At 44.4% G+C, this 288358-nt stretch overlaps 6 protein-coding genes and 2 long non-coding RNA genes across 18 annotated transcripts in view; 4 read left to right on the forward strand and 4 right to left on the reverse strand.

Annotated features, from left to right (window-relative positions):
- Positions 1-11208: 11208 nt before the first annotated feature.
- On the reverse strand, positions 11209-121977 carry EFCAB6 (EF-hand calcium binding domain 6). 3 transcript variants are annotated; one of them, XM_083440706.1, is made up of 30 exons: positions 121806-121977; positions 119758-119978; positions 118266-118348; positions 110626-110692; positions 103576-103712; positions 94468-94586; positions 87612-87736; positions 85349-85497; positions 81996-82106; positions 79846-79957; positions 73448-73618; positions 71370-71441; positions 71089-71249; positions 67568-67735; positions 64733-64904; positions 61387-61501; positions 60087-60202; positions 57461-57696; positions 51679-51775; positions 50221-50339; positions 46578-46766; positions 44645-44800; positions 39747-39945; positions 37066-37254; positions 26489-26692; positions 24197-24409; positions 22523-22700; positions 16456-16640; positions 15135-15284; positions 11209-11444 (listed from the first exon to the last, which is right to left on the reverse strand). In XM_083440706.1, the coding sequence occupies exons 1-30, from the start codon at positions 121969-121971 to the stop codon at positions 11322-11324; spliced, it is 4503 nt and encodes a 1500-aa protein (XP_083296832.1). In that variant the 5' UTR covers positions 121972-121977; the 3' UTR covers positions 11209-11321. The 3 variants fall into 3 exon arrangements, 2 of the variants coding, with proteins under 2 accessions (XP_083296832.1, XP_083296833.1); XR_014511351.1 differs by lacking the exon at positions 22523-22700; XM_083440707.1 differs by lacking the exons at positions 16456-16640; positions 22523-22700.
- Positions 121978-133140: 11163 nt separating this feature from the next.
- On the reverse strand, positions 133141-135832 carry LOC310677764. The gene is made up of 2 exons (XR_014511424.1): positions 134376-135832; positions 133141-133909 (listed from the first exon to the last, which is right to left on the reverse strand). It is a non-coding gene; the product is annotated as an uncharacterized lncRNA (long non-coding RNA).
- A 1062-nt stretch (positions 135833-136894) lies between these two features.
- Positions 136895-165564, reverse strand: SULT4A1 (sulfotransferase family 4A member 1). Of its 2 annotated transcripts, XR_014511383.1 has the most exons (8): positions 165127-165563; positions 149122-149252; positions 145711-145791; positions 145479-145605; positions 143239-143333; positions 140808-140946; positions 139279-139396; positions 136895-138462 (listed from the first exon to the last, which is right to left on the reverse strand). XR_014511383.1 is itself a non-coding variant. In XM_083440941.1 (7 exons), exons 1-7 carry the CDS (start codon positions 165293-165295, stop codon positions 138350-138352), a joined length of 855 nt encoding a protein of 284 aa, XP_083297067.1. In that variant the 5' UTR covers positions 165296-165564; the 3' UTR covers positions 136895-138349. The 2 variants fall into 2 exon arrangements, 1 of the variants encoding a protein (XP_083297067.1); XM_083440941.1 differs by lacking the exon at positions 139279-139396 and having other exon boundaries at positions 165127-165564.
- Positions 165565-178170: 12606 nt separating this feature from the next.
- On the forward strand, positions 178171-202072 carry LOC310677668 (1-acylglycerol-3-phosphate O-acyltransferase Pnpla3-like). Its single transcript, XM_083440796.1, has 9 exons — positions 178171-178573; positions 186590-186822; positions 187011-187076; positions 190880-191089; positions 192434-192494; positions 193804-194022; positions 196136-196268; positions 197972-198088; positions 199929-202072. Exons 1-9 carry the CDS (start codon positions 178186-178188, stop codon positions 200212-200214), a joined length of 1713 nt encoding a protein of 570 aa, XP_083296922.1. The 5' UTR covers positions 178171-178185; the 3' UTR covers positions 200215-202072.
- On the forward strand, positions 178323-275458 carry PARVB (parvin beta). Of its 4 annotated transcripts, XM_083440901.1 has the most exons (14): positions 178323-178328; positions 232369-232499; positions 250129-250218; positions 253305-253375; positions 255621-255723; positions 256240-256380; positions 257294-257409; positions 260402-260460; positions 262062-262081; positions 265140-265201; positions 266334-266402; positions 269069-269170; positions 272433-272505; positions 274420-275458. In XM_083440901.1, the coding sequence occupies exons 2-14, from the start codon at positions 232385-232387 to the stop codon at positions 274494-274496; spliced, it is 1098 nt and encodes a 365-aa protein (XP_083297027.1). In that variant the 5' UTR covers positions 178323-178328; positions 232369-232384; the 3' UTR covers positions 274497-275458. The 4 variants fall into 4 exon arrangements, with proteins under 4 accessions (XP_083297027.1, XP_083297026.1, XP_083297029.1 ...); XM_083440900.1 differs by lacking the exon at positions 178323-178328 and having other exon boundaries at positions 231993-232499; XM_083440903.1 differs by lacking the exons at positions 178323-178328; positions 232369-232499 and adding an exon at positions 241470-241610.
- On the forward strand, positions 207998-228789 carry SAMM50 (SAMM50 sorting and assembly machinery component). 2 transcript variants are annotated; one of them, XM_083440838.1, is made up of 15 exons: positions 207998-208175; positions 211308-211418; positions 212135-212236; positions 213320-213407; positions 216060-216166; positions 217243-217373; positions 219364-219451; positions 220597-220725; positions 222277-222348; positions 222593-222679; positions 224062-224132; positions 224518-224585; positions 225541-225687; positions 226382-226523; positions 228596-228789. In XM_083440838.1, the coding sequence occupies exons 1-15, from the start codon at positions 208155-208157 to the stop codon at positions 228639-228641; spliced, it is 1410 nt and encodes a 469-aa protein (XP_083296964.1). In that variant the 5' UTR covers positions 207998-208154; the 3' UTR covers positions 228642-228789. The 2 variants fall into 2 exon arrangements, with proteins under 2 accessions (XP_083296964.1, XP_083296965.1); XM_083440839.1 differs by lacking the exon at positions 207998-208175 and adding an exon at positions 209808-209834.
- A 4700-nt stretch (positions 275459-280158) lies between the features above and the next one.
- PARVG (parvin gamma) overlaps positions 280159-288358 on the forward strand; it is a 28182-nt gene continuing 19982 nt past the window's right edge. Inside the window, exons 1-2 of one of the 4 annotated variants that reach the window (XM_083440935.1) lie at positions 280159-280507; positions 280803-280849. The gene's annotated coding sequence lies outside the window, so the exon portion shown is untranslated. The remainder of the gene's footprint in view (positions 280508-280802; positions 280850-288358) is intronic. The other 3 variants (XM_083440936.1, XM_083440933.1, XM_083440934.1) reach the window with 3 other exon arrangements.
- LOC310678056 overlaps positions 286573-288358 on the reverse strand; it is a 2034-nt gene continuing 248 nt past the window's right edge. The window contains exons 1-2 of the long non-coding RNA XR_014511589.1: positions 287605-288358; positions 286573-287533 (exon numbers count right to left, since the gene is read on the reverse strand). The exon at positions 287605-288358 is cut by the window's right edge and continues 248 nt beyond it. This is a non-coding gene — a long non-coding RNA (uncharacterized lncRNA). The remainder of the gene's footprint in view (positions 287534-287604) is intronic.

The raw sequence follows: 288358 nt of genomic DNA on the forward strand, positions 1-288358 counted from the left end.
CATCTTGTCGTGGGGAGTGGGCTTGAATGTTCCTATGACTGAAGCCGTTGGGAGTCTCATACTCCCAGCAGGGTCACCCAAGGCGGTAAGGAAGGAGCTAGACAAAGAATGATCCAAGAAGTCCTCAGTGGCAGAACAGGTGGAAGATAGTGGTTATTGGGTTGTTCTTACTACATAACTATCCCCAACAACTTACATTTAAAAGCATGCAGCCTCCAGTGTCTAGCAACCATCAACAGGACTTTTCCCCCCAGTGTGCATTGCTTTACACACACTTACATCGGACTATAGTTGCCATTTTAATGCCCATTTATTATCCAGCTGGAAAGATCCTTCTGGAGAACCTTGCAATCTTTTTTTTGTTCTCACCCTGAATAGTTTGGTGTCATCAGCAAGCTTTGCTACCCGGCTGCTCACCCCCAGCTCCAGGTAATTTATGAACATGCTAAAGAGCACAGGGCCCAATACAGATTCTTGGAGGACCCAACTTCTTACATATTTCCAGGGTGAGAATTGTTCATTTATTAATTGTCTCTGCTTCCTGATCTTTAAACAAATTGTGTTCCATAAGAGAGACCTGTCTTCTTGTCCCATGACTGCTAAGCTTACTCATGAATCTTTGGTGAGGGGTTTTATCAAAAACCTTTTGAAAGTTTACATACAAAATGCCCACTGGATAGCCATATTCATATGTTCATTGACCATCCCCCAAAACTCTAAAAGGTTAGACTGGACTTTACCTTTGCTGAAGCGATGCTGGTTCTTCTTGAGCGAGACTTGTTCTTCTGTATGTTTGGCAATTTTATCTTTAATAATGCTTTCTGCCAGTTTTCTCAGAAGAGATGTTAAATGAACCAATTTGTAATTTCTGGATCTCCCGTGGACCTTTATTTTTAAAATATGTACTGTATTTTTTGCTCTATAAGACTCACTTTTTCCCTCCTAAAAAGTAAGGGGAAATGTGTGTGCGTCTTATGGAGCGAATGCTGGCTGCGCAGCTGTCCCAGAAGCCAGAACAGCAAGAGGGATTGCTGCTTTCACTGCGCAGAGATCCCTCTTGCTGTTCTGGCTTCTAAGATTCAGAATATTTTTTTTCTTGTTTTCCTCCTCCAAAAACTAGGTGCGTCTTGTGATCCTGGTGCGTCTTATAGAGCGAAAAATACGGTATATTAAAAATGGTGTTGTATTTGCCACTTTCCATTCCTCAAGTATAGAAGCTAATATTAGACCAAAGTTACAATTTTTTGTTACATCACACTTTTTGTACAGTAGTACCTTAGGTTACAGACGCTTCAGGTTACAGACTCCACTAACCCAGAAATAGTGCTTCAGGTTGAGAACTTTGCTTCAGGATGAGAACAGAAATCGTGCTCCGGCGGCGCAGCAACAGCAGGCAGCCCCATTAGCTAAAGTGGTACATCAGGTTAAGAACAGTTTCAGGTTAAGAACGGACCTTTGACTCCTTTGCTGCCCAGGGATCCAGCCACCTCTCGATCTGCTTTCCTGTTTCTAAGGTACTTTTGTTTATTTGTGATTGTTGATCTTTATGTTTTTAGTGATATGCTCCTCAAAACCCTTCCACCTTTATTATCTACTTGCATTTCTTTTGCCAAAATGTATCCCTCCTCTTTGTTCTCATTTGGGCAAGACTTCCATTTTCTGAAAGAGCCTTCTTACCTCCAAAAACTTTCTTGACTCTGCTCTTTAACCACGCTGGCATCCTCTCGGCCTTTCCTGATCTGTTGGCATGCATTCTAACAGAGTGTCTATCACTTTGGTTTTGAATACCCAAAGCATTTTGAAGAGATTTGACCCACCTGACTTTCCAATTCAACATTCTTTTTTAATGGTCCCCTCATTTTTTAGAAGTTTCCCTTTTCGAAGTCAAATGTGATTATGCTGGAATATGCTTGGCAATTGTCCACCAATGTTAAATTTGATGGCACTATGATCACTGTTCTCTATTTGTTCAGCAACACATTTCTTATTCCAGCTCTTGGGCACCACTTGAAATTAATTCCAGAGCCATTTCCCCTCCAGTCAGTTTCATGCCCAACTGTTCTAGGGCACAGCCTTTATAGATCAAACACCTATAAAAATATTAAAGAGAAACTGAGAAGACATCTATATAGAAAAATGCTGTTCATAGAATTGTAGAGTTGGAAGTGGCCACAAGGATCATCTAGACCAACCCCCAGCAATGCAGGAATCTTTTGCCCAATGTGGGGCTTCAACCTGAGATTAATAGTCTTATGCTCTACTGACTGAACTACTTTCTATACAGCTGTCTTCTAACTTGGGGAGAGGGCAAACTGGGAACTTAAGCACTTGTGGCTAAAATTACAGACCTAAAGAAGAGAGTCGCCCATCAATTTTGTATTACAGTAACAAGATTAAGCTGCATTAGGATTCTGTTTTAAAATAACATTTTGCTTTGGAAGACTTTGGGGTTCATGTCTTCATGCCTTCCCTGAATTCACAGGGGTTTTTTTGCTTCTGCCTGTGAATGGCATCTCTCACCTAATATATTCTCCTTTGAAAGCTGTGCTGCACAACAGCACAAGAGCTGCTAACGGCTGTTCAAGACACTTTGTTGTATAATTCACAATGCATTGAGACCGATAAGCCATGATTAATAGATATCCCCCTTCCTGACCAGAAAGGGAATCCCAATACAACTTTGAAACTGGATGTTTATGCACTTTGGCCTTGATCCAAGTACTTATGCACAACCGCTTATGACCTTCGGTGAAGATAAGTACCCCGTCTTCAAAAGACACACCCAATAAATTCAGTAGCATAGACAGAGTGTGAAGAAAGCGTCTCTCTTGCTGAATAGATATGATAGACCTGCATAGAATAAACGACACGGCAACAAAATAGGCCCTCTCCTCTTTGCTGTCCATCTCTCTCAAAGGGTGTGGCGCATCACGCAGGAAGATTCAAGGACAATCAAATAAACATTTAAACATTATAGTATACTATGGTATATAGTATCTATATGCAGAATATAGATAGATATCTTTTCAAAATGAGACCAAAAGGATCCATTTTAGCCAATACCCGCTTAGGAATGAGACATGCGAATATCCCATTTTTAAAGATAAAGGGGTATGTTATGGACTGCGCCAAACTCCAGATTTCTGCATAGTGTGGATCTGCTAACTATTTCGTGGTACACTTTGTGTCCTCTTTGGAGAGAGAAAGAGATGCATCATACAGTGGACACGGGTTGCAAACGTGACCCTTGCGGGAGGCACGTTCGCAACCCACAGCTTCCGCAGCGTCACGTCTGCGCACGCGTGGGTTGTAATTTGGTGTTTCTGCGCATGCGCGAGCGCCGAAACCCAGAAGTAACCCGTTCCAGTACTTCCAGGTTTCGGCGTGTCCGTAACCCAAAAACGCACAACCTGAAGCATCTGTAACCTGAGGTATGACTGTAGATCGCTTTCTCTAGTAAAAAGAAGAAGGATGTTGTCAGGGAACTGCCATCGGAGCTGGAGGCGGAGAGAAGGCTCCAGAGGGATGCCGGAGAGGGTTCCAGTAGGGGGAGAGGTAGCCCATCCGCTGGGGAAGGAAATCAGCGTAACACCAGTGGAGAAGGGGGGCAGATGGGGGAATTGGAGAGGTGGCTCCAGGACTCCTCGTCGAAGACCAGCGGAGAGGGCACGGGTACTCCGCTGCCCACACCCTCCCTGTGCAGAAGACTTCCGCGCAGGGAGAGTAGGAGAAGACTAGGCGTCAAACAGCTTTTATGCTGGAAGGGGTTCAAGAAATGCCCACTGACAGATTCTGCCAGCAACTGAGGCAGCCACGAAACTGGAGGCTGTCCGGACAGAAAGGGTTCAACCAGGTAACCTAGCCAGGAGTGGCGGCAACTTACGCACGAGCAACCCCTAGAACCATTACAGATGTCTTCAGCTATATGAATATCCAAATTCAGGTCCCAATTTTAGTAATCCTGTGAAAGTGTGAGTTAGCCAGTCACTCAGGACCTAACTACACATGGCCTGGGAGGGCCAATGGCCAGATCTTCCAATACTGTTGATGTAGTTGGTACAGGGTGGGGTGGAGACCCTGAAGGAGAGGGTGTTTATCCCTTTCCACTTGTACCATTTTCCTGCTCTAAATCACCCCCTGTTGCCCCAGTGATGTGGAGGAAGGCAGTATGGCCCAATATGCTGCTTGTCTTTAATCTTCCCCTGGGGAATAACAGCATTGCAGGGAATCCCCCCCCCCAATTTCCCCAATTCTTAGTGGGCAAAACCACATGTGGGAAGCAGTTACAGCCCCCAGCCCCGAGCTGCTTTTATATTTCAGAAAAGACATCTGGAGATGTGATCATGAGTCTTGTGCATCATATGTAGTTTGACGCTCAGTGGTGCCCACGAATGTGACAGCATATTATAAGGAGCACATGATAGATACTCTCAGATAATTAAGCCTAACAAGGGCCTGATTGGGCTGGATATTACACTGCATTGATCCTGGTATTTAACCCAGCCATATATTCTAAACTCACAGCCTGTTTGCCAAGATAATCAACAACTGCATCTGGATCTTCACACTCTCTGTTACAAACTGAACAAAACATTGTTTTCAGCCAAATTCCATGCATACAAATCAGTAGTGCAAAATTTGGGGCCGCCATTGTAACAGCGCCCTATTGAAAGGCAGTTAAATATGCATCTCACTCACTAAAAAGAATATTCTGAAACCTTTTTTAAAAAAATTTATTTAACAAAATGTATCTACTGCTTGGTTGTAGTAAAACCACCATGATGATATTCATTGTCCAGCCACCTTCATTTAAAATTCATACAAGAAGAATAAACTCTTCTAGGATGCTGTTAAAAATCAGAGATGCTCCAGAAACAGTGATGTGGCTGTTTTTACAGTAATTTTAACAGCGTGTTGTATCTGCTTATTTGAAGATGGTGATATTTTGTATTGTTACAGAGAATTCATGTCAAGCTTATTTTGTGGGGATATACAGTGAAGACATCAAATTAGCATATTTTAAGTATTAACATAATACAAAATTCCTTTTGTGTCTACTTGAGATAATAATAAGCTATCCATGGGATGACAGCCTTTGTGCAGGAAGGGGGAATCACGAATGATGAGAGCTGCACTTTGTGTCTATAAATACATGAATGGCTCCTTCCTCACCGTGCTTTTCAAGTTGTGACCACCTGGTCATCGCTCAAGAGAAAAAACACCCAGTACCCTAGATGTAGGAACGCAGGTGGCGCTGTGGGTAAAACCTCAGTGCCTAGGACCTGCTGATTGTAAGGTCGGCGGTTCAAATCCCCGCGGCGGGGTGAGCTCCCGTCCTTCGTTCCCAGCTCCTGCCCACCTAGAAGTTCAAAAGCACCCCTAAATGCAAGTAGATAAATAGGTACCGCTTTATAGTGGGAAGGTAAATGGCATTTCCGTGTGTGGCGCTGGTGCTGGCTCGCCAGCTGCAGTTTCGTCACGCTGGCCACGTGACCCGGAAGTGTCTTCAGACGGCGCCGGCTCCCGGCCTCTTGAGCAAGATGAGCGCGCAACCCTAGAGTCGGACACGACTGGCCCGTACGGGCAGGCATACCTTTACCTTTACCTTTTACCCTAGGTGTACCCCAAATAAACATCTGAAACTGAAATATTGCAGGCAGCAGGCATGTACAGAGACTGGAGTACAGTGGTGCCTCTGGTTGCGAACAGGAGCCCCGTTCGCAACATGAGCAGAACGCAACGCGCGTCTGCGCATCTGTGCGGGTCGTGATTCGCCGCTTCCGTGCATGAACGTGACGTCATTTTGAGCTCCTGCGCATGCGTGAGCGGCGAAACCCGGAACTAACCCTTTCTGGTACTTCCAAGTCGCCGCGGGACGCAACCTCAAAACGCTCAACCTGAAGCAAACGTAACATGAGGTATGACTGTACAAATCCCCATTTTGCCTCAGCTGAAACTAGATCACAGGGTTGAGATGAGGAGGAAGTTGGATAACCCATCCCTGCGCACCCCATGGCGGGCGGGCGGGATAAAAAGAGTAACTCATGCAGCCCAAATTGTCTTGCTTCTTCCCAACCTATAGCATTCAAATTAAAGAAAACTCCACCAATCCTTCTGTGTTCAAGTAGCAGGAGATTTCAGAAAGAACTTTGAAAAGGGGCCTGATCCCTTAATGATGAGAGAGTATTGGAAAGTCGCTGGAGCTTTTAATGTTTGTTTGTGGGGGTGTTTTTTTCTTCTTCCTTTTTTCAAATATTCAGAGAATGCTAATCTGGAAAGCCATTTTACACATTGTATAGAACGAAGTGGTCAAATTCTTAACTGTACTGTGGAAACTAGGGAGGACATGGTTTTGAATGCTTCCCTATGTAGTAAACTGACATATTAGGAATAAAAATAAAAAGTAAAAAATTGTCCAGTAGCACCTTAGAGACCAACTAAGTTTGTTCTGGGTATAAGCGTTCGTGTGCACACTTCTTCAGATACAACACTTCTTCAGATATGACACGTGTATTAATTTACTGCATGGCTGTAGTTTTTCTTTTTTTCTTTTTTTTTAAGGTAGGGGAGCATTCCAAATGGTTACTATCAAGAATCTTCTGCCGTCTGAATGGGTGGAGTCAAGCATCCCTGCATCTCATTCTCTGTAATGAGCTGAATAGCTCTCTCTTACTTAGAAACTCTATTTTATTACATCTTCGACTACCACTTTGCATTACCTCTGACTTTTTTTGCTGTGCCAACTACCCAATGTTTTGTTAACTAGAAAAATCATGTTCTGTCAGGAAACCAGTACTGATGTTCAAAAGCACACTACGGAGGTCCCAAGCCCTTATCAACTCAACGTTTTTGCTGCAGTTTGGCTGTCCTCCACTTCTGATCCACCACATATTGTCCTGAACACCATCCCTGACCTGTTACTTTCCACTTAATCCATTATATTCTGAGGTGGCTCTGCCTAAGCAAATAATATCAAATAACCTACTTCTGCCTGGAGAACCAGTATTTCTAAAATCAGAAGTTGGCAATCCTACAGACCTCTGAGGGGGCAGAGTATGGGCACAGAACTTGCAATATGGGCAAACTTTGTCAAGTAACCATTTGGAAGATTGGAGTCTTGTCATGTAAAGGGACCTGCCGGGCTTCATTTTTCTGCATTTACAGAATTACATTTTGGCAATAGATTGCCTTTGTTTTGTTATGTTCATTATTCTTACTCTGAACACACCAACAGGGGAAGGAAAGCTCTATCTTCTCCTTGCAATGCACAATCCTTATTGATTTATGAAAGTTGAGCCTGTAAACAGTGGGGGTTTTCTGTGTTATCCGGGATATTTCAAAATGCTGTCACTTGAAATACAGTGACATTCTCTCTCCCCTCTCTTGCCCCAAGGCTGGATAAAACAGTTTGGCAATTGTTATCCATGCCGTGTGTTGTGTGTATGTGTGTGTGTGTGTGTGTGTGTGTGAGAGAGAGAGAGAGAGAGAAAGAGAGAGAGAGAGAGAGAGAGAATGAAAGCTGCATGATTTGATTCGTTTTTACAGCAAAAATATTGTTCTTTAATCCCTTTGGAGTTGTTGAGTCGAGTCCTCCTGCCAGTAGCACTAATGAAAAATACGCTGCCATGATGTGCCAAGAAATTGTGCGATACCCGCCTCTCCTCCCCCACAGCGTTGCTTCTTCTTACACCACCCAATATCCTAAAGACAATTGGAAGAATGAAGCGAACATTGCTATTTTGACGACTGTGCATGAATTACAGGAGCTGCAAGAAAGGAATAATGCAGCGCAGGAGCTGGAGGAAGCTTCTGTGGGGGAGGGGTGCTTATCTTCCATCTGATCTAATTATTGCATTTGGGAGAAAAAATATAACTGCTGTATTTTTCCCTACTAGTTAATGTGAAATTAGAGTTTTCATTCTTTGCACAACAGCTCCAGATACGGGGTAGTAGTGGTTAAAAATGGATCAGCTCTTGATTGCAAAGATTGGTATATTAATTATTTTATCATCATTGTGTAATCCCAAAACACAGAAGAAGCACATTGCACTTAAAGGGCAGAATTTTACTGAGACCAAAGAATATTAGAAATGCTATAAAAAGGAATAACTTGAGAGCTGTTTTCAAATGAGGATTAAACATAAAAGGTTACAAGGATTTTAAAAGCTTTTATTAATATTCAGAATTCTAATTACTCCCTCAATATTACTTACTCAGATCTGTGGATTCTTGCATGCTTCCTTTCCATATTTTTTTTTAAAAAAAGAATTAAGCATTTTCCCAGAGCATTAATTCAGACCTGAACTGAATGCTTACAGCAAACTTTTACATTTGGCAGATCTGAACATTCACAGTTCAGATAAAAAGACCCTCCTGGTTTTGAGAGACTTGCAAATAAGTTGTCTAAATAATGATAATAATTACTAGTACTACTATTATTCATTTATTTATGCTCAAGGTGGCTTACAGATACAAATAACAACAACTAAAACATAGAAGGAAAAATGCAGATCTTAATGTGTTGCCTTTCAATCAGCTCTACTAATTCCTCTGCACCTACATGGGTAAATAATTTGGAGCGCTAGGTTTCCTCTGAAGGAGCAGGTTTGTAGCTTGGGGGTCCTCCTGGATCCTTTGCTGTCGCTCAAGGCTCAGGTGGCCTCAGTGGCCCAGAGTGCCTTCCATCAGCTTCGGCTGGTGGCCCAGCTACGCCCCTATCTGGACACGGATAGCCTAACTAATGTTGTCTATGCTCTGGTAACCTCAAGGTTAGATTACTGCAATGCGTTATTACTTGAGCTGCCTCTGAAGACGGTTCGGAAACATCAGCGGGTGCAGAATTAAGCGGCCAGGTTGCTCACCGGAGCAAGACAGTCTTGAGCATATTACACCGATCCTGGTCCAACTGCACTGGCTACCAATTAGTTTCCGGGCCCAATTAAAAAGGTTGGTTTTGACCTACAAAGCTTTCAATGGCTCAGGGATACCTTAAGGACCACCTCCCCCCCCATAAGAACCACCTCCGCTCCTGCAGTCATCATGTGAGGTCTTTCATCATGTGTCTTCCCTGTGAGAGGCTAGGAGAGCGGCAAGCTGAGCAGGGGCCTTTTCTGCAGTGGCTCCGTTTATGGAATGCTCTCCCTAGTGAGGCTCGCCAGGCGCCTGCATTTTATATCTTTAGACACCAGTTGAAAACATTTCCCTTAAAAAGTGTTTGTGGGAAGGGTTGTTATCTTATTATTATTAAAAACAAACCAATAATAATTTATTATTTCTACCCCGCCCATCTGGCTGGGTTTCTCCAGCCACGCTGGGCGGCTCTCAACAGAGCATTAAAAGCAGAATAAAACTTCAAACATTAAAAACTTCCCTATTTTTTTTTTTGTTTTTATTATGTAGTTTGTGTTCTCATTTTGTATTTCTATGTTGTGAACCAACCTGTGATTTTTGGATGAAGGGTGATATACAAATATAATTAAATAAAAATGAGAATAATAAGAAGAAGAATAAAATAATATAATATAATAATAATAATAATAATAATAATAATAATAATAATAATAATGGGAAATGCCTGCAGAATCATAGACAAAAGCAAGCACTTCTTGCTCATTTTTAGCATGATACAAACTTAAAACTGGATTACACAGAATGGATCAAGAGGCACAAAATATAAACACAGAAAAATAAACAAAATCACAGAACTGTAGAGTTGGAAGGGACCCTGAGGATCATCTAGTCCAACCCCCTGCAATGCAGGAATATGCAGCTGGTCCATACAGGGATAGAACCTGCAACCTTGGTGTTATCAGCACCATGGTCTAACCAACTGAGCTATCCAGGCTCATCAAAATCTGTACAGTAAATAAAATAAAATGTACAGTCTGATATTTATGGTACTATTTGATTCTGATGTATTGCTGAATGTTGCTTTGTTTGATATAAGTTGCTATTTTAAAGTTATTGTGACTTTTACATTGGATCAGATTGTTACTATCAATGTTTGATGTTATATTATGTTTTTATGTGTTGGAAGCCACCCAGAGTGGCTGGGGCAACCCAGCCAGATGGGCGGGGTATAAAATTATTATTAATTATATTATTATTATTATTATTATTATTATTATTATTATTATTATTATTAACTGCAAATAATATTTCAATGAACTTATTTTTCTGTTCTCCTTTAATCAATTTTCTACTGGGTTAATTTTTGTTGTGTTCCATATTCTACCATATTCAGCTATCAATGGAGTGATTATTTTCTTCCATTTTGCTGTTATGCACATTTTTACAGCTGTAAGTAAATTTGCAACAACTTGATTGATGCCACCAGCCAAGCCCTTAAGATAACGTAATAACACTATTCTGGGATTCTGTATTATTGGAACAGCTGGCCACGTCCTTAATCGGATCCAACACATTGGTCCAAAAAGAATGCATTACTGGACAGATGCAACATATCTCCATCTCCAGGAAGAATCATTTGCTTAATTCTAAAACTGATAACTTAGAGGGGGCTAAATTCCAACAATATTGTACAAAAAAACCTTCCAAACCAGCTGATGGATTCCTTCATGTTGAATCTCATCTGGATCTCGTGTCCCAAGTCTCTTCTTCATAAAATGCCCCCCACTTAACTTGCTTCAAATCACCCCTGGCCACTTGGGTGAAAGTCTCAGCTTCAAGGATCTGGGCTGCTGATAAACATGCAGTTTGAGCTTTAATAAGGGCATTTGGACGTTGCTTCTTATCTATACAGGCCCCAAGTTCTTTAAGGACTTTACAAATTAGGACTGGCACTTGGAATTGTGCCTAAAAATTTTCAGTGAGCCCACCTAACTCTGCTGGATTTTTGCCACTGAATTCTGAGGCTTCCAATTTCAGAATAATGAAGAAAATTGCATTAGGTATAATCCATTTAGAAAATGGCAGCAAATAAAATTGAGAAGTGTGCCTTTTAAAATATAAATTAAAAGTTCCTTTTCTTAATAATGCCCTTTAATTGAAAAAATAAAGTTATTGCTTTCCGAGATGCCAATTAAGAACCTCAAAACCGTCACTTTAATTGTTTTCAGTTTTCCCTGCTAAATGGATTATGAGAAAATTAATAGCCCCAACTACTGGAGATTTACTTCACCAGACACCATCACCAGTTTGCATTGCGAAGGAATTATAAGATTGCTGATACACTGTTAACCAAGGGGGTGAATTTATATAGTTTTATTAGATTAAAATGAGGACATATATTTCAGTAATCACATCTCTCCTGCCTAATGATTCTTCAAGATTGGAGAGCAGGCTTCCTTTTTCTTTTCTTTTCAATGCAGGAATGCTTTGAGGAATTCATTGTAGGAGATTTTGGAAGTTAATCCTTTGTCATAATATTCCAATATGTGGAAGAACTCCTCTTCAGACAAGTCAATGCCATACTTGCGGAGAACCTGCAGAAGACACAGAAAACTGACATTGCTTATCGTTAATTAGGAACAATCCAGGAAAGTTAGCAACAGGCAACCAACACAGAACTGAAACATCCACACAATTCAGTTAAGCAAAACTGCCTCGTATAGAATACCTGGAGTTATTTTCCACCTAATGTTCCCATGGCAACCCCCATCAAGGGTGTGGGGTAATTTGTGAATTAGGCCAAGCGCAATATGATACGTTAGGTTTGCACTGCAGACTGGTTCTGGTTTTGCTCCTCCTGGGAGATACAGTTCTGTGTGACGAGGGCTGGGGATCAGTAAGAGAATTTGCAGCACCTCTCGCCCAGCCACAATTCCCAACATTCTTTGGGGAAAGCCATGAAAGTGAAACTAATACAAAACTGAGGCACATTTTTAGTGCATAGAGCCTGCAAGAGCACACATAGTCCACCCTACTGTTGACCCAACTACGTATTCACAATTGCAAGGGAAGTAATAGTGCCACTGTATTCTGCTCTGGTCAGACCTCACCTGGAGTACTGTGTCCAGTTCTGGGCACCACAGTTCAAGAAGGACACTGACAAACTGGAACGTGTCCAGAGGAGGGCAACCAAAATGGTCAAAGGCCTGGAAACAATGCCTTATGAGGAACGGCTAAGGGAGCTGGGCATGTTTAGCCTGGAGAAGAGGAGGTTAAGGGGTGATATGATAGCCATGTTCAAATATATAAAAGGATGTCATATAGAGGAGGGAGAAAGGTTGTTTTCTGCTGCTCCAGAGAAGCGGACACGGAGCAATGGATCCAAACTGCAAGAAAGAGAATTCCACCTAAACATTAGGAAGAACTTCCTGACAGTAAGAGCTGTTCGACAGTGGAATTTGCTGCCAAGGAGTGTGGTGGAGTCTCCTTCTTTGGAGGTCTTTAAGCAGAGGCTTGACAACCATATGTCAGGAGTGGCCTGATGGTGTTTCCTGCTTGGCAGAGGGTTGGACTCGATGGCCCTTGTGGTCTCTTCCAATTCTATGATCATCAGTGTTACACTGTGCTTGTGGCAAAATTGTAGCATGTGGCTGTAGTGTGTGTTTGTGTCTTCAGACATTGATAGACATACGTCTGGGAGACCTTGCACAATCAATATTCAAATGTGCACATGTGTGACATGTCTGATTTTACTTTCATGCTTTCCTGTGGGGAACACTGGTGTAACACTACTGAAATCAGAGAACATTCTAGAAGCAGATATGCTAAGAAGCTAGTATTTTACGAGCTCAGTCTGGAAAGTTGTATACTGGTACTCGAGCCCAGAAATCTAGAAAAATCCAGATTCTGCTGGGTTCTTCTTCCATAACTTTCCAGATCATGCCCTGATTAGGACAGTATACTACTTTTCAGAGGACATCCTCTATTTGAAGGGCTGTGACATCTACATCTGGTTCAAAGCCTTGGAATTGTCCCATCAACAGTTAGGATGTCAACCACAAACTGAGCAGGCACACAGGTGACTTGGCTGCAGTCTTCCCCACAGTGGTAAGATGTGTTGCATTTCTGTTTAAAGTATAGTAATTATTTATAAATTTGCTTCCATCCATATGTTTACACAAACCCATTTTGTGCAAATCTTTGCTGATGCTTTTGGCAACAAACAAGTAGCCAACAAAGCCTTGATTCCACCTCCAACCTGTCAGATCTCTCCAGATTTTGCCACAGATTGCCGAAGTTTTCTGTTGCTCTAGCTGCCTGGGCTCTACACTAAGCCTAACCAAGAAGCCAGCATTTGTGAAATCAAAAGTTGAGAATCCTCCCAGAGAGTGGCCGAAACTTTCATTTTAAAGACAAAGGTGAAAATCCAACAAAGGCTTATATATCTAGCTGGCACTCATTGTAGCTTAAGGTGATTGGTTAAAACTTCTTGCTCCCCCCCCCCAATGTTCTGGGTGAATTCTAGGGGTGCTCTTTCGTGTTTGGAGAAGGAAATGTTCATTTTGTGGTGGTTTTTAGGAGATGCTTATAATTTACATATGGTGTGTTAGAAGTGGGATCACCTTTGAAGATTGACTGGAAACAAAAACAAAGAGGTTAGTAAAACTACTAAGTGGTTAATGACAACATGTCTCACTGGTAGTTGAGCAACTTCAATGTAACACCATTTCAAAGCAAATTGCAAGCGCAGAAGCCTGATCCAAATTGGGACTCTGTGGTGGCAAAGGGCTAAAACCTTCCTACCGTACACATGGAATTTACTTTTAAAACACCATTCATACAATTGCTAGCTGCATGAATGGCGTCATTTGCATATTTGCAATTTGCATATGTATATGCATATGTGTGTGTGTGTGTGTGTGTGTGTGTGTGTGTATAGCCATCACCAAGTGAAGAACTTTAGACTTGCCCAGGGTTTTAAATATCTGATGTGACTGATTTAAGCTACTATTTTATCCGCTTGCCATGTTGCTGCTTTCATTGTCTCTGTTGCCTGTTGTAAACCTTCTTGGATTCATACTGAAAGGCAGTATGTAAATCTATAAAATCAAATTAAAATATATTTTCTTTTAACTACTAATCTTTTATTTTGATGCTGGTTTTTTGAGCTCCCCTGAGGTCCTGTTTGAATTACGAGGTGGAGCAGGCGCTGAAAAATAAAGAGGCAAAGAAACCCCACATATTTATCTCCACTACCTCGTCCTGTTGATATGCAAACGCAAATTGTGCTCAGAGAGCCTGTGAAGGTGTTCTGCTGGCTCCTCAGGGAGACCCACCTCCACAATTATTAAAAATATACAACACAAGGTATAGGACTCCTCATGGCTTACCCCTCTCCATTTTCCTTGAGGAATCTCTGTTCCACTCTCACGTGGGTGAGAAAGAATAATGTAATTCAATATAATTCTTACACCCACCTGCCTTAGCAAAAAACACAGATAATGTCCAAAATAAAGAAAAAACTGAACAGCTATACAGGGGGGCCACAGGTGAAGTCATATGGTTAGTTGTGTGGAAAAGGGAATTTAGCAGGTATCGTTTGTCATGCAAAGCTGAGAAAAGCACCATTTGCTTCAATTCTCTCTGAGGCTCAAGTTGAATGCTTGCAAGTTACATGAGCGGATGCCTTCCTTTGCCTTCTGGCTAAAGGGACTCTTCATTCGCTTGGGGTTGTGTGAATACGGGTCTACATATACGTGTTCCAGGCTAGCAGAGGATGGTTTTAATCCATCAACCTCTGGGTAATGGGCTTCTGCTGTGGTGTATGTGTAACCGAAATACAGCAACATTTGAAATTAAGACCATGCATCAAACTAGTAAGCTGATCAGCAAGAATCTAAATGTGAAGCCAGCAATTAGGAATCAGCTACCTCATTTATGGAGGAAAGGTATTTTCATTTGCCTCCTTAAAAAAGAAGTGGCCATAACTGAAAAGGCCCTGCTTTTTCTAGACAGCTTCTGGACTTCAGCAGTCCAAAGCAAGGCTCCATCTGATCACCAAAGTGTGTGGATCTGAATCCTCATTCAGCCATGAAGCTGACTGGGTGACCTTGGGCCAGGCTCTTGCTCGCAGCCTAACCTGCCTCACAGGGTGGGTGTGAAGGAGGGACCTCTATGGCCACCACCTTGAGCTTCTTCATGAAAGGTGGGATATCAGTTCCCTTGCCACAAGCTGCTTAAGGCTAGCCAGTGAATGCATTTAACATTGTTCTGTCAACAATCACCTGTCTGAAATCCTGAACGCTGAGCTGTCCAGTCCCACTTTCATCATAATACTTGAAGGTTCGCCTCATCGGCCTCCAGCAGTGAAGGATCTGGGGCTGAATCCTCATCATTGCATTGAAAAAGGTCGGTGTTTGTGGCCCACGGGGATTCTGAGAAAGAGGTGGAAAAGATCATCGCCCTTGAAGACCTATTCAGGCATTGTGTGTGCGAAGAAAAGGTCAGTGAGACCAGTGCAGGCTCCACACCTGAGTGCTCTGCTCGGTAAACATCTACTACTAGTAGTAGTACTACTAATTTTATTATTTATACCTCGCCCATCTGGCTGGGTTTCCCCAGCCGCTCTGTGCAACGCTTCACAAACAGACTTTCCTAGTGTAGACATCTGCACTGACACATGCATGTCCATGGGCTGAACCCTTGAACAAGAGCTTGAGAGTCTTAGCAGTTGTCATCTGCATGTACTCTTTGGGAAAGACTTAAACAGAAATCCAGGTATACTCAGGTCAAGCAAATGGGAATATTTCTTTTGCCAACCAGCAAGAAACGGGAAGAGCAGAGCCAGAGGGCAGCGGCAGAGCCAGCCGCTTGGGCACCCGGAGCGTCGCACATGCCATGCACCCGGGGGCAGGGCGATCCGCCCAGGGGGTGCGATTGGCATGGCGGTGATCTGCGCGGGGGGATTTTGTCACCCCCCCTCAGGGATGACACCCGGGCAGACCTCCCCCACTGCCCCCCTTCCTACGCCGCTGCCAGAGGGCTCCAGGGATTGGCAGTGGCGCCCCTTACCTAGGAGTGGGCTTCACAGCTGCCCAGCAATGCCAACACCTGATGCCAGCCCAGCTCCCAGAGGAGGAAGTCTGACGGAAACTTAGCACATGGCAGACACAGAGAAGATGGCATGGGGGATACGGGATGGAGGAAAAGGTTTCAAGGTTGTGCAAAGAAAGTATTTTGAGATTGTGGCATACTAGAGAAACGGATATGGGCAGAATACTATTGTTATAATTCCTGGTTTTGTTTCAATATGTGTATTTTATTTAATTGTGAGGAAACTTGCATTTTAAACCTCCCCAGCAAAAATACCACATTTCCTCATGTTTATTATGGCCTGAGTACTTTTTAAAAAAAACAACCAAAAACTATTATTTTCCTCTAAACAGTTACAACCATGAAGGCAGGGATAGGAATTAAGTGCAGCAAATGAGAGACAAATGTCCTGTTATTGCACAACATGAAGGGTTAGAATTGCCCTGGACTCGTCTCCCTCAGTGCCATCTCCTTGGGCATCAGAATTTCCTCAGGTAGCCAGAGAGCATTTACCTGTACTCGTGGATTTTGGATTACAATCCTTTGCAGAGGAGTCACATCTTGGAATTTAAACAGCAGCACACAACTTTGAAGGAAGTCACAGTAGGCAAATTTGCCAACACTATTGAAATCATATTTTGTTATGAGTTGTTTACTTTCTTCTTTGGTTAAATTCAAATTAAATTTTTCCAGTATAGCTGAAATAAACATAGGTGTACAGAGTAAACAACATGATAAACAACCATGCTTTACACATGCACATCAAAGTGACAATTAATTTTGGGTAATGCAGCAAGCCAAATCTGATGAATAACATAGGCTCACATTGTTGAGGTTCAGTACTTCATCACAGGGACACGGGTGGTGCTGTGGTCTAAACCACAGAGCCTAGGGCTTGCCAATCAGAAGATTGACGGTTCGAATCCCTGCGACGGGGTGAGCTCCCATTGCTCAGTCCCTGCTCCTGCCAACCTAGCAGTTCAAAAGCATGTCAAAGTGCAAGTAGATAAATAGGTACCGCTCTGGCGGGAAGGTAAACGGTGTTTCTGTGCGCTGCTTTGGTTCACCAGAAGCGGCTTAATCATGCTGGCCACACGACCCGGAAGCTGTACGCCAGCTCCCTCGGCCAGTAAAGCGAGATGAGCCACAACCCCAGAATCGCCTGTAACTGGACTTAGTGGTCAGGGGTCCCTTTACCTTTTTTACTTCATTAGAACATTCTAAATATTAGAGCATTCATAAACCTTAGGGCTGCACTGAAGAAAGGACAGCTGAATTGAAGAAAGGACAGAGACTCCACTGAGCACCCCCACCCCCAGTCTCCTGCAGCAGTCACCTGATAAGAGATATGTGAACCAGGGCTTGAGCTACTGTTTTCGCACCCTGTGATACACAGTAATAGATTTGGCCTCAGATATGTGCTGCAGAAGGTCAAACCAGAGGGGATGGTGGAAGCCAGATTTGTCGAATTGTATGTCTGTCCTGTTCACAAAGCAACCTGGAAAGGGCTGCCTGGGTAAGGAGACCTCAGCTCCTCTGACTTACCTCCCCATCCTCAATCCCTTCCACTCTTTTCTCCCAACTTTTACAATCCGGGGGCTGTGTTGGGTGGCGAAAGTGGAGAACTTTGGGTTACCAACTGTACAATATTGTCGGAATGGCTCCTTCAACTGAACACACTTTTCTAAAGTCAGGCCCCCTCTTGCTTCTTACATGAAAGGGATGGGACCGTGATAAAAGAAACATGTTGGCTGCCATCATATCCTTGTCACATCCATCAAAGCGGTACAGTGGTGCCTCGCAAGACGAAAAGAATCCGTTCAGAACCATTCAGAACCAAATCAGAACCAAATCAGTCTTTGTCCAGAATCGACCAAATTTGGATCTCTAATGAACTAACCCCAAGAACCCTGCAAATTGAAATTCAACCAAAAGTAATTTCAGATCATAACCCAATCAAATTGGAGCTAAAAGGCTTCGAAGAAAGAACTTTTAGATGGAAATTGAACGACTACCTCTTAGATGACCAAACAATCCTACAAGATGCACAAAAAAAATTGACGGAATACTTTGAGGATAATTGCAATAAAGGCACGAAGATGAGTATAGTTTGGGACGCAGGCAAGGCGGTGATGAGAGGGTTTTTTATACAAAGGAATTCAATTAAAAAGAAGATCAGAGAAAAAGAAAAGAAAGAGATCCTAAAACAAATAATGGATAATGAGCAAAAGTTAATTAGAAAACCAAACAATCTCAAAATTAAACAAAGTATTAAAGTTTTACAAACACAATTTGCTATGATAATAAACAAAGAGGTGGAGTGGAATATCAAAAAGCTAAGACAGAAAAATTTTGAATTTGCCAACAAATCTGGGAAATGGCTTGCTTGGCAAATTAAGAAGAGAAAAGAGTCGAACACAATAAATAAAATTTTAATAGAGGGAGAAGAGATAACCAACCCGAAAGGTATTAGAAAAGGATTTTTGGATTTCTACAGACAATTGTATAAAAACAAGGGAAAAAACAACATGAGGAAAATAGAGAGATATTTAAAGGAAAAAGAGGTGCAAAAGATCCCGACAGAAAAGAAAGACAAGCTGAACACCCCAATAGACAACGAGGAGATAAAAGAGATTATAAATGAGATGAAAAAAGGGAAAGCCCCAGGACCAGACGGATTTACAGCAAGTTATTATAAAGAGCTGAGACAGACCTTGACGGCACCATTGAAGAAAGTAATGAATAATATTTTGAAAGAAAAGGAAATACCTGAGACATGGAAGGAAGCCTTTATAACTCTCATTCCAAAGCAAGATGCAGACCTAACACAAGTTAAAAACTATAGGCCAATTTCTTTGTTAAATACGGACTATAAAATTTTTACAGGAATATTGGCGAAAAGGTTGAAAAAGGTTCTGCAAGAAATTATTCACGAAGATCAAATGGGCTTCCTCCCAGGCAGACAGATGAGGGAGAACGTTAGGAATATAGTCAATATTTTGGAATATCTGACAGCCAGAAATGAGAAGCAGGCAATTTTGATGTTTGTAGATGCCGAAAAGGCTTTCGATAATGTCTCATGGGACTTTATGTTAAAGAATTTAGAGTATATGGAGGTAGGGAAGGACTTCTTTAACGGAATAAAAGCAATTTATATGGAACAAAGAGCAAAATTGATAGTAAATAACGTAATGACAGAAGAGGTGGAAATATCGAAAGGCACAAGGCAGGGATGTCCACTCTCGCCTTTGTTGTTTATACTGGTCTTAGAGGTTTTTCTAAACTCAATTAGGAAAAATGAAATGATAAAAGGGGTGTCAGTGGGTCAAAATAAATACAAAGTTAAAGCCTTTGCTGACGATCTGGTGATAATGATGGAAGACCCGAGGGAGAGTGTAACAGAAGTGTTGGAGGAGATTGAGCAATTTGGTAAAGTAGCAGGTTTCATATTAAACAAGAAAAAAACTAAAATCATGGTAAAAAATATGGATCAAATACTGATAAAAGATTTGCAACAACAAATTGGTATCGAAGTGGTGAAAAAAGTTAAATATCTGGGAATATGGCTGACTCCAAAAAATATTGATTTGTATCAGAACAACTATATACCTGTGTGGAATGGAATTAAAAAAGATCTAGAGGTATGGGGAAGACTAAAATTATCTTTCTGGGGTAGAATTTTATTGATCAAGATGTGTGTACTCCCAAAGATGTTATTCTTATTTCAGATGATCCCAATACTTAAAGGGATGAAGATATTCAAAGAGTGGCAAAGGGGGATCTCAAGATACATCTGGCAGGGCAAAAAACCCAGAATTCAATATAAAATACTAACAGATGCTAAAGAAAGAGGGGGCTTTGCCCTGCCAGACTTGAAATTATACTATGAGGCCTCCTGCCTTTGCTGGATAAAAGACTGGATAAAATTAAAGAACACAAAATTGTTAGACTTAGAGGGATTCGATAACAGATTTGGGTGGCACGCGTATCTATGGCGGGAGAAGAAAAAGGGCCACAAAACTTTCGAAGATCACATCTTTCGGAAATCGCTAAAAGAGGTATGGGAAAGATATAAAAATTTATTGGAACCAGGAGTTCCACACTGGTTGTCCCCACTAGAGGTCATGTGTGTTAAAAAGATCAATATGAGAGGTAGTTGGATTACCTATGGAGACCTAGTGGTGAAAGATGGGGAAAGATGGAGATTGAAGCCATATGAAGAAGTAAAAGAATATGTGTTCGACTGGTTTAATTATTATCAGATAAATGACATGTTCAAAAAAGACCTGAAAGAAAAGGGGTATATAGGAAAAGACTCAAGATTCCAAACGGAAATAGTAAACAGTGATAGTAAAATAATTTCTAAAATGTACAAAATGTTATTGGAATGGCATACGATGGATGAGGAAATCAAGTCGGTAATGATCCACTGGGCTAGGGATTTTGGGTACAATATATATTGGGAAGATTGGGTGAAAATATGGAACAACAATTTGAAATTTACAGCATGTACCACATTAAAAGAAAATACAATGAAGATGGTATATAGATGGTATATCACACCAGTTAAATTAGCAAAGATGTTTAAAATTAATAATAAGTGCTGGAAATGCAGAGAGAAAGAGGGAGCTTTCATTCATATGTGGTGGGAGTGTAAAAAAGTGAAAGGGTTCTGGGAGAGGATATACAATGAAATAAAAAAGATGTTAAAATACAGTTTTGTAAAAAGACCAGAAACTTTCCTTTTAGGAATAACAAGGAATGAAATTAATAAAAAGGACTGTAAACTTTTCCAATATGCGATAACAGCAGCGAGAGTATTGATGGCCCAGAGGTGGAAGCAGGAAGAACTGCCGACTGTGGAGGAGTGGAGAATGAAGTTAACAGATTACGCAGAACTGGACAAACTAACGGGGAAAATTAGATACCAACGAGCCCATAAATTTATTGAGGACTGGGAAAAATTTTCGGAGTATTTGAAAGGTGTATGTGATGAGCAAATAACGTTAGTGGGTTTTAAAGAAGTTTTGTGAGTAAGATAAGGAATATTGCAAAAATGTAAACAAATATGTTAAGATATCTATTTATTTACTTATGTGTTTTGTTTAAAAGGAAAACAAAAAAACAAAAAACACAAAAAAGGAAAAGGAAAAAAGGGTGATACGGATTTTGAGAAATGTGTAGACAAAATTTTTATTACGGATGATTTTCAGAGAAGTTGAGGGAAGTCCACAAAAAACTGTAAATATGTTAATGGAAAATTTGTATGATTGTAAATATTTATGTAAAAACTGAATAAAAACGAAATGGAAAAAAAAAAAAGAATCCGTTCCGCGAGTCTCTTCATCTTGCGGTTTTTTCCGTCTTGCGAAGCAAGCCCATTAGCGGATTAGCGCTATTAGCGCTATTAGCGGTTTAGCGGCTATTAAAGGCTTAAGGGATTAGCGGATTAGCTGCTAAAAGGCTATTAGCGGCTATTAAAGGCTTAAGGGATTAGCGGATTAGCGGCTAAAAGGCTATTAGCGGCTTAGATCAGCTGATAAGCGGCTTAGATCAGCTGTTAAGCGGCTTAGCGAACAGCTGTTAAGCGGCTTAGGGGCTTGGGAAAAAGGGGGGGAGGGAAAAAAAACCCCAGGAACTTGCAAGACATTTTCGTCTTGCGAAGCAAGCCCATAGCAAATTCGTCCTGCGAAGCACCTTCAAAACGGAAAACCCTTTTGTCTAGCGGGTTTTCCGTCTTGCGAGGCATTCGTCTTGCGGGGCACCACTGTATATAACAAAGAACCTTTATGATCTTTTTATTCCACTAAGTGTTTGCTGGCTAAAGTAGGTTGGGAGGGATGGTGATTTATTTTCTTTTGCTGCTGTTATCTAAAATATCAATAAATTGTCTATGTATGTAACAACAGCAGCTAGGATTCTCCAAACACAAAAAATGGAAGGGGGAAGTTTCCACCAAAGATGAATGGATAAGTAAGGTGATGGACTATGCAGAATTGGCAAAGTTAGCAGCCAAAACAAGAGAATCTAACAATTATTCTCTTTGTGGAAGAATGGAAGCACTTTTAGAACTATATTATATTATAGTTTGATGAACTCGCAAGCAGGATTTGAAATATGAGCAAGAGAAGGAATTAGAGAATGCAGTATTGATGTGCTGGTATAGGAAACAGAAGGCATTGTGCAGAGGGGGTGGGAAATTAAAACACCATGGAAAATGGGGCGAGAAGTTGGGAAAAGACAAATTTATTATGTAAAATATAAATGAAGCAAATAAACACACACATCAAATTAGATTAGTATGCCCCAGTAAAGCTTCATGTGAGAGTATTTCTTCTCTTTCACAGACTGTCTTGCCAAATTGCCATTTCTAGAGATCACTGTGCTAAAGGACTGACATCTAAGAGCAGTGAAGTGAATGGGCCAACTTCACAACATGAAATTTCATTCACACCACTTGTATTTGAAGGACATGCCAGAATCTCCTTCTGGTCTGAGGCCTGACAGTCTGACAGCTGTTTCTGCTTCCGCTTCTTTACCTAGGCAAGATCGCTAATGAAGATTTAAGAAAACAACCAACCTAAAAAATCTTCTACTGCAACTTCTCCCACGTGGTCCACATCCTTCTCTCTACATTCCTTCAGTATTTGTCTCCAGCAGTGCTGAACACCTTTTCGGATTTTACCTTCAATCGGTTTGCAGTTCAGAATAGGTGGAGTATGAACTGCTGCAGTGGAAGGCCTGCTGTCTGCGGGGGCCTAAAATTAAGAGGAAGATTTTGACCAACTTGCAAGTGAAGACAAAAAAGGAGCGCCAAGTGAACAGATTTCTAAATCTGTAGACATTTGATGATGGATTCTTATTTGAATCTTCATTTTGAAAACTAAAATACTGAACACCTCAGAATTCAAAAAGGCCTGATCCACCAGGGAAGCTCTTCTGAGCAACGCTGTCTCCTCATCCTCTTCTCCCTGGCTCCTTGCATTCTGCATGGCTTTTTTTCAGTTCCGGCCCCTCTCAGGTGGGTGCCATTGCCATTCTGAGAGGACGAGGGAGGTGTTCATGGTGAGTTCCGGCACCTCTTTTTCTAGAAAATTAGCACTGGCTGCAGGACTTGGGAAATGCACTTTCTCCAGCAGTGCAGTAGAGAGACTTCCCTCCCTTCTTTATGAGTTCAGTCCCACACCCCCTACCTGAAAGGACCTCAGGAACCAGGCCTGAAAATTATCCGTTCCTAAGAGATTGTGGCGTGCTACTGCTAGTCAGCGCAGTCTTCTTGATGGAGCCAATTGACATATTCACCTGCCAATCATCATAGGTAGAGAAACCCAGTGTAGAAAAATGTTTGTGTGTGCGGCAACCCTTGGACAAATTTAATAATGGCTGTTTTTTCCTTTGTTCTTAAAGAGGTGGGGAGTCAGATGTAATGCCCATCACCCCTGACCATTGGCTGGGGATGAGTGTTGGGAGTTCAATTGCACCCAGACAGAATCTTTTGTGGTTCCTTTCCGTGGGTGCTTACTCTTATGATCTCTTACTTACCAAGGCTACTGATCAAGACAAAGAATGCAGTTAAAAAAATAAAGTGAAGCAGGTTTTCCATTATTAACCACCATCCGCTAACTTAAGGTGTTTTCCAAGCAATCTACTGTTAGTTGTTTCAACAGTTTTCTGGTTCATACATTTCCAGAAATACCTTGACCCTTTTACACCAATGCATCTGGATAGCCATTTTTAGCCCATACCCGGGTAAATGCTGTTCTGAGTTGGGAAAATCAGAGGGAGGACGGACCACCACTCCACCCTGCGGTTGAGTAGGGCAGAGGATAGAGCAGGCCTGCACAACTTGCAACGCAGACAGATGTCGTGGTTTGGCAGCCACCACCACACCACCCAGTCTCTCTCTCTCCTCCCCAGTCCTAGATAGACAACAAAAACAGGTTCATCAAACTGCTGTTGGGCTTTGTGAGTCACAAGTTGTGCAAACCCAATAAAATGTGTTGGACATGGAATGTGAAGACCTGGGCTTCAATTCCTCTTTAGCCACAAAATTCCCTGGGTGGCCTTGGGCTAGTCACTGTCTTGCACTTTAACCTACCTTGCATGTTGCTGTGAAAACCTAATAGACCTGGTGTGCGCGCCCTGTCCCAAGCGAACACCTTGAAGGATGAGTCAGATAGAAATGGGATAGGTTTTTTTAAAAAGAGCCAGGGTTCTACTTCCTGTGTTCTGGCTTTGGCCACGAAGCACTTACTTTCTTTGGAGATGAGGGAGAATATGCTGTTTGAGGCCGTGACGGTAACTGTGGCCCGGGCTCAGCGGCTGTGGCAGGCTTGCTGGGGTTCTCTGGCTGGTTGGCGGTGGGTGTATCTGGCATTTCCGCTTCCAGAATGAACTTTCTCAAGAATCCAGGGTATTTCAACCTTCCATTCAAGTCGAGCGGCACTGTGTTCCAGAGGTTTTCGAACTATGGAAGCAGAGAACCATGTTTCAGCAAATGCAAGGCCAAGCAAGGTATCAGGCAGTGCAGAATTTCAACCCAGGGCTCCTGCATCCCTGGAAACGTCACTTTATTCTGCATGCCTGTGTCAGGGCCAGGCCACAACTAAGAGGCGCCCAGCACCACCTGGTGCCCACAAGCAGGTGCCCTTGCCACACATTTGCCTGGCACCCGTGGGACATGCAGCAATTAGTGTCATTAAGTAAAACCTTTCTAACTTCTTAAAGGTCCTGGTGCTGAAAGCAGCTGTGCTAGGTGTTGGCGCTGGGCCCAGGTTGACCTTGTGCGTAATCTGTGCTGCAAATGGCCATTTCCCTGATTGTTACTCTGAGTGCAGGATCGTGTGCGGGTGGAGACCCTCCAACGGCCCTTCAGACCAAGTGTTGGGGTCATTCATAGGTCCCCCATGTTGAGCTGTCTCTGTCCTAATTTAAGGGCCACTGTTTCAAATAAAGGAAGGCTGTGTGCAAGTGAGCAGGCTGCTGTACTGGCAATAGAGACAGGGTTGGGTCCAACAACAGGTGCAAGAGGGCAGGTTACCCCCTTTTTTATGTCTCTGGGATTCTGCACACCTGAACATGTTCGATACTGAGTCAATGCAAGTTGCTTGTCATAACAGGAATGCATGCATGGAAATAAAGTGCCAGTATCAATGCGTCTTATTCCTAAGAAATGTAGAATCAGTAGAAAGGTAGACAGTTTGTTCTAGGTTTCAGATGTACAAACTGTAAAGTTTTATTTTTCCTTTTTTTTTTAAGAAACCTTCTTTGACAAACAGTGATATCAGACCTTGAAGAAAGCTCATCACCTCTAAGCCTTTGATATGCATGTGGCAAGTTGCAGTTAAACTTCAAAGGCCAGACCTACATTTTGAATTTCTTTTCAACTTTCCCCCACTGGCCAAGTTTCTGCCATATTATAAATTATAGAAAACAAAACACACTTCGCACTACATCAGAGGATAGCAACATGTTTTACAAGCATCAATTAAATATTATAAGTGCTTTGTGCACTAAGTTAGCAGAGACTATTTTAACAGCCGGTTGAAGGCCGCCCGCTTGGGATATGTGTGTAATATCAACAGCTTAGTAGGGAAGGAAAACTTATCTACAATCCAGCTGAAATGAAGCTACAAGCTGAGCCACACGGAAACTTAACTGCAATTAACATTTCATTGCTTCCTTGATGTCAGATGAAGCCCATATAAAGATTGCTTTTCCAAGGCAGGTCCCAGAGAGGCAGCTATTCAGAAGAGCATAGGGACTGATCCCATGCGCTCAGAGTCCACGCTGCTCTGGAGACAACTGCATACAGTCGGAGTTTCTGAACTCTGCTCTAACACACCATCTGAGAACTACTCATGTGCCATAAGGAGCAAATGATTAAATAAGACCCCTTTCCCGCTCCCCACAGAAGATGATGCCCATTGCAGCTCTGTATGGCCTAGTACTATGGCTTTCCTCTTCGAATCAGCCCCTGTGCTACATCTCTGCATCAGGCATTGTGATTTCACTTTCCCCCCATTCCTGAGGCAGAGACACGGCATCATGAGCTTTACACAGAGGAGGCGCCATCTTGTGCCTCAGTAATAATTCCAATCTGAAGGCAAGGCTGCAGCGCTCACTAGCATGGAGACACGTCCATATACAAGGGCAAAGTTTGCTTCCCATTCAAATTAAAGCTGGGTAAGAGGACATGCTTCTGCTACATCAAAAGTTTGAGGAACAGTCCTTGAACATGTGAGAGGATAACGACACATAGACACATTATCTCCCACTTGTTCCAGCTGTTTAAGCTGCTTTCTGGGGGACAATGCTAAGTCCTATTTATTACTGCAGGTCCAGAAGGAGGGTGAACAGAATGACCAGGGAAAAACCCACAGAAGACACAGCAAATAGACTCTCCTACTGTCCTGCTTACCTTTATCCTCAAGTCATAAACTTGCAGCTCTCCTGACACCCCCTCCCCTCCCAAAGATTCCTCTTGTATACCAAAGTGTGCTTTTGCCTTCTGAGAAATACTGTCCCTGCCCACCAGTTTTCTTACCTGCTCATCGGTCAAAAGGAAAAACCACCGGTTGCAAATATCTCTGAAGTCCTCTTTGGAGACAGTGCCTTCTTTTGTGCGATCTGCGTTTTTAAACTCCCCTTCAAGGGTTTGACAGCGAGTGCCTATTACTTCTTGAATACGGGCAAAGACCTCTTGATTGGACAGATCTCGGCAAGCAAATTTCCTATGCTGTCTCTCAGTCTAAGTGGAACATACATGGGGGAGGGGGAATCACAAACAGATAATATACAAAAGATAACATTTAGGAAGTCATGCCAAGAGGTCTGTAGAAAAGGTCACCATCAATTTTCTGCACCAATGAAATTGACTTAACAGTATTTAACAAGTGCTGCAGGAAATGACAAGCAGTCGGGTTAAGACAAAATGTAAAACCCTCTATTAAACAGCTGCAGCCTAAAGCCAAGGACATTGCTTAACCCAGGCCTTTAAAGAAAAATATCACTTGGTTAATACAAGGAGCAAGGTAAACAGCGGAGTGATTAGCTGATAAGCCCACACCTGACTCATCCTGCCCATCGCACACCTGGCATTCACACAGATGGCACAGTATTGAGAGTTTCTGGATCCACTGCTAGAGGTGTATGTGTGTGTGAATGGGTCATAGACAGGATACATTTGAGGATTTCTTAATTAACTATTCATCCACATGTCATTGTTTTATCACTAAAGCACTATGTGCCTAACATTGTGTTTCACAGGGTTTCATAAGCAACATACAGTTTCTTGCCTAGAAGAACATGCAAGCTTGATCTTTAGGCTAGGAGTGGATATAGACAGCAGGAGGAAGAAAGTGAAAGCCAAGGGCAAGGACTGAATCTGACTGATGCAGGTATATATGAGTTAGCATTCATTTCAGTGGTGGATAAAGACTCTACAGATTTCGGAAAGGCGCTAAAGACCCATACAACCAAAGTCCAAGGAACAGGGAAAGTGTTTGCTGTAGAATTCTTGCTCTTTTAGTATATGTGATAGCCATTTAGTACCGGGATTCTTGCTGGAACTTTTGGGGGAAATGAGGATAACAGAAGGTTCAGGAGGATGGTAGTCCGTTTCATTTCAAAAACAAACATACCAGGAAACATGAACAAATCTAGATAAATATATATGAATTTCCGAAGTCTGGTCCTGTAACTGATTCGAGCTTAGGGTACTAGCATTTTGATTTTTTAGCACGCTAGGTATGCATCGTATCTGTGCAAAAAAGAGGACCAGCACCCGTACACTGTGAAATCCACATGAAGGATGCAAAAAGGTCCCTCACGTCACCATGTACCTTTTCGAGCAATAGTGGACCTCAGTGATCCAAATATGCACTGAAGCCCCAACTATAAGCAGGGGGACTTCTTTTGTTGGTGTTCCCTGATAAGTGGAGTCTGGGCTTCCTGATCAGTGTTGCCTTTTGCACCATCTTTTTAAAACAGGTCTCTTCCAGAAGGTTCTACACAAATTTCCTTCCAGGAGTTCAGTCTCCTCTGCAACGATGGCCACAAAACCTCTGGTGTGACCTCTCTTAAGCGAACACTGGAGGCCTGCGGTGAGGGGCCCCTAGAGCAGGGGTCAGCAACCTAAGGCCCATGAGCCACAAGCAACCCACGGGGGTCATTTAACCGGCCCACGAGCCGCCCGCTCGGCGAGTCCCTGCATGTTGTGCTAAACCGGTGCAGCACGCCACGGGGACTTGCTTCTGTGGTGCTGGAAATCACATCTGCACAGATGCAGATGCCGGAAATCGTGGGCACACAGGCGATCCAGCCCACGGAAGGATCTCCACTGGAGTGAACTGGCCCAGGCGAGGTAAACCTTGCTGTCCCCTGGCCTAGAGAAACTAAGGGCCCCATCTCTGAGAAGGCTAACATCACAATCCTTCCTTAACGAGGCCTTAATTGGGTAGGAGGCAGCAGGCCGTGCCAAACTCCACATGCAGCACAGCCCACAATCGCTTAGGATTGTGTCGCAAAGAGAGCTGGCCTGTTCTTTTAGCTTACACAACCCCTCTTGCCTCTGAGACCCTCGCAGGCAGTTAGGAGACCCTTTTAGGCAAAGGTGCCCCGGAGTTTTTCCTTCCAAAATGCTGCAGCTGATTCTGCCGCTTAAAACCCTTTTCCTCTGAACCGGACTGTACCTCTCTAGTGGCCCTGAGTTATAGCAACTCAGCAATTGTCCGGTTCAACTGTCCTGGAACCTTGAAGAGTCAACGTTCTGCCAGCTAGTTTTAAACAGCACCCCCCCCCCCCCCGGCAGAGTTTCCAGGAAGCCATTCAGTGCCGGTCCTGCTGGCATACAGGGCAAAGCAAGGAAAGAGCCTTTGTGTATAAAAAGCCCTGGAGGTTTGTTGTTATTGTTTAAAGGCCTCTCTGCCTGTCTTCTTCATTTGGACCGAGAAATCCACTGACTTTGGACAGGCAGGCAAAGCTTAGCTACTGGAAAGTTTCCCTAAACCTCTACGCTAGAATCAGGGCACTGTGTATTAGCCCTGTGCAGAAAAATTCTTCTGTATTTCCACACTCCATCAATTAATAAGAAACTGTATTAAAAAATTATCAAAGGGGAGAAGAAATTTCAGTGAAATGATCCTGGGTGGGTTGTGTGGGTGGGTTTTGCTGTTGCACTTACCTGACTTTCACAGCGGCTGAGGAGTTTTGTGAGAGTTCTTTCAATGGGCAAATAATCTCTTCAATGACCTGCATTTTGCAGCCTTCCTGAGAGCCTGTGCTTTCTGAAACAAACCAAAGATCTCCTTGGCTGGACCTTCCTGTTAGTGTGAGGAGGCAAAGAGGCTGCCTAGCAAGTGTCCGATGCTGTTCTCTGTGGCAGTTTCACAAGTGAAGCCCTTCACCTTCCAAATAAATCAGTGTAGAATTATTGTTTAGATAAAGGAAGGACTTGCCCTCAAAGAGAATATGCACAGATCTTAAGCACTTGCTAGCCAGACTCTCTGGTGTGCCACACAACCATTAAAGCCCGGAAAGATGTTATGGGGTAACACCTCTCATGGATCTTTTTCAGATCATGGCAGTCAGAAAGGCTGCAGAAAGCTGAGAAACATAGACAGATAGCCTTAGTTATCTCACAGGGATAAGGTATACTTAAACCTACACCTACCAAAATTCTAAAGCAATTCACAAGTTAATGAGGCAGAAAACCTGAAGCTGTTTTCACAGTAGAAGAAATCTTTTAAGAAATTGGAGGACAGTTTTTGACACCGTGCTACAGAATAGTCTTTTGTAGGCTTTCTCACATTTCCCCCTCATACGTGTGTGCACATTTTTTTCCTGTTGACAGACTCCTTCAGAGGTAATCTGGGCAGGAGACCATAAATGAATGATAGGTAGGCTTCGAGCCAAAAGTAGTCGACCAGTCCACTGGGCCTTAGGTAGCAGGTTACCCTTCCCTGACTTAATAAGTTGTATCTAGCATTAGTCCTACTTGGAGTAAACCCACTGAAAACAATGGCACAGACCAACTTGGGTCCATTAATTTTAATGGGTCTACTCTGGTTGGATGCAACCCACTGTGTCCAGGATTTGGAAGAAAACATTTTTGAGGGAGCCATTCAGACCACGCCAGAAGTGCTTGAGATGGTTACAGAAGTAAAACTGACAGTAAAAAGACTCTCTCAAGTCAACTCTACTTGATAGTCTCTGCCTTCTGGAAGGCTTTGCAGAGGTAGCATTAGGAAAGGAAGAAAACACACATTAATTTGGCTTCCCACTAACTTAACCCGCATTTGAAAACCCTCGTTCAAATAGAAATAACTGTCAAGGGAAAAGAAAAAGGAGGAAAAAACCCTAGCTTTATTAAAAATCAAATGTATACACTAGTGCAGTTATGGACCTTGATAAACAGAAACAAAAACTGTGATTCAGCTGACAATTTGCTCATCTCATTTAAATCAGAACTATATAGAATTATTCAGAATGTAAGTCTCATTAGCATACATCAGCATCGTCAAAAGACCCTAGTGATGAATTAAGTGTAAGGGGGAGGGGAGTGGGGACCTTCTGAAGCGTCCTTAGTTTCAATGCATTTAACTATTTCCAAGCATAAAATGGATTTTAAACTTGCATGGTTCTGGGGTATGCTAATTATTCACTTTTGCAGTTGAGAATTGCATTTTTATTTATGAGGTGCCATTTATTTCCCATCTCTTCACAGGCTTCAACTTTACTAGTTCAGTAAATTTTCCATACTTTAATGATCAGAGCTGGAGACTTTTGCTACGTGTTTCCACCTATACCTCAGCGATCAGGTTTTGTGTAATGTATAATAATCAGGTTTTTGTAATATGCTCGAATAAGCAGCATACTACATTAATTTATATGTTAAAGCTAAAACAGTCAAGTATCTACAAAAGACGAGTCCTGTAACAGTCAGCATTCTGTTGCCAACTCCAAGGATAAATCCTAAGGCCCTAACAGGGGTGAAACAGGCAATGAGGAGATGGACATACATGAAATGCATTTACCAGGGGCAAACAGTATATTTATTCAAACAGAAAGACAAAATTGAAAACGATAGATAAAACAGATTAAAAACAACACCGATCACCATCAAAGTGGGGAATCGAAAAGCCATGTATCAGACTAATGGGGCTCCATCATAAAATACTGTTCCGGCATGTGCCTGGGGACAGAGGGGTTTGCCCAGCATGAATGGGCAGGCAAATGATCAGGTACAAGGGAGAGTGGGAAGGACGGAGGACATTGGGAGGGCAAGAGTGAACAAGTAGACTGACAGGTGAGCAGGTTAGGCAGGTAAGTGTATGGCTGGCTTTTCCCATCTGGCAAAGGCAGGGGAGCTGTCGGACTGGGGCCAAGGCTCCCCCCACCAGACCAAGCCGGGGGTGTTCCTGCTCACCTTGCAAGATGCTCAGACTTTTGGCAGCAAGGAGAAGGGGGCTGTCTCCGCCTTCCGTCTGAATAGGGAGAGAGGCGGGAATGGGTGAGGATGAAGAGAACTGCTGGGCACTTGCCAAAGCCTGGCTAACCCATAAGGAGCAGGGCTCTGGGTGCAGCTAAACCCTCTTTCATCCTTTTCTGAGCGCTAGAACAGAAACAATGTTCTAGAAATGGAACAGCAAGCCAACTGGCCAATACTTTCTTCCACACCCCCATACAAGCCCAGGGCAACCATTTCAGAGCAAAGTCAGGCATGCACCAACAGTCCATTTCTTCCAGGTGTTTTTTTTAAGCTTTTAAAATCCTCTTTTGTTTCTCTCTAGAGCTTTTCATGTTTTTGCATATGTTGGGGATTCTCAAAGTCTGCTGATTCCTCTTGTGTGGGGCTGTTGACATTTTTACTAAGTAAGCATTAGCATCCCCCCCACCCCACCCCAGACTGAAAGTAGTTTTATAACACTGTACCTTTAAAAGCCGGGACACGGGTGGCGCTGTGGGTTAAAGCCTCAGCGCCTAGGGCTTGCCGATCGAAAGGTCGGCAGTTCGAATCCCCGCGGTGGGGTGCGCTCCCGCTGTTCGGTCCCAGCGCGTGCCAACCTAGCAGTTCGAAAGCACCCCTGGGTGCAAGTAGATAAATAGGGACCGCTTACTAGCGGGAAGGTAAACGGCGTTTCCGTGTGTGGCTCTGGCTCACCAGATGCAGCTTGTCACGCTGGCCACGTGACCCAGAAGTGTCTTCGGACAGCGCTGGCCCTTGGCCTCTTTGAGTGAGATGGGCGCACAACCCTAGAGTCTGTCAAGACTGGCCCGAACGGGCAGGGGTACCTAAACCTTTAAAAACCTACTGAAATGTCTTGGTACAGGCTGAAACATGAGCTAGGCTGAGGCCAGTCATTCCTGGGATAGGGTCTCCCACAAAAAGGCCATGTCCCTCATGCGCGGCTGCTGTACCTCAGGCAGTGGACGGGGACACAAAGCAGAACCTCAGTAGATTATCTCAGGGGTGAGGCAGATTCATGGGAGTGGAGGCAATTCTTAAGAAGCTCTGGTTCTGGGCTGTTTAGGACTTACAACTAATGTTTGGAGACTCATTTCCAGCACTTTGGTAACCAGTGCAGATGACACAAAAACAGAGTTCTATGCTCCGGCCTGCTAGATCCACTAAGCATTTTGGGTCAATTTTGTAAACTCTCTTCAAAGGCAACCCCATGTAGAACATATTTCAGTATGAAAATAAACAGGGCATAAATGAATGTGGCCAGTTTTTGTTTCTCAAGGAAAAGGTACAGTTGCTAAAAATCTAGGAGAAGTGTGACTAACCTTTTTTAATCTGAGGAGTTGACTACACCATCAGGGCACTCTTGGTCTCAAAATGAGGCCAGAAGCAGATTGGAATGGATCTAAATAATCCAAGAATATATTGGAGTTGGGTTATCATGACAACTTTGACATAGAATGATAGTTACGAAATAAGTTGGGTCAGGCTATGAAGCTTCCTTAAGAGCTGCTAGTACCACACTTTCTTAAAGAGCATTCACTGCCTCTACTGGACAACTCAGTTGGTTAGAGCATGGTGCTGAAAACACCAAGGTTGCAGGTTCGATCCCCGTAAGGGACAGCTACATATTCCTGATTGGAGAAGGTTGGACTAGATGATACTCAGAGTCCCTTCCAACTCTATGATTCTATGATTCTACTTAACAAATCAGCTCTGGTCTACTCAGCAATGGCGGGGATTGGGTCCACCCTCTTTGAGAAGCTTGAATATGTCCTCAGGCCAGTGGCGTAGCGTGGGGGGGTGCAGGGGGGACTGGCCGCACCAGGCGCAACATCTGGGGGTTAGGGGGCGCAAATCCACGGGTTAGGGGGCGCAAATCCACGGGTTAGGGGGTGCAAATCCACGGGTTAGGGGGTGCAAATTACTTGCCCCGGGTGCTGACAACCCACGCTACGCCACTGCCTCAGGCTCTGGCACAAACTGAGATCTGGAACTCACAAGAAGGAGCACCAGAAGTTACCAAAACCAATTCTGTTCTCAATGTTGTTCCCTAGACAGAGCAGATAAAAGTGAATCCAGATCTTTGGAAAGAGTGCATAAATAGAAGAGTGCATCTTGGTGCTAGTCACGATTGACAAGGGCATCACTAGGCGTATCAGTAGGAAAATACCCACGAGGTATCTATTGCCACAAGGGACTGACTCCTATCCCTGCAGAGGTTTGCTATAGCTTTCTCCCTAGGTTTGGGATCAGGTGCGAGCTTGAGCCTTGAAAAACCCCCACATCTCTGCACATAGAAAACAAGCATGTAAGGAAAAAGTGTTCTAGCTTCACCTTTTCCCTGGATATTGCCCTGAAATTCCTGTATTCTGCTTTACACAATGTCCTATTACCACTTCAGCTATTCACAGATAAAACAACAGTTGATTTCTAAAGGTATGATAGACGTTTTTATTAGTTTTGGTTTCACCAGTACAGAAAGTGCTCTTGAGACTCCTGATCAAATGTGGTATCCAAGGTGAGAAAACTTAAGACTCCCCTTAGGTGAAGAATTCTGAAGGGATGCCTGAATTTTAGCCTGCATATGGTTAATTGTTCGTGTAACTAGGGATGAAATTGTGCTCAAACCTGCAATCAAAAAGGACCGTGTTAAAGGAGATATTTCCCTCCCACAATATGAACTTTGCCTATTGCAGCGCTTAACGTGTCTTATTAATTTAGAAGGTGGCAAACACTCCTCTTCATATACACCTGGGAAAGGGGGTGGGCAGGTTCACATACAGACATTTTTCACTTGATGACTGCAATATCAAGTGATGGGTTGCATGTATGAATGGGGCATCACAGAAGAGGGGGCTTGCAGGGTTGCTTGGGCTAAACCAAGCCTCCCACCCACCTCCCACCATTTGGTGGGTGTGTGAAGGGGCTCCGCGCACAAACTCAGGCATGTGTGCAGAATGCTTCTGTGTAAGGGCATTCCTGGGTCCAATCTGTAAAGCAGATCTTTGTGAGTCCATTGGTACATAACTAATGCCTCTCCAGAAACTGCCCAGATGCACTTTGTGCATGGGCAGAGGAGGTTTGGCCAGCCTTCACTGCCCCACAACCTCCCTCATGTACCACCAGAACCCCCCTAGTTCCACAGAGAACTTTAATACCACCTCCTATAATCTCAAATGCAGTGCTTTTCAATGAAGGCAGTACACACACTCAGCTTCCACTCGTCAAGTGATAAGAAGAGATACAAGAAGAATGGGCAAACCTCCAGAGGCTACGACCTGAACCAATGGCTTCAGGTCACAAGAAAGGAGATTCCGATTAAGCATGAGGAAGAAACTTCTGATGGGAAGAGCTGTTTGACGGTGAAGGGGGCTCTCTCAGGAGGTGGTGGACTCTCTCTTCTTAGATGGCCATCCAACCTCTGCTTAAAAACCTCCATCTTGGATGCTTTAGTGGAAATTCCTGAATCGCAGGGGGTTGGATCAGATGACCCCTGGGGTCCCTTCCAAAATTGTAATTTTAGGATTCTTTTGAATGGGAGCCCAGATTGGAAACACTTTGGTCCTGACCCAGTAAGGAACATTCGTGGTATGGACTGTGTTGCCAAATCCAGAATGGAATGCACAGAGAGAATGAAGTTCAGGCATTGAACAAAACACTCATTTACGTATACTATATGCTACAGATGATGTGCTCATTTCGGCACCTGCTATCCCATTTGTGTGCATGCACGCTCTCTCTCACTCACACACACACACACACACGCATTGTTGCAAGTAACGATTTCTGCATCGGAGACAAAGCGAATGATACTTCTTATACTGTCCTTCTCCTTAGGTAGGATGCCATTAGTCTTTATCATTATGCCTATCATAAAAGCCCATGCTGGCGTATTTACATTTTCCTACAGCAACTTTTTGTGAGTCACTTGAAGTTATTCTATGGTATTACGTTTTTTTGTCCCTAGTCTGGGGAAAAATTGAATTGATGCTCCAAATAATAAAATGGTCACACGCTACAAGAATGTGGCTTTCTTTTTTATCTAATTGTTTCTATCTTCCAGCCTGTTTCTACAATCTGAAATCCCAAAAGACAAACTCCTAGAACATTGTAGCTTAAGGATATGATTCCATGAACACTTACTTGTTAACAAGTCCCACTGAATTCATACTTAGGTCTCCAGACAAGCCTAGCTCATTTCCCACCAGGAAATCTACACTGTTCATGGCTTTTACGTCAGGAAAACCTAATTCATGAAATTATCCACACTGAAGGTGCAATGTCTTGGATTCATGTTCCCATGTTCACTGAGGCACATGCCTGCCTGTGAATGTGCTTCAAGTAGGTTGTTTTGAACCATAGGCTTGATGGCTTATACCAGGTTGAGGTACAAGTTAAGATGAGGGCTGGGGTACTGCAAAGAAAGAATGCTAATTTTTGCTTGCAAACTACACTTTACCTATTTGCTTGTGTCACAAAGGCATTCTGACCTGTGAAATAATAACGACTTGTAATAGCAATGGGACAGGGAGAGGCAGGGGCTGGCAGTGGGTGGCATGAAGGGCCTAACCTGACTTAGCGGGGGGGGGGGCTTCTCACCTGGCCCCACATAACCCTGAGCCCAAACTCCAACCCCTCCATTAGGAACATTATCTACTTTCTTCCACCTGCTGCGCAACACAAGGAGAGGACTATTAAGCTCACTCTTCCCCTGTGCAGAGAGAAATTGAGGCTCTTTCTCCTCTTCTGCAAGTGAGCAGTCCCCTCTCATTTGCCTGCAAGTTTGCAGCTGAGCTGTGTTGGAAGTAGGAGGTTCTGCTGATGAGTTTGCAGCAAGAAGGAGGGACTGAAAGAGCCGTTTTCCTATCCTGGAGAGTAAATGAGGTTAAGCGCTGGTCTTGGGACTGGAAAGACCTGTGATCCATCTGAGACCAGGGAGAAGAGTCGGTGGAAGAAGACTGGAAAAAATTCAAAGTATATTTACAGAAATACTGCAAAATTAATGAATGTTAGAAGAATGCTGGAATGAAGTTATATGGTTTTAGCAGAAATGTTATAAAGAATTAAGCAAAAACTGATTGTTAATGGGCCAAAGTGGAAAATTTAAAGTTAGATTGTGCTAAGATAAATTATAGAACAAAAAATTGAGAAAGATGGAAAGGATGTGCTGAAATAGCTAATTGAACTAGAATACAAAAAAGGGAGGTGTGAGGAGGTCGATGAAACAAGTAAATGAAAGGTAAAGATACGGAAATTGGATGTGTTTTTAAATGTTTTTGTTTTTCTTATTTTGATGTATTTTTTTGTTTTTCTTTTTATTTTTGATGTATTGTTTGTTAATTTTTTATTGTTTTTTTCTTTCCTTTTTCCCCCTGTAACTATTAAACTTCTAATAAATATTATTTTTTTTTAAAAAGGGAAAGACCTGTGACATATTCCTGTTGACCATGAGCCAGCAACTCATTTCTCAGACTAACCTATTTCAGGGAGGGTGGGGTTGTCAGCACAAAAGGGGACAAGCCCTCTATAATGTGCCCTGAGCACACTGAAGAAAAGGCCGTGTGTTATTGTTTTCTGGGCCAGCTTCTGACTACCCCGGTTTCTGCCCAATCTTTCCCAACCAGCACGAGCACAAGGGGTCTTGTGCCCATTCTTACCCCAGAGAAGTTGTTGAATTTTTGCAGAAAATATTTCCAGTCTATGGAGTGCTCTCCACGAAGCCGCTGCAGCTTGATGAGGTGGTTGAACTGTTTGTCGGAAAGCGTGAAGCAGAAGTGGTGGAGCACCTGCCGGAAATCCAAGGCGGAAATTGCTCCCGTGCGGTCCTTGTCAAAAGCAGAAAAGGCCTGCAAATAGCAGAGGAGCAAAGTAACTCCAAATAGCCGGCATTTGGAAAGAAGTCATTTCTCTCTAGTAGAGCTATTACTGAGCTGTGGAAATAAATGCATAGGCAACGCACATCCCACTCGCCGCCTCAAGTATTCTGCATACAAAACTCCGCTAAGAGCTTCCCAAGGAATCCTTGCTCAACCATTTTTTAAGCTGAGCTGTTTCAATAGCTTATTCTCTTCTGGCAGGACTCATTATCTAGAGTGTCAGGTGGGAAGGCTGTTTACAACAGGCCTCCATAGCAACCAGAGGCAACCAGAGAACCTGGGGTGTTTAAAGATAGCAGGAGAGCTTAGCCGGGATGAGAAAAGATATGAGGAGTGCCGGCCTGTCAAGCAGTGGGGCTTATCCCTTCCAAATGTAACTGGGTGGTGAAAGCAGGTGAGCAGCCTCATGTCCCACGGAAGAGGAGCTGCAGTCAAGCCTGGCTGCTGGGCCAGGATTTGCAAACAAGTCTCTTACACGTCTGAAAAGTACACAGATAAGTGTAACATCTGAATCAGCTGCAAGTTCAGCCCACTTGGGATGCCTTACTATTTATTTATAGAAGTCAGACCCTATTCAAACAGTAACACAGTGGCTTACAATGTCAAGCAATTCAGACATATTACAATAAAGTAAAAGGAAGATGATAAAGGGCCTCTCATTTTTATTGTTTACCAATAAGCAAGTACAAGTCTAGTACATCTATGGCATGATCATGTCTATCAGATAATTCAAGCACGACAGTAGCCCCCAGCCACCGACTCAGGGCTCCCCCCAGAGAGTTGTGGAAGGAAGCACCAGCTACCACACTTTGTAAAGTCAGCCCCAATTAAAAACAATGGATTTGGTATCTCCAGTGCTGTGCTATCTCCTCATGCCAGACCTTGTGTAGGCAAACTAAGGCCTGGGGGCCGGATCCGGCCTAATCGCCTTCCAAGTCCAGGAATCAGCATGTTTTTACATGAGTAGAATGTGCCCTTTTATTTAAAATGCATCTCTGAGGTACTTGTGGGGCATAGGAATTTGTTCATTCCCCCCCCCAAATATAGTCTGGCCCCCCACAAGGTCTGAGGGACAGTGGACTGGCTCCCTGCTGAAAAAGTTTGCTGACCCCTGTGCAAGGCCAATCAGGAGAAATATGAAATCCTTGCAAGGCAAGATGTTTTGGTCATTGGGGAAGATAAGACAGCAATGAAAGCGATGGATTGCAGATTACATGACCGAGAAGCAATCTTCAATATTTCCCTAAAATCCTAAAAATGGAAGCACTCACACCACATATGAAAAAGGCGTCAGTCGTTTTGTACCCGCTCTAGCATAGTGATGATATGTTGATGTAGCTCAACTGACAAGCAGCACTGTCAAAACACTACAGTGGTACCTCGGGTTACAGACACTTCAGGTTACAGACTTTGCTAACCCAGAAATAGTACCTCGGGTTAAGAACTTTGCTTCAGGATGAGAACAGAAATTGTGCAGCGGCGGCAGTGGGAGCCCCATTAGCTAAAGTGGTGCTTCAGGTTAAGAACAGTTTCAGGTTAAGAACGAATTAAGTTCTTAATCCGAGGTACCACTGTATTTGAAGCACTGTCTCTTGGCCCATGGCTGATGAGGTTGTGTACCTACTATAGCTTGCAGGCCAGTCTTAGTCTGCCAGGGGGTCCAAGCTGGCCCACAACATCATCTGACAACACCTGTGAGGGCTGCAGCCACCTGTTCCCAGCAAAGAACAGGGGTGCACAGCCAAAGCAGCAAGCTTTAATTCTCTCCTCCCCCCCATCTGCTGGTTAATTCCTGCTCAGCTGAGCGAGATTCCATGAAAAGCACGTCCTGGTTCGGGAAGCGGCTTGCTAAAATGAAGTATTTACCTTCTCCATTTTTGAATGGCTTTCTACACTGCAAAGAGTTTCCATGCGGAGCCATTTTCAGAGCCCAAAAAGCAGGGGCAGAGCGCAGTGGCGTAGCGTGGGTTGTCAGCACCCGGGGCAAGGCAAGTAATTTGCGCCCCCCCCCCCGCTGCACTGTCCCTCCCCCAGATAGTCCCTCGCTCTCTCTCTGCAACGCACCGCACGCCTGGCACCCTCCCCTCCACAGTGGGCGGCGACCCGGCGGATCGGATCGGATTCGCACAGCCAGCACTGCAGTGAGAGAGAGTGAGTGAGCCAGGTAGGGGCAGACAGCTACGAGTGCAAGCGCCCTCCCCAGATGTTGCGCCCGGTGCGGCCGGCCCACCCTGCACTCCCCATGCTACGCTACTGGCAGAGCGATTTTCACGGGCAAAGCAGGTGCTGGCAGCACTGTGGGTATTTCTAGGGCCCCCTGTTTGCATGGCTCCTGCTCCCAGTCTTCCACATCCTCTTTGTCCTCGAGTTCAGAGACGGGGGGGCCCCAACATTCCCTTCCCTCTCCTTGTCACAGCGATGGGCGTTTTGCTACTAAATCATGACGACTGCATGGCACCTACCTTGTACAACAAATCAGAGGAAGAGGTCACTATCTGTTTTATTTTTGCCATGGCTTCATCTATGCTGAGCTGCACAAAACTGATGGGTGGCACAGGTGGGACTGTAGGCCTTTTCCGCCGTTTGAAAGCTGCGCGGTCATCAATTACTCTTATAAAATCAAAATACGAGAGCTTGTTGTCCTGTATGCTAATCCCTAAACTAAGGGGGAAAAGAAACAGAAGATTGAATATTTGTTTCGCATTTCTCAAGCATTGCTACTAGAGCTGCTGCAACTAATCACTCCATTATAGGGCTTTATATCATTCTAGAATTGCTACGTGGTTAGTATTAAATCGGCCAGTGAGGATTTTCACTATCTTGGAGCTCAGCTACACAATGCAATAACAATTCTCAATCCACATATATTTAAACTGATTATTACTTATTTGGATTCTTGTCTTGTGTATCCTGAAATACTGTGTTGCGGGGGGGGGGGGGGTGTCAAAACATGAGTCGCAAAATTCCAGCAAATTCCTGGCTGCTTAACTTAGGAACATAGGAATCTACTTTACAGTATTGGCGCATCTAACTCGGAATTGTCCACAGCGGCCTTTCTCAACCTTGAGTCCCCAGCTAGCAGGACCCGTGGTCAGAGATGATGGGCAGCAATTATTCAGGATTTCACACCGGGGTCTCTCCCACCAAGCCCCACCTGGGGACTGAACCAGGGTCTCCACTCAGCTACAGCCTTTCCCCTACATGAGTCATTGAAAGCCTGACCAAAGAAGAAAGTCTTTCAGCACTACAATCAGTATCAGTATGAGAGGATCAGCTCTCATCATTCACAGTAAAAAAAAAGAAAAGCGAAAAATGATAAAGCATTATCAAGAAGAGATGAGATAAATAAAGTTTGGCAAATGGCACAAAGGACTCAATTAAAAGAGATGGAAGACAACCCAACAAGATTTGAGATACAGGGGTGTCCTTTCATTCTCAACTGGAAGGTCAGATAGAACACCTCCCTCCAACCCACCCCCAAAGTGTGAATTTATATCAAAGCTATTTTTTACCTTCTTCAAGCTTAGGATTTGTTTAGCACTGTAATGGAAATGTGAATGCTTGGCTGTAATATTTTTTAACCCATTGATGAAACGTTTTGTCATTTTATCGTATTAATCTCATAGATTTAAACTGCATTTTTTATATTTAGGATGTAGATGATATCCCTACAAGCTTTAAATTAATATTAACGAAAAATTAATTTTAAAATTGCTATTTGTTTATTCATTTAAAACATTGTATAATTAAATTAACATCTGTTTTTGTCCTGTAGCTCTAAGGATCAATAAACCCATTTGTAGACATTGATCATAAACATACCAAATGATACCTCATCAAGCCCTGCATAGCAACGGTTTTTCTCCAAGGGCCATTTTGAGAAGTGAAGAACAAGGAGTCTAGTCTGCAATCCCCAAAGTGACCTAACAGCAAGATCTGTTAAGAGTACTCACTAATGGTTCATTGTCATCCTGTGGGTAGAGTGCAGTATAAAAATTTAATTGATACTAATACTAATAATCCTGGAAAACTGTGACAGGTGGGGTGCTGTAGGATTCTGTCCTGGGCCCGTTGTTGTTCCATGTCCTTATAAATGAATTGGTTGAAGGAACTGAGGGGATGCTCATCAAATCTGCAGCTGACACCAAACTGGGCCAATGCCACAGGAAACAGAATCCTAATTCAAAATGACCTTAACAGATGGAGAGCTGGGCCCAAGCCAACAAGATGAATTTCAATAGGGACAAATGTTTGGTTCTACACTTAAGCAGGAAGAACCAGATGCACAAATTTAAGACAGGAGACACATGGCTTACTAGTAGGACATATGAAAAGGATCTAGGGGTAGACCACTAGTTAACATGCAGTGTGATGCAGCAGCAGAAAAAGACTAATGCCATTCTAGGCTGCATCGGCAGATGTATAATGTCCCAATCAAGGGAAGTAATAGTCCGCTTCATTCTACCTTTGTCAGATCCCACCTGGAGTGCTGTGTCCAGTTCTGGGCACTACAATTTTAGAAGGATACTGGCAAGCTGGAATGTGAGCAGAGGAGGGCAACCAAAATGATCAAGGGTCTGGAAACCAAGCCTTATGAGAAACAGTTGAAGGAGCTGGGTATGTTTAGCCTGGAAGACAGGAGACTGAGAGGAGATATGAGAACTATCCTTAAATGTCTAAAGGACTGACACATGGAAGATGACGCAAGCTTGTTTTCTGCTGCTCCAAAGGGCAGGACCCAAACTTCAAGTTACAAGAAAGGAGATTCTGAATAAACACCAGGAAGAACTTTCTGACAGTAAGAGCTGTTTGACAGTGGAGCTGACTCCCTCAGGTGGTGGAGGACTCTCCTTCCTTGGAGGTTTTTAAGCAGAGGTTGGGTGGCCATCTGTCATGGATCCTTTAGCTGAGATTCCTGAAGTGAAGTGGGGTGGTCGAGGGGTCCCTTCCAACTCTGCAATTCTACAATTCTAAGCATCTCTTTCTCCACAGGCTGGCAGCCAAATTCCACAGTTGTTATCCCTCAAGCGGGGTTGGCTCAGAGGCCTTGAGTTCCAGACCTTTAAGCGGGAACAGCTCCAGGTTTGGGGGAGTCTTTCAGAAAAATCCTCACCAACACCACTTGCTAACAGAGAAGGCAGCTGAGTGGTAAGAGCTGCTGAAAACAGAGAGCAGACTGCTGCTGTTGCACCTCGTCACCACCACTACTTGCTTGCTTGCTTGGGTGGACACGTACTCAGAGGTGGCCCCTGCTGCTTGCCTTCTGCCTCTGTGGAATGGACACAAAGGAAGAGCCACCAAGGAGGTCATGCTGCCCTAAAACAGAGGGCGGGCAACCGTGGCTACTGATGCTTCTCAGCAGTGGTGGCGCAGCCACAGGCCCCTCAGCAGTGGCCGGAGGATGCCAAGAAAGACATTTCCCATGTTTACATCTGGCTAATGATGCACTTAGCTCAATGCCAGAGGTGGGAAATTCTAATGGGAGTGGGGGAAGGAAATAAACTGACATTTTATGTGCTTTAACAGTGTCCAGAATCGGCCACCTGGAAGCTTTACTTTTGCAATAATAATAATAATAATAATAATAATAATAATAATAATAGGGTTAGCCCTGATTTCTTCCTCACAAAGAAGGAAATTCTTTGGCCAAGGTTGCTAGCACAGATCTAAAGCAGCAAATCCCATTTCTGGCATCAAACACTGAAGTACCTCTTATGGCCTTCTTGCTCTGTAAATCACTCAGTGACGACTCTTTCCAAAATCAGAATATTCATTGGTAACAATGCCTAATTAAATGGCATGAGGATGAAGCCACTTTAACAAAGAGGATGCCAGAAAAAGAAATAAAATTTGCAGACCCAAATATCTGCTGCTAAAAACTCCCCCCTCCCCTAAAGAGCACATTCAAGAGCATTGCTTTTGCATCTTGCAGCTGCAGAGTGCGCCAATCCATGCATTAGCCTGTGTCAAGCTGGCTCCGATGTTGGGGAAAAGGAAATAATCAACGCACTTCAGCAGAGGAATAAATTGCCAAGTTGGTATTAAAATTTTAGTAATAAAACCAAATGCATATGCTAATCTACTCTATTATTTAAGGCGGGGGAGAAAAGACTCTTTTCGATCTGGAAAGGACTAGTCTGCAGAAAATTACAATGAATGGAAGTGTTTATCATCAAAACGTCTTTGAGGAAAAGAGCACCCTGCAAAAATTCTTATTAGAGGCTTAATTCAAGGGAGCTTAATCACTCGATTTATAGGTGGAGTGAAAAGATTTTGTTTAGGTTTCTCTTCTCCTCCTACCCCCTCTTCTAAAAGAGAAGAGAAAAAATCTTTTTTGAAAATGTAATTCTACTGAATCCTACATTCGCATATGATCAAGTCCATCTTAAGTTTTCTGGTGCTCAAAAAGATAAATATACTCTACATTTAACAGGTCCCAAGTGTTCTTTGCTCTGATTAGTTATTGCCTGTTCCTTAGCTTACACAAAAAGCTTGATGTTATTTCGCTACAAAAAAAGTACATATATTTGCACAATAGTTTAAGTACGGTAAGTACAGATTATAATTGCTGTGCAATCCCAGAAAATGAGTAAGAAAATGAATAAAAGGTAACTATGGCTGGTCCAATATGGAAAATTAAACTATTGTAAAACCATGGTATTGTTCACCTGTTTTTCTCTTTAACTTTCACATACTTAAAACAAAAACAAAGCAACTTATTTTCTAAAATTGGCCATGGTACTAGATGGGGAGCTTTCCAATTCCTTGGACTGTTTAATTTGTTTCAGGTGCACCAGATGAACACCAGTTAGGATGTGCAAAAATTGGAGGTGTGCTATTTGTACAACAAAAGGTCACTGGGACTAAAGCTATCTTAAATTAAAATATGTTTGTGAAATCTACTACCTATCACATACTTTTGCAGAAAGAGTTCAAACCCTACTCAACCAAGGATTGACGCTTACCTGTATCAAAATAAATCAGACATACAGTGGTACCTCGCAAGACGAATGCCTCGCAAGACGAAAGAGTTTTTTGTTTTTTGAGTTGCTTCGCAAGACGAATTTCCCTATGGGCTTGCTTCGCAAGACAAAAATGTCTTGCACCTTTTTCAATGCATTCCTATGGGAAACTGTCAATGCATTTCCCATGGGAAACCGTGCTTCGCAAGACGAAAAATTCACAAGACGAAAAAACTCGCAGAATGAATTAATTTCATCTTGCGAGGCACCACTGTATATCATCATCAAGATCATTAAGATCAAAGTAAGAGTCCACTGATTGAGCAGGAATAGTCAGATAAGCTCAGGAATGTACTGAACTAGGATAGCTCCATTAAAGCTGCGGCAATTATAACAACCTGTATAGAAGTTCACTGTACTGTTCATAGCCGAGGCAGCAGTTAAAGTCTTCCAACAGCTTGCGGAGGTTGCCCACCGATATGCAGCCTTCTCTGTTTTTATCCTGCTGCAAGAAGGCCTTGTGGAAATCATGGGAAAATTCGTGGTACTTGTCCCTGAAAGAGAACCAACACTCAGTTCAGCTTTCCTGATAAAGAAAAATCCTAATGGACCGGCTTGTATAATTCAGACACATGATTCACCAAGCAACTTCCAGCCCTGTAATGCGGCTTCCCAGAGCCTCAATAAGCCACTGGCAGAGTAAGTGACATGTCAATCACTTAAGCCAGGGGTCAGCAAACTTTTTCAGCAGGGGGCCGGTCCACTGTCCTGCGGACCTTGTGGGGGGCCGGACTATATTTTGAAAAAAATATATGAACAAATTCCTATGCCCCTCAAATAACCCAGAGATGCATTTTAAATAAAAGCACACATTCTGCTCATGTAAAAACACCAGGCAGGCCCCACAAATAACCCACACTGATTCCCAGACCATCCATGAGCCGGATTTAGAAGGCGATTGGGCCGGATCCAGCCTCCGGGCCTTAGTTTGCCTACCCTTGACTTAAGCCAAAATACACGGCTAAGTCAGCTGCATGCTGTGTTGCAGGTAACAACTTATGAAGCCCCGATTCAGAAGGCAAGTGGGGCAACGCTCAGTATAAGGAGAAGAACTTTGCCTTCGTGGTATGGAGTTTAATAAAGCCAGGAGACAAAACACAGCCTGGTGATGGCGGCCAGCTATTAATGTTGCCAGGTGGGAAGAGTGGCAGCTTCAAGTCCTTTCACGCATTTGCTCCCAGGACGTCAGACTTCCCTCCCCCTTCAAGAGTCATAAAGCAGTTGAAAAGAGAGAAGAGGGAGGTATCTGCATAGAGAAATAGTAATACCGGCCTGCCCAACATAATGTCAGTGAAGTGCCACGAACACTTGAGATGCAGCATATAAGTTTTAAGTATTATTATCACCAACATTAGTAATTAGGTCCTGATCCTTGACAGCATATTTAGCCTCTTAGTAAATGGGGAATACGATCGTGTCAACTGCAACAATCTAGAATCCCTGTCAGATTCGTGTGACGTGCCTAAACAGCTGAAATGATAGCTTTTCATCATTGCTGCTATCTTCCACTTATACCTCACAGATCAAAACAAAAAAGGGCAATCAAAACCTTTCTTTCTATCCTTATTTTTAGAAAATCGAGACATTCAGCCGTTTCTTGGACTGTGAGTAAACGGTTGCCAAGCGGTAATTATTCCAATTGTGGCAGTAAAATTGAGCACCAAGTATATGTTTTAAACTATGGATCCAGCTAGGCTGCCAAAAAATAAAATAAAATAAAATAAAACCAACCACCCAATCTTCTCTTGCAAATGTTTTGTATTTCTCTTGAAGTGCTGAAGAATCACTGTTCAAACGTTTCTAATTTGGGGTATTTGTTCCTCTTGAGTTAAAACAAAAGGAAAAATTATACACCCAGATTTCCCCCCCTTCTTGAATATTAAGTTTTTTAGACCCCTTTGTCAGCTGAACTGTCTCTAAACTGTAAGATAATGAACATGCTCTACAAAACATTTAGGATGAAACTGAAAGAGCAGCACATAAAGAGCATTTAGGCTCTGCTCCATGAGAAACTGGTGTTATTTCAGAAGGGAACAAAGAAGAGGCTATCAGGAATGATAAAGAGATCCCCTCTTCCATTACTGCCACCCTCAAAGATAGATATATTTTGATGAAGGAGCTGGGACATGTAAGCCTTCCACTTTTCCCTGGACACACACCAGAGTTTTCAGCGGGTGGACCTGCATGGACCTTGTTGAAACTGGGAAAAATGCAGCATCAAGATAGCTAAGTTAGTGTGAAGAACACACCCTTTGAAAGTAATGTACTCACCTGATCTTATTTATAATCTCATTGATGTCAATGTGCTTCTTTTCTTCCCTTTTGTAATGATCCATAAAGCGTACATAGTTGTCTGCCACAAACTGCCTGTTCAGGCCGGTGTCAACAGTTGCATTCTCTATGCCCAATTTTTGCAAAAATTCTTGATGTGTAAGGTAACCCTTTGCATTCGGATCATACCTTTTAAAGTCCAGGGAAATACATATTTATTTTCATAAGAAATAGGCTTTGCAGGCTCAACGCAGAACATCCCTAGCTCTTGAGCACTGTAGTCTGATTCCTCCTTGGAGGAATACGCAGGGGAGGCACATTAGGAAATAAATGTTGCATTGAAATATTCCATACCCATCTAGATTTTGCAGGGATGATCTGTCAACAGCATCAAGTAGAAGCCTAACTCATGCCTGATAACATTTTTTTTCAAATTCTGTGTGGATACGTAGAACCTAAAACCCGCCTGATTTAATCAAGACTCAGCCCCATTAAGACCAGCAGGAATAACTCCTTGTTTAGCCCAGTTCCTGCTCTTCAGGTGCCTGCTAACCTCATGCCACTTCTCTCGGCCACCAGCACCCCAAACCACCTGGCACTCATCTATTTATTTAAAATATTTGGGGGCTGCATGTTAGCAGAAGCGGATTCAGAGGAGCACAACATGTTCGGTGGCACTGGGTGTAGATCCTAAGTGGCACCGCAACCATTATGTAAAAGGTAAGAGGCTGGGGGGGCGTAATTTTGGCATTGCACCAGGTGCTGCTGAAATTTGAGGCCCCAGGTCTGTCAGTGCTTTTAGAGCTAAGAACTGACAGCTTTCAAAATATAAGAAAGGACAGCAAAAAGAATCAAGAGCCATAAAATAACATCTCCTGTCCACAGTAGCGTAGAACCATTCTCGGAATTAGCTCCATATATTGGAGGGTTGTGACCCTTAAAGAGAAGCAGATTATGATTTTGTTGTAAATAAATATTTAAGCTTGACAGCTGTACTTTATGCAGCACTATGCAACCCATAATCCCTCTGCAAAATGCAAGGGTTGTTTGGCAAACAAATCGGTATGGAAAGAGTTCCCTGAGGAAATGTACTTTCCGAGTGGTATATGACACAGTGATTTTCGCTGCAATTCTGAATACTTAAAATTCAGACTTGAGACTGCTTAAACATTTGGCCAAAGAGCGTATATATAATGCATGCCTTCTGAGATAACAATTTTCTGTGGGCTCCATTCCAATTTTCAAAAATACCGACGCAATTTTGCACTTTAATATTCTATTACTCTATTCTATATATTCTATACAATAGTTTCTATTCTAATTTTCCATACGTATCTAATTTCCATTCATTTTCTACTTCAAACATTTTCCATGTTGATTGCAATAGCTTTATTTAATAACATGGGAAGTTTAATTTTTGTTTTCAAGTTATCTAAAGTAGAGCATATGTAGCAGATGGCTTAATGCTAAAGACACACGCTCGCAAGACATCCTTAAGGAATAAGAAAAGAAACTGAAAAGCAATGGAGTAGAAAATAGTTCAGTGATGAATCATGGCTAGGAAATAAACTATACAGTCAACACACTTTGCATTCAAGGCAATATACATCTGGGTCTTAAACCACTTTTAAAAATGTAGTAAGTGAAAACGTAGCAAGTACAGTGGGAACACTCTGTGTGTGTGTGTGTGTGAAATCAACGTTACTCGTTGGTTGAACTGGGAATCAAAAGCCGTCCTGGGGAAAGTGGCCCGCTCCAAATCATGCTGGGTGGGTACAGAGCCCCAGAAGGCAGCCCTTGCCATTTCCTCCCTAGGGGTGGGAGGAGACCAGCAGCTCCTATCCACTAGGACGCTGCTGTAGAGGCAGCACTGGGGCGGGGGGGGGGGGTCTACCGAGAAGGCAGCAGGTTAGGCCTCCGAGGAATATGTCAGAGGAGCAGCAGGCAATGCATTTCTTGGAGACTGGATCTGCTGCCCCCGTGGTTCCTGCTGCCTGAGGCAGTTGCCTCCCCTTGCCTCATGAGCGGGCCGGTCCTGCTTTGCCTACTTGGGCAGCCCGAAAGTACCTTAAGCTCTTTGGAGTACAAATCAGTCCATTCAGATATTCCCTCACCTCCCATGCAGTTACCTTTCTGCGAGGGACTCCTTGGGTTCTGCCCCACCGGTGATGCCCCCACTGCCCTCCATTTCTAAGGAGGGCAAGCCAGCTGCAGGTAGAGAGGCTATGCTACTCATGAACAAGCATGGGAGGGCACGTTCAAGTATATATTCCAAACATGGAAACGTTGAATGGAAAAGCAGGATTCTAAGTTGCATGGGGAACCTCCTGGAGGCTCCCTGCTGAAGGCCTTTGCCTCCCCAGCCTGTGGAAAATGAGGAGGCTGGTGCAACAGTGCAGACGCGGTCAGTGCCAACGAGCTCATGCCCACCCTTCCCCCCCCACTGTGCTAATCGGGGGCAGGGAGAGGCAGTAACGGGGCTACCATGCCACCTGTTTCTGGGGAGAAAAATGCAAATGTCTTTTTGATTATTATTGTGTCTCAGGCTATGCAAGGCAAATGTCAGATTCCTAGCAACCGTGGGAGTAGTTTCATCATTTTTGGCATATACATCAAATTCTTTTTCTTTTCTTTTTTTCTTTTGCAGGGGATGGGGAAGCGATGCAGAAATGTCCCACTTCCAGATAGTTCAAGTGGATGAGGTGTCTTGGTTTGTGTGTGTATTGTGCTGAGGTTCACTAGGAACTCTCGCTCTTAACAATTCTGATGCATCCATCAGTGACTCTGTGAGGCCTCAGTATCTATCTATCTATCTATCTATCTATCTATCTATCTATCTATCTATCGAACTATCTATCTATCTATCCATCTATCCATCTATCATAACTCTTATGTTCCAGTTTGTGACAGAATGAGTCTTAGCAGAGACTAGCAAAAAAAACCACCCCAAAATCCCCCTGTATCTGTTCCCACCGTTCAAAATAAAAAGTGCCTATCTGTTAAAAGCTTGTCAGGTTCCTCATAAAGTGAGGAACAATCTCATGGTATCTTGTCAGACTCGATACCTACATTATGCATCACTTCTTGGTTGAACACTTTTCGAGGTAATTTTTAATTTAATGTAAATAACCAGAGAGGCAGCACTGCGTTGAGGCTGTCCTGTAGCTCCACAGAAAAGCTCCCTGAAATGGTTTTTAAAACTTTATTAGGTGGGTTCTTTTTTCCAATAATTGTTCTCCTTATTGGAGTTTTTATGTTTTGTTGCTATTCTTGCCTTGTAGGTCTTCAATAAATAAATAAAATCTCTCTTCAAACAGCAATCAACCCTAACTCCAGTGCTTTGATCTGGAGACATGCTTCCCTCTTTCTTTCTTTTGAAAAAGGGTGCCAGTACTCATCATGAAATTGTTACAGTAAATGCCATACTTTTAACATTTCAGGGTGGGGAGTGCTGGTACTGCGTACCCTTTGAGAACCCCCAGGAAAAAAGCATCATCCCTGACCACTGGCCATGCTGGCTGGGCTGGTGAGAGTTGGGATCAAGGGATAACTGGAGGGCCAGATGTTTGCCACTCCTGCGCTCAGAGTCCACAGATGAAGCCGGCAAGGGGGAGGGGGGAGGAGACGACTAGAACATTCTTACCTTGCCCAAAGTTTGTCAAGTTCTTTTGGGTTTGTGGGGATGTTGTATCTATACAGGATGTCCTTCAGGTCTCTTTTCAGAACGATGCCATTGCCATCGCTATCATATTCATGCAAATGCTAAAACAGGAGATGTCTTTAATAGTAAGGGCTACCGTATTGGAACATACATACGTCCTCTATGAACCCAAGGCATTACAGGAACTGGAAAAATAAAATGGCAGCATATCTGCAGAGGCTGTATAGCCTCTGTATGCACCAGTTGGTTGCAATCTGGAAGACACCAGTGTAGGAAGGAGGCCTATGCATATTAAATCGCCTTTGAAAGACCCCAAAAGCAGCAACCTCCAAACTGAGCACTGGCAAATGCGCCACAGGAAAGCCAATAGGATGCCATATGAAACAAACTGATTAAGTACTGTAATTAAAGACACCTGAGAACCCATAGGACCCACCCATAATGCCTCACTTGTCTGCCTCTCCTCCTACTGGGGGCAAGTAATCCTATTTTGTCTTCCTATTATGGGGACGCGGGTGGCGCTGTGGGTAAAAGCCTCAGTGCCTAGGGCTTGCCGATCGAAAGGTCGGCGGTTCGAATCCCCGTGGCGGGGTGCGCTCCCGCTGTTCGGTCCCAGCGCCTGCCAACCTAGCAGTTCGAAAGCACCCCTGGGTGCAAGTAGATAAATAGGGACCGCTTACTAGCGGGAAGGTAAACGGCGTTTCCGTGTGCAGCTCTGGCTCGCCAGAGCAGCAATGTCACGCTGGCCACGTGACCCGGAAGTGTCTTCGGACAGCGCTGGCCCTTGGCCTCTTTGAGTGAGATGGGCGCACAACCCTAGAGTCTGTCAAGACTGGCCCGTACGGGCAGGGGTACCTTTACCTTTTTATTATGAGGTAGGACTGAGCCATTCAATCCTAAGCACATGCTCTGTCCAGGCAGGGGCGAACGAAGGCTAACTGACGCCCAGGGCCAAGCAAACCACTGGCTGCGCACACGTGGCATCACTATGTACAGTGCATGCATGCGACACTGCACGTGCATTGTATGTATGTAATGGTTTGCCGCCGGCACCGCCTGATCTACAGCAAGCCATCCTCATCTAATGGCGCTGCAGCTTGGAGCCGCTGCCTTGGAGGCTCCAAGCAGGAATTGCAGCCGCATGGCTGCAGGCATCTCACCACCAACATATCTGCAAACATATCCAAAGTTATTGGAGTGGGGGGGGGGAAGAGGGGGGTCTCTTCTATTACAATCTTTCATGGCTGGAAGCCTCAGGAGCTTCAAATCAGTTACTGCAATACATTCCTTCAAAACGTATCGCATGTTTCTATTGTTAATGAGCTATTTGTTTATTGCAGCTAATTTTTTTAAAAAAATACAATCAAAGATAAACATTGAGTGAAGCTCTAAAATCTCTGTTAGACATGCAGATTTGTTTAAAGACTACATAGAGCTTACCATGGCGAGGTCGTTCCATCTGGTTTGTGCTTTGATAGCGAGATAGTAATGAGCTTGTTCACAAGCGAGGTCTGCATCCGCCACTGTCTGTTTGGGTCTCAGAAAGAAAGAATTATTTTGATAACTAACTGTGGTCTTCTTTTAATGCGATCATTAATATCCCACAAGGTTTGTTTGTTTGTTCGCTTGCTTATTATAGTTTGTACAGATAGCTTTAAAGTCTCATCTCAGACATCTGCATACAAATGAATTCCTTATAAATATTGCCACCCTTCTCCAGCTGCAAGCTAGGAATGATGTCTTTAAAACTTCTGTTAATCCCTGTTATCATTTGCAGATGCAGATTGGTCAAATTGCTTAATTGCAGCTGAGATTTGAGGGGAGAAATATTTATAAATCAAAGCAATAACATAAAAGATCCAAAGTAACTCAGGCAAGTTGCTTCTTATTTTCACTGGCACATCAGATTGCCTGTTTTTTTAATAGGGAAACAGAAGTGTTCCACTGTGAGTTAAAGGTACCAGGCACAATCTAGTAAAAGTTAGGATGAGAGCATGAAGGAACAGGATCCGTTTTTCAGAGTTCTCAACTGTGCAGACTGAACTTCGGTGGGCACTAACTGCACACACATAGATCTTTTCTCAAGTTACAGTGCACACACTAGTGTGTGTGGGGGGGGGTAAGAATCAGAGCCAGTTACCCCTTCTCACACATTCATCATAATGTAACGAAGGCTTTATTTGAGACTATGCATAGAAGGTCAGTTGGGCTAAGGACCAAACTAGGCACGATTCATGAAGAGAAAAGCTCATTTGGAGTGGACAAATAGCCAGAGAAGAAGAGGCTAAGTAACTCTTCTCTATCCCTCCCCACTCAGTTCTTTCACTTCTGATTCCAGACTGCTTCACACTTGCATCTCCGAGGGGCGGGCGGGGAAGAAATATGACTTGTCACATCCAGTTTGGCACTTGTTCCCAAGTAACCTACTACAAGAACGCATTAAATGCAATAGTATATAGCACATTTAAGTACCACTGAAATCAACGGAACAAACAGCTGTTCTACACCAGGCACAGAGGTGGTAGTTGGCTGAAATGCATTGGTCAAAATCTGGGTTTTACCACTTTCCAGATGTGAGAGAGTCATATTTTTGTTGTTGTTCATGGTTAAAAAAAAAAGAAAGGCAAACAAGCCTAACTCCATATAATAAATTTGCAACAAAAAGTCAGAAGTCATTCCAACTAGGTTGAATGGGATTTGCTTTTAGGTTACCAGGGCTGCTGCAGCCATTATTCTTTCTTCAGCTGGCAAGCAAACACACCCTTGTTGAGACTGATACTTGAGCCTTAACAATTTTGCTTTTTGAGGGACGACCCTGTCATTAGGCAGAGGGACATGGCTGCCACAGGCACCTAGTGCTAGGAGCAGACAAAGCTGCGTTCAGGTGCCGGGGAAGATGCTGTGCCACTGCCAGTGTGGGGAAAAAATTCAAGTAGAAGTCTAGATCATGGGTAGGCAAACTAAGGCCCGGGGGCCGGATCCGGCCCAATCGCCTTCTAAATCTGGCCTGTGGACGGTCCGGGAATTAGCGTGTTTTTACATGAGTAGAATGTGTCCTTTTATTTAAAATGCATCTCTGGGTTATTTGTGGGACATAGGATTTCGTTCTTCTCCCCCCCCCCCCCCCACAAATATATATATATAGTCCGGCCCCCCACAAGGTCTGAGGGACAGTGGACTGGCCTAGATCTAGATGGTCGGTTTCTATATGTAGCACCATTTTGAGCTTTCCCTCGGGCAGAAAAATGTGTAAGTGTGACTGAGTTTGCAGTCCCAGTTTAGCCCTCTCTTTGATGTTTCAGATTTACTATATGGAGGCAAAGTGGGGATAAAAAAATAACAACAACTCTGGCATCTACAGTATAAAGTGGTACTTGCCACCTCATCCTATGTATTGTGTCGAATGGCTCTTAACATGTTTATTGCATTTATTTAAGATTAACAGTCAATTGACTCACATGACATTCCAATAGTTTTTCCAGACACATAATTTCCACATATTCAGACTCGTTGAACTTTTGCTAATTTGTGGCCAATAAGTCAATCTCTCACAAACTTCAAAACTCATAATTACAGTAAAAGACCTTAAAAACAGGATGAAGAGCTAACTAGACTATTTCAAGTCAATTTCCAACCTCTCCTCCTACACATGAAACCATGCCAAGTGTATGTATGTTTACTGTAAAATAATTATTTTTAATTAAATAACTCGCGTTGCTTTTAATCTAGGAAAGATTTTGCAACACTTTTTCAAAACCAAACCTAGCACATTTCAGTGTTGAAATAAAATAGTTATTACTAATGTAAGATACAGTTTAACCTTGAGTTCTAATTTCTTTAATTAAAGAAATTAATTTATTTTTATTTTTATTTTTATTTTTATTTTTATTTATCCTGTTAATGGTTTTTTAAAAAACACATGCACCCATCAAGCAATTGTGTACAGTTTGGTACTAAATCTATAACTAAATCCACTAAATCTTTATTGCTTGTTCAAAAGCTATCAGTCATACAATAGTACAGTAACAGTTTGTTCCCACTTAACTTTTGCCTCACTCTTTCCAAGGCAGAGGTCTATGCTTTGATATCTGGGTCTGAGCTATACCCCCCACCCCAAGCTTTCCCTGTGAAAACCTGCTCTTTAAAGCTGAATCGGAGCAAACGGAAATTCAGGGTTGTTGTTTTCTGCGGACTAACGATTGGGCTTTAAAGAGTGGGTTTTTGCGGGAAAAGCTCTGGATCCCAAAAAAGAGAAAAAGGATGTTGAGCTTTAAATCATGGACTCTGCCTGGAAACAGGGGAGGAAAGAAAGTGTGGATAACCCTAAGAAGTGGAACACAGATCCAAGTACGATGGGTAATCTGATTGCATTGATACAATACAACAGTGTTGACAATTTCTTATGCAGCTTTTCAGCCAGGAAAAAGCAGCTGACAAACAAGACAAATAAAAACGACAACATAAAAATTAAAAACTGTAGCCATAAAAACGACTGTAAAAAGGCAGCCAGCATCAAGTGTGGAGCAATCAGTCAACATAAAAAGCTCACCAAGACAAGCCAGCTTTTACTCACATTCTGAAAGCCAAGGAAGATGGTCCAGGCAGATCTCTTGGGGAGTTCCTGAGCCTGGGGGCTACCATTAAGAAGGTCCTGCCCTACATATTTCCCAGGGGGACACAGAGCAGAGCCCACCCCAATGAACTAGGCAGTCCAAATCAGGTGAGAGCAAGTGCTCCTTTAGCTATCCTAGGCTAGGGTTCCCGTGGCCCTGATCTGGTGGAACGCTCTGTCACCAGAGACTAGGGCCCTGCGGGACCTGACATCTTTCCGCAGGGCCTGCAAGACGGAGCTGTTCCGCCAGGCCTTTGGCCAGGGCACAGTCTGACCCCCTCTCTCCTTCTGTAATCTTCAGAGAACTCTAACCTGATAGTTGCCATTAATTTGAGTCTGAATTGATTCTAGAATGTATTTTAATTGACTGCGATTTTATGTACGTGGTGCTATTTTTAACTGTTGTTAGCTACTCTGAGCCCGGCTTTGGCCGGGGAGGGCGGGATACAAATAAAAAATTGTTGTTGTTGTTGTTGTTGTTGTTATCATACATCCGGGCTTTCCTGAACATGTCCGGGATTTGGGCAGCAAAATGGTGTCTGGGCGGACTTTTGCTTAATCAGCAAAATGTCCAGGAAAACAATGTTTTAATAATCCTTTTTTGGGGGGGTGGAGATGTCCACACACACCCCACGCCAAAAAAAGCTCAATACCCCTGTCGGTATTTTCACTTTTGGGAACATGGCAAGCGTATTAGGCCCAAACTACATAGGGCTTTAAAGGTGGCAACCAACAATACAAATATACATCTGCTCAAACTGCTCTGCATTTATACCTGCCAATTTGCACAGAATATACAAGAATACAACCATGTCCTATTTGATCTTATTTCTCAGGTATCCAGAGCACTGGGTGGGGGAAGCTGGCTAGAGCAGAACGGCCCCTTAAATGCATGGAGCAGCCCTTTACATTTATTTATACCAAAAGTTCTCCTGCCTACTTTAATTTATTAACCTTAAAATGAGAATAGGGATCAAAGTTGTTCAAGTGCATCCCAAGTTAAGCATTTGTAAATTCAAGTGAATTAAATCAGATTATTTTTTGGTGGATGATGCCCACTGTACAAGTCCACACATATAAATAATATAGTAAAGCTCAAGAGCTGTAGGTACTATTTGTTTTCATTAGTATTTCTCACAAATGACGGAGTTGGGGGAAGGGCAGAACTAGTGGGTCCTGACTCTTCATGGGAGATACCATATTTTTCGCTCTATAAGACGCACCAGACCACAAGACGCACCTAGTTTTTGGAGGAGGAAAACAAGAAAAAAAATATTCTGAATCTCAGAAGCCAGAACAGCAAGAGGGATGGCTGCACAGTGAAAGCAGCAATCCCTCTTGCTGTTCTGGCTTCTGGGATAGCTGCGCATCCTGCATTCGCTCCATAAGACGCACACACATTTCCCCTTACTTTTTAGGAAGGAAAAAGTGAGTCTTATAGAGCAAAAAATACGGTATTTAGAAAGCCTGAATTCAGAATGCTTGGGAAGCACAGAGAACAGTTAAGACAAGTCAACTGTTCTTCCCATTACCTTGACTATTGTCATTTCTGAAACAGACTTCAGTCTACCAGCTGTCACACTAAAGACGTCTTACTCTAAAGAAAGTCAGATGATGAAACACTCTTTGTTCTGTGCTTGGAAGGGCATCTGAAGTAGGTTCATTTCTAGAAATCAATTGCTCTAATATATTGGTGTTGAGTACAAACTTTTCAAAACAGCTTTTAACAGAAAGGGCTTGCTATGCTGAGTGGGATGAAGCCTCTGCACTAGCTTTCTGGCAGGTGAGTTGTTGTTGCTTTCCAGGCAGAATAGGATGATAGAGTTGGAAGGGACCCTGAAGGTCATCTAGTCCAACCCCCTGCAATGCAGGGATAGTGAAGGGCCAAGGCAGTTTGGGAAGTTGGCACAGTGCAGCTGCTGCCAATGCATCTCCCCACCACCTTGCCCTTCTCCCTTCTTGGAAAGCAACTGTGGCCCACCTGCCTAGAAGATTACTGCAGCCAGCTCCATCCCCCGCCCCACCGTGAGCTGATTCTTGTTTTGAATATGTAGGAACATATGGCATTGCATCTTAGCTATTTTGGAATTTGAAGAGCCATATGCACAACTCCCAAGTAGCATTTCCAAGGGAATTGTGTGCCCAAAGAATCTAGGAGCAACAAACATAATAGAAAGCTTTTAAACTTAGTGCTATTTAGATGGTGAATACCAACTTAGTCCAAGGCTACCAAAGGAGTGGGATCAATAGGCTTGATTTACATGCTGACTTTCCAACAAATGAGTTGCAACATGGCTTACAAAGGTAATTATGGAAAGGGTGGATTTAAAATATAATGAAAGGTATGGGGAAATAGAAATATGTATAAACAAATAGCAATCCTAAGAAATCAAAACACGTTGCTTCACTGCCAGGTATGCTTAGGATCTTACAAGTACCAAATTGGCTAAGGGCATAAAAAATTTCTTCCAATACTATCAAACAGTAGATGGCATCTAATCTTAGATCCTTGAATCCTGAAATATAACACACAACATAGCTTGCATCCTATGTTAGGTAATAATAACAACATAAATTTAAGCAAATCCATAAGACTCCTGCCCTCCTTACTTGTTAGACGAAGGCAACCAAGGGCGCATGTCTCTAGTTGTATTTGCTTGGAACAACTGAAGAAATTCCGGGTAGTTTAATGTAGAAGTAATGTTCAGTCCCAGGATGCCAAGGAGACGATTGTATTCATCATCTGTCATGCTGATCATAAAGCTATCCAGGAGGTGTCGAAAATCAAGCATGCTGACTATACCATCATTGTTCTTATCTATTTTACGGAAGGCAATGTATGGATCCTAATAGGGAATATTCAATTTAGTATCAGCACTTGGCCTATTTTTTTATACAAATCACTAACATACTACTAGACTAACTATACATCTAAAAATGTTTTGCAAATGGATCCAGATCTTCACATGAAGAGGTCACTTTAGGTTTCTTTATGGAACAGGCCATGTAGGGGTGATCTAGCGTTTCCTTCTTACAGCCTCCAAACCAAAGCTGAGATGCTTTAGAAACTGGGTGCCCTGCGCCATCTTGCATTTGATTGTTCATTTGAACGTGCGGGTTCACACACCACGAATGGCATCTCTTTACAAAAACTAGTCAGATTAGTTGAAGCACATATATGTGGCCAACATGACTTTAAAGAGAAACATTTTTGGAGTCTTATATCCTCCAAGAAATACACCCAGTGGATAATTTTCAAGCCTCACCTTTGGGTGGCTACCTGTTATGCTATTGCTCATACCTCTAGCAATTTCACTCCACTTGTATAGAATACTTTGACTCTGGAGGGCAACCAAAATGGTCAAAGGTCTGGAAACGATGCCTTATGAGGAACGGCTAAGGGAGCTGGGCATGTTTAGCCTGGAGAAGAGGAGGTTAAGGGGTGATATGATAGCCATGTTCAAATATATAAAAGGATGTCACATAGAGGAGGGAGAAAGGTTGTTTTCTGCTGCTCCAGAGAAGCGGACACGGAGCAATGGATCCAAACTACAAGAAAGAAGATTCCACCTAAACATTAGGAAGAACTTCCTGACAGTAAGAGCTGTTCGACAGTGGAATTTGCTGCCAAGGAGTGTGGTGGAGTCTCCTTCTTTGGAGGTCTTTAAGCAGAAGCTTGACAACCATATGTCAGGAGTGCTCTGATGGTGTTTCCTGCTTGGCAGGGGGTTGGACTCGATGGCCCTTGTGGTCTCTTCCATGATTCTATGATTCTATGACTCCCTCCTACAGACCACCCCTACAGCTGGGGAAGACTGGAGAAGTTTGAAGTGCTGGCTTGCCCATCAACTTTCCCTGCATGCCCAGCAAGGAAGAAGCCTCAGCATATCAATTCCACAGCAGTGATCCTTGCCAGATGGGAAGGCTCATCTCATTACTGCAAGCTAAGCTTTTCCTTCTTGCAAGGTTGCTAATCTTCTTTTGCTCCTCCTCCCTGATGAACACCTGAACATTTAAGAACCCCTGGCTGCAGCTACAGGACAACTTCTTTCCTCTGCTGTGAATGTGATAAACTCAGGCTCCCTCCTTCCAGGAAGGGCAAGGAAAAGGGACTTCAAACTTTCATCCTACATGGATAGTTTGTGGAAGGAAACTGCCTTTTATACTAGCAGACATAAGCAGATTACAACACAAGCAGCCTAACAGGCAGACCTGCTGAAAGATTGATCCGAACAGGAATGAAACATGGATTTTTGAATCTACAGTGGAGGGAAATTGCTTAGAAGGAGCCGTCCTCAAGCTCCTCAGTTGCTTCACTGACCATTTCATTTCCCAGCAGGTGGAAGAAGCAACAAGGGTATCATCTGTCTTGGACCTGCTCTTCACCAACAGGGATGAAATGAGAGTACTGGGAACCTTGGGAGGAGATTATCATGTCCTCTTCGGTTTCATGATATAGAGGCAAGGGAAAACTTGAGTGTAGTTGGACATGTACTTTGGCCCTTAAGAAGCCTAATTTCAGAAAGCTTAAGGAACTACCAGGTGAGATCCCATGGTCATAAATACTCAAAGAGAAGGGAGTCCAAGATGATTGGGAGTTTCTTAAAGGTGAAACTTTGAGTAATTGGAGTACTGTGTTCAGTTCTGGGTGCCACCATTTAGGCAGCATATTGACAAGCTGGAATATGTGTGGGAAAGGGTGACAAGATGATCAAAGGTCTGGAAAACAAGCCTTGTGGGGAATGGTTGAGGGAGCTGGGTATGTTTAGCCTGCAAAAGAGAAAACTGAGAGGAGACAGGATAGCCGTCTTCAAATATCTCAAGGGCTGTCACATGGAAGATGGAGCAACCTTGTCTTCTCCTGCTGCAGAGGAGAAATCCAATGGATTCAAGTTACATGAAAAGATTCCAACCCAAAATCAGGAAGAACTTTCTAATGTTCTGGAATTGACTTCCTCAGAAGGTGGTAGACTCTCCTTCATTGGAGATTTTTAAGCAGAGGCTGGATGGCCATCTGTCATGGGTGCTTCAGTTGAGATTTCTGCATTGCAGGGGATTGGACTTTTGGGGTCTCTTCCAACTCTAGAATTCTATGATTCAAAGGCCCTGAGGGTTCCATCGATACCATTCTCTCCCTTACAATAGCAACACATGAGGAAAATGTGCAAAGAAATGCAAATACATAACAATAAGACATGACATCAATAAATAACAGGAAAGAGCTGGCTGCACTTACCCCATATTCCTCCACAAGCTTATCACAATACTGGCCGAGGCATTCCTCAGCAGACACAAAGTGACACTTGCCGGCACTGGCCCGTCGATTTGGAGAGTGTCCACTCATTCTGGAATCTGAAATAGTTACATCAGGCCAAAGTGACCAATGGTCCACAAAATCATGAAATAGATTCAAATCACTGACACTAGAAACCAGTGTGATATACCAGTCAGAAAGTTGGACTAGCACCTGGGAGACCCCAGTTGAGATCCCCACTCGGCTAACGCAGCTCACGGAGCAGGGATGTTGGAGCCGTCATTCCCTCTCAACCAAATGCAGATCACAGGGCTGTTGTCAGGATAAAGTGAGGGAAGAACCACAATAATCTCCTTGGAGAATTGGGGCAGGGTGGACTATAGATATAACCTACTGTATAAAGTTATAAATTAGGTGATCAGCAATTTGCCAAGAAAATTCAGCTTTCAAAAAAGATTTCATAACCCCTAGGCCCCAGATATCACAAACCTGTTCAGGTTTGTAATATTTGGACAATAAAAACATTTACTGCCTGAACTGCTCGCCGCAAATATACCTAGCAGGCTGGCAAGCTTTTCTCAGTCTAAGGCCACAGTCTCACATACTGGCAGTGCCCCCACGGCCATTTTCTCTTTTTTCTGGCCCTGTTTCTCTCCCCCCCCCCCCCAATTCTTTCCTACCCAACAGGCTGCCAGGGGAGGCCAAATCACTCTTACCTGAGACCTGAACAGATTTCTTGCAGGGGGCTTTTAAAAACAGGCCAGGGCCTACATAAAATTGGGCCGAGGGACAGGTGCTATTTGGCTTCGGTGCGAGGGAAGAGGGGCGAAGAGGTTCTCAGGGGCTGGCTAGGCTATTTCAGTTCCTTACAGTTATTTGGCTCTCTGCTGTCTTTGACAGGGCTGCTTGTGTCAGCAAGCCAAGACAGAGTGGAATTGGCTAAGAGACACATGCTGCTGCCAAAAGAACGCTGCATGAATCGCAGAATTATGCCACAATTTATTTACTCTTTGGATTTGGTTCTCACTTTTGCCATTAGAATTAAGAAACCAACAAACCTTGAGTCTAGCCCTCCTCCCCCACATGGAGAAGGAAAATCAGCCAGCATGGCACAAGAGGACCCCATCCTTAACCTGAACAGCTCTGGAGGAAATGGCTGAGCCGTGAAGAGCACTTATTCCCAGAATAAGCAAAGCTCAGAAGTCCTCCCAGCCAATAAGGAAAAAAAGGTTTACATTCTTTCAGAATATTTATAGTAAGGTATCAATAAATATCCAGTTACCTTCAAATATTGCGACAAAATCAAGATAACTCAGCCCTCCAGAAGGGAATCCTAATTTTTCAATGAGTAGATTAAACTGCTCATCATCCATTGGCATCCCAATATCATCCAACAGCTGGCGGAAAAAGAAAAAAGCAGGAGTGGGTGGGTTTTTTTTGGGTAAAAGACTAGGCACAATCCTGCCCCTTTTAACGCCCACTGATTTCAACAGGAAATGCTCTGTTCCCTTCCACTGAAATCAAATAGGACTTGTAAACCCATTTTTTCTGCTTCAAATAAGGGCTCTCCTACTTGAGGTTCAGATGGGGCTGCAACATTTAGTCAATTCCCCAAATCAATCAATAAGCTGGAAAAGGGTTAATGGGGCAGCAGATTTGACATTTTTTGAACTATTTTAGTGCAAATACTTCTAAAAGTTGCATGTGGCAGGAACCATTTTTGAAGAAACATTGCCTTCTTTCACACGCAGAAGATAATGCATTTTCTAAGACAGCATCTGCTGTTCCCACCTGTCTGTAGAATGACAAAGAAAGCATTTCCTTGTCAAATCTCTTGGTTACATTGTTATAATTGTAATCGTGTACCAGTTTACCTTGTAGTAAGCCCTTCTATGAGCAGGTATGGAATTGCATTGCCACAGTTTTTAAGTGACCAATGTCCCCAGCTTAGGTAGCTCATTAAGCTTTCAACCATCAAGTCGTAAGCTGAAGCTCAACAGTCCTTGTCTCCCCACCCCCCCAGCATAGTTTCCACCTACAATGTTGAAATGATAGCTGCATTCAGACATTAACCATGCTGTGCATAAACTGTGTGCTGGTGCATGCAGTCCAAACTCTCGCTTTTTGCCCCCTTCCTCCGTTGAGCAGGAAAACAAACAGAGTGGCTCACTTAGTGTTATGTCCACACCAACGCCCATTGAAGATAAATGAACAAACAGCCATGACCTAAAGCTGAGATCACAGTTTGGGAGAAACAAATCACAAACACTGGCTTGAATGGACAACTAAGCCAGCCACTCTTTGGTTTGTTCACCTGCTTGATTGGTTTACTCCTGGTAAAGCTGTGAGATCTTGCATGCAGCTCATGCTCAGTACTGTTAAACAAGCCACATCTTGTGGCCTCGCACTAAGTCTGACTGTGGCCAATTGCGGAGAGTACCATTAAACTCAGTAGAAAGACCTATAAGTGACTGGTTCCAAGATTGTGGCCTTGTTTAGTAATACTTCCTCCAGTTTAATCACTGCAAATTATTCCTCTACTTCTAATTTGAGCATATTCTTTCCACTGCATATTTTTGTCCTTTTGTAATTGCTTCAATTGTGATTATTCTTGCTATTCTATTCTATTTTACTTTCTTAGCTCTGGAGATTAAAAGAAAAAGGAAGCAGCATCATATGGCTGAATGGCATAAAAATGAAAAAAAAAAAGAAGTGAGAATACTCTAATTAGCAAATTATCACTCTTTTCAGTAGATTTTCAAAGCTTTTGAAAAGAGATTAGCTGCTTTGTGCTTTAGTACAGGCTTTTGCTATCAGATCGAATGCTTAATTCTAGAGCCATAGGAGTGTGGCATACAAAAGGTAGCCGCGATTGCATAAATACAATGAATACAAAAAGATCTGCCTTGCCCCAGAATTAGAGTTAATGGTTCTGATGCAAAGCTCCAGGTGCAGAGTGGTGGAACTCCTGTACAGGTGAGCTCCCTCTGTGTCATAAGTGCCACTGGAGCTGCATGCAGGAGGCTGCTCCTGATGCTGAAATCTAGGAGTTTCATGCATCTAGAAAGCTTCTCAATCAGGCCATCGGCGTGCAATGACAATCCATTGTAAGCAGGGCTGGGCTGCCCGTGAGGCAAACGGAAGCAGCCGCCTTGGGTGGTGGAATCCCGCAGGGCAGCACCTCCATGCAGGCCTCACCCATGTTGTTGTTGTTGTTTAGTCGTTCAGTCGTGTCCGACTCTTCGTGACCCCATGGACCAGAGCACGCCAGGCACTTCTGTCTTCCACTGCCACCCGCAGTTTGGTCAGATTCATGTTTGTAGCTTCGAGAACACTGTCTAACTATCTCGTCCTCTGTCGTCCCCTTCTCCTTGTGCCCTCCATCTTTCCCAACATCAGGGTCTTTTCCAGTGAGTCTTCTCTTCTCATGAGGTGGCCAAAGTATTGGAGCCTCAGCTTCAGGATCTGTCCTTCCAGTGAGCACTCAGGGCTGATTTCCTTAAGAATGGATAGGTTTGATCTTCTTGCAGTCCATGGGACTCTCAAGAGTCTCCTCCAGCACCATAATTCAAAAGCGTCAATTCTTCGGCGATCAGCCTTCTTTATGGTCCAGCTCTCACTTCCATACATCACTACTGGGAAAACCATAGCTTTTACTATACGGACCTTTGTTGGCAAGGTGATGTCTCTACTTTTTAAGATGCTGTCTAGGTTTGTCATGGCTTTCCTCCCAAGAAGCAGGCGTCTCTTAATTTCGTGGCCTCACCCATGCCTGCTGCAAAAGCTTGCCAGAAGCCACGCCATTATGTGACCCTGGTGAGTGAGTCTTTTGGGGCAGCAGGGAGGGCAACCCCTAGTTGCAAGTAAGGGTCTGGTCTCCAGATTCAACAGAACTTAAGTGGGATTTTTATCGAACCAATGCAAAGGCCCAATTTGTGCATCCAAACTGCGACACAGCTTCATTGTCCAACTCAACATGCAAAGGTGGGGCTTAGGTAGCCTAACAACGCAGCGAATTATGGCTAAGATACAACTGGTCATACTTTGACTCTTTGTGCAGAAATGTGCCGAGAGACTACACAGCTATGGGAAGTGAGCATTCAGTCTACAGAGTGTTCATCAGCTGATCTGAACAAAATATCAAAATAAAAGATGTTGTATGTAGCAGGTGTTGATAACCAGGCTATGTCAAGCTGCGCTTTAAAATACAAAAAACAAAAATATCCGAACCTGGTCTTTTTAATAAGGGTGCAGAACCCCATCGCACTCTGCGGCTTATTTTTTTTTGCTTTTGAAAGACCACAGTGGACTAATTTTCAAAGGAGAGGGGGAACCAATTAAAAAAAATTCACTGGTCAGGGATGAGAAGCACAGAGAGCAACACGGTCCACCCGTGGATTATCTGAAATGTGATCACCCCTGTGGGTTGTTACGGCCTGCCTTGGGACGGCAGCAACAGTTTGTGTGTCAAAGGTTTATTTATGAAGAGTTTCGCAAGAGTTAATGCCAGCTTTTTTTACGAGAGAGAGAGAGAGAGAGAGAGAGAGACTTAAGTTGAAGAGATAACAGGAAATCTCAATGCAAAACAATCCACATCAGGTTGAATGACCGAATAAATTTACATTTACCTTGCGAAAATCAGTTTTATTCAATTTCCCACTAGCTTGTTTGCTGAAGGCAAGAAAGCCATCTCTAACAGTAGCTTCCTGTTGCAGGATACTTTCCCTCAGCCTTTCAATTACTTCATCAACAGATCTATTCTTAGCGAATTTGTAGGCATAGTCTTCAATCTGTTTCATTCTAAAATTGGAAGATTGGCAACAAAGAGAAGCATCTTAAATATGGTACCATAAAATATTTGATTAAACATTAATGATCTGTATTTCTGCAATAATAGAGAGCAGACGCCCACCAGAAGCTGTGCACAAAGCAGCAGTTGTTTATAAAAGTATAATTATCAGCTCCTCAGATGTCAATGGCTACATGGTCCATTTGAAAAGAGAACAACCAGTGAAGAGCCAACTTTGGCAGTGAATCCCAGAGTTGTAGAGTCTCTAACTGGTGTAATGTTAGAGACTGGTTGATGTTCTCTTGAAAGCAGCACTTTATCACTTGACCTAGACCTCCCAGGGCACACTGATGTGCACCCAGAGCTTTGTGCGTGTAGACAGCTCCATTCATTGAAGCAAAGGTATCTGTATTACAAAGAAATGCACACATGGACTTATGACTCTCTAAAAATAAACAAAGTAGACCTTGAAGGTTAGCAGAGTTTTGTTTGCACATCTTGGACAGTTTAGTGGGTTAAGAAGTTGGCATATGCCATGGAAGGCTTAGAGGGCACACCTGTCAGGTTTCCTAAATCAACTCAGATAAAACCCAGTCTAGTGCCACCTATTGACAAAACTAAAAAGGGACGCAGGTGGTGCTGTGGTCTAAAGCACTGAGCCTAGGGCTTGCCGATCAGAAGGTCGGCGGTTCGAATCCCCGCGACGGGGTGAGCTCCCGTTGCTCCTGCCAACCTAGCAGTTCGAAAGCAAGTCAAAGTGCAAGTAGATAAATAGGTACCGCTCTGGCGGGAAGGTAAACAGCATTTCCGTGCGCTGCTCTGGTTCGCCAAAAGCGGCTTAGTCATGACCCTGAAAAACTGCCTGCGGCCAAACACACCGGCTCCCTCGGCCAGTAAAGTGAGATGAGTGCCGCAACCCCAGAGTCGTTTGCGACTGGACCTAACAGTCAGGGGTCCTTTACTAACAAAACTATAGAATGAAACGATCCACACAATATGCATTTGCATCACACTGAAATATTTTGCCTGCAACAGCTATACCAACATGGAAGAGCTGCGTTTTGGTGGCAGGCTGAAGCTCTCCCATTCAGCAGATCTGATGTTCTCCACGATATCTGCTAAGACACTGTACAGAACAGAAATGAGCATAACCAGAATACACTCAGCCTAAACCTACCAGCTACCAGCTAAGCATTCAGGTCTTTATAATATTCATGCTGCACATGGAAGTGAGGGGCAGATGGGGCTCGTCAACCTGGGAAGGTTGTCTATCTAGGAGGAGAACTCTGATCCTAAACCTCTGCTGCCTTGCGGGATGGCTTCAGGAGAAGGAAAGGCTAAGGCGTAAACCCTACATGAATTTGGAGTGCAGTCCCTAAGATGGTTGGGTGATGCCTTGTACACCTTATTCCTGCAACTCTTGCAGCCAAGCTGGTGCCCAACATCTTGCTCTGCTTTGGACCCCATCAGTCATCTGGGCAGCAGGACTTCCATACACACTGCCCAAGCTTGAGCCCTGGGGAGGTCACTTCCGTGCTGCTATCACAGCGGTTTGACTTCACTCCCGCGGGCACACGCCATTCTCTCTTGAGACAGGCAGATGCTAACAACAATATTCATCTCTTTTGGTTTTTCTAAAGGATTCTCTTATGCTATTCCATCAGGAAGAAGCATAGATCCATAGCAAGGACATCTTGCATGGATTTAATCACTGTCTAGCGCCAAGTGGTTTAGAGGCTTTTTGTACATGAACAACATACGTACAGTGGTACCTCGCAAGACGAATGCCTCGGAAGACGAAAAACTCGCAAGATGAAAGAGTTTTTTGTTTTCTGAGGTGCTTTGCAAGACGGATTTCCCTAAGGGCTTGCTTCGCAAGACGAAATGTCTTGCGCCTTTTTTTTTTTAAAACCGCCAATGCATTCCTATGGGAAACCGTCAATACACAGCGGTGCTTCGCAAGACGAAAAAACTCGTAGAACGAAAAAACTCGCAGAACGAATTAATTTCGTCTTGCGAGGCACCACTGTACACACGAACACCAGTACTCAACATTCTGGCACACCAAGAAATAGAAGCCTGGGTGAGTGCTATGCAGATAGCAGCAGGCTTAATTCTCAGTTACTGAGCAGCCCTCATTATGTCCCTAAGTTCAGCTCTTTACTTTGTCCCACATAGGTGAGCAGGTGTGTCTCACTTCTATGGAGAAAAGCACTGAACTGTGTTGCACTGCGAACAGAACCTAACCCTTGTCCCTGATATCTCTAACACATGACCATGCCAAGAGCATCTATGAGGATCCTTGTAAATTCCTTTCACATGCAAGCCATCCATCATTATTAGAATTTGGGGGGGGGGGGCGTTTCATGAAACTGCCTGGCAGGAGACTCAGGACAAAGTAATTGTGTGCACAACACAGAATTCGCTGATGGACTTGCTTGCCACAAGATGTGGTGGTGACCAATGGCTTGAATGCCTTAAAAGGGAAATCAGACATGCAAGGGAGAAGCTGGAAGTTCTTTTTCAGACAAAACATAAGAAGGTCAAGAGAAGCCTTAGAAGTTTTGATAAGGCAAAAAACCCAAAACAAACAACAACAACCCACCCATGGTAAGTTTCACATACTTTGTATTTGGCAGTGAACAGTCTCCATTCGCAATCATGTACACAGTACCTTTCTGCAAAGTCTGCCTGCTTTTTTTCTTCTCTTTGACTTCCCCGGGATGAAGGGATGCTAGCGAGAACAGTTAATTCTTTTGGCAAATCGGCAACTCCTAAACTATGTAAGAGCATCCTGTACAGGACCCCTTCTGAAGTGTCATCTTGATATTTCTGGTATAATCTGTGGGAAACATATTTAAAATAGTTAGGCCATAACATTTTCTCTCAGTGTCCGTCTGTGTGGCTCCCTAGGGTTCTTTTGGTCAAGTTCCAAGAAGGGTTAATCTGCCTCGGCCTGTAACAGAAGAGATAGGTAAACACTAGCAGTTAAGACTGAGATGACTATCATTCCTTAAGATAATGGGAGGTCAGAAGATGCTCAGATGATTGCCAGTGCTAGCAACCCATAGCCCAGGGGTCAGCAACCTTCTTCAGCTGTGGGCCGGTCCACCGTCCCTCAGACCATGTGGTGGGCTGGACTATATTTGGGGGGAGGGAGTGAACAAATTCCTATGCCCCACAAATAACCCAGAGATGCATTTTAAATTAAAGCACACATTCTACTCATGTAAAAACACTCTGATTCCAGGACCATCCGCAGGCCCGATTAAGAAGGCGATCTTTCCATGGGCCTTAGTTTGCCCACCCATGCCATAGCATCCAATAGCATAGCATCCTTCTGCTTTGAGAGGCAATTCTCACCTTAGTAAACCGAGGGATAACTTCTTGGGTTGCACTTTTTATATCTGGGATGGTCTCCTGAGTATGAATTAATTGCCTTATAATTTGGATAAATGCTTGTTTTTAACCTTAAAATCTAGTTGACAGAGAAACATCGTGCATATTTTAAACAATGATCCAGACTACTGCCTGGATCAAAGCAGGTAACAGCATTTTGCTCAACACAAAATTGGCAATTATTTAACTATCCTATAAACACCACATGGTTTGTATTTTGTTTATATTATTACAGCTCTGAAAATTATGTCAGAAAATAACTTTCGATTTTGTTTTTATGTAAGAAAAAAATATCCTTGGTAATTACATTTAAAAGCAAAAATTAAAGTTGAGAGGTAAGCAGAATTACAATTGAAGATAGCTTCACAATGAAGCATTGTAAGAACAAGGTACATTGGAGTCCAATTAAAACAGAAGTCCCCCTTGCAAAAGTGCAATCTACAAGTCAGTAAGAATCTTGAGTCTAGACATATGAAAAGTCAGAAAGATATTTGTTCTTTGTTCTCATTGCCAAAAATCTTCTTTTGAAACAGGATTCAACGAACGTTCAGTCCCTCTGCCTGGTTATGAAACCTCCTGCACATGCTTTGCAGGGGGTTTGACTAGATGACCCTCAGGGTCCCTTCAAACTCTACAATTCTACAATTCTATGAAAATCAATTCCAGTGTATTTAGTGGAGTCATGTCAATTTGACTTATGTGAAAATGTTGCAGCGTGGATCTGGAATCCCTTGTCAGTTCATTGTTTGCAAATGAATACTGCCATCCACTGTTCCATGGAGTAATCTGATTAATACTGACAAAGGCCACACAAATTAAAATCCAGACAGACGGAAATACAGACTTTCTTGAATGTGCTGGTCAGTCACTTCTCTCTGAATCCTGATAGTTTAACTTAGTTGCTGCCAAACAACATTAAAGACTGGCTATGAAGTTAAAAGACAACCTAGGCACATCCAGTAATCATAATCATCAATATATTTTATTGATGTGTGTGTGCATGTTTGTCCGTCTATACATACGGAGCTTTAGCTAACTACCTGAATAAACAGGATATCATATTTTTGTGCCTAAAGTGCCAAGCACCTGGCACCAGACCTATATATGATGTGCAGCAGGGCCATTGTAAGCTATGAAGAAGAAGGAATCACAAAATCAAGTAATGCAGCTGGGTAGCTCAGTTGGTTACAGCACGGTGCGGAGAACCCCAAGGTTGCAGGTTTGATCCCCGGTAACAGCCAACTGCCTATTCCTGCATTGCAGGGGGTTAGATTAGATGTTCCTCAGGGTCCCTTCCAACTCTATGATTCTACAGTTCCATAACCAATAATGGATAAGCTCCAACTACATTCCTGTTAGGCTGTTTGTCAAATTGCTTAACCTAGAACGCAGCAGAAAGTCTGGAACCGGGTCCAGAGTTTAAAGCTAAAACACCCAACCAGCAGAACTTGTCATGCTGTCCAATCTTGCAATGGATACATCATATGTATCTGTCAGGGAGAGGCAAACGGCTAGAGAGCTAAGGGGAGAGACCAGTACTTATAGAGAGCCGAAAGAGATAATTAGCAGTCTGTCTTCTGACAGTGAAGAGGAGGCAGAGAGCAGAGAGGCTGAACCTGGAACTAGTTATGCTTTGAACAGAGGAAATCAGAGGCGGGGTCTCAGCCGACTTGCATGTTGGGGAAGAAAAAGGAAACAGAAACTAGACGCGGCATCTGTGCCGCCCGGGTCAGAATTAACAAAAAACAAACAAACCCAAAAACTGGAGATAGAACAGCAAAAAGAGCAAAACACACATCAGAGCTTTTTTTTCATAAAGTGCCCACACACAAATTAATCCTATTTTGGTAGCAATGCTGAAAGCAATTGATTGCGATGGGATGCTGAGACTCGTTTGGGCAACTGCTAGTGCTTTGTCTGATAATTATTTTTATTGTTCAAAAATCCTGCACACACTTACCAGTTACAGCCAGTCTGTTATCTTTGCTACCTCAGTCTCTTTCCCTTTCCCTTTCTCTTGCTCTTTGCTTTCAAGTAAGAATTTCAAGTGGTGATCATTTCACAATTCCGAAGCCAACTGTAGGGTTAACCATAGGGTTAACCTAGGAGATCACCTCTGATGAGAGGAGCACTGGATGACATGTGGTTCAGTTAGCTGCCCATCAAGAGCAAAATGCACAGTTCACTGAAATGACATAATGCCTGTGGGAACTCAGAAATGGATGGATGGATAGCTACACATGCTCCGCTGGAGCCCAACAGCAAGAACCAAAAAGTTCCAGGGCCAATGCGAGGATGCATCAATATCATAAAGGTTTCTACTACATGCAGCACTTGCAGCAATCTAAGCTAATGCAACAGCCAAATGGCCAAGAAGGTCAGAACCCAAACTCAAGCAAGGTGGTGGGGACTGTGTGGTATGGCTATCTGGAGAAAAGGTGTCACCTTGAAGTCTCTTTCAATGGCTTGGATAGGGGACGGCCTTTGCTCAGACTGACATTAAGCTTCCCCTGGCCAGAGGCTCATCTTGTCTTGTTTTCTGCAACTGACTACATTGGGCAAATCAACAAACACCTAATTTTAGTCTTGGATGAGATTTGTCCCTTCCAAACAGGGCTTTACTGAGTCCCGTGGGAAAGCTTTGTGCATGAGAGCTGCACCTATGCTCAGGCTAGATAAAGCTCTGTTTTTTTCAAGTGTGCGCATGACATCGAGAAGCCAAGAAATTCAACTGCCTATGAAGGAGTTTCAGAGCTAAGATTAAAATGGAAAATGAAAAGCAAACCACCAACTTACGCGATAAAATGGTCGTCAGTTAACGAGGGACAGTAGAGGAGAAGGACTTTTCGGAAATTATTTCTGCTGATGATGCCGTTATTTCGAGGATCAAACGCCTGCAAAGCTTTGCTGAATTCATTCCAGTACCCTTTGATCTGCTCAGTTAGGACATCTTCTGCCTAATATGCAACCATTTTGATGAGGAAATTGAAATATTTACAAACGGTTGAATAGATAATTGTGCACTTAAGTACTTGGAAAATCTTGATTTACTGTTCAAAAAACTCTGTGTTACTTACAATGTGCCACGCTTCAAGGACAGAAGTTGGCTTTTTTGCCTTCTTTGACCCATTAATCATTTTTGAATCTGTCTAATTGGGTAAAAAAGCACTTGAATTACAACCTTTCCACCATACTGTTTCCTAAATGCAGCACAAGAGCAAAGGCAACAGATTTTTGTGTTTGAAAATTAAGTATAAAGTAATACATTTTGTAATATACTTGGGAAAAGAAAAGGCCACGGGGATACAATAAATGAATGAAATAATGCCACGATTCTATGATTGGCCTCTGGTGCCCCCTCCCACCTGCTGTGCTCACACAGAAAATGTGGATAATGGGAGCCTGAGTTTCCATGAAGCACTCAGGAATATGTGCCAGGGAGCCCTCATTGGTTGTAGCTCCCTATGCAGCTGCACAGCCACTTGCTGTTTTGGGATGCACACGCAGAACTGTGTGGCAGATGACTGGCCCAGAAAGTGTGCAGAGGCTCTCAGCCAAACCAGCATTCAGCTCAAGAACTGAAGAAAGGCTCCCAGGCAAATGTATCGAATCAGGAGTGCCAGCTTGGCTCCATGACCGTGAATGCCATGCAGCATGCATTGCCCTGGCACTGATATTTGTGGGTGCCCGGCCCCTTCATGGGGAATTTTGTGGGTGCTTGGGCGCCCAGGAAGCTGGGAACTATGAACCAGATTGCATCCTTTAAAAACAGTTACTGAAACAAAGGGAAGGAATTCAACACCATACTACTATGGTTTTTCAGTCAGTGCAAGCCCATCTTCTTGACAGATGGAGCTATCCTCCTTCTCCTGATCTTGTACGCTGTCCCAACCCTTTAGAAGAAATTTCGGGGAGGCAGGTGGGGAGGAGAGGTGTTTTTCCTTCTGCTGGGCTTAGAATGGCTCAGTCAGCAGCAGCCCCACTCCTGCATGGAGTCAGGATCTGGAATACTTTATGCTGGCTTGCTTTACACCAGCTTCTTGGGTATAGGATTGCTCCCTTAGTGTAAAGGACAATGTGCTTGAGGGCATTAGAAGTGAAAACTACTGTGCTGATTTGAGTCTGAAAGCATTGGGGAGCCAGTGCAGAACCCGGAGCAAAGGTACCTCATGTTGTTGGAAGCCTTGTTCAGGAGATGGGCCTCCATGCCACACTTCCATTCTCTAGGAGCAGCTATTTTAAAGGGGGGGGGGGAGCACTGCAGCTGCCTCCTTGGTTTAGGAAGTGCTGGAGCAAAGCATTTGCAAGGTGGGGTATGCAAACTGAGAATTGTCTCACGCTGCATCTGATCTTCTTAAATGTTCTTGCAAAAGAAATGGTGGTGCTTTGGTGCACTGATTCCTCTGCCAGACTTCGGCAAATGACTGTCTCTGCTGTTCCTTTGCTCCTTGGCCACCACCAAGGGACAAGGTGAAAATCTGCCATGTGCTGCAGCCTTTCATACGTTTATCCAGCTCAGGCTTCATGTGACTCAGTCTTAGAAGTGTTAAACAGTAGGAATATGTTAACTGCTTTAGAAGCAAATACAGTGGTGCCCCGCAAGAGGAATGCCTCGCAAGACGAAAAACTCGCTAGACGAAAGAGTTTTCCGTTTTTTGAGTCGTTCCGCAAGACGAATTTCCCTCTGGGCTTGCTTCGCAAGACGAAACATCTTGCGAGTTCTTGCGAGTTTGTTTCCTTTTTCTTAAAGCCGCTAAGCCGTTAATAGCCGCTAAGCCGTTAACAGCCACTAAGCCGTTAATAGCCGCTAAGCCACTAATAGCCGCTAATCCGCTAATAGGGTTGCTTCGCAAGACGAAAAAACAGCAAGACGAAGAGACTCGCGGAACGGATTAATTTCGTCTTGCGAGGCACCACTGTAACAATTCAGGAACAAGCATTTGAAACAACTTTAACTTCCATTAAAACTAGATTTCTTTTCAATAATTTAGCTATATTCAAAGCACAAGATTCTACTGAAACTTGTTTGAATCTCTCTCTCTCTTATTCTCATACACAGGTTCTAGTGATAATAAATGCTCAATCTGTAATTGCATTTGTAATAGCTTTTAGTCAAACACAATAAATAAATGATTGATTGATAAGAAATGCTTACTAGTGATTCCTTTTCTTCAAACAGATTTAAAAATTTATTGTAGCTGAGCTGCCCAGTGTGTTCTGGGTCAATGATCTTGGTTAGTTCTTGAAAATCATCATCACTTATTCGGAACATGATGCAATCCAAAATGCGACGGAGCTCATTTCTTGTAATTTTTCCATCCTGATTCTGGAAAGGTGGCAGAATGTATAAAAGAGCATTTAGTCCTATTTTACTGGACAGCGACATTAAACCTCTTTAATTCTCCTGTACTGTATTTAGGAGTTTTTATTCTGGTTTAATTTTTGTTTTACTGTTGCTTTAAATGGATAGTTTTATGCTTCTGTCCACCTTCAGAACTGATTGAAAAGTAACTAATCTCTAAATTAGTGACTATTCTACCTTTTGCTAGCCAATACCACTTCAAATATATATGCCTGAATGCCAATGTTGGTAGGCTGATTTAAAAAAATAAATCACACTATTTCTTGCTCTTAATATTCTTATCATTGCATTTTTCTCAAAGTGTGTAATGGGATCTTGCTAGGGCAATGTAGAAGACATTGTAGGGTATCATCTAACAGTATGACCCTAGACAAGTTACTCAAAAGCAAGTCCCAATGGGCCAATGAAAATATTTTTGATGAGCAAATCATGTAGTCATAGGCCACTCAAATAAGAACATAGGCCACTCAAATAAGAACATAGGCCACTCAAATAAGAACACTAAATGGATGCCATACACACTACACTACAGCTTACTATTGATAAATCTACAACACACTATAAATATGCTGTGAAAATATGCTGAGAAATGAACGTTCAGCAACTGATACATAACATTGCTTGTCAAAATTGACCAACAGACAGGACTGAATCTGTGCCAGGGCTCAGTAGGGCGAGCCCCAGCATCTGTTTTCAATCCAAGGGCTGAATCCAGCATCTTTCTTCCTAAAAATTAAGCACCACCGACAGTTTAGAGGTGTTAATTTCATAAAAGTCTCTTGATGGAAATAAGGGTATATAACAATGCACAGGAAATCATGTACAAGGGTGGCGAGGGAACCATAAAATGCCTGTGTACTCATTTAGATACAATTCCCCTAATCACAACTTCCTCCTGTTTTTTTCCTCATCAGTGCTCAGCTTGGAAGACAAGCTGGCTGGCTGCAATAGGAAGACGGCAGGGCTGGTGATACGGTAGCCAGCCAGGCTAGGAAGCAATTTGATCATGGGCAGACTTCCTCCTTTATTTCATCTTAAAGCACAGCCAGGCTGCTGTTGCCAGTTCAACCGCATCCTGTGCTTAGCACAGTATCCTGTTCTGCTGGGACTTGGAGCCTGCAAGGGGAGTGCAAAGGACTATCAGGGGCCAAGCAGATCAGGACCATGGGCAGCTCCCACTGGGTCCTGGCAGCTGAATGAGAGAAGATGCTTTCTCAACCAGGGACCGGAGTCATCAGAGGGCTTAATAATCCTGGCATGGCCTTTGCTTCCTGTAGCTCTGACCTACTGTAAGAGCCGTGGCAACATTTAGCTTATTCTGCAGTTGCATGTTCCTGTGCGGTTGCGCATCTGGAGAGAATGCAGGCAAGTCCTCTTCCGATTCTGAGACAGGTGGGAGAGTCACATCCTCAGGCTGGGACTGTGTAGGAGATGCTAAGGGTTCCCCCTCAAGTGGAGCATTTGTGTTTACACATCCTCTGGATCCAAGGCCTTCTAGTGCAAATGGGGGACCCTGAGGAAGGGGGCTACCATGGCGCCTGTGTGGCTGTGAGGGAAATGTTGTGATGCAGCCAAGGGTGGAGAGAGCTGGCGACAAATGCTTTAAAGTCCTTTCGTGCTGCATCTGGGAAAGGAGGAAAATTAAATTCCCACCCACCTACCCTCTCTGCAATGCTGCTTTGTAGGAATCAGGGAGGAAACTGATCTCATTGTCTCTGCCCAGTTGTGGCTCCAACACTACTCTCCCGGTGGCTATTTTCCCTCCCCTGCTCCACTGAGATGCTTGGAACAATGCTAGTTACTTGATAAACCACGTCACGTTTGGTTTTTCTTTCCTACAGAGAGCCAAAGTGACTGTAATAATACAGCAAACCAATTTATTCATAGTTAAGTTTTAATATATTTATTTTCTAACCAATGGTTCTAAACCATTCCTGTGCTTTAAAACCATTTCCCACAGAGGCTGGTGTTACTGCATTAGTTCTGGAGATGAAGCCTATGCAGGAGGAAAATAGTTATGCTGTTAGAGAAGGGATGTGTGGAAATATCCACCATCTCATAAGCAGGTGAGGAATGGAAGGGCTATTTCACTCAGCCCATCAAGCCGTCTTTCTCAGCCTCGTTCCAGACTCTAAGCTATAAAAGAGACTATCCACCTCTACCTGTGGCAGCCTTGGCGGAAACGCTGCGCTTCCTTGTGAAAGCCAGCTGCCGATGTTTTAGTCCAAAAGGGGCCGTGTCTCAGTTTACGCTTTGGGAGTAGCAACAAAAAGGAGGAGGGATGTAGCTTTGCATGCAAAAGGTCCTATTTGCAAACCCTTCTTTCTCCAGGGAGGGTTGGGTAAGGACTCCCTCTCTGAAACTTTGGAGAGCCATTGCCAGTTAGGGTAGACAGTACTCAGCTGGGTGGACAATAGCTGCACTCAACAGGAAACCAGCTTTTAGGTAAGAACTGAGCCATTTGTTTGGACAACTCAGCTTTGCTTGGCAGGGCACACCAAACCAGTATTGTTTCCGAAATCTCAAACTACACTTTTCTGGTACTGTGTTCAAAGTCCCAACTAATACAAAGTCACAGACTCTGAATGTTTGAAGTAAGTGTCTGGGCTTTGCCAAAATCTGACTATTAGGATGCTCGTCAGCAACCATTTATGCTAGAGTGAATCTAGCACAGGCATAGGCAAACGTGACCCTCCAGATGTTTTGGGACTACAACTCCCATCATCCCTAGCTAACAGGACCAGTGGTCGGGGTGATGGGAACTGTAGTCTCAAAACATCTGGAGGGCCGAGTTTGCCTATGCCTGATTTGGCAGGTATGAGGTTGATCTCTGACACTAATGCTGCTGCAGCAGCCAATCGCTTCCTCTGAACTTCTACACTTGCCTATAAATCAAAAAGATGTACTGGCTAGATCACTTCCTGAGAAATATAATATAGCCTTACAGACTTCACCTTTGAACTATAACACCTGAACCGGAAAGTGGTTCACACTAGCCAGAGACAGCTTCCCCACTGAGACACATATATGCACAGGACTGCCTTAAGAGGGGGTCACTAGGTTTGTGGGCAGAGAGTGCTCATGCTGTCAACATATACGTGAACTGATGCCTCCACCTTGGGGCTGTTTGCATCTCTGCTGCAATCTGCAGTGCAGACTATCTCTGTGTGAAGGACCACCAGCTAGCATGAGCAAACCCTAAATTTCCTGCAGCCAACATTTTCTTTTATCTCAAATATCTCTTGTCTCCAAATAATTTTCTTCATTAAAGCCTTTAGCTCTCTGCAATTTCAGTGGGATTTTAATCTCTTGCTTGAATGAGGGGCTTAATCTACTATGCGCTCCCATTATCCACTGTGGTATGTGAAACTGTGAGTTCTACTTTGTAAATTGTTAGGAGAATTCTCTCTTTTGTGAGGGATTTAGTGCACAATTGATGTCGCCAGAGCTGGTGCAAAAAGAGACAGAAATTGCTATGTAAGTCAAGAATTGCAATCTAGCGTTTATATACAAATCTGTAATAAACATGCCACTAGGAATTCTGAAGATATGCCTACCGCTCATTTAGTTGCTGCCATCCAGACTATGAAAGCTTTAATTTGCTCTCTAGTTTATTATTTGCTTAGCAAATCCAAAGATATCACTCACACAATTTTTAAGATACAACGTTGTATCTAGCAGCCTCTGTTTTTGTGCTACCTCCTTCTTAAAGACCATATGCATTTCCCCTCAAATTGCACTGGCCAGACTTGGCATGACACGCATTATGAAATGTCGTACCAATCACTGGATGTGTGGTTTAAAATGTAACCTTGCAATCCGGCTTCTAGTTACACCTTACACAAAAGCCCCTTGAACTCTATTTGTGTGCCTATCCTAATTCAGAGTAAGGACACAGTTTCCTAGAGAGTTATCTCTGGGTTATCCTCGCCAATCGGGAATCACATGGTGAATGTGTTAATGGGGAAATGCTGCCAGGTGTGTCTGTGTGTGGACAGTACTGTCTCCAAGCTTTCAGCTCAGTTTTCCATTCTCTAACAGAAACTTTCAAATGCTTCAGATTTCAAACACGCTGATCTACCTAAGTCAGATCAAAACAAATCTGTGAGATAAACTATGTTTACTCAATGAACAGGAAGTTGGGGAAATGATAGAGGATAATGGAGAGCAAGTCGAATCTTGTATTGGAACTGTCCCCGGATATTTCAAACAGGGCTGGGTAAAATTCACACAGAAACTCCTTTGTGAGACCATTCCTCTCCCAGGAAGGGAGGCGGGGGGGGGGGGACTTTTGTGGGGAGCTGCAAGACTTCTAAGGTAGCAGGAGGCACCAACATTTTGACAAGGTGTTCAAGGATTTACCCCCCCCCTTTTAACACTCTTCTTTAAAAGGGTGGGGTGCCCTTTTAAAATGTGGACCAGCAGTCATCTCCCCCCCCCTCCCAAATGTACCTGGGAATAGTAAGCCAAGTTTTTTAAAAAAAGCAAAAGCAGCACAAATCCTCAGTCAACTTGTTGAAATATAAGTAACCACGACCCCCCGACACACTTTCATATCCCTACCTGAAAGTTTTTCACCTGATCCCAAAGATTTACACAACCGTTCAGGTTTTCAACCTATCCCAAAAGCACTGAAAAGTGCCCCCTGTGAATTTCCAGCTTGACTTTTAAAAAAGTAAGTCTGAAGCTAGACTGGTGACAGCCACTGAGACCACATAACACCGGCCTTGAAAGACCTACATTGGCTCCCAGTACGTTTGCGAGCACAATTCAATGTGTTGGTGCTGACCTTTAAAGCCCTAAACGGCCTCAAAGGCCCAGTATACCTGAAGGAGCGTCTCTGCCCCCATAGTTCAGCCCGGACACTGAGGTCCAGAGCCAAGGGCCTTCTGGCAGTTCCCTCATTGCAAGAAGTGAGGTTACAGGGAACCAGGCAGAGGGCCTTCTTGGTAGTGGCGCCCACCCTGTGGAACGCCCCCCCTGCAGATGTCAAAGAGAACAACAACTACCTGACATTTAGAAAACATCTGAAGGCAGCCCTGTTCAGGTAAGTTTTTAATGTGTGGCATTTTGATGTATTTTTAATCTTTGTTGGAAGCCGCCCAGAGTGGCAGGGGAAACCCAGCCAGATGGGCGGGGTACAAATAATAAATTATTATTATTATTATTATTATTATTATTATTATTATTATTATTATTATTCACAGACATGTAAAGAAAATTACACCAGCTCCTCAAAAATCTGTTTCTAACTTCCAGTGATCTGGCTGATCACTACGTTATAGAATGGACTCTCTGTCTGTCTGGGGAGGGTGAGGAGTCTCCTTCCTTGGAGCTTTTTAAGCCGAGGTTGGATGGCCATGTATGATCTAGTTGAGATTCCCGCATTTCAGGAGGTTGGACTAGATGACCCTTGGGGTCCCTTCCAACTCCACAATTCTATGATTAAGTTCTATGTAATGAAAATTATTTAACAAAAATCAGACAACTTTAAATGTAGCATATGAGACCGCCTGTGCTTTGGTTCTTGCTGTCTCACACTGAAGTATGAGGACCCCTCTCAGTCTAGGCTTATTAGTAGTATAAATTTATTTATACCCCACCTTACTTCCTGAGAGGGACTCAAAGTGGCTTACAGGTGAAATAAGAACAGCGAAATTCACAGGGCAGGGGGAATTATTAAAAAACAATTAAACATTAATATACAGATATAGCTAGATATGTGAATGGTATATTAAAACCATACAGATAATTACAATGAAAACAGCACATCCAGCCCTTTCATTACAAGCCCTCAGTTCCCAAAAGCCTGTTGGAACAAGAAGGTCTTCACCAGCTGGCACAGGACAAGGAGGGAGCCAGTCTGGCTTCTCCAGGGAGGGTCTTCCGGAGTCTGGGTCCCCACCACGTGTGCCTATGAGGGAGGCAGGGCCAAAGGGCCTCTCCTGAAGGTCTCAGAACCCGGATTGGTTCCTATGAGGGGAAATGATCTTTCAGATAGCTTGGGCCTAAGCCTAGGGTCTCCCAGAATTTCTATGGGCCTACTGCTGCATGGGTTATTATTCCACATAATAATGCATCACTGTGGGGCAAACCTGGTGAAGCTAAAATCTGGAGATGAAAATTAAAGATATATGAAGGGCCTCCCAGGGGGAAGCAAAGAAAAGATAGGTAGCATTCATTGCTCTCACTCTGTCCAGCATAAGGAAGGCCTTCTTCAGAGATAAATAAGCATCTTGAATATGTCCATGCAGCTTTAAGAGTATACGGTCACTCGATACATCTTGGTCCAACTTTCTTATTCTGTAAGAAGAAGACAGTGACTTGAATTCACTCCTCAAAAGGAGAACAAAGGAGGCATGTTAGGTGTTGAGACGATGTCTTAGGTAGCCATGTAGCTTAAAGCTCTGCTTTGAACTTCTAACTTGGGACTACAGTTCCCATCATCCCTGACCACTGGTCCTGTTAGCTAGGGATGATGGGAATTGTAGTCCAGAAACAGCTGGAGGGCCAAGTTTGGCCATCACTGTAACCAGTATCTTGATCTATATCTAGACAGTGCAGTGGAATAATGCTTTCGGGTACAATTGAGCCAGGAGTCCAAGTGCTGTGACTGAGAGTGGGAGCCAGGACAGGGCTGTGCGAAGACATTCTTGTCTGTCCTGAATTGTCCAACACTCAGCTTTGTTGGGAGTCCACAAATTCTAGTGTTATGAAAGAGTGAGGAAAAAACTTTTCTCTATTGATTCTCTCCATACAGATCAGAATTTTATACACTTTTATCATGTTGCTTCTTATCTGCCTTTTTTCTACACTAAAACCCCCAAATGCTGCAACCTCCCCCAACGGGGCAGTTTCTCTAACCCCTGGATCATTTTGGTTGCCCTTTTCTGAAGCTTTGCCAGCCCTTTTTGAGGTGACAGTATTCCCAAATGTGGTCACATGATAGGTTTGTCTAATCATGAATAAGTTTTATTTTTATTTCTTTATTGGCTTGTTACTTTTGATTTTGTTCTCTGCTTCTTATGCATTAAGTCTAGATCATTATATAATAATACTGGATTTATCCTAAGTATAGTGAATCGTTTTTGTTCCCTTGTTCAAATGTAATGTATGTTCTGTATGTATGTATGGTTTATATAACAAGCTGTTTTTCAAATGTTATGTATTTTTATCGTAAGCTGATAGCTTGCTGTGGACTACTTTGTTCACAGCTGTGAAAAAAATGTCATATAAATAACTAAATATATTTAATGTCTACAGTAAGCTTATGCAATTGCATGAAAGCTAAGAACAGGGTCTCCAAAACTCAGCCTCCGGGTGACAACCATATACTGCAAAGCAGTGGTTTTCAAACTGTGTGAGGTTCTTGAGAAGCTTACTAGGGGTTCCTCAATGAAAGATCAGTAATGGTGGGCACATTCCCCTTTAACGTGACTATGATGGCTGGGGCTGATGAAAGTTAGTGTCCAAAACATCTTGGGGGTGGGCACAACATTGGAGAAGATTCCTGTAGGACAACTTGATTAGGATCAACCTTTGCTGATATTTCCCTGCAATAGGCAGTTGCAGGAGAGTGTTGAGTGTTTTCCAGATCACACTACCAGTTCACACAAAGTAAGAGAGGACCCACAATCCTAAACAGGCACAGGAATTCCATAAAAACATGGGGGTAAGCAAGCCAGTAATAGTAGAAAGTCTTAAAACCACTGCAGCAAATTATTTGAGGAACAAGGTTTCACATTATTTCTTGGACTTCCTGAGACATGGGTAAACACCTCCTATGAAGTTTTAAGTGTTATGCATGTCTAAAATAGGGACGCAGGTGGTGCTGTGTGTTAAACCACAGAGCCTAGGACTTGCCAATCAGAAGGTTGGCGGTTCAAATCCCCACGGCGGGGTGAGCTCCCGTTGCTCGGTCCCTGCTCCTGCCAACCTAGCAGTTCGAAAGCACGTCAAAGTGCAAGTAGATAAATAGGTACCGCTCTGGTGAGAATGTAAACGGCATTTCCATGCACTGCTCTGGTTCGCCAGAAGCGGCTTAGTCATGCTGGCCACATGATCCAGAAGCTGTACGCCGGCTCCCTTGGCCAATAAAGCGAGATGAGCACCGCAACCCCAGAGTCGGTCACGACTGGACCTAATGGTCAAGGATCCCTTTACCTTTACCTTATATGTCTAAAATATTTAATGGAATGAACACAAGTATCACATAGTTATGCTTGTGATGGAGCCAGGATTTGCTGTGGCCTGTTTTCAAGCGTCTCGTCCACGGCAAACACAAGGTTGGTACCCCAGCAGAACCGTGGGCGAAGAGCAACAAAAGGAACCCCTCTCTTACCTGTGGTGTTTCCTCGTAGGAGCTGCCAGGCTTGTATCAAATGTCATGGGGTCTTGAAACCTGTCTAGAAATTTCTCCCATGCCATATTTTTGGAAATTTTTATTCCAAACCTGGTAAATTTTTAAAAAATGCACACGTTTAAAAATTGTATTATATCAATAAGATTACATGAAAATTATCAAAACTGAGTTATGAATCTGGACAGAATCTGTCATCTGAGTCTACATTGTCCTATGTGGTGGTGGGGCCCTGAGACAGTAGAAGAGGTTTTACTACTTCACTGTGAAAACAACTACTGCTCTTAGCTGGCATATTGCGTGCTGTCTTAGCTGAAAAGCACTGTGTTCAAGGCACTGGTCAGCAATATGAAAAGTTCCGTCTTGTTTGATCCATGGTGGCAACTTCACTGACAATGCAGTTACTATCAACAAACATATGCATGTGAACTTTTGATAGCTGAACAAGGTTATCTTGTTTTAGCAAGGGCTACAGTTGCTACACCAGTCTATGCTGACAAATAGCTCTTCTATGCATGAATGGCACCTTGGCATCCAAAACATAAGCTGGATCTAACATCAACTCAAGCTATGAAACTGTTCTTTAAGGAGCAAAGGGCAACACAGTCCAGAATCAGTGATATCTCCAAAACCGTCAACTAACAGTAGCTTCAGCTACCTGGAATAAGTTTCCATTTATTAGCCTGGGCTCCGGTTCATCACAGCTAATCTTCTGAATCTGTTGTAAAACATCACAGACAACTTCACCCAGTAGTTTCATGTAGGCGTTGAATAGTACAGAAGACAAGATAGAACCCTTTGGAATACCATGGCACCAAAATCAAGTACCGCAGGACCACCTTCCCACTAGGGAGCAACAGGATCACAAATAGGGCAGATAGGATGCCTCCTTATTCTCATCCCTAGGGGATGCAGGTGGCACTGTGGGTTAAACCACTGCGCCTTGGGCTTGCCAATCGAAAGGTCGGCGGTTCAAATCCCCGCGACGGGGTGAGCTCCCATTGTTCAGTCCCAGCTCCTGCCCACCTAGCAGTTCGAAAGCACGTCAAAGTGCAAGTAGATAAGTAGGTACCGCTCCAGTGGGAAGGTAAACGGTGTTTCCGTGCGCTGCTCTGGTTTTGCCATGCTGGCCACATGACCCAGAAAAACTGTCTGCAGAAGTGGACAAACGCTGGCTCCCTCGGCCTGTAAAGCGATATGAGCGCCGCAACCCCAGAGTCATTCGCAACTGGACTTAATTGCCAGGGGTCCCTTTACCTTTACCTTTATTTTCATCCTAGGCAGGCAATCTAGAAGATACCATGTTGGAGATCCAGGAGAACCAACAGCATTGTACTACCCCATCACTCACCCTTCTCACGTCCAACAAGGCAACCAAGCAGTAGGTTGAAATGGGGTTAGAGGATTTGTTCCGTCACCTGGGGTCAGAAATTGTGCAGCCACTCAAGCATCTTGCCCCCCAAAGTCCTCAGTCGCTCAAGAGTTGTTATAGTTATTTGGTCCAAAACTTATTTTAAAGTGTGGATTCATAACTATGGTGGCTGGGACCACTCGCTCTAACAGAGAGGACCAATAAGCTCAGCATACTCTGAGACTACCTCTACCAGCTCAAGTTAAAAGACATTTGGGCAGCTTTGGTGGATGGTACACCAACAGAACCCCTGTATTTTATGCAAACCTGCCACCAGGGATGAAACACTCTAGGCCTGAGAGCTGTGAGGGTCTGGTGACAAACATGAACTTACATTAATATACTTATGGCTAAATGAATGGCAATCAACTTTAGGTGGATGTGGCCTGTGAACCGCAAAAAAGTTTTATTTGCTGTAGTGTTTGCTCTCTTTTCCGTGGTTATTTCATTTCAGAAATCAAGAGTAAGCAGACCTCAGTGGCAAAATTAAGGAGAGGCAATGGGCAAGGGAGACCTTTACATAGTAATCAAAACCATTCTAAGAAATATTCTCCAGCAGAACATGAGCTGATCATATACAATTCAAGATTTTATACCATTAAAATGTCTAAAAAAGAGACATCCATAAAACGTTCATGCATAAATATTGCATTCATGTAATAAATATTACAAATGTTTCCCTACCACCTTATGTAAAACAGGAGAAATATTTAAAAGCAGGGTCCCAATATGTTGAGCACCCTCAGAGCAGAGGGCAAAATTCATTATAAATCTTTTCAATAGGATTAACTTTTATTCTTGAAAAAAACAGAGGATGGTCTTTGTCACTGAATTCACAGCTTTGGAATTGCATTATCTGAGCAATATCACCTGGAATATCAGTTGCAGACTAGGACACCTCTGTTTATAGCATCATTAAAATGACACGGTGTTTTCCCATGCTTAGAAGGAGAAAAGGTTCCCCCTGGAAAACTGTAAGCAGAGATTGTCACAATTATGTGGATGCATTTAAGGGCAAAAAAATTGAAGTGACAGAACAGTAGCAGCAATATCTTCTGCAAAGAAGTAATTGATCCTCACTACAGTTGGTAGTGAATTACTCCAAGTCATTTATGATTTATTTGGTGAATGTGCAATGTAATAAGGTCATGGCAGATTCAAACTCTCCCTCAGCACACACTAGTATGAAATGTTTATTAGCAGTGAGGCATTTAAACTTCAAAGGAGCACATAATGAATTGTGAACTGATTTTCACAGCTCGTTCTTTTTTTCTACTTCACAGAATTCAATTTCACTAGAATTCCATCCAAATGGACACATTCTGTCTTACTATTTTATTTCATTTGTTTCATGTTTGTATTTCCAAATAGCAGTGATATATTATTTTTACACACACACACACACAAATGTATATGTAAAGACTTATAGCCTCAGTGAAGCCCTCAAAATGGCTTATAAGATAAACCCCTCCTAGTGGTGTAACAGTAAAACTGCTAGCACATTTGCAAAGCTAAGAAGGGTTGCAAATTGGATTGGGGACGGCTTGTTGAGATTCCTGCATTGCAGGGGGTTGGACTAGATGACCCCCGGGGTCCCTTCCAAATGTACAATTCTGGGATGCTATGAAAATCCAATTCATGGCCTCCATTCTGGTTCATCAAGCTCCTTTCTTCAGTAATGTCAAAATGCCATAAATAACTGGATGGAGTTAACGAATTAGGAGCATTTACTGTTCTACTGATGTGGCAGGGATAGCCAACCATGGAAGGTCCTGTAAACTGGACCTCAGGTTCTACCCCGCAAAATCTATGAAATACATCACCAGATCAAACAAAAGCAGCATTATGAAAACAACATGTCAAAAGGATGAAATAGGGTTGTGTTGGTAGAATATAGCCAAAGGAAAAACAGCATAACACTTACCTGTTCATTAGCTCTTGAAAAACATCACTTTGTATTGGAAATATAAAGGTACTAAGGACTGATTTTAAATATTCCAGAGTAACAAATCCACTCCGTCCAACATCAAACGCTCTGAAGGCTTTTACAATGTCCTCATAGACCACACGCAGCTGTAAAGAATACAATTTATAGTGTTTCCCTCCTAAGGTGTTTTTTTTTTTTTTTAGGCAGCAGTAGTTTACAAGACTCACAACCTCCTGTCTCCTGGAAATGATCTCAAAGCTTGTCCTGCAGGCTCCGATCATCAAATGTGTAATTGAGAACCTCACTGACCGCAGTCTTCTTCCGCACATAGGTTCAAGTGGCAAGGCAGCTGAGCTCCAGAAGTGGAAGATTCTTCTAACAATTTATTCAGTGTTCATGAAGCAAATCACATAGACAACCAGCCATCTGGAGCTATCAGCGCCACAATTCGGATTATTAAAACACGCCATTGGAATTAGAAAATGATTGGAAAGTGTTGGTGTACTCAGTGATCAGGACAGCATACAGTACAAATACTTAAGACCATTCTGGGTGGATGAGCACACAGAAATTATAAGAAACGGCAGAAGTTGTCTGAACACATATTTGCTCCCTTCTAAGGCTTTTGCTGTCAGGGTAGAGCCAGTGTTCAGACACTTCAACCTATACCTAGAGGGTGCTTTATACATGAAGCCCTATTGCCATCCGGATGAAAAAACCCTGCCGACTGTATTCATGCCACACCTAAGGTGATGGCACAAACGCAGTGGCGTTGATCCGAGTGCGTGGGGAGAAACGTATGGGAGGAGCTGGACCTCAGGACCCCCAGGTCCCTATCTGTATCAGCAACTTGTATGGACTGGGGGGGGGGTTCAAAAAGTATCTACATGGTGCTTAGAGAATAACTTGCACCTAAATATTAGGAAGACAATGGAGATGGTGTTGGACGCCTGGAGGAAGAGAGGGGAACTAGCCCCGTTGTATATCAAGGGGGCTGTGTGGAGAGAGTCTCCTTTAAATTCCTGGGAGTTTACCTTAGTGAGGACCTCACTTGGAAAACCAACATAACTCAGGTGGTCAGAAAGGCCCAACAGAGACTCCATTTCCTCAGGGTCTTGCGAAAGAATAATGTTAAACAACAACTGATGAACTCCTTTTACTGGTCCACAATAGAAAGTGTCCTTTCATATTGTATCACAGTGTGGTATGCTGGCCTGACAGCCACAGACAGAAAGTCTCTACAGAGGGTGGTGACCTCAGCACATGATATCATGGGCTGTCCCTTGAGTCCGCTAGATGACATCGCAAGGGATCGTTGCCTTAGGAGAGCAAGAAAAATTCTCAGGGATGACTCACACCCCAGCCATCACCTCTTTAATCTTCTACCCTCAGGCAGGAGACATAGAAGTATAATCAGCAGTACCAACAGGCTAAAAAAATAGCTTCTGTCCGTGGGCTATTAGGCTGCTGAACGATAAATAACATAGCAAAATTGACTTGCGAGGTGGTGTGTTGTGCGATAAGAGATTGAGTGTTTTTTGGGGGGGGCTCATTTAATTTCATTGTACCCAGGTTGTACAATGACAATAAAGTTGTTGTTGTTGTTACTAATACTATTATTAGATAGGCCAGTATTAGATTAAGAAAAACACCTCCTTATTCAAGGATAACGAGCTAAAGTTGAAGCGTTGCAAATGATTAGGAAGGCTCGGAGTGAAGACGCATTGTGTCCACGTGGCTATAACCCTGCATACAAGAGTGTTGCATCACAACATGGGTGGCGCTTGTTACAAATATTACCATGACCTGACACCCTGCTGGTACTCAAGGCAAAACTTTGCAACGCTGAGAATCTATTGCCCTTTAATGGTATCAAAATCTCCTGTTCCTGCCTGACGATAGGGCCAGATCTAGCACTAACTAAATGAGCCCTATATAAGACTGCAGTGGCCCTGTGTGTCCCACCCCCACAACACTTCTGAACCTTCACTTGCTACTTGCCTTCTTATCTTCCCTGCTTCCCCTGTTTCCAAGTATTTTGATGATTTCCTAGATATTTAGGAGGGGTGGCCTGATTGCCAGCATGGGAAAGGGGCTTGTTAAAAGAAAAAAGGAGTGAAAATCCATGTATCACTGACCAAAGCTGCAATGGTACTGAACTGATGGAGGATTGCCCAACACCAACATGCTAGTAATTTGCCTTCACCTGCTGACCTGTGTAAAAAATCAAACACTTCCTTGCATTTTTCACCAGACTCACCTTTTCCCTAAACCTCTTCGCAGTGTCGTCTAGATGGATTTTTGTCAAATTATATCCAGCCGTATTTGCCAAGGGTAGTTTTGATGTACTTTCCTTTTTTTCAGGCGGCTCATTCTGGTTCTGCACTGTTAAGGAAAACTATAGTTTAGCAAAACTGCTACTAGCATTCTTTTAACATTACGCCACATAGCATTTATATACTGATTTTGACTGTTCAAAGCATTTGACATACATTGCCCCAGTAGTAATGCTGGCCAGCATAACTATCTCATATTGCGGTTGTGGGGCATAGAATCATTTCACTTCATACTGCAATGATGTACAAACCAGTGTTACCTGCTGTGTCCACGTTTTTGTATGAGAGCCAGAGGCTGAGAGCTCTCGGCCACTATTTTGAAAGGCCAAAAGTTCAGCACAAATGGATATCATTGACGAAAGAGGCAGTTGAGGGGTGACTTTGCAGGGAGGAGAATGAAACGCAATGAAATTCTTCAGAATAAATTTGTCCAGGAAAATTTGTTCTAGGAGTTTGCCCAGTTGAGCAAAGATAGGCAAGGATCTCAGGGTCAATTAAGAACTGATACACCTACAAGCGAGCTAATATGGGGTGGATTCAGATTGGTCCTGAATTTCCTAATGTTAAGCTTAGGCCTATTCCAAACTCCAGGTCTCCCACAGATGATTCCCGCTGGTAGCAGAATGACAAATTCAAAGGCCTGGAAACGATGCCTTATGAGGAACGGCTAAGGGAGCTGGGCATGTTTAGCCTGGAGAAGAGGCGGTTAAGGGGTGATATGATAGCCATGTTCAAATATATAAAAGGATGTCACATAGAGGAGGGAGAAAGGTTGTTTTCTGCTGCTCCAGAGAAGCGGACACGGAGCAATGGATCCAAACTACAAGAAAGAAGATTCCACCTAAACATTAGGAAGAACTTCCTGACAGTAAGAGCTGTTCGACAGTGGAATTTGCTGCCAAGGAGTGTGGTGGAGTCTCCTTCTTTGGAGGTCTTTAAGCAGAGGCTTGACAAGCATATGTCAGGAGTGCTCTGGTGGTGTTTCCTGCTTGGCAGGGGCTTGGACTCGATGGCCCTTGTGGTGTCTTCCAACTCTATGATTCTATGATTCTAAATTAGTAATGTCTGTTTCATCATTCATCCAGCATAAAGTGAGCTGGTTTCAATCTGCTGCTGTTCTATTTCCACCCAAAACATTGCTCTCCACCCCGCTGTTTGCTATGGCAGTGTTCTATGTATTTGGGGGTCTTTGCTTTGCTGTGTTCTGTGCCCCCATGCTGCATTATGCTTACAGATGAACTGTCTTCCCCACACGCCCCTTTTCAAAGTTCAGTTCCAGGGGGGTAAAACAAACAAAGAACTTGGTGTCATCTTAAATGCAAAGTTACGAGTATAATCTTCAAATCATATAATTGTAGAGTCGGAAGGAAACAGGAGGGTCATCTAGTCCAACCCCCTGCAGTGTGAGAATCTTTTGTCCAACATGAGACTCAAACCCACAACCCTGAGATTAAGTCTCATGCTCTCCCAACTGAGTTATCCCAGGTAGAATCATAGAACAGAATCATAGAATCATAGAGTTGGAAGAGACCACAAGGGCCATCGAGTCCAACCCCCTGCCAAGCAGGAAACACCATCAGAGCACTCCTGACATATGGTTGTCAAGCCTCTGCTTAAAGACCTCCAAAGAAGGAGACTCCACCACACTCCTTGGCAGCAAATTCCACTGTCAAACAGCTCTTACTGTCAGGTAGCTAATGGCCTGTCACAAATCCACCTATGGCTGCATACCTAACTATGTCTACTCAGAGTAAGTCACATTGCATGGTGTGAGGCAGTGGCGTAGCGTGGGTTGTCAGCACCCGGGGCAAGGCAAGTAATTTGCACCCCCTAACCCATGGATTTGCGCCCCCTAACCCATGGATTTGCGCCCCCTAACCCTAACCCCCAGATGTTGCACCCAGTGCGGCCGGCCCCCCCTGCACCCCCCACGCTACGCCACTGGTGTGAGGTGGTGGTGGAGGAGGGGGTTAGGATTACAGCCATTTTCACTACCTATATTTTTGCAATTCAGCATGAATTTGTCACCCCATCAAATTCTGCTCAATCAGGCAACAGGAAGAGTCACAGCAGCTACTATGGAGAAATTATCTTAATGCTCTAGATCGAAGTATACCCTGTGGATGTCAGATTAATCTATAACATAAAAGATTTTCCAAGGCAGATTTGATGCTGTGTGCGTACAAAACGTAACATCTGTACATGTATTTGCCCTGGAAGACAACACTTTCTGCTTGCTAATTTTTTTAAAAACTTTCAGTAAAGTTTGTAATAAAAAGAAGAATGAAATTTTACTTTTAAAATGCATATTTAGAGTGGTTGGAATTGAGCAGTCTAATCCAGATGGTTCACCCCCATTTGACAAAACAGTCTGGGACTTCTGTGGAGGAACACAGATAATATCCACAGGTAACAATAAAAATTACCGTATTTTTTGCTCTATAAGACTCACTTTTTCCCTCCTAAAAAGTAAGGGGAAATGTGTGTGCGTCTTATGGAGCGAATGCAGGCTGCACAGCTATCCCAGAAGCCAGAACAGCAAGAGGGATTGCTGCTTTCACTGCGCAGTGATCCCTCTTGCTGTTCTGGCTTCTGAGATTCAGAATATTTTTTTTCTTGTTTTCCTCCTCCAAAAACTAGGTGTGTCTTGTGGTCTGGTGCATCTTATAGAGCGAAAAATACGGTACTTTTCTCCATGTGAAAATAATGAGTGATGCATTCCACTGGCATATAGGCTGCCTCTGACAACAAACAATGCTTCAGAAATAGGAAAAGCAACAATTACTTTCTCACACCTTTGCAGTCCCACAACCAACCAAAAACAAACACCTTCTGTTTTTCACAGTTATTCACTTTCCTGACTGTTCACTTTCAATGTAAATGAAGCAGCTAACAGCCCATCAATTAGCCATCACCCCACGGGGTTCTAAATATCTATTGAGTCGCATGATAACATCAACCCAACTGTGACATGTCAAAAAGTACATCATTAATTACATGTCATCTACTGGTTTGAAAACCCCACTGTGAACAAAGGCAAACTCGTCACTTCAGGGACTTCCTTTTCTGAACACTGAGCAAACACACGGACAGAGGGAATCTCTATATCTGCATTTACTTTGAGCAGAATTCTATGGCATCCCTGCTCCGGATGCCTCCACTTCAATCCGCCCCCAGGAAACACAAAAAGAACCAGAGATCTATTGTCAGATTCCAAGGAGGTCAGACTTCCTAGCAGTTATGCTTCAAGTCCCCAAGAGGTGCTGCTTCTAGTCCAGGGTTTAGAGGTGAAGCATGCAGCCCGGGGCAGACACTCCTCAAGTCCCAAAGCCAAAGTTCTGATCTCTAACTAGCACCAATGACGTGGATCAAAACAGAGGAGCACTTTCTATTTTCATACTATTTGCAAAAAATTCCCTCCCTTAACGAACATGCCAATTGTATTATGAAAATCAAACCTTAGAAAAAGAAATGAGTTTAGCCGTAGCAAAGACTATAAATGTTTTCCTTACTTTTCTACGAAAATCCAAAATACTGTGCGAGTGAAGAGAACAGAAGGAGCTAGACGGCTCCCAGCAATTTATGCAAAGTAGTTTCACCGAATCTTCATACAAAATCTAGGCATACCCTGCAAGCAAACAGTACTATAAGGGGGAGGAGGGGAGATGGGGAGGAGGGTCAGAGAGGCCTGCTCCTGATTTCTTCCCATGGACAAAACCAAGAGAAGGATAAGACAGTAAGAGCTGTTGGACAGTGGAATTTGCTGCCAAGGAGTGTGGTGGAGTCTCCTTCTTTGGAGGTCTTTAAGCAGAGGCTTGACAACCATATGTCAGGAGTGCTCTGATGGTGTTTCCTGCTTGGCAGGGGGTTGGACTCGATGGCCCTTGTGGTCTCTTCCAACTCTATGATTCTATAAAACTTCCATAGTATGTTTTAAAATCCAGTTAAACTACATCATGAGTAGAAGCTGTCTTTATTCAACCTTCTCTACACTGACCTTGATTTGTATTAGTAAAGACTACGGTTTAATTGCATAACCTTGCATGATGCCAAAAAAGATCAATGTTGCATTTCTCTCATAATATATTTGTGTATATTACAGCACTAGCATGGGAAAATGCTATTGCTGTCATCCATGTTCAAAACGTCAATGGAACTAATAAAATATTTAATACTGTTCTGAAGTTTAAGTAGCAGTTTGGAGGAGATCTCGGCTTCTAAAAACTGAAATGTTTTTCTTCCACAATTTTAGAGAATTGCATGGAAGTTCCCCAAAGATACTTTTTGAAGGAAAAGAAAAATAAGAGAACTCCCCCCCGCCCCCCGTTACATTTCAGTGTCACGATTCTCCATTAGTTTGGGGGCTGGCAAGACTGGAATACAGCATTAAATGCTACAGCCTCTAGAGAGTCTCTCACAAGGTATTCTGAGTGCTCAGCCACTTCAGTGGGAGTGAAATGAAAGTGCTCATTTCCTTGAGGATCTGGCCCATTTCTGCAAGCTACCTTAAAGCATCAATCTCATTCCCCTTAGCACCCGCTATTTCCTTCCAACTTGGTTCCCTGTGTATCTGTTTCCCTTTCTCCCCAGTAGAATATGTTTTGTAACAATCATTTTACAACTGTAGTTTTGAAAACCTAGGCTGCACGGTGCTTAATTCCTAAAAATGAGACACGGCAGAGTTCAAAGAAGCTAGGAGCGCGGGATGGCAGCTCTCTGGCTGAAATATCACCTCAAAAAATGATGAGAAGAGGAAACCACACAGGTGCACACAATTTTGTCAGCATGGCCAACACGTTTTGAGTCAAACATCCCTTTCAGAAGGGCAATCAGTATGGGTTTTTTGTTATCAAGAGGACATAGTGCCACAGTCACTAAGGTGGCTTTTAAACTACAGCGTATTATCAGCCTCCGTCCCTCTCACGTGCTGTAATAGGAGCCAGCTTGTAGGGGCCATGGGGGCTTTGGCCCCCACAATGAAATATTTGAGGGGGTGGGCCCCCACAAAGTTGATGGGCATTCCCATTCAAATGGTGTGTGTGCGCACTGTGTCATGTGATAAATTATGTGGGGCTGGGCTTGCTTGGGCCCCACAATATTATATTCAGGTTGCCACTCCAGTATGCTGTATAATAATAAATACTTATAATAAAACTGGCCAGCACTGCAGGGTAGTTGTAAAATTGTTGATTGTATGTGAAATGGCCTATATAGTTTTATTGCTGCTGCTACTATTACTGCTACTAATGAAAGTACAGTGGTGCCTCGCAAGACGAAAAGAATCCGTTCCGCGAGTCTCTTCGTCTAGCGGTTTTTTCGTCTTGCGAAGCAACCCTATTAGCGGATTAGCGGATTAGCGCTATTAGCGGTTTAGCGGCTATTAGCAGCTATTAAAGGCTTAAGGGAATAGCAGCTTAGTGCCTTAGAAAAAGGGGGTGGGGAGCGAAAAAAAATCGCAGGAAGTCGCAAGACATTTTTGTCTTGCAAAGCAAGCCCATAGGGAAATTCGTTTTGCGAAGCACCTCCAAAACGGAAACCCCTTTCGTCTAGCGGGTTTTCCGTCTTGCGAGGCATTCGTCTTGCGGGGCACCACTGTACTAAACCCTGGTTCTCAAAACAGGTTTCCTCTTGCAAGCACAAACTAAGCCCTGAGGCTACTGAAGCACATGCTCATGAAAATACATAAATTTGTTGTGCCATTGCTTACAATGGAAGAAGCTGCTTTTTGGTTGCAGATATTTTGACTAATTCTGTGCTCATAAGGAGCTGTATTGTATATATACCAATGACCGCAACATTCTGCATAATAAAATGAAACACATTAATGATTCGTTTTTCAGAAATGGTTTTCACAAAGTGCATGTGAAGCAGGGGGCCGGAGTTCCCACTGAGTTGGGAAACCTGGGAAGGGACTGTAGCATTTCAGACTGTATTAGTAGGTTTTCATGACTAAATGCTGCTTTATAGAAAAAAGTCCATTCCACATGGAGAACCAGGTGTCAGAGATACACCGAGCCGAGCATTCTTCCTAACTGTTGGTTTTCTATGTGTAATACATTTTTTTCTGTAGGTAGAAGAAATATGAGATCCCAGCCTGTAGTCTGAATTGATGACAGCTAGATACAGGTTGGCAACCTTAGAATCATAGAGTTGGAAGAGACCACAAGGGCCATCGAGTCCAACCCCCTGCCAAGCAGGAAACACCATCAGAGCACTCCTGACATATGGTTGTCAAGCCTCTGCTTAAAGACCTCCAAAGAAGGAGACTCCACCACACTCCTTGGCAGCAAATTCCACTGTCAAACAGCTCTTACTGTCAGGAAGTTCTTCCTAATGTTTAGGTGGAATCTTCTTTCTTGTAGTTTGGATCCATTGCTCCGTGTCCGCTTCTCTGGAGCAGCAGAAAACAACCTTTCTCCCTCCTCTATGTGACATCCTTTTATATATTTGAACATGGCTGTCATATCACCCCTTAACCTCCTCTTCTCCAGGCTAAACATGCCCAGCTCCCTTAGCCGTTCCTCATAAGGCATCGTTTCCAGGCCTTTGACTATTTTGGTTGCCCTCCTCTGGACACGTTCCAGTTTGTCAGTGTCCTTCTTGAACTGTGGTGCCCAGAACTGGACACAGTACTCCAGGTGAGGTCTGACCAGAGCAGAATATTGTACAGCTTCCTTATTCCAAATACCATAGCTGCTTATATTTCAGATATTAATCTCATCTTCCTGAAAGCATGAATGGGGGAGAAGGTTGTGCCCCTATTCACCTAAAAATGCCTACCTGAATCTTCCCTTTCTGTAGCTTTTTTCTTTTTTTTGTCCAAGTTTATGCCGAGAAACTGCAAAAACTCTTTGTAACTCAGTGTATTTGTTCGAGACACACAGTAGCGATTCCACAACCTAAAGACAAAGACAAGACAAAAAATTCTAAATGTGAACCATCCAGAGTAATATACGGGAGAACAAACATGAAATATTTACACTTCTTTAAATATATGTCTAAAAATAAGAATTGAATAAAATTTTATCTTTAAATTGTACATTCAGTTTTCTCTCAGAAACTATTTGCTTAGCTGCAACGGCCCTCCACTGTGCCGTCACTCAACCATTTCCCTTGGTGGTTCATTTTGTAGCAGTACCTGGGCTGCACTTTGACAAACGGGGCCCTACAAAAACAGCTGCCCGGGGGGGGGGCAGCTTCTGGTCAAGGTCCTGACCATTCCATGCTCTCCCTCTACCCCATCACAGTTTCCCTTTTCTCTCGCTCCCCAACAGTCAGCCAGCATTTCATGCTCAGTCCGATGGGACTGCTTTGGGGGTTTCCTCCACTGGGAGATTTTTTCGCATTTGTGGCTTTGTGGCTTTGTGGTGTGCACACACGTGTAACCTATCTCCATTGGTTTCAATGGGCAATTCTCAATAGGCGATGTCAGGGAACTGCCATCGGAGCTGGAGGCAGAGAGGAGGCTCCAGAGGGATGGCGGAGAGGGTCCCAGTAGGGAGAGAGGTAGCCCATCCGCTGGGAAAGGAAATCAGCGTAACACCAGTGGAGAAGGGGGGCAGATGGGGGAATCGGAGAGGTGGCTCCAGGACTCTTCGCCGGAGACCAGCGGAGAGGGCACGGGTACTCCGCTGCCCACACCCACTTTGCGCAGAAGACTTCCGCGCAGGCAAAGGGGGAGGAGACTGGGCGTCAAACAGCTTCTATGCTGGAAGAGGTTCAAGAAACACCCACTGACGGATTCTGCCAGCGACTGAGGCAGCCACGGAGCTTGAGGCTGTCCAGACAGAAAGGGTTCAACCAGGCAACCTAGCCAGGAGTAACGGCAACTTACGCACAAGCAACCGCTAGAACCATTACAGGTGAGGTGACAGTGAGGTTGGAGCAGTGCAAATGCATTGGTGGAGCTAATCCAGTACTCCTGCCAGGGTATCTGCACAGCACCAATCTCTCCCACCCAGTCAGTAACAGGACCGTTCACATGTCAGGTGAGCACTGCCATTCCACCACTTCTAAGTGTAGTGATGTGAACTTCAGCAAGGGGATACAGGGCATATTTTGTTCCTCTTCATTTTACAGACATATAAAATACAGTGTGTTGTACAGTGAGAATTTTTTAACCCTCGGGGACTACAGCCCTCCCAGTCCTGGACATTTACTATACATTGTCAGGGGCTTGAGTAGGTCCATTGCCTCACCACCCCCCTTCCACTGAGTGTTTTTAATTAACGTAGAAACATTCAGTGTTTCAATTGCTCTTAGTCATATACTTAATCCTTAGACTCATGCAGCAGAAGGGCTGGGGGAAGCTTCACAGTCCCTCCACAGTAATCATATGAAGATGAGAAGGGGAATTACACCCTCCCTGACAGCCCTCTGATTTCTTTAGACCTGCCCCCACCTCTCATTTTCCTTCAGTGGTTGTTGTTGTAAATTGAAAGAAAAACAGAACTTTGTAAAGAACAAGTATATGCAATTCTGGGTACCCAGGGAGTTTATTTCCCAACTGGAAGGAACTAAACCCAAGTTTGCTGCCAGAAGGAATGATCATCCTACACTACCACCCATCTTCTCCCTACTGTAAAGCCTCTGAGCTGGAGCCATCCAAAAAGGCCTGGATTCAAAAGTAATATAGAATAAAGGGGTTGCCCTGAGCCCCTTTAATCAAAAGGGTGACTTCAGGAGAGAAAGTTGAGAAGGTTGTGCTGAAAAGCTTCCTCGCCTCCTCAGCCCCTTGCAGGTTCCATGCGCGTAATTCCAAATGAACTCCCATCCGCCAAAGATGAATCGTTTGTTGTTTCATACATAAATGTTACACATCTCCAGAGAATAAATTTCATCATTTTTATTCAGCTTTAAATGCTCTAAATAAAAATTTGTGATCTTTTTTATGATGGTACTCACTACTGTTGATGTAGTGACATTCAAACAGATTTATCACATCCCAGCATGCAATGCCAAGCACAAGATTTATTGTCAAATAAAGCCACGTTTTGTTGTTTTCCACTGGCCTGCTTTAGAAAAGTGTTGCTTCTGTTCTGTAATTTCATGTACCAAATTATAAAACTGGGCTATTTTGTTCTGATCAAATTCTGGAGAACATCCCAAGCATACACAAAAAGAGGCACATCAAACAAGCAAACCCAGCTAGTAAAGATGGACTAAAATTGGTTTTGAGGTTGGTGGTAATGAGAGATGTGAAATATTTAGAGCAAAGGAAAACAAATAAATTGTCCATCTAATTTCTTTCATTTTTCCTGTAGGCTTGTATCCAACTCAGTGTTTCTGCAACTGCAGCTTATTAAATCTCCATGGACCTCCCAAATGAAAGTCATTCCGAACTCCAGGAGAATACATCCGGCTCAAATAACTACTTACTTGAAAGCACAACCAGCATATAAATTAAACTCTCATTCTACAAATGTAGAGACATTTTTGGACTCCTCCTAGAAATCTATCCTCACTCATTCCATACCTGAGCCTGGATTTACACCTGTGGAAGCATGAAGTGGGAATGAGGCAGTAGAATGGGCTGTGCCACTTCAGACAGGCAGAATATGCCACTTCCAAATGCTCTGCCGTTGTGTAAACAAAACATCATTCGTGGCAAACAGAACACTAGTACAGCGGTACCTTGGTTTACGAACGTAATCCATTCCAGAAGTCTGTTCTTAAACCAAAGCATTCTTAAACCAAGGCGTGCTCTCCCATAGCAGTGGGGACTCAATTTACAAATGGAACACACTCAACAGGAAGCGAAACATGTTCTTATTCCAAGGCAAAGTTCACAAACCAAAGCATCTACTTTTGCAGGGTTCTTAATCCAAGTTGCTCATAAACTAAGCTGTTCTTAAACCAAGGTACCACTGTACATAGGAGGTGGGAGTTCTACAGTCCACTCTAATATAATAATATATTAATATTAATATTTATATATTATTTATTCTACAACCACAGGACCACTTTATTAGCCTTGTTCACTATAGCCCATAATACTGCCTAAAGTTTTTATACTATACACATATCCCTCAGGACCCAAACCTGATCCTGTCTCTTCTTCAATGTAAAACTCCCCTCCTTCACAATCATGTGCAGGCCGCACCTCCAGTGACACCATCAGACCATTTGAAACTCCCCACTTTCCCCCGGCTGTCTATCTGAGTGACTGTGACAACACAAGCAAGCCAACACCACATGCAAACAATCTAACCAATCTAAACCCTCCACCATCTTCTTAGGCAAGACTGTGTGTCAGGAATGCAGGGTCAGGAAAGCATCAAATGCGGTACTGGGAGAAGAACAGAGCTTTCATTAAAAGCAAAACGGAAAAGGAGCAGCAAGAGACTAGCTCTAAGTAGGTGGCCAATGCCTGCAGAGTGCCTGAAGAAGATTCCAGGTGCTTGGGGCTTCACCTGACATCATCATCATAACAACAACAGAAGCAGCAGCAGCAAACAGCAGCAGCAGCAACAGCAAAAACAACCCTGCAGAATAAATTAAGCAAAACAGAACCATGCAGCTCTACCCAATTTGCAAAATGCACCATTTGCAGAATTCAGTTTTGCTTATTCTTGTTCTTTGAAAATGGCAGCCGCTGATTCCCCTCTCTCCTTCTGAAACATTATATATTGAAAGCACTACAAACACACATTTAAAGTACATGGGTTCCCTCAAAGAGTCCTAGGAATTATAGTTTCATCCTCACAGAACTGCAGCTGCCAGAATTCTTAACAAACTAGTTCCTAATATTCTTTGGGGAGGGGAGAGGGGTCAGGGCCAACGCAGTTGTGTTAGGCCGACTAGGCAGTCACTTAGGGCCCAATACTGACCTTGGAGGGCCAGTTTTACACAGATTATTTGTGTTATATTTTCTAAGTTTCTGATAATATTTTGCTTTTTTATGTTTTGAAGAATGTTATCATTTTTGAAGTAATCCATACATTAGAATTGTTTTTATGTATATATGTAATAGATAGACCATCAAGTTGATTGATGTTGTATTACACACATGCACAAAGTGAAAATACACTTAATTTTTAATCTTTCAGTCGCATCTTAATTTTATCTAGAAGATCTATTCATTTTTCTAGTGAGATATGGCTGGAGCTCAGTACTGCAAATGATAGGCAGAAAAAGCTAAGCAGCAAGCAAAGCGAGAGAGGTTCTTCTTGAAATACCTTTGTGCACAGAAAGCAACTGAAGAACAAAAATATGACTATATACTTGTTGAAACCAGCACTGAGGGAGTTGAATGTGTGCTCCTACTGAGAACGACATAAACTCCAAGATAGAAGTTTCACAAATTGGAGATATTTCTGGAAAACACACTGAGGAAAAAGAGGATGTCAAGAAAAGTGAAAGCACTGCAACATCTGCAAAAGAAGATGGTATTGTGCCTGACCTGAATTACAGAGACCCTGCTAACTGGCCTAACTATTGCAGAGATAATTTGTGACATTTTATAATGCAACATGGACCACAGCAGGTTGTATCACACGAGTTTCCCAAAGACAGGAACATTTTCTCTTATACGCTACAAGAGGAGACTAGCAAATGGTGAAGAAGTGTGCCATCAACCTCAAAAGATGTGGCTTCTTGTTTTTGCTGTAGGTCTTTCAGCAAAAAAAAAAAAAAAAAATGGTGCATCAACACTACAAGAAGCAGGTTCAAAAGACTGGAAGAACATTGAAGCAATTCTGTCTTCACGTGAGAGGAATTCTGTCTTCACATGATAATAATAATAATAAATTTTATTTATATCCCGCCCTCCCCAGCCGAAGCCGGGCTCAGGGCGGCTAACAACAATAAAACAGTACAAAAGTACAGCACAAACAACACTCTAAAATCATTCATTATAAAATTAATTAATTCAAGCCACTGGCAACCATTGGGCCAGAGCTCCGCGAAGATTGCCAAGGGAGGGAGTCAGGCTGTGCCCTGGCCAAAGGCCTGGTGGAACAGCTCTGTCTTGCAGGCCCTGCGGAAAGATGTCAGGTCCTGCAGGGCCCTGGTCTCTTGTGACAGAGTGTTCCACCAGATCGGAGCCACGGCTGAAAAAGCCCTGGCTCTAGTTGAGGCCAGCCTAACTTCTCTGTGGCCTGGGACCTTCAAGATGTTTTTATTTGAAGACCGTAGGTTTCTCTGTGGGGCATACCAGGAGAGGCGGTCCCGTAGGTACGAGGTTCCTAGGCCGTATAGGGCTTTAAAGGTTAAAACCAGCACCTTAAACCTGATCCTGTACTCCACCGGGAGCCAGTGCAGCTGGTATAGCACCGGGTGAATATGATCTCGCAGCAAAGACCCCGTAAGGAGTCTCGCTGCAGCATTCTGCACCCGCTGGAGTTTCTGGGTCAGTCTCAAGGGCACCCCACGTAGAGTGAGTTACAATAATCCAGTCTGGAGGTGACCGTCGCGTGGTTCACAGTGGCTAGGTCAGGGCGAGAGAGGAATACTGATCATTTAGAAACTTAAATCAGGTCTATCAAAGTAGGTTTCCAACAAGCTGACTTACGTAGACATGGCCATACAATCTGTTGAAGAGGGATTCCAAAAGCTACCACAATATAATTCCTTCTTTGTCTTCCTCTATGGCATATACAGTGACAACAAAAAATCTACTGAAGATTTACTTAAGACATATGAGAATTTGGAAAAACCATTGCTGAACAACAGAAACCAATATATTGATGCTGAAGATCTGTGCTGTGAACTTATAGCAGTAGATCAAAGACTTCCAAAGTCTAGGCAGCTATAAGAAAGGCGTCTCTTCATACTACAACAAAAACTCTTGCATAATGGGCTGAATGTTTCTGATGCTCTAAGGATCCTTCTCACACTTCTTAACCATGCCAGTGGCAAGCGGTGAACACAGTTTCTCGAAGCGCAAACTTGTAAAAGCTTACATACACTCAGCAATGCTGCAAAAGTGACTAGTTGGCTTGGGAAGTATTATAAGCTGAACATGCCCAAGCATCAGGGCTTGACCTGAAGAAATTGCTGGGAACATTTTGTAAAGGAAAAGGCAATTTAAAATAAATTGAGCAGTTTCAAGTTTTGTGTTTCTCTCTTTTTCCTACAAGGCAAGTGTTTTGCTTGGGGCGCAAGTAGGTAGCCTTGCCTAGGGCTCAAAACAGCCTGGCTCCACCCAGGGAAGCAGAAGTTACAACAACAAGGGCCTGAGTCTTGCACTCCCAGTCTGCCATGGTGACTCAAGGAGAGTTTACTAACAATCAATGGGGGTGTGGGATGGGTTTTAATGGGGAGGAGAAAATATATCAGTTGCAATTTCTCCCTCCAGGAGCTCATGTGTGGGGATTGAATAGAGTTTCAAAATCCCATCCTTTTTTCTTTTTTCTTAAATAATTTTTATTAACAGGCCAATCAGATCACATTAATTCCAAATCACATTAGTTCCAAATTACACAGCCAAATTTTTTAAAAAATTGTTGGGGGGGACCCATACTTCGAGCTCCGAAAGGGATCCAAACATCACTCTTGCTGCTGCATTAATTACACAGTTCTGTCCAGATAGTCTCTTTGTTATTTTCCTCATCTTCTTGTTGTTATCATATATTCCTTTCTTTGTGATCTCTGGTAGTCTTCACAAGCGGGTTGAAAACAAACATATCCTGTGTGGATTTTACGCTTCTCCAAGAGCCATATCACATAAAGGACAGACGCCATTTCCACATCTCTGTACAGAACATTCCCACAGTCTGTCCGTTGATTTCCACAGGCCTGCCAGTCTGTCATCAATTTTCTCAGGGGGCCCACATTCTGATAACCATACATTCACATTCCGATGACCCTGGTCCTCCTCCCCCTCGTCCTGCTGTGGGCAGGCCTGCCGTAACGAATCCCTATTTGTTACTGTGTCACAAAGCTTTCCTTCCTTTCCCGATGTTCCCATAATCCTCTTTGATTAGTAATTTATTTCCACACAGTTCTTAATCTCCTGCTTGTGATCAGTAATTGCAACGATTCTTTCTCGGGGGGGGGGGGAGGGTTATTAGGTACTCATGTAAGACAAAAAAAGAAAAGCTTTTCCTCCCCCCCTTTTCAGTTTCGCTCCGACATACCAATCTTTTAATGATGAGTCTTCTCTTGATTTATTGTCCAGCCCGTCGCTCCGCTTCATAGAGATCCCATTAATTAGCAGTCTTTACTCCCGATCTTCACTTGAAGTATGTGCATTTGCTTCTTTTTCTAATTGTTTATTTTGAGCTCTGCAACTAGCTGCGCAATCAGAGACAGCGTCCGGGAGAGCCAGCCCACCCGAGGGCTTTGTGCCTAGTGCCCTCACCCCCTTCTTTCGAATCCGGGGGTGAAATATGGCAACAGCAGGCAAGGCAGTGTTCCCCATTCTCTTGGGGTGACACAGCGAGGCTGCATACTCCCATATCAGCCTCTTAATTACCTCGTGTGAGCCGGAGAGATGGTACTGTCGGCCATCTTCCAATGCACCCCCTAGCGGCCCCCCTCAAAATCCCATCCTTGGCAGCAGAATCAAAAGCTTAGGAATTAGGTTGTAAAACCTTGTTTTGAGCAAGTCCAACTAATGAAAGAAGCTGGCTTCTTACCCCGCTTATAACTTTTAATCTTGCATTAATTCACAGCAATGGCAGCAGTAAAAACTATGCAGTCAAAATACTTATATTTACAGCATGTACCTAAAGCTGGAGCAAGTGGAGGCACATCTACATCCAACACTGGTCAAAGGAAGAGAGAGGAACAGGAAGTACTATATGCTCCTTCCTCTCCAGGGAAAATGACATCACACAGAGCCCTCTCTACCAACTGTATTTTTTTCTATGGTCTGAATATATGTTTATCAGCAATACTGTCTGTGGTGTTAGCCCTTTCTCAAGCTAACTAGCCAACATATGTGATTATTAGGTTTGGTTGCTAATCTCCAACAGAGGGCAGTGGAGCCTCTCTTGTTCCATTCTGGTCTCCACTCTTGCGACCCTTCACAAGCTTCATAACAACTCAGTGTAACCCCCTCCCTCCCTCCCTCGGTGAAGCCCAATGGGCTGAGGTGCTCTGCCATGGTCACTGCTGCTTGCTCTTGAGACATCTCTTAGACTCATTCACTGCCAGGCACTCACGGCATTAAGCCACGTAGGTCACAGCACTTCGTGATCTTTGTAGAGCGTTCCACCTAAAATGCTGTCACTGACTGGCTGAAGGAATTCTGGGCAATATTCACACAACCCCTGCCTTGGAGAGTCTATTACACAGAGGAGAACAAAGTGGGGTTTTGTTTAATATGTGCAGTATGCAGACCCCAGAAGGAGAGAGGCCAAAGATCATGGGTAGGCAAACTAAGGCCCAGAGGCTGGATTCAGCCCAATCGCCTTCTGAATCCAGCCCGCGGACGGTCCAGGAATCAGCATGTTTTTACATGAGTAGAATGTGTCCTTTTATTTAAAATACATCTCTGGGTTATTGTGGGGCATAGGAATTCGTTCTTCTCCCCCCCTCCCAAAAAAATATATAGTCCGCCCCCCCACAAGGTCTGAGGGACAGTGGACCGGCCCCCTGCTGAAAAGGTTTGCTGACCCCTGCCAAAGATGCACGTGAAGCAGCCAGCAGGAGGCAGAAGTAGATTAAAAGGGACTTTAAGCAGCACAATGAAAGGGACTTCACCAACTGACTTGTGCCTTGCATTGAGGGTCTGGCGAATGGGAGAGTGTGAATGGGGGGGGGGGGACACTTCCCCATTAAGGCCTCATGACGAACTTCCATGGCCTAGTCCCTAATTATCACTAATAGGGTAGAAAGGAAAATGCGATCAACCTGCTGCAAGAAGTATAGTTCTGTACTGCAGCCTAAACATAGTTTCCCCGCAATGGCTTCCCAGGAATCCTTAACTTGTTCTTTACTTACTTATCATACTCACAATCCGTCATCTTGAAGCAGTTGACCTCGATAATTCTTCTCAGCTCGTGACGCTGTATCTGCCCATTTTGATTGTAGTCAAAAAGTCTACATGTCTTGATAAAGCGTTTCAGCTTTTTGGAAATCTATTCAGAGTTTTCAAAGGATTCGTGTTAAAATAAGAAGCAAATGGTTAGCGATAGACGCTGTGGTTCAGGTGATGGAGAAGTGCGCTATCATTTTTTTTTCTCTTTCAGAAAATGCACCTCTACACACACACCCCTCAAACTGCATACCACGGTCTTTCACATTTCACTCTCAAATATGAGAAAAGACACTTTGCCTTTATCAGATGTTATGAAGGTAATGTTCTCTCTAAATGATATTTGGGAAAGTCAAAAATCACTTTCAAAAGTATAGATTCATTTCAAACCATATTCATTGCTGTTGAGCAGTACATAAACGATACTTTTGTTCAGCTATTGAAACCTAGATATATGCTGAAAATGAAACGTGTTAAGATGGGGAGGGGGGCTCAGAATATTTTAAAGATGTGGTTAGTTGTACTAAATATTGGCAATTTATTAGTATTCAGCATTGGGTAGAATGAACATACTTTCTACGAAAGAGGGAAAGGGGGTGTCATGGTTTTTTTTTATAATAATAAAAACAGCAACAAAACAAAACTGTACTAAAGATGAATTCTTTGAAATTTGCATTCCTTTTTTCTTTTTCTACCTGAACAAAGCTGGGTCTGGGAGTTTTAGCAATATACTGAGAAGAGCCTATCCAAAACATAAGATGTGGTTATACTTCTCTTTACTTACAATTTCTATTTCAATCTCACTCTGTTTGCAAGTAAAATCATTGCTTAAATATGCCATGCCATTCAACATTTCACAGGTACATTCAGGGGCTGGTGGTTTGAAAGAACGATCTGCAACCTGAAGTCACATCCATGTCTTAAAGACATGAGCAAATTGAGCTCGTATTTTGCACAATTTGTATACGGTGTCTGTTTGATAATGTGTGGTTTGCTATGCCTAATAAAGGATACTGGACATGAGCAAATGAAGTGTCAGAAGGGAGATAGGTGCCTGTTACCTTTCTGGAAGAAGAGTTAAAAACCCATGTCTTCACACATCAGGGAAGGCGGGGGGGGGGGGGAATTCTTGTTGCATGCAGATGCCTACAACTTCTGTGGCTTAAAGTCACCCATGATTATTCCACAGGAGCCCCTATGGATCCCTGGCTAGTTCACAGATTCCATACATCAACTATTATTCCATTAACATTCGACACCTTGACTATAATATTTTAGATGCCTACTAAAAACTTTATAACAGCAAACCTATCCAGACACATAATTCCGTTATGTACACTTGCTTTTAAATTATGCTGATTTTCTCTATATATTAGGATTAGGGATAGGAAGTGCTTTTTTGAAGTTCATAAAGTTCCATAAAAGAATGAATGAATGTTTGCAATTAAATAGAACTAGACTCAGGGCATCCAGGGGCCATTCATTGGCAAAGCAGAGTCTGGTGCTTTGAGGCACAAATAGAGAAATCCATTTGTGCCAGGCCTGTCCAATGCTTTTTTATGGGGTAGAGAATGCTCTGCTCTGTGAGTCCAGTGAAGCTCTTTCTCACCGCATGGGGACAGCATTCCCTGAAACAGCAAATAACAGATCACTACTTGCTACATGCCGGGACTTTGTCAAGTCAATGTTAACCAATAATGCTGTCAATCCAATGCAAAAAGTGGGTTTCCTCAAGTCATGCATAGAGAAGACACTGTTAGGATATTTCCGTTCCACCTTAAAAGGGAGCAGGCTTTGAGTCACAGAGTCTGCGTATTTCCTGTTTTCACAGGATGTTTATGTTGTGTCTTTGCTTTCGTTTCTCTCTCTGCCGGAAACTCTCAAGCAGGCAGTCACGTTTTTCTTTGTTCTGATCAACGCTGAATAAACTTCTATATGCATCTTTCGCTGTGCATATCTGCTGATAAGAGCGTGCATCGGCTCTAGAATGTGGGAAGCTATTTCTAGAGCTCCTGTCGCTAACTGCTGATACTGTGTGTCTACGGGAGATCAATGGACGTCCGGAGACGACGTGGAGGTCAAGATGGACTTTGTCTCCCTGGCAGTATCCCAACAGACACATGGAATCCTCTCTCCCTACACCAAGACAGCCCCATTTTTTCTGCAGATCTAGGAACACCCTGCGCTTCTAGTGTGATTCCCCACTATGCACAAGCAGCATTCACACAAGAGGACTGCTCGTACAAGGCGAGTGATCGGCAGCAAGCATACTTTAATCTGAAGGGCTTTCAACCCCATGCAAAGGACTGAGGTTGATGTTTTTCTATTGTTAAGTATGTGAAAAAGAAAAAGAAATGATGTTTCTGAGCAATAAATACATCTATGCCTCATTATCCCTTATATTCTACGTCTAGGCCACTTTGTACAAAATCTTTAATTAAAAGTTTTTTCCCTTGGAATTGTCCCCATCAACAGTGAAATAAAGATTCCCCCCCCCCAAATGTGTGCACATGCACACACACACACACACACACACACACACCATGGAAGGGCACAGCTGTGCACACATGAAGTGCTATTCGGCACCAAATGAATTGGAACAAAATAAGTACTGAGACTGTTATGCTCTTAGTTTTGGCTCCATATTCTCAGTAGCACAGTCTAACTTGTCACTTTATATTGATTCCATCTGTTTACACTCTGCAGAGGATTGGCTTCCGACAGCGAACGTTTCCTATTTACCAGCTGGTAAAGATAGGCCAAACCAGATAGGAAAGAATTAAATTATTTTCAAATCCTCATAAACATAAAATGAAAAGAAAAAAAAATAATTAACGGGGGAGTGGAATGGGGGTGGAGACTGAGTGATGGTGATGCGAAAGCCAAGCCCTGTCTACTTTATGTTGTTCTGGAAATTCAAAAGGGCCTTGTGTTGATTGTTAGATATTTACTTCTTCACATGCTGCTGTTTATTACATCTGTGAATGCCCTGCTATAAAGGTAAAGAACCCCTGACAGTTAAGTCCAGTCACAGATGACTCTGAGGTTGTGGTGCTCATCTTGTTCTACAGGCCGAGGGAGCCGGCGTTTGTCCGCAGACAGTTTTTCCGGGTCATGTGGCCAGCATTCTGGTTCAATGGAACACCGAAACCAGAGCAGCGCATGGAAACACCGTTTACCTTCCCCAGCGGAGCGGTACCTATTTATCTACTTGCACTTTTAGGCGTGCTTTCGAACTGCTAGGTTGGCAGGAGCTGGGACCGAGCAACGGGAGCTCACCCCATCGCAGGGATTCGAACCGCCAACCTTCCGATCAGCAAGCCCAAGAGGCTCAGTGGTTTAGACCACAGTGCCACCCATGTCCCGAGTGCCCTGCTAGTGTAATGCTAATGAGACCCCTGGTGCTAATCATGTTAAAGGCTAAAAATAAGACATCCGACTACACTGGAGAGGGCTCATCCTCGAGTCTACCTAGTGGCAGTGAAGGCACGGCAAAGAAGGCATACTTTGCTGCCTCCATTACATCTTCACTGGGTCATCCAGCAGAGGTTTTTCTGGATAGTGCAGAGCCTTTTACTGTCTGGCTCGAAGGAGGTGACAGAAATGATGGTGGCTCACTGTGACTTGTTTGCAAAGCATTTTGAGCACGAAATTGCTTGCATCCACCGGAATCCTGACTCTGCTGTTACAGCAGATGGATCTCGGGCACTGTCTAGTCCGGTTGTGTTGGGTGAGTTTCAGTTAATAAGGCCGGAGGATGTGGAGCAGCGCTTGGACTGGACAGAGTGACCACTTGTGCTCTGGACCCTTGCCCCTCTTGGCTGATAAAAAGTAGCAGGCAGGGGACAGCTGGCTGGGCCAGGGAGGGGATTAATGTCTCCTTGCAAGAGGGGGTGGTTCCTGCCTGCCTGAAGGAGACAGTGGTAAAACTACAAGAAAGAAGATTCCACCTAAACATTAGGAAGAACTTCCTGACAGTAAGAGCTGTTTGACAGTGGAATTTGCTGCCAAGGAGTGTGGTGGAGTCTCCTTCTTTGGAGGTCTTTAAGCAGAGGCTTGACAACCATATGTCAGGAGTGCTCTGATGGTGTTTCCTGCTTGGCAGGGGGTTGGACTCGATGGCCCTTGTGGTCTCTTCCAACTCTATGATTCTGAGATTCTCTCAAGGACCAACTCTTCACATATGAACTGATCCAGACTCTGCAATCATCATCTGAGGCCCTTCTTCATGCACGTCCTTTGTGAGAAGTCCAGAGGATGGCAACATGAGAACGAGCCTTTTCTGCCGTTTGCTCCCCATTTGGCGAGTGCTCCCCCCAGGGAAGCTTGCCTGGTGCCATCATTACATATCTTTGGGCGCCAGGCAAAAACATTCTTCTTCTCTCAGGCCTGTGGCTAATTAAACAATATATTATGTTTTTATGCTGTGATCCTTAGAAGGGCAGCATAGAAGTCTAATAAATAAATATTACTAAATGCATTGGGTTTTACGTGTGTCTGGCATTGCAAAAAGAGAGGAAGGGATATCAAACGCCTTGTTGGTAGACAAGACCTTGTTGGGTGAGGGCTGGGTAGAGGTTCTGTGAGCCTGCAAACCATGAAGGGAATTCCTAAAAAAATAAGGGACACAATCTAGATGAAGTTAAATTGTAGTTGATATTTTACTGTTGGTGGCTGCACTCTCTGCATGGTGGGTGAGCAGGAGAGCATCAAATGGATGAAAAAGAACAGAACTTTCAACCATTCTGTCTTTATGGAACTTTTTCCACCTTATGGAACTTTTTCACCATCCCACCGACAGGGCCAGTCCCTCTTTTCTGTACTTGCTGTAGAAAAAAAAAATAACCATTCCTGTTTGGAGAGGTATTTGCAGTGCCTTAATAGAAAGCGTAATAAGTTGGCACCCACATGCAGAGGACTTCATTAGGGTTGAGGGTACAGCATTGTGAAGGAATAGAGGCCCAATTCAGATGAACTGTGAAATGTTCATGGTACAGTAACCAGTCTGTTCATGCCTGTCCCCTCAAGAGGTTTCAAGGGCTGCACTGGCCCCCAAGGCCTGGGGTTCCCCACCTCTGCCACAGAGTACACTAGCACACGAGGGATTTGTCCCAAGCTGCTTATGAAGGAAACTCTAATAGATGGACTGCTGTTCTAGTCTTGAAGCTGGGATTTGAAAGGGGTTTAAGAGCATCCATTCATTCTTCTGGAGAATTCCTGGAGACAGGTTTAGCACAGAACATGCAACTTCTGCATCCCTCTCATCAGCTTCATTGTGCTGTTCTACCTGCAGTCTAAAAGAGTGACATACATATCTCTCTGATGGGCTGGTGAGCATCTGTACACTGACAATGCAAATACTCCCCCCGCCAAAGATATTCAAGGTGACATTTGCAACTGCAGGATCGTCCAAATCTGTGCATCATCTCCTTGACTTTGTGGATTAATCCTTTTTTCCAATTTAAGGATGCTAAAACTGCAAAAGATCCTGTATTAAGCTACTGATAGATAGATAGATAGATAGATAGATAGATAGATAGATAGATGATAGATACTTACATATAAGCTTAATCTTAGATTGTCCTTAATCAAATAAATAAATAAATAAATAAACACAAGCTCTTATACATTAAATTTTCTGGAAGCTTAATTGGGGCCATGGGGGATATTTTCTGTTCATAAATGTTGCAACAGAAAGATAGCTTGGCTGTTTCATTTGTCATGGGGAAATGGAAATGTTACTCTCCTGTTAGCTGCATGAATATATATATATATATATATGTGAAGATGAAGAAGAAAAGCAATGGCAGCCATAAGAACTATATTTGAGCGATGACTGATAGGGTTTACTGTAGTGAGGAATGAATGACAGTCTTGGATGCAATCTGTCCCGACAGCTCTGTGATATGCTAATGTCTCACACAGTCTAGGATGACAGATACAGACACCCTTCATGAGAGAAAGATGCTGGCACCTGGATCCGATATAGATACATGTGGGTGAGATGGCGCACACAGCGCTTGTGCCAGAGAGGCTGCGTCTTGGCAAACAAGGCTGCTCCATCTTGCTATGCCGCAGCTGTACTTGCAAATCCTCTGCAAAAACCTCCTGCCTAATTATTAAGCCTAGAGAGTTATGCCAGCGCGAGATTTGCCTTTGGGGGCCAAAACGTGTTTCATAGGTGAGTAAAGCCCAGTGTTGGGGTACACAAATGTGGGTGCTAGGGGCAACCATAAATCTTTCCCTGGAGACTGCTTGTTCCTGGATGTCCGGCACAACACCAAAAAGCCTTCTTTCCCTATGTGCTCAATGCATTTCATGGGGGGGGGCAAAGAGTGGAAACAGACACAGACTGCCTTCCTGGCCCCATGTTCTCTGGCATTTACTCCAGACCCTGGAAGGAACAAGGGTCCAAGTGCCTTCCAAGCTGGCACAAGGATGCAAAGGGGCAGAGTTGGCTCCCCACTTTGCATCAGGCACTGGGGAAAGCCAGAAGTAATGAGACAGTCTCCCTGTTTCCGAAACTCAGCACAAAACGAGAGGTGGGTGAGTCTCCTTTTCCCCTGAGTTTTCTGTACACATGAGAGATCTTGAGAGCTCAGTGGTGACCACAGGCTATCAAGGGCAAGGGAAATGACTGAGTGTCAGTGGCGTAGCGTGGGTTGTCAGCACCCGGGGCAAGGCAAGTACTGGTAATTTGCGCCCCCTAACCCGGGGCAAGGCAAGTAATTTGTGCACTCCCCCCGCTGCACTGTCCCTCCCCCAGATAGTCCCTCGCTCTCTCTCCGCACCACACCGCATGCCTGGCACCCTCCCCTCCACAGTGGGCGGCGACCCGGCGGCTCGGATCGGATTCGCACAGCCAGCACTGCAGTGAGAGAGAGTGAGTGAGCCAGGTAGGGGCAGAGAGCTGCGAGTGCGAGCGCCCCCCCCCCCAGATGTTGCGCCCGGTGCGGCCGGCCCCCCCTGCACCCCCCACGCTACGCCAATGCTGAGTGTTATTTGCTGTGCAATACCTTCTCCCGTAAGAGGCATTCTAGCTGACTCAACGTCCTCGACCGCGAATCTTCAGCACTACTCCACCTAAAAAGGTAAAGGTAAATGAAATTACCATGAACAATGTTGCAGAGCAGCAATGCCCACCATACTCCCCCAAAGAGTATTCAGGGCCTTTCTGCCCCCCCCCCCAAAAAAGGCTCCGTTTTATGCACTGTTTGTGCACTGCAGCCCCCCACTAGTGGCTGTTAACTGATCTCACACCCGGCAGTAACAGGACCACTCTCCTTGTTTGTTTCTTGGGTCCAGTGTCATGCTGCACATTTGGAAAAAGCTGCCCACAGACCCCTTGTCCCCAACCCATAATCTCAAGGACTCTCTCCCTTTTATAACTACTCCTGGCAGAAATAAGGAAGACACGTCTGCTCTGCTGTCTTCTATTTCTCTCCCACCCCAAGTATTTCAGAGCATCCTTAGATTGCTGCAAAATGGAGAGCAGGATTCGCTTCCGCTCTTTCTGCCTCTCAGCCTTTACAGGGCTCTCCCGTTCCCTCCCCGCCTTTTCCCTCCCTGCTAACAAACTGCTAAACGGGGGGAGAGAAATGGCTTTGGCAGGGAAAGTGGCCCCAGCCAAACCAAGGAGTTAAAGAGGTAAAAAAAAAGTGGGAGCCCCTAAGCCTAGGACGCTTCCCTAATTCCTCACACACACGCACAAACCTCTCTCCAAACCGTTTTCAAAGAGGGCCAGATTTGATGAAGTGAAGGGCCGTGCACACCGACCAAATGGCCAACCAAAGTTTTTTTAGGATTAAAGTTGTTGAGGTTTTTTTTTAGGATTTTACCCCAGGAAATAAACTGCCACATGGGCAGGGTTAAACTGACCAGCAGGCCAGATTAGGCTCCTGAGACGGACTTTGGACATGCCTGCTTTGTGCCATTCTTCACCTCCCAGCCACTCTGCTTTCCTGCTTCCAGGAAGTCCATTCTGCAACAATTAGTTTTTGTTGTTGTTTTTTAAAAAAGAGGGTCGGGGGCCTGGTGCTTGTGATGATCAGGCACTAGGAAAATTGAGCTGTCATCTCCAGGTGTATCCCTACCACAGGTGGGCAGTTGTTTTTTGTTTGGTTTGTGAAGTGGGGTGAGAGATGCACGTGTGCTGCCAAAGATGTGGAAGAAGTGGGGCAACAGATGAATTGAGAAAGGAGCAGGCACATGCATAGATACACATGCATTTTTCCACATTAAAATATCTGTCCAGGTGAGCGTGCTCATTTGGTCTACTGAGTCCAAAAGATGTTTTTCCACAATATGCATTAAGGGGGGGTGTAGTGAGGGTGGCGGAACATGCTCTGGTAGAATCATAGAGTTGGAAGAGACCACAAGGGCCATTGAGTCCAACCCCCTGCCAAGCAGGAAACACTACCAGAGCACTCCTGACATATGGTTGTCAAGCCTCTGCTTAAAGACCTCCAAAGAAGGAGACTCCACCACACTCCTTGGCAGCAAATTCCACTGTCAAACAGCTCTTACTGTCAGGAAGTTCTTCCTAATGTTTAGGTGGAATCTTCTTTCTTGTAGTTTGGATCCATTGCTCCGTGTCCGCTTCTCTGGAGCAGCAGAAAACAACCTTTCTCCCTCCTCTATGTGACATCCTTTTATATATTTGAACATGGCTATCATATCACCCCTTAACCTCCTCTTCTCCAGGCTAAACATGCCCAGCTCCCTTAGCCGTTCCTCATAAGGCATCGTTTCCAGGCCTTTGACCATTTTGGTTGCCCTCCTCTGGACACGTTCCAGTTTGTCAGTGTCCTTCTTGAACTGTGGTGCCCAGAACTGGACACAGTACTCCAGGTGAGGTCTGACCAGAGCAGAATACAGTGGCACTATTACTTCCCTTGATCTAGATGCTATACTCCTATTGATGCAGCCCAGAATTGCATTGGTTTTTTTAGCTGCCGCGTCACGCCACAAGGAGGACTTCTCTTCACACTACAACAAAAACTCCTGGATAATGTGCTGAATGTTTCTGCTACTCTAAAGAGACCAGTTGGCTTGGCAACTATTTTCAGTTGAACATGCCCAAGCATCAGGGCTTGACCTGAAGGAATTGGGGACAACGTTTGCAAAGGAAAAGGAAGGCAAAGTGAGATTTTGATGTGCCTGAAATTGAAACTTTTAAGAGACTGAAATTTTAGCATCAGAATTCACAAGATTATCCAAAAGGAGCTGTGTGCTAAAACATTTTCTTTTGTATTTGAGAAAGATAATCAAGGTTTGTTGTATTACTTAGGCTTGCCATTTAAAATAAATGCAGTAGTTCCAAGGTTTTTTGCCTTTCATTTTTCCTACAACACATCTCTTTTTTGAAAACTTAAGTTAGCAATTGGGGGTCCAAGTAGTTAGCCTTGCCCAGGGCTCAAAATAGCCTGGCACCAGCACTGCCGCCAATGTTGACGTGTTGGGGCAATGAGCAAGCAGAAAAGCTCTTGCAAGTTGAAGGAGAAGGGCTTTGAAGGATCAGCTGCAGAAAGAAAATGAGGCAGAGAAGGGAGAAGGCCACATGATGTGGCGTGAAAGCCAGGAAACCCGATATAACCCCAAAACTATAGCATGCCAGAGGCATATTGTGCGGCACCATACAATGCATTTCTTCTAGAAATCCTTTTTGCGTTACCACCAGTTAGAGGGAAAGTGGGTTTTGGCTCAGGGACATCTAAGATGCAGTCATATCAGAGGGAACGTCATGTGGTCCCACCCCCCAAAATGCAGCAACACCCAAAGTTTGGAGTGAGATTTTGGGTGCTTATAAGAGGCTGAAGATGAAGGAGGAAGTGGCAGCCGTAGTGAACAATGGAGCTGATGAAGAGCAGAACTGAAGCTCTGACCAGCATTTAATTAGCTGAGAGCCAAGCTAGACAAGCACCAGGAAATTCACTTGCAGCCTTCTTTCTATGCCTTCCCCACAACTGATGCTTGTGGCAAAGGGGGACAGAGATGTGGTATCCCATCCCCCAAAAGCCAAGAGAACAGGGATGGGGTTTTTAACCTTTTCCACCTTTTCCACATTTCCACCTTTTTCCACTTTTCCACCTTTTCTACATTTTCTACATTTTCCTGATCAACTAATACAGTGGTACCTCTGGTTATGTACTTAATTTGTTCTGGAGGTCCATTCTTAACCTGAAAGTGTTCTTAACCTGAGGCACCACTTTAGTTAAAGGGAATTATTCACCAACACACTAAACCTATTGCCCAGCCCTGCCTGGCTCACATTTATAAGCCAGGATAGGCAAGGATCAAGGAGACAGGTGGTCTCTTTCACTCGTCCAGGCATCCTGTCCACATCCTTGGAGGTAACAGGTTGGAAATGATTGCAGACAACCTGAATGGATAAAGTTCTGTCACTCTTCCATCTCACGGTGGAGTCTTCCTCCCTTTGAATCTGAGTGATTTTATCTGCCAAAAACTTATTTATATGGTGCTATCTAAGCACACAATGCTCTACAGCCCAAGATAATTTGGTTTTCAAAAAGGCCATAGGCTGTAACTCAAGTCAGAAAGTAGTCCTAAACTCACTTTCTAAAATCTTGTCTAAGGAAAAACAGCAGCTGTATCACCCTCCAGTGGTGGATTAGGGTATAACTAGGGCACCTCCTTTGAATCTGATAGGCTTATGACATAATAAAAAGGCTAGTATTTTACGATGATACAGAAATCTTTGTTGTTCTTGGTACCACAAACTAACATGTACGCATGGAATATTGGGGGGGGGGGGCAGAGACTGGAATTTACATCACACATTTTAAATACTTGTACTTTGGTAATATTTTTTTAATGCAAAAAGATAGATTATTTTAGAAAGCTAACATGCCTATCCTCCTGGAAACTTAAAATACCAGTAATAAACAAATCACAAAAGTTATCAGGTGTCTGTGTCCGTATGACAGCTTCTGCGTACAAAGCACTGCAGAGTTCTCCTTACAGGCTGATCTAGATCGCCACTCAAACTAGTTTTTGAGAATGTCAAGGCGCCTAGGAGTGTAATTTCCTGGGCCAGTCTCCCTGAATTTCTCTGTATTACACAGATCTGGGTGCTGGTGCACAACCCTCAATCTATTGGGCTGCTACTGTAAGTTCGGGTCCTCACACACTGCCATCATTCAGTTTCCAGAGCACTTAAAAATATATGTGCGCTTGTCAAGCCAAACGGTGGGCCAAACTCCTGCATCAGATTGTGGCTTATGAAATGTAAGGTGTGCTCGCCACATTCCTCTGGCCTTGAGTGGCTTTACATTGCAGCTTTGTGACAACTTTGTGGCTAGTATTTTTTAAAAGTCCTTTGTGAGTCGGTTCTACCTTGCCCAGCCCAGATGTGCTGTGCGCAATGCAATCATGTTTATTCTTTCTTCAGACAGACGGATAAAGAGGTGCAATGTTTTCCTTAGGAGTAGCATCAGCGAGCTCTGAAGCCATCTGGGATCAAGTCTAGGAAAAGGGAATGAATAGATTTCCCCGCCCCCCTGCTCTTCCATGTCTTGGAAGTTATAAGGGAGAACATGCTATAACACAGAGCCCACTGCAGTGCTCTAAAGGGACCAATCCCATAAAACTTAAGAGGTGCCTCTTGTTTAAGATAATCTATCCTCTGCAGTACTCTCCTTAAGGCCAGTTGTTTGTTCTGAAGCACAGCGGGCTATGCTGACAAAATAACTGCGGTACAGGCGGAAGTGGCCAGCTGCATCCCATAACCAAGACCATTTTGCGGGAAAGATGGGATGGCCATGGCACACTGTCCTTGGGGTGGCTATAATTCAAGTGCAATCACTATTGGCTATTTGTGTTGGCCAGTAGCTTGCAAGCAGCAGAATTAGGTGTTAGAGGACTTCAGAGCGTAAGTGGAAGGTGCCATGCTTAAATTCTCAACCCCAAAATGTGCAGGCCAATGCATTTTTTAAAAAATAAAATCCTCCTTAACTATTTTAATCCAAAAGAGCACAACAGGGAGCAGGGTGGAGTTAGTTTCTACTCACAGGAAAGGATTTTGTTGGTATAACATGGAATATTTATTTAGAGCATTTGCACCCCTTTATTCTTCCATGAGGGACGCGGGTGGCGCTGTGGGTTAAAGCCTCAGTGCCTAGGGCTTGCTGATCGAAAGGTCGGCGGTTCGAATCCCCGCGGCGGGGTGCGCTCCCGTTGTTCGGTCCCAGCGCCTGCCAACCTAGCAGTTCGAAAGCACTCTCGGGTGCAAGTAGATAAATAGGGACCGCTTACTAGCGGGAAGGTAAACAACGTTTCCGTGTGCGGCTCTGGCTCGCCAGAGCAGCGATGTCATGCTGGCCATGTGACCTGGAAGTGTCTTCGGACAGCGCTGGCCCCCGGCCTCTTGAGTGAGATGGGCGCACAACCCTAGAGTCTGTCAAGACTGGCCCGTACGGGCAGGGGTACCTTTACCTTTATTCTTCCAAAAAGGCTCCCAGGCCAGCTTATATAGTATCAGTTAAAACCTAGAAGTCCTTGACCACCAAGAAGGCACAGCACAAAAAGAAAAGAGGACAGAGAAGGAAGAGGAAAAAAGCAAGCTCAGGCACCAAATAGTAATTCTCATAATGACTAGCTGCAGTGAAGGCAGTTCAGGACCAGGACGCATGTGATGGAGCTGCCCTCTCAGCAGAGCTGGTGGAATGAGCCCCACACATGCTGTCGACCACAGAGACAGCCTGCTGCCGCATCACAGTTGAGCAAGAGGAAACTCCATGGAGTTTTCATAGAGTTGATGGAATAAGGAAAACTTTTATTAGTATCTTAAAAATCTGATTCCCCACCTGCAGTCTAACAGTACAGTCTATTCCACCAGTGCATAACTTGACAATCTTCTGCTGCTGCATGTGTAAACCACGTCACAGATGGCTTTAAAGCTGGGTAAGTCAAACCTATCAAAAGGTAGGTCTAATGCTGGCTATTAGCTAGGGCAGCTTAAAGGAAGCATCAGTGCTCAGAGGCAGCAGGCCTCTTCGATATCATCTGCTAGGAGCAAACAACCGGGAAGGAGCCTCATTCTTGTGCAGGGCCATCTTTACCCAAGGGCGCAAGGGGTGCGGGGCACCCGGGCACCAAATTTTGGGGGCGCCAGGTGCCCACCTTTGAAGTCGCCTAAGCTCTTAACTATCTACCTGTTATGAAATAATAAATAATTTTGATCAAACTAGAAGAACAAAATACATATATACCTAGGTATTACCAAAATGTATACCTACTTTCGACTTTGTGTGCTCATTTAGCAAAGACGCGCCACGCCAGCGGCAGCGCTTGTCATTCACAACAGTGGCACTTGACTCAACGATGGCGCCTGTCATTCTCAATGGCACCATGCATGCAAAATTAACTCTTACATCAAAATATTACGTTACGTACAGTGGAACCTCGGGTTACATACTGTCCTCCTTACGAACGCTTCAGGTAACGAGCTCCACTAACCCGGAAGTAGATGCTCCTGGTTGCAAACTTTGTCCTGGGCAGACCCCATTAGCGAAAGCGTGCCTCATGTTAAGAATGGTTTTGGGTTAAGAACAGACCTCCAGAACGAATTAAGTTCGTAACTGGAGGTACCACTGCATTGTATTGACTGTGCTGCTATGAAGCAGCAGGGTCAAAGGCATCTTTGACACGACTGATGTTTCTCCTAAGCAGGTGCCTAAGTGTGATGGTGTTGTATACCTAAGTATACTTAACTAGCCGACCAGAACAGCTCGACAACAGAGAAGGTTGCCAAATTTATCAAGAGAGCAATGAGACTGAGAGCTGTTATCTGAATGACACCAGTGTCGTCACCCGGATTCCTCGCTTAGGATTTATGATTATTATCATTATGTTTTATTATTATTATTTTATTACTTCTGCCAAGTTTTAAGTACTGAAATTATTAATTTACCTAGGGTTTTAATAGGTCACAAGATTTTATGGTAACTATATCTGTAATGTATTTCTGTTGGTGTTTGTCCTTTGATGTTATGGCCTGTCGGCTACGCAAATAAAGTCTATTACCTTTCCTTTACTTAAGTATAAGTGTATTGTAAATAAATGAGCAAATAAATTTATTTTTCCTCCCTTCTTTCATAAACAAGAGATAAAGACATACATAAGCTTGGTGTCTGACATAAGCATAATAAAAGTTAATTTGGGGGCTAAACTAAATTTGGGGGCGCTTGGCAGATCTTTGCACCACAGCGGCACATATGCTAAAGACTGTGCTGTTCTTGTGCCCTGCTTGTGAGACAGTATCTGGCTAACCAGAATTCTGGACTAGGTGGACTGTTGGGTCCTATGCAGCAAGGCTGTTTTTATGTATGCCCCTGAAGAGAGCAATGTTACACCACCATTCTGCTTGCAGGCTCCCTGTATGCTCCCTGGTCGGCTACTGTAAGTACTGTGAATACTGATGCACAGTATTCTCAGTCCGGGAATATCCCAGACATTGCCGGTTAAGTTGAACTATAAGATATTGAGAAGGAGAAGGGAGTTGGCACTGGTCTGCCTTTTTCGCTGACAACACCATGTTCTTGGTGATGTGTAGGCCTGCCTGAAGTTTGGCATTACTACTTCTACCAATCTCAGAACTTCACAGTTCAATTTAGTTGAAATCAACAAAAGTTCTTACGTCCTTTGGAGGTGGTTAACCGGTCTGGCAAACTTCGACAAGAACTCAAGATAAGGTACAGCAACTTTGGTACAGCCCGGAATCTGTTTCAATACAAAGAAACTTAACGTGAATGGTATTCTGTGGCGGTTGTTTTTCATCATGTTGCCTCCTCCCTTATTGTTCCATTAAGGTAACATTTAATTAAATAGTTAATAGTTTAATAGTTAATTAAATAGTTAATCTTCTTTGTTCAGATCTGTTTGCATTCTTTCATTTCCCAACAAATGCGTTATGAGCTTCCAAACAGCCCACAGCTCTCTCAAAAAAATATTCCAATTGCTCACCGGTAATATTATTTATTATAATTTATATTCCACCTTTCTGTAAAACCACACACTCGAGAAAGCTTTTCAGTGGACTGCTTCTTGCCAGGCTTCTTACTGACATATTGCTTCCATTTAATATTGGGAAGTATCATAACAGCTAGAATGTTTTACAAGAAAACTTATAATTCCATTGGGCCTGTGACTCACAGCAAATTTATACACACAACAGAATCCAAGTGGGAATGTTTTTCCTGGACTACACTATCTCCTGCTGCAGGTAGAGAGTTATATGTCTGGAGTCTCTTCCTCAATAACAACAATTTAAAAACCTCAGTGTGCAGAGAGAGAAAACAGCATGCAGAGAGAGAAGTTTGTTATTGGCTTGTCCCCGGGTTCAGATGACATGCCTAGCTAGATCATGGCTTGTTTGCCAACAGGAGAAAAGCTAAGTACCTGCCTGTGTGATTGACACCATAGGGAGAGATTTATTTCCCCCCAAAAATGTTATTAGTTTTCACAATAGTATAAACAAACACACAAAATAAACAAACAAAAATCATAGCCTTATTGAAAATTACAGTTATTAACTTTGTTAAGTGACTTCCTCGCTTCCCCTTGGTTGAATTTCATTGCATGTCCTTTTAACGGTTTTCCAAATCCCAATTTTTATGAAATTTAACTTAAACATTAACATCCTTAGATGTTATGGAATTAAACATATTAATTCATCACTTAACATAAATAAAATCCTAAGCCCATTAAGTATCTGCAAGCTGTTTTCAGTTAGTTTAACTTAGCAAAATTAACTAAATAATCATTAAATTTATTCCACTCTTCCTGATACTCCTCCTCCTTCTGGTCGCGGACTCTTCCGGTTAGGTCGGCTAGCTCCGAAAAATCCATCATCTTCACCTGCCATTCTTATAGGGAGAGATTTAAGCCCTCCTTCCCAGCTGAGACTGTGAGAAACTCACACTGGCACCAATACGTTTATTCCTAATTCTAACTGACGCAAAAGTGGGAGATTTTTACAATCACAATTGCTCCTAACTTACATATGGCAATTAATTTTAAAAACCAATGCTGTGATTGCTAATTATGCCTAATGATACAGTTAATACAACATGCAGTTGATAACTTTGATAACTGATAAAAAGCTTATATACACCCACAAGACTACACACCTTGTCCAGCAAAGCATCAAACTGTTCTTGCGTCAGGGGTAAAATGAATGTTTCAATCACTCTTCTAAATTCGCCCTTAGTGACTTTCAGGGTTTGATCAACGTCAACTGTCTGAAATGCATTTCTGAGTTCATCTTCTTTTGCAAGAGTCTTCTGAAGCAAGATCTGCTCAATATCCACCGAAGACAACGTGGGATCAGGGAGAGAACTGACAGACCCAGCTAGAAAATATATATTATAAAGTTATAGTGCCTGTGGTACATAGTTCCTTCAGCAAACCAAGCACAAAGTCATGTCCACGTCTACATTATCAACCTAAGTTTGATTTTTCTGCAGTAAGAACTTTTCAGGACTCCAAACAGGCAGGGGGAGATGGGGGCATGTCCATTGTCGGCAGAGGAAAGCAGCAGATGCCCCTAGAAAGTTTTAAGGAGGACATGAAGGCAGTAGCTCTCATTTACTGCTGGTCCCTAGCACCTAGTATCCAAAAGTAGACTGCCTCTAAACAAGGAGGCTCCATTTAGCTAAGAGACTCATCCTCCTTGAGCAATACAGTGCTCCATGTTCCTCGCCCAACTCTTGAGCTTGAAGCACAGCAGATAATTTTCCAAACTCCCTTTGGAAGTCCCTTTCACCAGGCATCTGGGAAATATCTTTATTTTATTTATTTATATTGGATATTTATATCCTGCCTTTCTATGATAAAAGCAAACTCAAGTCAGTTTGAGGCCTGAAGGTCTTATTTCCTCTTTACTTTTCCTCTTGGTGTGAAAAGAGACCCAATTAACACCCTCTTACCTTGAAACCTCCCTTAATTGGAGGTCAGCAGTAGCCTGACCTACCGGTATCTCCCAATTTCCTTGAATTATATTGCACTACAGGTTTTACCCTGCCGAATCTCAGTCAAAGCTGTTTAGGGATTCTCCAGAGTGACCTTGCTTTGTGTATCTTCTCTGTAACAATGGGGCTTCAAAAATCCTTTTAGAGAAGGCCTTTCAGAGTTATCTGTTCCCTCCCCATCCACACTGATGCAGCTTTTACAATGCTCTCTCTCAGACCAGGCCAAAAAGCTTAATTATGAAGAAAAGAAACTCAAGTGAAGGGACACTTTGAAATGGATTGGGGGGAGGCAGGAAGTGCAGCTGACTAGCAGGAAGCGCAGCTGAACTGTACTTCCTGTTCACTCCATCTTGTACAAAATCAATCTTGTGCATCTTTCCCAACAAGGAAACAAATAAGTTTCCAGTATTAAGACCTGCTTGCACATCTCCCCGCCTTAGAGAAATGCATCAAATCGTTTTAAGAAGAGCCAGAAACTGACTTAAAATTTACAGATTGTTCCCTATTGAAGGAGAACTACATGAAGATGATGTACAGATGGTACACAATACCAGTGCAGTTAGGGAAAATGTACAAAACTAGTTCAAATATATGTGTTTTTTTGTTTGTTTTTTGCAAGTAAATTTTTATTAATATTGCTCATGGTAGCACAAGGATGAAAGACTGAAGAAATCCCAACTAAAGAATCATGGCAAGAAAAACTGATGGATTATGCAGAACTGGCAAAATTGACATATAAGCTACGGGACAAGGATAACTGTGACTTTACGGATGAATGGGAACCTTTCACAAAGTATTTGAAGACGCAACAAAGCGAACTGGACTCCTTGGCAGGTTTTGAATAAACATCCACAATTTTTTTTACTGATAATAATTAGCTAAACAGTTGGAGGATCTATACAACTCTGTAACATGCAGAAAATAGCATTATTGGAGGAACCAAAGACTGGAACTGAGGGAAGTCGGGGGTGGGGGTGGGGGGGAGGAAAAATGGAGGGGAAAGAAGGATATGTTTTTAGAAAATATGTTTTGTTATAACTTTGAATAATTTTTTTTAAAAAAAACAGCCAGAAAAATCCAGAGAACACGAAGCACAAACCTACTGCTCTTTCTGTTCCCCTCGATAATTTCCACATCTCTAGCAGCCTGCCTTCCAGTGCTTGGCTGCTGTCAGAGCCTGCAACATAAACTTTAGCAAACATGCTTACTTGAAAGTGATTTGATAGATGTTTGTGTGCTGCTGCTGCCACTGCTGCTGTTGCTACGTGTTGATGATCTGGTTGAAGGTGTCGACAGGCCTCTTGAATTAAACACAATTCCATGGGATTGAGGATATAAATTACTGTAATCAGCTGCACTAACCACTCTGGACATGATTCCTGCGGAAAGTAAAAGGTGTGACACCAGCTATGAGGGCATGGAATTGAATCAGAACTGTTCTCACTCCACAAGCGGCTTGAGCAATTCCAGGGGGCTGAAACTTAGCGCTCGTCCACATTTGCACTTGACCCATGCCTAGAAAGTAGATTCTGGAGGACACTTTAGATCAGGAAGATTGCACTGCACATCACATCTGCTTCAACCCTTATTTCCAATTAAACATGCTTAAATAATGGACTGTATCTATTTAGGATATGAATGAAACCTTTGGAGTAGGGGCCACCAAACATAGTAGGGGATTTCTAAGTCATTAAGAATAAGGTGAGGCTGTTAATAAACTACATGCAGAGCCCATGTGGCATTGTAGTTATAATTAATGCTGAACTTGGGCTGTCACTGGAGGGCCTACCATGATCTCTCAGACAAGCCCACCTTTCTATGGATGTCCTGAATACAAAACAGGAAGATTCTATGCTCCTTAGACAGAAAGAGCAAATAAATTGCAGCACACAGAGAAAACAGATTTGGCTGCTAAAGATTTCTTTTACACAGCAGCTGCTCCTATTGCTACAAAAACCCCCACCCTGTTCTCTGAACTTGTTTCATCTGCAGTAAGCGCGCAACTTCTGCACATTTAACTTGTGTTCTTTCAACTTCATGCACTTGGCAAATAAAAACAAAACTGAAAAGGAGGAAGGCGTCCTAGGAAAAAGGACTTTGGCGATCCCACCAGCCATTGCAGTCGGTGTGCTTTGATGATATGCTATATTGGCTTTAAGGGTGGGCTTTGGCAATATGGTGCCCCGAGCGAAGACAAAAATTGGTGTCCCCTCCCCCAAAATATTTATTTTTGCAATGGTTCCTTTTGGCACAGCTGCTTTTTTAAGGACCCTCTCAGTAGATAACAATAAACCTATATTTATATGGGTATTACTATTATTATGTTGCGCCCTCTCGCCTTGGCCCCCTGTGCGGGGGGACACCGCCCTAAATCCAGCGCTGCCCCGAAACATGACCCCCCCCCCGTGTAAGTCACAAGTTGAAAACAAAACAAATCACAATTTTGTACCTCTTCTCCAACTACGGGAAAGGATTCCCTGCCTGATGACGCCGAAGGAAGCCCCCTCCCGGGATCGTGAGTACCTGGCTTTCCCCGGGCCGGCAGAGGCGCCTGCGAGCGGGGGCGGCGGGGCGGCGAGACCCCGCGTCCCGACCAGCTTCTGGGAAGTTCCGCCGCCCGAGATTCCGCCCGCGCGCCGGCCGACGCGCGTTTCTAAGACGCTGTTGCCCCGGCAACGGAGAGCCGCTCCGGATTGGCAGGGATGCCCGGCGGCTGCCTAGCAACCGCCAGGAGGGCGACAATCGCATCCCCCCGCTGCACCTCCGCCGCAGCGTGTTGGGTTTCCCCTCTGCAAACGAGCGTGCGCTCGGATCGGCGGCCTCTCCTGCCCGGCTGAGCTGCGCTTTTACCTCGGAGTAAGTCCCAATGGGCACCCAAGGGAAGGGGCTCTGCTCCCCACCCACCCGGCTGCGCAGACGGAGAGGGTGGGGCAACGGAGTTTCCAAGTTGAGGTCACGATCCTGTGCGCGCTTTCTGGGGAGTTGAGTCCCGCTGCACTCGAGGGGGCTTTGCTTCAGAGGAAGCCGGCGCAGGAGATATCGTTCACCGGCGCAGAGCCTAACCACCATTTCTCTCTGTGGCTCAAATGACGTTTGCGGACCAGCAGTTGTTTGCTGGACTACAGCTCCATCATGCCTGTCAGTTGGCCATATTGAACTGGGCTGGTAGGAGTCGGAGGCTCAATGAAAATCTGGACGTCCAGAGGTTGCCCGTCCTTGTTTTAGCAGGTGTTGTGCAGACGGCAAAGTACGAATGACTCCCCCCCCCCCCAAAGTATCACTCACTTCCCTGCCAGGAAACGATCGCACACCCGATGAATTCCTGCATGACAAGCAACGGGCAGGAAAACAAAATGTCAGTGGCGTAGCGTGGGTTGTCAGCACCCGGGGCAAGGCAAGTAATTTGCGCCCCCTAACCCGTGGATTTACACCCCCTAACCCCCAGATGTTGCGCCCGGTGCGGCCGGCCCCCCTGCACCCCCCACGCTACGCCACTGCAAAATGTGCAGCTTCCAGTGACCCAAAAACAAACCAAAATGAGTTGTAAAGTAGGAAGATGGAAATTCGCCTTAGACTGTTTTCACAATATGACGCTCGACTGGGGTTATTGCTGCTTTTAGTTCAGCTGTTCATAGCGTTGGTGAGCTGCCCTCATTGGCCTGAGTGTGTGTTTGATTATTATTAAGAGTCTGTCTTTGGCTTTTGTTTTAAGAATATTCAAAAACACCAAGAGTCCAAGTAAGTGTGATTGCAGCAGCCCAAGATGTTTGTAAAGTTCGATCCTAAATGTGTTTAGTCAGAAGTAAGAATCATTGAACTCAAAGGTAAATAAGAAGGGGATTCATGTGTCGAAACACCATAGAGAGAAACAAATGTAGTAAGAAAATATTTTTCCTGCTTGTAATATTGAAAGCACTCCTGCCTGGGGGGACACATAGCATAAATTAATAATGTAGAGTTTTTAAGTGAAGGAATAAGAGCTTTACTGAGTTAAAATAAACAAAATAAACTTCTTCATAAACAACATGGTTCCAAACAGTTTGAATGAGATTACATAGTGACTCTGCTCACAACTGAGGCAGGCTGACTCTGACTGAAATCTTACAGAGAGCATAGGGAGAAAATGGCTGCTAGTTATAAGGAGGATGAGTTACATGTCAGAGTGACTCCACAGTTAGCAGTTAGGCCTGAATAACTTTAGTAGGCCCAAATGATTGTGCAGTCCCAGCACTCCCCAGCCTGCTTTGCTGCTTCTGCTCTCATGTGTCTTTGTCACATGACATGGGGTTGGTGACATCCGTCTGTTGACAGACAATGGAGTGTGCCTCTGGGGGTGAAGTCAACCTTTTGGAGAATCACAGCTGCAAAGGCCAGGAACTCGTAACTGCTGCCTCCCACATTGGTTTTGCTGTGTTAGCAGCACCAAAGTCACCTCTCCGGGGCGCAGGCCTGGGCAGTGTCCATGGAGGTCCAGGGCTGCCCAGACGACAAGACCTCTTGGCCTCGCTGATGAGGTCCAAAGGAAAGCAGAGCAAGATGTTTGGCACCAGCTGAGCTGCAGGAGTTACTGGAAGGAGGCATACAAGTTGCCGTCAAACCATCTCAGGGACTCCACTCCAGATTTGTGTAGAGTTTACTCCTGAGCCTTTTCTTCTTACAAGGCAGCGAGTAAGGTGGAACATAATGCCAGGGGTTGGGTGGAACCTAATTGGGGCAGATGGTGAAATCCCATTAAAACAGATGAGGGGAGTTTCTCATATACAGTCATACCTCGGGATGAATACACTTCGGGTTAGGCATTTTCGGGTTGCGCTCCGTGGTGACCCGAAAGTAACAGAGCACGTTACTTCTGGGTTTCGCCGCACGTGCATGCGCAGACCGTCAAAATGACGTCACGCGCATGCACAGAAGCGTCGAAACGTGACACGCAGATGCGCGGACACGGGTTACATTCGCTTCAGGATGCAAACGGGGCTCTGGAACGGATCCCATTCGCATCCCAGGGTGCCACTATATAGCCAAAGATTTGCAGCACCTTATTAGGTAATTGTTTATTTAAAATATTTGTATATTGCCCTTCAGAAATTATTCTGGGTGGTTTACAACCATACCGCAACTACAACTGCAATCCTATCACTTACCTGGGAGTATATTTGGAATTGTACTAACTTATCTGGGGGTGAAGGGACACGGGAGGCGCTGTGGTCTAAACCACTGAGCCTAGGGCTTGCCGATTGGAAGGTCGGTGGTTCGATTCCCCGCGACGGGGTGAGCTCCCATTGCTCGGTCTGCTCCTGTCAACCTAGCAGTTCGAAAGCACGTCAAAGTGCAAGTAGATAAATAGGTACCGATCCGGCAGGAAGTTAAATGGCATTTCTGTGCAATGCTCTGGTTCGCCAGAAGCGGCTTAGTCATGCTGGGCACATGACCCAGAAAAACTGTCTGCGGACAAATGCTGGCTCTCTCAGCCAGTAAAGCGAGATGAGCACTGCAACCCCAGAGTCATTTGCAACTGGACTTAACTGTCGGGGTCCTTTACCTTTATCTTTTTTATCTGGGGGCGAATCCCATGACATTATGCGGCAGTTACATCACCCCTCCAGAATGAAACCTGAGATAGTTGCTGTAGCCAGAGAAAAATGAGGTTTCCATTTGCTGGAACAGATCCACACAGTTGTTTAGAATATTGTTCCTGAAAAACATTTTTGCATTCTTAAAAAATTAATAGATTGCACTTCCTGCAACAGCAGCAAATGAGAAAGGGACAGCAAACCCATATCTCAATTAGCTGGCATTTTAAGCTTCATGGACACATGCTCACGAGTCCTGCCAGGCATATCACAGCTGAGCTTCTCCTTTTTCTGGCACTGAATGCTGACCAGACAGCAGGCTCAGCCTAACTGCTAAGCATGACGGTACCCGTGTGCCTTTGTCACAACAAGGCAGGCTCTCCATAGTGTGCTTCGAAGAGGCTGAAAGCTCATGTTGGCTGTCTTGAGTCATTTCAGCACCCTGCAAGAGTCTTTTGTGTGCCCCCAGGCCATTCTCCCCAAGTTCCCCAGCTATTCCTGTGTTACTGAGGTAGCACCTCTGCCACAATGATGCTTGCTTGTTACTGGCCTGGCCAGGCCCGTTGGCTGCCTCACCTAGTGCTGCCTCATCCCAATGTGTCATCGTCAGTGCCATGAGGGAAGGCCTTGGCGGAGTGAGTAGGCAGGCAACCCAGCCTACTCATTGGTCTGCTCACAGGACATCCACTGGGGCTGGCACTGCTGCTTTGCACCATTTGTTGAATTAGGCAGCAAGCAGGTGCTGGGCAGAGCAGGAGCAGGCAGTGTTGAAATTCTGGGCAAGACAACTGTGTGTGCACCTCACAGCTACCCTTTGCTCCCTAAGGTAGCCTGCTGCTCTCGGGTGCTGTGTTGCTGTTGCTTGAAGACTGCTCCCAAACCATTGCTATTTTGTAAGTAAGTTGTCCAGTTAAAATGGACTAGGTGTTCTTGTGCTCTTGCCCAGCAAATGGTAGGATATTTTGCAACCACCCTGTGAATTTTGGATGAAGGGCCATATAAAATTTTAATAATAATAATAGGAAAATGCACTGAAACATAGAGGATATCAGTTGCTTGACGTAATGTGGCATAACCTCCATGCATAAACAGCAGGTGCTGTCTTTGGGAATAGCCCTGACCGCTGCACAGGAGCCCCCCTCCCACTTACTTGGTAATGTTTTAGACAAGTATTAGACTAAGTTAAGGAGAGCTCTGGCTGTTGTCATCAGCCACAGTCACTAAATGGAACCTCCCTGTACAGAGGCAGTATGAATAATGGATGCCAGGGACAAACAACTGAGGAGGCTGAAAACCTTCGAGCCCTGCTTAGGAGTGCTCAGAAGGGGGATACGGCTTCAGAGATAATCCTGGAATTTGCTCCGATAGATAAATTCACAAAATAATTTTTCATCATGAAATCTGACATTGCTGGCTACATTTTATTTACCTTTCATTGCTGCACCTGCCCAAGTGCTCAGGGAGGATTACAGATTGCAGATTTTATCCTCTATTGTCCTGTCAAAAGCTCCAGAGTGGCTGGAGCTGCCCAGAGTGGCTGGGGAAATCCAGCCAGATGGACGGGGTATAAATTATTATTATTATTATTATTATTATTATTATTATTATTATTATTATTAATAATAATAATTTCATTCAAAACTTAACATTTATAAAAACACCAATTAAACTTGAATGTGTATTTGGGAATGCAAGTTAATTTCCTTTTCTTTGAACATTGATTTCCAGTCTGGATTTATGTTCTGATAGGTGGGTGCCGCTCTTTCTTTTAGGAATTGCCTAGGAGCAAATGCCAGGGGCAGTGAGGCTTAGCACTCTAACGCCAGGTCCTAATGATTCATGTGGTGTAAAGATTCACTTATCCCGTTTTGCTGACTGGCAGGAGATCAACTTCATATAACTGCAGGTGTAGATTCAGAGCCAATGTATATAATCAGCAGAATGAAATGGAAATGTTTTCCCATCCAGGCTATAAGAGTGGGAGGTGGGCACATGCGATTTAATGCTCTTGCAGGTGCTTGTGGAGCGACATCTCCCTGGGTGTATAAAGTCAGCATGTCAGAGTCGGGAAATGTTCAGCCAAACGTCCTCGCTGCCAGGCTGTCTTTCTGCCTGCGAGATTGTTCTTTCTCCTATAGGAATATTCAAACATGCCTACCCTGATGGTTGGTGAGCCCACCACCTTCCCATGAAAGAGAGGCAGAGTTCTGGAGCTTTGGGGGCTCAGGGTCCCTTCATCTCCAGCAGCACCTCCTGGAGCCGCGCTATGGGTCTATGCCAGAAAATGGAGTCGGGGAAGAGGTGGTCAGGCCAAGATGGTGGCTGCATTGGGCTGGAGCCTGCTCAACCACATGCATCTGTGCCTGGAAGCTGAAGTGGGGGCTGTGAGCTGGGCTATTGCCAGCATCACATGTGTGTGTGGGGGGGGGATTGTCTAGCCACCAGCACAGGGGATCTGGTTGAAAACAAGAGCTCCAGAGAAAAGCCTTGACTGCTCACAGATTGCTGGGGGCAAGTCCTCTCTCCCCCCCCCCCCCGGTCCTGGCATACTGGGCACTCTCTTGCATTGTCATGACTTTGCTGGCCCTAGGTGGAGTCCTGGCTGCCTCCAAAGTGGTGGGGGACCATGGAAGACAGCCAGGGAGTCCTGCCTCCCCCTCTACAGCCAGCTCAGTATCTCCTAGACCATCCGAAAGGTCTGCTGAAAGAGCCGGTGAGCTCATGGTGGCCTCTCCTTCAGCTCTTAAACCCTTGTTCCCTCTTGTCTCTCCCCCCACCTCACACATACTTTTTATTGTGGTCCTGTGGTTGGTTAGCAGAGAGAGGAATGTTAGGAAGACTGCCAGTTGCCAAGAAATTAAAAAAATACCCTGCAAAAATGGGACGATGCAATAAGTGACCTGTCATGGAGCTGGGCAAGAAATGAACTGGACAGATGTTGTTGGTCCCACTTAGGTAACCCCTTCTCATCGACTTCTTCCTGCCCAGCGAAGTGAATGGGCAGAGACGACCCATCTATGGATCCCTCCTTCTCTGCAGGAAAACCTAGGGTTGCATCCAATGCTAGTCAGAGTGGACCCATTGAAATGAATGGACATGGCTAGCGTAGGTTATTAATTTCAGTGGGTCTACTCTGACTTGGTTGCCTACAACCCCCAATTGTTCTTGCTTCCTGTGCTGCTTATAGGCTTAAGCAATTCCCCCAGCCCGTTTCCTAAGTTTCCTCAAAATGGTTAAGAAAATGCACACAACACATAATTAGCTCGTGGCATTTACTATCATAAGATATGCTTGCTGGCAGTGGCTTCTTAAAAGGATTAAACAAATCCTTGGAGCAAATGTCAATCATAAACTATTAGCTGTAGCAGCAAATCTCCATGTTCAGAGGCCATATGAGAGCCTGGCATAGGGCGCTGGCTAACTTTTCGCTGGGGCCTACTCCCTAGTCAGTGTGCTCAGGATTGCAGTCTTAGCGCATAAACAGGTTCTATACTTCCTTCCCTGCAGCTGCGAATTCCCTGCGAATGCGAATGGTGGCTGCAGTTATGCCTTTTGAATATGCGGTTTGCTTGCACTACACTCCCATCTGCTGGAGATTTCTTAAAATTTATTTGGATTAATATAAGATTGCCATATTGGGCCGTTATCACAGATTTCACAGTCTGTAAAATAAACATTGGGGTATTTCTGCATATCAGTAGCTGTCAGTTGGATATATGTGACTGCGTACAATCTCACCTAGACAAGATGGCAAGGTGATAAAGAAAGCAGTGCATACCGATGACCATTTCATCCTAAATTTCTGGATAACCCACATATACATGATAATATTATTGTGTTTGTGATGCAAGGAAAGAAAAAACTCTGGAAATTCTTAGCAAAATAACTGAAACCTAGGCCTACAGCCAGTTCAAGGTAGTACAACTTTTACTGCTGTTAAATGTGCAGAATCCTTTGCAGAATTGGTGTGATATTTCTGATCATGGAACTATTGGAAAGATTATATTTTGAGTGGTGTACCATTTTTTAATCGTACTATTGAGTGATTTGATGATGGCCCTTGGCTAAGCAATACAAATTTCAATCTGTTACCTCTGAGGATGTGGACAGGCTGCTTGGATGAGTGAAACCGACCACCTGTCTCCTTGATCCTTGCCCATCTTGGCTTATAAAAGCAAGCCAGGCAGGGCTGGGTAATGGGCCCTGTAGGGTGGTGAGTGCTTCCGTCTGTGATGGAGTTTTCCCAGACCCCCTTAAAGAAGCTGTCATCAAACCGCTTCTTAAAAAGACATCTTCAGACCTAGCCGCTAGGGCCAATTGTCGCCCAGTCTCAAATATTCCATTCCTGGGCAAGGTAATTGAGCAGGTGGTCGCAGAACAACTCCAGGCACACCTCGAGGATGCAGACTCTTTGGACCCATTCCAATCAGGTTTCAGGCTTCATCATGGGACTGAAACTGCCCTGGTCATGCTGGTCTCTGGCGGGCAAGGAACAGAGGTGAAAACTTTTTCCTGGTCCTGCTGGATCTTTCAGAGACTTTTGATACTGTCAACCATGGTATCCTTTGGACTGTCTGGGAGCTGGGGGCACTGTTATGTAGTGGTCTCGCTCCTTCCTCCCGGGTCGTGTCCAGAAAGTCATGGGGGGTAAGTGTTTGGACCCCTGGGCTTTCACTTTTGGGGTGCCTCAGGGCTCTATTCTCTCCCTCATACTTTTCTTTTTTAAAAAGTAATATTTATTGATTTTCCAATAATATAACACCAAAACAAACAAATCCACAAGAAAAAGAGAAGAAGAAAAAAAGAGTAATAAAAAAGAAAAAAATTGAACAAAAAAACCCAACAAAGAAGAGACCCTCCTCCCCCTTTCCCAAAAAACAAACACAAAAACACCCAAACAGCACAAAGTTTCAAATTTCTTCTTTTTTGACTTGTTTCCTCGACCTCCTCCCCCCTCCCTCTTTGTATACCAATTTTTAATCTAGTCGGCAAATTCCCTCCAACTTTTACTGCTTTTTCACTTATTTACTTTTACCCCTTTTAAAAAGAGAAATAACAATAGAAAAAGAAAATTAACCTTAAATCTTCTAATCTTATACCCTATAGTAATATACCCTTATATCCTAATATTTCCTCTTCCTTATCTTAATCTCTAGAGCCAAATAGATTCCTTCTATCGTCCCCCAAAAATGCTTATTCAAACCATATTACATTAAATTTACTTTAAAATTTCCAATTTATCCCACCATCTCTTCCCCCCGGTTTCGGATACTGCCAGTCCTTTTTACAATTTTTAGAGTCTTTCCAGTCCATAAAGTCAATCAATCAGCCAGGTTGTCTTATATCCGAGGCCTTTAAGTCATCTTCCTGGCCTGTCTGCAGTGTCTTTTTCAAGCCTAAAATTAAGTCCCAAAACACTTTCCCCTCAGCGTCTCCTTTAACCTTCTTGGGCAAGCTTGTCCAAACTCTATAATTCCTCTTGTAGACCAGAAAATTGTCCAAAGCTTGCTCTTTTCAACATCTGTATGAAGTTGCTGGGGGAGATCTTCAGGGGGTTTTGGCTGGGTGTTCATATAGCTCTACCTCTCATTTAAATTGGAACCAGTGAAAGCAGTGAATGCCCTATGTGTCTGGGCAGTTGGGGGGTGGATGGTGGCTAACAGATTGAGATTGAATCCCAACAAGAGAGAAGTACTATTTCTTGGGACAAGGGGCGAGCAGGTGTGGGGAATTCCCTGGTCCTGAATGGGGTAACTATGGTCATAAAGGACCAGGTGCATAGCCTGGGGGCCATTTTGGACTCACAGCTGTCCATGGAGGGACAGGTTAATTCTGTGTCCTGGGTGTCTGTCTACCAGCTCCATCTGGTACGCAGGCTGAGACCCTACCTGCCCATGAACTGTCTTGCCAGCATAGTGCATGCTCTGGTTATCTCCCACTTGGATTACTGCAAAGTGCTCTACGTGGGGTTACCTTTGAAGGTGACTTGGAAACTGCTACTAATCCAGAACGCAGCTGCCACACTGGTAACTGGGAGCAGCCGCTGGGACAATATAACACAAGCCCAAAAGGATCCACATTGGCTCCCAGTATGTTTCCAAACACAATTCAAAGTGTTGGTGCTGACCCTGAAAGCCCTAAATGGTCTCAGCCCAGTATACCTGAAGGAGCGTCTCCACCCCCATCATTCAACCTGGACACTGAGATCCAGCTCCAAGGACCTTCTGGCAGTTCCCTTACTGCGAGAAGTGAAGCTACAGGGAACCAGGCAGAGGGCCTTCCCGGTAGTGGCACCCGCCCTGTGGAACACCCCCCCCCCACCAGATGCCGAGATAAAGAACTATCTGACTTGTAGAAGACATCTGAAGGCAGCCCTCTATAGGAAATTTTTTAATGTTTGATATCTTACTGTGTTTTAATTTGTTGGAAGCTGCCCAGAGTGGATGGGGCAACCCAGTCAGATGGGCAGCATAATAATAATAATAATAATAATAATAATAATAATAATAATAATTGTTGCAACTGTTAGTATTATTATTATGAGTGCAGCTATCTTCTTCCCTACCTTTTCATTCAACTTTTAATCCTTCCTCCTAGCTCGAGGATCAAAAATCTTTTTCATCCAAAAGCAGATTCCCACCTGGGCAACATCCAGGGAAGTGGGAGGGGGGCATTTCGCACCAGAAGTGAAGGTAAACAGAGCAATGAATGCAAAGATCACCTTTGTACGACAGGTGCTGCTTTCTAAACACACACACACACACAGTGGTATCAGCACTCCAAAGGCAAACCCTCAGGAGTGTGCAAGGCAGGGTCCTTAAAGGGTCTGACCGCGTGGCTGGAGAGAGTCCTGATAAGCCAGAAAGAGAGTCCTAGCAGCTGAATCCCACTCCCAATGCGGAGGTTCTTCACCCTTGTCCAAGCTGGTTTTTTGCCTCCTTCGGGTGAGATAAAAAGCAGACAACCCACCATACACGGAACATGTCTTTATTTAATAAGCAAGCAAGCACAAAGTATAATGTGTAGTGCTTAAATATTCTCAACAGTACTAAAAATATAAAAATAAAGTTTACCAAAAGCCGTTTCACTCACAAATATACAAGGAGTGCTGTCAAGCCACAAAATTTTTGACACCATTTGCCAACACCTGCACTGATAGACAACTGCCTCCCTCTACCCTAAGGAAATGATAATTGATGCCTGTCCATCTTTAGAGATTTCAATGAGCCATCATAAAGGAGGGCTGCCAGGGACAACCTGAAGAAGAGTCCCCTCTCTTAACAACCCCAAAGCTGGCTTTCTGTGCCAGGTTTGTAACCAGGGTGTTCATAGGGATGAAGTGAGGCCACCTGCTCCTTCTGTGTGCCCACTCCCTGTATTCCTATAATAAATAGGAATATCACACAGTCCCAGGGTGGGTGTGCAATTGCAGAAAGGGCAGCAGGCTATGCACCTACCAAATTCTCCGCTTCATCTGTAAATTTACTACAGTGTGGATCTCCAGGCTGCAATCTTATCTACCAACCCTTTCTCCTCCCATTTCTTGGAGCAAGTATGACTTCTGCAATGCTCCACAGAGAGGGATCGTCCACACAGAGGAAAATGTGGATTTGCACTGGTCTGTCTCCCCATTAATGTAGGGGCATCCACATGATGCCCCCCCCCCCCAATCCCAATGCTGGCCTGGACTCCCCACCACCTAAGTGTGTGTGTGTTAAAAAAAACAAAAGACATTGCCAAGGCTAAAACAAACAAATTGGCGGAAATGACCGGCAGAATCCGAGACCAGGGAGAAGAGCTGGTGGAAGAAGATTGGAAGAAATTTAAAGACTAATACAGAAATATTGCAAAATTAATGAATGTTAGAATGATGTTGGATTGAGGTTAAGAGGTTTTTAGCAATAATGTTATGAAAGAATATGCAAAAATGGAATGTTAACAGGTGGAAAGTTAAAGCTATAATATATTAAGATCAAGATTAAGATAAAGGTAAAGAGGGAAAGGATTTGCTGAATAAATAAATTGAATTGGAATACAAAGAGGGGAGATGTGGGGAGGTCCGAGAAACAAGCAAATGCAAGATATGTCATGAAGGATTGCACTGTTTTTAATTGTTTTTTACTTTTGTATTATTCTTTTTTTATTTTTCTCTTTGTGAAAATCTCAATAAAATATTATTATAAAAAAATAAAATAAAACAAACAGGACTGAAAGGGAATGCATGTGAAAGGGAAAGGCCCAGGCAAACACTAGGATGGGGCCCAATTCTGTTCTGGTGTGGACAAGCCCTTTGTGGGAGAAGAGGGTGGGCAACAGAACTGGAACTGGGTTGGTGTAGAAGGAATTTTGGGTTGTATCACGGTCCATGATCACTAGGTTGTTAAAGAGGCAAGATGGTTCTCTGGATTGTGGTCTAGCAGCCCTTTATTAAATCAGAAAAATGAAAGATAATTGATTCTTATCTTAACAAGCAAACCGCAGGCTATAGACATAATCTTTCTGAATAGGTATACATAAATTTATAGATAGTAAGCACACATCTTGGCTTTCATTCTGATCTTGTGTGTGGCTGCTCTTTTCAGTTTTCAACTGCACGCTCTTAGTTTGTTTTTCACGTCCATCAGAGACGTGATGTTTACTAGAAACTGCTATACTGTGCTTATGTATTAGAGTATGCCTGCTATATCGTACATATGCAGTCTTTATTCGCATGGGCACTATGAAGAGACACCGCACCCTTCAGCACCACACGTTGCTGATGGGAGCTGTATTGGCTGCTCTGGAAGATGGTTTCAGTAGGCCAGAATTGTAGCTCAGGGATGCCACTGTCCACTGTATCTGCAGAAATTAACTTCTCAGAAAGATTCACTAGCAGATCAAGAACAGATTTCCCCATTCTTTCTGGTCAGCTGGCAGACCTAGTCATAACTGATGAATGAGTGTTTGACATTTTATTTTATTTATTTATTGAATTTATATACCGCCCTATACCCAGAGGTCTAAGGGCGGTTCACAGAATTTCCAATCTTAACTAGATTCTCAACCTACGGGGTGGGCTGAATGCAAGGTGGGAGTGGAGTACGTAAGTACCAGTGAGCCCTACTGTTAAAATCTTCTTTCCGTTTCAGTTCAGGCTCATCTGTACCAGAAGTTGTTCTGGTTTCACTCAGGTTCATGCCAATCAGGGTTAGGTAGGTGGGGCAGCACAACTTCAGAGCCTGCTCAGCTCTGGTTCATGTAGGAAAATGGAAGTGTGATTGTATTATGGGCCTCCCTTTACAGGAGTTTTTATGGGTTACAATAAGTTATTTATGCTACAGTGGAGCAAGGCTAGTTAATTGATCTAATGAGATATAATTTGGGCCTAGTTCCCACTGTGGTGGTAAATCTGTTTCTGGATTGTTGCACTTCAGACCGCAGGTGGGGGCTCACGCGAGATAACGCTTCTCCTTATATTAACAAAAAGAAAAACAACCCAGAGAGAAAATTTTGTATCTTGGAGAAGGGATCTAGTATACCCTTCTTCCTGACAGGCAGCATATGCTTCATGGATGGATGGATGAGCACTCAGTCAGAGGCAATCTCTCCTGCAGCCTCACAAGTCACATCACCTAGGTACAGGTCTACTACCTCAGCTATGTTAATCTAAGTATTTGTTCAGATTCTGTTCTTTCAAATCACAGTCCAGGCTCCGCTCACTGCAGGAAATTTTCTTCTTCTTTTTCTAACATTCAGATTTGTTACGATTCCCGGCCAGACCATGAAGGCAAGTGGTTAACCTTCTTCAGTGCCATCCCTACTCAGCCTTGTTTCCCCTTCCAAGCTGCACTTGGTGGGTGGATGTCTGAGGGGAGCTGGAATCTGGCAACAAGGTGTGGGGAAGGGGAAATGATTTAGCTCACCGCCACCCAAAACTTCCAATATCCTACCTCAGTACAGATATCCTTCCATGATACAGCTGCAAGCACAGCTGCAATTATTCCTCTCAGCTCAACCATCAAGCAGATAACTGGTGTTTGGTTAGCGGAGGCATCTGGGGATCTGAATTTGAGGCACAAGGTGTAAAAGTGGGGGAAACACTGTCCTTTTTGTGAGACAAAATATGGAACCCCCACTACCACTGTTTTCTGCAAGCAACGGGAAAATATATTGTCCTCAAAATTTGTAATAGCCCATAATGGAAAAGTGCTCATTGCCTCATACACAACAGCCCTGTAGAGCCTTTCTGATCACAAATTGAGAAGTTGCTACTAAACGGTTGCTCGGACTTTTCCAATTGCCAGAACCTCTGTTGGAGGGAAACCCTGTTTTCCCAGCACTCAGAAGAGCAAGAGCGGAAAGGGGTAGAAAGCTGATGAGAGACAAAAAAGGAAGAGCCTGCACTTAACCATCACACGTTGTCCTCCTTATCTTAGTTATGAAAGTAACGCTGAGTGCTTGACATGCACACATTAAGGTAACATTTAGCACATCATTTCAGCCTGTAACCCATTTTCCTTTGAAACGAACTTGTCTCTGGTTCACTGAAATTATTTGAGGTTTCCACTGAAAAGCTTCCATAAAGTATTTTAAATACACAATGACTCTGAAAAGGTATACATCCCTAAACTGTGTATATACTACATACTTTACATGTACAGAACGTGTTCCATAGCAGTCAGGTATTCCTGGAATTTATCTCTCTCTTTTTTTAGAATGCTTTCATTTACAGAGGAAGGACGTTTTCTCTTATTTGTGTTGACTCTGTTTAGGAACAATGCACCGGGAAGTTATTCTGAAGGAGCCCTAGTGACATGAATGAGCACGACAACTGTGCAGCCATCTTCCTTCTGAGGAAATGTGTTGGGGGCTTTTTAGCAGGACTGACCTATGGCATTTTACTGCCTGAGGTGAAGGGCAAGATGGTCCCCTGCCACTTACAGAAGCCAATTCAGACAGGCAGTTGAATCTTAATCCAGTTGTGGTGACGGGGCAGTGTCCTCCATGCTCACACCTAAACCAGCAAGCTAGTTAAGGGGTCAAGACATGCTCTGCCCTCCAAGGCAGCGGAATGGCTGGGGGACTTAAGAGCTACTGCCTGCCCCTCCAGCACCTACCACCTAAGGTAGTCACTTCACTTTGCCTAATAGTAGGGCTGGCTCCGCTTCTTAATTTAGGGAAAAATACAAGTAAGGCACCATGCTCATGAATGTGCCACCTTTGACTCAGATAACCTCCCTCTCAATTCCTTTTCCTTGCCTTCTGAATTATAAACCTAAGGGGCAGATACTTTGTTGTTCTTAAATCCATCATTTCACAAATCAGTTGTGCAAAGACGTGCATAGAGCTTTCCAGAATGGGCTGAACTGAGCTCCATTATCCTTTTCTGAATGCTGATTCCCTCAGGTAATATCAGCGCAGTGCCTCACTGCTGATCTTTTTAAGCAGCTCTGGGAGTCTTTTGTTGAATTTGGGGGCAAAAGTGCTTTAAGGAAACAAACTTACTTCTGAATAAGCACCCACCCCCCAGGTGCAGTCCTATCCCCATCTTACCTGGGAGTAAGAGTCCTACTGAACAAATTGGGCCCTACTTCCAAGTAAAGCACATGTGGCCAGTTCCAGGTAGGGGCTTGGCAAAGGTTTTTGTCTTGCTTTAATGTCTCTGTTGCCTGTTTGTTTGGTTGATTGGCTGTAAGCTGCTTTGGGTTGCCCTGGGCGAGATAAAGTAATGAGCAAGTAAAAATAATATTACAGCTGTGAATGGTGCAGAGACAAAAAAGAAGCTCATTTTCCCCCCTCTCTTGTCCAAAGAGAAAGAAGGGTAAGAGGTTCAGAAGAAGCAATGGGGGTGGGTGTTATTTCTTCATACAATGCACCATTAACTTATGGAATGGAGGGCAGTGAGCAGGTAATGCCCACAAAACAACAGAGAAAGCTTGCTGTGCCTTTATGCGTGTGTAAGCCGGGGGGGGGGGGGGTGTCAGCCCAGGGCCACACCTGAAAAGCAAACACTGAGCTAGGTGGAGCACTGACACAATCTTGCAGGGCTCTTCTTACCTTCACTTCCCAATGCACGGTGCCTTTTTTTAAAGTATTGATATGTGCAACAGGTATAGTGTTGTGTCCAGCAAGTAATAAATGAATGCAGAAAGCACTTCTAGCTGGGATCCCGATATCAGAGTCATGCACTTTTGCTTTATGCTTTATAAATAAAAGTCAAATGTGAGGTCACATTTTCCCATTTTCTGTTTGTAAACCAAATCAAACTTCTCATTCATGGAGACAGTGAAGATGTCTTTCCACAGCCCAACTCGTCCTGGAAAAGAGAGAGAAATTGAGAACCAGAAATTAAGCCAATAATCATTGACAGGATGTGGCAGGACCTGTTAACAAAAACAGCAAGTGTCGTCCTCCAAAAGGGCTAGAGAATCCCACCCCCCGCCCCGCTTGCTGGTCACTCTCTCTGCCCCGTAATTCCTGATAGGGGAGCATCAGGCACGGGGGCCAAATGCACTCTCCAGGCCTCTCTATCTGGCCCTTGGGTCTCTCACCAAGCCACTCCCCCATAACCAGGCCTGCTTCCCACCCCCTGGAGAGCTTTTGCTTGTCTGGAACATGTCCTTGAACTCAAACGCCTCTTGTTTGCCTGGATAGGGGAGAATGGATGGGGCTGACTGTACAATTGCCTCGCCCACTTTGGCCTCTGGACCACTGGCAAAGGAAGGGGGGTGCGGCCCACCCTGGGTGTCATCCCTGAGGAGGGGTGACATCGTCACTGCCCCCGGGATGCTTGCTGTGGGCAGCACCCCCCTGGGACGCTCGCAGCTTGCCATGGGCGATGCTCCCGTAGGTGGCTAATCCCGCCCCTGGATGCCGTAGCAGCTAGCTCCACCTCTGCTCCGGACCCAGCCCACCAGTGACAGACGCCCCCTAGAGGCTGCCTAGAAGGGTGAACAAGGTCCCCCGCCCCTACATTAGAGAGGCACAATCTCCCCCTTTGGATGTGACTGGCAAGACTCATGCACACAAAAACGTTGGCCGCCACGGTGATAATTTAAATAGCAAGTATTATATTTTGCGGATAACCATTTTCCAAGGATGTGTATGGATAGCTGGTCGAAGAGTCACCCACCTGGGTTCATGAAACTGTGATTTGTGATGGGATATGGAGCAAATGTAAGGAACGTAAGCTAACCCATGGCCTGCTCTCACAGCAACGGGGGGTTATCTTCTGAGTAAAGGTCAAGGAGCTAAAAGTGGAGGGAAAATGAAAGAAACCCAACATAAAGCAAAATAATGAAAATGTAGCTGGTGGTAAATTAAACAAAGCAATAAACTAATTTTAGGCTGATCACAGAATTTTAAATTGCACAAACAAATGAAAAAAGGCAGGCAGAAAACATATATCAATATTTAGGCTGGATTTTGAAATACAGAAAATTATCATAAATGCAAAGCAGCAAAACAAACAAATTTTTAAAAAGAAGACATGTATGGATAAAAGGCAGGCAGTGAATAGGTTTGAGCATATATTCTGAGAGAAAATGTCTAGGCCAAATGAAGTTCATTCTGGAGGTGGGCTGCTTAAGGGTAGGACAGAGTGCCGGTCCAAAGGCAGTAAGGTGAAACCAAGAGAACAACTGTGGCCAGACAGAATTAACAAAAAGGTGACAATTTGGTTGTTCTTCTTTTGGATACCTTGGGCTGAAGATAAACAAAAGAAGGTGGGAGAGACAGAGCCACTGTATCCTCTGTTCTGCAAACACATTCATTACACTTCCAATAAGCTGGGATTTGTGTTTGTGGGACAAACCCAATAAATATGTGCTCCACAGTGGCAACGTCTCTGGGCCATACTAGAAGTGACAGTGGCAGTTCAGTTTGTTTAAACATGAAATATGGAGGGGGCAATGAGGGGGGGGAGAGAGAAGAGGTGTGGAAGATCAAATTTTTTAAGTGACAGGTGTTCATCGGTGAGGGGAGCTGAGCCGTTGTTAGGAGGGAAGTTCCATTTCCCTTAATCATTTGCAAACCCCCCTCTTTCTAGATCACCAGAACAGCTCACATCTAGGAGGGTCTTCTTCTTATGCCACATTCCACACTCTGAAGAGGTGATGATGGGCTGTCTCCAGCCCAAGAGGCCCAGTGCCAAGATGATTACTTCCATTTGTCTCCACTGTCCTACTCTGTCGGTTTCCTTCTATTCCCCCAACAGCCCACTGGAAAAGCCAGCGCATTTTGAGCCAATCCATACATCAGGAAGTTCTTCCATTGACAATTTCCCTTTCCCAAACCCAATGGTAAAAAAGGACCAACAGAAAACTAGTATGCCGTGGAATCATCCCAAAGCACTATCTTTCCATGCTTAGGGAGGTGGTTTTTAAAAAGGGGGTGAAAAAATCCCAGGGAGCATTTTAATATCTACAAACATAAACTATTGCTTTCCAGTCCCGAAAAGGTTCTGCTACATGCTTCTGAATCTGTAGGCAAGCTCCTTGGCGTCATAGTAATTATCTGACGACAGAGAAGGGTGCAGCACTTCTATTTCAACCTCTGTATCTGCAAGTGCCGCAATTGTTGAGGCCCAAAAGACCCATAAGGATCACAGCACCTGCCTTCCACTTTTGCAAATATTTGCACTATATCGTGCCGCACACATACCCCTGCCCACAGGAAGGGCTTCTGCGTTGCAGCACTGGTCAATGAGCTGGTGACAATGCTCCACCATGGACTCCAGCTGTGCTTTGTCGTAAGAGACGCCCAGGAACCTCGCCAGCTGTTCGACCATAGTTGCCAGATCCTGTGACGAAAGATTACGTGCACGTGCCAATAAAGAGAAAAGCCAAAAAGAGAGGAAGGTTAGCAATAACAAATGAGCCCTGCAAGCAGCCATAGACGTATGTGTTAGCAGAGTCGAGAGAAGCATCCTAAAATCAGTGGTATAGACTCATATTTCAGGTCCTAACTCAAGCAGCTGAATAGCTGAAATCATCATCATCATCCATCTTTATTACGGTCCAGAGACCCAACAAATCATTACAAAACAATGCACAATCCATACAGCCTACCTCCAGGTTAAACAAGCATTTTGTTTAGAATATAGGGCTCATTTGATCTTGCAACCACCGATAAAAACTTTGCCACTGCTAATGTTCTAACATTTGTCCGGTCTTCCAGTAGGAACCTGACATAGTGAGCCTCTGATTTTCCCGGGAAAGGTACCAGCAAGGGTAGTAGGCTGAAATCAGATTTAAAGATTCCTTGCAAATGGCTTATAATAGCGTTGTGAATATCAGCTTCCTAATGTAGGGGAATGACAATAGCCTAACTAGATATAAATGCTCTAATCCAGACAGGCATGCCCTAGGAGGGAACCATGGCATGAATTGGTGGGCACTGCCGATGTGGATTCTGACACTAACCAAGCCCCATTCATATGCCCGTGCTCCACGCACAGCCATCCCAACAGCAGCAGCCCAGACCATTTTTTTGTGGGGGGGGGGGAGAAGCAGAGGGCTCAGTTTAGGGCCACACCCCATCAAAAACCAGTAATAGATGGCCAGAAATCTGAGAGGGCTCCTGTTCACTCAGCTCCATCTCACAGATTGGACTTTTTATGGTGAGAGCTGCCCACAAACATCCCTCTGCTCTGAGGGGGCAAAGTTGGAAACAAGACAAATAGTGTGTCTAAAGGGTGCTCTCTTTCAAAGGCAAAAAGGATGAAGGTTCCCCTAACACCCACACCCACGGTCCTGAGCACACCCTGCACAAGGAAGACTGTTATGGTTCTAGGTGTTGCTCGTGCGTAAGTTGCCGCCACTCCGGGCTAGGTTACCTGGTTGAACCCTTTCTGTCTGGACAGCCTCAAGTTTCGTGGCTGCCTCAGTCGCTGGCAGAATCCGTCAGTGGGCGTTTCTTGAACCTCTTCCAGCATAAAAGCTGTTTGACGCCCAGTCTTCTCCTACTCTCCCTGCGCGGAAGTCTTCTGCGCAGGGAGGGTGTGGGCAGCGGAGTACCGGTACTCTCTCCGCTGGTCTCCGGCGAGGAGTCCTGGAGCCACCTCTCCGATTCCCCCATCTGCCCCCCTTCTCCACTGGTGTTATGCTGATTTCCTTCCCCAGCGGATGGGCTGCCTCTCTCCCTACTGGGACCCTCTCCGGCATCCCTCTGGAGCCTTCTCTCCGCCTCCAGCTCCGATGGCAGTTCCCTGACAACAACTGACTGGCAGTTTAATTCTTTATTGACAAAGCACAAACTTACAGTTTGTCTGTAATTAGGAAGCTGAGCCCCCCTCCCCACTTGAGACTTGTGCTCTGATCTAGACTGACGGAGCAACAGCGTGGCCACATAAACACCCAAACTTAAGTGCTCTTGTCTGACAGACTGAGAGCAAGCAACCTGTGACTTCTCCTACACAGAAGCTGTTGCTATGCTTGGCTCTTCAAGCCCTTCCTGGTTCTAGGGGACATCAGGGGAGAAGACAAGAGTGGGGAACGGGATTTGGCCGCCACCACCCGGCCCTTCAGGCAGTGTCTTTCCCTCCACTCCTGATGAGTTCTGTCCTGGCTCCTGCCCTGTGTCCCACACTCCGTGTCCCACACCCCTTCCCATTACCCAACTGCTCAGACCTCTCCCCAGCTCTGGCTGCTACCTTTCTGGAGGCACAAAACCTTATGAATCACTACTCCCTTCCCCTGGATCACACCTCTTAAGACACACACACACACAGCAGAATGGAGGAAGCTGTCTGCCAGCCCCAGAGCCCTGAAATGGCTTACTGATTTTCATTGTGATCCTGGCAAGGCTTTGGATTTGCCAAATTTTCCCCTCCATTTCATTTGGATTGCTTTCTTGTTTGCTTTCTTCATTTGACTAATGTGCCTCTCCTGCAATTTACCGTAATACCATTTCAGAAACTGATAGCTTATAAAATATAAGCATCACTGCAAGTCACAAAATTCCATCCAGTGAGCAGGGTATCTCTAGTTCTGATTGGAGATACCCTGGGGTGGGATGGGGGGAGTCCATAGGATGGGGGGAGTCCGTAGGTAACAAGGGAGAGGGGGGAGCCTTTTATACGATATGAGTTTACCTTGTGCATATCTTCATACTTGAGAAAGAGAACATTGGAGTCCATGTGATGCTGCCAAAACTCCTGCACATGTTCAAACCATGAACCGTATCCTACTGTAGAGACAGGAAATAGAATGGCTAAATAGCAAGGACATCCCTTTTAGTTAAGTTTCTCTGAAACATAAAAGCTGGAAAGAAGTGCATGGACTGAATTTTGTTGCCTTGTTTTCTAACAAAAACTACATTATATTATTTCTGAACAAAAAATTTTAAAGAGAGGAGTATGTACGGTCTTTACAATATAAGTATATTCAGATTTATCCTTGTTTTGAATAATAAAAACTTCTCCAGATTCTGTGTGCAGGCAGTGTGAAAATTAAACATAAGAGAGGGGATGGAAAACCACCAACACATGTGAATCTGGTTAAGTTGCACTCACCATTTGCATGTTTAAGTCTGAATACATATTTCCTTCTGGTGTAGAACTTGACCCAGTTATGCATGATGGTTCCTACTAAAAGCTGAAACCCTGTACGGTTTAGGAATACGTGATCTATGGCTTGAACGGCGATGTGACAACGCGAGTGGCACAAGGAGTGGTGGGCAGTGGCACCTGACTGGACCTAATTAATAGCGTCCGGTCTGTATTCCTGCCATACTGAACATACTGTTCAGTATTCCTGCCATACTGCCATACTGTTCAGTATTCCTGCCATACTGAACAGCTGCTTGTTTCCTGCTTCAGCTCAGAAATGAAGCCACATCAACGCACAGGTAGTTGCACATGTACTATAAGCAAACTAGAGGTGAACTATGTGGGATGTAATCCATTGGGAGCAGTCAAATACAACATTCCTTGTTTTGCTAGAGTGGCCATGCAAGGGAATGTTTGGTCCAGTCAGTCGAAACTTCCTGTTCCTCCTGGCCTGGAGCATCCTTCCTTGCATGTGACTACTAGGGGGCATGAGTCACCAAGTCACACAGCCACTTCCCTCTCTCTGACCTTCCTGTTTGTCCTGTCTGCTTCCTGAATCACCTGGACTGGGCTGCTGGCTGCCACAGCAGTCTCCTGGTTATCTCCCATCTGGGGTAAACCTGTTTGTACATGTTTGTAACTTTGAGCTTAAAGCCTGCCTTCAGGGATCACACTGTGTTCTGCCTGATCGTGAGTAAAACTATTTTTTGTTACTTATGGATAAGACTGTGGTGTCTTTATTCTTTCAGGAGGGATTCAAACTGCTTATTGTCTCACACGAGTTTGCAACCAGCTTTCTGCTGCGTAAGAAGGGGAATGCACACTGCTAAGTGAAGAAACTTGCTAGCGGAAGTTAGGGAGGATATTGATAAACAATATCTCTCTCCTGCCACCCTCAACATCTACTGTAATATACTTTGGGCACTTGCTAAAGAAGTTGGCTGCCCATGGGGTAAGGCCTCCAGAACTTTAGATGGGACCACCTGAATGATGAAATAATCACCTACCCCTGCCATCACCACACTGCCATGTTTTAGCTATGTGGTTAGTGAATGCAGCTGGCAGCCCCATCTCTGATATGGAGCTAAATAAACCTTTTGGTAGCACTTGTAATCATCTCTGTCTTATTCTTCCTTCCAATGCAACTTTAGTGTCATCATAAAGGGTGCTTCATTTTGTCTATATTCACTCATTGTAATTCCATGGATGCTCAGATGTGCACACCAATTCATTCAGACAGAGGCATCACAAAGGGATTAATTTCGGGGAAGGGACCCAGACTTTGCATACATTCCTCTGGGAAAGGAAATTTTGGGAGCACCAAAAAGCAATCTCTGAATATATTCCAATATATTTAGCGACTTCTGGTGACGTCAGAGAGAATCCTCTGCATCTTACAGCTGCATTTCATGTGAGATTCATCTTTAGCAAGTGCCTACGTCAGCCTTCTCCAAGTTGGTGCCCTCCTGATGTTGTTGTACTACAACTCCCATCCTCCCAGACCATTAGCCATGCTGGCTGGAGCTGAAGGGAGCAGCAGCCCAACAAGGCCTTGCAGTTCACAGGTTCCTCATTGCTGATGCAGAGCATCCATCTCAATATCCAAGGTGTGTGGTGGAGGTCCCTCCATCAGGTGAAGACCAATGCCAACATGAACGGTTTGAACCAGAACTTTAGAGGCATTACAAGCAAGACGGTTTCACACTTTGTTCCTAAGAGGTGGTGCAGAAAAGAATTTGAAACATTAAAAGGTACTGCCAATAGCCAGTGTCAAACTTTCTTACACTTTTCATTCATGAATCTCCGACAGAACTCTTGAAATGTTCCTCTGTAGCTCATGGTTCGTAGGGAGCGGTGAAACTGGTAATAAGACACTACCAGGTCTTTGGGGTTGCGAGCCATGTAGATTACCTAAGAACATGGAAATTATTCATCTTAATCAGTGGATATTTCTCTCACCCTACCCTGCTCCATTTCACAAAACACACCGGGAAGAAATAATACAAAGCTTCTTACCTTGGACTCACCACTGTGTAGGTCTGAAGGCAAAAAACGATACGGCAGGTGGCTTTTGATGAGGCGGGGAGACGTAAGCTCCTGTAAAATACATGATGGAAAACAAACCAATAAATAATATATCCCTTCTTCTAAGTGATCCAGATTCCTCTTTGTTGTGCTTTTGTATTTATAACTTCCAGTTTCATATTTCCAGCCAAAAGCTTTGGTGGTTCAGACACCAAGTTACTACTACAGGAACATTCATGCTTCGGTTTCTTTGCTATTCAGTCAACACTCCTCTCTGCTGCTCAAAAGAGCCACGTGTTTTCTCTCTGTGGTTGTTACTGGTTTCTATGCTGCTCCAGTTGTACATGAATCAGGCCACATTCCCAGTGCCTGGGCATTTTGAGCAGCATGTTATATAGAGAGACACAAAACTGAAACCCAAGGTCAGGAAGGCGAGTCAAAAGGGACAGCTGCAGCATTTTAATAAGCAATTCCAGCAAACTACTTGCAGAGTTGTTAAGGCCTCACTTTTCCAGCACTAGACTAATACCCAAACTCCGTTTCAGAAAAGAGAAGGGGGTCTATTAAAATCCACTGATCAATGGTGTTCTTTCCCATTTAATTCTTCCTCCCTCGTCCACACCATAGATTCCAGTAAGGGGAAATATGATAGCACAGACACTGCACTGCCCTCAGCTGACCCTGGAGAAATGTAGAGCAGCTGCCTCCGATAGTTTCATTTTAGCTAGAGAGATGCACCAATGAAATTAAATAGAACACACCACTTGAGAAAACACACCGGGGCGGTTTAAAAAACAACAACACAAAACTGGTGCTCCTCTCTAGTTACACACCCCTGACTTACGCACTCCATGCAGTTTCAGTATAATGTTTTGATAGGGAAGGATGCCCTTTCTATTGGATAAGGGTGGAGAGCAGGACTGCTGTGCTGTTTTTGCACATTTCTTGTGATGCAGAAATCCCCTTTGGATACATTTTGCTGCATCTAGCTAGACTCCCAGGTGTGGCTTAAAAGCAGGCTGGTGTGACCATATTCCAGGAAACAGCAAGAAGATATCAAAGGGGCATTGTCTCACACCTCTTAAGAATGCATGGAGAGCCCTTGGACGCTGTCTCTGATCGCGCACTAGTTGCAGCAATTTGGAATATTTAATTACAAAAGAAGCAAATGCACATATTTCAAGTGAAGAAGGGGAGTGAAGTCTGCTAATTTAAGTGAACTCTGCGAAAGAATACGACGGGCTGGTGAAACAGGAATATTTTACAATGAAGATACACCAAAGGCGGGGTATGTTGACAACGGGGCTGAATGGGGGGGGGGGACCTTTTTTACTTTCCTTCTATGTGATTTACAAGAACCCCTCCTCATTAGAACCGTTGGTTGAACTGACCCAAGCAGGATGATTAAGGTCTGTGTGGAGATAAACTTGAACCAAAAGTATGCTTTATGGAGACCGAGAAGCAATAAGAGCTTTTGGGAATGGCACAGCAATTAATTCGGAGTCGCCATCTTGCCAAAGGATTTATAGCCGGGAGGAAGAATGGATTTGTTTTCAGACTGCATTCCTAGTGAATCTCCTCAGAGGTTTTGAGAAAGGAGGCAGATTGGTGAAGATTAATGACGCTAAGACTGTTTTGATGTATGGAAGTGATGTTATATGGAAAACGTCTGGATATGGCTACTGGATAAAAACATTAATATCCATGCAGGATCACAAACTGTTCTAACCAGCTTGCGGAGACTATCAGAGGTCACAAAGAGAAAGGAAAAATATATGAAAATAACAACAAGAGATGTGGAAAAATAATAAGAAAGGACTGGATAGTACTGTGAACATCATAAGGTTAGATTTGTGGACATTAAAACAGCAGTAAGAAGCAAGAAGTTGATTGGGTCCCCTTCGGAACTTGAAATATGGGTACCCCCAACAAAAATTTAAAATTCAGCTGTGTAATTTGGAATTTATGTAATTTGGTTTGATTTGATGTGATTGGTCAGTTAATAAAAAATTATTCCTAAAAAAAAAAAAGAATGCATGGAGAGCCCTGCCGGATCCGTCCAAAGTCCCATCTAGTCCAGTATTCTGCACTCCCAGTGGCCAACCAGATGCCCTTCCATGCCTGTACGGCCCTTCTCCTGAAACAGCCACGTGCTCAGTAAGTGGTGGCAATAAAGAACTATTTCTCTGGAAAGGTGGAGAGTCTCCTTCCCTGACCTCATTAAGGGGAATTTTTGAGTTGTGGCTTAATATAATTCTAGAGCATTCAAACCATGAAAAGTTATCTTTTAAAAATGAGTGGGATGGGGAGTAAATCTAATAAACTTTAAAAAATAAAAATCTACCCATCCACCCACCTTCCAGGGTATATTTTCATTTAGAACAGTGCTTTCCAAGATTCAGGTTTATGATGCTATATGCCAGTGATGTGTTTCATGTTAAGTTAAAGGTAAAGGTACCCCTGCCCATATGGGCCAGTCTTGACAGACTGTAGGGTTGTGCGCCCATCTCACTCAAGAGGCCGGGGGCCAGCGCTGTCCGGAGACACTTCCGGGTCACGTGGCCAGCGTGACATCGCTGCTCTGGCGAGCCAGAGCCGCACACGGAAACGCCGTTTACCTTCCCGCCAGTAAGCGGTCCCTATTTATCTACTTGCACCCGGAGGTGCTTTCGAACTGCTAGGTTGGCAGGCGCTGGGACCGAACAACGGGAGCGCACCCCGCCGCGGGGATTCGAACCGCCGACCTTTCGATCGGCAAGCCCTAGGCGCTGAGGCTTTAACCCACAGCGCCACCCGCAAAAAAACATACTTGATGGATTTTGTCGGGTTCAAGCTTGATAAAAGTTTCTTTCATTGCATAGGTTTGGACTAGATGACCCTCGTGGTCCCTCGCAATTCTATAATTCTGTTATTCTAAGTCCTTGCCAATAGACTTGCAGTCTAATAAAACATGAAACACAAAAGAAGAAAATGGGGAAAGACTGCAAATGATGAAGAGAAGAGCCTGTGTTAAAACCCAAATCAATGTGTTTGGAATATTTACTTAAAAGACAACAAAGAAAAGACCTGATGAATTTCCAAATTCTGATGGGGCAGAATACACAGTTCCTCTTTGGCACTTCCTGGTAACAGACAAAGCAGCTGCCTTGGGACACTCCACTTTCAGAACAAGAAAGGTAATCCGGTGCCTCTCGCTGAAGCACTTAAGCAGCTGAATGTTACCTGAAAGCATAATGCATCTTACAAAAATGTTTCAGCAAACTATTAGAGCAACCCAATAAATTATGAATCATTCCAGTACACTTAAGGGGAATTAAAAGGGAGCTCTGAAAATAGAAGCCAAATAAGCAGAGGTAAAATGAAAATAATTGCAACTGGTCAACATGTTTTCAGTCGACGTACCTTGATAATGTCCAGTCCGGGCTGAGGATACTCTAGGACTGGAAGCTGCTCATCTATGTTCATTAACCCAATTTCATCGGGATCGGCTCCCTGGCTCACCAGATACACCACTTCCTGCAATAAGCTGGTGCCTGCAAATCAAATAAACATGAGATAACAGATGGCAATCAAGACATTATTTGCTGGAAGGGGTCAATATGAGTGGTAGCCAAGACATCCGGAGGCTAAGATATTACCTTTGGACATAGTGGTTTAAGAACCTTTTAAAAAATTATGTAAGCTATCATCACCTCATGCAGCAGTAAGCTTGGTTGCACACCCATTCTGGCCAAAGATCTGTAATGTGGCACCGAATCATCTCCTTAATTTATATATGGCTGGACAAGGAAAACACTCAGAGGCTGGACAATATCCACAGGTTAAAACCCCCAAAAGCATTGCCTCATGAGTGCGCTCTGGATTAGATTTCTCAGGGCTGCTTTTGCTAACTCAATCGTTTCAAAAGTGCAGCATAAAGCAAATTGCTGCTGATATCTCCCGGAAAGAGGATGTGGCCTCCATTTCCTCCCCATTTCAGCTCCCTGTATAGTATGTTGAAGGAATCCATTAGCTTAAGAGTTCCACCTGAGGAATTTCTGGACGCTAATTTTTGTAAAGTAGTCGGTAAATAGTATTTTCCGCTCCATAAGACGCACCTGACCATAAGGCGCACCTAGTTTTTAAAGGAGGGAAACCAGGAAAGAAAATATTCTGAACGAAACAGTGGATGTATGACTTTTGTGGTTCATGCTGTGGCCACAGGCATGTGATTTGACAGTGAGTTTGGGGTAGCCCAATGCAAAAATCCTGAGGATCCATGTGGATCCGTGCTTTGTAACCACGTTTTTGCGCCACTGCAGCCCCAGGAAACAGTGGATGCGTGATTTTTTTGGTGCAGGCTGTAGCCATGGACATGCTATATGATCTGATGGTGAATTTGGGGTGACCCAGTGCAAAAATCCTGAGGATCCATGGGCTTTTATCTCCCCCCTCCCAGGCAGCCTCCTTTATTGCTAGCGTCCCTTATCTCGCTTCTGATCGCTTGCGATCAGCAGCTTTGTTTCAACACCCACTTCACTCTTTCAAAAAAAAAGAAAAAAAAAAGAAGAAGAAGAAGCATGAACTGCTTTTCGCCCCTGGGCAATTCGGCTCCATGGACCACGCATTTGCTGCATAAGACACACAGACATTTTCCCTTACTTTTTAGGAACTGTGTCTTATGGAGCAAAAAATACGGTACATGACTTAACAGCACTTTGAGGAAAATATACAAAGAAAATAAACTAAGAGCTGTTCAACAGTGGAACAGACTGCACTTCCACAGGCACATACATCCACATGTGGTGGGAGTGCCCCAAAATCCAACTCTTCTGGACAACAGCCATACGAGAAATATGTAAAATAACTAAGCAAGTATTAGACATCACCCCAGTATTGGCCCTACTAAACATCTTCCAAGATAACAATGCCCATTTACACCACAAAGAACTCATAACCCATCTACTTTCAGCAGCCAGAAACACCATAACCAGACACTGTAAGCATGGACCAATGGTACCAAATACTATGGGAAACAACCCTACTAGAAAAATTAACCAACAAACTGAAACTGACACGGGGACAAATAGAAGAAGATACCTTCACCCCTGTATGGCTGCCCTTTATCACATACACAGCCCAACAAGACAATGACAATAATCCACCAACAGCATACAAATCAATATGGCTAACCTGATCCAAAACACCCACCCACCCCACTCACACACGAAAACAAAGATCGCCACAGCCAACCACAAATGAACAGCCACACCCTAGGCCAACCCCAACCTCTCTCACCACCAAAGGAACACAAATGATCAGCAGAGAACCTACATACATTAAGCAAAATAGAAACATCGCCACCCGACCCCCCCATCTCCCCCCTCCCCCCCCAATTTCTCAACAAATGAAACTGATTTGTAAAAATGTTACATGGAAAAAAATATGAGAGGCATTACATATACGTCTGTAAAACAAGAAAATCTTTAATTAAAAAAAAAACCAACAACAGTGGAACAGACTCCCTTGGGAAGTGGTGGATTTGCCCTCCCTGGAGGTTTTTAAGCAGAGGTTGGGGGCTCCTCTGCCATGGGTGCTTTAGTTGAGATTCCTGCATTGCAGGGGGTTGGACTGGATGACCCTTGGGGTCCCTTCCATCTCTACGATTATATTCCATGATCTCCCATTCCAGTTTGTGTGGTCCTCTTTCTTGCTGGCTCATGTCCTCTTTTGGTATTAATATTAGTATGTGCACATTTTAAGGAAATCCAACAACAAACTATATTCCAAAATTTTGGGGGAGATTTACCTTTTGCAAAAGAACAAAATCCTGAGCTTTTGCGCTTGTATTCCTCTTAAAATTATCCTTCCCCCCCCCAACAAAAAGTAAAGGTACCTGTATTGACCAATAAGAAAAACACCCACCCCCCCCCCCAACTTCCCTGTTAGGGCAATATATTTATCAGACCAATCAAAAATTCACAAACTGGAGTGCCAGCTTTCAGGTTCTTCAGAACACTTCATCAGGCTGGATAGTAAACAAAAGTTAATATTTAGTTTTTGTATCTCCAGAGATGGGGAGTCATTTTAATTTTTGTTTTTCCTTCTATGGACATGCAGAAAAAGGCATGGCTGAACTTCAGTCAAACTTGACACTTCTAAATGCGATGTCTCCCTCCACTGAGAATATTTTTGCAGAATTTGGCAGAATCCGAGACCAGGGAGAAGAGTCGATGGAAGAAGATTGGAAAAAATTTAAATTATATTTACAGAAATATTGCAAAATTAATGAATGTTAGAAGAATACTGGAATGAAGTTACATGGTTTTAGCAGAAATGTTATTAAGGATTATGCAAAAACTGATTGCTAATGGGCTAAAGTGGAAAATTTAAAGTTAGACCGTGTTAAGATAAATTATAGAACAAAAAATTGTGAAGGAGGGAAAGGATTTGCTGAACCAGCTAATTTGAACTAGAATACAAAAAAGGGAGATGCAAGGAAGTCGAGGAAACAAGCAAATGAAAGATAAAGATATGAAATTTGGATGTGTTTTTAAATGTTTTTGTTTTTTCTAGTTGTTTTGTTGTATTGTTTCTTTTTTCTATTTTTGATGTATTGTTTGTTAAATTTTTTATTGTCTTTTTTACCTTTTTTCTTTCTGTAACTATGAAATATCTAATAAACATTACTTTAAAAAAAAGAGAATATTTTTGCAGAATTTACCCCAAGGAAATTAGGGGTCTCCTCCTCGCCCTCCCCTGGGGCTCCCCACCTCACCTGCCTTTACATGGCAACAAAGGAATTATCTCTTCAGGAGCTGATGGCATAGGTTCCCTGGCTTGGATTTCTCATTCCTTGGGTAAAAATCCCTTTGCCTGTGTCTCTCAAGGCTCGTGGGAGAGAGTCAGCAGGCAGACCCAATGTTGCTGCCTTTTGTTCCTTGCACAATTCAAAATAATGGCCTCTTTTAAAAAGTAGGGGCTGACCAGTGTTAGAAACTGAGATATGAAAGTGAGGAGCTAAATGGCACCGTAAACCTAGGTTATGGGCGCAGCAACGGAATGTCTAGGCACATTTTTTATAACAAAAATACAAAGCTGAAAATGAATGAACTGCAGCTAAAATATTATCTTCGTTTTTCACATGGTCTGGTCCGTCCCCTGCCAACCCCCCCATCCCCTAATATTCTTAAGAGGGTCTCTTCTCCAGTCTTCACAGTGTAGCTGGAAGTGGGAAGGCAGAAAAAGGTCCTCCTTTCCTTCCACTCTGCAGTTTTAAACTGAAATCTTCAGCGCAGTACTGCGCCCAGAGCTCAGGAACTGCTTGTGCTAATGAAATGCCCTGTCGCAAAATGTGCCTAGGACAAGGGGAGTTTGGAGTCAGTGGCAGAAGAACCCTCCCCTCATCCGGGGCAGCACAGCCTGTATGGACTGTGCATGCGCGGAAGCCGTGCGCAAGAGTAGCAGCCTGTACGGATGGCACGCAAGAGGCGCCCATACGGATTGCGGGCGCCCTCAGCTGCTCTACAGCTGGGGAGAGGCAGGGGCCATCTTGTCACCCCTCCCAGAGTGGCACCCGGGGTGGCCCTCCCCCTCCACCCCCACTTCCTATGCCACTGGCTCCAGTCACTATAAAAATTGATAGCTGTGGACACATCTTCCCATATACAGTCAAACCTCAGGTCACAGACGCTTCGGGTTGTGCACCACGCAGAACCCAGAAGTACCGGAACGGGTTACTTCTGGATTTTGGCACTTGCGCATGCGCAGAAGACCAAATCGCGACCGCGCATGTGCAGACACCACGCTGCAGGTTGCAAACGTTTCAGGTTGCAAACGTGCTTCCCGCACAGATCATGTTCGCAACCTCAGTGTCCACTGTACTGTGGAAGAGTTTCTTTCCATTTTACTGCTAGGAAATTTCAGTGTAGTTAGCATCAGTTGCTATACTGTTTTAGATGCTAACATTTACAATAACTGCATCAGAAAGGCTCAGACTCAGAATGAAGACAGACGTATAATTTCCACTGCTGGAAGTGGTTTTAGAGGAGAATAGGACATTATTTTGCAACCTGGGGTGACCTCTGAAAAAAAAGAGGGCCCTGTAGGTTTCCATCATGGATTTTAGCCTCAGGACACAATTATGCAGGGCAATTATGCTGCCTCTTAACACAACTGCAGTTGCTCAAGTGAAATCTACACATACACCACAGTGACTTCATGTTTGTCAATGTATATATTGATTATATTAATATTAACGACAGATCTGCATTATTCAGTTCCAGGGTCAGAAGGTGTTCCTCTACCATTCCATTATTTAATTTGTTTGCTTTGCGTTGCCAGGAACCTTTCGGATTTATGTTGTTCGCTTTCCGGAAAACGGCAAGGCATAGGTGCCAGTGCCGATGTCAGGTCTCGTAGTCGCTAGCAGGATCAGGGTTCTCAAACAAACACAATGACATAGTCCGGGAGATGCACAATGGCTGAAGTAAAACATAGGCATATCAGCCAAATGTGACCACAGCTTCTGGTTCTAAGCAGGAACCAACATGAGAAAGCTCACTTGAAGGAACCGTGCCAGAGTCCGTATAATGCATATACAGTGGTGCCCCGCAAGACGAATGCCTCGCAAGACGGAAAACCCGCTAGACGAAAGGGTTTTCCGTTTTGGAGGTGCTTCGCAGGACGAATTTCCCTATGGGCTTGCTTCGCAAGATGAAAATGTCTTGCGATTCCTGGGGGTTTTTTTTCGCTCCCCACCCCCTTTTTCTAAGGCACTAAGCTGCTAATAGCCTTTCAGCAGCTAATCCGCTAATCCCTTAAGCCTTTAATAGCCGCTAATAGCCGCTAAACCGCTAATAGCGCTAATCCGCTAATCCGCTAATGGGCTTGAAAAAACCGCTAGACGAAAAAACCGCTAGACGAAGAGACTCACGGAACCGATTCTTTTTGTCTTGCGAGGCACCACTGTATAGTGTCAGGCTGGGATCAAGGAGGCCTGAGTTCAAATCACCGCTAATGGGTGAACTTGGGCCGGTCGTTTCCTCTCTCTCAACCTTACCTGCTTCAGATTTGTCATGAGCACAAAACAGATAACTCAGGGATAGTCAATGTGGTTTCCTCCAGAGGTTGCTGGACTCCAGCTCCCATCATCCCTTGACCATTAGCCATCTGCTGTCTGGGGCTGATGGAAAATGGAGTCCAACAGCCTCTGGAGGAAACCAGCTACCTGGGATAATGGCATGTAGGCTAGCCCTACTCCCCTAAGGGAACGCAGAATAATTAGTAGTAGCAAAAAAGGGGGGGGTATGGAATCTACCAGGTACACACGAACTAACTGAGCTCAATCGTGGAAAAAATAGGAATCACAAAAAGAGTTCATTAATATGACAGGCCAGTTAGTATGACAGGTAAATAACTTCTGGTTTTAATGGTTTTAGAAATGGTTTTAATTACTTGATTTTATCTGGTTTATCAGTAACTCATAGTATTTCTTGTAAACTGTTTAAAGGTTTTCTTACAATCAAGTAGAATGTACATTTTGTTAAACAAAAACAAAACCTAAAGATATCAGTTTTTAAAACATCAGTGTTATGAATGAAACTCTAATCTTGAATGTACCTCAGGAAACCATCACTAACCAGCAGAATATGGACTAATATTTTTTTATGGGCAGGAGCAAAACCTGAAGTGGCTTGAAAGATACCCTTTAAGACCAGTAAAAGATGGAGGACTATCCCTCCCTTGTGTTATTTAAAAATGTTACAAAGCAGCTGTGTGAGGTCATTTGAGGGTCTGGTTAAAATACAAAACAACATCAGTAATTGAGTAATAAAGTATAGCAACAGAATTTTTAAAAAATGTACTTGTAGTATGGTATTGTATCAGAATGAACCCTGCTAGATCCATTAATAATTTTATTTGGATATATTAAGCATAGTGTTACCAGACCTGGTAATAAAGATGCTAACAGATACATTTATGTACTCCTGCCCAGATCCTTGATAACATCCAGATAACCATACTATTCCATTAGCCTGACAGTATGCTTTTTAATTAGGAATTAAATGCCTCCTTTTTCTTTTCTTTCTTTTTTCTTTTCTTTTCTTTCTTCTTCTTCTTCTTCTTCTTCTTCTTCTTTTTTTTTTTTTTTGCTTATATTCTAGGCTTTCTTTTGCTTACATTCTGTACTATACAAACTTATTTAAAAGACATTGCCAGGTTAGTATTTTTCTCTCTGTTGACACAGTTGGAATATGCTGTAGTAAAAAAATATTACCTTGGGAACAATATTCATTTTTATTGCAGATATATGTGCTGGAAAAGATAATTAAAACCTTCTATATTTATATGTGTGTGTGTCTTATTTATTTATCTTTCTAGATTCCTTTGTTATCTATGTAAATCAATTTTTAAAACCAACAAAAGCTGTATACTAGATAAAAAAATTACAGGGGCAGGAAACAAAGAACAAAAATCCCCAGTAATTATAGGACAAACAATTGTGAGCTGTTAAAACAAACAAACAAGAAGAAATATTTTACTGTAGAATTTTGGCAATGTAAGTGCCTGAAATTTGGCAGACGCCAAGATACTCCAAGCCCCTAATTCTATACAGTTTGTACAGATGGTCTGGATTGTATCAGTATCTAGAACCGCCATATTGGCTGCCATCATAGAGTTGAGGCAGAATCCCACTGTTAATAGATGAGCTGAGCAAGTTTCCCAGAAGATGTTGGACTCATCATCCCTATAGAATTCTCATCATCCCTGATCATTGGCCCTGGCTAGGGATGATGGGAGTTCTGTTAAAAAAAAATATCTGGGGACCAAAATTTGGAGAACACTAGCTTAAAAGGTAAAGGTAAAGGACTCCTGACAGTTAAGTCCAGTCGTAAATGACTGAGGTTGCGGCACTCGTCTTGCTTTACTGGCTGAGAGAGCGTCTGTAAGTCACTAGCTTTCAGACCCCAAAATAACTGGACTCCAACTGCCAGAAACAAGAAACATTTTGACTTGCCTACAGAATGGCGAGGTCATATTTTGCCTTCAGATAGAGCGAGGAAGCACAGCACATGCAAACACCCCCAGGTTCAGTCCCTCCAGGTAGGAATGGGAATGGGAAATTGTCCTTTCTGCAATTTTGCAGAATCGCTGGCCGTTATCATACATCAGCCTTCCCCAACCGGGGGACCTTTGGATGTTTTGGACTGCAACTCCCAACAGCTGTGACCACCATGGTAAATGGTCAGGATGATGGAGGTTGTAGTACACAGCATAACCTTGGAGGAAGGCTAGTGGAGAACATAGAACCACCTGGAAGAAGAAGAAGAAGAAGAGTTTGGATTTGATATCCCGCCTTTCACTCCCTTTAAGGAGAATCAAAGCGGCTAACATTCTCCTTTCCCTTCCTCCCCCACAACCAACACTCTGAGGTGAGTGGGGCTGAGAGACTTCAAGGAAGTGTGACTGGCCCAAGGTCACCCAGCAGCTGCATGTGGAGGAGCAGGGAATCGAACCCGGTTCCCCAGATTACAAGACTACCGCTCTCAACCACTACACCACACTGGACCCCTTAAGACAGCTTCCTCCATTCTGGCTTGCCAGAATGAGGCGGCTCAGGGGCTACATGCAAATGTGGGACATCACCACTTAACAAATAGTTGTCTATATCCACCCTTACGTATCACTTTTGTGAACCTCCAGCATACTCTTGCCTGAGGTTCTGTCATTTTTTATCTTTTAATAAATTAAGCCTGGACTCTGGGCTTAAGTAATGAATTGGTGTATTTAGTGCCACAAGCTACATCTGTAATGCCGCTCAATCACTTCATGGTGGCAGCAGCCAAAGGCACTTGAGAAAGTGAGAACAGCAGACCAGCTGTAGTTTGCATCAGCCCCGGAGATGCTTGCTTGCTGCTGACAGCAGATTCTTCAACAGACCAAAATCTAGCAAATAACATGTGCAGTGCCACTGAGAGAATGATGGCTTCGTTTTGAACAGCTCTGCTGTGTCAAGCTGCCAGATTTGCAAGATGAAAAAAGCAGTACAATAATTTACAGCATTGTCTCCAGGAATAAAACACATTCATATGTGGCAACCCTAAAGGCAACCCTATGCAACTGCAGAAACATATACTGGCAAATCTTTGCAGTTCATAGTGGCCCTAAACAAACAGGCTTAATTTTAGGGTATTTATACTATCCTGTTTCTGCAGTGAACTGTGGCTGGCATCTGTTTAAATGAGGTCAGATATTAATTTTTATTTATACAAATATTTATATACAGTTATGCCATTAAAAAAAATCAAAGTGGTTTACAACAATGATATCTATATACAATAGAAATGTTATGTTTGGCACCACGGCTGACACTGCCACAATCATAGCATCTAAATCACTGGAGCCAATCAATTTTACCCTCTAAGTGAGTGACCAACCTCCGGACCACATAGCATTGCTCCTCTGGGCAACTCCTGGAGGATGCAACAGACACAACAAAGAATGATCTCTTCACTGCTCCCTCAGCCACACATTAGTCTGAGTGTGCTCCGTCGGCAATAATCCCAAAATTTCCAGCCCTATACTTGCTTCTCAATAGGCAAAGCAGGACTGGCGGCACATGTAAGGGGAAAGTGATGGGTTTGCCAGAGGGTGGTGCTGAGCCCTTCTCTCCTTGCAACAGCTCACCAGACATTTCCCCCCCACTCAGTGGCGTAGCGTGGGTTGTCAGCACCCGGGGCAAGGCAAGTAATTTGCGCCCCCTAACCCGGGGCAAGGCAAGTAATTTGCGCCCCCCCCCGCTGCACTGTCCCTCCCCCAGATAGTCCCTCGCTCTCTCTCCGCACCGCACCGCATGCCTGGCACCCTCCCCTCCACAGTGGGCGGCAACCCGGCGGCTCGGATCGGATTCGCACAGCCAGCACTGCAGTGAGAGAGAGTAAGTGAGCCAGGTAGGGGCAGAGAGCTGCGAGTGCGAGCGCCCCCCCCCCCCGATGTTGCGCCCAGTGCGGCCGGCCCCCCTGCACCCCCCACGCTACGCCACTGCCCCCACTTGACTGAGAATTCCATGGTTATCACCCAACTTCTGCTGCTGCCCTGGCTTCCTTTGTTTTAGAATCCACATTCACCTCCACTTATGTGGTTACAGGGAAACAAGAAGTGTGGGTTTCTTTTCGGGAATAATATCTGCAAAGCTACTTTTGGAGAGATGTGCAAGTTTCTGAATGCAGAATGAATTTGTCCCACCAGCAGCTTGAAAATAGGAAGAGCAAGCGCCATGTGCTTTTTGTTCTCTGCAAGTGAACAGAGTCTGAAGGAGATTAATGCTCAAGAGAGTGCTGTTTATAACATGTGCCTGGAGATAGCAAACCAGAAGAATTTTCGGGGGAAAGTCTCCATGTAATTATGCAAGGAAAAGTTGACAGCATTTCCCTTTCATCCAGCAAATAAAAACATCCTGGTACATACATGTAACAATTCAAAAAGTGCAACTAGAGCTAATGCTTACAAGGCCTAAATCAATTTTAAATTAACCTCAACTGGGGTCTGTTCTGCTGTGATATCCAATCTACACAAGCACTAGAATCACAAAAGATACCACTGTTCTTGTTTTCCTTTGCGGACAAGAGAATCCCTTCTTTGAATATTTCCCCAGGTCAAAAACACCTTGCGTCTGCTTATGGCGTGGTTAGGAGACACATTCTTAGCATACTTGCAAGGAATCTAGCCTTAAGGAAAATAACAATTAAGCAGAGGCTCAACAGATATGAATCTAGCGCAGGATTCATAAAAGAGAAATGTTTTAAAAGACTTGGGGGGGGGAAGGAATCAAGTAGAGCTTTTAGTGCTTTGCTTCCTGCATGCCATAAATATTTCAGATGTAAAGCAATAAAGATGTAGCCAGCCAATTCTAATGTGGCATTCGCACGCTACTGCTGCATCAGTGCAGTCTACCACATTCAATTGAACATTTGCCCAGGACATGGCAGAATCCTTAACAGTAAAAATGATGACTGAATACTGCAATAAGCAGGTGCAAATAAATGCTTCATTCAGGTGTGTGCCCTCTTCTCCTGAAGCTCTCCTACATTGTGCAACAAAGATATTTTTTGTCCTGGGTGATATCTCCTGCACCTTGAATCCATCGATAAGAAAGGTAAAGGTACCCCTGCCCGTATGGGCCAGTCTTGACAGACTCTAGGGTTGTGTGCCCATCTCACTCAAGAGGCCGGGGGCCAACGCTGTCCGCAGACACTTCCAGGTCACATGGCCAGCGTGACATCGCTGCTCTGGCGAGCCAGAGCCGCACACGGAAACGCCGTTTACCTTCCCGCTAGTAAGTGGTCCCTATTTATCTACTTGCACCCGGGAGTGCTTTCGAACTGCTAGGTTGGCAGACGCTGGGACCGAACAACGGGAGCGCACCCCGCCGCGGGGATTCGAACCGCCGACCTTTCGATTGGCAAGCCCTAGGCGCTGAGGCTTTAACCCACAGCGCCACCCGCGTCCCTTATCGATAAGAAAGGAGGGGGGCAAATTACCTGAACCTGAACCTGTAAACGGCAGCTGGAGGTTTTCAGAGGGGGAGATTTGGCTTTCCAGCCACTCAATACATTTTCCACTCCAGTGTTGCAGGCTGTTTTAATTGGTGAATTAAGGCAAAGATAAAGGTAAAGGGACCCCTGACTGTTAGGTCCAGTCGCGGACAACTCTGGGGTTGCTCATCTCGCTTTACTGGCCGAGGGAGCCAGCATATAGCTTCCAGGTCATGTGGCCAGCATGACTAAGCCGCTTCTGGCGAACCAGAGCAGCGCACGGAAACGCCGTTTACCTTCCCGCTGGAGTGGTACCTATTTATCTACTTGCACTTTGACATGTGTTTGAACTTCTAGGTTGACAGGAGCAGGGAACAAGCAACAGAGCTCACCCCGTCGCAGGGATTCGAACTGCCGACCTTCCGATTGGCAAGCCCTAGGCTCAGTGGTTTAGACCACAGCGCCACCTGCGTCCCTGGTGAATTAAACCCAGCTGAAATATGGATCAGGAATCAATACTGGGAGATGAAGCAGCCCACCAAAGCAATAGAGAAGAGGACCTCCTAATCTGCATTATGTGCCTGCCTTGCAATGGGTGCTTTCAACCAGGAGCTGGGAGTGGAGGGCTTGTGTGACTCTAGCCTTTTTCTGTCCACACTCAAAATGTCCTGTTCTTCTTGGGAGCAGTCCAACATTCTTCCCTAGTAGAAACCATCATCTGTCTGTAACCAAATCTTTCTGGTTCCAAGAGTCACATGTGGCTTCCATTCCAAGCCTCCTGGTTGAAAGCTTCCATTATAGCTCATGCTGTTCAAGAATGGCACGTGTTTCTGGTCTCTCTGTGCTCAAATATGGTTCCTGCCATCCGATCTTGCCTTGCTGCATCCTTGTGAAAAGCCATTCTTGATGACTGGGAGGACCCACAGAATGGCATGGAACGCGGAAAGAGGAGGAGGAGTTGCTGCAAGAATGGATAAATTATCATGTGCGCGTTTACCCCCTTGCATCAGCCAAAGTGCCTTCACTTGCAAAACAGCAGTTGTTGATTCAAGGCTGCAGACCAGGGCTTGATCTATACTGATTAAAAAAACACTATAGGAGGGGGGAAAGCTATAAAAGCCCTCAATGCAAAATCCCACTGGCGACAGATCACTGCTCTACAGTGCCATCTGGTGTCACATGTTTCTAACACAGTTATAACAGTATAATTGACTAGTGTAGCTGAGTCCCAGGTGTGAGGAACCAGAAACCTGTGACCCAAATTCAAGCTGCAGCCTTCCAGAACTCTGTATGGCATCACATGTTGGTGTCACTAGATCAGGGGTGGGAAACTTTGGGTTCTCCTGACGTGGGTGGACTCCAGCAGTCAACACCTGCCCTGCCCTGCCCGCCCACAACAGTTAAGGATGATAAAAGCTGCTATTATTGGCATCTGTCCGTCTCAAGAGACAATGGAGTGATGTCATCACCTTCAGCATTGCTCCACTCTCACTCCAATTTATTGGCTAAAGTTTGCTGAGTGAGTGGGGAAATGCCGAATGCAACCAAGTTACATCATGGGATAGCTCAGTTGGTAGAGAACATGGGATTCTCAATCTCTGGCTCGTGGGTCTGAGCCCCACGTTGGGCAAAATATTCTTGCATTGCAGGGATTGGACTAGATGTCCCTGCTGGTCCCTTCCAGCTCTACAGTTCTATGATTCTATGGGTTCCTTTTACCAGTATGGTGCTGGAGGAGACTCTTGAGAGTCCTATGGACTGCAAGAAGATCAAACCTCTCCATTCTTCAGGAAATCAGCCCTGAGTGCTCACTGGAAGGACAGATCCTGAAGCTGAGGCTCCAATACTTTGGCCACCTCATGAGAAGAGAAGACCTTCTAGAAAAGACCCTGATGTTGGGAAAGATTGAGGGCACAAGGAGAAGGGGGCGACAGAGGATGAGGTGGTTGGACAGTGTTCTTGAAGCTACTAACATGAGTTTGACCAAACTGTGGGAGGCAGTGGAAGACAGGAGGGCCTGGCGTGCTCTGGTCCATGGGGTCACGAAGAGTTGGACACAACTAAACAACAACAACAACGGGGTTACAAAGTCAGTAGGAGCCATGCATCAGCCCTTCATGAAGTCCTCATTTCTCTGAAGAAAATACAGTGCATTCTCAACATATTTTTGATGGGGGATGGGAACATAGGTTGACAGCGCACTGATCCTATCCATACCTTTGGGTGGACAAAATACACTTGCTACAAAAGCTATAGCATGCTCACAAGTTACTAATGTGATAGATGTCTAGAAGCTGCACTCCCATGCCCAGTTTAGGGCTCTAAGCACATGTAAATTACAGAAGCAAGCTCTGGAAAATAATAAGGAACTGCCTGATTCAGCTCACCTGAAACAGCCTTCTTCATGCACAGCCTACATGGTTGCAGATGTGTGTCAATATCTGCATCTATATTTCAATACTAATCTGGGCCTCACTGAATAATAATAATAATAATAATAATTTATTATTTATACCCCGCCCCTCTGGCTGGGTCCCCCCAGCCACTCTGGGCGGCTTCCAACAAAACACTAAAATACAGGTTAGATTTGTCTTTTGATATGTTGCTAAGTGAGATTAGTTGTATGGAACTAGAGTCAAACCTGGGCCTACAGCTTCAAACAGATGAAGTAGCAGAGAGCCTTCTGCACACACTAAGTATTTTTGAGAAACGTGCTTGGTGCCATTATCCTTCGAGATAATTCTGCCCATTATAATCAGATTCCCCTTAAGTGAGTAGGATATGGGGCTATCTATCTACTTTTACCGTAGGGGCTAGCCAACGGCAAGGGAAAAGGTATTTAATGGTTTCGCCTCCTAAAATACAGTGGTTCTGCTGCTTACTTTGCATATGCAATCACAACCTTATGCAAATTTGGGGGGCAGCACATAAATAAATACATACATACATACATACATACATACATACCGTATTTTTCGCTCTATAGGACGCACTTTTCCCCCTCCAAAAATTAAGGGGAATTGTGTGTGCGTCCTATGGAGCAAATGCAGGCTCCTTGGCTTCAGTGATAGCAACGCAAAGCCTCCGAAGCTCAGAGGGAGCACTCCCTCCGCGCTCCGGAGGCTTCGCGTTGCTTTCGCTGAAGCCTGGAGAGCGAGAGGGGTCGGTGCGTTGAAGCCAGGAGAGCAAGACTCTCCTGGCTTCAGCAGAGAGGGAGAGCTGCGCAGCGCCCCTTCAGCGAAGTGGGGGGAGAAATGGAAGGGGCTCTGTTTCTCCTGCCGCTTCGCTGAAGGGGCACTGAGCAGAGAGGAGAAGATTTCCCCCCCCCCCCTTGTTCTCCCCCTCTAAAACAAGGTGCGTCCTATGGTCGGTTGCGTCCTATAGAGCGAAAAATACGGTAAATAAATATCAAGGAAGCCCCTCCAGACCCTGCTTTCCATTTCTTTATTCCCCCCACTCCCCCACCACACACCCAGTGCATGTTCCTTGCTTACAGGGCTCTGGGAGTATCCCAAGGAGCCGGCCACTTCGTGGGGGAGGGGCGCACGGTTCTGACATTGCAGAATTTTGCTTTTGCATGCGGATGCCCAGAATCAAACCCTTGTATAATTGGCAGGCCCTCTGAAGACCTGTTAGCAGGTCCATATTTGCAGTCAGGGTGGCCTACCCTTCTCCCAAGGAGACTCACTGGAGACAGTGAACATAGGAACACAATGGTGCCTTGCTGGATCCGACTGAGGGTCTATCCAGTCCAATATCCTATTTCCGAAAGCAACCTTCCTGTGCCTTCTGGTGCTCATGAGCAGAGGGTGGTCTACACCATTTTGTTTTATTTTCTGTCCTTGGTATCTGGAATTCAATGGCTCCATTTAACTAGCATGCCTCATCCTTTCTTGATGGCACCTCTCGTGTTGCGGAAGTCGCCAAAAACGTGTGGTACTGAATCCTTTCAGGTCCATGCAATCACTTATGTCGTGGGAGGGGAGATTGTCAATAAAGATAGGTAACAAGCTGATTTTTAATCTATTCTGCAATCAGTCAATACATATTGGGAAACTTGCAAGTCTCTCTCCTCCTCCTTGGCCACAACCTTAAATTAAAATTGGCCTCTGGGTTCCATAGTATCAAGCCTTCTCAGATTATTAAGCAAAGTGAGATGGTCTGCCCCAGGCAAAGGGTCCAGAGGGGCAGCCGATCCCAAAGTAGATATTAATTTTACCCCCCCCTCCTGTTGTTCTTTTTTGGGGGGGGGAGGCTGCCATTTTGTGGTTCACCTCAGGTGCCAACATGTCTTGGGCCAGTCCTGTGGTTGAGTATCCTTTGGGTTTTCTGATTCAAGTCCCCAAATGCCTTGGGCCATTTCTGCTAGGATGCTAACTGCATTGCACTCAGGAGGACTTACTTCCAAGTAAACACATTGCAATAAACAGAAACCAGGCATCCAATCTGGCTGTTCGTGTTTGCTCCACATATAAGGCATTGCAGGGAATCAAATTAAAAGGCAGCAACTTTGGGCCTGAGAAAATTGATCCACCTATGCACACACACACACACCCTCGTTTTGGCACACACATTTGCAGCACTGAATGTACCTGCTCTATATTAAAACCAAGATAAGGAGATAGCAAGGTATAAAAATGTGATTTACGTCATGCGCTTCTGTAGTAGGCCAGCTACAGCCCAACATTACATAGCATCCATTTGTTAGGCGTCAGAAAAAACAATGCTCATTGCATGAACTTGTTTTTTTTGGGGGGGGGGACAGGTGAAATCTGGGAGGGAAAACAACCCATCCCTTAAATGCGGTGTGTTGGGGGGGGGGGTGGAGAGGATGCGTGACCCCTCCCTCCCTTCTCAGCCCCTCTCCACCCAGCTCAGCCGTGCCCCTTACCTGATTTGGGATAGGTAACAATCCAGACATCATTGTCCCTGACGGGGAAATTGGCGATTTCTTCCATCTTCCCCCTGCAGAAAGGGGGCAGGCGCACCCCATTGTACTCGAAGTATTTGCTCTCAAACTCCCCGGGCGTGCTGGGGGTCTCGCACTCGCTCTCCGCCATCCTGCTCCTCCCTTGCAGCCCAGCCGAGGCCAAGGCGCATCAAGGATGCTCCGGACGCCCCGCGCTCGCTCCCTGCCCCTCTCGCTCTCGCCCCCCAAGCGGGCACGCCCGACGAGGAAGCCCGGCTCGAGCCCTGCAGGCTGGGGAGAAGGGCAGGCGGGAGGCGGCCGAGAGAGAGAGAGAGACCGGCCTTCAGCGAATGGGCTATGGAGGTGGTGATGTAATGCAGGACCGCTCGCTAGGCAGGCAAGAATGGATCCCGCAACAACAAGACGGAGAGGCAAGCCTGCTCGGGGATTAACCCTCTGCCTGCCTCGCAGCTCTCAGGGTGCCACTACTCTGCAAACTCCCCCTTTCCTCTTTTGAGGGTTTGAAATACCTGTTTTATTAATGAATGTTAGAATGACATCGGATTGAACGTAAAAGGTTATTAGTAATAAAGTGGTGAGGGAGTATAGAAAATTCAAAGGTTAAAAGGTGTAAAATTAAAAAGTTTAATTTATTAAGATATTAAGGAGATTAAGATATAGTAAGATATTAAGATTAAGATAAAGATTATCACTTCTCGGCCTTTTGGCTAAGATCAAGTGAAGATTAAGATAAAGATTAGTTAAGATAGAGGGAAGGGATTTGCTGATCAAATATATGAACTGGAATACAGTGAGGGGAGGTGTGGGGAAGTCTGGGAAACAAGTAATTGCAAGGAATACTATGAAAATGGAATTGTTTTTATTTGTTCTTCCTTTTTTCTCTTTTGTGTTGTTGTTTTTGTCGTTTTGTATTTTTGTATTTTTCTGTTGTTTTTTCTGTTTATGTAAAAACCTTAATAAAAATATTATTTTTTTAAAAAAGAAAATACCTGTTTTATTTATACTTATCAAAAGATATACAAAAGTTCGTACCCAGGACAATGTCTCTTTCTGTAACACACCAGATTAAAGGAAATACTTTAAACATCTAATCTAAGAAGGAACAGGAGCAAAAAGAAGAAGAGAAGAAGAAAAGAGAAAGAAAGAGAAGAGAATGGAAAAAGACTTCTGGTTCTCTCTCAGTTGAATATAGTATTCACTCGTTAACATCCAGTGATTCCGTTTTCTACAAGCCAATATTTGTTCACTCTTCAAATCCAAATAATTTGCAAACTTCCCAAAATGTTATAAGAAACTGGCGCAACCATTGTTCCCATTAAATTGGGGGGCGTGTGCCATTTCTTACAAATCCAAGATTGTATGCTCCTTGGGGCAGAACCTTTCTCTTTTCCCCTAGTCGCGCCCCCCACTGTTTAGTTTGGGGAGTGTTTTGATGTTGCATGCATATGCATAGAATCCTAAACTGAACCCGGAATCCAGTTTTCTTGCATTGTTTTGCAAAGTGCCGCCACGTAACAAAAAATGGTGCGGCAATAAAACTGCTACAGTATTTGCAAACCTAAGCAGGGTGTGGGATGGTTTCAAACTGGATGGGCATGTGGAAAATGTTTGTTCAAATTCCTGTATTAGGTAAAAGTAAATAGGTAAGAGGCCCCTGGACTGTTAAGTCCAGTCAAAGGCGACTATGGGGTGCGGTGCTCATCTTGCTTCAGGCTGAGGGAGCTGGTGTTTGTCCACAGACAGCTTTCCGAGTCATGTGGCCAGCAGGACTAAACCGCTTCTGGTGCAACAGAACATCGTGATGAGTGCCAGAGTGCATGGAAATGCTGTTTACCTTCCCACCACAGCAGTACCTGTTTATCTACTTGCACAGGTCTGCTTTTGAACTGCTAGGTTGGCAGAAACTGGGACAGAACAACGGGAACTCACACTGTTGCGCAGATTCAAACTGCTAACCTTCCAATCAGCAAGCCTAAGAGGCTTTTCTGCATTACAAGGGGTTGGACTAGATGACCCTCTGGGCCCTTCCAATCCAACAAATCTATGATAAATTTAGGTTTGCAGAGTTGAATCTCTACGTAGGTCTGGTACAGATCTCTGTCTGGAAGCCTGGAGAGTCGCTGCCCGTCAGTGCTGGATTTAAGGTGGTGAGGGTGGTTCCTCTGCACAGGTTGCCAAGCTGAGGGGGTGAAAAATGCTAATAGTAATAATTTTTTTTAAACCCCTATATTTATACAGGTACCTACTGAGAAGATCCATTAAAAAAGTGACTGTACTAAAAGGTGTCATTGTGAAAATAAATATTTGGGGTAGGTGGGCATGCCAATTTTTGTTCTCTCTCAGGGCACCATATTACCAAATCTGTGCCTGCTGTTAGATCCAGCTATTATGTAATGAATACCAAAGCCTGCTCCTCCTTGGCCTATTCATCAATAGCCACAACTTCATGTGGCACAAAATAGCGCTAGAAATTTCGCAAGTGCTTTCCACTGTCTTTTGTGAAGCCTACTTCGGGCAAAATGGAATCAGATTTGCACATGTGGACAAAGAGTTCGCCACAGGCTCCAAAGTGCTTTTTAGTGTTCTGTGTAAACAGGGTCATAGGGGAATCTTACTAGGCCCCGATTTGAGACTTACTCTGTGTACACGGCATCGTTTAGTCTGGGTTCCAGGATGCTCACACTGCTGGTTTTTACAGCCAAGAACACGTGATGTTAGCCGCAATCCTGAACTATCCTCAAACCAGCTTCTGCTGAATTTAAAAATGTAAGTCACTCTTAAGCTGAGGTGTATACATCTGAGATAGCTGTTGCAAATACAGTGGTACCTCTGGATGCGAACGGGATCCGTTCTGGAGCCCCGTTTGCATCCTGAAGCGAACACAACCCACAACTGCATGTCTGCGTGTGTGCGGGTTGTGATTCGCCGCTTCCGGGCATGTGCGTGATGTCATTTTGACTGTCTGCGCATGCGTGAGCGGCGAAACCCAGAAGTAATGCAGTCTGTTACTTCCGGGTCACCGTGGACATAACCTGAAAACGCTCAACCTGAAGCAATTTAGCCGAGGTATGACTGTACACAGATGCCAACTAACCGTACCAATGGCAGCTTCCTTTAATAGTTCAGTGAGGAGAAAACAAATCCTGTACTGTAATGCATATTGGGAGAAGACACAATCCCATACTCTCTCTGGTGTGTCCAGCAATGTACCAAAAAAAGCAAAATTGATGAAAAAGCTGGTCCTGTGTTTTATATTCCTCACCTGATGACCAAACACCTTCAGGTAATAGGTCACACAATCAGCTTCCTCTTTAAAAACAAATCTGCTTTAATGGATCTATCTCTGGTATCTCACTGAAAGGGTTCATTTGGACAAAACTTATTAAACTATTAGGCATTAGGCTTTTATTCTAATTGGTGGCGTTAACTTTTGTGTAATGATTATAAATAAATTATATACGTGCTTTATTTGTTATTCCAGTGCATTAAAAAGAGCATTTCTGACTTTGAATGCATCTGCATAAATTCTGTATCATAATATTCTGTATCATATCATACTGAAAACTCACACATCTTTCTGGTTTATGATTTGCTGTATGTGAGCTACTGCACTCCCAGCCCTTTTTAGGCACAAATTATGGCCTGTGCACTGTTTGCGGGGGGTGGGGGGGGCTCCATGTTGGGATGCAGACATACTATTATAGAATATCTTATAAAGGCTCAACCTTGTTTTATAAAGGGTTCCTTCCAGCAAGCAAGGTTCAGGTTAGTTCAAATATGGTGTGTTGCCATGATGACTTATGAATGCTTACCCTTATTACATACAGTATTTCTCAGGCTCATTTTAAAGTGTTCAGAACATTGTATACCTCAGCAATACTTGGAACAGTCCTGTCTTGTAAGGTAGGTCAGTATAGTAATTTAATTCACTGAAATTGTAAATGCTTGTATTACTGTGTGTTTAAAATTGGTTGGTAACTGAATTCTAGTAGTTCTCATGAGACTGGCTAACATTGGTCACATGGGAGATATCTAGTGAAGGAGAAACTCTTTTATGTGAAGCAAGATCCCTGTGTTTTAGAATCCACTGTGAATACTGCTAAGTTGAATCGAGTGTTGGAATGCTTCTTCTCTGCTGGGAAGAAAGAGAGCAAAGCGGCAGGAGAAGGTGAAAGTGGAAGTCTCTCCTAGGACCTGCAAGGCATGGGCTAACTGAGATACGGAAGGCTGCAAAGAGCAGAAAATGCATCTCTTTGGACATTAGAAGAAAAGTCTGTAAGTCCATGCTTGGGGAAGCATGTGGCTTTAAATACTATGTTTTAATTCATCTATAAGTTTCTGCAAGTAAACTTTTTTTTGAATGTTAAAGTCTGGACGTTGCTTGAATTTCCAAAGAAGAGTGTCAGTCATACATACATGATCTGAGCTTCTTAGCTGCATTTTCTCTACCCTGACTTCCACGAGTGCATCTATCTCTTGAGCTGCAGAATGGGGTGGGGAATGAGGCTAATAATAGCTTGGCCTTGCACCATCTAATGTGTCCATCGCTGCCACTGGGTTGAATGATGGACGTCTTGCCTCACAGCTCACTCTCTTCGCTACTAGACAACCCTCAGGGAATACTTTTGACACTGACTTGTCTGTGAAATAAGCTGGTCATTGACCACAGAATCACTGGGCGTTTCTAGGAATTCTGAGCACACACAGCAACTGCATGAGGAAAGCGTGATGTCTGGATGGTTGGCATACTATTGTATGTGAATGGAAGGTAGCTGTAGAATGTGCTGCAAACTCCCCTGTGTTTCAAAGGAATTTTGGTCATAGTGGAAAAGCGATATTTTTGGCTCTTTGTCTGCCCTGACTGATTTTTCTTATCACAAGTTGATAAGTTATGAGAAGCTCCTGAGGAAACCCAGCCAGATGGATGGGGTACAAATAAATTAATAATAATAATAATTATTCATAGGAACAAAGCCTCGAATGCCAATGAACTCATACCCTCTAAGTGTCCCTATTTTCCAGAGACAGTCCTGGAATTACAGAAATTGTCCCCATTTCTGATTTGACCCTGGAATGTCCCAGTTATCCATTTTCCTCCCCTCTGCATCTCAAAGAACAGTTAAAAGTGGTGACAGAAAGCAGTGAAAGATGGAAAGGATTTGCTGAAATAATCAATAACTAGAATACAAAAAAGGGAGGTGGGAGGAGGTTGAGGAAATAAGTTAATGAAAGATAATGATAAATATTGGATGTGTTTTTAATTGTTTTTTTTTTGTTTTGTAATGTATTGTAATGTATTGATTTGTATTGTTTATTCTTTATTCTTTTCTCCTTTTTTCACTCTTTTTTTCTGTAATCTTTAAATTTTTAATAAATTTTTTTTTAAAAAGTGGTGGGTGTAGGTGCAAGAACGGAGCCCTTTTAATACTGAAAATAAGATTCCTGCACCAATGGAGGAACTGGTGAAACTGCCATACAAATCGCTTCCTATAATTTTCAAGGGAAATGTCACAAATCCATCTGAAGATAACCAATGAAAAAAAGTAGAACCGTGAGTTAAATACCGTACTTTGCCTATTTTCAGACAATATTGGTCAATCACTGCTTGTTACACAACAATTGTCTTTCCTTGAACAAATATTTCATTCTTACACAGCTTAAGCTACAAAACTACATTAACCATATCTCCCTGGTACTGGAACTATAATCACCCCACCGCCACTTCCAGAGACAGATGCAGGCAGAAGTTGCAGATCCATTCCAGCCTTTTATTCTGCCTGCAATTCTTTCTGTCTGCTTCCATTGATCCCCTTTGTTTGTTTGTTTGTTGTTCTTTTTAACATTAGGGTGTGCCTGGTACCTGGTCAGTGCTTCTTATGAGTAAACAGACACTCCCACTTCCTCTTAAGTCTTTCAGACCAATTTCCCTTCATGTGCTGAAAAGACTAAAGAGGAAGTGGGGACATCTGTTTACTCATGAGAAGCACATACTGGGCAACAGTTGTCATTGTCACACGGTGCAAGTTGAGTAATATCTCCGTAAGAATCTTCACAAGAATCTTTCAAAATACAGCCACTTGCAGAAATGGAAGAAAATGACATAGATCTGGAAAGACAAGTTCTGCTACTTAGGTTGTAAACATATTTCATTGGTGAGGGAGTATGCTAAATGGTTAGTTCAGGGATACTTCAGTTGAGAACCTGCATTGCAGGAGCTTGGACCCTCAGGGCCCCTTCCAACTCTACAATTCTATGATTCCATGATTCAGCCCTTCAGGTGTTGCTAGACTCCAGCTCCCATCATTCTTGACGGCCGGTCATGCTGTGATCACACAGGTGGGGCTTACCTGGGCCCCCCATATTTTATTCAAGTTGGCACTGCTGGGGAGCAAGATCTCTTTGCGTGCTAATGCTGTGAGTCCTTCCATCTTTGGCTCAGCTGAGGTCTAATCCACCCATGAGGCAAGATGAGGTGACCACCTTGGAGATATGAGAACCATTTTCAAGGGCTCCCAAGGGCTGTCATATTGGAGAGGGAACAAGCTTGTTTTCTCCTGCTCTGGAGGGCAGGAATCGAACCAATGACATCAAGTTACAAGAAAGAAGATTCCAACTAAACATCTAATTAACCGAATGACCAATAAAGCAATTAATACTTTCTACCCTACAGGATACAGAAATGTCACTCACTTGTCATTAATAGCAATTTTCATTGCAGCAGCTGAACCAGCTCCAGTTGTGATCTATTTTGCTGGGCATTTGTTGCTTTTGAACCACACCTATTTAAAAGTCATTGGTTTTTTCCTGCAATTGCTGTAAGTCCTGCTTATTCACAGCAATTGGTTAAACCCTGGACAGGACTATATTGAGAGCCAGTCCTGTATGTGGCTGTGTGCTGCAAAACATTGCTTCTTTTGTTTCAGAGCTCATCATGTATGCATTGAGGAAATATTAATCCTCATCTGTTTGGGAACACAGAAATGAACCATGAGTATCTGGCACCAAATCAAAAAACATGATCTACCAACTCAATGTGTTTATCAGTAAGAACTCCAAGTTATTTCTAATCACAATGGGAGTTTTTGTAGAACCACCCAGGCTCCTGATGTTGCCAATATTGGCACAAGGAGCCCCATTGACTTCCCTGTTTGAATGTGTCTATTGACAACACAGGAATTGAAGAATGGGTACATAAACACGTGCAGAAGCTGGCACATGGAATAAGTATAAAGGACATAAGAGAAACAGAGAGAGCCCTTGAACAAAGCACTTTTTAAGCAGAAGGCCAGCAACAGTGCGAAAACATGACAAGGAAAGGATCTTTATGAAGGCAGAGTAACAGTACAGACTCAGCGGCAGAGAGCTAATCCAGTCCCAGAGTTCTAACAAGGTGAAGGCTTAACAATAGGGCTGGCCCACCAATGAGGCAAAATGAGGAAACCACCTCGGGTGGCAGGATCTACAGGGGCAGCAGATCTGGCTTCCCAGGAATGCATCACCCACTGCTGTTGCTGGTTCCACAGTGGCAGCAACGGCTGTGGCGCACTCCTTGGAGGCAAGATCTGCTCCCTCCATGCCGCCTCTACAACCTTGTTCCCAATGTAGATCTTCACTTCTCCATGTAGATCTTTATTCCCCACCTTATTCCTGATATAGCTCTTCACTCACCCCTTCTTCCCTGGCACGTGGAGTGGCAATTTGTGGTTTGCCTCAGGTGCCAAAATAGCTTTGTCCAGCCCTGGTTGATGTGGTTGGGCCCAGTCTAGGAGCAAGAGCCAAGGTTCGTGGCTCTGGGGTAGTTTTAAGATGTTCAAGGCTGCACAACAGCTGATACGTTGTCCCATTAGGTTTACCACACCCACCTGTCAAGCTGCAAAGGGCAGGTGGGCACAACCCTTACTCACGAGAGTCTCTATTCCAGGGTGAGCAGCTGGCTTGCAAGAGGGCATCTGACCCCCTCCTCCTGTGGCGCTGCCTGGGAGAGAGCCCCAGCCCTCCTTCGCCCCCGCCCTGCTTGGCACCCCAGGCTCAGAGGGCTCCCCAGATTCTGACAATGCTTTCTCCCTTTGTTGAGAAGTGGGAATAGGAAGTCCTGCCTCCACACTAGGGCGAGAGGGGATTACGGGGAGGGACTTGCATCTGCTTCCCTCTCCCTCCATAGTTTGCCATTCCAGGTCTGAGCCCGAAGATGCCAAGGGAGTAACGACAAACTGGAAGTATAGCTGGTGTCATAGGAGGAGAGGGAATGCCAACCCAGAAAACGACCTGGCCTAGGCAACCCCTCATAATAATAATAATAATTTATTATTTATACCCCGCCCATCTGGCTGGGTTTACCCAGCCACTCTGGGCGGCTTCCAACTGAATATTAAAAACGGTACAGCATCAGAAATTAAAAACTTCCCTAAAGAGGGCTGCCTTCAGTTGTCTTTTAAAAGTAAAATAGTTGTTTATTGCTTTGACATCTGCTGGGAGGGCATTCCACAGGGCAGGCGCCACTACCGAGAAGGCCCTCTGTCTGGTTCCCTGTAACCTTACTTCTCGCAGTGAGGGAACCGCCAGAAGGCCCTCGGAGCTGGACCTCAGTGTCCGGGCAGAACGATGGGGGTGGAGACGCTCCTTCAGATATACTGGACCGAGGCCGTTTAGGGCTTTAAAGGTCAGCACCAACACTTTGAATTGTGCTCGGAAACGTACTGGGAGCCAATGCAGATCTCTCAGAACTGGTGTTATGTGGTCCCGGCGGCCACTCCCAGTCACCAGTCTAGCTGCCGCATTCTGGATTAATTGCAGACCTCACCAGAGTGCAGTTCCCTGCCATGGTGCTCATTCAAAATATTGCCTGGAGAGGCATGTTTATTCTGGATTAGTGGTTTTCATGCATGCAAGATTTTTGCAGCATCCGCACAATCTTGTGGTCATCAGAATGCCAACCTATATCCCTCACCTGATTTATTCTCTCTGGGAGAAATCTTGTAAGTGAAAAACAATCTGTTGTCAACTACCCATTTGCAATCTTTCCGTCACTGCTTACAATATTAAGCCCTTGTCTGGCACCATCCTTTGGCAGAGGGGACTACATGGTTTGTGAGCAAATCCTTTGGTAATAAACCACTTTGTACCTTTGCCTGAATTCCAGCCAGTCAAGATGGGTTCTTTCAGCTGCTGTTTTGACTTGGACAGATACTATTAATTACTTCCTCATAAAACTTTCGAAACATTATTCCTGGATTTGGAAATGCCAAATCATGGTTGTGTTTGAGGCCAAAGAGAAGAGCGACGGAGTGTTGTTTAGTACCAGTAATAATATCCCAAACAGAGCTTCTTGGTGGCAGAGCTTAAAAGGAGCGCTGCCTTGAGTAGTAGACCTACTACTGGTCAGTGCTAAAGGCAGGACTGACAAGTGAAATTTTCCCTTTGAGAATCCTCAAACCTGTTTCCCCAGGACTGACCAGGAAGGCTTCCTATTATTTACATTTTGTAAATAATAAATTCATTGGAAGTAAATCCTATTAGTTTCAAATGAGCTGAAACCAAGCTTGCATCTTTACTTTATAAAGGAGGGAGGCCAAGGGTACAAGCGAAATAACCGCAGATTGTGATCTTTACTTGGAAATACCAATTAAATCACTGACATCACTTGGTTTCATGAAAGAAAATCTCTGGCATTCCAGAGCTTAGTGAGAAGTGTGGCCTACCTAAAATCTCTGATGGGTCAGGCAGTGGGGTGGAAATCTTGTAGCCTTCATGTGCATTTTTTCCCAGACACAGTCTTAATGAGCAAAATCCCAAGCCATTCACTTCCCCACTTACATGTAGCATAAAAACCTTTTACATACCAGGCTCTGTCTGGTCTCTGTCTTGAGTTCTGTCTCCCTTTCTCCTACTACCAACATATCCCTGCTGTCTCAGAATTACCTTTTGTTGTTTGAATTACCCTATTCCTTGTTGGACAACAGAGTTCTTGTTAATGGCCTTCAGTGGTCAGTGGCTACTCCATACCAGTGGAATCTGAATCACACTCCTGCTGTCTGTATAGAATTGAAAAGGATCCCATCTTGAACTGGGCCAGAGAAAAATATTTAAGAGTTGTCACTAGGAGTGCAATCAAATGTCCATCCCACCGAATCCAGAAGCTTTTTTTGCCTACATCATAGTAGTAATCAGTGTCCAGGCCACCTGGAAATGGGAGACAGTTCATTAAAGGAAGAAACTGAGACATCCTGGAGTAGGTTGCACATGTGTTGGGCAAAATCTCAATGCAATCATTAATTGAAGGGATTATGGGAGCTGCAATCTAGCAACATTTGGAAGGGCATGTTGCGCAGTCATCTTCAAAAGATTGATTTAGGAATATTTACATATGCACATAAAACTTGGTGGTGATTATATAAAGAATATTGCACAGTAGCCCTCAAAGCATAAATTATAGGAGTGTTTATATGAAGAGGCACTTATTACTTATAGGTGTGTCGCATGAGGGTTTAAGAATTGCAAGCACTCTGTCACAGTGGTTCCAATGTTTCCTGCAGGTTGTTTTCAGGAGGTGGTGCAACATGATTTCTGTTTGAAACCTTGCTGTTTGGCTGTCCTCCAATGCTGCTAAACATTGATATTGCACATGCAAGGTGGTGGCAGGGAACTGGGTTCAGCTGCCTGGCCAAATCCTTCTGCCTGCCCCCCCCCCCCCAGGTTAGGTGTGACAAGCAGGCATTTGACTGATGGGCAGGGTGGGCCCAAGCCAAACCACCTCCACTTGTCCCTTGCTTCACATCACAGTGCCATCAGTGAGTCTACTGCACAGTGTGCCATAAAACCTGTCAACCAGCTGATCCATGTGGCTTGCAAAGAAAGGTGCTTTCCAAGTGTTGGCCACCAAGCCTTTTTGGCATAGCCATGCCTTTACCTGCTCTACATATGTGCCACTATCACATTCCCAGTTCAGGTTGGCTGCAACCCTCCCCCAGGTGTTGTTGGACTCCTGTCAGCCCAAGTCAGCCTGCCCAAAGAAGAGAAGAGCCACTGGGAGGAGCAGAGAGAGAAGAAACGCCAGGGGCCATCTGCAGCAGCACAACCAGACCCATGGGCTTAGCCAGGGGGTGGGTGGGGGGCAATTGCCCCCCATCAAAACCAATCAATGCAAATTTCAGTTTCTGCTCTCCCTAACAAAAGATTGCCCCCCTTCATCTGCCCCAACTGCAATGAAACATGTACCTCCCGTATCAGTCTCTGCAACCACAGCAGGCGCTGTAACTCTGTACAGTAATGGTTTGACTTCAGCAGGTGCACTCCTCCATTGTCTCTGGAGACAGACAGGGGGGGGGGGGCAAGAACAACAAATGGACAGATGCAAGTAATAATAGGTGACCCGGAAACTGCAATTAATCCAGAATGCGGCAGCTAGACTGGTGACTGGGAGTGGCCACTGGGACCACATAACACCGGTCCTGAGAGATCTGCATTGGCTCCCAGAACGTTTCCAAGCACAATTCAAAGTGTTGGGGCTGACCTTTAAAGCCCTAAACAGCCTCGGTCCTGTATACCTGAAGGGGCGTCTCCACCCCCATCGTTCAGCCCGGACACTGAGGTCGAGCTCTAAGGGCCTTCTGGCGGTTCCCTCATTGCGAGAAATGAGGTTACAGGGAACCAGGCAGAGGGCCTTCTCGGTAGTGGTGCCCGCCCTGTGGAACGCCCGCCCATCAGATGTCAAGGAAATAAGCAGCTATCTTATCTTTAAAAGACATCTGAAGGCAGCCCTGTTCAGGGATGTTGTATTGTTTTTAACACTCAATTTGGAGCCGCCCAGAGTGGCTGGGGAAACTCAGCCAGATGGGCGGGGTATAAATAATAAATTATATTATTATTAGGAAGTGAAATGAAGCAAGGAGATATATATACACACACAAACACATATATATATTTATATATTTGGTAAGGGACGCGGGTGGTACTGTGGGTTAAACCACAAAGACTAGGATTTGCCGATCAGAAGGCCAGCAGTTCGAATCCCCGTGACGGGGTGAGCTCCCGTTGCTCTGTCGCAGCTCCTGCCAACCTAGCAGTTTGAAAGCACCTCAAAGTGCAAGTAGATAAATAGGTACCACTCCGGTGGGAAGGTAAACAGTACAGTGGTGCCTCGCAAGACGAAAAGAATCCGTTCCGTGAGTCTCTTCGTCTAGCGGTTTTTTCGTCTTGCGAAGCAAGCCCATTAGCGGATTAGCGCTATTAGCGGTTTAGCGGCTATTAAAGGCTTAAGGGATTAGCGGATTAGCTGCTAAAAGGCTATTAGCAGCTTAGTGCCTTAGAAAAAGGGGGTGAGGAGTGGAAAAAAAACCCCAGGAATCGCAAGACATTTTCGTCTTGTGAAGCAAGCCCATAGCAAATTCGTTTTGCGAAGCACCTCCAAAACGGAAAACCCTTTCGTCTAGCGGGTTTTCCGTCTTGCGAGGCATTCGTCTTGCGGGGCACCACTGTATTTCCATGCGCTGCTCTGGTTTGCCAGAAGCGGCTTAGTCATGATGACCATATGACCCAGAAAAACTGTCTGTGGACAAAGGCCGGCTCCCTCCACCAATAAAGCGAGATGAGCGCCGCAATCTCAGAGTTGGCGACGACTGGACCTAACAGTCAGGGGTCCCTTTACCTATTCCTGTGTGAATTCCCTTTACCTGTGTAAATTCCACAGCAGCATGCACTTTCCAGCCTGTGCCCAACGCGGAAGGTCCCTTTCCAACCCCTCCATCCTCAAGAGATCCGAAGATGGAGACCCCGGCCCAGTGGCGTAGCGTGGGGGGTGCAGGGGGGACCGGGCGCAACATCTGGGGGTTAGGGTTAGGGGGCGCAAATCCACGGGTTAGGGGGCGCAAATTACTTGCCTTGCCCCGGGTGCTGACAACCCACGCTACGCCACTGCGCCCCGCTGGAAGCTCTCCAAGACCCGTGAACTTCGCGAGCGAGCGAGCCAAGCAGGACAGGAGGCCCCGCCCCCCGGCCTCCCTCCGCCCGCTCTCTCATTTGCATATGGCCTCCGATTGGCCGGCGCCCCTCGGGCCACGTTCGTGGCGGCGCTTCCTCCGCCGCCGGCCTTCTTTATCAACCAAGCGCCCGATCTCGCCGCCGCCGCTTCCCTTGGCCTGTGCGCGTGCGCGGCTCCTCGCCGCCTCCTCAGCCGCGCCGGGTCGGGACGGGAAGGCGGCGGCGGCCGGGATGCCGGGCGGCGGCGGCGGCGAGGGCGGCGGCGGCTGGAGCGTGTCGTTCGCCGGCTGCGGGTTCCTGGGCGTCTACCACGTCGGCGCGGCCAGCTGCCTGCAGGAGAGAGCCCCGCACCTCATCCGCGACGCCCGCCAGGTGTGCGGGGCCTCGGCCGGAGCCCTGACCGGAGCCGTCCTCGTCGGAGGCGGGTCGCTGGGTACGAGCGGAGGAGACGCGCCTGCTCCTCGCGAGCCTCATTTCCCCTCACTGCTGGGCTTTTCTCTCGCAATTATTATTATTTTGTCATTTTATTCATATTTTATAATCGTATTATTTGGACGGGCAAACGAAACATGGAGCTTTGAAGGCAGTAAGAGCAGGGAGAATAACCTGGTAATTGCAATAATCGCAACAAAAGCTTTTTTAAAAAATAATAATAATAACGAAGGATTTTATCATATTATTTGGACGGGCAAACGAAACATTGAACTTTGAAGGCAGCAAGAGCAGGGCAATTGCAATAATCGCAATAAAAGCTTTAATAATAAAAAAAAAAAAGAAGGAAGGCCGTGAGCTGCATCCCGCAGCTTAATGCAAGGTTTGCTTTTTTTTGCACCGGACGTACCGTGTTGTTATTTTAATTACGATTTATGTATCCCGATTAATTAGGCGCTTTTATGTCGCCCGTGGCAACCCAGAGTGGCTTCCAACTCAGCCAGCCCCTGGAGGGCGTGTGCGAGGGATATACTTTATTCCGTTTATTAGGCGCTTTTATCTTGTCCGGGGGCGACCCAAAGTGGCTGACAGCTCAAAGAAACGGACCCTTGAGGGTGTTCACCCTAAATATGGAGAAGGGGTGTTTGTTTGTGGTTGAGGTTGAGGCTGTTGAAAAGGGAGCAAGGCTGCAAATGTCGGAATGAAAGTGCCCAGAATCTTGACCTAGGATCCAAACCTCAACTCAGGTCCTAATAATGTTGGAGAGAGTAACTCTGAATATACTGTGAGGTGCTTGTGCAGAATAGTCTTAGACAGGTGAGAACTTGTGACCCAGCCATGTCTTCCTTTAATACAGGATTGAGCCCAAATGCCTCTCATTAGAAATCAAACACGGACTTCTAATGGTGGGGAAAGTTATGCCTTTTTGTCCTCTATTAACGGAGTCGTCGGGCAGTGGCGCGGTTAATTTCATTGTACAAAGGTTGTACATTGACAATAAAGGGTTTTTGTTTTTTTTACTCTTCTCCATCTTGATATTTTATTAAGGATTTTCTTGTTTTACAGAAGTAAGTGTAATGCCTCGTATTTTTCCCCCCCATGTAACATTTTTACAAATCCGTTTCATTTGTTGAGGCATTAGGGGGAAGAAGAAAAAAGAAAGAAAGAAGAAAGAGGGGGTGGAGAGAGGGAAGATTGATGGGGGTGGGGTCAGGTGGCGGTGTTTCTATTATGTTTAATGTACGTAGAGTTTGGTGGTCAGCGTTGCTTGTGTTGTTCACTTGTGTTCCTTTGGTGGTGAGAGAGGTTGGGGTTGGCCTAGGGTGTGATTGTTTGCTTGTGATTGGCTGTGGTGATCTTTGTTTTCGTGTGTGAGTGAGGTGGGTGGGTGTTTTGGATCAGGTTAGCCATATTGATTTGTATGCTGTTGGTGGGTTATTGTCATTGTCCTGTTGGGCTGTGTATGTGATAAAGGGGAGCCATACCGGGGTGAAGACGTCTTCTTCTGTTTGTCCCCATGTCAGTTTCAGTTTATTAGTTAAATTTTCTAGTAGGGCTGTTTCCCATATTATTTGGTACCATTGGTCCATGCTTACTCTCCATGTCTCTCCAGTGTCTGGCTATGATGCTTCTGGCTGCTGAGAGTAGGTGGGTTATTAGTTCTTTGTGGTGTAAATAGGCATTGTTGTCTTGGAAGATGTTTAGTAGGGCCAATTCTGGGGTGATGTCTATTACTTCTTTAGTTATTTTACATATTTCTCGTATGGCTGTTGTCCAGAATAGTTGGATTTTGGGACACTTCCACCACATGTGGAGGTATGTGCCTGTGGAGGTGCACCCTCTCCAGCATTTTGGTGAGGTTCCTGGGTGTATTAGCACTCGTTTCCTTGGTGTTAGGTACCACCTGTAGGTGAGTTTCAGTGTGAGTTCTTTTCTTTTCGTTGATATGGATTTAAAGGGGGGTTTAGACCACATTCTGGTCCATTGAGTGGGGTTAATCTCATAGCCTATGTCATTCTCCCATTGTTTTTTGATTGCATCTAGGGGATTTGTGGGATTTTGGAGTAGTATTTTGTATTTTGCGGATACCGTCCCTTTACCGTTTCCCTGAATAAAGGTATTATTATTATTTTCTCTCTTGAATTGGCAGGCTGCCCTTTGTACCTCAGTTTTCAAACGTTTCGGAAGTCAAAAGGTCTTCCAGAACTGATTACATTTGAAAACCAAGGTACACAAATAGTGAAGTCAGCTATGCACCTGCAAGCAGATAAAACGCCTGCTAATTTCTCATCAGATTTCCATTTTAGCAAAGTTTTCCAGCTAGACTTCCAGGATTTCCCTGCTCTGTACTCAGTCCTTTTTTCCCTCACTCGCGCAGCGGGTGTCTGACTGGTAAACCTATCACAGTAACATACTATAACCAAGCCATTGACCATAACCAGTGATTAAGCTGACCAAACTTGCCACAAGATTATAGAGTAGGGTGGGAATCAATATAGATGTTGTATATATTGGTGTGTACATATGAGGCTATCTACTGCTTAGGTTAGGGATGGGGATATCTTTGGCCTCCAGATGTTGCAAGAATAAAACTCATCATCCCTAGCCATTGACAGTACTTTGGCTGATGACAGTTCAACAACATCTGTAAAGCCATAGATTTCCCATAGGTTTGACTAAGGGTCAAACACTTGTGACACTTAATGCAATATTAGAAACTTCCATTTATTTTAAAAAAAGGTTTGTGTGATTTTCATCTCAGCCATAGGGAGGGGAAGTTTAATCCTTCCCATAATCCCAGCATCAATCAGTACCACTACCACTCCACATTATTGTTATTAGTTTGTAGTCCTTGTAGACTGAAGGAACATCTCCACCCCCATCACTCAGCCCAGACATGGAGGTCCAGCTCCAAGGGCCTTCTGATGGTTCCCTTACTGCGAGAAGCGAAGTTACAGGGAGCCAGACAGAAGGCCATCTTGGTAGTGGCATCCGCCCTGTAGAATAGATGTCAAAAAGATCAACTATATCACTTTCCGAAGATAGGAAATACATAGGGAAGCTTGTTCATGCTTAATGGTATATCTGCAAACCACAATAGCCAGAACACATTGGATATTGGTTAGTTCTTATACTCACCAAACTAAAGATACCAAAGATCCTGAAGGAAATGAAAGTTCTTCTTATTCTTCAATTGAGAACACACCTGTTGGCAAATATAATTAGCTTTATTGTTGAATAATTTAACATGGCAGTTCTTACCTGCTTAAAAGAATTATGAAGATGAGCATTTGTCTATGTATAGCCTGTACAGGCTGTTTCCTGCTGTTTTTTAAATTTTGTGTGTAAATGTATTTCAGTATAATTGGTTAAAATACAGAACAGCTCAAAGATTTAGTACAAAGCTTCTTTATTTACTCATTACTCTGTTTGCTCCTCTCACAAGAGGGGGAAAACCTAATATACCAGAAGGAATATGAAACCCCAACATTTACCAAGTGGAGTTATGCTGTTGTTTGAGGTTCTGGTCACTCTTAGGGCTTCCTAGCCTGCCTCAGATGGAAGTTGCTGTCAGCTTTTGTTAGTCATCTTTCACTCCCAACATCCAATATTTATTTCAAAGTGTGTAAGTCACATTGATTTTAAATGACGCAATACTGGAGCCTTATTTAGTTAGCTTTAACTTGATTTATCCAAAGCATCTCCTTCCTTGGTGTAGAGTTTAGAGTGTTGCAGTCAAGACTTAGGTTACCTTTAAAGTGCTTTTCTCTTTAGTCTATGCCCGGTAACGCATGGCACAGGTTACAAGTCGGGGTGGATTGATGTACGTGTATTTATGAGTATTTCATTTAGTATAAGTCTAGACATTGATTAGGAAAATACTGATACACCAGCTAACCCAAATGTGTGGACAAATATTTGTGGATAACACAAATGGAACTGATACATTTTCTTTCAAAGTTGTATTTTGTGCAGTGTTAACTATGTACATAATTAAATAACCACAACACTTCTCACTTTGACTTGTTTGCCATGGAGCTCCTCCTGTAATCTGCAGAATTTTGGGACATGTTTGAGAGAGCACACTTGGTTCACATTGAGTCCTGGCTTCAGTGCTGCTCTGCCTGGACTGATACTGCTCACCCCAAATACCCTATATACCTTACTATATAGATCTGACAAAAAGATCTGCCCACTTAAGCAGAGCACCTTTTTATCCCATTAACATTTTAAACCAATTAACTGATTTAAATATTGTAGCCTAATTGTGATAGTACCAGGAGGATTGTATCTAGTACTTGTATGTCCAGCATGCCACATTATTCTTACTCATTTGAAATAGGACAGGCGTGGCAGACTTCAAGCTTCTGAGCTTTGCTTTGTTTTTACAAGAACCCCAAGGTTTATCGACCAGAACCAACTGCAAAACAGTGGCATGAGGGGTTGGTGGGCAGGTGTATACTTGGAAGTAAGGAATTAATTTCACACTCGGCCTAGAAACCAGTTTTCAGTACTGAGCTCACAGTCTTTTCATCCAAAATTCAATTCCTAGCTTCACTCCAAAGCTTTGGGTTTCAGCAGCCTAAATTTTTTGGGGGGTGGGGTGTGTGTGGGAAAAGCCTTTTTCATCTTACTAATATTATATATTTATTTATAGCCCTCCTTTTTCTTTGAGGGCTTACATGTAAAGACAAGAATCACTAAAAACATAGAAAAAAACAACAAAACATTAATAGAATCAAACCATATACATATATAAAATCTGCTTAAAACATACCAGTATTTACAATAAAAACAGCATGGCACAAGCTCTTCCATTAAAAGCAGTCAGTTCCCCAAAGCCTTTTGGAACAAGGTCTTCATCTGTTGGCGGAAGACAGCAAGGAGGCAGTCAGTCTAGATTCTCTAGGAAGGGAGTTCTAGAGTCTGGGAGCAGCCACCAAGGAGGCCCTCTCCTGTGTCCCCACCAAGCATGGTTGTAAGGGTGGTGGGACCAGGAGAAGGTCTCAAAACTCCTGAAGGTCTCAAAACCCGGGCAGGTTCATACGGTCTTCCAGATAGATTGCACCTAAGCTGTGTAGGGCTTTATAGGTCATAAGCAGGACTTTCCAGGTACAATTCAAAGTGCCTGATAGCCAGTGGAGCTCTTCTGACAAGGGAGTCAAAATATGTGCCCTGTAACCAGCCCTGGTCAGCAGTCTGACTGCAGGCCTTTGAGCCAGTTGAAGTTTCTGAGTGCTATTCAAAGGCAGCCCTATGTTACAGTAATATTTATTAAAATATTAAAAGTCAATCCCTTCCCTCTTGTGCTGTCTCCTGACATGAAATGGCATAATAGCAATTTTTGTGAGTTGCAGCATGCTGAATTGTGTGTGAAAATCTTAGTTAAGTACCTTAGAGGATTAAACTCTTATCCGCTGAAATGTTGCCTTCACTTTTTAATTAGTGTTCCATTTAACTGAAAGAACATCCTTTCTCAGCGACTAAATATAAACATATGCATATTAGAAAACCTGCTTTGAGCTAATTTAGGTTTTATAGTTTGGGGAAGAGTGTTCAAATTTAGAGCTAAGCATTTCGAAGGACCTGTTCTCCACATTTTATTTTTTATTTGAGTTTTCCTGCATTAGTTAAGAAGTTGTGTGGGCAGATTCTCTTTCACTGTATTTTCCATTGCTAAGTAACAGTTATAATGGTCTCCCACATTTAGCTAGATTTTTCTTTGCATCAGATGGCATGAGAAAAACTGAGCAGCACCAGGAAGAAAGACTTGGTTGCTTATTGCATAGTGCAAAGAATTTGATTAGTACCTCCACCTTTCAAGGGGGAAAGTCGATGGCCTTTAGTTGAGAGCAAACTATTAAACTGTTAAAATAACTTGTATGGCCCAACCATTAAATGCACAGGTGACAAGTAAACAGTTTTCAAGTACTGTGTTCAAAACACAGGGAAATGCAACCATGGGAAGGTGTACATTTACTGTATTTTTCGCTCTATAGGACGCACCGGACAATAGGACGCACCTTGTTTTAGAGGGGGGAAAACAAGGGGGAAAAAATCTCCCCCTCTCTGCCCAGCGCCCCTTCAGTGAAGCGGCAGGAGGCGCTGCGCAGAGAGGGGGAGAATTTTCCACCTCTTGTTTTCCCCCTCTAAAACAAGGTGCCGTTTAAGGTGCGTTCAGTCGCCTTCAGGCGGCTACCTTGGAAGCCTGGAGAGCGAGAGGGGTCGGTGCGCACCGACCCCTCTCGCTCTCCAGGCTTCAGGTTCCTTTCGCCCTGCTCTTTGGGGCTGGCAGGGGGAAGCCCACCACCAGCCCCAAAGAGCAGGTCGGGGAGCAGGGAAAGCTGGGAGAGGGTCACGGGGCTATGGCTTCTTCGCTCCATAGGACGCACACACATTTCCCCTTCATTTTTGAAGGGGAAAAGGTGCGCCCTATAGAGCGAAAAATACGGTAATTACTGGTAAAAACCGCACCCCCAGCACTGCTTCCTAATGCCACCCACTTTCCTTACCCCCAAGTAGGAAAGCAGCTGGTAGAAGTGATTGGTTTTTTATGCCTTACTGGGAAAGGATCAAGTACACCTTCTGTCACTGTTCTGATAAATTGTGCACCTTTTATGGCATTTTGATGATAGATATAGATAGACAGACAGATAGTTTGGTGCTTAATGGCTGCAGTGCTATACACCAGGGATTTGGAAAGTGGCTCTTTATATACCTTTGGGCTTATGGGAATTGGAGTCACCTGGAGTTCCCCATGCCAGGAAGTTAGTTCTTTTGAGCTCAGTGAGGCTGACTTCTGAGTAGGATTGCATAGCTTGGTAAAATGTACGTGTCAATTAGATTTCACCACCAATATCAAAATTAGTATTTTTTTTGCATTATGAAATGAAATATAAATTCTATGCAAATCTACATTATAATCCAACTTTCACTGATTGGTAAAAAATGTTATAACTTATTATTTAATTAATCATATTCTGTCTGTATTGACCCCTTCAAGATGTTTCAGCTCTTTCTGTGCCCTGCATTAGTAGGTCAAATTCCTCTTGGAAAGCTGAATTTAACTTCCTTTCGGGGCATGAAATTGATGACCAAAGGCTAAAAAGCAGCCCTCATAAACTGGTAGTAGTAGTAGTTCATTTGCTGTCTTTTGATTGGGTGAGGAAAATAAGCTGACATGTGGGACGATTAGTCCTCTCCCCCGTGGAGAAGGTTACTGCAGGACATTAACCTATTCCGTTTATTGGGCAGCTCTTGGGGAGAGAGAGAGAGAAGGAAACCTCTGCTAATGCCTTTAGATTATCAAAGTACCAGCAATGGCTGATCTAAAATACAATATTTAGAAAATAGTTTGGGAGTGTACTCTTTTCAGAATAGTTACACACGTCCTTGGGCAGATAGCAGAGTTTGTTTAATTTGGAAAAGTATTATCTCTTCTAATGAAATGCTGTTATTAAAATGTATTTTCAGGCCACCTATAGCAAATAAATAAATCAGCGAATGACAAAGTTACCTAACATACCTTTAGTGTGTCATGGCCCCATATTCTTTTTTTCCTTATTTACTTTTTATTAGAGTTTGGCTGCTTGCCAGTTGACTGGTCAAATAATGTCAATTGACTGGTCAATTCATTGAGGTCAGATATTCCCTGACAGCTATGATGCTGTTGACATTTGAAGAATTGGCCTGCTGTCACAACTTAGCATAACTACATTTCAGAATCTATTTTTTAATAGTTGAAATGACTTTGATTTTTTGTTTGTTTTAAACTGGTAACTTCAGGCTGACCCTGTCAAAGATAGAAACTACCTGGGAAATTGTTCACTCATGTAATACAGATGAAAGTTTTAATAATTTGTTTTTTGAAAGGTTATAGCTTGTGCTCTGAACTCATGCTGAGTTTCAAAGGCACACCATGGCACATTCTTAAAGACAATTTTGTTGTTCTGTGACCCCTGACATCTGTTTTAACCAGTTTGGTTTCCACAATTACATGCAGTTATGTATCTTTCAGCCGAAGCTTGTGCAGATGTTCTGGGTCTAGCCAGAGAAGCAAGAAAGCGAAATCTTGGCCCTCTTCATCCTTCCTTTAACGTGATGAAGATTATAAGAGATGGACTTTGCAAAAATCTTCCTGAAAACACTCATCAGTTGATATCAGGGAAACTTTCCATTTCACTTACCAGAGTGTCTGATGGCAAAAATGTGATGGTATCCCACTTTAATTCCAAAGAAGAAGTCATACAGGTATATTCTCATTTTCACCATGTTAATAATGTTCAGAATATTTCACATTTGTCTCAACCTTATTTTTAATTTGTTTCCTCACATTCCTTTTTAGAACATTTGAAAATGGCTGTGTTAGAGCTTTACTTTGGGGAAATGTTCCTATTAGAAATGCAGTATGCAACTAACCTTTCTTTTCTTTTTGACAGGCTTTGCTTTGTAGTGCATTTGTGCCTATATATTGTGGCCTCATCCCACCTTCGTTTAGAGGGGTGGTAAGTACCTGCTCATTCTTCCATATTATAAACCAGCATGAGAAGGCTGATGATGATGATGATGATGATGATGATAGAAAAGGTGGGAAGATGTAAATCTTGCCATTCTGATGTCTTCTTTGCTGTGTGTCCTTCATATACATGGCAAAAAAATAGTTCCAGGACAGCTTCATGTGAGAGATAAGAGACTGAAATGCCGTCTTTACAAAATAAGCATTACAATGTAATGTAACAGATGTTTTAAGGAAACTAGATATTAATTCTTTAAAAATAAAATCTATTTGGGGCTTTTGTTTTTATTCTTCTTGTGCATCAATTTGAAGATGGAAGAACTAAGGAAATAGGATGCCTCTATGGGCACACAAAGAGGGATGCGGGTGGCGCTGTGGGTTAAACCACAGAGCCTGGGGCTTGCCGATCAGAAGGTCGGTGGTTCAAATCCCCGCAACAGGGTGAGCTCCCGTTGCTTGGTCCCTGCTCCTGTCAACCTAGCAGTTCGAAAGCACATCAAAGTGCAAGTAGATAAATAGGTACCACTCCAGCGGGAAGGTAAATGGCGTTTCCTTGCACTGCTCTGGTTCGCCAGAAGCGGCTTAGTCATGCTAGCCACATGACCCGGAAGCTGTACGCTGGCTCCCTCGGCCAATAAAGCAAGATGAGCGCCGCAACCCCAGAGTCGGCCACGACTGGACCTAATGGTCAGGGGTCCCTTTACCTTTACCTATTGGCACACAAAGTATGTAGGGTGCCACATTGCATGATATTGTATGAAGCAGAAGGATGTGCCTCCTGCCTGGCCATGTCCTATTATTAGGAATCTGTGAACCATCCTTGGAAGTTCATTGTATGCAAATCTCTTTATTTGTGCACTCCATGGAGCACACATATCTGTACATGAATATGTTACATGGTACATATGCACATAGATTTAGCAATACAGACACACAGTAGTTTGTATCTGGGCTTGGGCTTGTATGTGTTGGTTGAGAACTGTCTTGCAGAGTACCAGAAGAAGCGATCTTAAAGATGAGAAGCTAATTGTTATCCTCTTAATTGTTTTAAGGTCCTTTCTTAAGCAGTGTATTTCAAGGCCTTACGTAGAACTTGAGGAATCCTATTAAAGGCTGCCTGCATCTTAGTTGAAAGGAAACACGGAGATGTTGATCTTTGCTAGTGTGGTTTTGCCCTCCTACTTTAGTAATAAGAAAAGAAAAATGATTCAGGTCAAGTATGTGCACATTCCAGATGTTTAAAAAATAGTGCTGATATTCGTGTGAAAGCTTCATGTAACTTTTTTTTTTTACTTCAAAATCAAAACTGCGAAGAATAACAGTCTGTGATTTAGTGATAATTTTTTTGAAAAGCCTGCTGATCTAGATTTTTTACAAGTCTTATATTCATCCATTTTTACTCTTTAAAAGCTGAAATCCTATATGAGGTGCAAAGTAGCATATTAGACTAAATCCATGGTTCAGGTTAATCTGGTTGCTTTGCCCTCGTGGCTGGACAATTATGTTACCTAAAGGGATTTAGTTGGGTGACAAACATGAGACATGCCTGAAGGCCTACTTAATTTTATGAATTGGCTTTGCCACTCAGTATTGGCATAGAAACAAAACTATAGGAGGACGTGTGCAGATCGTGCAGAAGGCTGCAGTTCTCACGCGCAATCCTGACACCCTTTTTGGGATCTTTTGACGTAGAGGCCTGGGCACTCTAGAATTTGGCGCCCTGAGAGTTAACAAGGACAACAAAGATAGATCTAAAGTAAATTTTATTGTATCAAAAGGAGAATTAGTAAATATGATAATCAGTAAACAACACACTAACAGGAGGCTAGGTTTGCAAGAGTTTTACATGAATAAAAGAGATTGAGCAGGAAAAGAGTGTGAGAGGAGACTGTTGCCTGGATGAGGGAAGAGATTGGCTGAAAGGGTGATGGTGGTACCAGATGGAAATGGGTGCTGCCTTGCTCTAGAGAGAGAAGGGGAGGTGGCAAGAGAAGAAGAGGTAGCTTGGAGGGGTTTGCGGAGCTTCAGGGAAGTTCTTTAGGTAAGAATCTGAAGAATCAGGTGGGATACTTTTGGGTGGCAATGGGTCGCGAGGGAAGGAGAATATGAGGTTGTTGGTATGAGACGGCCAATGAAGAAGAAAAGGGCATAGCAAGAGGAAGAAAGAGCAGGTCTGGCTGGGAAACAGGGACCGATTGGGCTGGAAAGAGGGGGGGAAAGTTAAGAATTTGGCCAGCTGGCTAACTTGTTAGGGAAGAGAGAAGAGGGGAGGTTCTGAGAGGCTGGGGTTTGCTATAGTGAAGGTGAAGGGGCCTCTTCAGCAACAGAAAGGGAAGGGACAGGTAGAGTCCACGGGAACCTTCCTGTGCAGTGACGTAAGGTATCTTTGAAACCTGAAAGATTCGTGCCTCTTAAGGTGAAAAGCATCACCCTTTATGCTCAAGTTGGACTTAAAAATAAAAACAAGGACTGCAAATCCTGTCTTCCTGGCTATGACCAGAGGTTAAAGTTTTTAAGTGGCACCAGTCAAATTGTCCTAATTGTCTGAGAGATGGCTTCTGAAATGCATTTTCATTGTGCTTTCCAAGTGAGATAGGGAAAGGAGTTTAGCACATCTTTTGAGATCTTTGGCTTATTGAAATGACTTGATTAGTAATTGTGGGGAGGGGGAGGATGTGACATTTGGGGTTATCATACAGTCATTTAACAATTCTAGGAGTTTGATGTTGTTTTATTTAACTTTAAAATTACAAATGATAAAGGAGGGTGGCAGATAATTTACAGGAAAGGAGACAGCAGAGGTGTTTCCTCTCAGCTTGCTTGAAATGTGGTCTGCCTGAGTTGCTGTAATGACTGTAATGGAGGCTCTCTCCAGGCCTCTCCTAGCCAAAACCTAACAGCTTCCTTGGGTATAGGCAACCTTAGCAAAAGCTGGATTTTTAAGGCTGATTTGTATAAAGAGTATGCCCTTTGCTCAAACTAGGGTTTAGCCTGGAGAAGAGGAGGTTAAGGGGTGATGTGATAGCCATGTTCAAATATATAAAAGGATGTCACATAGAGGAGGGAGAAAGGTTGTTTTCTGCTGCTCCAGAGAAGCGGACACGGAGCAATGGATCCAAACCTCAAGAAAGAAGATTCCACCTAAACATTAGGAAGAACCTCCTGACAGTAGGAGCTGTTCGACAGTGGAATTTGCTGCTAAGGAGTGTGGTGGAGTCTCCTTCTTTGGAGGTCTTTAAGCAGAGGCCTGACAACCATATGTCAGGAGTGCTCTGATGGTGTTTCCTGCTTGGCAGGGGGTTGGACTCGATGGCCCTTGTGGTCTCTTCCAACTCTATGATTCTATGATTCTAGGGTGAACATTGGAACCTTGGTTGGGTAAGGGGCAGGGTGAGAAGGATGTGAGCCCTATGAAACCCAAAAGAGAGTTGTATATTTCCTTAGCTAATGTTTTCACCAGGGCTGAATTTAGCCTCTTAAGTATGGTGCATGCCAAAAGAGAGCCCATAACATTGCTTCCAGTGTTGCAGAAGCTGCTGGGCAGCATATAATCTGGGATGTGCACCTGCACATTTTCAGACATTACTTGCGATCCCGAGGTGCACAAAGCTCTGTTGCTGTTCTGAGCAATGGCTTGTGCTGGGTCAGTACCTCCTCACATATAATACTACCACTGAAAGGTGTGGCAAGTGGAAATACTAGGCTTCCTTTCTGAAGTTGCAGAGCAAGTCAGCTAAATTTTGCTTTAAGCAAATAGATTCCTTATCTTTCTTCCTTCTTCCCTTCCCAAAGCGCTACGTTGATGGTGGAATAAGTGACAACTTGCCTCAGTATGACTCAAAAAACACCATCACAATTTCACCTTTTGCTGGGGAGTGTGACATTTGTCCCAAGGGCAACTCCGCAAACTTCCATGAAATGAACTTCACCAACACCAGCATTCAGTTTAGCCTAGGGAACATCTACCGTTTAACTCAAGCACTTTTTCCTCCAGAACCCAAGGTATGTATATTCACTATTTTCTCTTACCCAATTGCTAGTTTGTTGGCATGTATGTTCCTACCATGGAATGCTAGACAAATGCTAGACAGATATGTTCCTACCATGGAATGCTAGACAGATGCACCCCTCCAAAGGTATAGTTGTGTTTAAATTTCTAATTTTTTGTATATATATAAATTTATAGCCCACCTGTCCTCCTAGAAGCTCATGGTGGCATACATGGTTTTCCCACTCCACATTTAATCTAGATATTAGAGGATGACCACACGCTACTTGAGTGCATCTTAGGGGCACTTTTAGCAAATTCATTGAGAGCAGTTCCTACTAGCAAGGAACAATGTAAATGGTGGTAACCCTCCTCAGTTTGCAATATTGGGGTGGGAGTCGAGCAATGATTGGGGCAGATTTGGTGCAGTTAAGGTTTCAGGAAGGAGGTGTGCAATGCTCTACGGTAGTGTAGAATTGTTTTCTTTCATTATGATAAAGTGCTTATTGAGCCTTTTGGTAATGTGTCAACAGAGTATTAACTGGCATGAGATGCCTTTCTGTATCTTGCTCTTTGGGAATTTTCAATACAGTGGTGCCTCGCAAGACGAAAAGAATCCGTTCCGCGAGTCTCTTCGTCTTGCGGTTTTTTTCGTCTTGCGAAGCAAGCCCATTAGCGGATTAGAGGATTAGCGCTATTAGCGGCTTAGCAGGCTTAGCGGATCAGCTGATAAGTGGCTTAGCGGATCAGCTGTTAAGCGGCTTAGCGGCTTGGGGAAAAGGGGGGGGGGAGAAAAAACCCCTGCAGGAACTCGCAAGACATTTTCGTCTTGCGAAGCAAGCCCATAGCAAATTCGTTTTGCGAAGCACCTCCAAAACAGAAAACCCTTTCGTCTAGCGGGTTTTCCGTCTTGCGAGGCATTCGTCTTGCGGGGCACCACTGTATTCTCTATTTTTCTGTGAACAAGATGATGCCTCCCCCCCTCCCCCCAAAAAAATTAGTCAAAAATTGGGGTTTGCCTTATACACAGATTTATATGGTAAGTCTTGAGTGAGCTGGTGGCTCATGTCAGCTCCTGAGTCACAGAGTGCTGGCCTCAGAGCTGGCTGGAGAGGTGAGGCAGTGCCCAGGCAAGGAGGGAGCATGGCCACAGTGTGATGCGAAGTCAGGCGCAGGCTGGAGAAAAAGCTCAACAGCTTTTTAGCTGATTTCCCACAAAACCTGAACAACTGTAAAATACTGATTTGTTTATTTTGGGCTCCCAAAAGTAGGGGTTGTCTTATACATGGGGTTGTGTTATACACGGAAAAATACGGTACTTCCTCCTGTTTACTAGTTTTTTGTAACCTTATTTTCAGGTGCTAGGAGAGATCTGTGAACAAGGCTATTCGGATGCTCTTAGATTTTTGAAAGAAAATGGTACGTCACTGTGATTTCAAATAAATAATATGGTGAACAGAATGTCAGTCACAATGTCATTACAGGTCTGCGCATTTTTGTATACGGACAAAAGATGCTGACTATGGTCGCTCATATCTTTGTAACATCGAGTTCAGATTGCACATTCTGTGTTGGACTGTTTTCGAAAAACGTTCAGAAACTTCAGCTAGTTCAAAATACAGCTGCTAATATCAGCTGGAACCCAGCATATATAGATTCTACATTGTAGATGTATAGGATCATCTTCATTGACTCCCAAACTGTTCCTGAACCCAGTTCAAACTGATTATATTCTTCTACTTATTTATTAAATGTATATACTGCCTTTCATCCATAGAGCTCAGAGCGGGTCACAGCATAAATATTTTCTCCTAAGCAGTTGGAGACTTGGATATTGGAAGGATTCTGCCTTCCCATGCGATCCTACCTATGAACGTAGCTTATTATTATCTGTGTTCACATGCTGCAGAAAGTGTGGTCCAGGGAAATTCAGCAATGACTATATAGCATCTGAGGCAGTACAATTGTGGCTTCAACTCTACTTGTATAATAAAAGTTTGTGCCATGCAATGCGGACAGTGTTTTCTTTCAGAAGTGGGTGATGCTAGACTTGCCAGAGTCTTATCATTCTATCTGCTTAGTATCATGTTTTCTCGATACATGATGCAGCTGCGGGTATCATTTTCCCCTCAAGGACTTGGAAGACTAAGGTGACTTTTGGTTTATATAACTGTGGCCATACACTTTGGGAAATGGATAAATCTTTGTTAGAGAGTTGAGCTTGGATTTAAGTTTCTTAACTTCATTTCAGTGGGTCTACTCTAAGTATAACTTATTTGGCATGGCACAATGGCCTGAGCCTACTTAATTTCACAGAAATTACATTGACTTTTACAATTACAATTACAGGCAACCTTGTGGTTTGTTCTTGAGATCCAGTATTTTTTTCCTGAACACACATGACTTAGACATTCTAACTCTTACCAAAAAGATCCAGCTGTAGTTTTACTGTTTACTGTTTGTCAGTGATAGGATTCCACTTTTAAGAGATTTCTAGGCTGACAATGCTCATTTCCATCAGTTTTTCTACTCTTGCGTTGCCCACTTCAGACAATATATGACCTTCTTTCTTCAAGATTTGAAAGTTTATACTAGAAGACTTTTCAACTTGGCAGTAGTGCAGTCTTTATGCCCTCTTCCAACTCTGTTTTGCAATATGGTGCCGGTCATGATCTTGAATACAAAAACACCATCACATCGGAAGCTGTTTTTATTCTGTCTTCCTCAGGTATACTGTATGATTCAGTTTTAGTTGACTTGGCCTTAACAAAGGAAAACCATCAGGAATGTGTTCAGACCCCAGATTATGCTGATAAAAAAACAGTTGCAGCAAATGAAGCAAAAAAAGAGATGCAAGATGAAGAAATGCTTATTGATCAGCTGCAATTAGCTGCCTGGCCATTGGATGGAACCATTTTTGAGAATCTACCTCCTAGACTCCGGAAAGGTAGAGATTTAAAGTAACCTCATTTTTATTGTAAAACTAAGTTTCATTAAATTACTCTAGTAATTAGTAATGATATTGTCAATGCATACAACATTGGGTATAGTCCAGCCAGAATTCAGCACTTGTAAATCCAACGTGATTTCAGCGGGAGAACATTTAACACATTCTTAAATTTCTCCCATTGAAATCCATGGTACTTTAAAGTGTTTGACTTGGGCTGGATCATGACCAGTGCTTTTAACTGGATCTCTAGTGCCTTGTTTCTGTAACATAGTGAATTGTATTAACTCTGGCCAGTTATTATATACTATGACAAAAGTTTGTTTTTCAGTTTATTTTTGCTAATCATCTTTACATACTTTAACCTTATGCATAAAATAACTGAGAAACCTACTGTTGCTACTTATCAGCGGCATAGCATGGGTTGCTGGTGCCCGGGGCGGGCGAGCCACTGATGCTGCTAGAGCGTCCCCCCAAACCAGAGGCAAGTGGGGCTGCGTTGTGCCACCTGCCCGGCCACACAGGGGGAAGCCTGGGGCCAATGTGGCTCTTGGGCAAATCCTCTCGACACCTGCAGAGAAGAGGGCCAGGCCAGGCTGCGCTGGGGTTACCCCTTGCCAGTCTCCCTCTGCCTGAACCTGCTCTTCCTGGACTGCTCTGCCGCCTTTACCAAGCCAGGGATCGCTACAGAAACTGGCCCCTGCATGGGGGTACCTGGTTGCGCCCCTCAGAATTTTGCGCCCGGGGCCTCGGCCCCCCAGCCCCCATGGTACTTATAACTGGACAAATAAGAAACATTGAGTACAGGAGTATCTGGAATACTGTGCAAATTGATTTAGTAAAACAGTTTAACTAAGAACTTGGGTATATATTTGTGCATCACAGAAGAGTCTTCTTTGGCCACCTTTGAATGAAAGTTATTAATGTTGGATACTAACTAAATCTTGGTGCAGACGTGGCTTTCTGGATGCACATGGAAAAAGAGTGTACCTATCAGACAAAGGGACAAAGGGTGGCGCTGTGGGTAAAACCTCAGTGCCTAGGACTTGCCGATCGTATGGTCGGCGGTTCAAATCCCAGCGACGGGGTGAGCTCCCGTTGCTCGGTCCCTGCTCCTGCCCACCTAGCAGTTCGAAAGCACCCCTAAGTGCAAGTAGATAAATAGGTACTGCTTTATAGCAGAAGGGAAACGGCGTTTCCGTGTGCTGCACTGGCTCGCCAGAGCAGCTTCGTCACGCTGGCCACGTGACCCGGAAGTGTCTTCGGACAGCGCCGGCTCCCGGCCTCTTAAGCAAGATGAGCACGCAACCCCAGAGTCGGTCACGACTGGCCCGCATGGGCAGGGGTACCTTTACCTTTATTAGACAAACTATAACAGAGCAAGTGGGGTGAGGAGGAGAAGGAATAAGCCAGGTGGACTAATTCCTTTCTCTTCCTTGCTTGGCACTTGCCCCTCACTCAGCTTCCTGTTTTATTCTAAGGCTGTAAGGAAAGAAAAAGAAGTAAATTGCAAGAAATATCCAGTGAACAAGCTGTTGAATAGAAATCTTGGTTGAGTTGTGTTATAAGTGAGCAAGAAAATAAATGTTTTTTCAGAGCTTTTGAGGGCCAAAATGCATTGCTTTTTCTGAATTAAAATTGTGGAAAAACATATTTTTATAATACAAAAAGGGTTTGAGTGTAAAAGAGTAAAAAATTCCTGTTCTTGGAGGATCCACCCCTGCCTTTTTTCACGAGTCTGTTCTGATTGAAAGGAAGGAAACTTAGAATAATGATTCACAGAACAGTGACACAATGAGCAGCCTCTTCTGATTGTATATCGACTGCATGAGGAATGCTAGAATAATCAGATTGTACATGAAGCAGACTTGGTGGAATTACCTGTCCCTATTAGAGGCCGACTGAACATTACTGAAATTTATACCAGCCAGATGGTGATGAATTGGCCTGAATGTATATAGGAGAGTACTAGGTGCATTTAGTTGAGTTCTGTCATGAGAAAGCCTGTTGTGGGTTATCTAGCATGATTCCAGGCAATGCTTCGTCACTCTTGCAGAATCTAGAAGCCATTGTGTTTATGTTCAGTTGAGATTAATGACTGTATAAATGACAGCATTGCAGGAGGCTTGTAAAGAGAAATGTGGACTCTATGCTCAGCTTTCTAAATTTCTACCAATGCGACTGATGTCCTATGTGATGCTGCCGTATACTCTGCCGGTTGAGTCAGCATATTTTGTGGCCTTAAGGTGAGTGTTAAGAATGGAAGTCTGCCCTTGTTGTACTAGTGTTTTTATATAGCACATTTTCTAAGGGCTCAAAAGCCTTACAATACAGTGGTGCCCCGCAAGACGAATGCCTCGCAAGACGGAAAACCCGCTAGACAAAAGGGTTTTCCATTTTGCAGGTGCTTCACAGGACGAATTTGCTATGGGCTTGCTTCGCAAGACGAAAATGTCTTGCGATTCCTGGGGTTTTTTTCCGCTCCCCACCCCTTTTATCTAAGGCACTAAGCTGCTAATAGCCTTTTAGCAGCTAATCCGCTAATCCCTTAAGACTTTAATAGCTGCTAATAGCCGCTAAACCGCTAATAGCGCTAATCCGCTAATCCGCTAATGGGCTTGCTTCGCAAGACGAAAAAACCGCTAGACGAAGAGACTCAAGGAATGGATTATTTTCGTCTAGCGAGGCACCACTGTAATTCTTTTTTAAAAAAATTCATATGTATTCCAATTTTCTTATAAAAATTAAATCCTGCTAGACAGGAAAGTATTATCCCTGCATTGCACATGGGAAGGAATGAATGAGTGGAATACTGCTGAGCGGTAACAATATATTTAGGTAACTTTTGTAGTCATGGCTAAAGTTTGATTGAAATGGAACTTCCAGGCTCACAGCTTAACCACTATATTATTCTTAAAACGATTAACTGAGAAATAGTAGATATATTTTCTTTTCCATGTGTACTTTTTGTGTTCAGTTTCATAAACTTGGAATGTGCATGAAGCTTACTTTTAAAACCCTATATTTTAATTGGTGTGTATCTCCAGATTTAACCGAGAAACTGGCTGTGTAGGGAACTCTGTTCAAGGAGTTTGCAATGATAAAGGCCCTTTAAAACGTAGCAGTAATATTTCCAAACCTGCTGTAGAGAAAAAACTAAAAATTAAAGACACACGCGCTGTGGTGTAAACCACTGAGCCTAGGGCTTGCCGATCGGAAAGTCGGCGGTTTGAAACCCCGCAGCGGGGTGAACTCCTGTTGTTTGGTCCCAGCTCCTGCCAACCTAGCAGTTGGAAAGCACCTCAAAGTGCAAGTAGATAAATAGGTAAAGTGGCTTTAGTCATGGTGGCCACATGACCCAGAAAAACTGTCTGCAGACAAACGCCGGCTCCCTCGGCCTGTAAAGCGAGATGAGCACCGCAACCCCAGAGTCGTCTGTGACTGGACTTAACTGTCAGGGGTCCGTTATCTTTACCTTTTTATTGTGTTTAATTATAAACCACCCTGAGACCTGTGAGTATTGGGCAGTATATAAATTTAGTCAATAAAGCAAGCAAGCCAAGTTTTAGGTGGGACAGATTAGCTGATGTCCATAAGAAGCATTAGTAGAATGGCTCTCCTGCCTCTCTGCCCAAAGTCCTTCACTCCCATATGGCATTTTCTCAAATCAGGGTTCTGCCTGAAACACTATTAGAGCCAGTGTGGTGTAGTGGTTAAGAGTGGTAGTCTCGTAATCTGGGGAACCGGGTTCGTGTCTCCGCTCCTCCACATGCAGCTGCTGGGTGACCTTGGACCAGTCACACTTCTCTGAAGTCTCTCAGCCCCACTCACCTCACAGAGTGTTTGTTGGGGGGGAGGAAGGGAAAGGAGAATGTTAGCTGCTTTGAGACTCCTGAAGGGGAGTGAAAGGCGGGATATCAAATCCAAAACTATTATTTATTGCTTACAGATTAGTAGACTGGTTTCCTGATATCCCTGATGATGTACGATGGATGCAAGGTCAGCTCTGTCAAGTTGTGGGCACAGTATATTCCAAAGCAAGAAAAAGATTACTGAGTATTCCCAGGTATATCTTACGCTGCTACATACTTCATGCTGCACATTTGTTGGTCAGGTGCAGACATAATATTTCAAATTGCTTAATCATTGTGAGTGTGCTATGGATCTATCCACTCCCTCAATCATTCCATGAACTCCCATTCCTTCTCTTTTTGTTGGTAGCCACGGTTTAGTGTTACGTTTGCAATGAAATTAACACTGACTGTGGTTTAAAGTAGATGTGACATTAAATGTAAGCAATTCACATGCAATTGCCTTTTTAAAAATCTTTTATATGGCATATGTAATCCAGTTTATTCTGATTAACAGCTCTAGTATTAGTTTTTGTAAGCTGTGCTTGCCCCCTGTTCTTGTGATTCACGTCTTCTTTTAAACAAACTTCTCTCCCTCTGCATCTCTTACTTTTTAATGTTTTAATTTACTTGCCTCCCTCTCACAACTTTAGCGCTATCTCAATGCTCTGATGCTCATCTGTCTGCACTAAAAAGCTGTAGGAAATGATGCAGATCAAAAGGCAGGCCACAAGACAGCAGCCATGCAAGTTTCACTGCCTTTTTTAAAAAATGGGGCTACTATTTGTATAAGAAATGTGTAGTATTTGAGGCATACCCAAGAATATTAATTGATGTGTGCATGCAAGCACTGCGAAATACAGGATTGCACACTCTTGGAATGTTACAATTACTGGTGTCTTTTCAAAACCCTCTTTCTACCCCTGTTCTCATCCATGGCTGGAGTATGTGTTAAGATGCCACCCACTCCCCATTTTATCCATTAGCAAAAACTTGGAATAGGTTTAGACATTTTTGCTAAGGAAATGGCAATTTGAATAAAATCACCAAACCAGGAATGACCACAGGAAATAATTGTTTGGCTGCTTCTTCTCCCCATCCGTACCTCTCTCCTTTGCTAGTTTAAAATGAAGAGTAGCAAAGAGTCGTGAATTACATAGAAGACTATTAAAGCTAATAAATAGAAACTTAAATAGCATGAATGAAATTCTAGTTAAATCAGAGTTGTATAATTAATTGACACAGGGTAATCCTATACAGTGGTACCTTGGTTCTCAAACTTAATCCATTCTGGAAGTCCGTTCCAAAACCAAGGCACACTTTCCCATAGAAAGTAATGCAAAATGGATTAATCCATTCCAGACTTTTAAAAACAACCCCTAAAACAGCAATTTAACATGAATTTTACTATCTAATGAGACCATTGATCCATAAAGTGAAAGCAGTAATCAATGTACCGTACTATAAAATAAATAAGATTGTATTTTAGATGATAAAAATTAAAAATATTTTTTTTCTCTTAACTGCACTGATGATAGTCATTGTTTGCATGGGGGGGTGGCTTTTATCCATTTCTGCAGTCACACAGTCAATCAATCAGAAGCTGAACTGGGTTCCACGCAGTCACAAAAATAGATTAACCGAAAAAGCCTCAAAAACACAAAATAAATAAGAAAAACAAAAGTGCCAAACTTAATCCGCTCCAGAAGTCTGTTTCACTTCCAAAATGTTCAGAAACCAAGGCGCAGCTTCTGGTTGGTGCAGGCGGCCCAGAAACAATAGCTGACAACTGCATTGGATGTTCAGCTTCCAAAAAACGTTCGAAAACCGGAGCACTTACTTCCGGGTTTTCGGTGTTTGGGAACCAAGGCGTTTGAGAATCAAGGTACCACTGTATAAATATGTTTTCAGTGATTTTTTTTAAAAAACAACAACAACCCTATTCAGTCATTTATTGCTGATTGGATGAGGATGGGGGAGCATATTCCATCTTTATAGATGATAAAAATCAAAAGTTGCTGAAGAGTCACTGAGATTTATTCTTCTTTTTTACAGCAAGGAAAACAGTGCATTGATTAGAAAGTGTCAGAGCGCCCCGCTGAACACGAGTCTTCACTCTTCTTACTGCCCTCCTAAAATGCCTCATTCTTCCACGCACCTCGAAGAGTGGCTTTTGGATCTTCCATACTGTGAGGACTTGGTTAAGAAAGAAGCTGCGGTGGGTATAAATGAAAGCTTGGACTCCATGCCTCCCTTTTTTATGAGCTCAGAAGAATCGGGAGTGGAAGTGGATTTTGACTCCTCCTCTGAGAAGAGTTTCCAGACTGCCTGTGAGGACTAGCTGAAGAACTGTGGCAGAGACAAAGAAATCTCAGTCTTGCAGGCATCAGTTTATCTAGCAGATTGCCAAACAGTCTTTTGGAAGACTGGCTTACACTAGATGACAAAATGCCTTTGAGGAATCTTTTGTGGAAAGAGAAATGTGCTGTTCTGGTCCGGCTCCCTGATAATGACTAAAGGATTAAGAAGACCCTAGTGCAATAGAACATGGTTTACCCAAACAAGATTTTCGGCAGGAAAAAAGTGATTCAGGTCTTCTGATTTCTATTGGGACAAAGCATTTTTAGCAAAACCACTTCGTTTTAAAGTATTTAACTTTTATAGTAGTCTTTTTCTTGTTTGTCTTCATATGTGGCGTTAGCACTTGAGCAAAATCAAACAGTGTATTCAGATGACTATGGCATATAGGAATTTTTTGGAAGGCCTCTGAAGTTTTACTTGCCTTATGCATGATACTTGTTGGAATTGTTAACATCAAGTTACACTCCTTATCGTAAGGCTTCATTGTTTTTCAGAAAGATAGCATTTAGGAGGCATTGTGTGTTCTAACAAGTGTGCCCCCCCCCCCCCGAGTGATTCTTTCTCCCTCATTGGGTTGGAGAAGCCACAGGTGTAGTTCAGAATTTAGTGCAATGCACATGTGCCACTCCACACCAGAGAATCCTTATGGGCTGAATTCAATCCCAATAAACAGTACTTTAACAATGTTTTACTGAAGGAATCTAATTGTAGACCATTTTCTCTTGGAGAAGGCAGTATGGTGTGGATCAATGGAAGTATCAGCTGCAGATGCCATCAAGACATGGGCTGAATGATTTACCTATGCAAATAGCCGAAAAGTTACAGTGTGATTTGTAATTAATGGAGCTTAAAAGCTTCTTATTATTTCTTGCAATCAAGCAGCACTGGAAGCTTTTGAAAACAGATTAAAATCTGAAAAATGAACTGTATATGGCGTCCCTGAAGTAATCACAGAAAACGTTCTGTTCTCCGTTGCACTAAATTCTAACCATTTTAGCCCAGTCTTTACTAACAAAAAATGTGCCAATATGTTTTTTCAGTTTTATTATAGGTTAGGGTCTTAAGTTGCCTAACAAATGAGAGTTGACAGTAGTGCTGAATCATGAATAAGCTACTTTTCAAATTGTTTTAATTTTAGAAGTACATGTGTTAAGATAAATAGCCTCTCTGAAATCTGGATACCATATTTGATAGTGATGCTTTGAGTATTCCTCGCCCACCATTATTCATCACTTTAAAGTGACAAGGATACTTATTTATGGCGCAGAATTTACACTGCATTCTCCAAAATGGTAAATGATTAAGAAATGCTGGTCCCATAGGCTGCTGATCAGCCTCCCCTGGCATGGCACTTGGAGGACTGGTCTGCAGTTATGCTGTCTTAGCATAATGGTCTAAGAGTCAATCAAATAGATTTTGGCTTGGGAGTCTATGTTAGGAATGAGGTGGCTTATATTTTGACAAAAATCAAAGCCTTCATAAGAATGGGAAGTCTTGTGTATTTATTTTAATTGTTGACTATGGGCAAGTTTAATTTTGACCAAGCGTTTAGCAGTCTTTCAGCTATGACTTTATACAGTGAAAACTGAAGGGAGTGCTGTTTTTAGAAAAAAAACAATGAAGCTACATTTAAAATTTTTAACATTGCAAAAACTTTCTTATTTATATCCTTGCTGGTGCTATTTCATTCAAGATATAGACATAAATGAGTTATTTTGTGTGATCACTGATTGTATGCTTTATTTTAAAAATCTTGATTGCATTTCCAAAATGGGCCAGAATATTGTTCCAATCACTAATGTTTATATAAATCAGCAAAATAAAGAGACAAAAATGTTTTTGGTGTCTGCTGTTTATAATAGCAATTTAAGATAATTGTGGTTGGAAGGAGGGAGCTCAAGGAATATATTGTATTGTAAAAGCAGCAGCTTCCAAATTTTGGGGGGCCATTGCCCTCTTGGTTCCATAAATTCATCCATGGTGCCGCTTACCTTACCCTATAAAAAGCATTATTCAGAACAGTGATAAATTCAAAACAGTAACAGTTAATTGTACAGTGGTGCCTCGCAAGACGAAAAGAATCCGTTCCGCGGGTCTTTTCGTCTTGCGGTTTTTTCGTCTTGCGAAGCAAGCCCATTGACGGATTAGCGCTACTAGCGCTATTGGCACTTTAAGGGCTAAAAACGGCTTTCTAAGGGTTGGGGGATTAGCGGTTTTGCTGCTAAAATGCTTTTAGCAGCTTAGCGATTCAGAAAAAGGGGTTTTGGAGCAAAAAAAACCCTCAAATTTTTTCGTCAATTTTCGTCTTGCGAAGCAAGCCCATAGGGAAATTCGTCTTGCGAAGCGCCTCTGCAGATGGAAAACCCTTTCGTCTTGCGGGTTTTCCATCTTGCGAGGCATTCGTCTTGCGGGGCACCACTGTACATTTATTCAAAATCCAATTATCACTATTTAGTTTAACTAATTCAACAAAATTATTGAACCTGATCCAGTGATGCCAACTTTTCAAAGACTATTAGTAATTTACATCACCAGAATCCCTCCTGCTGCCCCTCCCACATACCCCCCCCCCACCAGGACTGGTACCACCCACTTTGGGAGCCACTGCTGTAAAGTTTTAAAGTCTTTTAAAGAGGTTGTATATTTAAGCTATGGAATTACAAAAACTGAAGCCTGTATTTCTGCTTGTACCATTGTACTGAAGAGCCATTGAAGCCTCTATGAGGCTTCGGAAAATATTTAAAGATTGGTCCCTGCTGTCGCTGGCAAGACGTCATTCTCCCTCTCCGTTCACTGAAATTCATAGTGAACAAATACCTTAAATGATTTCTACCTCCTGTTCTTATAAATTATATATTTTGAAAATGAATAGAAAGCTTAAAATTCAACATTCCAAGGTTTGTATTTCTTCTATGGAGTGGCAATATTTTTGAGATTTATATTCTGCCACATTATTCCACAAGACAGGGACATCTTCTACATGGGAAGATCTCTTGTAGCCTTTGCGCTCCATCTGCGGTGGTTGGAAAAGAATGTGTCTGGCAGGGATAAAGATAACAGGTGGAGATGTTGGGTGCAAAGTATGTATGTACACACCTTAAGGGATTATAGCTGTACTGCAGTAGCTATCTCAAGCAGAGCCCTTGGGTCCAGAGTTCTTTTCTCAACTTCTCTAAAAGCTAAATGTTTTTATAGTAACAATGTAAATTCAGTGAGGCTATGGTTTTCAAAAAGTTTTTTTCCGGTCTGTTTGGCTGGCAACATTAAACTACAATACTTGCTATTTATGTTATATTCTATTCAATATGAAGAACAATTGGTAATAATACTATTATTTGTTGATCACTTTGTAATGAAAGAGAAATGTCCCAAAGCAACTTAAAATAGAAACAAAATCAAAAGTCAAATTAAGAATGATGTACAATACACAGTATAGTGGTACCTTGGGTTAAGTACGTAATTCATTCCGGAGATCTGTTCTTAACCTGAAACTGTTCTTAGCCTGAAGAACCACTTTAGCTAATGGGGCCTCCTGCTGACGCTGCGCCGCCGGAGCACGATTTCTGTTCTCATCCTGAAGCAAAGTTCTTAACCTGAAGCACTATTTCTGGGTTAGTGGAGTCTGTAACCTGACGTGTATGTAACCTGAAGTGTATGTAACCCGTATCTAAGGTAACTAGATACCCGTACCACTGTATCTAAAATAATAATTGAACAATATCATAAGGACAACCTCCTATCCTCCAAAAAGACTAACACAGCAGTAGAGGCTAGTGCAATCACCAAAGGCCTAGGTAAACAAAAAGGCCTTGCAGGTAGAAACTTAGAATTATAGCACCAGGCATGTTTCATGGGGGCATACATTCAGCTGCACAGAGTCACTCCTGAAAAAGCCTCTTCTCGTCTATTTCTTCTGCATTTTTCTCAGATGAGGCACATAGAGAAGCAACACTGATTAATATTGCAGGGGCTGGACCGGTTCGTTTTAGCAGAGGCTTGGGATTCCTGAACTACGTGAGGTTTTGTAAGTCAAAACCACTCTTTTAAATTGAGCCTAGAAACTAATTGGTAGCCAGTGCAAGCAGGCCAGAATCAGTGTAGTAAGCTCAGATCTTCTGGTCTCTGTAATCAAACGGCTGATTTCTACACTAGCTGTAGTTTCCAAACAGTCTTCAAAGGAAGGCCCCATGTATAACATTGCGGTAATCTAATCTACAAACGATAAGAATATAGGCCACTAAATCTAGATTATACCTGTGCAAATACGGTCAAAGCTAGGCCACAAACTCAAACCGGCAGAAGGTTTCCGTGCAACCATGTACACTTATGCCTCTAGCAACAGCAGTGGATCCAGGAATTAAAGAATGGGATGGTTGGGAGGGATCCCAATGGTCATCTAGTCCACCCCTCCCCCCAATGCAGGAATCTCAACCAGCTCATACAGGACAAATGGCCATCCAACCTCTGCTTAAAAACCTCTACACATGTGTCTATCTCCATGCTATATACCTGCTCCTTTAGTCGTAGTGTGATCCCTTCCAGAACAGGTTGGACACCCATGCAATCTAGGAAATTGCCCCAAAACTGCCTCAGTCAGTCTTTCCCGGATAGAGCTTCAGTTTATTGCTTCTCATCCACTCTTCTACCAAGGCGAGGCACTGATCCCCTGCCCGACTTATATTTATTTAGGGAGTAAACCTGTGGGCAGGATTTTGCTTTTTCTTCTACAAGTATATTCTGAATAGAGCTTTTTATGCACTTATGCACTGCAATTTACTATTCAGCTTGATTTGCTTTTGTTTTGAAAAATTAGTGTTTGGATTCTGAATACTGCCCACCCCCCACCTGCATGCATGGCCGGCTGCTATACATGTTGATGTGGAAATAAATCCCCATGAGTTGCATGCACTTAATCATTCATACATTTTATTTAGTAGAGAATGAATGAGGTGTTTCATAACATGGAGATAAAGGTAAAGGGACCCCTGACCATTAGGTCCAGTCATGGCCGACTCTGGGGTTGCGGCGCTCATCTTGCTTTATTGGCCAAGGGAGCCGGCGTACAGCTTCCGGGTCATGTGGCCAGCATGACTAAGCCGCTTCTGGCGAACCAGAGCAGCGCATGGAAACGCCGTTTGCCTTTCCACCAGAGCGGTACCTATTTATCTACTTGCACTTTGACGTGCTTTCGAACTGCTAGGTTGACAGGAGCAGGGACTGAGCAACGGGAGCTCACCCCGTCGCAGGGATTCGAACCGCCGACCTTCTGATCGGCAAGTCCTAGGCTCTGTGGTTTAACCCACAGTGCCACCCACGTCCCTAACACGGAGATTAGTTGCCTTTAAAAACTATTAATGTTTTTACATATTAAGGTATGGGCTCATACCTGTTTTACACAGGTGAACTATGAGGACTCTCTCAGATGAAGGATATAATGCACCCAAACTTAGATAGCACATGCTTAAATTGAACCAAACTTTGGCTAAATAGAATCTAAAAGAGTGGCCTAAAATGTGTGCATTTTCAAGCTACACATTTTCAAATGTGTGTATTTTTGCTTTGGGCAAGATAAAGTGATGTAACACATTTAATAAATAAAAGTAACAACAACAACAATGTACGAGTAGGTGGGACTGAAGAAAATCTTGGCTCTATCCCAGGAGTCTGGAGTGTTTAGAGCCTGCTACAAAACTACAATTCCCACAATACTTTGCCTGAAAATTTTGGGTGGGGCAGTGAGTCATCTCAGTGGCTGGTATCTGAATACGGCATGGGTGTAAGTTTGGGAGCCTTTTGCCTTCTCCCAAGGGCCCAATCACAGGAGGATAGGAAATGTTGGGGTACACTATCACAGCCCTTCACATAACAACTGACATGACTGACAGCGCCTTCTCGGTGGCTGCGCCAAGACTTTGGAACTTTGTTGGCAATCGCCCAGAGACAATTTATTCCAACAGGCTGTTTGTGAACTGACTACTATTAATTAAAGGTCTGGTGCTGTGCTGTTTTTAATTGTAATTATCTGCATGTTTTCATTGGATTAAAAAATAAAATGTTTTAATTCTATTCATGTTTCATTGCTTTTTAAACGATTGTCCCATCTTTCAACTGTTATTATTTCATCTGCAAGCTGCATTGACTCCGTATCAGGGAAAACAGTGGCGTATGTATGTATGTATGAATAAAATAAATAAATAAGGAATTTCTGCTTGTGAGTTCCAATTGCAAAGTCCAGCATACAATTCTCTTGCCAAGGAGATGCCCGGGGATGGAGTGACCGATGGATAATAAACGTTAATTGCAACTTCATCAGAGAAACATGGAGCTTCCTTGGTACTTTTAGAACCCCAATTTCATTTTTGCCTTCGGTAGAAGTGAAATCTGTCTGTGGAATGTAGAAACGCACTGTTTTTACTTTAGGCAGCAGAAATAAGAAGGCAGCGGCACAGTAACAAAGTGCTTGCTCTTTCTAATTTTGTGTTTACGGGAAAGGATGGGCTTCCTTTTTTATTTCGAGCAGTAAGGATGCAACGGAGAATTGCGACAAGCAATGCAGAGTAAGGTGGCGAGTAAGTCAGATCTTTTCTTGCACTCCTGTGGCAGCAGGAAGGAGAGGGATCCTGACCCATAGGGGGTGTGCAGAGGGTGCAATTCTCACGACAGGAGGTGCAATCCCTTCCATCGCAGGCAGCACCAGAAGACAGATCGACACGTGCTTTTGAATCGTGCTGTTGGATGCGAAACGCGAGCGACGGATTGGGACCGCAAAGTGAAATTTTAAGTAGATCGGCCTTTGCCTGCTGCAAACCTGCGTGTGGCATGTCTGCCTTTTACGCTGAGGGTTTGGGGCTTGGGATCCAAACGACTCTCAGCCCATAACTGTCAACTTTTCCCTTTTTTTAAAAAAAGGGAAATTCCCTTATTCCGAATAGGATTCCTCGCAAGAAAAGGGAAAAGTTGACAACTATGTCTCAGCCATTCACCGCTAACCTGCAAGATGGCTCTGTGGTCTCATGGGGCACGACGTTCACAATCCTGTAAAGGCATTTAGCGTGGCAATTATAAAAGCGCTATTTAAAAAACCTCTCTTTGCTGGAGGAGGCGCGCAGCCGCTTCTTCCGGCGACGCCAATCCGCCCAATTTCCACGGTCAGCTCCTGCTGCCCTAACTAACCCGGGGGGGGGCAGAGGTAGGGTTCAGACGTGAACCCGAGTGCCCGAGAGATGGGGGCACCGGAGGCGAAGCGCACATCGGCTCCCCGCACATCTGCAGAAGCGAAGCAGGGTCCGCTCGGGTCCCATATCTTAGTGTTCCCCAACCTTGGGCCTCCAGCTGTTTTTGGACTACAATTCCCATCATCCTTGACCACTGGTCTTGCTAGCGAGGGATGATGGGAGTTGTAGTCCAAAAACAGCTGGAGGCCCAAGGTTGGGGATCTGACGCGTGTTGGGATTCCTGCATGGCAGCGCGCTTGGTCTAGATGACCCTCGGGGGTCCCTGCCCACTCTTACAACTCCTGCGCGCCTAGGATTCTGCATGGGGATCCGCTGCCCCCCTGCGGACCCTGCTGCCCGAGGCAGGGCCTCGTCTGGCCTCGTGGGAGGGCTCGCCCTACCATTAGCCAGTTCCCTCATACATCCCGGAAGCTGGCGGCTATTCATCTCTCTTCACGTTTCTTTTCTCTACGGTCTCGGCGTCCTTCCTTTCCGCGCTCTCCTCCTTCGGTCCCCGCCTCCTTCCGCCCCGGCCTGGCCAATCAGACTCGTTCTGCCGCCGACGCGCTTTCCTGTCATGGCCGCCGCCCCGCGCTGCAGCTTCTCCTCCTGAGGGACCGTCGCGGCGCTTCTTCCCTCGCCCGCCGCTCCCTCGCCGGCTCTCCCGCTCGCTCTGCCGGCCGCTCGGCGTCGCTGAGAGGCGGCCATGGGCACCGTCCACGCGCGGGTAAGGAGCGCCCGGCGCCGCGGGCTTAGCCGGCGAAGGCGGCGACCTTGGGCGGAGGAGGGATCGGGGCCGCCAAGGTAGCGGAGGCACCCGCCGCCCCGCGCGCCCTCACGTGCACGCGCGCACCGGGGCCGCGCCCCTCCGCTGAAACAACGCCCGGCGGCTCGGGACAGCGTTCCTCTGAGCATGTGAAGAATTCCTCCTCCTCCTAGGATTATTGTCATTGGGGGTTTTTTTTATGGCCGCCACCTGAAAAGGATATGGTCTCTTTTGAGCATGTGCAGAATCCCCACCCCCTTTTTTAGGGCGCTCCTTAAAAACAATACCGAACATTCCGAGCAGCGTTTTCCTGAGCATGTGCAGAGTGTGACCTTGAGAATGTGCAAAGGCGCCCGTGAAGGGGTGCGCTGTGGAATCCGGTGCCTCCACTCCAGGCTTCCTTCCTTCCTTGGGTAGTGGTGGACTTTGCACATAGAATCATAGAATCATAGAGTTGGAAGAGACCACAAGGGCCATCGAGTCCAACCCCCTGCCAAGCAGGAAACACCATCAGAGCACTCCTGACATATGGTTGTCAAGCCTCTGCTTAAAGACCTCCAAAGAAGGAGACTCCACCACACTCCTTGGCAGCACATTCCACTGTCAAACAGCTCTTACTGTCAGGAAGTTCTTCCTAATGTTTAGGTGGAATCTTCTTTCTTGTAGTTTGGATCCATTGCTCCGTGTCCGCTTCTCTGGAGCAGCAGAAAACAACCTTTCTCCCTCCTCTATGTGACATCCTTTTATATATTTGAACATGGCTATCATATCACCCCTTAACCTCCTCTTCTCCAGGCTAAACATGCCCAGCTCCCTTAGCCGTTCCTCATAAGGCATCGTTTCCAGGCCTTTGACCATTTTGGTTGCCCTCCTCTGGACCCGTTCCAGTTTGTCAGTGTCCTTCTTGAACTGTGGTGCCCAGAACTGGACACAGTACTCCAGGTGAGGTCTGACCAGAGCAGAATACAGTGGCACTATTACTTCCCTTGATCTAGATGCTATACTCCTATTGATGCAGCCCAGAATTGCATTGGCTTTTTTAGCTGCCGCGTCACACTGTTGGCTCATGTTAAGTTTGTGGTCAACCAAGACTCCTAGATCCTTTTCACATGTACTGCTCTCAAGCCAGGTGTCACCCATCTTGTATTTGTGCCTCTCATTTTTTTTGCCCAAGTGCAATACTTTACATTTCTCCCTGTTAAAATTCATCTTGTTTGTTTTGGCCCAGTTCTCTAATCTGTCAAGGTCGTTTTGAAGTGTGATCCTGTCCTCTGGGGTGTTAGCCACCCCTCCCACCAGAGGCACTGCTCTGGTGCCTCAAGCCTTTGGAACAAGGAAGGAGGAGGGAGAGGAGGGGTTTCGGCCAGCTGACTTGGACTGGCTTGCGTGGAGCCTGGGAGGCTCCTGCTTCCTCTAAGGAGCCTTAATTGATAATTCTCCAAAGTGGTGCTGCCTGTGATGGCGTCTCTGGTGGGACTGCTGCAGTGCTTTCCTTGGCAGCACAGTATTTACACACCTGTTGTGAATGTAAAGTCTTCATGACACACCCACGTGCATCTCACTGACTTGAAGGTGGCACACACACTTTGCATCTTAAACATCAGGAAGATGTTTCTGACAGCAAGAGCTGTTCCAGCTCCCTCAAAAGGTATTGTTTTCCTTGGGGGGTTTTTGAAGCAAAGGGATGCTGTTTTGATTCCTGTATTGCACAGGGTTGGATTAGAGGACCTCGGGGTCCCTTCCAACTCTACAATTCTGTGATTTCTAGTACCTGTGAGAATCCTACAGTAGCATAAGTATACAAATTAAGCAGAAAGTGAAATGCAAAAATGTAGACAGAGCAATAACAAAACAGCTACAACTGAACAGTATTTTATGCATAGAAACATGCAAAAAAAAAAAAAACCATTACAAAATGAAACCATTCTGATCTTAAACTACCCCTCTTTTTAGTCATCCTGGCCAATGTTGTTGCCAACTTTTCAACCAAAGCTCTTTTCCAAACATTTTTATATCAATATTGTTTCATAGTGTCTTCAAATTCCTTCAAAAAATTGGCAGTCCCTGCATATTAGAGAATCAAAATGATACATTAACCCAAATGACAATTTGTATTTAAATTACTCCCCCACCACACACTGGATTACAAATTCTGGAGCTTCTCTGTTGCAGCATTAATAGTGTACCTTTATTTCAAAGTAGCTGTCTGAAAAGAATAGAGGTGGGTGAAGTTTTTCAGGGCTATTCAAAGTATACATTTAAAGCTCACATTCAAAAGTACCTTAAGTATAGGGTGACAGTTTCCAGTGGTCTCATATTGAAATGAATTTAGGATTTTGGAAATTAAAGTTTTATGCAGCTTGTGTCAGCTAGTCAAAGAGGGACAACACAGCCAGCACCATAGGTGTCTATAATGGAATGAGAGCCACACCCCAAACATAAATGACCAATGCAGGTTACGTCTAAAAATATATACCTGCTTAAAATCTTAGTGAACGATCTTTCTTTATTAAATAACCCTTCTGAGTTCTGTGAGATACTCATTCTCTAAATAGCACTTATACTGACCAAGTGCATTGTAAAATAAAAAGCAAACTGAAAAATGTAATACTGTGTAAGGCAATGTACATAGGCAACTTTACATAGCAATGTAAAGTTGGAAGATACCCCAAGGGTTATCTAGGAATAGGCAGGAATATACAGCTGGCCTGGATGGGCTCGAACCCACAACCTTAGCATTATCAGCACTACATTCTCTCCAACTGAGCTGACTGACAGGCTTATATTATGCAGTATACATTGTGAGTGGTATCCACTATTGAAACAACTGGATTTAAATAACGTAAGCCTGCCACTTTCAGTGAGTCTACTCTGTTTATGACTTAATTGGATACCATTCCGTTACCACTCTTTCATAATGAAACTGCATGGGGAGACACATACATAGATTCTGGGAACACAACTGCACAAGACTGCATCCTTTTATGGTAAGGTGGATGGAATGGTAAGAGTCACTATAAATACTTGAGGACTTGAAAGACTAAATCCAATTTAACTCAATTGATATATTTGGTGAATTTTTATCCTGTTCAGAGTTTGGAGCCTCTTCCAATGAGCGGACCTGATTTTGGTGCTATAGGGGAAGAAGCTGAACTGGTTGAAGTTGAGCCAGAAACCAAACAGGAAATACTGGAAAATAAAGATGTGAGTATTGGGATACCCCATTGTCTTTCTATTTAACAGTTCACAGTCATTGTAACACAGTCATAATTTTAGTAGGAGCAGAATTCTTACCATTTAGCCATGAATAATTTTCTTCAGGTATTAGTAAACAATTGTGTAAAGAAAATTCTTGGAGAACAGGTGATGTACCTGCAAACTAGAGGTGGGCAAATGTCCCCATCTTCAAAAGGGGGGGGGGGGAGAAGACTACCAATTGGTGAGTTTGACATCAATATCAGGAAAGGTCCTAGAACAAAAAATTGAAGAGTTGGTTTGTAAGCTGTGATTACTAAGACTCAGCATGGGTTTCTCAAAAATAAGTCATTCCAGACAAATTTCATTTCTTTTTTTGATGGAGTTACAAGCTTGGTGAATAAGGGGAATGCTGTGGACATTGTGTATCTTGATCTCAGGAGGGCTTTTGACAAAAGTCCCCTATGATATTCTTGCGAGGAAGCTGTAAAATGTGGGCTTCATCCACAAAATAATGTAAAATCCTGTTTAATAATGATGCTGTTTTTGCCACTTAAAATTCTTGACTTTGATTCATGATGAGACAATGTTCTGTGCTGTCTTGGAATTGTAATTCAATAATTCATTGGTTATGGCACCATTATGTTTTAGTTGAGTAGAAATTCTGGTTGTCCTTGGAATGTTTCCAGGGTTAACATTTTGATGAGAACCATCTTAATTTTTAGGTTGTGGTTCAGCATGTGCACTTTGATGGACTTGGAAGGACTAAAGATGACATTATCATGTATGAAATTGGTGACGTATTCAAGGCTAAAGACCTCATTGATGTAAGTAGTGAAATTAGACTCACTTTCTGAAACCCTCAAAAGCTTGAAAATACTATGAAGTCTAAAAATGTCAGGATCCTTGTTTAATATTACTATTATGTTATTGTTTAGGTCAGGCATAGGCAGTGGCGTAGCGTGGGGGGTGCGGGGGGGGGCCGGCCGCACCGGGCGCAACATCTGGGGGGGGGGGGGCGCGCTCGCACTCGCAGCTCTCTGCCCCTACCTGGCTCACTCTCTCTCTCTCACTGCAGTGCTCGCTGTGCGAATCCGATCCGAGCCGCCAGGTCGCCGCCCACTGTGGAGGGGAGGGTGCCAGGCGTGCGGTGCGGAGAGAGAGCGAGGGACTGTCTGGGGGAGGGACAGTGCAGCGGGGGGCGCAAATTACTTGCCTTGCCCCGGGTGCTGACAACCCACGCTACGCCACTGGGCATAGGCAAACGTGGCCCTCCAGATGTTTAGGGACTACAGCTCCTACAATCCCTAGCTAACAGGACCAGTGGTCAGGGATGATGGGAATTGTAGTCGCAAAACATCTGGAGGGCTGAGTTTGCCTATGCCTGGTTTAAGTCACTTAGCACAGGGCTTCTCTTGACAATTTACAATCTAGGTTAAGAAAAAGGTTAAAAATGACATTCAAAATATAACGACACCTCAGTACACAAAAGACCAACACTAGACAGAAAAGCTTAGCAGCAGCTGACATAAGGCCTTGACGCAGCAGGTTTATGGGCTATACAAACTGACATGCCGAAACAATATTGCAAAACATGCTTTAACAGAAGCATGGGTATTCTTTATAAGCAGATATTCCAGTGTATAAATATGGTGCTAAACTGCAGTCTTACTCTTGCAGACGTAAGCCTCATGAATTCCTGTTACTACTTTTTGAATTTAGTTATACATCAGTGTTATACATGTTGGGGTTGGATGCTAAACTGATTTACATGAGGTCCACTCTGTGTCTTGGAATTCCCATTTGTGTAATGAAAATATAGAGCAGTATGTGAGATAATGAATGTATGCATTTGGCAAATAACTGTTGAACATTTAGTCATTAAGGTGCAAACCTTAAATATTTTGAAGGTTATGAGGAAGTCCCACGAAGCTCGTGAAAAGCTCCTCCGTCTAGGAATTTTTAGACAGGTGGATGTTCTAATTGATACGTGTCAAGGTAATTATCAGTGAGTGTGATTTGTTTTTCCTTGAGTTTTAATATAGCTTTATAGTAGTTTAATATGTGTCATATTTAAATACTTTGAAGGAGGTTAAAATAAATAACTCTTGCAGGAGACCCATTGAAATAAATGGGAGTTAAGTTACCTAAATCCGTTGATTCCAGTAGGTCTACTCTGAGTATAACTAAAATTGGCTATCCCTCCTTTGATAGGTCAGACTATTTTATACATGTGTCCTTCTCAATAGTTCTAGTGTAGCATAAATGAATGGAATGCTTACTTTCAATATATAGATATCAGGCAGCAAAGTATCCATCAGGGTGACATGTTGTATTTGTTTTCATTGAGTTCTATAACTATTTGTGTAGCGCTAGCCTTGGCACTGAGCTTGCCCCCAATTAAAACATGGTGCTGGTTTGCTGCCATCTAGACCAGCCTTCCCCAGATTGGTGCCCTCCAGAGGGCTTGGACTGCAACTTCCATCAGCGCCAGCTACTATGGCACATAATCAGGAATAATGGGAGTTGTAGTCCAAAACCTTCGCAGGATAAAAGGATAGTGAAGTTTGATACAGATTTCACCTTATTAATCAGCTGAAATTGTGAGGGTAGAAGACCCAGTACTAGAATCATAGAATCATAGAATCATAGAATTGGAAGAGACCACAAGGGCCATCGAGTCCAACCCCCTGCCAAGCAGGAAACACCATCAGAGCACTCCTGACATATGGTTGTCAAGCCTCTGCTTAAAGACCTCCAAAGAAGGAGACTCCACCACACTCCCTGGCAGCAAATTCCACTGTCGAACAGCTCTTACTGTCAGGAAGTTCTTCCTAATGTTTAGGTGGAATCTTCTTGTAGTTTGCATCCATTGCTCCATGTCCGCTTCTCTGGAGCAGCAGAAACAACCTTTCTCCCTCCTCTATGTGACATCCTTTTATATATTTGAACATGGCTATCATATCCCCCCTTAACCTCCTCTTCTCCAGGCTAAACATGCCCAGCTCCCTTAGCCGTTCCTCATAAGGCATCGTTTCCAGGCCTTTGACCATTTTGGTTGCCCTCCTCTGGACACGTTCCAGTTTGTCAGTGTCCTTCTTGAACTGTGGTGCCCAGAACTGGACACAGTACTCCAGGTGAGGTCTGACCAGAGCAGAATACAGTGGCACTATTACTTCCCTTGATCTAGATGCTATACTCCTATTGATGCAGCCCAGAATTGCATTGGCTTTTTTAGCTGCCGCGTCACACTGTTGGCTCATGTCAAGTTTGTGGTCAACCAAGACTCCTAGATCCTTTTCACATGTACTGCTCTCAAGCCAGGTGTCACCCATCTTGTATTTGTGCCTCTCATTTTTTTTGCCCAAGTGCAATACTTTACATTTCTCCCTGTTAAAGTTCATCTTGTTTGTTTTGGCCCAGTTCTCTAATCTGTCAAGGTCGTTTTGAAGTGTGATCCTGTCCTCTGGGGTGTTAGCCACCCCTCCCAGTTTGGTGTCATCTGCAAATTTGATCAGGATGCCCTTGAGTCCATCATCCAAGTCGTTGATAAAGATGTTGAATAAGACCGGGCCCAAGACAGAACCCTGTGGCACCCCACTAGTCACTCTTCTCAAAAGAAAGAAGTACCAGGACTGGATCGGGATAGCTTGACCACAGTTGTCCATGTATTGGTAACCTCACAGTTGGAGTACTCCAGTTCACTCTGTGTGGAGCTCCGCTTGGGGTTGGTCTGGAGGCTGCTGCTGGTGGAGAACGTGGCGGCTAGGTTGCATTTGTGGGCAGACGACTGCCAGCATAGAACACCCTGCTTGTAGGATTTGCACTAGCTGCCAAGTCTGCTGCCAGGCTGAGTTCAAGGTTTTGATACTAACATGTAAGGCCCTATACAGCAGTATCAGGTTTTGTGGGAGGCTTATCCCTACATACTTGGCAGGGCCTTGTGGTCTGTGGAGAAACTTCTCCTGCAAGTTCCAAGATCTTAGAAACCTTCTCTGCAGTAACTTGGAGCAGGGAGTTTAGTGTAGCTGTCCCTGTTCTATGGAATAGCATTCCTGTTCAGATAATGACAGGCACCACTATTTGTACATTATGAAAACATTCAAAGATTCCCGCCCCCCGGCTTTCCCATCCGGATTAATGGGTCCTTGCCATGAGTGTCTGTTCTGTATTGCTTTAGTTTTGTTTTAAATGTATCAGCTAGTTATTGTTTTTTAAAACTTTTGCTGCTGTTTTTTTGTTATTATATATCACCTTGGGATGATTGTGTAAAGAGTGATTAATAAATTAATTATGATAATAAAAATAAAGGAAATGTTATAAGAGGCCAGAGGGAAGTATGGTAAGGCACACAGATCTCTGCTCCTGTCCTGTCCTGATCTGTGAGGTTTGTGCTTAAATCTTCTAGTAAATCTGTTTAGTATTATAGAAAGTCAAATGCATGGGATAAATCTATTTGGGGTATTAGCTTCTGTGAAGGCATTTTTCTGAGTGGTGTATTTAACTGTGAAAACTTAATTTAGGTATTACATATGTTATTTAAAGTATTTTAAGAAGCTACCTAAGAAACAGTGTATTTTAATAATTAGAAATGTCAAACTGGATTTAAAAAATTGTTTTCTTTACTAATACGTCTGTCTCTGTATTTAGGAGATGATGCCCTTCCAAATGGTTTAGATGTAACATTTGAAGTAACAGAACTGAGAAGATTAACTGGAAGTTATAATACTATGGTTGGCAATAATGAAGGGAGCATGGTATGACCTGCTTAACAACCTCCTGCAATCTAAGTTGTGGTGATATGATATATGCTAGTTTATCATAAGTGATTTAAATTAATTTTGGTAAAACAGATTTCCCTCTCCAATCATAAATACATTGTATTTGGAATGAGAGTTCCATTAAAATAAATGAGATGTGTATGTGTTCATTTTTTTTCTGTTTATTCTACAGTTGTCCTAGAAATCTCTGATCTCTTGACTGCTTTTATTGTGTAGAAATATGCTGAGACTGTAAATAATTGCAATATTTTATTCCAAGCTGAAAACATAATTTTTTCAATTGAGTGCTTATTATTATATAATGTCATATTGTTATGAGATTCAATGAAGGGAGGTTTCAGTTGAAATCAGAAGCTTGTAGTCAGGAAATCTACATGTTTTCAAAAACTGATGCTTCTATAAATTTAGAACATGATTGACAGCTCTGTGTGAACATTACAAAAAATGCTTTAGGGTTCCAATTTGAGAAACTTGCAATGATTTATGTATTTTCTCATCTTTCATACATTTGACAGCAATATGATCACTGGTACTTTACCTATGGTGTATAATATATTTTTCTGGGTTTTTTTTATGGAGAAGCTTGAGATAATGGTAAAAGGGATATTTTAACTACTTGAAAACTGCAAAGTTTCCATATTAATTGGGTTTTAAAATTCACACTATTTAAAATGTCACAAATAGCAATAGGCTGTAGTCACAGCTTCTGCAAAGGAGCTTGCAGAAGGTGAGTCCCCTCCCAGGATTTTCACCATTGCAGCTCTGTGGGCTGTGCTTTCTGTGACAGTAGTCATATTTCTCTTCCCATGCCTCCAAATGGCTTCTGGGATATTGAGGGGGACAGATAGACCAAGATGGCACCTGGAATCTGCTCAATGCCAGAGCCCAGGTGGGGTAGCATAGTGATAAAAAACATTTAAAGGGGGGTGCAGAGCAGGTATCCTTTGCCACTGGAAACATTTGTGTGCAGCAAAAAACTACAGAAAACGGTTAAGTGCGCAAGTGTCTTGGCAAAGTTGTACATGCTTCAGTGCTTATTCTGGCTCTTGCAGGTACTTGGACTCAAACTCCCGAATATATTTGGACGTGCCGAGAAGGTGACATTTCAGTTCTCCTATGGCACAAAGGAAACTTCATATGGTCTTTCTTTCTTCAAACCACAGCCTGGTCACTTTGAAAGAAAGTAAGATACCTTCAGAATGTAGTAAGGTTTCAATGCTATGTACATCTATTTAGAAAAACCCTAGACCCTTGAAAATGTATTGTAAGTGGTGCGCAACAAAGGACAATAAAATCACCAGTATACCCCCCATTTTTTGAAAGATAAGCTACTTAAGGTAGTGACCCCAATACTCAATACATTCACTCTCATCTGCAGTTGGTCACACTGAGAGTAGTTGGTAACAGCTTTCACTGCTATGACCGTTAGCAAATATTTTAAGGCATGTGTCAACAGATTGGGCCATACCCAGTACTTCAGCTCTGCTTATACAGTGGACTTAGTGTGAACAACAGAGCTTATTCTCCTGTCTGCTCCCCACCCACTCACCCCTGTGTACCCTAACTCTGGAGGCTTGGGGTTATGTGTGTTGTGGCTGGAGAGGAAACAGAAGTTCCACATTGGATACAGCCCAGTGTCTTGCACCTTAGTTCCAACAAAAGAGTTCTTAAGGCAGTTTACATGGTAGAATTTACTTCTCAGTTTTCATTCTCTATGCTTTTCCTTGAATGGGACATTTCTTGACTCCTGTAGGTCTTACCAGGCAGATGGGCATCAGATGTTTCTGGTTCTCTGGCCTCCCAGCTGCCATTGCTGTTGAAGTCTTGCATAAAGTCCTTCTTCTCCCTTCTATCTGCTACTGTTGCCTTGCCAGGCTTTCAGCAGCCTGGAAAACTCCCCTCTGGTGATGTGTTTCTGAGCACCAGGCCTCAGTAGAACATGTTAATGCCCAAATTGGGTATGGGCTTTTGGAGTTATTCCCATGGATAGAAAGTCTGTTTCACAACTTTATTATTATCATTATTAAAAATACTGTATCTAGCTTTAGCCCAGGAGATTTTTTTTGAGCAAACATTTTGAGTGACGAATTCAACTATATTTTTTACATGTATACATACAGGGCAGTGATTCCTCACACCATGTGTGCAAAGTATTACATTGGAACTAATTCTGCATTAATTAGGTTATATTTCTATGTTTTTCCATAGAAACTTTGGAGAAAGTGAGCACGATATCTTGCTGTTTAGCTTCTATCTCTTGTTTCAGCTAATGCTAAGTCAAATACAGTATCATTCTGTTTTGACATGTTTGCAAGTAAATCTAGTCTGCGCTAACAGCTATATATCTGTCCACTCGCACAAAGTTAATGAAAGGCAGCTCAGTTTGTTTCATCCCTCCCATATGTTCTTAAGCTTTCAACAGTTTTTGTCGAATCCAAAAACAGTAAAATTTCATGATAAAATGGCAAATTGCCTTTTCTCATCAAATAGTTCTGTTCAGAAAGTTAATGTAGATGTCTTGGCTTCTAGCACTTTAAGAGACCGCTGCTGTGGAGTGTTAAGCTTGCGCAGCTCCTTCTACAACTATCTGCATTTCACTGTTAACACTGAAAGTAAATTAAGTTGATTAATGATGACATATGAGAATTATCTTCCATTTTCTGTAACCAACTTATTAATTGGTTTTTAAGCTATTAAAGGATTTTGTACAGTACTATTGTAAGCAACCCTTCTGTGGTTTAGCTATTTAGATCTAACTTAAGGGCTCCAGTTCTAGCTTGAAGGCATAGCTGGCGCTAGTCTCTTGTCCTGCTAGTGGTGAACCACCATTCTGCTAGCATTTCATCTCTTGCCTTCCTGGCTCATTTAGTAAGAGACAGAGAGTGTCTGTGAGGCATATGGTGAAATAGGATTGTTGACCTTACAGCACAGAAGGTTAGTTTGGAGGTCCAGGAACTTGAACCATGAGTGCAATCGTAACATCTTTCCTTTAAGGATTTTACAATGACAAATGTGGCAGAGCCGTACTGCCTTGTCCTGCTTGCCAAGTAAAGAGTTCTTTTTATCTGCTATAGGTAAAGTTAAGCAGTGCCGTAGGTGTGATCTTATGAAACACTTGTCCTTCAGCTCCTTTCTTTGTTGTAGTAATCCAAATCTCAATGTTCTGTTTCTAGCTTTTCTCTCAATCTGTATAAAGTAACCGGGCAATTTCCTTGGAGTTCTCTTCGTGAAACTGATAGAGGAATATCAACAGAATTCAATGTAGGTAAAATAGCACTACTTGTTTATGGTTGGCTGGGGAGAGAGAAATCCACAAATTTGGTTATCTGCAGTGACAGTGCCTCTCTGTCTGGCAGCTGCCCTCACTCAAACCAAGTTTTCTCTCTCAAGTTTATTGAAGATTGCAGAGAACTCAGGAGGGGAAATATTTGTGCTGGGCATTATAGACTTCACCTTTCCTTTCTCTCTCATCTTCTTGCTTCATCTTCTGCATTGCTAAAATTGAGGTGGGGGAGTAGAAGGCAATGGAAGCAGCATTTTTAAAATGAAGCAGATGATACTTTTCCTGCTCTGTTGTTGCTCCAGTGCTGCCTCCTGGAACTGGCAAATCCTTGCATGGATTTCAACAGCCCAGCATCTCCTTTCTGTGAGAATTCACTGAGTTAGCTGATGCCTGCTGCTTGCCTCGGCTCCAGTCCAGATGAGAGCCTAGCAACTCTCTTGAAAGGAGCTAGCAGCCCGGCACCTTCCTCACAAAAAGCCAGCTCACCCGGCTAGCACCTGTCCTCAAGAGAGAAGCCAGGTGAACCGGGGAGGAGACCGTCAAAGCAAAGTACCTTAGCAGCAGCTCCTATAGTCTGAGTTGGCTCTTCTAAGACTGGCTGCATTGCCAGTAAACCCAGTGCTCCTGCTCATAAAGATATACCGTATTTTTCGCCCCATAGGGTGCACTGGCCCATAGGATGCACCTAGTTTTCTTGGGGGGAAATAAAGAAAAAAAAATTATTCCCCCCCCCCCAGGTGCGGGGCTGGGGCGGGGGAAACCCGAGCTTCCCCCGACCCCAGCCCCCAGAACAGGCTGCTATCTGCAAGCCGTGGGAGAGCTGCGCGAAGCTGGAAGCCTGGGGCGTGCTGAGCTCAGCACGCCCCAAGCTTCTGGGTGCAGGCTAGTGGATAGCTTCCTGAAGCCTGGAGAGCGAGAGGGGTCGGTGCGCACCGACCCCCCCCCCCGCTCTCCAGGCTTCAGCGAAAGCCTGCATTCGCCCCATAGGACGCACACACATTTCCCCTTCATTTTTGGAGGGGAAAAACTGCGTCCTATAGGGGAAAAAATACAGTATGTGAAAGATGCTGAAAATATGTAAATGTTTTCTCATTCATAATTAAAGAAATTGTTTCTTTTACAGTTTCCCATATGGAAGACGAACCACACGCTAAAATGGGAGGGTGTCTGGAGGGAGCTTGGCTGCCTTGCAAGAACAGCATCATTTTCTGTCCGAGAAGAAAGTGGACATTCACTCAAGTCATCTGTGTCTGTAAGTTTTTGCTATTTGGAATATGAATTTTTGAACTATGACAAATGCTGACGAATAGTACCACATTAATTAAGCCAAATGCAATAGTGCTGAAATAATGGTTCCTTATGACACCTGTTGTCCATTCTTGCCCAAGAGCAATAGAGATTCAGGTCTATACGGATATGAGGAAAGCTGATTTTTGTACTGAATGATATATATATATTTCAGATTGCAGCATCTTTATCCATTTATTCATTTATATATACTTTTATATTTATAATTTTCTACTTATATTATTGTTATAAGGTTTCACAACATACCTAATATTTTCAGTTCATTGTAAGGGTACATTTCCTAACATGAAGATAGACACAACTTTCTTAATAGCAGTTGCTTTTTCACATGCAAAGGGAACCTGGCTTTGCTGTATGTCTTGCATAGTTAATAGCTGAAGTGGCAATTGTATATTTATTCACGATAAGAGCTGCAAGGTTCAATTGATCTATCAAAATGTTTACTTGACTAAAATATGCCATTGCTAATAATAAAAAATATTATTATTATTATTATATATTTTTTTAATTAAACATCTTGGAGGTCCCAGGCCACAGAGAGGTTAGGCTGGCCTCAACCAGAGCCAGAGCTTTTTCGGCTGTGGCTCCGATCTGGTGGAACACTCTGTCACAAGAGACTAGTGCCCTGCGGGACTTGACATCTTTCCACAGGGCCTGCAAGACAGAGCGGTTCCACCAGGCCTTTGGCCAGGGCACAGCCTGACTCCCTCCTTAGGCAATCTTCACAGAACTCTAGCTCAATGGTTGCCATTAATTTGATTGGAATTAATTTTATAATGAAATTATTTTAGAATGTTGTATTATTTTATTGTTGTTAGCCTGGCTTCGGCTGGGGAGGGCGAGATATTAATAAAATTTATTACTTTATTATTATTATTATTATTATTATTATTATTAGTCAGGGGAGCATCATTTTAAGGGAGGCATCCCCCCCCCCATTATCTCACATGGGAGGGGACTGAATATTGTAAGAGTTGCCTTTTCTTCCACATATCAATAAGTAAGTACGCCTCTCTCTCTTCACTTGCTGAGACAGAGATAACGTTGCAGTGGCTGGTAGTCTTGCTGTGATCCAGCAAACTGCAGATGGGGAACAAATATCTCCTTTGCAGTTTCACATGTGTATTCATACTCCGTTGCCTGTGCACAGTTGGATAACTGGCAGTTGTCACAAGGAATGCAGCCACTCAGTGTAACAAATTGGATCTTGGCCACAGTTTCCACATAATGTGGTAGCTTCATGTTGTCAGTGTACGCTTGGTCTACAAAACTACTCAGTAAAATTCAGAATTAAGGATGAACCATTTATTGCTAGATAATTTTGATTATGCAGTATCACAACATGTTAAGAGTTTAGTAGAATGTTTGCCCAAACGAATAGTGGTGAATAATTTTTCCCTCTATCTCCAATAAGATTCTATGCAATTCAGGAAAAAAGAATGTCACTGTTGACTGTTCCTACCTTATAACATTTCATATGTGTGTTTGTTTATAGCACGCTATGGTAATTGATTCTCGTAACTCTTCAATCTTGCCGAGACGAGGTGCTTTGCTGAAAATAAACCAGGTATTATCAGGTTCTGGAAAATAGCTGTGGGTGGGTGTTTTATATTTGCAATATGAATGCAAAATATGGGACTGTTGGTTGAAGTCCTTTACACTTCAGCTCCCTGCATGATTGAGCTAGCTTTCAAATCAATATTTTGTTTCATATATAGTACCACTAAAATATTAAAACAACAAGTGATTCGTGTGGAAATGTGTTTTGTATTTATATTTCTGTCTTCAAAAGAGTCTGTTTGGTATTTTAGGAGTTGGCTGGCTATACCGGTGGTGATGTGAGTTTTCTGAAAGAGGACTTTGAACTTCAGTTTAACAAGAAGCTCTTGTGGGATTCAGTAAGTACTTGGTGCTATTGGGAGTAAACGATTCATATCATAGTACCTTTTAAAAAAACACCAAATGAAATAAAGTATATTTTTAAAGTTACAAATTGTTTAAAGTACAGCATTTAGCAGTTCAGTTTGGAATCAGTTCAGCCTGCATATTAGGATATAGAAAATGTGTGCATTTTCCTAACAGGGAAAATGCAGGTGTGATAATTGTCATGTAAGTTTTGAAACTTGAGGGAGTTTCAGAAGCAGTTAGTGTTGTGGTGGGGAGGTTTCTTGTTCTAAGAAGCCAGTTTGAATGTGTGTTTGTGTTGGTGTGTGTGTGTGTGTGTGTGAGAGAGAGAGAGAGAGAGAGAGAGAGAGGGAGAATGGCATAGTCCTTTGCTCAACATTAGGCAACTCTTGGCTCCTGACCATAATTTGCAATATATAGGTACAACCTAGAGAAATCCATCTATTTGTGCCCTTTTGATTTTTTAAAAGTGCAATATAGGAAACTAGCCCTTCTTTTAAAAGGCTCCACAATATGAAAGTGGCTCAGGAGTTGGAGCTGGGTTATGTGGAGCCAACCTGTCATTTATACTTTCAATTTGTTGTGAATGTATTGAAACTTATTTTCCACTGGGAATTCTAAGATGAAAAAGGGCCAACATAACAAAAACTATTATTCTGGAAGTAACTGATGTTGCCTCAGAAAGTACATTTTTTAATTTTTTACAAATTCAATAAATGCGAGCCATTTTACTCCTAAAATTTCCTTTTCTTTTCCATCCTGCAGTTGAACCAACTGTGGGTTTATTTCCAAACTTTTAGCTAGCTATTTTTTAACTGTAAGTGGTAAATTGTTCTTTCATGTTGGGGCTGCTAACATGCAGGCAATGACAATTAAGTTCCACACAGGTTCTTTGTTTTATTTAGTCATCTAAATAACACAATAGAATTGCTAAAGGGTTCAAAGTTACAACATAATGGGTTATTAGTGTGATTAATCTAGTTACTACTAGGGTTTCATTCTTAATGAACAAGACCACAAACAGGCCTCATACCTGCATTCGAGGATCCACATCTCCAACATTTATCTGCACATCTGTCATATACAGTGGTACCTCTGGTTGCGAACGGGGTCTGTTCCGGAGGCCCATTCGCAACATGAAAAGAGCGCGACCTAAGGCTGCCTGCATGCGCGGGTTGCAATTTACTGCTTCTGTGCATGCGCGTGACGTCATTTTGCGCTTCTGCACATGTGCAAGTGGCGAAACCCGGAAGTAACCCTTTCCAGTACTTCCGGGTTGCCGCGGGACGTAACCTGAAAGAACGTTACATGAAGTGGATGTAACATGAGGTGTGACTGTATTTTACTCAATCTATGATTGCCTGTCTCTTTAAAGGTTTTATCGACTTCTCTTTGGGGTGGAATGTTGGTTCCTATTGGAGACAAACCATCAAGTATTGCTGATAGGTAAGTAATTCCACTTGCTTTCCTTTGTGTTTGCCTATTGTCTGTCTGGCATAGCATGTAAATAGAAATGATGCATCTCTTGCATCAAGAAATTTGTTTTAAGCATTGATTTTAATGGTACTCATTTGCACGGCTTCCAAACCAAGCTACTTGGCAGTTTGCTTTAATGGCAGCATTTCCTGCATCTCAGAAAAGTTTAGCAAAGGATGGCCAAACTAGGTGTGACAGTGGCACCTCTGTGCGCTTAGACAGGGATATGCCCTGATCATATTGAAAGGGTGGATCTGGAGGTGAGGAGGTGGTTAAGTACAGTTCCTTCTGCCTGCTGTAACACACCTTGTCGCCTGCCACTTCACATGTAGTAACGGCTCTCTTTTCCTTATAGATTTTATCTTGGCGGACCAACAAGTGTGCGTGGATTCAGTATGTACAGCATTGGACCACAAAGTGAAGGTTTGAGACATTTTTAGTGGGCTGCATCATTGTCAATAATTTCACTAGGACCCAGAAAATGGGCTGAGAATACTTGATGATGATGATAGATGGTTGGTCTACCTGATTAGACGGTTTGAGCATATTACACCGAACCTGCCCAACTGCACTGGCTGCCAGTTAGTTTCCAGGCCCAATTCAGAGTGCTGGTTTTGACCTTAAGCAGCTCAGGACTGCAATACTTCAAGGGCTGCCCGCTCTGCACTTGAACCCTGCAATCATTACCTGAGGTTCTTCTTCATCATGTGCCTCCTCTGTGAGAGATCTGGAGGGGCCTTTTCTGCGGTGGCTCCCCATTTGTGGAATGCTCTCCCTAAGGAGGATCACCTGGCACCTTCATTACATGTCTTTAGGTGCCAGGCAAAAACATTCCTCTTCAACCAGACCTTGGGCTATTTATTATTCTATGGCAGAGGTTCCCAAACTTCTCAGACCTACCACCCCCTTTTCAGAAAAATGTTACTCAGTGTCCCCCTGGAAATCTACCTTCTTTAAGTGAACAAACAGAAAGATGCATTGACAAAATTGCCTTCTTTATGTATCTGTATTTCTGCCTACGCCCTACAACATAGTAAAGAAAGATGTTGTTGTAAGTAGGCAGGCAAGCTTCCCAGGCCTGGGTGAAGCCGAAAAGGGTTCACCCAAGCCCTGGAAACCCCTACGCCTCCAGCTTGACCCCCAGTTACAGGTGAGGCATTGTAGCCGTCCCACAATATTGTTCTGAAAGTTGTTCTGTGATCCATTGCCAGCAGGTGGGACCTTCAATAAAGTTTTACAGTGTGTAGTGCTTCTATGGACAATTATGGCAAAAAAGTTGATTTAGCCTAAAGTGACGGAGGATACCTCTTTCTTATACTGAATAGTGTTCTTGAGATTGCTGATGTAGCGAATATTTTGTGCTGTGCTACTCTTCTAGGGGATTACCTGGGAGGTGAAGCTTACTGGGCTGGAGGTCTTCATTTGTACACACCTCTCCCTTTTCGGCCTGGCCGGGGAGGATTCGGAGATCTATTCAGAACACACTTCTTTCTCAACGCTGGCAACCTCTGCAATCTTAATTATGGTAAGAAGCAAATACAGTGGTACCCCGCAAGACGAATGCCTTGGAAGACGAAAAACTCGCAAGACGAAAGAGTTTTTCGTTTTCTGAGGTGCTTCGCAAGACGGATTTTCCTAAGGGCTTGCTTCGCTAGACGAAACGGCCCTGCCTCTCCTGTCATGGCGACGGTCACTGCACGCATGCACGCTCGCTTCCCCGCTCCTCCGGCTCCCTCCCACCTTCCAGCTGACGGTTAGTGCCTCGCGTCGCTGCCCACCCCCCTTGCGCGCTCCCCTCAGAGAGCCATTACCGCCAGCGCCCCTCTCTCCCTGGAGTCGCGCTCCTGAGCCCCGCCGCCCTCCAGCAGCCGCGTCGCGCGGTGGCCACAAGGCGCAGGTGAGTCCGAGGTACCGGCTGCGGCAGCTGTCCTGATTCTCCCCGCCCCTCCCCGCCGTTGTCAGTGTTTAAATGCAGTGGTGCTTCGCAAGACAAAAAAACTCGCATAACGAATTAATTTCGTCTTGCGAGGCACCACTGTACATTGGAGCCCTCCCCCCCCCCTTTTAAGGCATTTTAACTGTTTCTGCAAAAATTATATTTTTTTAATTGAGTGTTTTAAAATAGTTTACTGCCTTGTACCTGGAACAGAACTTGGGCTACTGGCCATGAAAACATTGGGTTATTGTCTCATTCTCATTGGCCTCCTTTCCATTCCCAGGTGAAGGTCCTAAGGCTCATCTTCGTAAACTAGCAGAGTGCATCCGGTGGTCTTACGGTGCTGGAATAGTTCTCAGGCTTGGAAACATCGCTCGATTAGAACTCAATTATTGTATCCCAATGGGAGTACAGAGTGGGGACAGGTATGTTCGGTTATTCTAAAATTGCCTTTGCACCTAATATATATGTTAAAAAAATATAAATAAGGTATTTTACAGCTTCAGAACTGTAAAATCCACTATATGCTCTTCTCTAATTGCATACCAACATAAAAGGGCTGATAGCATATCCTCTGTTCAAGGCCCAGTGACTTGCAAAGCTATGAGATGAAAAAAATACTAGAGAGCTAAAAAAAACCCTAGTGATTCTCTTTTCTCCCCCTCCCTGCCAAGTCATCTAAAACTAGACAGATTTGTTGCTTAATTGCTTCCCTGGAGAGAATGTCACAGGAAAAGCCTTTCTCCTTAAACTTTCTGCAGAAACAGGATTCAGAGCATGACTTCATCTACCTATCATAAAGAGGGTACACTGGCTGATAAGGGAAAACAGTCTGATATAGGTAAATGCAAGGCTTTATAGGTGCATTAGAAACAGCACTTTGAGTCACACTCATACTCATATTAACATCCAGCACAGCTGAGCAACAGTTGGTTTGGTCTTCTTTCTGCACCATCTGTCAACCTAGTTGTATGCTAATGATGTTAGGGACAGTCTCATGGAACACACTAGAGTAATTTGATTTTCAAGAGAACCAAGACATGTTCCTTGTTCTCTGAGAAGGGGTGCAGTTAATATATGAGATGTACACCCGTGTGCAAATTAATTGAAACAAACAATGTAGTTTATTGTACAAAACTTACATTAGTAATGGATATGACCTCCGCTATTTTTAAGCAGCATTTGAACAAGGTTTGGCATGGAGTCTACTAGTTTCGAACAGTCACTGTTGATCTTCGGATCCCAGTACCACACTTGGCTCAGTGCCTGAATGAGCTTCTCCATAGTCGTACAGTCTACAGCACGGAGGCGACTTTTGCCTATAGCCCACAAATTCTCATTGGGATTTACGTCTGGGGAATTCCCTGGCTAATCAAGTACCTGGATTTGCTGCTTTGTCATGAATTTCTTCACCACTTTCGATGTGTGACAGTGGGCAATATCCCAGTACTGTCAGGATACCTCTTTTCCAGCTCTGGAACAACTCTTTTTCATAGAACCTCAATATCAGGCATAGGCAACCTCAGCTCTCCAGATGTTTTGGGACTACAATTCCCATCATCCCTGACCACTGGTCCTATTAGCTAAGGACCATGGGAGTTGTAGTCCCAAAACATCTGGAAGGCTGAGGTTGCCAATGCCTGCTCAATATATTGTGGTGAGCGCATCATTCCTTCTATTTGCTGCAGGCTTCCAACACCATAATGATCCACTGACTTTTCGTGTTCGTTTTGAGTACAGTGGTACCTCAGGTTAAATACGCTTCAGGTTACAGACTCTGTTAACCCAGAAATAGTACCTCGGGTTAAGAACTTTGCTTCAGGATGAGAACAGAAATTGTGCAGTGGCGGCGCGGCAGCAGCAGCAGGAGGCCCCATTAGCAGGAGGTGCTTCGGGTTAAGAACAGTTTCTGGTTAAGAACGGACCTCCGGAATGAATTAAGTACGTAACAAGAGGTACCACTGTACAGGATTACGAGTAAGGTAGAAAACATGCTTTGTTTTAATTAATTTGCACAAGGGTGTAACTGGTAAAAGCTCTCTTGGCCATTGCTGCCTCCTGGGAATCCAGGAGAATTTCTAGACTGCAAATTTCTTCTCAGAAAGTGCATTTTTATCAAGGATGCACAGTTTCATTAGATTCAGCTTCCAAGTTGAAGCACAGTTTCAGAAACAGAACTACCAATGTGAATTTAGGTGGGGAAAAAATGCAATCTGGTCTCATCAGCAAATTTTAGTAGGCTCCTATTTAATTGTCAAGCTTAATGGAGAAGAAAACTTCAGCATGCTCATATGCACTGTTTTAAGTGGGGCTTACTCTCAGGTAAGTGCACATAGGATCACAGCTGAAATCTATAATCTTTAACTAGTGACATAAAGCCAAGAAGTGAGACAAATATTCTGCTTAAAGGTCAGCAAAATGTAAAGCGTTATCTCAAGCTAAAATTGCATTTATTACAGTACATTGCATATCATACTAATTATTTTTGTTTTTCCAGAATATGTGATGGAGTTCAGTTTGGAGCTGGAATAAGATTCTTGTAATGTCACAGTCGTTTCATAATATCACTGGGCCAAAATGAGCTCCTGAGTTCAAGAGTGGCACAAAGATGTCCCAGAGGATTTTACCGAAATATAATTATGTATGAAGGGTTTACTTCAATAAAGAAACTTGCTTTAAAAAGTCCCATAATTGATGGTGTGATGCATTCTTGATTTCTTCAAAAATCAGGACTTGGAAAACAGCAACCTGTAACTCTGTTTGAGGACTCACTTTTGCCAAGGGAGACACAAATAAAACTTGTGTGTGGTATAGCTGAAGGTGTTATCAGGGCAGGCCAGTTAACTCGCCCTTTGAGAAGAATGAGTGGAGGAGCCACAGCTCTGCTGCGCGTGTGCTAGGAGGGGCATAATATTGTATTACTGTACTTGGGTTTGCATCTGTGATCCTACCTGGAAACAAAGCTCCATGGAAACATTGACTATGTTGATATGTTTAGATTAAAGGAGTAAAGCAGAAAGAACAACATTATCTAGGAATGTCATAAAGAGGGAAAAATCCAAAATCTAAAGAGTGCAGTGATTGTATCAAACTCAAAAAATAAGGAAGTTGTGGTGTGATGGAGGGAAGTCGAGGGGTGTGGTGGTGGAAAGTGATTGTGGGCAGGAAGGATTTATGTTTGTGTAAATAATAGTGCATTTCTGTGTGCTTTTGTTTGGGTAGCATGTACGTTTCTTTTGCTCCTTTTTGTATTAAAAAACCCCTCAAAAATTAAAAGGAAAAAAAGAAAGTGAGGGTTAGGGTTGGCTCACACATGCATTTCATATCACTTGGTGCCACACAGTTGAATGTATGAACGGGCTCTTATCAAAAAGCACAGTGTTTGAGGCAGCATGACAAGTTCTGCCCATGGCTATTTATTTTTTTTGACTGCTATTCACAAATGTGAATAAAATGCTGGAGGCTGTTTTTAGGTACAAGTTAAACACGTTTAGGGTTTGGTATCCAAATTGAAAGGGCTTGCTTTGCAGATGTGTGAGCAGAGACGGTTTTTCAGGGCGTATCAAAACATTTCTCGAGGGAAAGGAAACTGTTTAGATGACTAACGGAGTTTCTTCCTGCTCTGCTATTTTAGATCCTGACTTTGTTGCTCAGCAGTCCCTCTTCCATTAAAGAGGAACTAAACGCTTGGTATCTCACTCATCTTCACTTGACACAAGCCCTACACTTTCTACGGTGTGGGTGACTTGCAAAGAGAAGCAACAGCTAGGCCCAGACAGGGCTGCTCTTCCTCTGCTTTCAGTTACAGGAGCACCTTTGACTCTCTAAAGGCAGGGAAAGCTCGGGGCATTGTGTCTCATCTTTATATGATGGCAAATGCACTCTTAAGCTTTTAATTATATTATCCAGTTATATAGTAAGAAATTGCTGGATCAGGCTAATGATCCATTTAGTCCAGCATCCTGTTCTCACAGATGCTAACCAGATATCTGTATTAGTCCAGTAATGATGCACAGTATGTGCATTCTTTAATTTTAGCAATAATTGTATAATTCCAGTTAATTTCAGTTTACTGTGACTTTTCTTCTATGCATCACCATAACTTATTTTCTGTTAAGATGATCCTGAGGCCTGGGCAGTGGTCCCATTCAAACAGCTCAGAATGGCTAACATCGTACTAGCAGTGATGGAGATGGGAGGTGATGATGATTGAGAAGGAGAATCTTCTAAAGCTTGACCAGGAAAGAAGCAGTGCAAGGAAGCCAATACGCAGGTTTCCTCTTTGCAAGGTGGCCACTGGTATTAGAGTCACAAGCAGTATACCTGGCATTAGTAGGTGGAGAAAAATGCATTGCTCACTACTGGTGATGTAACAGGTGCTGTCCAATAGGTGCCCATGGCACACATGCAACTGCGTTCCACACAACACTCTTAAATCTCATTTCCCCTACCATCTTGGGAATGAGCCTCATTTTCCTAGCAATAAGACTGGTGATATCCCAGTCACTTCCTTGTCATAAGAAATTTGGATAGCTACATTTGTTGCATTCTAACGGAAATTTTCCTTGTTCTGTTCACATTATCTACAGCTTTGGCAAAGGCAAGAAACGCTATGTTGATAAGCATGCAGCTTCATGATGATCGTAGAGTTGGTAGGAATCCCAAGGGTCATCTAGTCCAACCCCCTGCAATGCAGAAACCACTGCTAACCACCATGACTGATGGCCATCCAAACTGCTTAAAAACCTCCAAGGAATCACACACACATATAATGTGTGTCACTGCTACATATTGTGAAATGATATTTTGCATGGGTCATAGCATTACCAAAAGGTGTGGGGAAAGGGTGATGGGAACACTTGTAGAGGCCTCCCTAGGTGGTGTTCCGATACCCCCCCCCCCAAAAAAGTGACTAGACAAACATAGAAGACATCTGAAGGCAGCCTTGAATAGGGAAGTTTTTTAAATGTTTTATTATGTTTCTATATTTGTTGGAAGCTGCCCAGAGTGCCTGGGGCATCCCAGTCCGATGGATGGGGTCATAGGATCATAGAATTGGAAGGGACCCTGAGGATCATCTAGTCCAGGGGTCTGCAACCCGCGGCTCCGGAGCCGCATGTGGCTCTTTTACACCTTTGCCGCGGCTCCGGGGCGGATACTAGCGAGGGGAGGAGGCGCATTGTGCGCCCCGACACTCCCCACTGTGGCGGGCGCTGTACTGGCTGTGACATTGCATGGGGGCGGTGCGTGCGTTAGTCACGCACCGTCCCGATGTCACCTTCCCGCCCACCCGCTACATTGTGAGGGGCATGTACGTTGGTCACTGCATTGAAAGGGGGCATGTATGCTGGTCACTGTTTTGAAGGAGAGTGAAGAACCCACACACAAAAAAGGCAACTTGTTAATTTAATGTTTATTTCTATGTGGAATAATTCTGAAGGGTCAAACAAAGAAATAATAAAAAGTTGACAAAAAAAGTTATTTTTATAATGACGAGTTTTGCGGCTCCCAGTTGTTTTTTCTTCGGAAACGGGTCCAAGTGGCTCTTTTTGTCTTAAAGGTTGCAGACCCCTGATCTAGTCCAACCCCCTGCAATGCAGGAATACGCAGATGTCCCATACAGGGATCGAACCTGCAACCTTGGCATTATCAGCACCACACTCTAACCAACTGAGCCGTGACAACAACAACAGGATGTCCCTATTTTCATCGGCGAAATCCTGCTTAATAGTTTTGCCACTGTGGAAGAAGATAAACGTGCGCGCGCAAGGAGAGTCCAGCATTCCTTTTGCAGGGCACTCGCTCAGTCTCTGAACTCGTCCCCTTCCCCCTTCTCCTGGCAGAATGGCACTCGGCACATGCCCAGAGGAACCACCGACCTGGGTTCCGTTTTCTTCTCCTTTTTAAAGAAAGCGACGAGCCAGGCACGTGCTCAGAGCCACTCCCCCCGTTATTCTTTGTTAAGGCGTTTGCTTCCCCTCGAAGGAAAGCCTTTGCTCCCGGCTGCGGAGCCGAAGGTGCGGGCGACGGAGAAGCCTCGGACCCGCCCCTCGGCCTCCCACGCCATCGGCGGGCGGGCGCTGCGCTCTCTGGGCAGACCCTCCGGCGGGGATGCGCCCTTGCGCGCGCGCATTGCGCCCCGCCTCCCCTCACGTTGCCCTTGGCCGCGCCGGTGCGCCCCGCGGCGGGCTGCGTGTCTCCCGGCTGCCGGCGCCGCTGCTGCGGGCCTCTGGGCGCCCTCCCTCCGCGCCTCGCCGCCGCCGCCTCCGGCGTCCCGGGCGCGCCCATGTCCTCCACGCCGGTGCGCTCGCCCCCCCTGCGGCCGCACAGGATGAAGAAGGACGAGTCCTTCCTGGGCAAGCTCGGCGGGACGCTGGCCAGGAAGAAGAAAGCCCGAGAGGGTGAGCGGGGCGCCGGGAGGGCTGGCGGGGGGCACGGGCTCGGGGCGCCCGGAGGACCAGGCGGGCTTCCGTGTGGGGTGGGGGGGGACTCGGGGCTGCCCCAGAAGGAAGCCTCTCCTCGAGGAAGCGGGCAGGGGATCGCAGCTCGGAATGCGGAGCTCCCAGCCCGGCCCGCCGCCCTCTGATTATTTCCAGTTGTCTGGAAACTTTCCTCGCGGCGCGGCTGGGTTTCTCGTGGAGGTGGCCAGGCAGGACAATGGAACGGGAAGGGGGCTGAGGAGAAGTTTCCCCGGAGTTCTCTTCTGTCTCCGGTAAGATGAGTGAGGCTTCCGTGGGGTGATGGAGTTGTGCCACATGACTGTGCCACCCAGTGGCATAGCGTGGGTTGTCAGCACCCGGGGCAAGGCAAGTAATTTGCGCCCCCTAACCCGTGATGCCAGGTAGGGGCAGAGAGCTGCGAGTGCGAGGGCGCCCCCCCAGATGTTGCGCCCAGTGCGGCCGGCCCCCCTGCACCCCCCACGCTACGCCACTGGTGCCACCTGGCGCAACGGGCTCCCCTTGGAAGAGCAGCTCAGATCTCACTTGCGCTCCAAATGGGTAGCTCTGTTTGTAAACCCCTGTATCTTCCTGCCTCTTCAATTTGGGAGTACAGTGGTACCTCGGGTTACATATGCTTCGGGTTACAGACTCCGCTAACCCAGAAATAGTGCTTCAGGTTAAGAACTTTGCTTCAGGATGAGAACAGAAATCATGCTCCGGCGGCGTGGCGGCAGCAGGAGGCCTCATTAGCTAAAGTGGTGCTTCAGGTTAAGAACAGTTTCAGGTTAAGTACGGACCTCCAGAACAAATTAAGTACTTAACCCAAGGTACCACTGTAATGATGCCTTTCTCCCGCACACGGTTGTTGTAAAGGTGATCAGGAAATGATATTATTGGTGATTTGCGAGGAGCGAGACAGGTCCCCACCCTTCTTTGGAGGGCTTCCATGTCTTGGATAGGTGCACTGCAGGCAGAAATGGCAGGGGAAGCTTTTCCTGCCATGGTATCATAGAATCATAGAGTTGGGAGGGACCCCTAGGGTCATCTAGAACAACCCCTTGCAATGCTGGAGTCTCAACACATGGTCACCCATCCAATGAAAAACTTTTTTTTATTGTTGCTGCTAAAGGCACAGATGGAAGCACGTTCGGGGAAAGACTTGGTGCTTCAAATATAGGTCATGATTAGTGTAGAGAGACGACTTATCAAAGTATGCAAGAGGCTAGCAGACTCACACACATATACTGCGAGGGCCTAGAATAAAAGGGTGGGGGAGGGTGGAGGGTTCCCCACACTCTCTTTAGAGAGAAGGGAAGCATTGAACAAGCCATTCTTTGAAATCCTTACATAAGTAAATCAGAATCCTTTGACTAATTTCACATTGTAGTCGAGACATACCGTATTATTTGCTCTATAAGACTCACTTTTTCCCTCCTAAAAAGTAAGGGGAAATGTGTGTGCGTCTTATGGAGCGAATGCAGGCTGCGCAGCTATCCCAGAAGCCAGAACAGCAAGAGGGATTGCTGCTTTCACTGCGCAGCTGTTCTGGCTTCTGAGATTCAGAATATTTTTTTCTTGTTTTCCTCCTCCAAAAACTAGGTGCGTCTTGTGGTCTGGTGTGTCTTATAGAGCAAAAAATACGGTATTTAAATGGATGTATTTCTTAACCACCCCAGAAATTGGAACAAGTGCTCCATAAACAGCAAATATGATTTAACCTCTGCACAGACTTTGTGCAAACAGATGGGGATGGATGCTCAACAAACCGCTTGTCTGAAGGAGTCCTTGCTGGAGCAGGATGCGGCCTTGCACAGCTACAGCTCTCCTCGCCATGGGACATACCTGAGGGCCAGAGATTTCCTGTCCCTGAGCTAAATCTCATTGCATCTTACTACCACCTGATGGGGGTTTAAGCATGGGTGGAAAAGTTGCTTGTCAAAAAGATACCCTTGAGCTAAACCCAACTCCAAAAAATTGCTCTACTCTATCTTGAAATGGGGTTCATTGCATACCAGAAACTGGATACCACCATTGCATAGGCTAGTGGTATTTTCTCTCCACCTCCCCAGCTCCAGGTTATTTATATGCAACTTTTTTCACAAGTAAATCTGTTCTCAAAGCTGTTCACAGCGGGAAAAGTGGCTTACACCTCCCAGTCCTATTCAATGTGAAGAAACAGGGTGGCATTGGGTGTCTTTTAGGGCACATTCCCCATTCATACGGGGCAATTGTGATGCCAGCAGATCTGATAAGTGCCTTGCAGACAGAAGGTCGCAGGTTCAGTCCTTGGTGTACTGGGATAGACTTCTGCCTGAAAACCTGGAGGACTCCTGTTGGTCAGCGGGTAGAGTAGACTGTCCTGAGTTAGAAGGAGCAACTTACCATATTTTTTGCTCTATAAGACTCACTTTTTCCCTCCTAAAAAATAAGGGGAAATGTGTGTGCGTCTTATGGAGCGAATGCAGGCTGCACAGCTATCCCAGAAGCCAGAACAGCAAGAGGGATTGCTGCTTTCACTGCGCAGCGATCCCTCTTGCTGTTCTGGCTTCTGAGATTCAGAATATATTTTTTCTTGTTTTCCTCCTCCAAAAACTAGGTGCGTCTTCTGGTCTGGTGCGTCTTATAGAGCGAAAAATACGGTACTTTGAGGGAAGCTGCCCAGAGTGGCTGAGGCAACCTATTCAGATGGGTAGGGAACAAATTATTAATAAATTTCCAAGTCATAAGTTGAGTTTGTTGTTGTGAAAGTTACACAGGGTTTAGAAAAATGTTGCAATGAACACAAGAGGACTAAGCTGCAGTCAACTGGCAGGAAATCCAGCAGTCACTTCCTTCAGTTGTGTCTGTTTTGATTTCTTAGCTGATCAAATATGTTCTTGGCTTTGATGTAAAAGATTGGGGAAGTGTTACCAGCATTCTTTTGAATGGCTATTAAAACAACTCATTTTAAATGAACTTAACAGTGGAGCACTTAGGTCCTATTTAAAGGTAATGCCTTGTAAGAAAACTCATCTGTTTCCTGGACTTCCTTGCCTACACTTAGTGTTGGCGTGCCAGGGGAGCATGGCACCAGCATGTGACCATTGCAAGCAGAACAGTTGAACTTTAAGCATGGAACCAGTTTCATGCACCAAAGGCTGCCCAAGATGGCATCTGAATTAGGATATTTACTTGGGAAAATTCTGCAGATTTTCCAGGGACTTGTTTAGGATTGCACCCTGATGGAGCCTGACCTTAAACATGTTCCCTTGGAAATTAAGTCCCACTGAGTGCAGGAGGACTTACTCCGTTGTAAGCATGCTGAGAACTGTAGTTTTCATTGCCTCTTAATTTCAAGAAGATAAACACAAGCGCATAGCTTCCCAATGTGGATCAAAGGAAGTTTCTTCCCCCCCCTCCCTTTCCTGCCGGACTTCCTAGCTCGCCACATTTCCTTTCATTATTAACATTTTAAAATGCAAAGGTTTGCAGCTGTTTTCTCTAGATCATCTGTTCCCAAGCTGTAAAACGATGTGCATGGAGCTGGGGCTTAATTTGATCCAGTGCTTGCCAGCAGTGATGGAAAGACCCGCTCAAGGTTATTGGCCATTAATCTGTTGTTCAGTTTCCCATACAGACCAATGCTGGTGTGTCAGTTTGGCCTTTGTGCCCTTTCTGATGCCCTGGGTCAAGGGTCAGCAAACTTTTTCAGCAGGGTGCCGGTCCACTGTCCCTCAGACCTTGTGGGGGGCCGGACTATATTTTTTTTGGGGGGGGGAGAGAACGAATTCCTATGCCCCACAAATAACCCAGAGATGCATTCTAAATAAAAACACACATTCTACTCATGTGAAAACACGCTGATTCCTGGACTGTCCGCGAGCCAGATTGAGAAGGCGACTGGGCTGGCCCTGGCCCCCGGGCCTTAGTTTGCCTACCCATGCGCCTAGGCCATAGAAAGGTGTCAGCCGAGGGTAGGGTGAGTGATTGTCTGAACGCAATGGGCCTCATACACAGTTGCAGAGGAATTATTGGTCCTCAGTGGGAAGGCAGCAAATTGACCAGAACAGTCAACTGTATGTGGATACGCACAAGATTCTTTAATGTTTGTTTCTCATGACCCACTGACTTAGGCTTGCGGGATCTACTTTGTGTTTTATTTGAACCTTATGATCCAGCAATAAGAGCCAGGTGCGGAAGATAAACACTCCGAATTAAAGAGCTGGGTGTGTTTGAGCAGCTGCTGAGCAGAGGCTTTGAGTGCCAGGATGGACCTGGGTCCACAGTCCTTCTGCCCACAAATCAGTTCTTTGACTTTTCTTTGTTTCAGCTGATTAATTTCCATTTGGGATTCATTTTCTTGTTGCCATTGTCAAAGAATTGGGAGCCAGAAATCTTGGCCTATTTACTGTACATTAGCCAGAGATCTCTCAGGAGATCCCAATCTATGGCCTCCCACTCTTGCACTAACTGGTCTCCCATGTATTGCTGTGGTGTCCATGCACATGCATTTAAAATTACTGTGCCATGACCATCCCAGGAACCCTTTGTCTTTAGAGAAGATCTTCCCTGATCTTTCCTTTCCGGAGAGTCCCAAGGCAGGCAGTTCACACTTTAGTCGCCTACCTTAAATGTGATCTCTTGCTTGTGGAGTAAAGGTTTGTGTGAAGCAGTCTAATTTGAAAGCTGAATGGAACAACAGGTGAATGTGGTGTTGTTTATGTGAAGGTTCTTCGTGGGTTGTAAAAGTTTGCCTTGTAACCGAGCACGCACAGTCCATAATCCTGATTCCTGTGAATTTATTGCTGCACTCAGCAACTGCCAAGTGCGCTGGGTTCTGCTGAGTTTGGCTGTTGTTTTGCCAGGTTGTGTTATGAGCGCAGCTTTTTGGCTAGAGGAATCTTCTCAGCTGAATTGATGCCGCTTCTTTAATTAGCTGGGAGCAGAGTGGACTTCCTTAGTAAGCAGCATTGTGCTGTTTTCTTTTCTTTTGATAGGAGTAGCTTAACCAACGAGGCTGAATTTGGGTTTAGGCTGTTGAAGTGGTTAAGTGGGGAAACACAAGGGATGGCAAAAGAGGAGGGTTTGCAATGGGTGCATGTGAACAAAAGCAACTGCAGGCTTTGTTACGCTTGGATGCTGCTGCTGCGGCTACATTTCTATCGCCCCTTTCTTCCAAGGAGCTCAAGGGGATGCCCATAGCTTATGTTCTTTTCATTTTATCTTCACAACAGCCTGTGAGATAGGATACAGCGATGGAGACAGTGTCTGGCCCGATGTCACCCAGTGGACTTCATGGCTGAGTGGGGAGTTGAGTCCAGTGGCGTAGTGTGGGGGGTGCAGGGGGGGGGCGGCCGCACCGGGCGCAACATCGGGGGGGGGGCGGACTCGCACTCGCAGCTCTCTGCCCCTACCTGGCTCACTCTCTCTCACTGCAGTGCTGGCTGTGCAAATCCGATCCGAGCCCCCGGGTCGCCGCCCACTGTGGAGGGGAGGGTGCCAGGCGTGCGGTGCGGAGAGAGAGCGAGGGACTATCTGGGGGAGGGACAGTGCAGTGGGGGGGGGCGCAAATTACTTGCCTTGCCCCGGGTGCTGACAACCCACGCTATGCCACTGGTTGAGTCCTGGTCTCCCAGGTCCTGGTCCAGCACTAACCACTATACCTGAGATTTAGAACTATGGGGTCAAATGAAAACCAATAACCCCCCCTCCCAGAAACACTTTTAAAAAGCCATAAAAGGCCTGGCTAGAAAGAAACATTTTTGCCTGGTGCAGCAGAATCAAGGACCAGGGATGATGGGAGTTGTAGTCCAACAGCTTCTGGATGGCCACAGCTTCCACTTCCCCGATGCAAAGTAATGTTAAAGTAAAAAGTGCTTTTGAACATGCAGAGTCCCTGAGACATTGCCCCCCCCCCCACCTGACACGGTCCAGCCTGATGTGGCACAGCAGAAGCCACGTTTTACCAGACCTGGTGAGAGCTACCTGGCCATGAAGAGATGGCATGTAGAGAGTCTACAAAGGGGGTTGTTTTGATGGACAGTATTGATTTTGAAATACAGCACTGAGGCATCTTTCATTTACAGACTTAGCAAATTGCTTGGGCTTCTCGGCATTGCAAGCTTTTGTGTAAGCATAGCAGATAGAATGCTGGACTTGGATCAGGAGACCTGGATTCAAATCCTTGATTAGCTATGAAGTCTATATGGTGACCTTGGGCCAGTCTCCAAATTTCTACCATATTTATCTCGTTGGCTGTTGTGAGGATAAATTGGAATAACCTTACAAGGATATTACCCAGGATAATCCCCAATCATTAATGACAAAATTAGCATGGGTAGTAAAGATGTACTTTATTTTAAGTGTGAGTGTGTGTGTATGAGAAAGGAAGCATTTTGTCTCTGGTTTCACTGAGATAATTTTCTCCCTTCTTTATTTTTCTTTTGACCACATAGTGGAAAATTCCGCAGAAGTTCCTTGGCTATAAAACACACACACACACACACACACCCCGTATGTTAAACATCCACTATACTAAAGTGTGTATGTTGGGGGGGGGGGGAGAGGCTGATACAGTAGTTCAAATGCATTTTGAAATTTCATTGTCCTCTATCTTAATGCAACATTGGGATTGGATTAGAAAGGCGTGGTTCAAATGTGGGCACGCAATTTGGAGACCACCTGCCTTTTACAAGTTACAATTTGAAGAGTTAAACTATGAAACCCAAAGCACAGAAAGAGACTTTCAGAAGCTTAGAGAGAAACTTTCAGAATCTGGCTTGGGCAGAGTCTTTCTGTGGCTTCCCCTGGTTATAGTAGAAGAGTGGAGAATTAGTAAATATGCCGCAGAGACTGAACCTGGGAGCTATCCTATGTCACATCGCTAAAAACCCAATTCAGTAGAACTGGAGGAAGCCATTAAGTACAGTGGTGCCCCGCAAGACAAATGCCTCGCAAGACGGAAAACCTGCTAGACGAAAGGGTTTTCCGTTTTTCAATGCGCTTCGCAGGACGAATTTCCCTATGGGCTTGCTTTGCAAGACGAAAATGTCTTGCGAGTCTTGAGATTTTTTTTCGCTCCCCACCCCCTTTTTCTAAGCCGCTAAGCCGCTAATAGCCTTTTAGCAGCTAATCCGCTAATCCCTTAAGCCTTTAATAGCCGCTAAACTGCTAATAGCGCTAATCTGCTAATCCGCTAATAGGGTTGCTTCGCAAGACGAAAAAACCGCTAGACGAAGAGACTCGCAGAATGAATTAATTTCGTCTTGCGAGGCACCACTGTAATGCATGTTTACTCATAATTAAGTCTCATTGTGTTCAGTGGGGCTTCTTCCCAGGAAGTGTGTTTAGGATTGCACCCATCAAATGATGGTTTGCTCCACATCAGGATAGGGAGCTTTGAATCCCCCTCAAGCGTAGGCAAAAGGGAGTTGGGATGCTGTGAGCTCAAGGCTTGCTTCTGCTCACTTGTTTCTGAATAGATTGGTTGTGTGTACTTTTTCCTGGCTCTTCTGTTGGGATACAACTTTCACCCCTTTGCTAAGTCCTCAACTTTATCATCTGTTCGCTTTGTCTGGAAATGATGTCTAAGCTTCACTGAGAGACAGTTGCTGTTATGCCTGAAATAATTTTCACATTGCTCTGCTGCATTTGGAGAATGTACTGCAGTGATAATGGGCTCAAAAACTCTCCTGCCAAGAAAGGAACTTGGAAAGTGTAAGAAAGTAACGGGAGGTGGGGAGGGGGGGGGGGGAATCTCCAGAACTGTGAAATAAAATTGTACAGCTCTCTTATTTTATCCCAGGCTCAGTGAGACTTATTTTCTACATAAGTCCATTAAATTCCTACTACAGTCATACCTCATGTTACGTTACTTTCTTTCAGGTTACGTCCAAGTACTAGAAAGGGTTACTTCTGGGTTTCACCACTCGTGCATGCGCAGACACGCAAAATGACGTCATGCGCAGAAGCAGCGGGTTGCAACCCACGCGTACGCAGACGCTCCACTGTGGGTTGTGTTCTTTTCATGTTGCGAACTGGCTTCTGGAACGGATCCCGTTCGCAACCAGAGGTTCCACTGTAATGCCATTCAGACATTTGGGGATCTTGAGGAAAGAGTGCCAAAATTAAATAACCTGGTTTACTAACTAGGGGAGCCTGTGTTTTACTGGTCTTTTCTTGGTCTTAGCATCTAGTCTGCTAGATGACATCACAAGGGATCGTTGCCTTAGGAGAGCGAGAAAAATTCTCAGGGATGACTCACACCCCGGGCATCACCTCTTCTACCTTCGGGCAGGAGATATAGAAGTATAATCAGCCGTACCAACAGGCTAAAAAATAGCTTCTGTCCGTGGGCTGTTAGGCTGTTGAACAAAAAATAACATAGTGAAATTGACTTGCAAGATGGTGTGTTGTTTGATAAGAGATTGAGTGTTTGGGGATGATGACGATGGAGGCTTGTTTAATTTCATTGTACACAGGTTGTACAATGACAATAAAGGTGCCTTCCCAGGTAACTAGCAGAGCATAGCAAAACCCATGGCACAATGCCATTGCTTTCTTTTTCAGCTGCTGTATCCTGGTGAGCATCTCTGGTGGCCTAACCATGGTTCAGCAAGGCTGTTGGATTTGCACATAACACCAAGGCAATGTTAGAAAACAAGCCATGGCTCATAAGCCAACAGCAAACCATGGCTTAACATTGTGCTTTGCTGCCAGAAAGCAAGCCATGGTTAGCCTCTTGGATGGGTTCAGACATTCAGACAAATTACACTTTGGCTAAATCAGCTGTGGCTTATCATATGTGCAAGCCAGGCCATTATTCCCAAACTTGCCAGGCCTGGCTGGTTGCAGCTTGCTGGGGGGGAAATGCACATAAACAGGAGAAGGGTGGAGCATGTTTTATCATCTTCTGCCTAGCCTTCCTGCACAGTCACTTCTGTTCCCCAAACTGTGCCTTATCCTTCAAATTCTTAACAATTACCCAAGATGTTGCAAGTAATGCATTACAGTTGGACTTCTGCAAACTGAAGCAGGGGTGGAAGCAACTTTTGTCCTTTCTCCCTGACCTCGGATTGACCATCCTTTTTAGCAGTGAGTTTTGTGGTCTTGTAATGATTTATTTCTCCTCCTTCCTTTTGCTTGGGAAGACTTTTAAGCTGTTGCAGTGTAGATGTGTGTTCCTTTGCATCACATCTAGACAACGATGTTCTGTGGAAACATGGGGCTTTTCCAGGTTGAATGGGTCTGATGCTGTTGCTGAACTGGTGAACTTGATCAAAAGAGCTTATTTACAAGAGCCACCAGCTGTAATCTTGGGGAGAACTGATCCTAACATATGCCCAGCTTCTTGGGAATATAAAAGAATAGGGAGCTGAGGTTGCTTACTGCATTCCAGATACAGAGTTAATTTGATAAAACCGGGCTGAATGTGCTTTGGGTTGTTGGCTGGTGTCATGGAGGCGCAGTTTGCTCATCATTGGCTCTTAAACAGCCCCCCCTTTTGTTTTGGAGGTTAAGAGGGAAAAATGAAAATGGGCAAAGTGATATGATCACTTTGTGGAGTTTTGATCTGTGCTAGTTTGTTCACAAATGGAATTCAACTCTTCATGAGCCAAAGGATTTATAAGTCTGAACGATGATAACTGTTACCACCAACGTCCGCGGCAGTTTCCAGAGTGACACCGCCAAATGAAAGGGCTCTGCCCTGAGCAGCTTACAAACTAGTAGGTTTTTCCTGAGGGTTAGGCAAATGGGGGAAAGAAAGCAGCACCGGTAATAAGGGATGTATATGAGAAAGTTCCGTTGTATCAATCTAAGCTTTATTGCAGGTGGCGGATAGGGATTGAGATGGCCATGCCAAGGGCCTCATGGGAAAAGGGGGGTTTGAAGAGGGGGGGGGGACATTCTGTTGCCAGAATGGTGCCCTCCAGCTACTGTTGGACTGGAGCTCTCAGCCGCTGCAGGCAGCATGGCCAGCAATGTTAGGATAATAGTCTGCCAACATTTGTAGGGCACTAGACTGACTACCTTGATGTAGCCGTTCCTCCCTCCCCCCACAGATATTTATTAAAGTTTTCACAATCCAATAAAAATAGATTCTAGAACAAATAGAATCAAAAGACAAGAAAGAGAGGAGAGATCGAACAAGAAAAGAAAGGGGGAAAGAAAGAAGGAGGAGAAGAAAGGAACAGAGAAATAAGAAACGCAAAATCAACACCAGTAATGATCATAATAAAACACATAATTATATGTATATAGCCCTCTGTCATAACCTTCAATCCACATACAAAGAAGTGAGTTTTCCAGTGGATGTAGCTCTTCGTGGAGAGAGTTGCGGTTCTTGGAGGGAGCGCCATCTCATTCACTCTGTGGTCTCAAAGTGCTTTGGAAACCATGGCCAGCCAATTCGGAGACAGACAGAAAGGTACAAAGAAGCACAGAAACTGCACTGGGTGTTGCTCATGTACCCAAATTGCAATTTCAAGTCTCTCCAGGATGGAGGTGGTACCTGTTTCCATTCTGCAAATGGAGAAAAATGAGGCAAAGGTTGTCAGTTGATGGGATTTACTGTTTGTAAACATCTCAATTCTTCTGGTTACCTGCAAGGAGTAAAAATCTCCAGGTGATCAGACTTTTGAACATGGGCGATGAGCTGGTCCTTGCTTTCTCTCATGTCTCCTGTCTGTCAGAAATGACTGACAGATGCCAGCAGGTGGGCTGGAAGAGAACCCAACAGAGGGCTGGTTACTTTGAGGGACCTCTTTGCAAGACTCTCTTTGACACGGCCAGGAAGTTCGCTACTGCAACTCTTCAAGAGAGCCGCAATTATCCTTTATGCTCTCCTAAAAGCCTGGCAGGGCACCATTGCAGCTTCACTTAGGCGGAAGATACTGTGTCCTCTGTCCCATAATTAGCCTCTCTATTCAACATCATCCTGACAGCTGCTGTTTTCCAATACTGCGGGGTTCAGACCTTGGATCAGAAATAACTGCAGCTAAAATTAAATAGCAGTTATCATCCGGCTTCCTTTTCCAAGCAGCCAGACTGCTGATGGCCATTAAGAAGAAACTTGATTGTTAGGATATAGAAAGCGGCTGCAGCGAACTTCAAGGTGCTGCTGGCTTTGAACTTAGGGGTGTTTCGTCTGCTGTAGACAGGGAAATTGCAGCTTGTTTGTCTAAGAGTATTTTGTAAGGTGTGATTAAAAGGGAAGAAGGGGTTAAAAGCAATTTTTAAGCATAGAATGGTAGAGTTGGAAGGGACCCTGGAGATCAACTAGTCCAACCCTCCAACCCCCTGCAATGCAGGAATACGCAGCCATCCCATCTGGGGATTGAACCTGCAACCTTGGGGTTGTCAGCAGCACACTGTAGCCAACTTCTCATATTAACGGTATCTGAGGGCTAATTCTCTGTGGATTCTTACTGTGCTGTTATGATAACATAGAGAGGAAGGAACCATGACAATTGCCCCATGACTGCCCTTCCTTTATCCATCTGGTGAGGGGGTGACGGCAAATAATTTTATTATCTATTCATTTTTAAAATAAAAAACATTGCCCTTCAATGTAAATATTTCCAGGGCAGCGCACAATGTGAAGACTGTTTAAAACTGATCTCCAAGAGACAATTGCTGGTGTCATCAACATCTCAACCACCAGATGTTGTGGGACTCCCAAGTCCCATCGCTTCAGACCATGGACCAGGCTGGCTGGGGCAGAGGGAAGGGGCCGGCTCAGTTCCTAAGTGCTCCCACAAAATTCTGTGTGACATAATAAGTAGGCTGTAAACCTGAACTTGGTCCAGATGGTGTTGAACCTCCTCCTTCCACTGGGGGACACCTGGGGCAGAGAGTAGGTTGGTGCCCTTGAGTGGTGTAATAGTTAGAGGGTTGGACTAGGACCTGGCAGACACGGGTTCAAATCCCCACATGGCCCCAAACCCTAAAATGTATTTTATATAATCGACTTCTTATTTTTATTTCTATTGTTGTTTTATTGCTATGGCCGACGGGTGACGCAAATAAAGATTCACTCCTTCATTTCCCACGTGGCCACTGGGTGACCTTGGGGGCTGCTGTCTCTCAGCCTAACCTACCTCACAGGGTTGTTGCCGGGATTGAAGGAGAAGGTGGAGTCTCCTTCTTTGGAGGTCTTTAAGCAGAGGCTTGACAACCATATGTCAGGAGTGCTCTGATGGTGTTTCCTGCTTGGCAGGGGGTTGGACTCAATGGCCCTTGTGGTCTCTTCCAACTCTATGATTCTATGATTCTAAGGAGTGGACATTGTACACCACCTTGAGCTCCTCGGAGAAAAAAAGAGAGAGATAAATGCAGTGAATGAATGAATGAATAAAAAGTTGGTTTCTCCTACAGCAAATGGTTGATATCTCGGTGAATGTGGGTGGTGGAATAAAGGGGTTGTTATGGCTGGGGAGCGTGGGGACTCTTGTAGTAAAGGCACAGCCTCCTCTCAGTTTTTCGCGCCCTGGGCAGCCTCCACACCCGGAAATCCCACGGAGGTGAAAGTGTGATGTGGGGCAGTTGCAGAGGTGCTCTTGCCCCCCAGAGGTCTTTGCAGTGCTGAGAGCCAGGCTCTCCACACGGCATAATGACAGACTCACAAACCGGCAGCAAGAGGAGAAGGGCCTCCTCCCTCCGTTCAGCTCGGAGAAAGTGGCGGAGGATTTGGCTGTTGTGCGGGCAGCCCGTTCTTCGTGGGTTTTGCCCTGCCCTGCCATGTTCTTCTCTTCCACCCTCCTCTTCCCACCCCTCGCAACGGCTGCTGCCCGGCCGTCTCCTCCCATGTCACTGCGACCAAATTAACCCAGGCTTGCAGGTCAGTCCCTGTCCATCTGCCGCCTTCCTTTTTAGACATTTGGGACTGTCCAAGGCTGGTCTGCAGCAATACGTAGCCTTACATTCCAAGGGGCCAGAATGGCAGGCCTGCTTTGTAAAAAACGCAAGAAAACGGGAGGTAGGAAAACGTGTGACTCTCCACTAACACCCCCCCCCCAACTTTTTAGAACTACCTGCATGGAAGAGGAATATTTCCTGGCGGTGAGCTTAAGTTTTCTGTCCCAGAGCAAGTGGTAATGTGATGAGGTTTGGGAGTTTTCTTCATTGGGACATTTGACGCTCTCCTTGCCAGCTTAGTGCTTAGTTCAGAAATAGAGCACAGCTCAGCAGTCTTGGCAAGTGGGATTAAAAATAAAAAATAAAAATTAAGGGCAGAGCATATTCTCTCTCTTTCTCTCTCCCCCACACCTGCCTGCTCTTTGTTGAATTGCAGAATGGGGAGGATCATTGGGCAATGATTTATTTTTAGTTCCACATTTTAGCTCCTCTGCCAGCTTCCGAGTCCATGGGGGTGTTTGGGAAATGCAGGACATGATCTGTTCCAGAGATTGCAAATAGTTGAAGCTGGGGCGGGAGGGAAAGAGAAACCGATGCCATTGATTTCAACAATAGAAAACGAGCTTGCTGATAACGGCAGTATCAAAATGCGCTGTAATATGAGCCTGAGAGCATGCTTTGCGGTGGCGCAGTGATGCTAGATTGGCTCCGTCCACACTCTTTGTTCGCTGGCACAACAACAACACTTCAGGTTAACTAGAGCTGTGTGTGCGAGTCTGTCCAAGTGCAGAGATATCACTGGTGTTGGACCCAGAACTAAGGTTATTTAAATACAAAACACGCATCGTCATGATGTGATGATCACATTTGCAGCAGTTGTTGATATCATATGTATAGGATTGCCACCTGAGCAGAAAGATCTGTTCTCAGGGCTCTGGACCTGAAAAATTCAGCATTCTGGCCTTCTGATGTTGGCCGAACGAGGCATAGGAGCCGGAGTTGGTTAAAGAGTTGGCAAACACCACCTTGAAATCCTTCATTGGTCTTAGTTTATTTATAGCCGTAAATTTTCCATGTATTTCTCTCCTCAAGCAGTTTTTGGGCTTGAAGCAAAACACTTTTGAGGGAGCTAAAGTTAGACTTGCTAAGAAAACAGCATTGAAATCGACAGAGTGGGATCGATAAGAAATGGATATTTGCCGGGCCATTTTTGAAGTTTACAAACGTTTCGAACCCATTGCTGGTTACATGCCAGGATGCCGTTTTACTGACCAGTGCCATAAAACAATAGTTGGCAATTTTGCTTCTGTTTCTTTAGCAAAAATAGGCTGTAGAAACAAGGAGCTTCCTTTTATTCAGAACCCCCAATTGCAAACTTCATTTGGCAAGCCGTTTGGAGGCCCAGTGGATTTTAAAAGGCCCACATCCAAAGTGCAGGTTTGGCTCTGTGGTCTGTGCCTCATTCTTGAGGAATCCAGATATGCTTCATATCCTGCCATAATTTGGAATGAGCTCACATTTGAGTACAGTCATGAGGAAACCTGCTGCTAAATCATTGTACGCTCATCCCCTGGGGACTTGGTTTTGGCGTCCAGCACAAGCGTTGCGTGTCTGTTATAAGAATTATAATTCTCATCCATTCAGCATGTGGGCAAATGGAGGTGTTCCGTTATTGTTGGAGATGTTCTCTGCTCCCGAGTAATCCAACAGCAGGAAAAAGACGGCGTATTTGCTCCCCGCCCCCCTCCAGTGTCCAATATATGGGAGAGGAAGGTTAGAGCTGAGTGGATGTTTGAACATAGAAATGGAAACATACAATTGTAGACTTGGAAGAGACTCCGGGGATCATTTAGTTCAACATCCTGCAATGCACCAACCTCAACATCCATTTTGAAACCAGACCCTGACCCTGCTTGCTGGGCATGTTTAGCCTGGAGAAGAGGAGGTTAAGGGGTGATATGATAGCCATGTTCAAATATATAAAAGGATGTCACATAGAGGAGGGAGAAAGGTTGTTTTCTGCTGCTCCAGAGAAGCGGACACGGAGCAATGGATCCAAACTACAAGAAAGAAGATTCCACCTAAACCTTAGGAAGAACTTCCTGACAGTAAGAGCTGTTTGACAGTGGAATTTGCTGCCAAGGAGTGTGGTGGAGTCTCCTTCTTTGGAAGTGTTTAAGCAGAGGCTTGACAACCATATGTCAGGAGTGCTCTGATGGTGTTTCCTGCTTGGCAGGGGGTTGGACTCGATGGCCCTTGTGGTCTCTTCCAACTCTATGATTCTATGATTCTACCTTTGTAAATGTGCTAGCAGTTTTATTGATGCACCACTCTTTACTTCTGAAATTTTAAACCAACGCGCTTGCTGGACTCCTACATGGCTGTGTGCCTCATTAGATGGGCCAACTAAAGTCTCTCTTGTTTTCCCATTTAAAGCTCCTTATTCAGCTTGTGCCAATTAGGGCAGCAAATAATTGGTGTGAAGTACAAAGCACTGTGAACATTTGACAGCTCATGTTCTCTCTTCCCTTCCCACTCCGCAGAGGATGCTGGGAGACTTTTGCCTTCTTCACTCAGTGTTAGAAACTGAGGCATGAAAGCGAGGAGCTAAATGGCACCTTAAACCTAGGTTACGGGCACAACAACAGAATGTCTAGGCACACTTTTTAATAACAAGAATACAAAGCTGAAAATGAAAGATCTTAAGCTAAAGTCTTATGTTCATTTTTCACATGATCTGGTCCTTCCCCAGCCCAGCCCCCTAATACAGGGATCAGCAAACTTTTTCAGCAGGGGGCCGGTCCACTGTCCGTCTGACCTTGTGGGGGGGGGGGCTGGACTATATTTTGGGGGGGGGGGAATGAACATATTCCTATGCCCCACAAATAACCCAGAGATGCGTTTTAAATAAAAGCACACATTGTACTCATGTAAAAACACCAGACAGGCCCTACAAATAATCCAGAGATGCATATTAAGTAAAAGGACACACTCTACTCATGTAAAAACATGCTGATTCCCGGACCGTCCGCAAGCCGGATTGAGAAGGCGATTGGGCCGCATCCAGCCCCCAAGCCTTAGAACAAGGGGAGTTTCGGACACTGACTTCACTTCAGCCTGAAGGTCTACAGAACTTGCAAGCACCTTTTAAGTATGGAAAGTGGGGTTTTCAGAGTCGCTCTCACTCTGCCCTCCTGCTAAATAATTTTCTTTTAAAAGGCCCTTTCGGACTTTCAGGTGAAAATGTGGAACAGTCCACTGATCCAGAATGCACGGGAAGGAATTTCTTGTTTGAATGGGCTGCCATGCTGAAAATCAACCTGCAGGTGGAAAGCAGGTCTGCCAGGGAGGAGGAAGTGATTTGTGGCATGGGACGCTTTAAAATTATCCATTTCCTTATCACCTTCTGCACACAGATCTCATGGAGATGTATAAGATACAATAGAAACAGTTAGAAGCAACATAGAAAACTGAGCAATTTCCCTACTTCCATGTGTTTTGAGGTGTACAGTTCTGGAACAAATGATACTGTTATACACACAGATACACACATCCACCCTTACTGGTGAGACTCAAGGTGGCTTACCGATAAAAACAAGAACTGTTCAAAACATAGAAAAACACACACATTTGTATGTTTTAATTGCCTTACTACAGAACTAGATGTGATGACACATAGTTTTCGCTAACAATGGCAAGCTATTTTATTTGTTTGTACCTTGCCCAGGGATGCCAACTTGAATAAAATACTGTGGGGGCCAAGGTAAGCTCTGCCCCGCATAATCGATCCCATGATGCAGTGCACACACACCATTTGAATGGAAATGCCCATCAAAGCCACCCAGAGTGGCTGGGGAAACCTAGCCAGATGGGTGGGGTATAAATAAAAAAATTATTATTAAATTATTAATTTTTTTATTGTGGGGGCCAAAGCCCCCATGGTCCTTAGGAGTTGGCTCCTATGAACCCACCCATCTGTAATAATTAGCTATGAAACTATGTGCTGTGATGTCCTCATGTTTTTCCCTATCCTAGTTCCAGGTGGAATCTAGATACATATACAAAAAGGTTCTAAACATCGCCATCTAGTGTCTCATTGTATATTGCAGTTAAAACACACTTAAAACATTTTATTTGCAGCTGTATAGCTGAGTCTTGTGCCGTAGGTAAGTCAACTTGGTGTTTACTAAAGAACTGCTAAATAGCACTTACCGGTACTTGTCAGCTTTGACCTCACTCAAAAGGAGCTTCAACTACCTTGTGTGTTGTGACATCATCTCTCCAGTGCGTCATCTGATTGCTCTGGATCATGTGAGGGGGAATGAGGCGAAGGGAGATATCATCTCTGGCTGTGTACATACCATACATTTAAAGCACATTCGCTGCACTCCCGAATCCCAGGAATTGTAGTTTGTTAAGGGTGCTGGGAATGGTAGTTTTGTGTGTGTGTGTGGGGGGGGGGGTACGCTACAGTTCCCAGGGTTCTTTGCAAGTGGGGGGGGTGTGCTTTAAATGTCTTGTGTTTACACGGCCTCAAAAAGGCAGCTGCCGATTAGGATGGCTGCAAACAGCCACAAAAGAGAGAGAGAGTTTGTGTGTCTTTGTGTGTGTGAGAGTAGGGGAGCTATTCACTAAAACAATTACATTCCAGTGCAAAAATGAAGCTAAGGAATGTTTGGCTCTACTCTGAATAAAAGTGAGGCAAATGTACAAAGTGGGAATTTACTAATGTCTTTTGGGTTTCCCTTTTTTCCAGTGACTGACCTGCAAGAAGAGGGTAAAAATGCTATCAACGCCCCAATGTCCCCTGCTCTCCCTGATCTGCACCCGGAAGATACTTTACTCGGTACAGTATATAAATGCTACTTGTGGATTAAGAGATCTAAACAAAAGAGCTTCAGTTACTGTGAGGGGGATCAGGCTTGACATAACCCATCTGGAAGAGTGCCAGTGAAGTGCTGGAGTTTTGTGGCGCAGCTTCGCTGTCTTTTCCATCATCTGGGGTTGAGTCCCAGCATGCAGTTCTTCCCCTCATTTTAAAATTCAGCGCTGCATGGCAGTGTCTGATGAAAAAGCACTGCAGTTCCACAATCAACATGATTGACCGGAACGGGAGTGCTAGCATTGCAACCAGGAAAGCTAATGTAATGTCTGAACGCAGCCTGAGAATCAGGGGGGAAGCCCTGGCAATACAATGGAGTGACTGGAACAGGAGGAGAGAGACAAACTATTGTCTGGGGAGGTCACACTGGAGAAGCTATTTTTAAATGTTTCCCAAGTGGAGCAGAGTGATGCCGATGGTGAAATCCAGGATTTTAATCTGGCTGGGATTGGGCAACTGTGTGCTCATCCCACTCACTCTCAAAACACTGGTAGTGGCAAAAGAGCAACGCTCCTTTTCTTTGCATCCCAGTTCTTATTTAATGTAAAGCGATTTAAAAAATAAAAACCCATGGCTCTGCCTGCTAATGCAAACTCCAAGCCGAATGCAAAAGGGGCAGCGACTGCAGAAGAGCTGATTTACAACACCCCTGCGGTGTTGTGCAACCTGAGTGTGTTACACCTCTGCATTGTTATCCATGACTCTTATCTCCCATTTTTGTGTGTTTTACTAGAGGGGAAGCATCTACAACAACCCTTTCATTTTAAGTTTTCCCTGGCCCAGCTGAACAGTCCATCATTATTGTGAATTGTGATATGTTAGATTGTTTCTTTTGCATGCTGAATGTTGTACTGTTGTTTTGTTGTGCATTAACTTGGTGTTAATTAAATTAGTGTGGTGGCATATACAGTAAGTACTTTACATAGATAAATCAATAAATATGCATAGTTTGTTAGCACACCTCTATTGCAGGCTTGAGGGCTGTGCTAAGAGACAGTAGCTTTCATTAGCCCAAGGATGCAGTCCAGTGTTGTTGTTTTCAGGTGAGAGATGGGGTTCCTTATATTCCCTCCCAGGCCAAACCAAATAATCGGTTGCTTGACGTAGCCTCGTGCTCCTTTGACTTACAGACTGGTTGCACTTTTAAATGTTCAGAAAAAGTGCACATCACGTTCCAAGATAGAGCAGGAAATCTTGTCCCTGGTGCTAACTCCCTGTCCCCCAGATAACACACGCGTGTCGGGAAAACACTGCAACTTTTTGCTGCAGGGCCCACTCATATAGCTCTGAATAGATTCGGCAGCATAAGGATATCAGCCGAATAAGTCTGCTAGAACAATGCCTTGTGCCCTCTTCTTTTAAAAAGAAGAAAGGGATATGCAATTATGGACCTCTCTGGGAAGCATATTCTATGATACAGCAAATATTTCTTGCTCATCACCACAGACCGTTGTAAAACATCGATAAGTATACATTTATTTAAGATAAGAACAAAGTTAAAATACACATCCGGGAATTACACTTACTTTGAGTTTAATCAAATTAATGAGTCACCTTTATAGTCCACTGCCATTTGATTCAAAGTACTTGCTCGGATTTCTTGGCAAGAAAAAAACTCATTTTAGCAAAAGCAAGGCTTAAGTGTCAAAGGAAGCCTTCCTTGTGCGAACCCCCACCCAGGTTTGGGAATGACATATGCGCCTTGGCTTCTGCATTCTGCTGTGCTCTGTATCTGCACTGCGGAGGGGGGAGGGGGAGGCCCCTTGGCGCCCTGTTTCAGCATCCAGCTGCAGCCGTGAATCCTCAGCCATGGGGCAACACCATGCTTATTGTGTGACAGCCTCTGGACTGGAGCCACTGTGTCTGGGGGTGTTATGTACTGAAGTTCTCACCCTGGGCCAGCAGGGGGATACTGTAGATAGTTATGCAAATGAAGGATCGAAAGTGACGTTCAGTGATTGGATAGTTTGTATGCAAATGAAGGATCGAAAGTGACGCTCAGTGATTGGCTAGCTACAGAAAATGATTACTGTTGCATTCTAGTGGAGCTCTATATAAGCAGGCTGGCTGAGCTCCTCAGTTCAGTTCTGTTCCAGCTTACAAATAAAGAGCTGCTTTGGAAGAATCGCTGTGTCGTCTGATATGTTCGCCCACAACTTAACAAGGGGTGTTTATTGGCCATGGTATTGGAAGGTGCCTTCAGGCAGATGCACTCTCACCCTCTCTTCTTCTTTTTCTTTTTCTCCTCCTCCTCTTCTTTTTTAAAAAAAGAGAAAGAAAGATCTTAGCAACCCACTCCACAAGACTTTGGTGAGGACAACCAAATACAGTGGTACCGTGGTTCTCAAACTTAATCTGTCCTGGGAGTCCATCGACTTCCGAAATGGTTCTAAAACCAAAGCATGGCTTCTGATTGGCTGCAGGAGCTTCCTGCACTCAAGCGGAAGCCATGTTGGATGTTCGGCTTCCGAAAAACGTTCGCAAACCGGAGCACTCACTTCCAGGTTTGCAGCGTTCAGGAGCCGATTTGTTTGGCAGCTGAGCCGTTTGGGAACCAAGGTTCGACTGTACAGAAAATAAAACATGCTTTGTGGGTTTATTATAGGACTCCCAAGTCCACTGACATCGTAGGTTTTCCATTGGAGCAAAGTGGCAGTTTTCACTCTCTGCCATCTTAAGACAATAAAGGAAAGGGATCTGGCTGGATGATGAAAAAGGAACTGATCACCCACTTGCCCCTCTGAGGAGCTGTGCCTTGAGGACCAGAAGGGTCGGGTCACCGTGTCGCAGGCCGTGTGATCGAAAGGCCCGCTCACAAAAGGGTGCGGCCAGTTTAACTTTGAGGAAACTAGCTCCGTGTGATCTTGCATCCTTCGACATGCCACGTCCCTGTGATGGCTTGATATCGCTTCTAACTTTGTACCATGACTGGGTTCTTCCGCTTATGAATCAGCCCGCATCTGGCTTTTGAGAACCCGTCTCCAAGGCAGTGTGCTTGTGTGTGTGTCCCCTGATGGCTCTAACTCAGCGCTTGTCTTCTAAACCGGCAGAGGAGAATGAAGAACGCACCATGATTGATCCCAACTCGAAGGAGGAAGCCAAATTTAAAGAACTCATCAAGGTAAGGGCTTCCTTGATTAGTAGCTTTGCCTTTCTCTGATGCAAGAACACACACACTTTCCCAAATTGGAGTGGGAAAGTGGCTGCATGTGCAGCTGCTGCCTGCCTGGAGGTGGTAGAAAGGACGGTGCCATTTCAGATTCAATGCAGGCAGGCAAACCACATTTTTAATGCCCCCCCCCATTAAAAAACAAAACTGCACAGGCAGGAAAGTCGCAGCATTTCTGTGAATCATTCTCTGTGACTTTGGTTCCACAGAAGGAGTCCCCATCAAGTTGGAGATAAAAGTGTGTCCTGAGAAACGAATCTATTGATATCTGATGGTGATACCTTCCAAAGCAAAGTCCCAGAAAATGCAGCTTAGTCTGTACAGTGGTACCGTGGTTTACAACCATAATCTGTTCCGGAGGTCCGGTTGTAAACCAAAACAGGTTGTAACCCAAGGTGCGCTTTCGCCAATGGGGCCTCCAAAAAAAGGGGTTGTCATTTTAAAAAAAGGGACACACACTTCCGGGTTTCATAGAATCATAGAGTTGGAAGAGACCACAAGGGCCATCGAGTCCAACCCCCTGCCAAGCAGGAAACACCACCAGAGCACTCCTGACATATGGTTGTCAAGCCTCTGCTTAAAGACCTCCAAAGAAGGAGACTCCACCACACTCCTTGGCAGCAAATTCCACTGTCGAACAGCTCTTACTGTCAGGAAGTTCTTCCTAATGTTTAGGTGGAATCTTCTTTCTTGTAGTTTGGATCCATTGCTCCGTGTCCGCTTCTCTGGAGCAGCAGAAAACAACCTTTCTCCCTCCTCTAAGTGACATCCTTTTATATATTTGAACATGGCTATCATATCCCCCCTTAACCTCCTCTTCTCCAGGCTAAACATGCCCAGCTCCCTTAGCCGTTCCTCATAAGGCATCGTTTCCAGGCCTTTGACCATTTTGGTTGCCCTCCTCTGGACACGTTCCAGTTTGTCAGTGTCCTTCTTGAACTGTGGTGCCCAGAACTGGACACAGTACTCCAGGTGAGGTCTGACCAGAGCAGAATACAGTGGCACTATTACTTCCCTTGATCTAGATGCTATACTCCTATTGATGCTATACTCCTATTGATGTGGTTGTAATCCAAAACGGTTACAAACCAAGGTATCATTGTATTTGTCTGTCGCTTGAGGAAGCATGTGGGTGGTAGATTCAGAGCTGCCGGCACTGTGGGTGTTTGGAAATGATTAGAACATTAACTGTCATAGCTTTGGGCAAGACCAACAGGAGAATTAAGTGCAGAACAGAAAGAGAATTATCTTCTTACTGGGCTAAAGGAAGGTTCTCCCTGGGGTTATCAGTAATAGCCGACTTGCAAGTTTTTCCATAACTTGGAAGGTAGCTCAGATGGAATAACAGGATCATTTTTAATTAAATAGCTTAGACTAGTTTGAAAGATCTGGTGGCAGTCAATAGAATGCATCTTGAATTAAGTTCTGTAGTGCAGAATCTATTGCACAATGGCTTTGCAAATCTTTTTGGATTTTCCAGTGTATGTTGGTTTTAAAATTATGCACACCCACATAATGTACAGGACTTTAGGACTGGAAAATCACCTTGCCTGAAAAATCTTCTCTCTTTGCTCAGAGCCATAACTTAGCCACACATAAGCTTTTTTTTGTTTAGACCTCTTAATCCATAAGTAGCATTTATATACTGTACCGAGTAAAGTATTTTCCAGGTACAGATCAGGGAGAGCAGGGGTCATCAGTGTATCAATAACATTTTTATCCTCTTCTCGCAGGGCAGTCACTGAAAAAAAGGGGAACCCAAAATACATTAGTAAATTCCCAGTTAGTCCATTTGCTTCGCTGATACTGATATTTTTAGTTGGTTCACTAGGGTATAGATCAGGGACTGGATCTATTTGGTGAGCCAGATGGTTATCTCCCCACCTTTTGTGGGCTAAGTTCTGACTGGTGGGTGGAGCTGCCCACCTGTCAATCACTCGATGTCGCAGTAACATCAGACGATCCTTTTTTTGCCTGCATGGGGCTTGCAAGTGTTTTGCAAAGTGCTATTTTTGTGAGATGCAGCCGAAGAATTTAATTCTAATACAGGAAATCTGGCACCATAATAAATTTCTTAGTTTCCCAGAAAAGTCTGCTTGACTTGAGGTCCCCCCCCCCCCACACACTTAAAAGGATAGAAACTAAATAATGTATTAGGACCAACCAAGTAATCTGTGTCTTTTCTTTATTGTCCCAGGTTTTAATTGACTGGATAAATGATGTCCTGGTTGAAGAACGAATCATTGTCAAACAGCTTGAGGAGGATGTCTATGATGGACAGGTGCTACAGAAGCTCTTGGGTGAGCGGCTGCTGTAGGCAGGTGGCAATGGACAGAGGGCTGGAGCTGGACCGAGGGAATCTGGGTTTGAATCACCACTCAGCCATGTTGGTCGCTGAGGTTCTCCACGTCCCTGGGTTTTAGTTGGCCTCCGCTGGGGACCAACCCTTTAGTACTGCAGGCCCTGTCCTGTGGAACTCCCCAGCACTGGGCATTTGGCAGAAACCACCCTTCCCTTCTTTTAGACATGTTTTGGAAACCATCTTTGTTTATGGACAGGCCTTTGAAATACGAATTTTCTCTCAATCAGATTGGATTTATTGATATTTTTAGTGGATACTTTTGTTGATTTTATTCTTATTGAAATATAAGCGTGGCTTATAACCATCTTAAAATATAAAAAAATTTTAATTTTAAAAAGCTGATGGGTTTGTACCTGGCCAGGTGAGGAACTGGCTGCAGGGGGACCATGTTCCCCATCCCTTTTGCGCTACCTGAAGAATATTGTTTCTGCTTGTCTGTTTTTTCCCAACCCAGAGAAACTAGCTGGCCGTAAGCTCAACGTGGCCGAAGTGACACAGTCGGAAATAGGCCAGAAACAAAAGCTGCAGACTGTCCTGGAAGCTGTCCACGATTTGCTGCGACCCCATGGCTGGGCTATCAAGTGGAACGTTGACTGTAAGAAGCTCGTCTGGGCTGGCTCCAGGGCAGAGTTGCTCCACTGCCAGCCCCTTATGTCTCCACTCAGATAGCAAGACTGGGGAAGATCTTTGCTTGAGACCTTAGGAGAGCAGCTGTCAGTCAAAATAGACGGTACTGGTCAGGTAGACGCACATCTGTGTAAGGCAGGCTGGTGTGATCACAGAAATCCCCCTGCCCTGGCATTGGGCAGGTTAGCAAAGGCAAAACAGTATTCTGCAACTCTTGTAAATTATGCAAAATGGCTTGATTTGTGTCATTTAGCTCATTTTGCATGATTTCTGCCGCTCATGGGGTAGAGCAAGTTGCCATACAGGACACTGAGCCCCCCCCCTCCCACTGACCACTCAAAGCTCTTATTGAGACACCATTCTGATGTCAGTTTTCAGCTGCTGTTCCCCATATGTTCCAGCATATTTTTGTACCCCTGACTAAGAACCTGTTTTTTTCAACTCCTCGAGTGGTTTAACAGTCAGTCCCTCTTGAGAATTGTAGCTCTGAGAGGGGAATAGGCACCCTTGAAAAACTACAGGTCCCATAACTCTTTGGGGGACGCCATGAATGTTTAAAGTGGTCCGTCCCATGGCGCTTTCGGTGCGTGGTTTGAATGTGACCTGAGAGAGACCTGGGGATGCAGGCAAAAGGAATCGGGGAGGAATAAAGATGCCCCCAGCTAACTTGCAGTTGCCGTGGATGTGGGTTGGAGTGGAAAAGATGTGCAGTTCTGAAGAAGAGGCTCTGCGGAAGACCTAACGGAGAGGCAGGGTTCTTGGGGCCCCTGGAGGCAGAGGGTCAACCCCAGATCACCGATCCAAAACTTACCCAGAAAATGTTTTCCCTAAATTGCCTTTTAAAATTTGTGTGTCTCTATATACCTGTGTTTCCCTTCAAGCAATCCATGGCAAGAACCTGGTGTCCATTCTCCACCTGCTGGTAGCTCTGGCGATGCACTTCCGGGCTCCCATCCGACTTCCTGAACATGTTTCTGTGCAAGTGGTTGTCGTAAGGGTAAGGGCGTGTTGAAACCTTTGTATGTATTTCCTACAGATGTTATCCTGTTTTCTGAAAGTTGGGTGGGTACACTTTAAAGCGCTCTCTCTCTCTCTCTCTCTCTCTCACACACACACACACCCCACCTTGGGGAATCAAGCTTTAGAACTGGCCTGGACCTAATTTGGGAGGTTTGCAAATAATAACATCTAGAAAGTGAATGAAAGTTTTAATCTGTTTTTAGTGTGTTGCCGTTTTAACTTTTATGAAACTCTTAAATGGTTCTTAATTCTTATTGAGAATTTTATTGCTATATCTTTTCTGTAAATTGCTCTGAGGCTTTGGCTTTGGGGTTTGCTTTAAGAGTCAATCGATAATCAGTCAGTGAAATAATGATAAAATAAACAATTGCTCTGAGCCGAAATGGAGAAGCATAGACAGTCATGGTTTGGCTTTATTGGCCACATGTTCTCCTGCCATTAGATCAGGAGTGGCTAACCGGTGGCCTTAAGACAGTTATAGAATCACAGAATCATAGAGTTGGAAGGGATCCAGAGCGTCGTCTAGTCCAACCCCCTCCAATGCAGGAATCTTGACACACGACGGTCTCCCATCCAATTTGAAACCATACCAGACCCTGCTTAGTTTTACAAATGTGCTAGCAGTTTTATTTCTGCACCACTAGGGGGCTGTTGGGCGCCAACTCCCAGCAGCCACATCCAGTGTGGCCCAGTGGTCAGCGATAAAGGCAGCTGTAGTCCAGCAACTCCTAGCACTTCCCATTCAAACCATCCCTGCCGTAGGCGTACCTGAGATTTGCTGGTCTGTTTGTTCTGGCACATGGAGCAAGTGGAGCTGATCACATCAGTGCATTAGGGCACTTTTCAAGGATCAACAAAATCTTATTTTGATTATACAGTCACATAGAACAGGTATTCATAGTTTCATCTCTAGTTGGAATCATGTTAAATATAAATACTGTATTTTTCGCTCTATAGCACGCACCCGACCATAGGATGCACCTTGTTTTAGAGGGGGAGAACAAAAAAAAATAAATCTCCCCCTCTCTGGGCAGCGCCCCTTCAGCAAAGCGGCAGGAGAAATGGAAGGGGCTCCGTTTCTCCTGCCGCTTCGCTGAAGGGGCGCTGTGCAGAGAGGGGGAGATTTATTTTTTCTTGTTCTCCCCCTCTAAAACAAGGTGCATTCAGTGTGTTCAGTAACCTTCAGTGAAGGCAACCCGAAACCTCCGGAGCGCTGCAGGAGTTCCCGCTGCCCTCCGGAGGCTTCGGGTTCCTTTCGACCTGCTCTTTGGGGCTGGCTCCCCAGCTTGTGGGGCTGGCAGTGCCAGCCTCCAAGAGCAGGTCGGGGCTGGCGGGGGAAGCCCACGCCCCCCCCCCCCAGCCCCATGGACCACACATTCGCTCCATAAGACGCACAGACATTTCCCCTTAGATTTTAAGAGGAAAAAAGTTCGTCCTATGGAGCGAAAAATACAGTAATTAGTTGATTTAATTGCTAACGAATTGCTCTCAGCTCTGACTGCTTGTTTCTATACATGCCAAGGCTTTTAATTAAGCTGCCAGCCTTTTTTAGAGATGCTTCTTTCCCAAGATTGACTTGGGAAATATGTTGTCTCAGTGGAAATATTGTACACACACCCGACTCCCAGCTGGGGAAAGGGAGTTGATCCCTTATCTACAGAGTGCTTTTTGGATTCCAGAAGTCTGGGAGCAACGTGGCTCTTCTGATTCTGCAGAAATCAAGGAAGGGAAAAGCAGAAAAGCAAGAGTTGGGTGCCCCTATCATCCGTGCATGGAAGCACCCCTGTTTTTCTTGCCTATGGCTGTTAAGAGCTGCATACATTTCATAATTGATGAAGGTCTGTTCTGCGTTTGGAAATTTTTTTTTAACTTCTGTATTGATAACAGCTGTAGCTGCAATATGCTAAATAAACCGTTTGCTGGTGGTGGTTGTTTTCTGTGACTTGATGTTACTTGATGTGGGAGAAGAAAACAATTTGCCCTAAACAGCACCAGTAGATAGATTGATGGTGTAACTTTGCAAAGTCCCCAAAGGTGCAGGGCAATTTCCTCGCATCTATAAACTCTCCACAGAATGTGAGAGATTAATACATCTCCCTGGCTTCAGAGGTCTGTCTTTCATTTAAAGCTGTGGTCACTTGGGAGTGGGATGAAATTGTTTTGCTGAAGGCAAAGGGGAGTGCGCCTGCCTTTGGCCTTTGCATTTTCAGAGATGCCTCCTTGCTTGATTATCTCCATTTGTTGGAGGAGGGAAAAATAAAAGACTTCTGACAGGAGAAACAATCCACATAACAACATAGTGCAAACAGGGCTTCAATCTCCTTTGTTGCTTTTAAAAGTGCAGTATTTAAGAAAGGCACCACTAGGTGGCACAACTTTGAGGTTAAGCAGGGATTTCAGAGCCTGCATGAATGCTTTCTCTGGCTCAAGAGGAGCAAAAGAACACATATTTTAGAATGCTTCTTTGATGCATTTGTATGGTAATTCGCCATGGGCCAATACAGATTCTGACAGAGAAGAAGAGTTTACAAAGGACTTTGCCTTAAATTGGAACACTGCTTTTATATTTTTCTTTCTTCTTTGGAATCATCAGCTAATAATCAGGCCTGTCATCTTCTTAAGGAACTCCTGATTGTTTTAACCAACTAACTGTTTGTTTCAGCTGTATGTAGATTTAATCAGTCACTTTGAAGAAAAAAGGGTGTCTTAGTTTTTAAGATAAAGCAGGTCTGATGATGTGGTAGACAAGCGGTGTGCCTCTTCTGTTTGTGAGAGCCTTTTCAGAGACGGGCAACTACCACCCATAGCTTTCATTTGTACTTTAAATGAAAAATAATGGGCAATCAGATGCTGTTATTGCTTTTACATGGTTGACGCCTGCTTTTGTGATGGTGGCAAGCAGCCTTTTCAGTCACAGTTCAAGCAGAATTTAGTGTTGTGCCACAAACATTCTCCCTTCTGTCTTCCAGAAGCGGGAAGGTCTTCTCCAGACATCCCAGGTCACAGAAGAGCTCACCACCACCACAGAGTAAGCCCTTCTCCTACACCAGGGGTCCCCAGACTAAGGCCCGTGGGCCGGATAAGGCCTCAGGGACTCGTTTATCTGGCTCGCAGCGACCCCCCCGCCGCCCGCTGCCTGCCGCCCGCTCTTACCAGTGCTGCACTGCCTGGCTGCCCGCTTCCTGGTCAGAGGAGCACAAGAAATAGCTTGTGCACATGCACACGCGTTATTTGCGGATGCGCAAGCATTATTTCCAGTGCACATCTGGGTCAGAGGAGGCCTGTGCAAATGCACACAAGCTATTTCCAGTGCTTCTCCGACCCAGAAGTGTGCCGGAAATAGCGTGTGCGCGCATGTATGGGCACGCGCTCCCCACCTCCGGCCCACCACGCGATCTACGCTGGAGACACCGGCCCGGGGCGCGGTAAGTTTGCTGACCCCTGTCCTACCCTATGGACGCGGGTGGCACTGTGGGTTAAAGCCTCAGTGCCTAGGGTTGCCGATCGAAAGGTCGGCGGTTCGAATCCCTGCGGCGGGGTGCGCTCCCGCTGTTCGGTCCCAGCGCCTGCCAACCTAGCAGTTCGAAAGCACCCCTGGGCGCAAGTAGATAAATAGGGACCGCTTACTAGCGGGAAGGTAAACGGCGTTTCCGTGTGCGGCTGTGGCTCGCCAGAGCAGCGATGTCATGCTGGCCACATGACCCGGAAGTGTCTTCGGACAGCGCTGGCCCTTGGCCTCTTTGAGTGAGATGGGCGCACAACCCTAGAGTCTGTCAAGACTGGCCCGTACGGGCAGGGGTACCTTTACCTTTTACTGTCCTACCCTAAGCTCATGGGGAGTGCACAGAAAGTTCTCGCCTGGGGTCATCTGGGACAGCCCCGTCCATTGTGCCCCCTAAACAGTATCTGGAGCTTTGTAGACCATTGTAGTATGTACACCAGTGGTTTTTATACTTCTGTGCCTTGAAGGAGCTCCTGCGTGCTGCAGACGTTTCTGCGGACATGTTCTAGGGTGTTCCCTTGGTTCAGGTGGGGCATCGGACAGGCCTGTTGGGCCTCACTGTTGCCTTGTATGAACGGAAAATAAAACCTATGATGCATCTAGTGGCCCTCCAGCTGATCTACGTAGTGGTGGGCAACCTGTCTTGGGAATGGGGGCACTTGTCCATAATTATATATTTATATAGTCGTTCATTGAGTAATGCCAGGAAGACAGTCAAATGAAGGAGAATTCTTCAGGCATCAGAATTTCAGAGAAGGCAGAACTTGATGCCTGAAGGATGCAACCCAGCTTTGGATTCTTTGATTCAGGCAGCAATATATCTTGGGCCAGCACTGAACACTGCCTCCCCCCCACCGCGGAGGTGCACAAGGCCTTGGAATTCCCATGTCACCTTCCTTGCAGCTCAGATTTTAGTATAATGGTAGTGGTATATAAGAAAATTGTTCTCTGGCATTATAGGGTAATAATTTTGCCTTTCATAAAAGATTGTGTAGCAAGATTGATCTTGGTCTGGGGTGTACTGGGGGGGGGGGGAAAGATACCTGGGTTTTCTTATTCAGTTGTGGGCTCTTAGGAGCCCATTATTAATGCACTAACTAAGCATTTTTTAAAAATCTGATTTGCAGGATGATGATGGGTAGATTTGGTAAGTACAATATTTTAACTTGGAATATAAACCCATAACAATGATCCATGTGCAAGTTTCGAAAAGCAGTAAAATACAGTTGCATTTCAGTGCTGTCTCTAGTTTGTCTCCCACAATTTAGGAGTTGCCCTTAAGCCTGTTTTTGTCCAAGGTGGCACATTAAAACAATTCTCTCATTCTCCTTTTGGGCTTAGAGCAGCCTGCCTTCTTGCATCCCATTTTGCCAACTAGGGCTGCACTGGACATTTTTGATGTACAGCCAAACTACAGAGTTTAGCTTATTTTCTGTTGCTGTTGATAGCTCCCACCTTCTCTGTGCTTCCAGCAAGTCCTGACTCCTGTGGTCTGAAGGGACCCCTCATTCCTGCCTTGCACATGAGCTTGGGGCAATCCCACAGCTGTTACGATCTTCTATATCTTGCTGGCCTCCTTGTTGCAACAGGTTCTCTTCCTTCTTTTGCCCTCTTTGTTCTCAGTCCCAGTGCAGCTTGATCTGCACCTCCTGTTTCCCATGGATCATAGAATCATAGAATCATAGAACCATAGAGTTGGAAGAGACCACAAGGGCCATCGAGTCCAACCCCCTGCCAAGCAGGAAACACCATCAGAGCACTCCTGACGTATGGTTGTCAAGCCTCTGCTTAAAGACCTCCAAAGAAAGAGACTCCACCACACTCCTTGGCAGCAAATTCCACTGTCGAACAGCTCTAACTGTCAGGAAGTTCTTCCTAATGTTTAGGTGGAATCTTCTTTCTTGTAGTTTGGATCCATTGCTCCGTGTCCGCTTCTCTGGAGCAGCAGAAAACAACCTTTCTCCCTCCTCTATGTGACATCCTTTTATAAATTTGAACATGGCTATCATATCATAATAATAATAATAATAATAATTTATTATTTATACCCCGCCCATCTGGCTGGGTTTCCCCAGCCACTCTGGGCGGCTTCCAAAAGAATATTAAAATACTGTGATACATCAAACATTAAAAGCTTCCCTAAACAGGGCTGCCTTCAGATGTCTTCTAAAAGTCCGGTAGTTGTTGTTCTCTTTGACATCTGGTGGGAGGGCGTTCCACAGGGAGGGCGCCACTACCGAGAAGGCCCTCTGCCTGGTTCCCTGTAACTTGGCTTCTCGCAGTGAGGGAACCGCCAGAAGGCTCTCGGTGTTGGACCTCAGTGTCCGGGTAGAGCGATGGGGGTGGAGACGCTCCTTCAGGTATACTGGACCGAGGCCGTTTAGGGCTTTAAAGGTCAGCACCAACACTTTGAATTGTGCTCGGAAACGTACTGGGAGCCAATGTAGGTCTTTCAAGACCGGTGTTATATGGTCTCGGCGGCTGCTCCCAGTCACCAGTCTGGCCGCTGCATTCTGGATTAGTTGTAGTTTCCGGGTCACCTTCAAAGGTAGCCCCACGTAGAGCGCATTGCAGTAGTCCAAGCGGGAGATAACCAGAGCATGCACCACTCTGGCAAGGCAGTCCGCGGGCAGATAGGGTCTCAGCCTACGTACCAGATGGAGCTGGTACACAGCTGCCCTGGACACGGATTTAACCTGTGCCTCCATGGACAGCTGTGAGTCCAAAATGACTCCCAGGCTGCGCACCTGGTCCTTCAGGGGCACAGTTACCCCATTCAGGACCAGGGAATCCTCCACACCTGCCCGCCTCCTGTCCCCCAGAAACAGTACTTCTGTCTTGTCAGGGTTCAATCTCAATCTGTTTGCCGCCATCCATCCTCCAACCGCCTCCAGACACTCACACAGGACCGTCACCGCCTTCACTGGTTCTGATTTGAAAGAGAGGTAGAGCTGGGTATCATCTGCATACTGATGAACACCCAGCCCAAACCTCCTGATGATCTCTCCCAGCGGCTGCATATAGATGTTAAAAAGCATGGGGGAGAGGACAGAACCCTGAGGCACCCCACAAGTGAGAGCCCAGGGGTCTGAACACTCATCCCCCACCACAACTTTCTGAACACGGCCCAGGAGGAAGGAGCGGAACCACTGTATGACAGTACCCCCAGCTCCCAGCCCCTCAAGACGGTCCAGAAGGATGTTATGGTCGATGGTATCAAACGCCGCTGAGAGATCCAGCAGAACTAGGAAACAGCTCTCACCCTTGTCCCTAGCCCGCCGGAGATCATCAACCAGTGCGACCAAGGCAGTTTCAGTCCCGTGATGAGGCCTGAATCCCGACTGGAAGGGATCCAAATGGTCCGCTTCTTCCAGGCGTGCCTGGAGTTGTTCAGCCACCACTCGCTCAATCACCTTGCCCAAGAATGGAAGATTTGAGACTGGGCGATAGTTGGCCATCGTGCCCGCATCTAAAGATGGTTTTTTAAGAAGCGGTTTAATAACCGCCTCTTTCAGCGGGTCTGGGAAGACTCCCTCACGGAGGGAAGCATTCACTACCCCACGAAGGCCATCGCCCAGCCCTTCCCAGCTAGCTTTTATAAGCCAGGATGGGCAAGGATCCAGGAGACAGGTGGTTGGTTTCACTCGTCCAAGCAGCCTGTCCACATCCTCGGAGGTAACAGATTGGAATTGATCCCACGCAATTTGACTAGACAGGACTCTAGCACTCTCCCGCCCCGGCCCTGCTCCCACGGTGGCATCGACCTCTTCCCGAATCCTCCATGGAGGAGCAGAAGAGTTCCTACTAAGGCAGTAATGGACTCCTCAACAACTGGGATTAACTTCTCAGAAGGCTACCTGCGCTTGCACTCTGTGCTTATTTTCATTCATTCATTCATTTCATTCATATCCCAACTTTCCTCCACGAAGCTGAAGGTAGCATACCTGGTTCTCCCCCTTCTCATTTCATCCTCACAACAACTTGGTGAGGCAAGTTAGGCTGTGAGTTTCATGGCTGACTGGTGAATTGAACCTTGGTCTGCCGCATCCTAGTCTGCTCCGCTAACCACTGCATAGCCCTGGCTTTCCCCTTGCTCAGTGAGTCCATTACTTAGATAAGTACGGAACAATGCATATCTTGCTTCTGTGAATTTTCACTAAGGCGTTTATTGATTTGTTAAAACCTTGTTCCCTTTCTCAAACCAGAGCGAGATGCTTTTGACACACTCTTTGACCACGCTCCAGACAAACTAAGTGTCGTAAAAAAGGTAACATGCCGTTTGTGTTTAATGGGCCAGTGGGCATTTTTTTTCACTCTCTTCGGATAGCAAGGGTCTTGCTTTCACCAGGGTTCATCTAAGGACATGAACCAGGAGCAAAGGCTTTTTAGGTACTGGGTGATTATTGCAAGATGACTACTCCTCACGATTACAACTTTTTTTGCAGCCTCCACATTAAGTTGCTGGCACAAAAATCCCAGCCTGTATTTGCCCTCTATTTACTGTTTCTGACAAAGATCTCTGTCATGTTTCTGAGAATGGGTGTTTTTCCTGGGATGAAAAACTTAAAAATGACTGGATTAAGCAAAAACTGAAGTGCCTCTCCCTCAGCTGATAGCCCTTCCTTTGCTGAACTCCACTTCCCCTTCCTTTCTGCCCTTTGACCCCTGAAGAGTCGCACCACAACGGGGAAACCTGTTTTGGCCTGAGGGCCACCTCCCCTTCTGGTCTTCTGGGCAGTCTTCTGGCAGCCACTTGCTAAGGGCGGCTGGGCCCAAAGGAAGAGGCGGGTGGAGCAGCAAATGCAGCTTTTACATTTTGTGCAGTAGGCGAGTTTCTACGCCCACTCACTCACTCGCCCCTCCATCCTCACAAGCAAGAGACATTAATCAAAGGACAGTCAGGCAAAAACACTCAAGATCGGAGCTGCAGAGGCGTGTAATAAAGTTTTGCCTGAGGCAGTTTGTAGAGTCCTGAGGATTTACATTCTTCCTCCCTCCCTGTTGCCTGTGGATGAGTCTTTTGACTGAGGAGCTTTCTCCTGCTTAAAAATGTTTAAAAGCAAGCCTCCTTGAAAGGTCCAAAGCACGACAATTCCCCACGGGAGGAGCAGCATGCCGGAGAATGCCACCAGAGGCCGCATGCATGGGCAAAAGACACTTAATGGGAATCAGCCCCCGTTCCATTGAATTCCAAATATAATAAACCTTCTGCATAAGCATAAGGTTTACAAATGGGTGGTTTTGTATTGTGAATGTGTTTACGTTCCTTCTTAGAAGTGTAAAATAGAATAGCGGTGCAGTCCTGGTCATGCCAGTAGATGGGCTTAGGGTTGCAGCCTTAATCTGCATATCGGTTGCATTTTAATTTCCTTACCTGCTGTGTTCTTTTTCCTTTTCAGTCCCTGATCACTTTTGTGAACAAGCACCTAAATAAACTTAATCTGGAAGTGACAGAATTAGAAACCCAGGTAAGAGGCTTTACTCAGCACCAGTGTCGACAGTCAAACCATGCCTTCAGATATTTTAAAACATCTTCCTTTTTAAAATCAAGAAATAAAGCAAAGTGTCTGCAGGAGGCTGTAAATGTTATTAGATGACTGGGTTTTAAACACGTAAACTTTTCCTCCAAGACTGTTTTTGCTGATAAAAACCTCTCTCTCTAAGCTGCTTTCTCACTCAAATATCTGAGCCTAAATACAGGACCAGTTTAAGCTACATGGCTGCCGTAGGTAAATATTACATCCCCTTGTCTTTCTCCCCTGGAGAGTTTCCCCCAATTTCAATCCAATTTCCCTGTTATATGTAGCTGAACGGGGCAAAGGGGAAGGACTGAAGTTACATAAAATATCCCCATCCTTGGTCTTCAGGTAACATGGTCTGGAAAAGAAACGATCCCTCCTCCTTTCTGAGTTTTCAACTCCTTTCCACAGAAGCAAATGGAAAGGTTGCTCCATTTACTTGAGGCCTGTAAGGGGGCCACAAATGTCTCCACATCTCCCACTCCTTTATTCCAAGGGTCTAAGGTGGTCATGACGCGGGTGGCGCTGTGGGTAAAACCTCAGCGCCTAGGACTTGCCGATCGTATGATCGGCGGTTCGAATCCCTGCGGCGGGGTGAGCTCCCGTTGCTCGGTCCCTGCTCCTGCCCACCTAGCAGTTCGAAAGCACCCCTAAGTGCAAGTAGATATATAGGGACCGCTTACTAGCAGGAAGGTAAACGGTGTTTCCGTGTGCTGCGCTGGTGCTGGCTCGCCAGAGCAGCTTCGTCACGCTGGCCACGTGACCCGGAAGTGTCTCCGGACAGCGCTGGCCCCCGGCCTCTTAAGTGAGATGGGCGCACAACCCTAGAGTCGGACACGACTGGCCCTTACTGGCAGGGGTACCTTTACCTTTAAGGTGGTCATATATGAGGATACTGGTGGTTGTTTTTTAAGAACAGAGTATAGCCCATATGAAGCTCTCCAGATGTTGTTGAGCCCCACCTCCATCTAGTTTAGCACATCTGGTTTGCACAGCCTGGGGTGCAGATGGGGAAGCACTAACCTGTGGCCTTCCAGAGACTGCTGGACTGCAACTGACATCAACCCTGACCATTTGGATATATTGTCAGGGCCTGGTGAGAGTTGGAGTCCCTCAGAACCTAGAGGGACGCAGGTTAGCTATTAGCTACCCAGGTCTAGACAAAGGCAGAAGTAATAGGTACCCCCTGCCCGTACGGGCCAGTCTTGACAGACTCTAGGCTTGTGCGCCCATCTCACTCAAGAGGCCGGGGGCCAGCGCTGTCCGGAGACACTTCCGGGTCACGTGGCCAGCGTGACATCGCTGCTCTGGCGAGCCAGAGCCGCACACGGAAACACCGTTTACCTTCCCGCCAGTAAGCGGTCCCTATTTATCTACTTGCCCCCGGGGGTGCTTTCGAACTGCTAGGTTGGCAGGCGCTGGGACCGAACGACGGGAGCGCACCCCGCCGCGGGGATTCGAACCGCCGACCATACGATCGGCAAGTCCTAGGCGCTGAGGCTTTTACCCACAGCGCCACCCGCGTCCCCCAGGTCTAGACAAAGGCAGAAGTAATGTAAGTGCTTAATAATAGCAACAGTAGTGAAACTCACCTTCCTGTGGTGCTCCTCCTGTTCTTTTGGGGTCATCAAAATTGGCAGGTAGGTAGTAGAAAGGGTATGCACAATTGAGACCCAGGAAACAGAAAAACCTTAAACTGAAAATGAGTGCAGGCTTATTGATCTTAGGATTTCTTGGCTATGGGGTTTACCAGTTTTGATAAGGGGTCTGTAAACTTTCATTTGCACTGCAGCAAATAAACTCACCTTGTCCATTTTAGTTGCTACACCAGCCCTGGCTAAATAGCTTGAATGCAAAGAAAGACTTCTTTGGTATTGAAACCTAAGCATGGGAACAGTCACAGTCTTGCCCAAAATATATTTATCCTAAAAACAGGCAAGCCAAGTGCCTATTTGTCCTGTTGTGTTCTGTGGCTCTTGCTGCAGCGTGAGGAATTAAATATGGCTGCCTTGGAAGGACAACAGTTGAAGATAAAGCTGGGGTTCAGTCTGATTCTTTTCTTTCTGTATAAGAACAAGCATTAAAGAGGCCTCCTAGCCCTCTCACAGGTCCTTTATAAGACCAGTGGTAACAGTTGGCCCTGGAGAATATTAACCACTCTCAATTTTACCCATGGACTGCCATCTGTCCAGATTTTAATTTGCTCTGAACTAATTTTAAGATGTATTTTAACTAATTGATTGCCTGTTTTTATGTTCTTTGTATACTGTCTTAGTTTCATGATGTTAGCCGCCCTGAGCCCAGCTTCGGCCGGGGAGGGCAGGGTACAAATTATTATTATTATTATTATTATTATTATTTAGATTGGTCCCCACCCCCAAACTCAGCACACTTGGGAACACTCCTTGTTTCACTAGCATTTTTATTCACCTCGATCCTCAGTGGGGTAATAATAAATCATTAAATCCCTGCAAACACCAGTTGATGCCAGCAATTCTGACCAGAGCTGAAGTGCCCAGGAGAAACTGATTATTGATTCAGCGTGTAGTTTGCAGCACCTCTTGTTTGACTTCTCCTGGGGTCCCAGCGGGGGTGTGACTCGTGTTTCTCTTCAGTTTGCAGATGGCGTCTACCTGGTTTTACTGATGGGTCTCCTGGAGGACTATTTTGTTCCGCTCCACAATTTCTATTTAACGCCTGAAAGTTTTGATCAGAAGGTGGGTAGAAATCCCAGCCGGGCAACTTTGGTTTGCCGCATTCAAACGAGCCTTCCATCTTTATATTTGCCACTAAAGCCAGAGTGAAACCAGCATGTTCTCATAATGGTGGCAGATAAGCTGCACGGTTAACATTTTATAATTCTGTGAAAAGGTTCTGAGAAGCTTAGCCATGAATCTTACCTGGAAAACCAATTAATCCAGCAGCTAATGTGCAGCCCGCAGCTTTACAATGATGTATCAGCCGCAGGGGTGTGTGAGAGAGAAATCTAAAGATAAAATGGTCTGCAAATATAATCTGAAGAGAAAGTAAAGTCTGCGGAGTCACCCTTATCTCACAGACGGTGGTCCAAGAGAGCAGCTGGATCTGTGCGCACAGGGCACTTGAAAAGGCCACGATCCTGCCGATCCTTTGGGAGAGACAAAGGGCAGGTGAAGGGGACAGAATCCGCTCTCTCACACAGATGGCTGTTGGGGGGATCTTGGCTGCTCCTCAAAGGGTTGCCTGTGTTTCTCCTTCGCTGTGGCTGAAAAATCTCATAGGCAGTGCCTGTTGCTCCATCCTGCCCCCTCCCAGCTGCTTCCACGAGGACATAGCTCCTAACTTAAGAGGAGGAGCAAGCCCCATCGCATGCTCACAGTGGGCGTGCTCTGTTTATTTTATTTTGCTTTTGAGGATTTATAAAACCGTTCCTAAGAAATGAAGTGGTCTGCAATGGCAATTCTAAACAGCAACTTGCATAGTAAAAGTAAACCTATACATTGCAATCTAAAAAAGCAGAATTTAAAAGCGTCCAGTCACAGAAATTCCACATAGTGTACACTATAAAATGGCTGATTCACTGAGTCACTGTTTGGAGGGAAGTTCTCATTGGCCACCTAAAAGCACTTACAATCATAGAATCATAGAGTTCCTGCCAAGCAGGAAACACCATCAGAGCACTCCTGACATATGGTTGTCAAGCCTCTGCTTAAAGATCTCCAAAGAAGGAGACTCCACCACACTCCTTGGCAGCAAATTCCACTGTCAAACAGCTCTTACTGTCAGGAAGTTCTTCCTAATGTTTAGGTGGAACCATCTTTCTTGTAGTTTGGATCCATTGCTCCGTGTCCGCTTCTCTGGAGCAGCAGAAAACAACCTTTCTCAATTCTATTCATATACTTGTCTGAATTCTATTCATTTCAGTGTCGGGGAAAGCTTTGCAATTCGGTTACTGTTAGCAAAGCAGTGTGTCACAGTATGCCCTTTTAAAATATGTTGAGGGAGGTCTTACTGGGTTGTTGTTTTTATTTTGATTATGTACTTTGTGGTTTTATATTCTGATTTTTTCCCTGTGAACAACCCTGAGACATACAGGTATAGGGTGGTATTATTATTATTGTTAAATTTATATACTGCCCCATACCTGCAGGTCTCAGGCCACAGAGTAAAATCAAAATAAAACCACAAAATACATAATCAAAATAAAAACAACAACAACTCAATAACACCCCCCCAAAAAAAACCACATTTTAAAAGGGTATGGGATAACCTCAACCCTAATAATAGGGTATAATAAGAATAGTGAAGTCTGTAGCTCACTGAATTCTGTGTGCTGAACCAACCTAGCCTTATAAAAATATTGAACTTCCACTATAACATGTATGAATGAGTATTAATTCATAGGTTGACTTACATAGGAATATTTGGAGCCCCTGATGGGAAGTTGTATCTGTATCCAAGGAAGGATAGAACCTCAGTCAGTGGCGTAGCGTGGGTTGTCAGCACCCGGGGCAAGGCAAGTAATTTGCGCCCCCCCCCCCTGCTGCACTGTCCCTCCCCCAGATAGTCCCTCGCTCTCTCTCCGCACCGCACCGCACGCCTGGCACCCTCCCCTCCACAGTGGGCGGCGACCCGGCGGCTCGGATCGGATTCGCACAGTCAGCACTGCAGTGAGAGAGAGTGAGTGAGCCAGGTAGGGGCAGAGAGCTGCAAGTGCGAGCGCACCCCCCCCCAGATGTTGCGCCTGGTGCGGCCGGCCCCCCCTGCACCCCCCACGCTACGCCACTGACCTCAGTTTGTACTATTTTGTGTTGGCTTATTTAGAGGACTTGTACGTTGATTTGCCCACAGTGTTCCAGGCACCTCTCAGTCAAGTAACATGTCCAACCATAAAATCCCTAAAAACAGAACACCCATAGGATTGTGCTTTTGACTATTAAAGTCAGGGGTAAGCAAGAATTAGGAGGAATAAACTCTTTTTTAAAAAAACCAATTAACTTAAAAGGTGGGGAAGGGTTTCCTTGTTTTTACTGCCCAGCTCACTGAGCTGTGAGTAGTTTTAATTAAATCCCTTCCTCCTGTGTGTGGTGTAATATTGCAAGAATTTCAAGGTAGATGGCAGCAGGGGAGCCGGCTCTTTTAATCGAACTGCAGAAAGACACCCACCGCGGCGCATTTGCACAAAACAAAATGTTCCTCCAAAGCTGGCCTTATAGACAACCTACTCCAGCCTTTAACCAAAGAGAATATTCTTCACATTCCCATTTGCTGCACTTTGATCCATATATCATGAATGAAGCCTGTTTTCATCAGAATGACACTGATGTGTCATTTACAGCTTGGTTCATATATGAACCCCTTGCACGGGCCAGTTAATTGTCAATAACAGTGATTGTGGCTCCCATCACTTCTGACAGCTGAACTAGATGTACCAGTCACAGAATCAAAGAGTTGCAGAGTTGGAAGGGACCACGAGGGTCATCTAGTCCAACCCCCTGCAATGCAGGAATCGTTTGTCCAATGTGGGGCTTGAACCCACAACCCTTCGTGTGACATTTCCTGGATTTTGTTGCGGGAATGAGGAGGGACGTGTTTAATGCTTCCGCACAGATACAAAAAAGTCTCTGTTTTTGGAAAGCTAGCATCTCAGGGAGAGTGTTCCTCTCTGATGTGCAAGTGTTCCTATATGCAGGGTTTTTGCTTCATGAAATTTCTATGCTTGGAATTCAATTCCAGGCCCGAAAATGGCTGTGGCCGAAATGAATGAGCTTCCAGCTGGCACATTACATTGATCTGTCTGGTCACTTGAACAAGTCCTAAAGGGCTTAAGCAATGTGATTTTTCTTGAAAGAAGATGATACATTAAGAACATAGGCTGACTTAAGAATCCTGGGGTGCATGCATCCAGGGATAAGCTAAGCAATATGAGGGGGGAAACGGAGGGAGGGGGTCTTTTCATCCCACTGAAAATTTAAGAGGTTTTTTGTTTTTGTTTTGCAGGTTCACAATGTTTCCTTTGCTTTTGAACTGATGCAAGATGGAGGGCTGAAGAAGCCCAAAGCTCGACCAGAAGGTATCGTGCGCAGTTCCACTGAAACAAGGACATGCATGTTGGCAAGCATGGGAGGGATTTAAATTGTTGGTTCTCCCAACTGTAACAGCATCTCTAGCCATGTCCACGTGGGCTGTTTTTCTGTAGCCTTCTCCTAGGCTTCATTCTCAAGATGGTTAACAGCCATAAAGTGTGGTCTAAGGCTGAATTTCCATGGCCATGTTTTCCAGGCCGTGTCACTAGCAGAGGCTGGTCTGTCAGGGCAAATGAGGCTCTGTCCCACCCACCTCATCCTTCATCTCCCTGTATTCATGCTGACAACCAGCTTAGAGGATGGTGCAGTTGATTGTCTTCCTACTCCTTAGTCTCACTGTTGCTCTTGTAGAACTCAGCAGGCGAGACGAGGAAGGCGAGAAAGCTGGAGTTAGTGGGCTCCGCCTCTCCTTGGCTCTGTCCCCATCTATTGTTGGCCTCCTTGCCTTCCACCCACCAGGCAAAATAGGCACCGGCCACCACTGAGTGAGCACCATGGAACTCTCAGGCGCCCCCTTGGACCAAATATTGCAGGGGCCAACTGCTGTGTCAGGAGGAGGCCTTGCCCAGCACCGTGCAGCTTCAATGGCCGGGTCTCCTCTTCTCTTGCCTGCCTTGGATGCGGCCCTGTGCTCGGCTCAGCAGTTTGGCCTCCTCCACCCCCTCAGTATTGGGGGAGCTGAGTCCCCTGCTAAGGAATATTGAGGGGGCTGATGGCACCTCCACCCTCCAGAGTTGGCGCACCTGAACTCAGTGGAATTTGCAGTGGTACCTTGGTTCTCAAACTTAATCCTTCGGAAGTCTGTTCCAAAACCAAAGCGTTCCAAAACCAAAGCACGCTTCCCCATAGAAAGCAATTCAAAACGGATTAATCCGTTCCAGACTTTTAAAAGCAACCCCTGAAAGAGCAATTTAACATGAATTTTACTCTCTAATGAGACCATTGATCCATAAAATGAAAGCAGTAAACAATGTACTGTACTATAAAACAAAACAATAGCCGACAGCCGCATCGGACGTCCGGCTTCCGGAAAACGTTCGAAAACCGGACACTTCTGGGTTTTTGTCGTTTGGGAACCAAGGTGTTTGAGAACCAAGGTACCACTGTACTTCTGAGTAAATATGTCCAGGATTGATGCTGTAACATTGAATGTGCTTTATGGACACTGTATTTAATCTTCTGCTGAGCTATGATTTGTGGGCAGTGCGGAAGTTTAGTGTGGTGGCTGAGACAACGTTCTGTCCCTCATGCAAAGGAATTGGGAAACCAGTATAATGAAGGCAAAGCGAATGATCCGTGTTGGAAAGGGTTCCTGTGCTGCGGCCCAGAAAGGGACTTGTTTATTCCCCCATTTAGGAGGGAAAGCACGGACCAGCCCTTTCTCCTGTTTGCCTGCAGAGGCCCATCGGCCTCCAAGATTGCCCAAATAATCCATCCCCCTTCAAATTTGGAATTTTCCTCCCAAATAGTTTCCAGAAGCATTGTAAATACTTTTCTGTTTGGAGCAGGCTTGTGTAGGTGCTGGTTTAAAATATGAAGCTGCCTTCAATTGTCAGGCGGTTGGTCCAACAGTTTAGCAGCTTTATTAGAAGAAAAATATATTCTGTAACTTTCTAAAAAATGATTATTTTCTCACATGTGCTTATGTGTTTAAACTTCCCAGTGAGTCTCTGGAAAAGACAGTCTACTGAAATTTCAGTTCAGTGTTCAAATAAAATCCATTCCTAAGAGAGTTGTTTTAATGGGAGTTTTTATTGTTGTTGAGGTTTCTCATATTTTTGTATAAAGGGATTTGCATGGGGGCATTTTGGTATTAAAAAGCTTGTTTAGCAGAAGGTTATTATTTTTTTAACGTCAAGCTCTTGACCTAAAAAACTCTCTCTCTTTTTTAAATCCCTCAGATGTTGTCAACTTGGACCTGAAATCTACCCTAAGAGTTTTGTACAACCTGTTTACAAAATACAAGAATGTTGAATGACTTGGAGACCTCCTGAGACTCTAATCTTCGCAGCATCTTTTTAGCGGGGAGAGGAGGAAAGAGACCTTCCCTTTTTCTTCCTTCTGTGCCATATGCTGTGCTCCCTGGTGCACGATGGTGCCTCTTCTTTTATTAGCATTATCTGCCTGTAACTCTTCTATGCTTTGAACTCACTTTGAAATGTAGCTTTAATTCCTTCAACTACCCACAGTGTGCTTGTTTCTTCTAGAAGGCTCTCATGTGTTGCATTCAGCACAAACGCCTTCTCCCATTAGTGTAGATGAATTCTGGTGATGAGAAGATTTGAGGTGGTTGACGAAGGAGTGCTAGGATGCCCTTTGTCCAGGTAATGGGCTTCTGGGTCCTCCTCTCTGTTTCAGCTCTCCAGTGAACCCACTAGGAGGCTTTAGTCTGGCCACTCTCAGGGTCCACACATGCAATAAAGAAATAATCATAGCCATCCTTACAGGGTCATTGTACTGAGATCATGAATGGGAAGCAACTTGAACACTCCCAAGTGCTATAGGAATGCTAAGCAGTAAGTTGCTGTATTTTCCTGTCTCTAGGGTATAATATTGACACATATAATATAGGTATGGGTGAAACCGATGTTGGTTGGAGTGTGGAATTTAATTCATTTTCAGATGTGTGCATCTGTGAGGTAGGAAGTAGCTGTAATCCGTTTGCGAAAGGACCATTCCCCTCCCTCCAGACTTTCAGAGGGGTGTGTGCATCTCCTCTGCTCCCTCCTTTACACCCTGATTTTAGACATATGTACCCCAGCCCTATTCATTAAGCCCTTTGCAGCTTAATTCATAATACGATCTCTGTTCAATTATATTTTGTTATTTTGAGATTGTGCCCTGGAACTCTTCTATGTAACTTTTGGAGTCCTTGTCTACCTTTCTGTCTTACCCTCCTACCATTCAGTATTATTGCCACTAAATACACTGTGAATCTCAGATGGAATGGCTGCCTGGAGTTTTTGTTGTGCTTTGGTTATGTCCGATGAATCGCTGGCCATGCATTGATAGGATGGGCGAATGTATCAAAAACAAACCTCCCTTCTTCGCTGGTTTTCAAACAGGGTTTTGGAAGTTTATGAGAAGGGTTTTCAGTGATGGATGAGATTCCCTGAAAAGCAGGTTGCATACCATTTAACTACTCAAATCTTCTGAGGATGGTTTGGGGTGTTTTCTAGGGTGCGCTTTCAATAAGCTCAGTAGGCTGTGTAAACTGACTGCACTAAAATATACCCTGGAATCCCTTCAGAAGTGTTTATTTGCTTTGAAAATATTCAGCTATTGAAACATGGACTCTACATTTTTCAGAAATAAGTTGTTCCCTGAGGTAAACCGCTTGAAAATTGCTGTCACAGAGCAGTCTCCCCCAACTTTGTGCCTTCTGGATATTTCTAGACTCCAATTCCTGCCGGTCCCAGCTACTGTGGCCCCTGGTCAAGGAAGTAGGGGGGTGCAATCCCAAAACATATGGAGGGCACCAGAATGGGGGAAGACCCACACAGAGCATTGTGGGGCTGAATGAGGTGCTGTCAAAAGCTTCATACTTAAGCTAATACAGTGTTTCTCAAGATAACTATTCGTTCTATGGCAATTGTATTATGCAAACAATCTCTGTGCTTGCTCCATACATAACTGGCGTGAATTTCAAGCCCTCTTGTATTCTAGTTGATAGAAAAGCACTTTGCTTCCCTTCACACGCTGTGGGGAGCTTGTTTCATTCGGTTTCCTTCTCCAGCTGGTATTTTGTCCCTTTTTAAAAAAGTGAGCTAGATAACATTTCTGCAGAGCTTGGAGCCCCCTTGGAACAACAGGTGGGTTTCATCACAGTGCCCAGCAATATTAAGGAGAGCTTAGTAGAGTTAAATGTACAAAGCGGATTGTGCTGGCATGTTAATTTGGATGAAGGCTCCTTGAGGGACATGGCTGTTAACAGGGGATGGGATTATTGCATTGAAGCTGTTACTAAGCATGTAAATGGTGAGGATTACAGAGACCTTCCCTGCCAAATCCTTGCCGTTAGGCTCTCTTTTCCTTCACCTCACTAACGTCAAGGACAGGCAGGATGCTGATGAGTGTGCCAGGAAAAGAGGGCTTGGAGTCTGACTTGGGAGAGGGAGCACGACTTCCAGGCAGGAGACAAGAGTCAAGGCAGGGGAAGCTTCGGAGATGGAGGGTGGAGCACTGGATGGGTCGGAAGAAGAGGAGGAAGAGGCAGGTCAGGCAAAGTGATGGAGAGAGAGTGGTCCCCTCTTGCTGCAGTGAGCGTGGACCTGGGAATAGCTGCCCAGACACTAGATGGGTCTTCAGAACCGTAGAAACGACTGTGTCAGCTTGGCAACAAAGAGGTAACTATCTGCCGTGTGCATTCCTTTGGCTGGGAATCACCCTTCACAGCTAGGTTCCTAGGACCTCTGCCCGACCTTGGGCAAGGCTTTAAACCTCAGCCAAAAGAATACTTCACCGTTTTCAAGCTGCTTGGGGAATTCAACATTTCTGGCCGTTGCAGCAGCACACGGCCATCCAATACGTCTTCCTCTGATGGGCTCAGGCATCATGGGCCCTAACTTCTTCCCTATGCAACACCTGGGGGAGGGGAATAGGCCATTGGCAGGTATCGCAGGTTCCACCCGACCTACTTATTTAAATTGCTCCAATTTTAATCTTACAGCTTGGTCGTATTTTACGAGCTGACTTGTTTTAGAACGAAGCTTTTCACAGAATGTTAAAATATTTGAAAAGAGGTGTGAGAATCCATTGCCTGGCCCATTTTGAAAATGCTGGAAAGCCAATGCTTGGAGTGATCTGAAGCTTCTGATGATGGACTGAGTCCAGCTGCCTGTGTTCAAGGGCAAAGGACCAGGCCTCTATCTCAACACAGGGAAATAATAATCTGTTCTTTTTGCACCACCATCTATGGTACTAAAGTGAGGCCTGAATAATTTTTCTTTTTGAAAACACACACACACACACCCTAACTAAACTCAAGCGTTTTCCTGGATGTTCAAGCCACATCAGTCTAGGTACTAAACTTCAGGAAGACATAATGAAATAGTGAATGTATTGTGTAATGAGTATTGTGAACCTGAAGGAAGACTGGCTTCGCCAGTGAGCTGAGATCCAAGTCAGTAAGCAGGTTTGTACTTTTTCTGAATATTCTCTCTCGCTTTCTCCACACATACATATACACGTTCCCTTTTTCCTGTACCAAACAAGCTTCCTGCCGGAGCGGTGCCTAGGCTCTGCGGTTTAACCCACAGCACCACCTGCGTCCGTGGTGAATTTAAGGTAAGGTAAAGGTACCCCTGCCCATACGGGCCAGTGTTGACAGACTCTAGGGTTGTGCGCCCATCTCACTCAAGAGGCCGGGGGCCAGCGCTGTCCGGAGACACTTCCGGGTCACGTGGCCAGCATGACCGCCAGAGCCGCACACGGAAATGCCATTCACCTTCCCGCTAGTAAGCGGTCCCTATTTATCTACTTGCACCCAGGAGTGCTTTCGAACTGCTAGGTTGGCAGGTGCTGGGGCTGAGCAACGGGAGCGCACCCCGCCGCGGGGATTCGAACCGCTGACCTTTCGATCGGCAAGCCCTAGGCGCTGAGGCTTTTACCCATAGTGCCACCCGCGTCCCTGTGGTGAATTTAGCCTGCCCCAAATTTTTAAGGCAACATCTAGCAAGATGTAGTGAGGCGCTAGCAGAAAGTACAGTGGAAACAGCTCTGGTATAATTTCTTCCTTCTTTTTCACTTTTTAAAATTAAATTATTTCAAACATATAACAGCAATACACATATACATAATAAAATAGCCCACCCTAACCCAGAAGCTAGTGTTTAAGCAATACATACAAAATAACAACCAATTATGCTAAGTTCTTATCCCAGGCAACGAACAAGATACCCACAACCTAAGAAGCGCACAACTTCTCACCACCTGGTCCCCCGTCAGCACCTGGTGTGATGGGGGTGGGTGGGGATGAAGGCAGGTCCCAGAGCGCTGACCAGAGGGAAGCAGCTGCAGCTGCTATCTATGCTACCTGTGGATCCCGATGTAATTCTATGCTGCAGTCCCTTTGCTTGCCCTCCTCTGCTGCCCCCTTGCCAGGTAAGTTTCCAAGGGGTGAGGCAGGTGACCTAGGCCCCCGGCTAAGGGCGGTATATAAATTCAGTAAATAATAAGAACAATGTGCTATGCTAGTGTTTGCTAGCACAACCATTCAGTGTGGGAGACCCTCGGATGCATCTAACACCGCTGTTCTGCTTGCACAGGAGACAGAAGTGCTGACTGGGGCCCCAGACTTTGGGTGCCAAGAGCACGCTCGCCACACCGCAATGTCATAACATCGAGGTGCGATGTGACATCAATGATGTCGTGTGACATCATGACGGCGTGGCATGGGGCACGTGAGCACTTTGGCGGCGACTAGGCTGGGGCTTGCGCGGCAGGGCCTCTGTTGGGACCCACTGGCTGCATCCCAGAAGCATGTCCAGGGCTGCATCAGGCCCCAACAGGTGGATCAGGCCCCGTGGTGGAGGTGCAGGCCCCGTCCCAGTCACAGCCATGGTGCTGGAGAGCCAGAGGCAAGGCGGCAGCTGGGGACACGCAGTGGCGGGAGGGCGGAGACTGGGCATCCACAGCAAAAATTTTGTGGGTGCCTGAGCCCCCGGGTCCCCCTGGAGTTGGCGCCACTGGCAGGAGATTTCAGCAGAACGTGCCCCTCCTCTACAGCCACCCCCCTCTATGGCAGTTTTTTGGGGGGTATGTGTGATAGGGTAGAGGAGAAGGGGAATTCCTGTTGCACAAGCAGCATTTTGCTTATACAGCATTAGATACAATGCTCTGCCTACAGGAGACCATTTTTTATATATATATATGTAAATTGCACACACCAGCATTATTGACCCCATTGTAATGTGCAGGTTTAATCCAGATCCATAACTGCTGCCAGATTTTTGTTTGGGCCATTGGAAGCAATTATATCGTTTCTGAATGGTAGGAATGTGTATCCACCAATATTCCCATAGCTGGAAATGATATATTTTTGTCTATGCATCTCCTGCCTCCCCCCCCCCCCCACCTGCTGCAACAACACGTTGTTGACAGCTCACTGTTGTTTTCTGTTTGTTGCATTAATTTATTGCATTCTAGCAGTGGCGTAGCGTGGGGGGTGCAGGGGGGGCCGGCCGCACCGGGCACAACATCTGGGGGGGGGCACGCTCGCGCTCGCACTCGCAGCTCTCTGCCCCTACCTGGCTCACTCACTCTCTCTCACTGCAGTGCTGGCTGTGCGAATCCGATCCGAGCTGCCGGGTCGCCGCCCACTGTGGAGGGGAGGGTGCCAGGCGCGCGGTGCGGTGTGGAGAGAGAGCGAGGGACTATCTGGGGGAGGGACAGTGCAGCGGGGGGGGCGCGCAAATTACTTGCCTGCCCTGGGTTAGGGGGCGCAAATTACTTGCCTTGCCCCGGGTGCTGACAACCCACGCTACGCCACTGCATTCTAGTCTGCCCTTTGCTTTCTTCTGAAGTGGGGTGTGTTAGCAAAATGACAATAGCACTCTTTTAAAAAGGTAGAGCATTGTTTAATCTCACATTAGCTTTGGTTGAATTTACGGAAAGTGTTTCACTTATTGCAGAATATGTACTTAGAACTTATAAGCACTTATTATAAAAAGAAGCAGCAGCTTCGCAATTGTTCTCAAAAGCTAACTAGAGACAGCAATTTCCAGGGATTGAGACACACGGGTGCCAGCAAGACTAGTATGTGTGAATAGTGACTCTTGGACGATACGGGAATGCATAGGTTACGCTAATGTGTGAGGAACGGTGGTTTTGTTTTTGAAATGTCACCTATAGGAAGGATGTGCACCAAGTTCCTCTCGCTGGTTGCGCGACACACAAACGCAGCATTCTGAAAGCAAAACTGATCCAATGGGGTCAAAATAGATTGCCTGCCTCAATACAGCTCTCCAAAGATCTTGCTTGGGAATTTAGGTTGGTACTTAAAAAGATTTTCTTGAGTATCTTTCTGTGTTCCTGTATGTATAAATGCAGCCTCTTTGCCGTTGAATGTTGCTGCAAATTTACGAGCTTCAGTCTTGGGGACAGAACAAAACGAGGAAGTTGCTTTCAGCTGGCTGCTGATTTGCTTCTTTTAAGCGTCATGTCTGAAAAAAGTTGCTATGATTTGGATGCTGGAGGAGTTTTTAGTATTTCCCCCCTAAAATGTCCATGGAGCATTTCCTTTGGGACAATTTCTGAGTCTTTTGTCTCTTTGCTTTTTCCTTAGCAGAAAAGAAAAGAGTGAGTCCACATTCCTCAGTGGAATCTGCAAAAGTAAGTGGTTTTGATCTATTTCTCTGGGGTTTATAGTTAATAAAGCACTAACTCAGAAACTCCTATTGAACACTAGGAAAAATTATAACAGTTAGAACTACGGGTAAAAACTGAGCCTTTGCCATAAAGTTCATCGGTTTTCTGATTTCAGTAATGAAAGTACAGCTCAGAGTTTCATATTCTGCAAATGCCATTGGCTATAAATAAAATGTGACTGACTAAAAATATTCTGCAACCCCCCCGCCCCCCCAAGAAGTGATGTTATGGATGGTCTGCTCTTGTTTTGTGTCAAAGGGATGGCTCTCTCTGTCTAGGTTCTTGCATGGCCTTTTTGTTGATGCTGAACTATAGGAATCTCTTTATTTATTTCCCAATTTGAATGCTCATATGTGTGGTTCTCCCACTTGACCTTCACAGCTCTGTGAGGCTGGGCTGAGAGAGAACGAGTGGTGATTTGAACTCAGGTGTCTCCAGTCAAAATCTACCCACTGCACTTCACTGCCTCTCCAGTTGTTACTCTAGTTGTTAAGGATCCACCATCAGGGTAGTTTAAAAATGTCCTGAAGCCACACCTGTCTGCCAGGTCCAGCGCAGCTGGAAAGAACAGTTTGTAAAGTATCTGAATGTGGGAGCGGGAAGAAAGTTTTGAGAACTGGCTACAGAAGATTGCTGAGAAGCAAGCGTTGCTTTCTCTTCACCTGCTCAGCCTGGGCATTTCTAAATGGTGGTTCTTACAAAGTTCACAGTAAGTCTTCAGTACTTATCTAAAAAAAAAAAGTGGCCTTGTAAAAAAAACGCTGCCCTGTAACTTCCCACCACTTAAGTTAGGGGAAGTGTGAAATACTTAGAACCTTACAGAGGAAACATCTCAAACTGAGCTTCCTGTGCTCAGATCACACATCTGGGCAGTCTGCAAAAAGCCAATTACTGTGTGTGGTGCCCAAGGTTGTAAGGCAGTAACCGCTCTGCACATTCCTATTTAGGTTTTTGTGGGTGACGGGGATCGGTTTGGTTCTCATGTTAATGCAAACCTACCCAATTTGCACTTCCCAAAACAATGCATGAGCCAAAGCAGAACTATCCGCTGAAATCCATTCTTCTCTGAATTTTTTATGCCACTCTTCAACCAAAACAATATGTACAGAGGTGTGCATTAGAGGAAAGTGTGCCTAAACGCATACATTAGCAAAAATAGCATATGAACATATTAGAGAAAATTATTTGCATTTTTTTTAAAAAGGATGTTTGCAAACTGATGAGGAAATGTCCAGACTAAAGTTTCTAAAAATGAGAAACCAAGGGGAACCAAAGCTCCATCCATTTCTGCTACGGATATGCCAGCACCTTCCCATCCAGCTGCAGTGTTGAAGGAAGGCTTCCTAGATTTCTTTGGGAGCCTTGAAAACTGCAGTTGAAGGGACGTGTAAGGCATGCATGTGTCTGTGTGCATCACGGTGTTTGCTGAGCCCTGAATTGGGAGCCTTGAGCTCGGATTCAGAGTTTAGACATGAGCTCATTCTCCTCTATATTTCTTCTTAGGACTTCCTTTTATGAGCATTTTTATATTGAGTTAAATCAGAACTGGAGGTTCCAAAAGGTGGCTGGTATTAATATCAAAAGGTTAAGAGAAAGTCGTTGTGTGGCTTTAGTAGAAACATTATAAGGAGTTAAGTATAAATAAGCTTTAGGGTTTTGATGGTAAGATAAGGTTAAAATAAATTAAGATAATTAAATGACAGAAAGCAGTGAAAGATGGAAAGGATTTGCTGAAATAATTAATAACTAGAACACAAAAAAGGGAGGTGTGAGGAGGTCGAGGAAATAAGTTAATGAAAGATAATGGAAAATATTGGATGTGTTTTTGTTTTTAAATGTTTTTGTTTTTCTTGTTGTTTTGATGTATTTTTTTTTGTTTTTCTTTTTACTTTCGATGTATTGTTCGTTAAATTTTTTATTGTTTTTTTCCTCTTTTTTCTTTTCTGTAACTATTAAACTTTTAATAAATATTATTTTTTTAAAAAAGAGAAAGTCGTTGTGTGGGTTACAGCATTATTGTAAAAAAAAAAAGTAGATTTCATGTCTCCCCCTCCCACATCTCCCTGTCCTATTTATATTATCTTTCATCAGGCATTTCAGCCTTTAATTTATACCAGATGGTCAATTTCCTCGTTCTTCTCAATTATTTTCTTATTGTCAAGTCCATTTTTAAAGTCCTTGCTTTCCCCAGGATTTATGCTTGTTTTGATTTGTGAGCCTGGTGTTGTAGCCTTTTTAATCCATGGGTAGGAATAATTGTTGCACCCGAGCAGAGACAAAAGGAGCCAAACGACACCAAGGGGTTAATCCAGAGAAAGAGCGTTTTATTCTGCCATCCGGAAGGGCAGAGGCACCTGTGTGATTCAGTTCACAAAAGACAGGCCGCACCGAAAACATTTTACAAGCAGGTTTTATCCTTTTTTTCAAACCCCTTTTCCCCTCTCCCCCTTCACACATTCTTACATAGAATGTTGCTTTTTTCATTCCCTGGTTCTGTTCCCGGAAGTATGTTGCAGATCAATGTACCAGGACAAGGTTGCTTAGATCTGGGAACCGAAAGGTTTTCTGTTCTCAGCTCTAGGTTTGTTACAGCGTTTTTGTTACAAAGAGGACTGCTTAGCTTGTGCTTTTTGTCTTAGAGGAAATTGCAGTTTTTAAAATGCGTACGCCGAGGCCTGGCTGGGGGGGGGGAATTCACAAACAGTTTTTAGGGCTTTCTGGGGTAACCCTAACTGTACCCCTTCATTCCATACCTCTCAATTTTGGACAGCCTTTTTCTCAAAAAGGCTCGTCCCAGGAAGGCACAGGCTGATATTCTCGGGTCAGAGCTATAATCTGGGGGCGAAGCATGCGAGAAATCATATTGCGTGTCATTGTACGCAAGCATTGCAGCAAGCAAGGTACAGAAAAGCAAAAAATTAGCAAAATGAAAAGTGGGCCAAGCAGCAGCAAAAACAGGCCTTTTACCCATCCTAGTTTTGGCAACCAGTCAAGCCATGACATGTCCCATCCCTCCCAGGTTTGGGTAGGAATATGGGCCACTGTTTCAAGTCCTGCTGCCAAATTGTGAATGGCCTCACCATGATCAGAGATGTTAAAGCAACAGGCCCCACCTGTGAGATTTAACGCTGTACAAAAGCCGCCATGTTGCGCCAGGAGAAAGTCCAACGCTAATCGGACTGAGAGAAACGCATTGCGTGTCTCATCCAATTGCGTGGCAATTAGCCTAAGGGCCGTGGCTGTTGTGTTAACAACAATCTCTACCACTGCCTGGAGTCTGATTATGCGGTTCAAGTTATAGATTGGCCCCCCTTGCCCCAGAGATTTTCTCTCCCCGATTCCAGGAGGCTGGCGCATAATGGGCCAGTATCCTTTCCGGAGGCCACTGATTTTGGCCGCAATTCTGGGAGCTGCCACCTGCAAGTGTTGCCAGGTCAGCCGAACGCCTCCTTCTAGGGGGTGCAGAGGGTATCTGGTCAGGAATCCACATGGGGGGTATTAAGTAGGCTGGAAAACAGACCCCATACCATCCTCTTGGGAGGGCATGATAGGCCTTTCTGCCACACACCCAGTAAACGTCCTGACCATGGGCAGATATGGTGCCTGTCAGCAAGCGGGCCAGGCATGCAGTCAATTTGGAACCAGAAAAAGTTCCTGTCTTGGACTCAGGCATGTTAGTTGGGGCTGGGAAGGTACGATCACAGTGGGAAGTGCCCACATAGGTCTGAGCGTCACTGGCGTCATTTTATTTGTTGACACAAAGGCAGCCAGTGATCCTGTGAACCTGGAAAGGGACGGAATGATTCCATAAAGAAGAATGGTTGCCCAGAGGCTGGAAGGCAACCAGTGGAGTTGTAACCAAGGATTCATTCCAAGGCACAGGGAGGAGTGGCATTCCTCCCAGAGCATCTACAGGGGCAAGAGTGCAAACGGCACAATTGGTCCAATTTGCAGAGAACGCAACCATCTCAGCAACCTGAATCCACTTATTATGTGTGTGGTGGGCCCCCCACGATTGCAGCAGTTGTCTGGTCACTGTGAGTGGTATTGGCATATCAAAGGTCAAAGGCAGCAGAAATACCAGCACGGGGACCCACAGTCGTATTTGAGCCATTGTATGCATGTGGAGGGGCTTAGGTAAGTGCTAGAGAGTGGGCTGGGGTGTAATTACACTGAAAGAAAAGACTCACTAGACACCCTCCTCTGCAGGGGTGGCGTAAAGCAAAGCAGGCCCAGGTACCTTCAATAAAGTTCAGTTATGCAAAAGGAAAGGAAAGAAAATGTGAAAATGTCCTCTTTCAATCCATGCTGGATGGTGGGCGTCGGATCGTCTGGTGGGCGTTGGACGTCTTGGATCCCTTCCAACAATGCTGGAGCGATGTCTGGGCGTCTGGGGTGAGTCGAAGGGGCCAGTGCAGATCAGGTGTCACAGATGCTGGTGACTTTAACAGCTGTAGAGAAACAGGACAGCCTCTGGCCGGTTTACCTGTCAAGAGAAGAGAAAAAGAAACACACGGCAGAACGACTGTACATTGACAGATAGCATTTGCACCTAAGGTATAGGCCTAGCAAACATTAATTCAAAAGGGTATGCTTGGCAGGAAACTTCGCAAGGGGTTAACAGTTCTGTTCCTTGGGTTTAGTTTTGCCAGCTGAGATTTTTTTTTTTAAAAGTCTCATTCATGTGCTCTAAATTTCAGAGCTCTCGTGGCCTGTAAGCCATGTTGCAAATTTCAGTTTTCATCTGCCAAGTTTGCTAGTGTCCAATGTGTTCCCTTGCTTCTGGCAAAATATCAAAGTTTCAAAATTCCTATGTTATGCTGCAGCTTGTTTTTCAGAATAAAATTGCACCTTAAAAAGTAAAACTTGACAAAGTTCACAGAAAGCATTCACTTGCTTTTTAAAGAAAGTCACTTTCCTCAGGTTAGTGCTTGGGGCAAGGGGGGTGGGTAACCCTTGGCCTTCTGGGTTTTTTGTGACTGAACCGTAAATCCAGACAGTGTGAGGTTCAGGGTAGCTGGTTGGTGAGAATGCAGCATTTTCCTCTTGGGATAGCAGCCAAGAGATAACGCTACTCCAAGCGCCTGGCACAAGAAAAAGAAAAAAAAGCTGATGTCCTGTTACTTGCATGAATGAATGTTAGAAACAGTTAGTTCACTCGCTTCTAGCTGCAACAGTCTTTTAGCAAGAACAGAGATGAGAAGAAATCATTTTTGAGAAATCTTATTGTTCCCAGCCTGTGGGGGTGGGGTGTGTCGGGCGTGGGGCCTATGGGCATTCCATTTCCCAATGACCCTCTTGCCTGCAGATGGTGCACTGGTTTCTTCCCTAGGCGTCTTCTTTCCCTCCCGTGGACACCCTCTTGCATTTTTTGGCCCCTAATTATTTTGGCCGGGTCCTCTTCGAAAGAAGGATTCTGACTTAAGGTCTGTGGAGGTCTGTGGTCCTGTACATCGGATGACTCCAGGGGGTCGTACACTCGGGGTGGGCCATCAAAGTGGAGTTTTAGCTGCCTCAATCGCAACATCAGTATTGTCCGCTGCCCTGAGGGCATGTATCTTGCGGATTTCCTCAATGGTCAATATTGTAATCCCAGGGTTTTCAATCCCTTGGGTTTAATTGTCTCTTTTTTAACAGTTCTGTCCTATGCGGCTCTCAAAGCCTTCTGCTCTGTTTCTTTCTGTCTGCCAATTCACATCCTTGCATTGTGCTGCTTCTAGAACCAAGAAGCCACATCCAGTTCTGTTTTAAACGGTTCTACATACTGGAACACTCTGTCAGACTGCTTCCTAGTCCATCTTATCTCTTTATCTAGAGTTTTTCTGAAGTCATCATTATCACAATCATCATCACCTTCCTCTTCACCTTCCTTGCTTGCATCAAAAGGGGGTTGGGGAGGGGCAGAGGGGGGAATCTTCTCATTTGGGTCCTCAGTCTGGGCATTGGGCGGAGAAGCAGCCCTATTTGGTTGCCTTGGCGCAGTTGCTGCATATGGTGGTGGTGGGGTAATTATCTCCTCTTCCAGGACTGGCAAAACTGGTGGCTTTTTAACTTGTAATTGTACTGAACACAGTTTGACTTGGGCAGTCACAATTCTATTTTTCCAAAGCCATGAGGGATTTTGATCCACATTGGCTTTCCAGATAGATATATAGGGAATCTGATCTGTGTGGGCCTTGAAAATGTTACTCCATAAAATGTTGACCAAGTTTGGATCAAAGGATCCTCCAGGAGGCCATTCTGGTAAATACGAAGGCCAGTCAACTTCACATAAATGTTGGAGTCTGCTTTTTTTGAGTTTACATCCCCACTCTTCTGCTTTCATGGCACTTTTCCAGTTTTCCAGAAAGCTCTGTAGTGGTGTCTCAAGAATTGTTTTACTGCTTTTATTTCCCATGACTCTGGGATCCTGGGGACACTGGGACACTGGGACACTCAGCCCTCCTAACGTTATTTTCTCTCACTCAGTCACAGGCCGGACGTTGCTTTCAACGTCTCACACACTCAAAACATTCACTGGAGTGTCCCCACACGCACATTCAGAAAAAAACAAAAACCCATGCACCTCCCCCAATCCCCTTTCCCCCCCAAAAATAACCACAACCGGCAGCGTTTAGACTTCGACCGGGGCCCAAGAGCACTCTACTGCTTCTTTTGGACACAAAAAGAACCATAACCGGCAGCGCTTAGACTTTGACCGGGGCCCAAGAGCACTCTACTGCTTCTTCTGGGCACAAAAAGAACCATAACCGGCAGCGCTTAGACTTCGACCGGGGCCCAAGAGCACTCTACTGCTTCTTTTGGACACAAAACCAACCATAACCGGCAGCGCTTAGACTTCGACCGGGGCCCTGCAGCACCCTTTTTGCTGCTTTTCTGGGCAATACCAAAACCAGTGGCACTTCTTCTACCCTGCTGGCGGAGTTGATCAGACTCTCTTATTGCTCCCACCTATACCCTGTGGAGCCTACCTTGTTCCTCGAGGTACCTTCTTTCTGCACGGCCGTTGCTCTTTCTCTCCGTCACTTGTCGCGTGTCCACTCAGGAACGGGTGGCCAGTCCCTCCCACGAAGATGGCAGGATGCGCGCTGGAACTGTTGACCCAGGATCCTGAGCTGCTCGCCTTGCAGTGACGCCCTGGACCTCTTTGTCCCTCGATCTCGGGGAACGTGCTTATTCCCGGCCAACGCACCAGAAATATGTAGCCTTTTTAATCCATGGGTAGGAATAATTGTTGCACCCGAGCAGAGACAAAAGGAGCCAAACGACACCAAGGGGTTAATCCAGAGAAAGAGCGTTTTATTCTGCCATCCGGAAGGGCAGAGGCACCTGTGTGATTCAGTTCACAAAAGACAGGCCGCACCGAAAACATTTTACAAGCAGGTTTTATCCTTTTTTTCAAACCCCTTTTCCCCTCTCCCCCTTCACACATTCTTACATAGAATGTTGCTTTTTTCATTCCCTGGTTCTGTT

The sequence above is a fragment of the Podarcis tiliguerta genome (genome assembly GCF_965153285.1).
Source record: "Podarcis tiliguerta genome assembly, chromosome: 5".
Lineage (NCBI taxonomy): Eukaryota > Metazoa > Chordata > Lepidosauria > Squamata > Lacertidae > Podarcis > Podarcis tiliguerta.

Bases quoted from the DNA above. Each gene is read 5' to 3' on its own strand.
- EFCAB6 (XM_083440706.1), bottom strand. From the start codon at position 121,971: ATGTCCAGAGTGGTTAGTGCAGCTGATTACAGTAATTTATATCCTCAA. The intron at 71,442-73,447 runs GTAAGCATTTCT...TTACCCAATTAG, and splicing joins TTGAAGAAAAGGAATCACTA to ACAGATTCAAAAATGATTAA. The intron at 16,641-22,522 runs GTTGGTTGTTTT...TGTTTATTTCAG, and splicing joins TGCAGTAGAAGATTTTTTAG to CTATACTGGAAAAATTTAAT.
- SULT4A1 (XM_083440941.1), bottom strand. From the start codon at position 165,295: ATGGCGGAGAGCGAGTGCGAGACCCCCAGCACGCCCGGGGAGTTTGAG. The intron at 149,253-165,126 runs GTAAGGGGCACG...TTTGATTTGCAG, and splicing joins TGTTACCTATCCCAAATCAG to GCACCAGCTTATTGCAGGAA. The intron at 145,792-149,121 runs GTACGTCGACTG...TGTATTTTACAG, and splicing joins CCGGACTGGACATTATCAAG to GAGCTTACGTCTCCCCGCCT.
- LOC310677668 (XM_083440796.1), top strand. From the start codon at position 178,186: ATGGCCTCCGATTGGCCGGCGCCCCTCGGGCCACGTTCGTGGCGGCGC. The intron at 196,269-197,971 runs GTGAGTGTTAAG...TATTGCTTACAG, and splicing joins GCATATTTTGTGGCCTTAAG to ATTAGTAGACTGGTTTCCTG. The intron at 198,089-199,928 runs GTATATCTTACG...TCTTTTTTACAG, and splicing joins AGATTACTGAGTATTCCCAG to CAAGGAAAACAGTGCATTGA.
- SAMM50 (XM_083440838.1), top strand. From the start codon at position 208,155: ATGGGCACCGTCCACGCGCGG. The intron at 208,176-211,307 runs GTAAGGAGCGCC...TATCCTGTTCAG, and splicing joins TGGGCACCGTCCACGCGCGG to AGTTTGGAGCCTCTTCCAAT. The intron at 226,524-228,595 runs GTATGTTCGGTT...TTGTTTTTCCAG, and splicing joins GGAGTACAGAGTGGGGACAG to AATATGTGATGGAGTTCAGT.
- PARVB (XM_083440901.1), top strand. From the start codon at position 232,385: ATGTCCTCCACGCCGGTGCGCTCGCCCCCCCTGCGGCCGCACAGGATG. The intron at 255,724-256,239 runs GTGAGCGGCTGC...TTCCCAACCCAG, and splicing joins GGTGCTACAGAAGCTCTTGG to AGAAACTAGCTGGCCGTAAG. The intron at 257,410-260,401 runs GTAAGGGCGTGT...TCTGTCTTCCAG, and splicing joins TGCAAGTGGTTGTCGTAAGG to AAGCGGGAAGGTCTTCTCCA.